At 38.7% G+C, this 254,674-nt stretch overlaps 2 protein-coding genes across 6 annotated transcripts; one reads left to right on the forward strand and one right to left on the reverse strand.

Moving 5' to 3' along the window:
• Positions 1-69,926: 69,926 nt before the first annotated feature.
• On the forward strand, positions 69,927-96,971 carry METTL14 (methyltransferase 14, N6-adenosine-methyltransferase non-catalytic subunit). 4 transcript variants are annotated; one of them, XM_070504684.1, is made up of 12 exons: positions 69,952-70,166; positions 73,460-73,556; positions 73,951-74,039; positions 74,696-74,783; positions 75,898-75,978; positions 76,886-76,973; positions 81,106-81,196; positions 82,687-82,828; positions 86,420-86,512; positions 88,710-88,826; positions 89,945-90,155; positions 95,427-96,971. In XM_070504684.1, exons 2-12 carry the CDS (start codon positions 73,515-73,517, stop codon positions 95,729-95,731), a joined length of 1,347 nt encoding a protein of 448 aa, XP_070360785.1. In that variant the 5' UTR covers positions 69,952-70,166; positions 73,460-73,514; the 3' UTR covers positions 95,732-96,971. The 4 variants fall into 4 exon arrangements, with proteins under 4 accessions (XP_014713856.1, XP_070360786.1, XP_070360785.1 ...); XM_070504686.1 differs by having other exon boundaries at positions 70,032-70,166; positions 74,696-74,730; XM_014858370.3 differs by lacking the exon at positions 73,460-73,556 and having other exon boundaries at positions 69,927-70,166.
• Positions 96,972-106,776: 9,805 nt separating this feature from the next.
• On the reverse strand, positions 106,777-209,806 carry SEC24D (SEC24 homolog D, COPII coat complex component). Of its 2 annotated transcripts, none has more exons than XM_070504682.1 (23): positions 209,738-209,806; positions 206,228-206,389; positions 198,300-198,429; positions 191,734-191,882; positions 190,249-190,524; positions 189,824-189,951; positions 182,022-182,133; positions 173,614-173,741; positions 151,524-151,662; positions 147,738-147,853; positions 140,673-140,797; positions 134,552-134,743; positions 133,865-133,958; positions 125,650-125,766; positions 124,695-124,865; positions 123,375-123,471; positions 123,100-123,245; positions 121,937-122,075; positions 121,024-121,142; positions 116,416-116,595; positions 113,873-114,064; positions 111,010-111,099; positions 106,777-107,610 (listed from the first exon to the last, which is right to left on the reverse strand). In XM_070504682.1, exons 2-23 carry the CDS (start codon positions 206,343-206,345, stop codon positions 107,470-107,472), a joined length of 3,099 nt encoding a protein of 1,032 aa, XP_070360783.1. In that variant the 5' UTR covers positions 206,346-206,389; positions 209,738-209,806; the 3' UTR covers positions 106,777-107,469. The 2 variants fall into 2 exon arrangements, with proteins under 2 accessions (XP_070360783.1, XP_014713685.2); XM_014858199.3 differs by lacking the exon at positions 209,738-209,806 and adding an exon at positions 208,570-208,804.
• Between the last annotated feature and the right edge of the window lie 44,868 nt (positions 209,807-254,674).

The following is a 254,674-nucleotide window of genomic DNA, read 5'->3' on the forward strand; positions in this document are numbered from 1 at the left end:
TAACATCTGTTGCCAATCTTCCTTTTTTTTTTTTCTCCCCAAAGCCCCAGTACCTAGTTTCATACCCTAGTTTTGTTTTTCTAGTTCTTCTACGTGGGATACGACAGAATTCCTTCATGAGTGATGCTAGGTCCGTGCCCGGGATCCAAACTGGTTAACCGTGGGCTGCGGAAGGAGAGCGTGCAAACTTAACTGCTACACCACCAGGCCAGCCCCTGACATTTCTTTTATAACTAGAAGTTTTTACCTCTTAATTCCTTTCACCTATTTCCCTCATTCCCTCATCTGGCTCCCCTCTGGCATCTACTAGTTTGAATAAACTAGTATCTATGAGTTTGCTTCTGTTTTAATCACAGATTCTTGATATAATAGGTGACAATTCTAAGAGGAGTCACCCTTTTCCTTTCCAACTGTCTCTCCACCTTCTGCCACTCACTTGATGGCCCAGGGAAGGCTCACCCTGGGCCTCTGGCTGGCTTGTGTGGACCCTGCTCCCCTCCCCTAGTAAGCATGGCTCCCGTATCCCCTTGCTTTCACACTTCCTGGGGGTCTGCAGGCAGACCCAGTTCCCACACATTCATGTACCACGAAGAGATGGAAAAATGAGAAGTGAGTGGAAGATAAGATTGTTGGAACTGAGCTCCGAGAGGAGGGAGCCTGGGGCAGGCTGGCCTCTCCTCCAGCCCCTGTACCACCTAAGAAGAGTTGAAGATTTTCTGAGGCCTACTTATAGCTAACAATTACAAAGCTGACACATACAAAGTGGAGTTACCCAGAGAAAATTCCACATCTGGACTTAATCATTTCAGTTTAAAAACACAGCTTTCTTAGAAAATAAAATGCCATTTATGTAATTAGACTCTGAATTTAGGGGCCTCAATTTGGGTTTTGCCCTCTATTTTATAGGAAAAGTATGATTCAAACATACCTGTTCTTCACATATTACGTCCTCTGCTAATACTGTCCTTCCCTTTCTTCTTTCATTCCTCCTTGGTGGTACCAACAGGCAGATATTTAGGCTTTCCCAGTCCCGATCCGATCCCCAGAATGCATTGTCCCTCCCACCTCCGTCACATCACAGTGTGCGTTATGGGGGTCCGGGGAAGAGCTGCAGGGGGAAATCCTCTCCTTCTGCATCCATTAGGCACCCACTAGCCACACCTCCCTCTTCAGATTCTCATCACCCTCTATCACAGACACGGAAGCCAGAGAAGAGGCCGAGGCAACTCCACCTTGTTACGACTGCAAGAACCGCACTGCTGATTTTCCAATGCCTTCAGCAGTAACAAAGGAGCAAGGAAAGGGAACAGAAAGAAATACAAGACATCTCTCAGGCACTTCCCACCACAGTTCTTAGAAGGCCCCAGAAGACCCCCATAATCCTTCTTGCCACTTCTGCCGCCTCCCATTTACATCATGCAACCTTGTTGATTTGGGGCCCAAGAGCTCAACTCTTCCCCAGCCACACAGCCTAAAACCCAGGCGAGTGAAGGGTGGAGTCTCCCTACCCACGTCACAGCAGGGAGGGTGGGCAGGCTTGGGGTGGAGTGGGGTCCACACATGCCTGTCTGCCTACCTGCACTTTCCCCCGGCAACTGGGTTATGGATGAACATCTGGTTTTATGGTGGTTTAGGGCGTCATCTTACTTCACATACATGGCGAGCTGAAGAGCTCTTGTGTAGTTTTATTGGGAAATATAACCATATGTGTATTATTTTTACAGAGTTCCAAAAATCAATACATCAAATAACTTTTGGAAAAGTTCCATTTACAGTTTGGGTACTGCCTGTATCTGGAAAAGCTAAGAGCTTTTAAACATATGGCATAAAAGCAGTATTTATTTGTACACTTCCAGGTGCAAAAAAATTGTTAAAAGAACAGTGAGCATTGCTCTTTCACATAAGAGGGGAAAAAAATAAAATAATATGAGGGCTGGTCTAGGGACTATGGGAGATTTGAAATTATAAGACATTATCAGGTCTTTCAAGGGGGGAAATACAATAATACATATAATACATATAATATTTAGTTAAGAGTTCAAGGAAGTTGAAAGAAACTTTTAGTTAAAAGTTCAAGAAAATAGGGGCCAGCCCGGTGGCATAGTGGTTAAGTGCACACACTCTGCTTTGGCAGCCTGGGGTTCACAGGTTCAGATCCTGGGCGCAGACCTAGCTATTGCTCATCAAGCCATGCTGTGGCAGTGTCCCACATACAAAATAGAGGAAGATGGGCACAGATGTTAGCTCAGGGCCAATCTTCCTCACCAAAAGAAAAGAAACAAATTTCAAGAAAATAAAGAAAGATCCATAAAATAAGTGAGGAATTGCTAAATGAATGGTATAGTGATTCAGAGGCTGAGGTTTCCTGTTAGTAGGTCTCTGGCAGTGGAGGTAAAGTTTATACTTCTTCCTAGGATTGGTCACACTTTTCTCTGCCAGCCCTCAGCCATGAAGACGTCTGAGGACCCACAGCAGCAACAGCAGTCCTGTATATCACCATCTGTAACCATATATAAGGGCTGTTGACCTTACATATGGTGTCCAAGAGGAAAGGAAAGTTCTGCTTGACTCATCACGTCCACAATGCTCGCAAGAGTCATTTGATCTCTACTTGTTCTCATTGTTTAAAGTTGAATTTTATAAAACAAGAATACCTTTTTTTAGTTTCGATTTCTTTTTTAAAAACCATCTAACCTTGGCTTAATACCCATATGGAAATTAATTGCATAGATTCATTTCCAGGGTTACCCAAATTATACATACTAATAGAGGGAGATAGACATGGATATAGATATAGATACCTCCACAAAAGTGGTTACTTTGGCCTTGGAATCAAACTGGTGCTCAGTCTAGCTCAGGTCCTACTCACTGTGGGATCTTAGGCAAGTTCCCCTTACTTCCCTAAGCCAAAGGCTCCACAGCTGTGAAAAGGGGACAGTCATTGTACTTGCATCACGCATCTCTGTGAGGGGCAATTGAGACAATGCATGTAAACTGTTGAAGACGGTGCTCAAAAAATACCAACGATGGTGTGATAGAATTGTCTCAGTAACTGCCTCTGAATTCTTGACCCTTCAAACTGAGGCACCCTGTGAAAAGCTGCCTCAGCAAAGCAGGACCTTTGTCCAGATTTCCCTTCCTATCCTGCTTCTGCGCCTCAGTCATTTCCCCTCTAAGATGGATGGCAGTCACGAGGCTGCCCCAGCTCTGCTCATTCGAGCACTTGTCCTCTCTGACGTGCTCTCTTTCTCTCAACAAGTGTGGGCCCTGAAAGCCAATACAATACTATTTAGAGTTAAAACACTTTTCCCGAGCAGTTTGTCTAAGTGTTAATGGTGGTTTTCAAATCCCTCAGTTGCAAGTGGGCTGTGGCCACAGGTGAAAGGAGTAAAAAGATTGAAAGAAAGCGGCCTAGAGCTGCTTGCCAGTGGTCTGGGGATCACAGAGATGTAGTTCTGGAAAGGACGCAGAGCTCCAACTTCCTGTCAGCGCAGGAATCCTTTCCAGAACTTCCTGACAAGTGGACTTCCAGCTATTTCTCAAAAACCATTGCTGAGGGAAATTCCTATTTGGAAGCCAGCACACCCCATCTCTAGAGAGTCCAAATTGTTGGAAAAATCTTCCCTCTCTCTGAGCCAGGAGTTGCCTCCAGGTAGAAACCTACTTTATCTACTGATTCTGGTTCTGTCTCCTATTGTTTTGGTATCAATTTAGAATCCAGCAGACCTGGTTCAAATCCCTGTTAAATTATTTATCAGCTTCTTGGCCTCTGGGGGCACTAAAGACTCCTTTCTCCCAGCTTCTCTCTACCCACCTTCGAGAAAGAGATGTGCTGATTTGGAGGGGACAGATGCAAGAATAGTAATTAGTGCCCATCGCTGGGGTCCCTTATGGTGTCATCATGTGAGATATAAATAAGTCTGTATAAGCATAAATGATCAGTGCCCTATTTTCCCTCCTTTTGCTTAGTGTTTTTCCTCACTTCATCATTGGAATCTTAAGAACCACAGAGCTGAGATTTGGGTATGCATTGAAGCTGAAAGGGAAGGAGAGAAGCCATTTAGCAGTTTGGCCTCAGTGCTAGGAAACCACTTTAGGGTTTGGGATCAAAGCCCCAGGTAATTGTAGAAACCTGCATTTGCCTGGGCTTGTCTTCTACGCATAAATAAATGTCCTGTAGGGAACTCCTCTGGCGGCGCTGGAGGGGGGAGGCGGGGGGTGGGGGGGGGGTAGTGCTGTAGGTGGGGGCAGAGATAGGACTTAAGAAGCCTGGCTCCTGGTCAGCCATCAGTCACCAATAATCTCTGTAAATATAGCTTGCCTGACTGCAACATGGAGATAACAATTCTACTTTACAAAGTTATAAGAATTAGAAATAGTATGTTAAGTGCTGGCCACTGAGCAAACGACTATCATTTAAGTACTTGAAGACAATTATCAGGACTTTTCTGCTTTTTCTAGACTAAATATACTATTACTCCTTCCACCATTTCTTATTTTCATGCCTTAGGTTGGAACCCCTTCTCTGGTTAAACCCATGTGTGGCAACATCCTCATTAAACTGTAGCTCATAGAATTAAAAACAATACCTCAGGTATTATTTGCCCATTGCAGATTTGAACGGAAAAAAAGTTGCCCTTGTTTCAAACACTACATTATGATTGCATCAACTTTTTCACAGCCACATAACATTGGCTCTTATATAATAAATATAAGGTTACCTAAACTGTTGTTAGTCTGACAAAATTCTCCACATCCTTTAAAGTCCTGTTCAAACTGTGAAATCTTCCCTAACCAAATTCTGCTCTTGCAATATGTGTTGCCTGGCATGCGGTACACACAGAATTTCCACAATCACAATCACATTGTTTCAGATTCGTCTTCGTTATAAACTCCTCAATGGAAAGAACCATGCATTCCACAGTGACTGGCCCTTAAATGGCAGCCAATAGACAATGAAATTCAGCACAAAAAAGAACTACTCGGCATGAAAAGACACGGAGAAATCTTAAATGCATATTACTAAGTGAAGGAAGCCAGTCTGGAAAGGCTACATACTGTATGATTCCAACTATATGACATTCTGGAAAAGGCACAACTATGGAGACCGTAAAAAGGTCAGTGGTTGTAAAGACTTGGGATGAGAGAAAGGGAGGGAGGGATGAATGAGCAGAGCACAGAGGATTTTTAGGGCAGTGAAAATACTCTGTATGATACCATAATGATGGATACATGGCATTATACATTTGTCCAAATCCAGAGAATGTACAATACCAAGAGTGAACTATAATATAAACTATGGACTTTGAGTGATTATGATGTGTCAGTGTAGGTTCATCAGTTGTAACAAATGTACCACTCCAGTGGGGGATGCTGATAATGGAGAGTATGCATGGAGGGGTAGAGGTTATATTGGAAATCTGTGTACCTTCCCCTCAATTTTGCTGTGAATCTAAAACTGCTCTAAAAAAACTAAATATTAGTTTAAAAAATGGCAGCCAATGAAGTCACTGAACAAATGAGAACTTCAAATAAAATGCAAATGAGTTTTTAAAATTTTTTATAATATGCAAATTAATGTCTACAAAAGAGATCACAAACTAGCAATGAGCCAGATGGACCTGCCATCCAGATATATTTTATTTGGTACAGAATCATTTTAAAAATTAAATTTCCTGGGGCCAGCCTCATGACCCAGTGGTTCACACGCTCCACTTTGGCAGCCCAGGGTTTTACCGCTTCAGATCCTGGGCACGGACCTAGCACTGCTCATCAAACCATGCTGAGGTGGCATCCCACATAGCAGAACTAGAAGGACCTGCAAGTAAAATATACAACTATGTACTGGGGGGCTTTGGGGAAAGAAGAAGAAGGAAAAAAAAGATTGGCAACAGATGTTAGCTCAGGGCCAATCTTTAAAGAAAATAAAAGTTGAATTTCATGCTTTATTTAAAAATCAGTAGCTCGTCCATAAAAGTATGGATTACTAGCTTCCTTTGTGTATCTGTTAGAATGCTTTTGGCTATAAGTAAAAGATACTTGAACTCAAATTACCTTAAAATAAAGTATTTTAAAGGATTACATAATCTCATACAATAGGAAGTACTAAGTTCTCCAGGGTTGATTGCTTCAGTGCCTAACTATGCCATTGAGGTCCCAGGCTCTTTATGTCTCTGCTTGGCCATCTTAGTGTTGGCTTCATCTTCAGACTGCCAGCAAATAACAAGACATTATATCTAGATAGAGCCCCTGTTAAGAAGAAGAAAAGAGACTTGTTCTTTCTGTGCCTCCTTTTTAGGAGCAAAGAAATCTTTCCCAAAAGTTTCCTAGGGGATTTCCCCTCACACCTTGTTGGCCATTATTGGGTCACATGCCTGTTTCTGAAACATTCGCTGGCAGGGAGAATAGACTTACTATGATTACCTTGGACTAGTTATCCTGAGTGTAATGGGTGCTTGGGCAGAGATTGACCTATGTATACTACACCTTGAAAAACCAAAAGACCTGGTGACATTGCAACCAAAATCCTCACATGGCAACAAGTGTCTATAGCCGTTTTCATCCTTAGACTTAAGGAACAGTCCTCAGTTCACCATGGTCACCATCTGCCTGGACTTTGTAAGCATTTGAGTTTACTACACCTAGTTTATACTTTTTATATCTAGCAGGAATTTCATGCTAAATTATGATGTTTCATGGATATTTCAACCTATGTATTCTGGAGACTAATGGTGAATGGGTAATTGTGTTACTTTTTATAGCGAGGTAAAAAATTTTTGTCCTACAAACTTAGTGGCTTAAAACAATAAGCATTTATTATCTCACAGAGTTTCTGAGGGTCAAGAATCTGGGAGTAGCTAAGCTGGGTGGTTCTGGCTCAAGGTCTCTCATGAGGGTGCAGTCAAGATGTCCATGGAACTGCAGTCATCTGAAGGCTTGACTGGGCCAGAGGATCTGCTTCCAAGCTCACTCAAGGAGCTGTTGGCTGAGGCCTCAGTTCCTCACCACATTGACTTCTTCACTCACAACATGGCACTGGCTTCCCCCAGTGCCAGTGATCCAAGAGAGCAAGAGAGTGACCAAGACAGAAGCCACAAAGACTTTTATAACCTAATCTCAGAAATGACATACCATCACTTCTGCCATATTCTGTTGCTCACAAAGTAAACTAACCCTGGTACAGTGCAAGAGGGGACTACACAAAGGTGTGAATTTCAGGAGGTAGGGATCATTGGGGCCATCTTTGAGGCTGGCTACCATAGTTATGTTCCACAAAATTGCTCTATAACAGAGAAGTGAAACAGATACTTATTTGTAGTGTGGCTGTATGTATTTTCCAAATGCTAAACATCTTGAGAGTTCATTGTCAATTAAACAATCACTTTACATGAAACATAGCATCAGCTGTAAGCAAAAGTGTCTTAATTTCGCCACAACTGCATCTCCCACTCCACATTATGAGCAGACGCAGTCTTGTTCTTTGTCTGGTTGCGAGAAAACAAGATTTAATCAATGAATTCAGGTATCCAGACACTTAGTAAAATACTCCCAAGTGTACCAGGGCCTGATAAGACTTAACGTATCAACCAGTGTGGAGTTATTAACATTTTAACAAGAAAAAAGAATGCATGGAATGGACAAAGGGACTATGAGATTTCAGGCATTTCCCTGAACTGAGTCTTGGGGGCGCAGAGATTTGAACAAGGAAGATGCCTCCTGAAACTAACTGTATCGTTTGTAAGACTGTCTATCTTAGAATATTGCTAGAGACAAAGAAACAGAAAGCAAAACAAAAATAGCCATGGTTTAATTTGATGAGAAGATTACAAACCTTTTCAGTTAAATAGTATTCACTATCTGTAAAACAAACAACTCGACATTTTGTAATGCAACAGAGTTTCTTGTCCAAAAAATTAAGCTACACACATTATTGTTGCTTTCCTACACACCCTCACCTGAACAAAAAAACCCAAAGCATCAAAGAGTTTATATTTATGCAAAATACTCCTATAACAACAAGAAACAAAATTAGCTGGTAGAGCTGAAATCAGAAAGAATTTCTTTACCCCCTCCTTCCATAAAACAGTTACATTGTGAAGGACATATGTCCTCATTTTGGTACTGAAAGATAGATACAGTTTTGAAACAGAGACTCATTGGCAGTATTTATAGCTGAGTTGTGTAATAAAACAAACTCAGGGCATTAAAAATATGACGTTACTCTAGACTAGTCTTTATTTTTAGAAGGCTTAGAAACCTCTACCCAGTGTGAAAAGGCTGTACATATGACTGAATGTTCTTTGCTATCAAGTGGTCATTAGAAACATGAAATACGGTCAGTCGGTCAACAAGAAAAACAATACTTGGCACATAGCATCAGTTATGTCGGAGCTCACAGCTGAGTCTAAGCAAAGGAAACTTTATGGAAGATGCTGGGTTCCATCTAGGAGCCTAAAATAAGCCGTATTAACCAGTAAGGTTTTGTTCTGTGAACGAACGGCTGTTAATGCAATGCATATGTGTTGTGGAATGCTGGTGTTCAGAAATAGTTTAAGTAAGTTATTTCAAAGAAATCAACAATAACTTTGAATGACATTAACCTTTGGAAATTAACCAGCTCAAACAGGGCATGTAATGATTAAAGCAGAAGGAAGAAACCTGTTAAGAAATAGATCTCTTAAAGTGAAGAGTTTAAAATGTTTAAACACTGAAAGTCAACACAAAAACCTAAACAATAACATCAGTTTTAAGAAGATAAACAATGCCACAATTTTCAGTTTTGATTATGATACATAATACTCTTTGAAAGCTATGATTTCGTATTTTATAATTTTCTATATTCTTTTATTTTCAAAATACGTTTGACAAAGAAGCAGAAAGAGCATGACGAGCAAAAATACCTTTAAGTGCACCCATTTAGTAGCATCCAATCAATCACTTAAAGATACTCCGACTTTTTCATAATGAAGGAGAATTGTTTTCAAGTGGTTAGATGGATTTGTGCTGGCTGCAAGTAAGCTCTCGAGTGAGGTACTGGATCTCATTCACTTCTGGATCCTCATTATTTAGTGCAAGCTTCCTGATAAATATTGTCCACTGATTCAATCTCCAGTCTCTTATCTAGTTCTCTTGACGGTCAGTGGCTTACCTTTGTGAGATAGCTGGCTTGAGTGAATGCACAGAACGCAGTGGAATGCAGAGGGTTTTCTCCTGCAGATTTAATGGAGTTTTATGGGAAATGTTAATAAAAACAAAGAAAACTAACTTTATTTAGAATATTTTGTTTTGCTACAAATAACGCATTTTCCCGTTACATTTTCTTTTTAAGTCTCTCAGAAAATGATTGTATTAACAATTTTAGAGGGATTGTAACCTACACAATTTGCAAGCGTCTGGAGATGAATTTGGAGCAACACCAACAATTTTTTAAAAAGTGCTTTTGGTGGTCAGAGTAAGTTACACAAATGCAAAATCAATCAGGGAACTCATACAACCACACTATATTTCTCTTGCAAATACAGGAGACTGCTGAGATTTCACTGTTTTTTATCTAGCTTCACTGGCCTACAGGGCTCACGGAGTTGCAGGATATTAAACAATCTTACAAACAATTCTGAATGCAAAATAAACAACTGTATTTAAATCAGCAAAATGAAGGTATGCCATGTTCAGGAAAAACAAATAAGTGGATCTGATATTTTGGGAAGTTATGAAGTTGGAAAAAAGAGATGTTATTAACAAAACTGCTATATTTAAACGAGAAGAGATGATATTAAACAATGCTAGTATATTTCAAAGAGAAACTCTCATTCTCTACATTTGATTAATCATAAACCTAGGTAACTTCAAAGGGGTTGAAAATTTTTTGACTGCTTGCTTTTTATTTGCAAGTAATAGAGCCAAGTTGTTTTCTCTTTTTGTATCCCTCACTAAGTATCTACCATGGTTCATTCCAAACTGAGGGATGTTGTAAATGCCAAATCAGACTTCAGATGAACTAGTAAGGAGAAAACCATAAAGAATTATAAACAATAAAATATATTTACTAGATTTAAAAATACATCCTTCTTCCTTCAGATGTGTCTGCCTGTTGAACCCTAGCTCATATTCAAAGCTTGCTTTAGCAGCATAAAATTTATAGTCAGGTGAAGAGTCAAAGCAACTGTCTCAAGAGTGCAGGTTAAATAACTAGAGCTGACACTAACTGAACGCTTATTATGGTCAAGTTCCTGCAATAACCACATGACCAATCGTTCATTTAACACATATTCATTAATCCTCCCCAAATTCTATAATATAGGCATCCTTATCTCCTTGGAAAAAAAGCAAAGAAAGCTGAGGCTTAGGGAGTTGAATCAACTTGCCTAAATCTATACAGGTGGTTAGGATGAAGACGCGATCCCTAGGCAGGCCTTTAACCACATTCTACAACAGAAAATGTTTTCTTTTCAACTGAATTATCCTAATTGTTATCTTCTACTATAAATTTCAGTGCAGACATGCAATTCAAAGGCAAAGACACTGCCATTTGTCATAGGCGAAGACAAAGATCTTAGCCAGCTACATTAACTCATAAAGCTATACCAAACTGAAGGCCAGAATCAGGTTTTAGTGAATTGCAGCCATGCAGCCATACAATTCAGAAATGTAGATTTGAAGGACATGAATTTTGGTCTGGTATCTGAGTTTACCAGGTAGGTTTTCAGACTTGAGCACCAGCTGAATATACACATCTGGCCTATTGAAAAGCTGGAAAACTAAACAGAATGAAAGACCACCACTTGCCACTCAGCTGAACACCTGGCTATGAGTTTATCACATAGGAGAGTTTTAATGGCATAATTTGGCAATTGCCAACACAGGCTCTGGGCTCAGATAGCTTGGGTTCAAATCCATCTCAGCAGCTTACTACCAATTTAGGTTACATAATTCCTCTAAGCCTTCTAAAATTGTTATGAGAATTAAGTAGATAATTTTTGTAAAGCACTTACTTGGGACTTGGCTCTTTTTTTTGAGAGAGAGAGGGATCAAAAGAGTATTAATTAAAGAGCAAGTGAGAAGTATTTAGTTCATAAACTTTTACTGAAAATAATAAAAAATAGTTATTTGAAAACTACTAGCCATTAACAGAGATATTTTGTATTTATTATGCTGAATTACATTATGTGATGCAATTGTTAAGGGTTAAGCTGTTGTCTGTATTCAAACACTGACCCTGCTCCTTACCACACGGATGACGTCAGGCAGGATGCTGACTTCTTTCAGCTCAGTTTACTCATGCATAAAATGAGCAATACCTAATACCTGCCTCAGGGGTAATCGTTGTTTGATGATTAAATAAAATAACACAATAACAGCATAGTTCCTGGCATACAGTGAGTTCTGGGTAATGATGGCTGTTAATATCATTATTAAAATTATTATTACTGAAGTAGAAGTACAAAACAGAAACTCCAAAGCTCAGGTGAGGAGAGGTGAAAAGAACCCCGGCTTTTCTCTACTACTTTCAACTGAACTTGGCCGCAGACTAGGCCACTAGACTGTCGTCTGAGAAAGAGGGAGGACAGGTAAAGGTTTTGGACATGGTTCAAGTAAAGCCACAGGTTCAGTCACAGGCAGACTCAGCCGGCGCAGGAGCTGGGGAAACACTAGGCTCTTTGGTCTCAAGTGGTTGACACTTAAAAGCAAGCATAACAGTCTTCTGCCAATGGAAAATACTGATCCATAAATATAAATGCGACCTGCAAGAGCTCCCACAATTGAGTGCTTATTTTGCTGGTAAGAAAGGAAAAGCAAAGATGGTTTGTTTCTGAAATTTTTAAGGTGCCCAGCATAGGCTTCTGTGTGAATTCCTGAATAATAACAGGCCAAAGGAATTAGAGGAAATTCCCTTTCCTCAACCTTAGATGGATAATGCTTCCAAGGCTTCAATGCAGGATATAGATACTGCAAATTATTTTATTCTCCCTCCTTTTCCCAGGCCTCCTCCATCACAAACACTCTTTGAAGGGTAACCTGTATCCTTGGCAAGTTTCTAACAGTTACCTTTTCTATTGGAAAAAGGGGGTGTTACAATTAAGGTGACCACGCATAAGCTGAATTTACTAAATTTTTCTTAACGTTAGTAAATGAAATTATTCTTTGTGTTGTTCCTGTTACATTTAAATAAGGGTATATTATATTGTCTGGTGTACTGCACATGCATTGTCAGCCAATGGACATGATGTCAAATTGCCCTCAGCCATTTAACAGCTCTGACGTTCACTAGTTCCTCTAGTTGCATCTGTGGGTAATGATGCCACCTCATAGGGATGCTGTGCAGGGATACTAAAAATGCTGTGTTGGCTACTTCATGCCACTCAACGGATGGTATGTTTTTTGTTCCATTTTTTTCCCCCTCAATGTTTGTTCAATATTAGTAGAGGGCTAACAGTTTTTTCCCTACTAAAGTGTGTGTCAAGGAGCAGTTTCACAAGCCAGACTGGAGCAGAACTGGTCAGAAGTTGTTATAGACTCTTGAGAACATGCTAACCTTTAAAAAAAAACCTCACCCAGTGTGCATTTGGGGCCCTGAAGTCCAGTAAATAACGTGTACTTAATTAAAATCTCAGCTTCTTTGGGAAAGAAGTGAACTTTCTTTGCCTTTTAAATTGGTAGACAAAGCAATTTAGACCAAACTGAAGTGTTGTTAAGCCTTTGAAACATAAAACAAATGAAATATTACCTCTAAGGTCTAAATTATGCACTGATACGTTTTTGGGTTCTCATACAGGAGTTTTAACTTTTTTTACTTTATTAAAAATATCAAACACTTAGCCCAGTGAATTTTACCTATGTAGCTTTTTCTTTTCCTTTTTTAATGAAGATATCTGCGGTAATCACCTCCATTTTCCTCTGGATTTCAAATAGTAACTGTGGCAACAACAGCATTATAATTTGGGTTGATCGCTGGGCTTCCTTACCTGCTGCCAGCAGCAGCACCCGGGGCTCTGCCTTTTTTCTGGGGCACGTTTCTAAACTGCAGCTTGCTGATGTTGGCTGTCAGCCAGGTTTTAGCTCTTGTCTTTACTATTATTGGGGCTCTATGCCCCAGATATGCCCTCTTTTCTCCACATATGCATAGAACAATGCTGATTTAAGGGATTCTGGCTTTTCCTGAATCTTCTCCAGATCACAGTTGTCCCTACTTCAGTCTTCCCTTTAAATTCTCTTTGCAATCGAATGAAAATGTTTTTGTGTGGCCTACCCTGCTGACTTTGTCTTAGACTGTTTGTCCTTTGTTTACTTTCTTTGGCCACAGTGTGTTTATATTGCTGTTGTTGCTGTTGGTTTTGCCCCCCCCAAGTGTTTCAAGTTCACTGCCATTTCAGGCCTCTTGCACTTGCTGCTCTCTTCTAAGAATGCCCCTCCTCTGGGTCTTCACAGGACTAGCTCAACTCTTAGACCTCAATCAAATATCACCCCCCCCCAAATATGTCTCTCCATTCCCTACCTAAAACACTTACCACCAAATCTCCCCCCTACATCACTGTCTATCCCTTAAGATGTTTCTCTTTCCTTCACAGTAGCTACCACTATCTGAAATGATCTTGGTCTTTGACTATGTTTCTTCTCTGACTCCACACTATAGAAGGTAAGCTCCACTAGGGCAGGGATCTTGTCATTTTTGCTCTTCACAGGATCCCTGGTTTTTGGCACATTGCCCATAGATGGGTCACAAATATTTCCTGAAAGAAGAAACGAATAAATGAATGACTGTCTTCATCCTCTTCTCCACCTATCTAAATCTTACCAATTAATCAAGGTCCATTTTTTCCCCCATAAATATCATTCCAGAGAACTCTAGCACACAATGTTGATTAAAAACTACTAGACTACCTGTTAGAATGTTTCACCACTTTGCCCTAAGTTTCAATTGCTAGGCAACTCTGACCCAAATGATTGCCGTTGACATAGGCTGAAACCAATCAATTGTGATCCAATCTGTTCTCAGACTGTTCAGTGAGTATGTACTCCCTGAAAGCCTTAGCCCAAAAACTTAGCTCAGGACTCTCAAGAGTGCCACCAGCCTATTCCAGACAACAAATCTTAGGAAAGGGAGCAGTACAATCCCTGACTTTTCACACCAGCCTGCTCAAGACAATGAGGAACTCCATCCAGGCCCATCCTAGCCCTGGCTATTAATAGGTGTCAAACCAAGGTCAGCCCGATGTAAAACAGATAAGTTTCACAAAGACCCTATACTTCTTGCTTCTCCATATTCTTCACTCTGGGTACCCTCTGCCCTCTCCAGTAGTGTGCCTCCAGAATCGGATTCCAGGGCCTGCTTTCCCAGGACTGCTGCTTTCTGGTGCTTCGTACCCAGAGGGTGGCCTCTGGAGTACCAGCATTCCTCTCCCTGAATTCCCTCGTTGCAAACACTTTCTTATGGACAATATCAGGCTCTTAGTGTTTGCAAGTGGTTAATTTGATAAATTCCTTTGTGCTAGAACTAAAAGAACCCTCGGGGCCTCTACAACATCTCCAACAGTCTTAATTGTAGCTTTTTGAGATAACCATCCACTTTGGTGTGTTACCCAAAGGAATGAGAGAAGAGGTTAAAATTCTGGACCAGGTAGGAGTGAATAACAGGTTGAGACAGATGCTTTTGATGAGTAGCTGGTTGAGCAGCTGACATTCTTCTGGGTTTGCGGCCAATGACTTTCCCTCCCAGCTCTCCAGAGCTTAGTAAAGAATCGACTTGAGCATGTTCTTTGGGGAAAAATTAAGTTACCACTTGATGCTTTTGATTTTCTGTGGTGGATTTCTAGACATCTACGTCCACAATTGTTCTCCCTTCATGTTTTCAGCCATTTTTTCCACTGAATGCTCTCTTTGTCTCTTCCCACACCCATTTCAGTGATATTTTTTCTAAACAGCTTATTCAGCCCAAAATTGTCTTGCCCCGCTAACCCCCATTTCTATTTCCCTTCTTCAAGTCCATGCTCTATCACTTTTAGAAATTCCTTTTTTGAAATCTGTTACTTGTATAATGGACATACCAATCTGAAATTTTCCCCTCTGGAATGGAATAAAGGGAAAAATAGGAGGAATAAAGATGAAAGAAGCAATAGATCTGTTTCTCATCTTCCTCTGTGGGTCTAAGGGGAAGACAGAAACCAGGCCTTCCCTCTCTATGAAAAACTTACTAACCTTGGAGGTTTTCCCATCTCCTTTGATGGACTGGAGCCTTAATTATCTGTCTAAAGTCATTAGGCTGTTAAAGAAATACTTTGCCTTTTATTTATGCTCTACTCTATTAATACTATCATTACTAATATTAATCATAATAAAGAAAACAATGAAATTACCTATATTCTTTGTTATTTTCCCTTCTCTAATCTCTAATCTGGTCACAATTTTTTGCTATCATCAAAATAGGGTAGTGTAAAATATCAACATATTAAAAGATTAAGAAAACTACTGCATCCTTTAGTTAGGCATTTCCTATGAAAATTATTTATTACAATATAACTTTTCATACAAACAAAATGAACTTGTAATTTCAGCTTTTTGAGTGAAACATAACCACTTGGAGGTTTAAATTATGAAATATTTACGGTGTGATTGTGAGATTTTATCTCAACTTTTCTAGAAAGCATGAAAAAATGCAGCTGCATTTTTACCAAAGTGACATTACAATCACTGGGTCTGTTGAAATTACAGTCAAGAAGAAGCCTTTTGTCTCTGTCTATAAATTAGCTCTGTAGAATGGCAGAGTATTTCTTCAAGCTATTGAGGATGGGCTTGTTGCTAAAGAGATTTAGGTTACTATCTAGAGAGGTTTAGTTAGCGTGATAATGAGGGCACAAGGGAAATTTTCAAAAAACAGTTGGGTTTTAAATAGACAATGTGACCTTAGCTGGGAAGAGGCACAGACTGCAAATATCAAAAGACAAGAGCTAGCGCTGTGCTCTAACAGCACAGTGGGACGAGTAGTAGGGAAGGAATAATGGACATAAATGTGAACTAATTCAACCTACAGCGCCAAAACAGGACTCAAATCTCTCTGTTTAAGAAAAGTGTCAAACAAAAAGAGAGGGAATTGCTTAGTTTTTAGAAAAATACTGACTATAAACACATACATAAATTCTAGTGGAGAAATCACACCAACATTATTCTGACTCGTGGCCTAAAAGTCCGCTTTTTGTTTGTGCCATTAGGATAATAACAGTCCCCATGGCATGATTAATTACTGGTCACAACAAATGAATTTAATATATGTTATCTCATTTAATCAACCCAGCCACCCTTGCAAGACTGACATCTTACATGCGGATACTGAGCTTTGGCGATGTTAGCAACGTGCTGCACTTTACGAGGTGGAACCAGGACTCAAACAGAGGCCTGGCCAAATGCCCAAGCACTTGCACTTCGCGTTGCCCTGTGCTGCTCGCCCCGGTGCAGGCAGCCTGCAGTGAGAAGCACACAAGATTTCTTCTTGCAAACAGATGTGTACAGTACTCCGTGAGCTCACCAGTGAAAAACTAGACCACAGCAAAAGTACAAGAACACTGAGGCTTAAAAAAGCCTAAAGAAAGCCAATGGATTTCAGAGTCTGAGCTTTGTCTGGTTTCTTTGATTGGTGATGAAATATAGTTGAACTTGTGAGCCTCTCAGAAAAACAGAGACATTTGTGGGAGAAAATATGCAAAACATGATAATCCTTTGGACTGTTATAAAATATAGCCATCACTTTCAGACAGCAGCAACATTAGTCATGACTTATACATTCTTTACAAATATATCACTGAGTCCATTTCAAGTTCCAAAATGTGTTACACAGCACAGAAATAGAGTAACAGTTGTTATAACCAAATTAAGGGCTCCCCTCAGATATCTTTTATTGACAGTATATTGGTACACAGGCACATTAAAGCCTTTGAATAAAGAGCTGCATTCTCAACTTAAGAAGATTTGGTGGGAAATAACTTCTGAAATTAATATTTCAATTTCAATTAGTCAGTTCAAATTGATGTCAAACAAGTGACTTTCTATTTACTGAATATGTTTATAGATATTTTAGTTCTTGCCTAATACCTTGTTTGTACTCTCTTCTAGAATTTATCACATTCCAGCAATTATTTGCTTACATCTCTCTCCCTCACTAGACTGTGAGCCACTGGGGTGTAGGGACTGTGTGTGATCCCTCTTTGTATACCCACGGCCTTGACGATGCCTAATAATAAGCAGACACTTAAATTTTTGCTTTTTAAGACACATACATAGAACAGTTTCTCAACTTCTGCACTATTGACATTTTGGGCCAGATAATTCTTAACTATTGGGAGCAGGGGCTGTGCTCTACATGGTACGATATATAACAGCATCCCTGCCATCTAGTCACTAGATGACAGTAGGCCCCACCCACCTACCCAAAAAATATCCAGACATTACCAAATGTCCCCTGGTGGGGCAAAATCACCCCCGGGTGAAAACCATGAACACAGAAGAATGCACACACATGCATAGATAAAAACATGATGCTTTTAATTGACTAAATTTTTTTCCAAATTTCTTTGAATAGGTAATAGGTGCACAGAGTACAAAAATCAAAAGTACAAAAGGATATACAGGGAAAGGTATATCTCTCTTCCTCTCCCATCTCCCAAGCAGTTTCTTGTTCTGAGATGTTCAACATGGATGCCACTAGCTCCATGTGACTATTGTGCACTTGAGAAATGGCTTGTTTTAACTGAGATGTGCTAAGGATAAAATACAATGGATTTTGAAGACTTAATATGAAAAAAAAAGAGTGTAAAATATATCCTTAATAATTGTTTTACATTTACATGTAAGAATGAAAATATTTTATATATATTGGGTACAATAAAATATACAATTAAAATTAATTTCACCTTTTAAAGAAGTCATTTTACTATGGCTACCAGAAAATTTAAAATTATGTATGTGACTTACATTATATTTCTATTGTAAAGCACTTCTAAAGAAATTTCCTGTGGGGATTTAAACATATAAATATGTGTTTATAATGCTGCTAAACTTGACATTCTATAGACACAGTTTTATTTTATACTTAGCAGAAACATAGCATATGGTACTTAGTAGATACTTAAAAGAGGTTCATTGATTGAGTCAATAAATAATTGAAGGATTAAAAGTCTACATATATAAACATATACATACATATCTATTCATATACATATATAGTGCTTTTTACATAGAACTTTCATATACTTCATTTTATTTGAGTCTCATAACTTTGAAATATAAATATTTTATGACTCTCATTTATCTCATCTGTAAACTGGATATAATACCAATATTCTTGTGAAAATTAAATGTATTTATATAAGTAAAGAACTTAAAACAGTTCCTATCAGATTACAAGAACCATATATTATCCTTCTCTTCTTTGTTATCTTTATTGTTTTTGTTGTTACTATTTTTTTAAAGATGAGGAAACCAAATCTCAGAGAGGATAATGCCTCTAGGTTACACACCTACTAACATAGCTGATCAAAATTGGAACCTTGTGCTTTGACTTAGAAATTCATGTACTTATCTCCATCTTATGCTGCCTCATATTCATTTAAAAATAGGAAAAAGGAAACATAGTGCCTAGATCTTGTTCTTATTATATTTATTTATTTATTGTAACATTGGCTTATAACATTATATAAATTTTGGGTGTACATCATTATATATCAGTCTCTTTGTAGATTACATCATGTTCACCACTCAAAGGCTAATTACAATCCATCACCACACACATGTGTAATCATCCCTTCTACCCTCCTCCCTCTCCCCTTATCCTCTGGTAACAACCAATCCAATCTCTGTCGCTATGTGTTTGTTGTTATTTTTATCTTCTATTTATGAGTGAGATCATACAGTATTTGACTTTTTCCCTCTGATTTATTTCGCTTAGCATAATACTTTCAAGGTCCATCCATGTTGTCACAAATGGCAAGATTTCATCATTTTTTATGGCTGGGCAGTATTCCATTGTGTATATATACCACATCTTCTTTATCCATTTGTCCCTTGATGGGCACCTAGGTTGCTTCCAAGTCTTGGCTATTGTGAATAATGCTGCGATGAACATAGGGGTGCACGTGTCTTTATGCATTTGTGTTTTCAAGATCTTTGGATAAATACTCAGCAGTGGAATAGCTGAATGGTATGGTAGTTCTACTCTTGAGGAATCTCCATACTGTTTTCCATAGTGGCTGCATCAGCTTGCACTCCCACCAGCAGTGTCTGAGAGTTCCCTTTTCTCCACATCTTCTCCAATACTTGTTATTTCCTGTCTTGTTAATTATAGCCATTCTGATGGGAGTGAGGTGCTATCTCATTGTAGTTTTGTTTTTTTTTTAAAGATTTTATTTTTCCTTTTTCTCCCCAAAGCCTCCTGGTACACAGTGGTATATTTTTAGTTGTGGGTCCTTCTAGTTGTGGCATGCGGGACACCACCTCAGCATGGCCTGATGAGCGGTGCCATGTCCGCTCCTGGGATCCAAACCAGGGAAACTCTGGGCCACAAAGCAGAGTGCGTGAACTTAACCACTCAGCCACAGGGCCAGGCCCCTCATTGTAGTTTTGATTTGCATTTCCCTGATCGTTACTGATGTTGAACATCTTTTCATGTGCCTGTTGGCCATCTGTATATCTCTTTGGAGAAATGTCTCTTCAGATCTTTTGCCCACTTTTTAATTGGGTTGCTAGTTTTTTTGTTGTTGAGATGTATGTGTTCTTTATATATTTTGGATATTAACACCTTATCAGATATATGGTTTGCCAATATCTTCTCCCAATTGTTAGTTTGTCTTTTCATTTTGATCCTGGTTTCTTTTGCTGTGAAGAAGCTTTTTAGTTTGATATAGTCCCATTTGTTTAATTTTTTCTACTGTTTCCCTTGCCCTGTCAGACATGCTACTTGAAAGTATGCTTGCTAAGACCAATATCAAAGAGCATACTGCCTATGTTTTTTTCTAGAAGTTTCATGATTTCAGGTCTTCAAGTCTTTAATCCATTTTGAGTTAACTTTTGTGTATGGTGTAAGATAATGGTCTACTTTCATTCTTTTGCATGTGGCTGTCCAGTTTTCCCAACACCATTTATTGAAGAGACTTTCCTTTCTTCATTGTATGTTCTTCACTCCCTTGACAAAAGTTAGCTGTCCACAGATGTGTGGGTTTATTTCTTGGCTCTCGATTCTATTCCATTAATCTTTATGTCTGTTTTTGTGTCAGTACCATGCTGTTTTGGTTACTATAGGTTTGTAGCATATTTTGAAATCAGGAAGTGTGATACCTCCAGCTTTGTTCTTTTTTCTCAGGATTCCTTTCCTTCCTTCTGTTCAGGGTCTTATGTTGTTCCATATACATTTTTAGGATTCTTTGTTCTATTTCTGTGAAAATGTTGTTGGAACTTTGATAGGGATTGCATTAAATCTCTGGATTGCTTTAGGAAGTATGGACATTTTAACTATGTTAATTCTTCCAATCCAAGAGCATGGAATATCTTTCCATTTCTTTGTGTCTTCTTCAATTTTTTTCAACAATGTTTTAGAGTTTTCAGTGTATAGATATTTCACCTCTTTGGTTAAGTTTATTCCTAGATGTTTTACTCTTTTTGTTACAGTTGTAAATGGGATTGTATTCTTAATTTCTCTTTCTGCTACTTTGTTGTTAGTGTGTAGAAATACAACTGATTTTTGTGTGTTGATCCTGCCTCCTGCAACTTTACCATATTCATTTATTATTTCTAAAAGTTTTTTAGTGGATTCTTTAGGGTTTTCTATATATAAAATCATGTCATCTGCAAATAGTGACAGTTTCACTTCTTCCTTTCCAATTTGGATCCCTTTTATTTCTTTTTCTTGCCTGATTGTTCTGGCTAGGACTTCCAATAATATGTTAAGTAAGAGTGATGAAAGTGAGCATTCTTATCTGGTTCCTGTTCTTAGAGGGATAGCTTTCAGTTTTTCTCCATTGAGAATGATATTACCTGTCATATATGGCCTTTATTATATTGAGGTACTTTCCTTCTACACATTTTATTCCAAGTTTTGATCATAAATGAATGCTATATCTTGTCAAATGCTTTCTCTGCATCTATTGTGATGATCATGTGATTTTTATTCTTCATTTTGTTAACGTGGTGCATCATATTGATTGATTTGCAGATGTTGAACCATCCCTGCATCCCTGGAATAAATCCCACTTGATCATGGTGTATGATCTTTTTAATGTATTATTGTATTCGATTTGCTAATATTTTGTTGAGAATTTTTACATCGGTGTTCATCACTGATATTGGCCTATAATTTTGCATGTGTGTGTGTTGTCCTTGTCTTGTTTTGGCCTCAGGGTAATGGTGGCTTCGTCGAATGAGTTAGGAAGCTTCCCTTCCTCTTCAATTTTCTAGAAGAGTTTGGGAAGCATAGGTATTAAGTCTTCTTCAAATGTTTGGTAGAATCCACCAGGGAAGCTGCCAGATCTTGCTTTTAAATCCCATTCCCTTAAAAAAGGAATCAGGCTCCTTGGAAAATTGTCTGTTTCCAGGTCTGGATCAGCAAAGTATAAGTCTGAAATACTTTAATGTGCCAGATAGTAAGAAAGTGCTCAAAAACTGTGGGTATACGGGAGCTTTTTGTATACTTCTGAAACTTTTAGGTAAATTTCTAGCAATTCCAATTATTTCAAGTTACAAAATTTAAAAAATAATAAAAAGAGAGGAAAAATTTGTTTGGAATGTCCAAACACATATCTATGTAATTTATGGGTTACAGAAGTAACCACAATGGAAGTTGATATTTAGGACTGAAGGAAAATGAATTTACTTATCCAAATTTGTGAGATACAACTATGACGGTAGTTGGAAGGAATTATAAAACTTTAAATACATACATTAGAAAATAACATTAATATAATGGGACAAATTGCTTTATGTGCCTCCTAATGTGATGCATTTGAGAAAGACATTATATCATCTTTTAATATTTTTGTCAAAAACATTTCATCTGATTCGAATCATCAGGAAACAGACAAATTGAAATTGTGGGACATTCTACAAAATACTTAGCTTGAATGCTTATAAAATGTGAGTCACGAAAGTCAAAGAGAAAAACAGAACATTCCTAGAGTAAGAGCTAGAGAAAGCTGTCATCTAAATGCAATGTCTGATCCTAGTTTGGGTCCTGGATTAAAAAAAGAAAACTATAAATATTATTTAGACAATTGGGGAAATTTGCATATAATATAACTTATAGTATTAAATTTCTCGATTGTGATAATGGTATTACGTTTATGCAGAAGAGTATTTTGTTCTGTAGGAGTGACGTGTCATAACATCAGTAATGATAGAGAGACATATATACATGGATTGATAGACGGGAAGATAGATAGATAGAGATAACAAATGTGGCAAATGTTAACACTTGAACTAGGGGATGAGTACTCTGATAGTTGGGTGTTCATTGTATTGTGAGTTTTTTTCACTGTTTCTGAAGGTTTGAAATTTAAGAAACATTTGTTAAGCACTACGTGCTGGGACTACAAAGATGAAAAATGAGGCTTTCTTCCCCAAGGAAATCCTAGCTTTGTGAAAGAGATGGCATGATCAAATTGCTGTACTATATGCTGATAGGTGCATGAATACAGATTTTAAAAAATACCCAGAAAATGCGGAGGGAATTTTGTTAATGAAAATTATTACATTATAGAAAATACCAAAAGTAAGGAAAAACTTAGAAAATTAAAATTCTTATATGCCATGGTCCACAGATAATTTTCCTAATAGTTTATTGATTTGATTTCCTTTCAATCCTTTTTCTATGCATTATATATATTATATGTATATTCCTTCCTCTCTCCCTCTCTCTCTTTCTTTGCACTGGAGGATGGAAGTACTAAATTGAAGTCACATTGTATTTTCAGTTTTGTTCTCTTACTTTTTCACTCATTATATCACTGCAGAGTCTTTTCCTTGCCACTGAAATTTCTTTGAAACTTCCTTTTAAATGGCTTCATAGTATTAAATTACATTCCCCTGTTGTTAAAGATTTTGACCATTTCCAAATATTATATATTATAAATCATTATAATAAAGGAATGATTCTGTGAAAAAGGGTCTGGAGAGTGAAAGAAAATGCTGCTAATAGTAGGAAAGTAGGTGAGCTTTTGATATATTGCTTTCACTTATTTTATAACATGAGATGCTAACCCTTACCTAATTTGCAGTTAGTTAGTTTGTAATTGTATTGTATACCTAAATGGTTTTACTGTATTAACTACTAGTGGCATTTTATCTTGAAATAACAATATAACTTAAGCTAAGGTTATGTATTAATATTAAATATTTGTAATAATGTGAAATTATAGTACTTTATTGGGTTTTTCAACTTCTGAAAGGAAATTTTAATGTAAAATGCATTTCAAAAGAAATATTTTATCATATTAAAAATAATTTACCTTATTTAATATCTATCTCCCTCTAACCTTCCCCCCAAACTGCTTTACTATGGGTTTTATCTCTTTAAATGGACATGTCTTTGTGCATTTATGTAAGCATATCTGAAAGATAAATTACCTAAAAGACTTAACAGTTAAGGAGAATTTCACCTATTGTGTTGGAAAAAATATAGTGTTGTTTGGAGAAGTTTAGAGAGGAAAAGCATTCTCATACACCATTTATGCGGTGTGTAAATTGGTAGAACTTTCTTGTGGGACAATACGGCAATACTCATTTAAATTTTAAATGTGCCTAATCATGTTGCTATGGTCTGAATGTTTGTGTCCCCCTCAAAATCATACATTGATATCCTAACCCCCAAAGGTGGTGGTATTAGTAGGTGCGGCCGGTGGAAGTTGATTAGCTCATGAGGATGGAGCCCTCATGAATGGGTTGAGTGCTCTTATAAGAGATCCCACTGAATTCCCTCACCCCTTCCACCATGTAAGGATACAAGAGAAGTCAGCAATCACATTAAAGTCCACTGATTTACACACAAGGTTCTATCCCCTCATTCATTAAAGATTTTACTAAATCTTTTAAGAAACAGCAAAATCATGGACAACGTGATCCTCTGCTTTACTCTATCCCCAAACCATTCTCAGCAGAGATGTTGGTGATTAGTGAAATGGCTGAGGAGTCAGCAACAGTGATACAGAATAGAAACAAAATGCTTATATAATCTCCAACCAGGACGATCAGCCACTAAATAATGAAAGTTTGAGTAGGCAGTTGATGTAAATTATGCCTAACAAATCCCTTCTGCTCAGCCCTTTCATTATATTATGCAAAATGGATTGTATAGAGGAAGTCTTTCCACAAATAGTTCACGGTAGAGGATGTGCTGGAGTTTCAATGGGACTCTAAATGAATTAAATGGTCTAAGTACAGAGAAGAGAAAAAAGATGATTAGAAAGATGCTAAATGGTTGCCAGTACCGAAGTCTCTAATACCTCTTCAGAGACTCCCTTTATGTTATCTTTATTCCTATAAAGAAATGGTAACAAATAAAACAGGTTAACTATATCCACAGAAGGCATTGTAAAATCATAAAAGTGTCCCTAAATGGCAACTTGAGTGAAACAAATTAAAGCTTTTTACCTCGTAGAGTCAAAGCCCATTTTCCTAATGAGCAGAGCTGCCTTTACAACTCGTCTTTCCACTTTGAATCTCTGAAGACATGAAATTGTTAGCCCAGTAACAATTTCCCACTACATTTTTTAAATATATCCAAAATATTTTTACTTGTGTGTGTGTGTGTATGTGTGTACGTGTGTCAGGAGAGGTGTGACAGTGCAGCCACAGGTCAGAAAGCCAAGAAAGTAAAGTTACTTTAACTTCTAAGATCTATTTCCTCTAACATATAACAATTTTTTACATTCAGGATCCCAAAGTTTATGAGAAGAAATCAATGTTGTCCTTTTGATGTTATTCTTTATATCTGGAGTCACATCTTTCATGTTTAAATGCAATTACGAATTTAGCTAAAATTTATTTCACAGATATCATAGTGTCTGAGAATACTCTGTCTTCTCCTTAAGCTATCATGTATTTTAATTTATGATTTTAGTTGTTATTTTAAAATGGGACTTCTTGATTTAAAGTGTTATGTACTTTTGTTTTGTAATCAATTATATCCAAACTATGAGAAGATAAGCAGGATTAGTGACAACATTTGGCATAAGTAATGAGGTTGATTTATAGATTTTAGACACTTGGTTGACTCCTAATTAAATACAGCAGTTTTAAATTTACCTAATTATTTACCTTTTTAAATCATTTCCTTTTACCCTACTAAATCAAGCTTTATTTTTTTACTTAGCAATCAATCATTGCTATATTATCTTTCCTTTCCCCTTAGCAGACACAACATAAAAAGTTCAACATTTAATGGGAGTCAACTACTATCCTGCCCAGGGTATGGAAAACTTCATGTAGTTCAGTTCTGGAAACTCCATTATAAAGTGGAAATCTGTAAAGGAGTCTGCATGCTCAAATTGAGGGGTATGATATTATAACTGGATTAAAGAACTTAGCATTTTAAAAAGTAAACAAAAATGTAGTATGAATACCTACAATTACAAACATCTTAAACCAGTAAAATCGGGCTGCAAATTATAGAATTATAGATAATCAAATCTATAAGGAAGGGACTGTGTCAATTTATATAATTTAATCCCTTCATTTTACAAGGGAATAACTTGAAGTACAAACAAGTTAAATGATTCTCTAAAGCTATAACATTATACTGTAGCAAAGATAGGGCTATAAATCAAGATACCACTCAGTTTGATGCTCATTGTAGTGGCACATATTGGCTCCCTGATATGAGTAGTGTATATTTGTATTTCAAAAATCCGTTAGCCTCAAAAATAAATGGAATAATAAAGAAATTAGTAGATACTGATATATTATAAGGATAGCATATAAAGCATGATTATTTGTCTAGTCAACCCCTATATGTTAATAGAGTATATTAGATAGTAATGATTTTGGTTATGGCCATCTTATGAATTTCTCGTCTTTCAGTAATCTTCTAGAGGCAAGATATAACAAATTTCTCAATCAATCATTCCTTTTCAAAATAATAGCCTCTGCAACATCTTAGAGAATTCAATCATATTTATTAAGCATCTTTTATTGTTGGGCCAGAGACTGCTCTAGGCACAAGGGATGCAGTGGTTAAACCCGACGGAAAGGGCGTCTGTTCTTATGGAGCTTATATTCTAATGTGTGTGCATGCACGTGTATATTCATGTGCATGTATGTGTGTGCTGGTGGTGGGGCAACCAAACAAAAAGGAAAATATCACAGAGTGATAAGGGCTGTGAAGAATAAAGGATGGTGTAATAGACAATAGTTATAGGCCACTTTAGATTGGGTGGTCAATAAAGGTTTCAAAAGGAATCGAGTCCTAAAAGAAAGAAAGGGCTAGTCAGAACATACCTGGTGAAGAGCACCCCAAGCAAAAGAAAAGCGAGTTCAAAGGATTTAAATTGGAGATAGGTTGGCCCACTTAAGAAACAGTGAAAGAAGGAGAATAATAAAGATTAGGGAAGAGATAGAGACTAGAAGAACAATAGAGAAAATCAACAAAACCAAAAGTTGGTTCTTTGAAAAGAGCAAAATTAACAAATCTTTAGAGAGATTGACAAAGGGAAAAAAGAGAGAAGATTCATATTACTAAAATGAGAAACAAAAATAGGAACATCACTACCAATTCCACAGATATAAAAAGGATTATGAGAGTACTATGAACAATTGCATGTCAACAAATTGGATAACCTAGATGAAATGGATAAATTCCTAGAAACACAAAACCTACCAAGACTGAAACACAAGGAAAGAGAAAATCTGAACAGACCCATATATGGTAACTGAATCAGTAATAAAAAAATCACCTCACAAAGAAAAGCCCTAGTCCATGGCTTCACTGGTGAATTCTACCAAACATTTAAAGAATTAACTCAACTTCTTCTCAAATTCTTCCAAAAATCTGAAAAAGAGAGAACACTTCCTAACTCATTCTATGAGGCCAGCATTTCCAAAGCCAAAGACATTACAGGAAAAGAAAACTACAGGTCAATATCCATTATGAACATTAATGCAAAAATCCTCAACAAAATATGAGCAAACAGAATTCAGCAACATATGAAAAGAATTATAATCATGACCAAGTGGGATTTATTCCTAGAATGCAAGGCTGGTTCAAAATATGAAAAGCAATCAATGTAATACAATACATTAACAGAATGAGGGGGGAAAAAACACATGATCATCTCAGTCAATGCAAAAAAGCATTTGATAAAACAGATTTTCACGATAAAAAAACACTAACAAACTAGAAATAGAAAGAAACTGCCTCAACATAAAAGCCATATATGAAAAACCAACAGCTATCTTCATACTCAATAGCGAAAGACTAAAAGCTTTTCCTTTAAGATCAGGAACAAGACAAGGATGCCTAATTTCATCACTTATATTCAGCATAGTACTGGAAGTTTTAGCCAGAGCAATTAGGCAAGAATAAGAAATAAAAGGCATCCAAATTGGAAATAAGAAGTAAAATTATCTCTGTTGGCAGATGACATGATCGCATATGTTAAAACTCTAAAGATTCCACCAAAACCCATAGAACTAATAAACGAATTCAGCAAAATAGTAGAACACAAAATCAATACTCAAAAATCAGTTGTTTCTACTAAGAATGAACAATCGAAAAAAATTTAAAAAATAATTCCATTTAGAATAACATCAAAAAGAATATAATACCTAAGAATTAACTTAACCAAGGAAGTAAAAGACTTGTACAATGAAAACTACAAAACATTGCTGAAAAAAATTAAAGAAGACATAAATGGAAAGACATCCCATTTTCATGGATTAGAGGACTTAATATTGTTAAAATATAATATTACCCAAAGTGATTTACAGATTCAATGGCAATTACCATCAAAATCCCAATGACATTCTTTGCAGAAGCAGAAAAAAAAATCCATCCTAAAATTCATATGGAATCTCAAAGTCAGAGGACTCACACTTCCTGATTTCAAAACTTACTACAAAGCTACAGTGATCAAAACAGTATGATACTGGAATAAAGACAGACATGTGGACCAATGGAACTGAACAGAGATCCCAGATAGAAACCCTTAGATACATAGTCAAATGATATTTTTTTCCTGAGGTATATTCACTCTGAGGTAACATCTGTGCCAATTTTCCTCTATGTTTTAGTATATAGGCTGCCAGCACATCAGGGCTACTAACAGAGATCTGCAGGTCCAAGCCCAGGAACTGAACCTCTGAAGCAAAGTGTGCTGAATGTAACCACTAGGCCACTGGGGCTGGCCTGGTCAAATGATTTTTGAGTAAGGTGCCAAGACCACACAGTGCAGACAGTACAGTCTCTTCAACATGCGGTGTTGGGAGAACTGGATATCAACATGCCAGAAAATGAAGTTGGACCCTTACTTACACTGTTATACAAAAATTAATTGAAAATTGATCAAAGACCTAAACATAAGAGGTAAAACTATAAAACTCTTCAAAGAAAACCTAGGCGAAAAACTTGATGACATTGGATTTGGCAGTAATCTCTTGGATATGACACCAAAGGCACAGGTAACAAAAGAAAAAATAGACAAATCAGACTTCATTAAAATTAAAAACTCTTTTGCATCAAAGGATACTATATACAGTAAAAAAGCAACCCATAGAATGGGAGAAAATATTTGCAAATCATATATTTGATAAGGGATCAATAGCCAGAATATATAGACAATTCCTAAACAACAGAAAAAAACTTTTTTTAATGGATAAAGGACTAGAATAGATGTTTCTCCAAAGAAGACATACAAATGGCCAATAATCACACGAAAAGATGCTCCACATCACTAATCATTAAGGAAATGCAAAAAAAATCAAAACCACAATGAGATACCACTCCACCCCCATTAGGATGATCATTATTAGAGAACAAAAAGAAAATAACATGTGCTGATGAGGATGTGGAGAAACTGGAACACTTGTGCACAGCTGGTGGTTAAATGGTGCAGCTGCTGTGGAAAACAGTTTGGCAGTTCCCCCAAAAATTAAAAATAAAATTACCATATGATCCAGCAGTTGGACTGTTGGATATATGCCCAAAATAATTGAAAGCAGGGTCTCAAGGAGATATTTGTACACTCATGAACAAAGCAGTGTTATTCACAATAGCCAAAAGATGGAAGTAACCCAAGCGTCCATCAATGGATGAATGGATAAACAAAATGTGAAATATACATACAATGGAATATTATTTAGCCTCAAAAAAGAAGGAAATAGTGACACATGCTACAACATTGAAGACAGTACAGTAAGTGAAATAAGCTAGTCATAAAAAGACAAATATAATGATTCCACTTATCTGAGATACGGAGAGTAGTGAAATTCACAGAGAGAGGAAGTAGAATAATGGTAGTCCTGGGCTGGGGGGAAGGAGGAGTTGGGAGTTGTTGTTTAAAGGGCATAGAGTTTCAGTTTTGCAAGATGAAAAGAGATTTAGAGATAGGATGCACAACAATGTGAATGTACTTAACACTACTGAGCTGTACACTTAAGAATGGTCAATATGGTAAATTTTATGTGTATTTTACCACAATTTAAAAAAACCAAGAACAATAAATACTTTTTAAAAAAGATAAATAGTGAGAAAAAAGCACATTAGTTTGCCCCTTGTTATTAACAAACCTGATGCCTTCCAACATGTTATTCACTCTCTTTTGCTCTCCATTTTCTCACGTGTAAAATGAGGGAGTTGGACTGAATTATCTGTAAGACCCTGAAACTTGTCTAATTCTGGCACTTGTTGTATGGCACGGTTCTCTTGTTCATCTCTGTTTTCTAGTTCAAGAAACAACTATTGCGAAGGTACAATGGAGAAGACCTAACACCAGGCATTTGGGAGATACAAAGACGAACACCAGTGGGTTCCTACCTTCAAGGAGCTTTCACTACAGTTGGGTTGGAGGAGGTAGGGGCATAAAAGCAGACATACTTGGCTTTTGTATTAAACATGTGTTTCCTAATCTCTTCTGCCAGTCCAAACATCAACCTCTCTTGTCCCCTTCTTGATGCAGTTTCTAAATCCCAATTACTATGATTTTTTTTCTTTTTAAAGATTGGCACCTGAGCAAATGTCTGTTGCCAATCTTTTTTTTCTTCTTCCCAAAGCCCCCCAGTACATATTTGTATATTCTAGTTGTAGACCCTTCTGGTTCTGTTATGTGGGATGCCGCCTCAGCATGGCTTGATGAGCAGTGCCATGTCCATGCCCAGGATCCAAACTGGTGAAGCCCTGGGCCACAGAAGTGGACCACATGAACTTAACCACTTAGCCACGGGGCCAGCCTATACTATGTATGCCTTTCTTATGCAGAGCAGTTTAGAATCACCAAAGCTATCTCAAAACCAAATCCCAGGGGATCCACAGGTCTTGGAGATGTAATCTCAGGTGAGGTTTATAAAACATTCACCATCAGTGGGTGTCTTCTTATAGGGGGGTCTCCTTTGACCCGTTAAAGCAAATATGATTTTTCTAATAGTGTCCTACATAAAACAAACAATAATCAGTGGAGTAGAGAATCTGTTAAGCGCAAAATAAAGGTGTAAACAACATGCTGTGAAATTGTACAGGAGAGATATTTACATCCTAGCTGGGGAATTAAGGAAAGTTAGACAGAGATGTGGCATTACCAGGGTTTAAACAGCTGTAAACTTGTTGAAAGCAGAGGTTTTATTTTATCTTTACATCCCTGGAACCTCACTGAGTGCCTTGTACATTGTATATACTCAAGAAACTCTGGAAAAATAAAAGATGTGTAAGATGTCCATCGTTGGAAAAGTAGAGAAAAGATGTCTTCAGTAGAGGGTTCAACATGAAAAGTAGCACAGTCTTTTATGCATGGCATGCTCCAGAGCAGTGAGCAGTCTGCCCTTAGTATGGAAGGATTTAGTAGATCAGGCTAGAAAGGAAAAGCCAGGCATTTGTACTGTAAGCTCTTAGAGGGAAGGGGAGAATATATCTCCCACCAAGTGCAGAGACTGACACGTGGCAAGTACTTTAGAGAACTGTTGAGTCAATGAGTGACGATTAGGGGCCTGCCCAGTGGCACAGCGGTCAAGTTCACATGCTCCACTTGAGCAACCCAGGGTTCGCTGGTTTGGATCCCGGGTGCGGACACGCCACCGCTTGGCAAGCCATGCTGTGGTAGGTGTCCTGCATATAAAGTAGAGCAAGATGGGCATGGATGTTAGCTCAGGGCCAGTCTTCCTCAGCAAAAAGAGGAGGATTGGCAGCAGACGTTAGCTCAGGGCTAATCTTCCTCAAAAAAATAAATAAATAAATAAATTTAAAAAATGAGTGAAGATTATGGAGGTCAACTTTCATTTGTTGTAATACGTCACACTATGACCTTAAAACCTTCCTGCTACAAAACATTAAGACATTCTGGTTAAATGTCTTTTAACTCTTTTAAATGCATAGATAAGCTCAGAAGAATTTTTTAAAAATCTCCAAGGATCAAAAATTAAAGAAGAAATTGCAAATCAGAGGGATAAACACATGAATTTTTGAAACTGCTGCCTTGAAGGTTTTGCTGGATTTAGTAATGAAAGGGCTTGAGTTTTAACATCCAAGTGGGATCATAAGACAAGATTTTGGGTAAATGTTGTAATTCCTGCCCATAACTAAGGCTAAACTTCAATAAAAGGATAAACTAGGAAAAGCCACCCTGCCAGGTAAGGAAGAACAAAACCTACCCAGGGAATTCATAAAAACTCATGAAAAGGAAATCAGGTTGTGTGGAGAAAGTGGAGAAAGGGCAGCAACAACCCCCCTTTGTCTTGGTAACTGTCGGTGTGATTATGGGCTAACTTCATGAGAACAGCTTCAGGGTTATAAAAATTCTTCCAAGGAAACGTGTCATAATTTACGTAATTTCTTACCACTACTTAGGTTGCTTCCACTTTCTTATTAGGATAAATAACAATACGGCAACAAATGACTTTGTATCAGCTGACTATTGCTGCATAACAAACCAGCCCAAAATTATTGGTTAAAACAAAAACCACTTAATTAAATTACAATTGTTGATCAGGTGGGTGGTTCTCTTAGCCTGGGCCAGACTCAACTGATCTTAGCCGGGACACTCATGGGTCTGTGGTCAGCAGCAGGTTGGGTAAATAGCTTTGCTGATCTCTTGAATATCAGCTGAGCAAACTTGCCTCTGGTCCATGTGGTCACATTTTCTAGCAGACTAACCCATTTGTTTACATGGCACCTAGACAGGGTTGCACAGCCAGCAAAGAAGTGTGCAAGGGCTCTTGAGGCCTATGCTCAGAACTGGCTAGCACAGCATCACTTTCTTTGCATTGGTCAAAAGCTTATCACAAATACAGCCCTAATTCAAGGAGGGGTAAAGCAGACTCTGTTTCTTACTGAAAGGAGCTGCAATTTCACAGGGTGAAGGGTGTAGACACGGGGAGATGAAAAGTTATGGGAATTTGCAATATAGCACAGCTATCTCCATGTTTGTAAGGAACATTTATTTTTTTCAGGCCATTTATTTTTTTACCATATATTCATCCTACTTTCATCAGTAGTATTCCACTTCCTTTTGGGGGAAATATTTCTTACCCAATGTGTGTATTCTTGGTAGGACTATAAATTAAGGTGTCCTGTGCTCCTAATAATCTAAACTAGATGTGGCAGAGACCGCTAACTGTCCCGGAAGGACTAGAGCTAAGGTGAGGCAATGAGGTGCTTAGGGTACAAAATGTAAGGAGCACATGCATTTGCATAATCCCACGAGTGACTGCCTCCTGAAACTTTGCACCATAGGCAATTTACTTGTCTCATTGTAATCTCTACTCTGGTCTCCAGCATCCATTCTCTTCTTCCTTCTTTTAGCAATAGAATATTCCCAAATTTTACTTTGGCATGAGACAACATTTCCTAACCTCACTTCCAGCTCTGTGTATTTGTGGCTAACTTCTACTAAATGGGAAATGAACACAAGTGTAATGTGCAACTTCAGGGTCCTGTCCTTTCAAAAAGGAAGCTGCTGGTCCCCTTTGCTCTCTATCCCCCTTTCTGCAGGCTTGGATGTGGTGGTGTGACCCACCTATGATCATGCGGTTAAGGTCCATACCTCCTAGGGGATGGTGGCACAATAAAACAAAGGGAACTGGGGTCCTTGCATGACATGGAACAGACTGCCCATCTGCCTTGAGTTGTAATCTGGCCCGTTAGATGAGAGAGAAATAAATTTCTCTTTATTTTTGATCCACTGTGTTTTGGGGTGTTGGTTGCTCTAACTACCACACAAAACCAATCAGAAATTCTCTCTCTTAATCTCTCTCTGGATTTTGAATCTTAAGCAGACTGAAACTGAGACAGGAAAAGCAGCTGGAGCTGACCAATTCCAGTAGTAGCACAATGACAGGAGAGTCTAGGAATTCCTATAGCTGGGACCACCCACTCTAGGGCTGTTTTTTAGCTCCTATCTATTCTTGAACCTATTTTACAAATGTGCCATTAATTCTGTGACTTGTCTGTTATCTTTCCAACAAATTTCTCTATTTGCTTAATTTTGCCAGAGTTAATTTTATGTGCAGAGTTTATTTATGTTACTTGTTACTTGCATCCATACTTTTCTGTATTTTAGAATACTTTCTTAGAATAGATTTGATATCATTGGGATTACTGAGTAAAATTTCTTGATGGTTTTTGTGGCCTTTGATATAAATGTCTTTCTATGTGATTCCAGAGGCCAAACAAAACAGAAAAATTCTTCTTCCTGCTCCTTCAGTAATAGGAACATTCCCATCCCTGCAGGAAATGGCGAAAGTACTTGCTTTCTTTACAAGGTAGGCATTTTAGAAAAGAAAAGGGAATTACTTTTTATTCAAATGCCCTTCTGTGGTTATGAGCAGCTACTTTTGTAATTGTCCTAATGAAATAATTGTCACTAGGACCTTTAGTAAAGATACCTTGTCAACAGTAAACTTAAGAGAATAGCTTATACCAAAGACAGACCTGTGCATGTGCAAGAGGCGTGGTGTGGCAGTGTTGGGGGAGGTGGGAAGGGGTCTGGAAAGGGAAGGCTAGAGGGAAAAAGAGATGGAAGAAAAGAGATACAATGAGAACGTGCAGGGCATTGGGATATGAACTGGTTCCCCTCTCAGAGATGCATAAAGCAAACCCCTCAGTTGTAAGGCTGATCAATCTTGATGATTCCTTTTCTATTGTTTCCAACCTAATTTGTAGTTCCTTTTATAAATTAACAAAAAATTACCCTGTTATTGTGTATTTAAATTCATTACTCTGCTTTGAAGGTCCAGTTACCAACAATGAACACAGTTATGGATTTCAATAAACATTTGTTTAAAATCTATTCTAATTCCATTCCCTCATTTAATTTTGGGAACTTCTGTTAAACACTGTGACAAATGCATGCCTATGCCCAAGAGTTGTTGGAAAATAAAGCCAGACTAGGCTTGACCCTGGCCATCTTATTAATTCTTTGTAGCCTTGTCTCTCCAAAAAAAAAGACTAAACAGTTTGTCTTTGTATTGTTGAGAATTCTTACTTTCAGGAGATTTGAATTACATATTATTCATTGTCTAGGGGTAATTTTTTATGGTGTGGGAGGTTTAACTTACTTATTAAGAATATAGCAAATGAAGTCTGTATTAAATGGAAAACATACTTGTGACTTTCCATGAAGGTCAGGGCAACCACATTCTAAAGTCATTAGCAATGCTACTTGGTTTAAAGAGTTATGTCTCTTTCATAGTTTTTAAGACAAAACTCTCTAATTCACTTGGAAAGAAAAAATACATATTATTTTTTTCTGTAGGCTTTGAGATTCATATTTCTTTCCTATACGGATTTAGCTAAAGATTTGACACTTTCAATTTTTTAAGAGATAATAAAAATATGACACTTGCAAGTTTTAAACTCGGGCTTATTTACAGAATTTTCAATACTTTGTTACACATTTTTTCTATTATATCAAATCCGCAAACAAAGACTCTTTACTATTTATTCACTCAATAGTCATTCATTCACACAAGACATTTCTTGAGCTCCTACTATGTGAATAGGCAGTGAATATAGCAGAGAATGAAAGAAATGTTCTGTTCTCATGGTGCTTCCAGTCTAGTGAAAGATGGCATACAATGAACATAAAAACATATAAATATATTATAAGCCAGATGGGGATAAATGTTATGAAAAAAACTTAAGCAGGACATGGGGACAGAGGTGACTATGCTATTTTAGCTTGCTCACGATCTTCATTATTACAGTTTCTAATCTCTTCTTGGACATCAACATAATTTAAGGGTCATGCTAATAATTCCAATGCCCACATCCTTCAAAGAATCTACCATATCTAATATCTAATACGCACATACACATATCTCTTAGAAAAGACACTTATTCATGTCTGACCTGATGATGAACTACATATCTAAGTACAACGTTATCTGGTAATATATGGATTATGAAATATGTGGTTAATTAAATATGGTTTACTTTTTGAAATACTGGAAGTCCTTTATTTATAAGCAAATTGTGTTGTTAAAAGTTCGTTTGTAAATATGCATTTGGATCTCTGAATACATTTTCCCACAGAAACAATATTAAGTATAAGGATTTTATCCAAGTTTATTATTTAGCTGAACTGCAATTTATTAAAATTGAAGAAACAGTACAAAATAATATTGTCTCTAAATAAAGTATTAAATAAAGTGGAAAATCTATACAAAAAGATCAGATATTTTTTCTTAAAGGATCATATTGTAGAAAATAAGGTTCATTGAAAGGAAAGCAAAAAGAGAAAATGAAGACAACATTGAGGGGACTAATGGGCATTTTCAAGGTCTTTAGAGGTTGCTGGAATTGATTATTTGTTATATATAAATGTATTTTAAAGTTATAATTTTCCTTTTTATTATTATTATTATTATTATTTACTTGAGGAAGATTCGCCCTGAGCTAACATCTGTGCCAATCTTCCTCTATTTTGTATGTGGGTCACTGCCACAGCATGGCTGCTGACGAGTGGTGCAGGTCTGTGCCTGGGAACTGAGCCTGGGCTGCTGAAGCAGAGTACACGAAACTTAACTGCTAGGCCATGGGGCCAGCCCAAATTTTCCTTTACTTTTAAGAAGCCATGCCATTTAGCACTACTAACACTAAGTCATGAATAGAGCCGATTTTTTCCTCTCACAAATCTAATTAAGAAGAGACAAAAAGAGGCTAAGACTTTTCTTAGGTTTGGAAATAATCAAAGAGGCAGAAAAAAAAAGCCTATTTATAAGGATATTACATTTTAGCTTTATTTGAAATAACATAGTTTGAAATAAACTCAATGTCCAGTAGTAGGAAAATAGGAAAGAAATTTAGACTTGTAGGGCTGGCCTGGTGGTGCAGCGGTTAAGTTCACACCTTCTGCTTAGGTGGCCTGGGGTCCACCAGTTCAGATCCCAGGGTGTGGACCTAGCACCACTTGTCAAACCATGCTGTGGCAGGTGTCCTACATAAAACAGAGGAAGATGAGTATGGATGTTAGCTCAGGCCAGTCTTCCTCAGCAAAAAGAGGAGGATTGGTGGCAGCTGTTAGCTCAGGGCTAATCTTCCTCAAAAAGAAAAAAAAAAGGAAGAAAGAAATTTAGATTTGAAATATACTGAAGCCACCAAAGGAAAAGTTTCTGAAGAATATTTAATGAAGTCAGAAGAAAACAAAATAAGTTCACTGGAAAAAAAATAAAAAGCTAGTAAGAAGACTGTATGATCTTAGACAGATTTTTCTATAACTTTTTCAACCAAAACTTGGAAAGTATTATCTCTGGGTGGTAGAATAACTGGTATTTTAAGTTTTTTTTCTTTACATTTTTTATCTCTGAAATGTGCATTATTGATTTTTATAATTTTAAAGGTATTTTTTGGAGTATGAGTTGCATAATAGGAAAAATAAATAAGGAAAGGGTTTTAGAATAATTGTTAAATGTATTTTGAAAAATTTATGTGGAAAATGATATTCCTAAGAAAGAAACAACTGAAAAACATCTGTGTTTACTTCATTCTTCCCTAAATGAAAGAAACAGCCTGATGGTAAGGACACTGTGGACAGAAACTCACGATGGCCCCAGATTTCAGGACCTTAGTAACAGGTTCCTATATTAAACTCCTTCTATTGAACTACCTGGTGTGGGCTCTATTTTCCTGACTGGATCATGATGAATAGTGGTACTTTTCTTCTAAGAAGCAGTCCTCCCTGAATAAGAAAACTTAGATGTGCACACATCCACAATGACTTATTGAGCATTTTTCTGTCTCTCTCTTCCTTTGCACCCAAACAGCTTGCACCCTCCTTTGTGCAATGCTGTCTCCCTTGCATCTGCTACCAGCTTTCTTCAGCTAGCAACCATGGCCCTGGGCCAAGGGTGAAATCTGGTCTGGGATCAAAAAAGGTTTGAATCTGTCTCAGAAAGAAGGTTATGGAGAAAGAACCCTCACTTAAAAATTGTCCAGGGGCTGGCCCGGTGGCACGGCAGTTAAGTTCGCACGTTCTGCTTCTCGGCGGCCCCAGGTTCACCAGTTCAGATCCCAGGTGCGGACATGGCACCGCTTGGCAAAAGCCATGCTGTGGTAGGAGTCCCACATATGAAGTAGAGGAAGAAGGGCATGGATGTTAGCTCAGGGCCAGTCTTCCTCAGCAAAAAGAGGAGGATTGGCAGTAGTTAGCTCAGGGCTAATCTTCCTCAAAAAAAAAAAAAATTGCCCAAAAATTCAAAATAGGAGCAGTTTGTTCCAGATGTGGTGCCTGTTCCCACATGCTGTTGCCAGTGTTATAGGCAATCAGGACCTTCTGATTTAGGTTCTGTCATTTCTGCTGGGTGGCAAAAATTTTTAATGGCACTCTCACCTTAAATGAGTCCTACCAAATTGCAGGAATCATAGGATAATTGTCATGCATTTCCTGGTATTTTGAAGTTTCTTTAAATGAGCCTTAAGAAGCAGCAAACTTTTTTTTTTAATCATGTGGGTGGTTTCTAAAAAATGTCAAAGATTCAACAGATTGCCTTGTTCAAAATATCAACAGAAACAGTTTCCCCTGTAATTCTTTCTCTTATTATCTTTCTAAATTGAAAAGAAAGGCAATTTAATAGTAAAACTTAGTTACAGTAAAGATAAAAGTTTTAAAGCACTGTCCTTCATTTTGTTCCTCCAGCACACAGAGAACTAAATGTTTCACTTGGTGCACCAGCATAAGAGAGGCGGGGATCAAAGCTACTCTTGCATCTAAAACGTTGCTGCCTCAAGGTTGTATATTTTCTTTTATGCCCTGGTAGTGGAACTTCAACAATAATAATGATCTTAAAATGGTGTAGAAGCAGATAGGATAATTTCTGAAACCAAAAGCAAAAAAGCAACCTTGTATTTTGAACTTAAGTGGAATAATAGTAGGCCTTGTCTCGGTGGACACAAGCAGTAGAACTTCCATCGTCCCAGATTGTTGATCTATGTAAAATGCAGACACACATCAGAAAGAGGCAGACCTGACATCCATTGTCTTATCAGAGATCCTGTGGATTATTTCACAATTTTCACTCTTTACAGTTTCCCTCAAGATTTCCCAAATTTTAATTCACTGAAGATTGAACTGACTGTATTAGAAGCAAAACATGGCTTTATTTGTATAATTATGTTACCACAAATTTGGAGATTTTCAAAGAACGTTACTTTTCCTGTAGACGGTCACATCTTTAGTTTAGCCATCCAGAAAGCAGTATTTTCCTATTTTAAATTCCTGTGAGGTAGGCACATTACTGTTCCAGTCTTATGGAAGAGTCTGGAGCGGGTGAGTGACTTGTCTAAGGTCCCCGAGTAGGTGATGGGATCTACGGACTGTAGGACCTGTGGGGACTCACCATCTAGGCTTTGCTGCCTCACTTTGGATGCTTACCAGTTGTTCACCACTGTAATCCAGGTGGCAATAAAAATCATTTTAGAATAAATTCCTGAAAACGGAAGTATGATTCAGAGGGCCCTCACCTCTGACTACACAGAGAGACAGATGAAAGCTCACATAGGGGTACATTTAAAGCCTCATTCTGCTTCTCACTGATGCACGTTCTTGGACGAGTTACTTCAGCTCACAGCTCCCCATCTGTATGATGGAGTCAATGTTACTACCAAACCCTGGACCACTGAGAGAAGAAAATGAGCGAATTCATTTAAAGACTGGCACATAGTTGGTTATTAGCACAGGACCAAATTACTCTTGAGACAGTGTGTGTGAATTTGCACTCCCTAGAAGCAAGTATTTTTATTATGTTAAGCCACTAAAATTTTGAGTTTGAATTTACTTTTCTGACTCAGATAACCTCATGGATGCATACCTAATTCCTGACCTGTTTCTGGTTGTCAGGTCCCTAACTGTCCCCTCTTTTAAGGTTCTCAGAGCAAAACTGTCACCTCCACCCACAGTAGTCCACCACAGTTGTACAGATTATCTGCACTAAGGACGCAAATGATTTGCAGACTTTTGATCAGTTCTCACCCTCCAAAGCACTTAAAGCAATCTGCTTCCTCAAATCAGAGATAACCTCTGAATGTTCCACACGTGACCGAGTGCATGAGGCTTCATTTGGCATTTATTTAGCGTGTGTTCACTGAGCACCTGCTGTGTGCAGCACTATGCTGTGCTGTGATAGAAGATGACACAGGTACAGTCCCAGCTTCCAGGAGCTTGCAAGGCAGTCTTCTAACCAGGCCCCCACCATTGTCTCAAATACATCAATGAATTCTGGGGGAGGGAGTAGTCTTTGAAGCACATAGGCAATGCACTAGGATATCATGTTCTTCCACAAGCCCCCAAAATATACCTGGGTGCCTTCAAGCCATTCCAGTCTGGAGGTGGAACAACAGGTTCACAATAACATTCCTCAATACTCAATTGTGGGGCCTGCTGTCCCCCTTTAAAAGCCCCAAACATTTCTGCACATTCCCAGAGGTCATCTCACATGTGTTCAAGAACACAGATTTTACTGTATCTTAATCAGTCCTCTCATTGACCAGTTCTTGCCTTCTCCTATTCCTCCCTCCATGTGTTACCATCCTAGGAAGCTGTTCCCACGTCCTTAATGTAGAAGTCCCACTGAATTCACTGCTGAAGTTGCAGGAATCACTCTTCTCTCACTTTAGCGATAAACTTTGATACCCGGGTCTGACACAGTAACGAGATTGGGTTTTTATTGGCTTGTTGGTTGGTTGGTGACAGGGGTTTTTATATTTATTCACAGCCCTTTCTCCCTAGCACTCATCAGTGGCTCAGCGGGGCTGGAGGGAATCCCATCTGACAGTCCCACCTCCTCATGCTCTCCTGGCAGGTCTCAGCAGGACCTAGAAGTGTGCCCAGATGCGTCTGAGTTCCGCTGTGAGCACAGTTTATTCAGAAGCTGGGAACTTATAAAAACAACTATACATACAAAATTTTACAGGAATAATTATACCAAACTACTTAAGAAGATTGTGTTGGGGTAGTGGTATTGTGTAAAAAATTTGTCCTTATTTTCTATGGTTCTGTCATGTAATTATATGGCTTTTATAATGAAAAAGAAAAGTTCATAGCCATACTGAAGAAAGGTGTGGTGGTTCTGGAAAATCATACCCTCCATGGCATGATTTCGCCTGTCCTGGACATATCTGAATCAGTGTCCTGGGGTTGGTGCTGGCATGATCCAGCCTATCTGTGCCAGGCTCTGGGTAAAACTCTAATTATAGTTAGGAAAAGGAGTGCTAGACAAGGAAACTGAGGCAGAAAGCCAATTTTCCATGGGCCTGGCACATATCCCTGGCATGCCTAGTACTGGATCAGTCGTCAGAAGAACTAATTCCAAGTCTCCAGCTAGTGGGGTGGACTTTTTCTTGGTTAGGAGTGGCTCAGGACTTGCAGCTGGGGGCTTTCAGTGACCCTGGCCTGCAGGCAGAGTCTGGCTGGCGCATCTTGAGAAGCCTTGCCCGGTGATTTCCCAGTCCCTTCACAACTCAACCTGCTATAGAGACAGAAGCACGAGAAAGCTCGGTGTGTGCGGAGTTCATCCCTGTCCACTGAACAATATCTTAAGCCATCTTTCATCAGTTTCTTTATAATTCTTATTTACTTGGTCAAATTTTTAAAGTTATTTTAGTGTCTTCTTATGGTACACTTACCTGTACTAGAAATTCAGAAAAGAAATTGGATGCTACTAACAACTTGTGCCACATGTGGTAGTAGGATGACTTGATAATTTTACCATGTGTGATCCTCAGTTACCCAGTGTTGCTGGTATGTTTATTGGCTAGCTTATTTTGAGTTTGTAGTCATTATGTATTATTTATATCAATTTTGTTAATTATATCCTTTGTTATTTAAGCCTTTGTTATTGTTATCAATTTTATATGTGTCACTTCACTTATTTCTTTTCTGTTTGTTCATAACTTTCATAGTCTATGGAGATTGAAGATTCTGAAAAATTAATTATTTTCATTATAAAAGCAAAACCTGCCTATTGTAGAAAACTTAGTAAATGCAGAAAAGTATGAAAATTTAAATTTAAATAACCCACAATCCTACCACAAGGGACAACCATTTTAATATATTCATGCATCATTTAGTTTAGTAGTGTTTTAAAAAATCACAATGCAATTACTGAGTTTACGCTTGCCACATTCATAACATCCTTCTAAGCAGTTTCTTTCACCTAAATTACTCTCCTGCCACCAGATGATCTTGGCCCCTAGCTGGATCTGACAGGTCAGAATGGGTACTACTCTAATGTCCACATCTTAATCCCTGGAACTTGCTGATGTTTTATGTTACACGGCAAATGGGAATTAAGGTTGCAGATAGAATTAATATTGCTTATTAACTGACTGATTACTCTGAATTATCCAGGTGGGCCCAATGTAATCACAGGGTCCTTAAAAGGGGAAGAAGTAAGCCAAAAAGGAGAGTCAGAGAAAGAGGCGTGACAACGAAAGCAGAGTCAGAGAGATGCTATGTTGCTGGCTTTGAAGATAGAGACAGGAGCCACGAGCCAAGCAATGCTTGTGACCCCAGGCAGCTGGAAAAGGCAGGCAAACAGGTTCCCTCCTAAAGCCTCCAGGAAGCAACACAGCTCTACTGACGCCTCAGTTGTAGACCAGTGAGACCCAGGTTGAACTTCTGAAATACAGAATCAAGATAATAAATTTGTGTTGTTTTAAACCACTGAGTTTGGGGTAATTTGTTATGGTAATTTGTTAAGGTAGGAAACTGAATTCCTTCCTTCCTTTACTCTTTCAAAAAATAAGGGCTTTCTATGTGCCAGGCACTGTATTAGGTGCTGGGGCATCATGCTAGATGCAGGAAACAGTAGTGAAGGAACACACGGAAAGAAACAGAAATAGAAAAAAAAAAAAAAAGAACTGACACTACTCTTAATTCCAGAGTTTAGCAGTCAATTTATCAGAAGAGCTGCAGCCTCTCGGCCTCTTGCCTTATTATTGGGAGACAATTCTCCATGGGTCTCTCATTCTTCATATCTTTTGAGAAGAGGCACTGAGTAATTCTGTTCAAGATTAGTTTTCAAATAATCAAATAAAATTTAGGCCAGAAAAAATGGCATTGATATAACAGGTACAAAAAGGAAACCTCACAATAAAATTTTGGCTTATTTTATATGGAGAAAAGCAGGTTAGGCGAATTAAAAATATTGACTATATCTCTTCAACAAATGGTGCTGGGAAAACTGGACAGCCACATGCAAAAGATTGAAAATTGACCATTCTTTTTCACCACACACCAAAATAAACTCAAAATGGATCAAAGACCTAAAGATTAGGCCTGAAACAATAAGTCTTCTGGAAGAGAATATAGGCAGTACACTCTTTGACATCAGTTTCAAAAGAATCTTTTCAGACACTATAACTCCTCAGTTGAGGGAAACAATAGAAAGAATAAACAAATGGGACTTCATCAGACTAAAGAGCTTCTTTAAGGCAAGGGAAAACAGGATTGAAACAAAAAACAGCTCACTAATTGGGAAAAAATATTTACAAGCCACTTATCCGACAAAGGGTTAATCTCCATAATATACAAAGAACTCACACTGCTTAACAACAAAAAAACAAACAACCCGATCAAAAAATGGGCAGAGGACATGAACAGACATTTCTCAAAAGAAGATATGAATATGGCCAATAGGCACATGAAAAGATGTTCATCATCGCTAATCATCAGGGAAATGCAAATCAAAACTACACTAAGATATCACCTTACACCCGTTAGATTGGCAAAAACATCCAAAACCAAGAGCGACAAATGTTGGAGAGGTTGTGGAGAAAAAGGAACCCTCATACACTGTTGGTGGGAATGCAAACTGGTACAGCCACTATGGAAAACAGTATGGAGATTTCTCAAAAAGTTAAAAATAGAAATACCCTATGACCCAGCCATCCCATTACTGGGTATCTATCCTAAGAACCTGAAATCAGAAATCCCAAGAGTCCCTTGCACCCCTATATTCATCGCAGCATTATTTACAATAGCCAAGATGTGGAACCAACCTACATGCCCAGAAACTGATGATTGGATAAAGAAGATATGGTATATAAACACAATGGAATACTACTCAGCCATAAAAAAGACAAAATTGGCCCATTCACAGCAACGTGGATGGACCTCGAGGGTATTATGTTAAGCAAAATAAGCCAGTCAGAGAAAGACGAACTCTATATGACTCCACTCATAGGTGGAAGTTAGTATATTGACAAGGAGATCTGATCGGTGGTTACCAGGGAAAAGGGGGGGGTGGGGGGAGGGCACAAAGGGGGAAGTGGTGTACCCACAACATGACTAACAAAAATGTACAACTAAAATCTCACAAGGTTGTAATCTGTCATAACATTAATAAAAAAATATTGATTATAAAGTGTCAGAATAATTTCAGTAAAAATAAGAGTAGAAAAACTGGAATTGTTAACTAAGCTATACAGAAAATTGATGAAGGAACTAACTGGCTTATGGCATTTGCTCTGGAAATATTTATTGGTTGGAAAATTGTCTGGGTTTGTATGCAAGTTGGTATACTCTGATTATACTACTTGTATTCAAGATTTCCTCAGAGCCAAAACATTGGGGTCAAAATGATGTGATATTTCTTACATCAATAACTACCTAACTAGATGGAACTTTTGAAATGTCATACCGAAATTATGACTTCTCATGCATTTGATAAATTACTTTTAAACAAGCTAATTCCCAAAGCACTGCAAGATGCAATGCCAACATGAAAATGCCTTTGGTCTTTGCCTATGTGTATTTATCTACTCTCAGGAGTGAAATCTGTGAGCCTTCAGCAAAATAATTTCAAAAAGATATCAAGTAATCAACTGCAACATCCACCAGATAAAGCAGAAAAGAATTTGAGTGTTTTTTGTTTCTTTATCTTGATTCCACATGTGTGATCTTCATCTGATTTCCTTGTGAATGCTTCTATACCAGTAAGTGAAATAAAACAGTTCAGGATATTTCCTCTGATTATTTACACAAAAGATTTGCAAATATAAAATTAAATTAAAAAGGCACTTCCTCCTTATTTATGCATTCTTAAAATCTTTCTTGTTTTCATTATAGAAAAAAACAGAAAAATAGAATAAAATCACATAAAGTCTCACCACTCTCAAGATAATCATAGTTACATTTTGCACATTTCCTTCCAGTTTTTCAGGACCTTGTATTTTATATAATATCAAATAGCAAAATATAATAAACAGTCTGATTTTTCACTCCAAAGTAATATATTCTTACTATAGAAAATTTAGAAAAACTGTAACATATAAAGAACAAATTATCAAAAATACAAAACAATTGGGTTAATGGCTTTAATCAAATTTACTATAAACTAGAGCCAGCCCTGATGGCCTGGTGGTTAAAGTTTGGCGCACTCTGCTATGGCAGCCCAGGTTCGGTTCCGGGGTGTGGAACCACACCACTTGTCTGTCAGTAGCTGTGCTGTGGTGGCAGCTCACATAGAAGAACTGGAAGAACTCACAACTAAAATATACAATTGTGTACTGGGGCTTTGTGGAGGAAAAAAAGAGGGAGATTGGCAACAGATGTTAGCCTCCAGTGAATCTTTCCCAGTCAAAAAAAGAAAAAAGCATTTACTATAAACTATGAAAAGTTCACCAAGTAAATGAATCAGTTTTACTAATTTCTAATTCACTACATTTTAAAAAACATATTAAAAAAATTAAACATTGCACATAAAAGTAACACTGGAAGGCTACAAAAGCTGTATATAGTTTCCAATCAACTTCTTCCCAGAGTGAGGAAAAATTGCAACTACTAGAAAGATTAATTGGATTGTCAAAAATATATGTAATCAACCACATAAATTGAGAAATGTGCCACAGACCAATTTGTATTACAACAGTGTGCATTAAAAGATATTGACGAGAGATAGAAGACAAAATAAAGGTAAACAAAGAAAAAACACCTCTACTGACCCAGCTTAAGGACAAGCTACTATCACCAGTTTGTAGTCCTCAAAGTTGGTATATATTGTTCCTAATAATACACCTAAAGGCAGTAAGGTAGGTCTACTCTTATCTTAGGAAAAACCTTAGTGTCCTGGCAGAGGTTAAGAGGTGTTCTGAGAAAAAATATAGCGTACACGGCCAAACACGTTTGAGAAAGGGTGCATATTATCATTTCCTCCTAGAAACGCACAAAGAATGCGAGCATATTAAAGACCCTCAGAAGTCAAGCTTCAAGTGTAACTTGGTTATTTCAGAATTTCTCACATTTATTTGATAAAGAGGTTCATCTTTTTCCCCCTCCAAACACCTGTGAATATCTCACAAAGATGTCCTGCAGAACTCAATTTGGGAAATGCAGACAGTCCAGTCGATACCTACTCAGGGTCTCATCCAATAACCTTGGATGTTAAAAGTTTGAGCAGTTTGTGGTTCATTGCTCTCAAATAATCTCTTGTTTCACCTCCAATCTAGTCTCCTATTGCCTCCCCTCAAAGTTACTTCCAAGTATCCTCTCCTGCTTACCTGTCACCCTTCTATGTCTGCTGGACTACTAGAATCTCTCAAACACTAATAAGTCCAGACTGACACTGATTTCATGATTCCAAATATAAATCATGCCTACGACTACTCCTACTAGTAAGTGGTGAGCAGATCTCCCGAGATCTTCCATGAGTTTTCCCCACTCTTGGAAGAGCCATACTACTTTACCACCTTTTATTCCTTCTAAATCCTTTACGAAAGAAGAAGTCTCACTATATTCTAGAATTAATCTTACCTCTAGAAACTTGAAAAAGGCTCTTTCTTTTGAAAAATTCCAAAGCATAATTCAGAGCTTTCCAGTCGGGTTGCTGTCAGGTGTGTAGGAGACAGCGCCCTCCTCAGCTCCAGGACGGTGGGGTAGGACCTCCAGGGCAGGGAAGTTGTCTCCAGCCACAAGCAGCTTTACAGGGTTTTCTCTGGGTGCCTTAAAAATATTATCATATTTCATGTTGTCAGGGCATGAAAAATGTTGAAAAGAAGAACATTAATATGCTCAGAACATTTGTACACTGACCTACTTTTCCGTAAGTTCAAAAAGAACATGAAATATTGAATTAAAAATTCAACAAAATTCAGAATATATAATAACAATAAGAAATATATATATATTTAAATAACATTATTAGGAACACTCTGACAAACTCCAAGACATTTTAGTAGAGTTATTTAACTATGATTTAAAGGATATTGTTTAAAATATTAATAACGAAAATCATGTTATTCCTAAAATATGAAAGAGTCATAGGAAAACATGGTTATATTGAACACTTTCTTTTTAAACCAAGAGAAACATCCATGAAAACTTCTAAATGAGGTTAGGCTATCAAAAAGTAGTGCCCTTTGAATATTATAGTCCATAGAATTCAACCTTCATTTGATTATATAGTTCACATTGCTATGATTTATTAAGTACAATATGGACAGAAATGACATAATACCTTAGAAGTAGACATTATTAAACAGCCTGAGATTAATACCAAGGACACCAAAGCTATTGAATAATGCAATATGTTAAGCATGACATAGCAGCATCTACAAACTATAATTTGTAATACATTGTTCACACAAGAATTAATGATAGGGAAAATTTTATTGATGAATAAAAGGTTTAGTCAGCGAGTACATGCAATGACATAATACTATCAGAACAAAACAAACTGATGCTTTTTTAACTACTGCCTGGTAGATTACATGAAACTCAACAAAAGGCAAACTTTTGACAGAGTATCTTTGTATTTTCCAGATTTACAGAGCAATTCTCTTTGAATATTAAATAACCACATTTTCAAATTTCCACTCTTTTCCTAGACTGGTTGCTGGAGGCAAATTTCAGATTAATTTCTAACACTTTTGATGAAAGAATGTATTTAAAGCAAGAATTCATATTAGTCAAATATCCATCTGTCTTCTACATAAGGCCATTCAATTCCTCCCAGAATCTGTTTTCAAACTTGCATCTTTTTGCTGGGAACATTACTTATTCTTCCCCAAAACTAGGACAAACATGCTAATTATCCATGAGTCATATGGCTCTCAAATACACATATTTCATGTTACACTATCATTATAAGCCCATGCAATGCCCCTCTCATTTTATTTCATTATTCTCTCCCCTTTGTCCTACCCATTCTCATTTACATTGTCCTTCCCACTAGTATACGTTCACACTAGTATATTCAATATATGTTCTTAGGCATCTGAAAACAAAGCGCTGAGAAATAATACATCATTGTTTTCTCTGTGTGTGTATGTTGAATGTACATAAGTAGTTTTGCCCTATAGAAATAATTCTATATTTCTAAGATCTATCCACATGGCTACACATAAAAATGGTTAACTACTTCTTATTGCTGTATTGTATTCCATTGTATGTACACAACACACATTCTGATTATCCATTTCCTAGGGACAAATATCAAGGCTCCTGTAACTTTCTGTTAACACAAATAATGCTATGATATTATCCTCACAAATGCTCCCTTAAAGACTTGTGCACAGTATAAACTCATACGTGGGAATGATATGTATATAGAATATATGGATAATCAATTTCACTAAGTATTATGAGTTTTCTCTCCCACCAATAATGCATGAGGTTTCTCATTTCTCCTCATTCTAGCCAGCAGTTGGTATTAGTTGACTTTTTACATTTTTACCAATTCTATGTTTACTTAATTTGCGTTTCTCTGATTTCAAGTGCGGTTGAACATCTCTTCATGTACATATTGGCTATTTAGGATTCCTCTTCCATGAATTGTCTAATTTTTATTCCTGGTCCAACTTTTGTTTGTTTCCTTATAGATTTTATAAGGAAGTGTTAATCACTTTTTCATTTTAAATTTTGAAAACATCTTTTAATCTGCCACCTGTCTTTTTTGTATAGAAATATTTCACTTTAATATGATCACATCTATCGATTTCCACCACCCTCCCTTAAGGTTTGTACTTTTGTAGTCGTGTTTAATCATTCTTTCCTATCCCAAGTTCACAAAGATAGCCTCATATATTTTATTAACTTTATATGTTGCCAGGTATAGTTAGATTTTTAATCCATTTGGAATTTATTTTTGTATCTGAAGTGAAGTAAGGATCTGAATTTACTTCTCCCTATATATTGAGCCATATCCTAATAATCCCTCTTTTCCCTTCTGCTTTATGATGCTAATTTCTCCCACATTCCACCTTCTCATATATAACATGGGCTTGTTCATTGGTTTCCTATTCTGCTGCATAATTTTTTTATCTGTTCCTGTACTAGTACCATATGTTTTTATTGCCATGGTTTTGTAAGATGTTTTAATATATCCAATAAGACAAGTTCCCTCTCTTTGGTCCATTTTTATTCTTCTATGTACATTTTATAAATTATTTGTCTAGTTCCTCCCAATGCCCTGATGAAATTTTGATTCAAACTGCATTGAGGGTTGGCCTGGTGGCATAATGGTTAAGTTCCTGCACTCTGATTTGATGGCCTAGGGTTTACAGGTTTAGATCCTGGGCATGGACCTACATACCACTCATCAAGCCATGCTGTGGCAGCATCCCACATACAAAATAGAGGAAGATTGGCGCAGATGTTAGCTCAGGGACAGTGTTCCTCATCAACAAAACAAAACAAAACAAACAAACCTGTGTTGAATTTATAGATTAATTTATGGAGAATGATATTTTTATAGAGTTAATTTTTGCCATCCATGAACTTGGTACTTTTCTCCTTTTACCTAGGTCTTATTTTATGTCGTTTAATACAATTTGAAAAGTTCTTTGTAAAGGATTGGTACATTCTTCATTAGGTTATATCCTATGTGCTTGGTAGTTTTTGTTGCTATCATGTTCCTATCACATTTTCCATACTAATTTCTAGTTGGTTGCTGCTGATACAGAAGTGTTTTTTGATGTTTACATGAAACTTGAATTAATATATGTAAATATTTGTAAAATTTCTTATATAGTACTTAGTGAGCGCTCATACAGTCCTTAGTATTTGCTATGATTGTTGCTGCTGTTGCGCATTATCCATCTTGCATCTGCACAAGCTTTCTGAATTCTCCTATAAATTCTAATAGTTTGTCCATTGAGTCAATCAGGTCTTCCAGCATAACATCTAACAGTCTACAAACAGGGACAGAGTTATGCATTCCATCCAATCCTTATACCTCCTATTTGTTCTTGTCTTATTGTATTGACTAAGTCCTCCTCACTGTATTGAACGGGAGCTGTGATAAGAAGCCTCACTTTCTTGTTCCTAATCATAAAGACAATGTGTCACAATTTTTTCCCAGTACATTTCCTAGTAGGGTTTTGCTAAAAACTTTCATAAATTAAAGAAATTATTTTTCATTCCTAACTTTTTTAACACTTAAAAAATATCATAAGTAGATGTAAAACTTTATCAAATGTTCTTTCTGCACATGTTGAGGTAAATTTTTCCCATTTAGACCATTAATGTCCAAAATTATATTGATATCTTTTCTGGTGATGAACCTCCTTACATTTCTGGAATGAAACTCACAACACCATGCTTTGTTTACTAAAACGCCACTGAATTCAGCTACTATTTATTTAGGATTTCACATTTTGTTCATAAGTGAAATAGGCTAATAGATTTCTTTTCTTTGTACTGTCCTCACCGAGTATTGGTCTGAAGATTATAACTGAGTTATTAATTCATTTGAACTGAGACTTAAAATTAGTTGTGCAGCTTTCCCTTATTTTCCTTTTTCTGGAACACTTTTTATCAGTTGGACTGATCTTTATCTTAAAAGTGTTGAAGAACTCAAAACTTTGAAACTACCTGTTCCTGTGAATTAAGTTTTTGGTCTCATTCTAACCCCTTTTTAACATGCAGAGACTGAAAGTAAAATCTGCATATTTCTGATTCCCTGGCAGTTAGGATTCTTAAAGTGATTTAAGTTCTGTCAATGGGATTCACTTGTGACAGGTTTTTTTTTTGTGAGGAAGATTGGCCCTGAGCTAATATCTGTTGCCAATATTCCTTTTTGCTTGAGGAAGACTGTTGCTAAGCTAACATCTGTGCCAATCTTCCTCTGTTTTACGTGGGATGTGCCTCCACAGCATGAATTGACCAGTGGTGCTATGTCCACGCCCGGGATCCAAACCTGCAAACCCAGGGCTGCCAAAGCACAGCACGCTGAACTTAGCCACTATGCCACCGGGCTGGCCCCTCACTTGTGGGAGATTTTGATTCAAGATGGAGTCACGTGGAGACAGGGTACAGTCCGTTTGTTTTTATGCTACACATTGTAGTAGTGGCAGTGTTAGACTAACGCCAGTAGTGCTGGCAGAAATTCCTGATCATCATAGTGACCCCAGCTACCTTGGTTACCCAGTTCTACTGGGTTATGGAAATCATTTTTGAAAGCTCAGAGTCTATTTCTTCAGTCTTTCCAATAATTCTGTGATTTATATACATTCCTTAAAAAACTCTCTTCAGATTATACTAGCTAGAGCATATTTGCTTAACTAACACTAAGAACCTTAACTATAACAAATTTTACTTAGACTGCAGGCCTGGAGAATGATTAGAAATTTCTTTCACGGTTAATGGGCAATCCAAGTTTTCTATTTCTTCCCAGGCAAATTTTTCCTAGAAATTTATTTTTTCATTTAGATTTTCAATTTTACTACTGTATAGTTCAGTTTTTGTTATTTTTAAAATCTCTATTATTTCTGTAGTTGATTCTCTTTCGGGGGATAAATTTTAATTTATAGTGTCTTATTTGGTTGATCAGCTTTGTGAGATATTTGTACTTTTAAAAAATCTTTTAAAAGAAATACAATTTGTATTGTTTATCATCTCTATTGATTTCTTTCTTTCCTATTGATTTTTCCTTATTTTTATTATCTCCTCCCTTTTGTTTCTATATGTTTAGTCTGTTGTTTACCTTTCTAACTCTGAGTTTAATGCTTGTTTTATTTTGTCAATCTTTCTTGTTTTCTGATAAATGTATGTAAAATCATCATTCAGCTTAAAGAATTTCTTAATTTCCCCTAAAATTTTCTCTTCTTTTTAATCCAAGGGCTATTGATTATTTTTAGTTTCTAGACTTATGGAATTTTTTTCCAGCCACCTTTTTGGTGCTTATTTTTAATTAAATTGTTAAATGATGAAAGAATGTAATTTACATTACATAATTCTTTGAAATACACAAGGTTTTCTTTATGACTTAATTCCTGTTTAATTTTTGTGGGTTTTCCATATGTGTTTCAAAATAATATGTATTTTCTGTTGAATGTAAGATTCTATATCTTCATTTCTTCATTTCAGTTTATTAATCATAATTTTGATCTTTTTTGTTGGCTTGTTCTGTCAGTTTTTTAGGATAACTTAAATCTCCAGCTTCAATTGACTTATTGATTTCTTCCAATATTCTTTCTGCTTCCTTATACCTTTCAAAGCTATAATGTTTCTTGCTAACATGTTCTCATCATTATAGTTTATTGGTATATAATTATTTAAAGACTATTTTTAACCCTAAATTCTATTTTGCTATCATGGCTTTTTTTTTAAAGGGGATTGGTTCATATATGCCTGACATACCTTTTTCTATACCTTAACATATGACCTCTGTAAACATATTTGAGAGAGGTTATTGATTTTTTTCCCACATAAAGCCACAGGGCATCTTGCTTACAGACACTTTAAGGTCTACATTGTAAGTACATAGCTTCACAGAGACAGGTGAGATTATATAATGATTCTGAGCCAGTCACACAATCTACATTCTTCCAACATGTTCCAGATACAAGTTCAGTTTCTGATTCAGCAGTTCTAATGAATCATTGAGAATATCAAAGGTAAATGGGCAAAAGAGGAAGTTAATACTATCTTGAGCTGCCTGCGTTTTGAATGGGAACAGAGGTCTTACTCAGCTCTGTAATGCTTGTCATGAGAAGCCTTGGTTTCTCTGTTGTCTGGTTGTACTCGGCCAAGCACTTAGATTGGAATAACGACAGTCTTGCTTTGTATGTTGACATGAAAATACCTCAGTATCAATAAAATAATGGGAAACCATGAGAATCTACCTTTTGGACTGAACCAAATAATACACCTGGAAAGACTCAGTCACAGAGCCGATCTGGTTCTGTGAGCAGAAGGCAATGGCATGACTTCTCATCATAGCCTTGGAAATTTGCTTAGGGTTGGTCACTGTGAGGTCAACTCCCACCACCTGGAAAACTGCACTCTGGGGAACTTCTTTCAAGTTTCCCATTCATCTTCATCAAAAGGATGTCAAATAGACAACACCACTACACTATCAAGTCATCCTTGATGAGAAATTTGTACAGGTCTAATAGCTAGTCAGATGTGAAATATTAGCTGGAGTTAACAGAAGAATTGAAATCCAGGTCACGTTTACAACCCTGGAAGAATCAGAGATACTTTCACCTATGTCAGCAGTGTTATCCATGTCCACAGTCTTTCCAATAATATTCTTTAGCAGCTCCAGGGCTTTCATCATTCTCTAGGATGTTTAGAGGAAAACCCCCTCCTGCCCTGTATTGGTAGCATTTCCTTATTCCTCCATGATGCCATTCTTTTGGTGGTGGTAGACCTCAGCTCCATTGCATATGGCTTCCTTGAAGTTTGCAGCAATGACAGGCAAGGATTATGAAATGCTGCGTTGTGAGCTTGTTGCTGGTGTAAGACCCATCCCTGATCACACCGAAAACTGGAACTGACCAGATGACACCTGAATGGCCAGATTAGTCAGTAATGAGATGGGAGAGGGAGCCCCCTTTTCAGCAGTTTTGGCACTGACAGCAAGGGGCATACCTAGTCTGACAATTATTTAAATTTCTTCTTAGTGCCAGTTTGTCATCAGTTTGCCAATCTCCTATTCATAACACTCAGTCTCTTGTTTATCAGGCAGTCCCAAAAGTTTTATTGATGTGTTCAATAGCCTTTGAGGTGTTTTTCTCCATATAAATCATTGTTTCCCGGAGCTTGAGGGCCTTACATATACCAAGTGAGATGCCGCTAGGAGTGGGGGCTCTGAAGAGAACTTTTCCGTCGTACAGCTCAACGTCACCACAGAGGTTTCTAGGAAGCTTTGCAATGCTCTTGACAACAGATGTGGTGAAGATCTGGCTGTAGGTTCTCGATGCCCAGTAAAGAAGCAAGGCAGTGCTACAGACTCCAGTGGGGATACAAAGCTCGCCCATGTCTCTCTGAGAAAAAGAGTCTCTTTCAGGAAACATATTTCTTATTTCTGAAATTGTTGTATTTTTAATCCAATCTGAAAATTTCTGTCTTGTAATTTGTGATGAATTTAACCCACTGACATTAATTGAAATTACTGTAATATTCGGAATCTTTTCTGACACCTTACTAGAGTTTTGCAATTGTCATATTCTTTTCTTCCTTTTCTACTCCTCATAAAATAATGCAAATTATCTTCTGCTGATTTGGAAGTTGTGTGTCCCTTAGCGACAGGGATATGTTCTGAGAAACACGCTGTTAGGTGATTTCAGCACTGTGAGAACATCACAAAGTGTATTTACACAAACCTAGATGGTAGAGCCTACTACACACCTAAGCTGTATGGTACTAATCTTATGGGACCGCTGTCGTATATGTGGTCCACCGTTGACTGAGACATCGTCATGCAGCACATGACTGTATACTGTGTTATTATTGTTCTTTATTATCTCTTCCTACAACCCATAGAGTTAAACACAATTTTCTCTACAAAGCAGTCAAGCTTATCAATAAGTATGTCTTGCGCCAAACAAGATAAGGACCTTAGCACCTACCCATTTCTTTCTCTTCTGCCTCAGCCCTTCACCCAGCCATGTTGGTGTCATCCAGCATTTTCGTTCAGAACTAATATGAATATATTTTTCTTTTCCTTGAATCGATGCTCAATTAACTTATTGCCCACCTTTTTGAAAAAAACACACATAAATATAGTTTACTCAGATGTAAAGATCTAGGCTAAAAGTTGTTTTGCTAAAATCCTTTGAAAATATTACTCCATTATCTTCTTGCTTCTAGAGTTGCTAATGAAAGGCTGATATCAATCTGAATCTTGTTTCTTTGTAGGTGATACGTGTTGTCTCTCAGAAATCTTCTAAAGTATGTTCGTCTTTAACGTTGCAATGTGGACTGGTCACTCCCCATCCCCTTCTCCACTATCCACCAGGCAGTCCTATCCCTTAGGAAACCTCCCAGCACCTTCACCAACCCGGGCACTGCTCTTTCCAGCAACTGTTTCCTTCAGCCATAATTATCTGGCCAAAGAGTTGGGGTGAAGGAAATGGAGGGGAAGGATAAGTACTCAGGGCATGGCCAGCTTGCCTGCATTTGTTCTTATATGCTGCCACATCATTACCCTGGGCTGGCACTGAGCTGATGCCACTGTGTTCTGCCCTGCAGAGGCAATGAGATTGGTAATGATTGCCCATAACAATGTGGGAGAGAGAAAAGGGCAACTTTTCCTCCAATCAAACCTCCATTCCTGATGCCTAGCCCTCTCCACTTGTAGGCTGCCATTCCTGCTATCACCTCCTTCCTGTCACTCCCTCTTCCCTTCCTCCAGACACACTCAGCTTTTGTATCTCAAAAGAAGTAGACACAGCTTTAGAATAAAACTTTTATAAATATCCTCAGATAATTCTGAGACACTGAGAAGTATTTAAATCTTTGGAGCATAGATCAAATTTATTTTCTCATGATTAGGCAGGTAAGGGGCTAGAGAAAATGAGCAAAAGTAGGCACAGGAGTACCTGAGACTGAAAGAGAATGAAATCAAGAGAGAGCAAGGTAAACCAAAATTCTGGGTAGGAAGTTTCCCAGGATGAGGTCCACCTCTTCCACATTCATCATCTACCTTGATAGTGAAAGCAGGTGGACTTGCTGGATCTCTTTCCACGAAGAACTGTAAAATTCATTGGAAGGGGAAGGAGTGGGCTAGTGGCTTTTTTTGTTTTTTTCCGGGTTTTTTTTTTGGCTGAGGGAGATTCACCCTGAGCTAACATCTATTGCCAATCTTCTTCTTTTTTTTTTTTCTGCTTGAGGAAAATTAGCCCTGAGCTAACATCTGTGGCAAATTTCTTCTACTTTTTATATGTGGGATATGACCACAGCATGGCTGGTGAGTGTAGTAGGTCCACATCCAGGATCCGAACCTGTGAACCTGCGCCGCTGAAGTGGAGAGTGAGGAACTTTAACTACTCAGCCATGGGGCCGGGCCCTGGGCTAGTTACTTCTGACAGCTGTTCCCTGGCTCAAGTGTAAGGTCCCTGAATCATCAGAGAACTAGATCCAATCCTTAACCTCTCAGCCAGAGTGTTAGATTGAAAAGAAACTCTCAAAATAAAATGAAGAATGGAATACAAGCCATTTTGAGGAGAGTTACAATATGTCTGTCCTAATGGCAAAGATAGATGAGGAGCAGGTGTGTCTTTAATTCAGGGAAGAAGAGATAATCAGAGATCTGGTAATATAGGACCCAGGGAGCCATTGTTATCAGCAGCAGAGGACGGAGGCTGCCACGAGGGAGCTAAGAAGACTTAAGAGACATACGAGCCACCTTGGGAACTTCTTAATCCTGAAAGAAAGAATTAAAGGCTAGGTTCCCACGATTCTGCTAGTAGAATTGAACCAGAGCATTATCCTATTATTACTACTACTGTGACTGTATTTAACCACTATCGTTGTTCCGCCCTCTCCCTTCTCCCAACAATCTACTTATATCTTTCATTTTGGCAGACTTACAGAATTTCAGATTAATGATATTCAGTATTCCTCATTTTACTGTGATATCTATCTGTCTATCTATCTAACTAACTATCCATCTATATAGAGAGACTATCTTACTATTGTCTAACCTTGAGAAAACTCACCACAAAAACCATTTTTTAAAGTAATAAAAGAATATTCATTGATAAAAAGTAGCCAAATAAAGATAAAGAAAAAGAAAGCCCTCATCACATCACTCTGCAGTAGTATACTAAAGGGTGGCATAAACTCTGTTAGTTTTTTCAAGCCACTCCCCAAAAAGTCATTATTCTTTGATACGAAAAATTCATTGCTATGGCTTTAGATTTCACAATTAGGCTTCAAGAAATTACCACGTCGTTTCCATGCAGTATAAAAAAGAGTATCCACAATTATCTGAAAAGAATATTAAAGTTTTTTTTTTTAATACTGACTGCTGGAGGGGACAAGAGACCCTCACAAGTGTGAAGCTTCTTTTGCTGGGAAAGATTTGCCTTGAGCTAACATCTGTTTCCAATCCTCCTCTTGTTTTTTTTTTCCCCTCCCCAAAGCCCCCCAGTGCATGATTGTATATCCTAGTTGTAAATCCTTTTAGTTCTTCTATGTGGGCTGCTGCCACAGCATGGCTACTGACAGCCATGGTGTGGTTCTGTGCCTGGGAACAGGGCCCAGGCTGCCAAAGTGGAGCCAGGCTTTAATCACTAGGCCATCAGGGCTGGCTCAAGAATATTAAAGTTTTAAAGGCTTAAACCCCTTTCCAAATATCTGCAAGAGGCTAAATTTTCTTCATACACTTCAACCAAAACAACATATCACAGCAAAATGAATGCAGAAAAAAATACGAGAATCCAGCCATCCTTTTTTAAGCCAGACATTAAACAGATTTGAAAAAAATGTAAAACAATGCCACTCTTGACAAAAAATTTTTTTTGACATTGACAAAACATTATTTTTCATAAAATATATTGTTTATGCTAACATATAATGGGATAGTTATTTTTAAATGAATTAATAAATATCTCAAATTTTTCTCATATTGTAAGTAATGATTGATACAATCCTCACAAACATAAATTGAGCTCTCTGAGGCCCCAGTTTTTAAGAGATTAAAGGGGTCCTTGACCGAAATGTTTGAAACCCCTGAATTATTTCTTGCCCTTTGAATTGCAATCGAGGAACTTGTAATACAAAATGGTTAGATGACTAGATCCAAGTCATAAAGCTAGTTCATTTTCATGGTTCTGGAATTCAAAAAGCCTACTTTATATTGATAAATAAAAATTCTAATTTTATAAATTAAATAATACTTTTTATTTTACTGAATTCTGTCTATTACAATATTACTCCTCATTACATTAAGGTAACTATAAGCCTCTTTTGAACTTTTAAAATCCTTTAAAAAACTCTACACAATGAATCTTATGAAGCTATATATATTTCAAGTTCCAGTTTCTTTGAGAAAGATGAATAGTATCATCCTTTCAGAATCAGAGTTACGTCTTGGATAAGGTGATAATTTTTTCCCAGTTCTATTATTTTGTTGAATTCCACAGGGTCTCAAGTAAATGAATACTAATAATATCAGAAAGTTTTTTCATTTCAAAATATAGAAAGTGTCTGCAATGTTCTATTTATATTATACATACACACACAAGCTTTACAAATTTATATGTATAAGATATATTTCACTAATTTTCTACTGAACTTTTGAGGCTATCCTGAGATATCTAAGAGTCTCATTCTAAAAACACAATCAAAAATGATATGGGACAATTATTCAGTCTATCTAAATTCCAAATTTATCTTTAACACCATCCCCAAAATTAATTTGACACATGCAATATAATCCCTCTAGTGTCTCCAAGAATATGACATACTTCATGGCATGAAGTCTTTTGTGACCATGATGTAATAAATGTGCTGTTCCATACGAATATAGACACAAAAGTCATACAGTACTTACAATAAATAGAAACTGTTTTACATTGCATCTTGATGAGGTAAGCTTGTGTTATATCCTTTTAACAGAACAAGAAACTAAGCTGTAAGACCTGTTCAGACTTGCCTAGGGTAAATCACAGAATTACTGGTGAAGACAAAGGATAAGAATTTCCACAGTTTTTGGAGCTTGTGACAACACCATTAACAGTACCCTCTCTTGCAGTTAGAATCAAGATATGTTTGTGATATATTTTGTTCTGCATTATGTTTGTGTACTTCAGGGAACATGAATAAAGGATATGGCTTAGTAGTAGCATGAGTTGAACTTATCAGAAACCAGAACTCACTTTTCTTTGTTCCTCTAACTAACTAGCACTATTATAAATAGTCCCTTTTGAGGACTATACTGATTCTACCAGTTTGAATCTGAAAAGGAAATTTGCTTTTTGAAAAAGAAATGGAAAGTAGGGGAGGAAAGGAAGAAGAGAAACAAATTAAGTGAGTGATGATGGTGATTTGAACCTGAGAAACAGCTGTAAAAACGAAGAAACGTAGACATATTTAGGTTATATGTTGGAAGTGTTTCTTATAGGACCTGCCAATGATTTGCACATGGGACGTGAGGGAAAGAGAGGATATATTTCACAACATAAAATGTTAACTATTACTTTACACCAAAAGTATAACCCATAAGAATAAAACTTAGGGGGCTGGCCCTGTGGCCGAGTGGCTAAGTTCGCACGCTCTGCTTTGTCGGCCCAGGGTTTCGCCGGTTGGGGTCCTGGGCACGGATCAATTTTTAATATATATTAACTGAGTGACCCCTAGCTGCTGGGTATTGGAGATGTGATGAATATGACAGGCAAGGCCACTGCTCGATGGGTTACCTTTGAGTGGGGCCAGACGAAGTAAACAAATAATTTCAGCTAGTGAAGTGCAATAAGAAAATAATAAAACAGAGTAATGGCACAAAGTGATGAGAGAAAGGCAGGCTTCTTTAAATGGGGTCATAAGTGAAGGCACCTTTGAGCAAATGACATATGAACCGTGGAGAGACCTGAATGAGGAGAAGCGAGCCCTACAAACGCTGAGGGAGGGACCTGCAAATGCAAGGGCCGAAAGGGTGCTCATTGTGTTAGAGGCACAAACAGAAAGGAGCAGGGCTGTAGTTTAGTGCACCAAAGTGAGATGGAGGGAGGTCAGAGGTTAATATACCAAGGTGAGGTGAGAGATAGGCAGGCCAGATGCAGCAGGTTCTTGTAGCCTGTGATAGAGTTTAGATTCTAGTCTAAGCCTAATGGGAAACTTTTGGAGGATTTCAGTTAAGGAGCCACATGATATAATTCACAATTTTAAAGTAGGGGAGGAAAGGAAGAAGAGAAACAAATTAAGTGAGTGATGATGGTGATTTGAACCTGAGAAACAGCTGTAAAAACGAAGAAACGTAGACATATTTAGGTTATATGTTGGAAGTGTTTCTTATAGGACCTGCCAATGATTTGCACATGGGACGTGAGGGAAAGAGAGGATATATTTCACAACATAAAATGTTAACTATTACTTTACACCAAAAGTATAACCCATAAGAATAAAACTTAGGGGGCTGGCCCTGTGGCCGAGTGGCTAAGTTCGCACGCTCTGCTTTGTCGGCCCAGGGTTTCGCCGGTTGGGGTCCTGGGCACGGACATGACACTGCTCATCTAAGCCATGCTGAGGCAACGTCCCACATACCACAACTAGAGGGACTCACCACTAAAAATACACAACTATGTAGTGGGGGGCTTTGGGAGAAAAAGGAAAAATAAAATCTTTAAAAAAAAATAAAACAGACTTCATAAAAATTAATGCTTTCACTCTGTGAGAGACTCTGTTAAGAGTACAAAAGAAAAGTTACAGATTGGGAGAAAATAATTGAAACTCTCGTATCCAACAAGGCCAAATATCTAGAACATATAAAGAACTCTCAAAACTCAACAGTAAAAAATAAAGCATCCAATTACTACACGGGTAAGTGACATGAAAAGACATTTCACAAAAAAAGATATATAGATGGCAAATAAACACATGAAATAATATTCAAAATCATTATTCATTAGGGAAATGCAAATTAAAACCACAATAAGATGGTTTTAGTAATATCAGCAGGTTTCTTCATTTCAACATGAGGAATGTGTCTGCAATGTTCTATACCCAAGATGCTATTTAAACCACACTATACATATATCACAATGGGTAAAATAATAAATAGTGACGCTATCAAATGCTGGCAAGGACGTGGAGAAAGAGGATCACTCATACTTTGCTGGTGGGAATAGAAAATGATACAGATGCTCTGGAAAACAGTTTGGCAGTTTCTTTAAAAACTAAACAAGCAACCATAAGACACAGTAATTGCACTCCAGGCATTTATTCCAAAGAAATGAAGACTTACATTTACACAAAATGTGAATGACAGCACAGGAATGTTTATAGTAGCCCTATTCATAATAGCAAAAACTGGAAACAAACTATATGTCCTTCATCTGTCATATCATTGGACATGTCATTGGAGAGGAATGGTTAAACAAATTATGATACATCCATACCATGGAATACTGCTCAGTAATAAAAGGGAATGAACTATTGATACATGCAACAATCTGGATAAATCTCCCAGAGAATCATGCTGAGTGTAAAAAGATAATCCCAAAAGGTTAAACACTGTGTTATTCAATTTATATAATATTCTTGAAATGACAAAATTACAGAAATAGAGAACAGATTAGTGGCTTCCAGGATTAAGGAGGAGGTGGGAGTGGGAGGGAACTAGGTGTGGCTATAAAAGGGCAACATGAGGGACCCTTGTGGTGACTGAAATGGTCTATCAATGTCAATACCCTAGTTGTAATTTTGTATTATAGTTTTGCAAAATGTTACCATTGGGGGAAATGGATAAAGGGTATGTGAGATCTCTCTGTATTATTTCTTACAACTGCATGAGAATCTACAATGATCTCAAAAGTTTAATTTAAGAAATTTAACCATTTCACGAGGTTTCTATCTATCTATCTATCTATCTATCTATCTATCTAAAAGGACATCTTTCACTTAAATGTAAAACAGGACTTGTGGAAGTTTTGGCTAGGACCCCAAAAGAGTAAATACAACATTCCAAAGTGAAGCTCATGACCACCCTGTAGGACTTGTACAAGAAGTAGAGGATAATTGGCTGTAAGACTCTAAACTACCCACTTCAAAGGTCTCAAGTGATTGCGAATTGAAGATTGGAGAAAATTTTCAGAGATCACTGTTGTTATGCTGCGATACCACCCTTCCCCTCAAGGAAGAGAAGCAGAGGGTAGTCCTTCTTCACTGCAGAGAGGAGACCACTGGAAGAACTTAAGGTCTGAGAGACAGGGGAGTGTTTAATTCCATTTGGAAAATGGGAGGAGCTAGAAAATTGCTGGCTAGTTGCTCAGAGGGCAGAGACAAGAAGGGGTAATGTGGCTGTGTAGAGTGGCCACTCTGAATAGGATTTCTGGTTTTCCTGAATTCCAGCAGTAAAATACTGCTCCCAGAGTCTGCTGGGACAAACAAATGTGGTTTTCCCACGAACCAAATGTGAGCCACTCACTTAAGAAAGCCAGCAAAGGGTCTTCTTAAGTTATGCCTAAAAGGATGGCCCAGGGGGTTAAACAGCCCTCTGCAGAAAGAAGCCAAGTAAACAAATAAAGCCAAGGACCAGTAGGAACAGAGGTGCATTAGCTCGTGTTATGGGAACCCACAGGGAGGGTGGAGTGGGTCTTGGAAGAACCCATGAAAATACTCATGAGAGAAAGAGTCAATTTAAACATCTTCCAAGTCCAGACAGTGCCAATGCTACGTCATGAAGACATCCTAGTCAGTAAGAACTTTTCCTGCAAGCCGCTTCCATTAAATCCTCTCTTTCCCCACACTCCAACCCTGGGAAGGCCTGTAGGCCTCACCAAGATGGAGTTGGAGCATCCCTGTGGGGAAAGAGAGAAGCAGCAGACTGTACTGTCCTTTCTCTACCTCCCAGACTACTAGCTTCATGCCTCAACTGCCCTGGAGATGGGGCAAGGAGACAAGCCTTAACTCAAAAGCCAGAATTAAATTTGACCTCATATTTTGATTGTGAAACTGAGATTGAAGCTTAAACAACCAAATAACTGTTCCTAATATCTAAGAATGCCATGAAAAAGCACGAAGTCTGCTTAAGTTTTCATCCAGGGACGGGGAAGAACAAGCCACTACAGAAGGGGTGGTGGGACAAAATAATTAATTTGCTTTACAAATGTACACTGCAAGTCCTGCTTGTTCAATATTCTAAATACAAAGGTAATCTTCCTAAACATTTTAACAAAATTTATCCAAGTTATACTATTTCCATATGTACATATGTGCATGTGTGTATATACAGATACATACAGAATTATGCGCTTTCCCCCCAGTACAAATATAATATCTGTCTTCAGCAACTACCAATCTAGATTAAATATAGACGTGGGAGAGTTGCTCCTTTATAATTCAATTTCCAGTTTTCCTAAATTAGCTTACTTACCGAGCAGTAATACAGTACTGCAAATGTGAAACTGCATTATTTTGGCTTGAGATAAGTCTTACCATATGCAAAGTTCAGCCTTCAGAGGAACTGCGAAACTACTACAGTTGGAAATTTAAGTTAGAATCCAGATCCTATACAGCATGAGAAAATGTCCAATTTTTTCCCTTCAGTAAAGCCTCTCAAGTTTCTGTGACCACTGGCCAGAGCTGTTTTTCTCTGCTAAATTTCACCAGGATCAACACGCTTTGATTTACTGTACATTTGACCCACAAATGGATGGAAGAAAAAAACAGTAGAGATAATTCAAATCAGAGGAAATTCTGAATTACCAACGACTGGCCAGTGAATACTAATTCTGCACATTCCTAAGTCATCTGACATAAAAGCCCAGAGGATAATGCTGGGAATAGAGAATGGAGGGCGACTCCAGCGATTTCTTTTGGATGCACTCATTTATAATCTGAAACAGATTTAGCATGTTAGCCATAATTTGGTTTTAATATCTTTATTTTGAGCATATATACAACGTTTGCCATTTCATTTAAAAGTTAATTCTTTGGAATTGAGAAATTTAATTCTAAATATTGTAAAAATTACATTATTTACATTGGCTACCATAATATATCACACATTTTAAAGAATGTATACAACTAAATCCATATTTATGATAGTTGGTATAGAGTTACAAATAATTTTTAGCATTTTTCTGATCCAAATTTCTAGAATAGTGGCTTTCTTTGTCATAATAATTTTTTTTAAATGGTTCAAAGTCCACCACTACTTTGTAAATTTTAAGAACAGACTTTCTACTTTTTTTTGGTTATAAAATGATATAAATATTTTAAATCTCAAACACATCATTAAAAAACTAAGAGCACTTAATGATGCTATTATACCATCAATCTCTCTTTGAATGTAGGTTTTATTTTTGATTCATCACAGAATGCACTTTCTTCTGCTAATTGTTTTTACCATTTCAAATTCTGGAGAGAGAGAATACTCAACTTCAAAGTAAGTATTAAGCTGTAAAAACAAACAAATTAAAAAACAGTGTAAAGCACTAAGGCTGTTAGTTTGAAGGAGCTACATCACAAAATTTCATATTCTTTTAAAAACCATAGAGTCAGCTCCAAGAAATATTTCCTTCATAAACAATTTCATTTCTTATGTAAGTATGGTAAATTTCTTAGAGAAAACCCTCTATGCTCCTCTATACACAGGTATTTCACTTATCTTGACAAGTTTTTAACTCAACATTTTTTGTAATACATAGAGATACAGTGACCTGTTAAAGAAAATAAATTATAAAAGAGATAAATTAGGGATAAACTGCTTTCATTTCAAAGGGATATTTCATTTTTAAATCTTTTATCCCATAGATCTTCAAAATAGTTACATTATTAGTGTTTTTAAAATAGGAATTAATTTACAGGGAATGTTTCAGGAATTGTATAGAAACAATAAAACTTTTATAGAAAGTAGCACTATATATGCATTTCTTCCTAATTATCTAAGTATATTTAAAACCTTCTTACTTTTCTCTCTTCTTGATAGTTTAAATGCTTTAAAAATGTAATAAATGTTAAAAAAATAACATTGCAATGCTATGTAGAGTGAATTAAAAAGAAATTCTGGGATTAGTCTGCTTGTTGGAAGAGCATTTCCCTTCATTTGGATTTTGTTGTGTTTACCTCTGAAACAGTTATTTTGGTATCAGCGATAAAGTATAATTGGTATCAATGACATTTATGCAACACAGTCAAAAACCTTAAGAATCTTTCCTTCTTGTCTTCTTCCCTTTTCTATTAATCAATTTAGAAGAAAGAAATCTTTCTCACATTTTATCTTTTGGTTTGCCCATTACTTGCCTATTTTTGTCTTTCAGTCTACTAACAGATACAATTTGTGACCGTCTTCCTTTCCCCTCCTCATATTACTTTAGCTTGTGCTATACAACTCTATGTCTTATTTTCCTAAGTTTCCTCTAGTTGACGTGGGAAATTACCTTGATGCAATGGTGGGGCAGCCATGCTATCCCAGAAGTCACAGAACAGACAGGCTCACAGACCAAATGGAGATTCTCAAATCACACACCCCTTTAAAGCAAGAGGAAAGAGATGGGGTAAGTTACCACACTTAAGATAGGATGCAAGTGGGAAGGACCACACTACATGAATCCCTAGTTATCCAATGTGCACATGTTCTCGCTCTCTCTCCCCTTTCTCTCTTTCTCTGCTGCAGCAGCCTTCCTCACTGATGATGGGGGGACGGATTGACATCTGGGAGAGGAGATCAACAGACAGAAGGTGCCTGGGGCCAATGATACACACTTGCTTTATTAAAAAGAAGCAGTGGCAAATATGCCTGGCCACAGATGTACTGCCTGCCAACAGCTATAGATACTATCAGCAATTTTTAGGCAAAGCACATTTGGGTCCAGAACACATCTAGGGGTGGCTAGTGTAAGGGTGATGCGTTTGTCAGCCCAGAGGTGGTATGATCATGATATGGTCTTTCCACTTACAAATAACACTCCTGTTTGTTCCATCATTCACTTCGTTTGGTCTATCTAGCTTTACATTTTTCAGTTACAGGGTTACCTAGTCTCTGTATTTAGCACATCTTATGAACTCTGCCTGTCTCACAAGCTACCTGCTTACTCACTATCTGTACTTAACACATCCTATGGGATTCATCAATCCCATTCTGTGCTCTCTAGCAGAATTGATTGCTCAATTAATACAGCAAATTAACATTACACTAACCAACACTTAATTATTTTTTCTTCATCTATTCAGTTAAATGTATTGATATTACTTATAATGTCTCTGTATTATTTTATTCTTTTCATCTCGCCTTTTCTCACTTTCTTCTCAATTTTGGATACTTTGAAAAGACATTACAGATGTTTTGTGCAAATTCCCCAAATAAATCAAACTTATCCAATTCTCCACACAGTTCCATTTGATGCTGACATGCAGTCTGTAAAATATAGCTCCTCTTACTTTATATTCCAGGAAACCAATGCTTTAAAAATATTATTATGTAATCACAATACCCTTAAAAAATCTATTAAGTGATGAGAAAAACAATCTTCAACCCTGCTTCTTACGTAGTCCATTTACTTGACCATGAGGCTTGTTAAATACTCCCTTGTGCCACAGCTGCACTAGATCTGAGCAGTTGTCCTGTTGAATACAATAAAATGCCCAGACTGGGAAACCTTGTGCACCTAAAGGCTACAAATGATCTTCCAAGGATGATGGAGAGGATGTGGAATGCTAACTGGCTGTGTCCTATCCCTCCCCAACACAGCTACTCACAACCAATCTTTCCAACAAAGCTCAGAGAAGGTACAGTTAGCCTCAATCAACAAGTTCATTAATAAGCATCTATTGAGTGTCTGTCCTTTACAAGGCACCGAGAGAAAGCAGAAGTTATCAGCAGATTCTGACATTCATTCTATCTTAAGTGCTTTCCCAAAAAATTCTGCTTACTAAATGTTGTATGTTTTAAAAAGTCATTTTGGAGTCTCTCTATTTTAGGAGAATTTTCTCTTACCTAATTATAAAAAGACCAAGAAAGAAGTCATGCTTGAGGGAAAACAGACAAAAACTTGAATATGGCTGGAAGATTGAATAAATAAAGGAAAACAGGGGGCCGGCACCTTGGTCGAAGGGTTCAGTTTGCGTGCTCTGCTTCAGTGGGCCAGGGTTTCACCAGTTCGGATCCTGGGTGCGGACCTAGCACCGCTCATCAAGCCGTGCTGAGGTGGCATCCCACACAGCACAACTAGAAGGACCTACAACTAGAATATACACCTATGTACTGGAGGGCTTTGGAGAGAAGAAGAAAAAAAAAGGAGAACAGAATGAGGCTGAGCAGGGCAGCAGAGGACTGTAGACAATGCTAAGTAGTTTAGATTTTTATCCCTCTGAACCTAGACCGGTGCTGTCCAATGTGGTAGCTCTAGCCAAATATGCTTAATTAAATTTAACTAAAATCAAATAAAAAATTAGTTCCTGAGCACAGTAGCCACATCTCAAGTGTTCAGTGGATACATATGGCTAGTGGCTACCATACTGGTTAGTGCAGGTAGCACATTTCTATCATTATAGAAAGTTCTATTGGACATCAGTGCCCTAGACATTGAGGAAATACGAAAAAATTTTGAGTTGGAAATGATATTTCCACAAATCTCTAGGAAGAATTTGATAAGCCAGAAAGTGGTAGGCCAATTAGCCTATGAATCAGTATACATATTACCCACAGCTTGTGGTTGCAGAAATGAAGAATGGGTGTGTGTGTTTGTGTCAGTGTTGGGGACAGGGACAGAGCCACAGTCAGAGTAGGTATGGAGATTGAAGAAGCGGAGTGTTCCTTATTTAGGAAAATGGGTGGATATTGATCCTATTTTCTAAAACAGGAAAACTGAAGGAATGGAGTTGATTTTTTATTTTGAGAGGATGGGGTTAGAATATGAATTTTGGTTTTATCTATTTTAAGTTTGAGATTGTGAGGGACATTCTAGGATGTTACACTAGGCAGTTGGATATATAGCCTTGGAGGAGTCATTCTCAAGGAGCTTAGGGGGAGATGCAGAAATTCTTATGTGGATCTCTCATTACTTCCTTAAAATAAGTGTCTAGAAGTGAAATTGGTTTTTCAAAGAGTATGAATTGTATGTGGGTGCTTTCCACATTTCTTCTCTCCCCTCTCCCTGTCACACACATACTCCCTGGTGGCTCTTATGTTGCCATGATGAACAGATGTTACTGATAGGCATGTACAGTACTCTACAGGTGTGCTGTTGTGCTCCGGTGTTTTAAAATTCATTGGCTGGGAGATAGATTTCAGAGTGATATCCCTTTCTTTGTGAAAACTTTGACAACTCTCTACTGGATTCCAATGGCTTTGTAAACAGTATAAGGTAGTACCTATTTGCACCTTTATCAGTCCACGTTTCAGGGAGGAAAACAGAAATCAATTAAAGAATTCTAAGTAGATAGGATTTACTTTGGAGAAATGTTTACACAGGTGTTGAAGGCCAGGAGAGCAAAAAGGGGAAAATAAGACTAAACCAGAAATTCCTAGTTGCAGGAAGCGGCTACCAGTCCTAGGGCTGGTAGAACAGAGGGCAAAGGTAGTACTATCCAAACTCAAGAACAAACTCACTACTGGGGTGCCACATGCGGATGGGAAAAAGGAAGATAGGACTACCAGGCAAGGGCTGCTGCAACTGGCTCTGGGACTTTGTGAAGGAGGCAGCCGTTCCCCTGGATGCCAGAAGCAGAGAGTAAAAGAATGAAGAATCGTTTTTCCATGTTCCACCTTCTGATTTCCTGCCTGTGCCTTCTGTTGGCAGAATCTTACAGAAAGCCATCAGACAAGGAAGGCTGGGAAATGTAGTTTGCAGACTCTCAGCCCAATCATCACCACAGACCAGAGTTTAAGTGACTATGGGGCTCAAAGACCACAGGCAAATAAACTGCACTGCATTTTACCAGGAAAGAAAATGTTTCCTCCTTTAGGCAGTAAACTTCAGAAAGAAAAACTGACTTATTTGGTGTCTGATCTCTTACAGACTTGATAGACTTGAGGGTCTATCACAGTGACTACCATATAAAATGCTCCATGAATATCACTAAATATTTGAGTGAACAAATGCCTATCTCATAGTTAATAAATAGTTCAAATCATTATTCAACTTTCATGATTGGCAGGTAATGTAACTGATTTTTAAAGAAACACACTAACTCATAGGTACAAATTAGTATTGTCTTTAATAGTAGAGGCCCCTTGAAGTTAACATACTTCTTCAAACAGTGCTGCCATTACTCAGGAGATTTTTAGAACCCCTCTTTTGAAACTGCCTTTTAGAGCTAGTTCCTGAGAAATACATGACAATTAGTAAAATCTAGCCCTGCCCACTTTTGGCCTAGCCTGACTCACCTGGTTTTCACTGGAAGATTTTATACTATTTTCAAAACTTAAGTCCACTCTCAAAGAATAAAGACTTGTTACTAACGTGAGTAAGCAGTTGCCCCAATTTCCAAGTAAACTTGAGGCCACGTGATGTCTTAGTCTACTTCTGCCACTTTGAATGTGGAATAAGATGACAAACGTGGTGGATAACAATGGTAGTAACTTAAGACTTTGGTGTTTGTTGCCTTCTTATGAAGATGAGGAGAATCGCCACCTGCAACCCGCACCCCCAAAGACCTAGCAATTCAGTGGCTATTTGTTTCTACTTTCCAGGGTTATTTCCAGCTAAGACAAATGTACAAGCACAATAGCCTCTGTCCTCTAGGACATGAACCAAGACACTTTTTACTATCACCCACCCACTTCCCTAAAGAATTCATAAAATGCATTATGGTAAAATAGGCAACTTCTCAAGGTCTGGTGAGGTGTGGAGAAGGGCACGGGCAGGTGCAGTGGCTGTCCCCTACCTGAAGGGAAAAGTAAGTAATAAAAATCTTAATAATAATAAACACTTCCATGGAGCTACATGCCAGGCGTTGTTCATTCTCTCAATCTTCACAACTCTGGGAGGCACTCTTATCACTCCCACTTTACAAACGAGAAAACGGAGGCTTACGAGGTGCTTAAGCAGCCACGGCCACGCAGCTAGTAAACAGCAGCCCAGGGCTCAAACCTGGCAATCGAGCGCGAGTTTGTGCTTTCAGTAAAAAACCGGAATCCGGCAATTTTCAAAACGTCAGAGCTGCCAACTGGGGAGTTAATGGGAAAGGGAATTGACAAGACAGTCCACACCTTGGAAACAGCGCTGATACACCTAGGGAGGCTGACGTCCAGGAAAGAGATGGCAAGCGACAGGCCAGACGACGGGTACCCCGCCGGCGCGGCTGTAACAGCGCGGCTATAGCGGCCCACGGACTTCCGAGAGCCCGGCGGCGCCGCCTCCTCCCTCATTGGGCCCCGTCCAGGCGCCGTCACGCCGCCGGCGTCCAGGAGGAGGCGGGATTTCCGGGCTCGGTCAGGCAGGCCACTTCCGGCCGCGCCGGAAATACCCATTGAGGAAAGGAGAAGGCATGCCCGCGGTCTCAGTCTCCTGACGAATCTTGTATTCCATAGACTCGGAAGAAAAATTGGGCGGGGATTCATCCGCTCATGGCCAAGTTTTCGGGGTAGGGGAAAACGGGAGTTGGGACATGGACAGCCGTTTGCAGGAGATCCGGGAGCGGCAGAAGCTACGGCGACAGCTCCTCGCGCAGCAGGTCCGCGGCAGGGAGGGATCCCGAATGCGCGTGCGCGGCCGCCCTCTTTCCTCCGCCTGCTTTCTCTGTCGCCTTCCTACCTGCTGCGGTGCAGTCGTTTCTGGTCCCGAGACCCTGATCCGTGGACCTACCAAACCTGTTTGTTCTCAACTTCCGCGGTGCCTTATTTTCCATTTTGTGTGGCGATCACTGTGGTGTTGCGAAACTGAACGCCACTGTTGGTCTTTAGCCCCCTTTTTGGAATGTCCGCCAAGTGTCTGGCACAGCTCAATGATGGGGATACAGAGCTTTGGTCTTTGTGAATAAATTACCGCAGTTCACGCAAGGAAAAATGACTCCTTATCCCCTAAATTTCTCTTCATTGTTTAAATGGTCTTCTCTGTCCTACCTGTCCTTTCTTGCCTTTCCTCGTAGTCCGCAACTCGAGATTGTGGCTTATTGTGAAATAGGTTTACAGTATTTTTTTTCGGATCATGTTTAAAGACTGCATTGGAAGTAGCTTGAGTGTAAATTTTAGATTCTGCATCTTGTGTATTTCATCCGCTATGGTATGTACAGTATCCTTGTCATCGCCCTCAGCTAATATTTAATTCACGCTCTGTATCAGTCAGGATAAACCCCTGATACAAGTAGCATTCTCTTCACTTATGAAATAATGAAACAGAGACTCTAGAAGTTAAGTCATTTTTGCCCCGGGTCACTCACTGCTGTGCCGGAAAATTGAACCCAGGTTTGTTTCTCCAAACCAAAGCTTGTGTTCACTGCATCTTCTGTGTGAGTACGTTAACACTTGCTGATTAGTAAAGTACACACGCAGAAAATACAGATGGTGCATACCTCTACTTAAAATCAGAGGTTGCATTTTCCATTCTACCATTCTTTCAGATCAGTAAAAGTAATGGAAATGCTCATAGGCTTTAATGAGGCATCTTACTGTTATTTTTTCAGTAATAAATATTGATTATAGTAAATGGAGGTCTGAAGCCTGTCGTCTTCTATGATCTGATGAAAAGATTTATGGTATAGTGTTAAAAATGTGGGAATTTAGAATCAGATCTGTTGCTGTATGCGCGGCTTTGTGATCTTGGATAAATCAGGTATCTTTTCTAAGCCGCCTGTTCCCCAACTTCTTTTATCATGTTATCTTCAGATAGGTTCAGTAGCTCCTTGTTGTCACCAAGGAAAGTTCTTATGCTTTAGTGTTGAAACCTATTTAACTCAAAATATATTCATAGAACAGTTATTTGTTGAGGGTTTTACTGTGTGCCAGGGGCTCTAGTAAGCATTGGCAATTCAGCTATGAATAATTAGTCCCTACCCTCAGAGAGCTTCCAAAGTGCATAAAATTTAATAATGGCTGCCATTTCAGTCCTTCGTATGTGTCAAGACTGCTAAGCTTTTTACATACATTATCTTCGATTATACAAGTCAGATGCTATCTTCATCTTATCGAGGAAGAAAATAAAACTTAAAGAATTTAAGGTACATGGTGAAGGCCACAAAGCTGGTAAGTTTGCAAGCTGCAGTTTAGGCCTTTCCATGCTCTTTCCAGTACACCTAGCTGCCTCCTGGTCTTCCGGTTGGCTAGGAATCGTTCCACCTAAGTAAAGATGTCCGATATAATCAGTGACAGACTTCACTTTACCAACTGATTTCAGCTTTTCTTTCACTTACTTTTCTCTGTATGAACAAGACAGACTGGTTTATTATTGGTTTGTGCAATATATACTTTACTATTTTTTTAAAGATTGTTCTCCTTCTTTCTGATTTCCTTCTATCCCCTGTGGCATAGCTCAGGTCAAAACTTCATGATGAAACCTATCCCAGTCTCCCTGGCTCAGGCTCTTCTTCCTTTGAGTTTTCAGTGTCCTTATTATTGAGTCTACTGCTATATATTACCTGTTGTCACACAGAATGTAAACAGTTGGAGTGCAAAATCTGCATTTAATTTCGGTTAGGTTAATCTTTTATCCTAACTGTTTCTTGCCCAGAGTAAGGTTTTAATAAATGTTTGTTGACTGACAAGCTCTTAGAGTAGAGCACAACTCAATGTGTATGATTTGCTTTTGTCTTCTGGAAGAAGACACTGGATGCAGACCATAATGGTGGCAGTTGATGCTACCACCAGCAATTTACATCTGCTTTTCATGTAACTTATGGCTTTGTTTCAGAAAATCATATATGCTTTCAAATAATACCAAATTGACATAATTATTCAAATAATGTGTTTGGTGGTACCATGATGGAAAATCTATTATTCACTTACTCCAATCATTCCACAACTTTTAAAAAATGTTTGAGCATGAGAAGAAAATTATATATGTAAGCAGAATTTTGATTTAAAGCAGTTCTCTTGTAATACATTGAGTTCTAATTTAGGCCCTAGTAGGAAATCTCATTGGTTCATTCACATATTTATTGACCATCTACTGTGAGTCAGACATTATAGTAGCTGCCAAACATATAGATATCAACAGGACAGACAGAGTTCTTCCCTTCAGGGGGCTTGCATTTCAGTGGGGGATAGGTAAACAAAAGTAAGTTGATAAAATAATTGAAGTATACAAATAACATAATTGGGAGTTGTGATAGAGACTGTGAAACAATAAAAATAGGGAGTAAACAAAAGTAAAACATGAAATTATTGAAAATTGTATTAAGTGCTATCATCTGATTAAGGAAATGGGGAGATACAAAGGAGAATAATGGTAGGAGGCTACCTGTTATCTATAGGTACAGTGTTCATGAAAGAAACTTCTTTGAGGAAGTAACTTATACTCATCTGAGAGAGGAGTCAGTCATGGGAAGAAGATTAGATAGCGTTCCAACTATGGGAAGCAGATGTGTCTTCCGACTAAAGAGAGTAGGGATCAGGAAGATTTTTATGGAGGAGTTAACATTTCAGGAACAGTTGATGAGTTGGAAGAGATTTATCATTGGAAAAACTTTAGGGCAGTCATGAAGTGGGTAGTCTAAAAAGGCAGTGGCAGTTGTTGAAGATCAAGACTGGGGACTTGCAGCTTTGATATTTAGTATGCCTTGTCCCCTTTCCTGAGCAAAAGGGACTATTTAACACAGATTTCCTCATGCCCTTCTTGTGCTTAAAAATATTAAATGCTTCCTCATGGCCTATAAATTGCATTCTCCGCTTCTTGGTTTGGCTTTTAAAGTTTTCCATGAACTGAGCCCACTCTGTGCAGGCAGCCTTATCTCAACTAGTAATTTGTTTATATTTGTTGTATTTTGCAAAATTTCCCCAATTGCCAACCAGAATTTGCATTATCATTTTTTAGGTATTAGTAAAGTTCAATATTGTGCCTACAATAATTATATAAAGACTTGGCTTGAATGAAAATGGATGGATTTTTATTACAGCATGGGATAAATAAGGTATAATATGTGAACTGATGGATGCAGCATGTTTAACATGATGCCTGCCACACAATAAACACTGGAGTTAGCTGCTTTTTTGTTGTTATTGCTGCTACTACTAAATAGTGTTTTATTATTTACTTTAAAAGTAGGCGATTGGCTGAAGTTAAGTGTCTTAATTTCAAATATAACTAAGAGCTTAAAATGCTTTTCAGCTGTCACAAATCATTCTTAATTAACATGGTTTTGTTCCAAGTATTTCCAGTTTTTCCTGTGAAGTAATTAATCCATTTGCCTGCTGAAGTTGTTACAGGTTTATTTTTTTAAACTTGATATATTAAATGCTGCTGCAAATGGCTGGAAAGGTGGTTCAATGCATTGTGATCTAATTTTTCATTTTCGCCCTTTCTAGTTGGGAGCTGAAAGTGCCGACAGCATTGGTGCTGTGTTAAATAGCAAAGATGAGCAGCGAGAAATCGCTGAAACAAGAGAAACTTGCAGGTCAGTTGAATAATTTATTTTTAGTGACATGTTCATAGTGTGAAAGGATCATTGTTTTAATAAATAATCCTAGGTATGAAGTATATTTTATCACAAGCATCAAAATAAAGATTTCATAAATATTGGTTTTTATGGTTAGTTTGTGGATAATGAAATAATTATTTTCTGAATATAATACATTCTCATCTATAAACTAGTTAGAAATGGAATGTTAGACTAAGAATTAGCTTATATACCATAAATAAATAATTATATTTTAAAAATTCTTATAAAAGAAAACATACTTTACACAAAAAGTGGTATTCATTTGATAGTTTGTAAAGCATTTCAGGATTTTTCAGTATTCTAGTTATCAATTTGAATATCAGTTTTGCTCAAGACCAATTAGAATGATACATAATGTAGAAGTTTCTTTTTGCTGTACACCCCTTATAAAAACTTATTTTCTTATTTGGTTGCTTTCTCATAAAAATAAAGCACAGAACTATGAGTCAGGTTGTGTGACTTGTTAGATTTATAAACTGGGTGAATAGATACTGTTTAATCAGGGAAAATTTGCCTTGTTCTGTTTTATAGCCTCTTGTTTAATATTGTTAATAGATGCGTTTATACATCTAGTGTATGTTTGTGTGTGATACTTCAGTTTTAATTTTCAGGGCTTCCTATGATACCTCTGCTCCAAATGCAAAACGTAAGTATCAGGATGAAGGAGAAACAGATGAAGACAAAATGGAGGAATATAAGGCAAGTAGAGAATGGGGCAGTTTTATGGTCAAGAAAAAATAAATCCTTACAATAATAGATTCTTATCCAGGAAAACAAATCTGATGGAAAGCTGAATTTTAAAGTGTCTAAAATAATTGTTAGTAACACATGTATAGTCAGTTAAAGTAAGACCTTTATATCAGTTTCCTCGTTTTAACGCAAGAGGCGTGTGGATTGTTAGGTGGCATATTTAAAGCAGTTAGCATAATGCCTAGTAAGCACTAGACAATAATATTCTTAAATAACAGTAAGGAGGTGGGTGTATCAGAAACTTTGGATAATTGGGTCACATTTTGAGAGGCTATAATACTATCTTTTTTGAGTGGTGTTAATTCCATGTTAACAATATAGGATAGTACAGTTAAAATATTTTGGAAACTCATGGGCTAGACAGCAGCGTAGAACCATTTCTGAAAGAAACCCAGGAAAAAAGCACAACTTCTAAACTTGTAATTGCAATATTTAGTTGAAAAGAAAGTATTATGGATGAAAAGCCTATCTCCATTTTTTCAAATTAATTATTGTACAACTGTATTTAGTGGAGAAGAGAATGCATAGTTTCAATAAATCTCTAGAAGTTCAATGATATAATTACCTAATCTCATGAATATAGTCTTGTGTGGTGCATTTTGATATATGCTAATATGTAACTTAAATATTTGTGATTGTTTTAGGTCAAACCATATACAATGCCTAATATCTTAATTTTTTTGATCTATAAAAATACTGGTTACATATGGTTTGATCTAATTTACATAAAATTACCTCATTGGTGGTCATATCTTTCATGATTTGAGCTAAATTCTAATATTTATAGTATTACATATGAGATAATTCTAGACATTTCAGTCAACAGAATTGGTAGTTACAGACGATTATTATTGATGAGAATGAAAAGGAAATTTTTATTTTATTGTAAATATAACTAGTATGATGAGAAAGCAAAGACTTCAATGTTTGAGTTTAATGGTAATTCAAAAAATTTATTGTTAGGGAAATAAAATATTTATATTGAGTTTTAATACTCAAGATATCATAATACATAAAATATTCCTCCCGTACATAAAATGTCTTCTTAATTTTCTTTTCTAAGGATGAACTAGAAATGCAACAGGAAGAAGAGAATTTGCCATATGAAGAAGAGATTTACAAAGATTCTAGTACTTTTCTCAAGGTAAATAAATAATTTTCAGATCTTATAGCTTTTCACATTTTAGCTCTGTGCCTGAAAAGATTTTAAATACTTATTTGTTTTCAAGATTTTTTTGAGTTATTGAGGGATCATTATTAAAAAGATGATTTAAAATTATGAAATATTCTTCTAAAACTTAGCTTTTTAGGATGAGATAATGCTATATTAATGTGTATAGCTACTGAAGAGTAATACTATCACTTTAGTTGTAGTGTTTTCAAATATTACTAATTTTTTTATCTATCTATCAGTCAGCTTATATTTTGTATGGCCTTATAATAGAAAACAAAATACAGTAGTCCCCTTTTATCTTTGGGTTTGCTTTCCACCGTTTCAGTTACCTGTGATCAACCACGTTCCAAAAATATTAAATGGAAAATTCCAGAAATAAACAATTTTTAAGTTTTAAATTGTATAGTATTCTGAGTAGTGTGATGAAATCTCGAGCCATCCTGCTCCATCCCACTTGGGACGTGAATTGTCCCTTTGTCCAGAGGCTCCACAGTGTATAGGCGGCCCACCCGTCGGTCACTTAGTAACTATGTTGCTCATCAGATCGACTGTCTCAGTATCACAGTGCTTGTGTTCAAGTAACCCTTATTTTATTCAATAATGACCCCAAAGCGCAAGAGCAGTGATGCTGGCAATTCGGATATGCCAAAGAGAAGTTATTGTTGTTAATCTTTTATTTTGTCTAATTTATAAATTAAACTTTATCATGGGTATGTATGTATAGAAAAAACATAGGGTTTGGTACTACCTGTAGTTTCAGGCATCCACTGGGGATATTGGAACGTATCCTCCACTGGTAAGGGGGAGCTCCTGTATAGAGATAGTGTATCTGCCATCAGAGTGAATGCTGTTAATTTAATTTTGATTTTTTCTTTAGGGAACACAGAGTTTAAATCCCCACAATGATTACTGCCAACATTTTGTAGACACTGGACATAGACCTCAGAATTTCATCAGGGATGTAGGTATGTCAGATTTGTTGTGAATATGCTATTGCTGACTCTTGATTACATGCATGCAATTTATCCATTTTGTGGAATATTTCTAATAACATTATTTTCCCCTTTCCATCCTCAGTATTTCTAGTACGCCCTCTTTTTCCATCAAGCAGTGTTACTGTTTTCCTTCTTTCCTTCCTCCCTCGCTCCCTCCTTCCCTCAAATCAAAAGGAAGGAAGGGAGAGCTTCTTCCGTTTGAGTCTGTGACTATCCCTGCATTTTTGTTTGACCTTGACTTGTTCCTTCTTCGATGTTCTTCCTTTCCTTATGGAGATCTGATTTCTGACCTATATTTTCCTTCTCTCTAAAGAGCTTCTTTTAACATTTCTTGCAAGGCAGATCTGCTGGCAACAAATCCTCTCAATTTTTATTTGTCTAAGAAAATCTTTATTTCTCCTTTACTTTTTTTTTTTTTTTTTAAAGATTTTATTTTTTCCTTTTTCTCCCCAAAGCCCCCCCGGTACATAGTTGTATATTCTTCGTTGTGGGTCCTTCTAGTTGTGGCATGTGGGACGCTGCCTCAGCGTGGTCTGATGAGCAGTGCCATGTCCGCGCCCAGGATTCGAACTAACGAAACACTGGGCCGCCTACAGCGGAGCGCGCGAACTTAACCACTCGGCCACGGGGCCAGCCCCATTTCTCCTTTACTTTTGAAGGATAATTTCACAGAGTACAGAATTCTAGGTTGATTTTTTTTTTCTTTCAACACTTTAAATATTTCCCTCCACTCTTCTTGCTTACATGTTTCTGAGCAGAAGTTGGATATACTTCTAATCTTTGTTCCTATATAGGTACAGTGTTTTTTCCCTCTGATTTCTTTCAAGATTTTTTTTTATCTTTGATTGTAGTTTGAAAATGATATGCCCAGGTGTAGGATTTTTTGGCATTTATCCTGCTTGATGTTTTCTGAGCTTCCTTAATCTGTGGTTTGATATCTGACATTAATTTGGGGAAATTCTCAGTCATTGTTTCAAATATTTCTTCTGTGCCTCTCTCTCTTTCTCCTTTTGATATTTCCATTACACCTGTTACACCTTGTGTAGTCCCACAGTCCTTAGATATTCTGGCCCTTTTTTTTCCTTCAGTTTTTGTTCTCTTTGCTTTTCAGTTTTTGGGGTTTCTATTGAGATATCCTCAAGCACAGAGACTCTTTCCTTACCTGTGTCCAGTCTACTAATAAACCCATCAAAGTCATTATCCCTGAATTTTTAAAAATAGCTTTATGGAGATAATTAATGTACCACATAATTCACCCATTTAAGGATATAATTAAATTTTTTTTAGTATATCCACAGATTTGTGCAACCATTACCACAATCTAATTTAAGAACACTCCCCTAAAGAAACCCAGTACTTATTAGCAATGAATTCCCATTCCCTCCCTCTCGTTGGTCCTCCGGCCTTAAGTAACCACTAATTGACTTCCTGTCTATCAATTTGCCTTTTCTAGATATTTCATAAAAATGGAATCATACAATATGTGATATTTTGTGACTGGCTTCTTTTACATAGTATAATGTTTTCAGGGTCATTGATGTTGTAGCATATATCAGTACTTTATTTCTTTTTATTGCCAAATAATACTCCATTGTATGTATATACCACATTTTGTTTATCCATTTTTTTGAATTGTTTCCATTTTTTGGCTGTTATAAACAATGCTGCTGTGAATATTCATATAAAGTTTTTGTGTGAACATATGCTTTTATTTCTCTTGGGTATATATCTAATGGAACTGTTGGGTCATGTGGTAACTCCGTGTTTAACTTTTTGAGGAACCGCTCAATTGTTTTTGAAAGCAGCTGTACCATTTTACATTCCTACCAGCAGTGTATGAGGGTTCCAGTTTCTTCTCATCCTTGATACTTAGTGTCTTTTCGATTACAGTCATCCTAGTGGATAGGAAGTAGTATTTCATTGTGGTTTTGATTTGTATTTCCCTAGTGACTAATGATATTAAGCATCTTTTCATGTTTATTGGCCATTTAAAAACCTGCATGGAGAAATGTCCAAACCGTTTGCTTATTTTTAATTGGTTATTTATCAGACATTTGGGTTGCAAGTATTTTCTCCCATTCTGTGGCTTGTCTTTTCACTTTTTGAAGGTATCATTTGCAGCACAAAAATTTTAATTTTGATGTAATCCAATTTATTTTTTCTTTTGTTGCTTGTAAGCAACATTGCTCTTGAAGTAAAAACTGATTTTAATGTTTTCATGAGCAAAATTTAGATGTAGCTATAAAAAGTTATGATAATGCTAAGTGAAATAAGCCAGTCACAGAAGGACAAATATGCATGTACTTATAGAGGTACCTAAAATAGTATGTGTAATATGATAAATACATAGACTTTTATGACGTACCTAAAATAGTCAGACTCATAGAAGCAGAGAATAGAACAGTGGTTATCAGGGGCTGGAGGGAGGGGAAAATAGGGAGTTGTTCAACTGGTATAAGGTTTCAGCTATGCGAGATGAATTAGTTCTAGGGATCTGCTGTATAGCATAGTACCTGTAGTTAGCAACTGTTGGCTGTAGTCAACAATACTTTACAAATTTGTTTAGAGGATAGGTCTCATCCTACGTAAGTGTTCTTACCACACTCACACACACACACATACATAGCCCCCAGAGGAACACAAGGATACTTTTGAAGGTGACAAATATGTCTTGTTACCTTGATTATGGTGATGGCTTCACAGGTGTATGCATATGTTCAAACTCATCGAACGGTATACATTAAATATGTGTGTACTTTTTTATCTATCAGTTATACTTAAACAAGGCTTTTTTAAAAAAAAGTTGTCGTATAACCAGATTTTGTTATCAACCGTTCCGCTTTTAAGGCATCCTTCCCCAAGGCAAAGAAAATGTCCTTAGGAAACTGTTAAGGGTTGAGAAGTTGCCCCTTAGGTTTTGTAGATAATTGAGAGCTGACTCTACCGTGATTGAAACCTGACTATAATAAAATCTTCAAACTTGTTTTATTTGAAATTAGATCTGTAACCACTGATTGAGGAGGCTTTACAAAATCTTTTACTTTTACTTTTTGATATGAAAATTGCTAATATGTACTTTCGGTTTTCAAATTAAGATGTTTACATAATTTATGTTGCTATGAATGTGCTGCTTGTGGGGGGAAAAGAAGAGCTTTTAGGAATATTTGATAGTCAAAGCCCTAGGTACCCCTACAGTTTTTTAAACAGGCATTATGCCCTTTTACCTAAAATCTGTTCTGAGGCACAGAGATCTAAAATATTTTTGAGGACCTGGGAACAATGAATCTCCTGTTCTTAAGTGCCCTTTGTGGGACTTGTAGATGGTTTTCAAGGTCCTAAGCCTAAAAGCATATATATGAGGATTTGGTTTGTAATAATATGGAGATGTGAGATCTTTAAAACTATAAATATTGATGTAGGAAATATTCTTAGAGAAGGCATCTTGTCCTGGAATTGGGAGTTCAGTTTAGATAAGTAATCAGAGTGAGAGCTAATCTACTGTTAGAGACTGGTTATCTTCTTAACTGGATGTGTTCTGGGATTGTATCCACAAGGCATAGCCAATTAATGTAAGATCATTAGCAGTATTTCTCTCACTCTAACTATTCTTTGTCTCTTCCTGTACCTAATCATAAAGAAACAAAAGAACTATTCATTTTCTCTGCTTTGGATAACTATCTAATAAGCTAAGTAAAAGTCTCAACAATCACTAGATTCTTTAGGAGGAAGAATCTTTTTAGTTAAAAGAAAGGGGAAAGAAAGCATGATAGAAAGGCAGTTTTTTGAGAACAGAGTGGCTAAACTTGATGCTATGAGCAGATTATTTAACTTAATAATAAATATGAGAAATTAAATGGTTTATCGACTTGAACTGGGCTTTAGGACATCTGGGTTTTTGCCTGCATATGGAATTAGGGTCAGTAAGTATGAACTGTATATATGAAATGTTTAAAAATACTCAAAATTAACTTTTCCTAAAGGATATGAAAATAAAGTGGTGTGTGTGCGTTGTTTTGTTTGCCTGAGAGGCTCATAGCCTCTGAATTCACTGATAGTAACATGAGTTGTATTAAAATTAGAACTTACTGTTTTTCCTCCTCAGGTTTGGCTGACAGATTTGAAGAATACCCTAAACTGAGGGAGCTCATCAGGCTGAAGGATGAGTTAATAGCTAAATCTAACACTCCTCCTATGTAAGTGTTTTTTTCAATTACTCTTTGTTCCCAACACAGGCTCAAAATGTCAATTTTTTTATCCTGTAACCTTTCTGTTTGAAAAAAATTCAGCACGTTTATAAGTTAACACACTCTGTTTCTTCTTTATAGTAAAATATATTAGTTTGAAACTCCAGTATTGAGTACACAGTAGGTTCTCATTTAATTTGTTTTCAATTTTCTAGATAATTTGCTTAAAGTGTCTTTAAATGTGTTTTTCTTAGAAAATCATTCATGTTTGTTGTATTCTTGAATTTCTTAAAATGTTTTTAAATAACTTTTCTTCTCAAAAAGTAATTTACTTATTGGAGAAAGTTTAGGAAACTCAGATAAAGGAAAAGAAGAAAATAAAAACTCATCATAACTCAGCATCCAGGGATACTATTCTTAACATTTTGGAATATGAAAATTCATTTTAACCTTTGGTAAACAGAATAGTGTTTTCCTCAAAAATGGGTGTAATGTCTTTGAAGTTGGAGAATATGTTTATTTCACATTTAGCCTACTTTGAACGTTTTGCACATTGAACAATTTGCTAAAACGTATACTATTAGTGATTAGAAGAACCACGAAGAAGTCTGAGTATGTGGGGAAAAATGTTAGCCAACTCTACTGTTCATCCAATTTAAAAGACTTATATCTGAAGTGTTTTTTTTTAAAACTATATCACTCTAGCATATCAGAGATTTGTTTACATTTTTTTAAAGATTTTATTTTTTCCTTTTTCTCCCAAAGCCCCCCGGTACATAGTTGTATATTTTTAGTTGTGGCATGTGGGATGCCACCTCAGTCTGGCTTCATGAGTGGTGCCGTGTCCGTGCCCAGGATTCGAACTGGCGAAACCCTGGGCCACCGAAGCGGTGTGCACGAACTTAACCACTCAGCCACGGGGCTGGCCCCTGAAGTATTTTATATGTAAAGTACTTTCACACTATGTGGAAATAACCCGTCAGTAGACGCTATTAGTAATTTATACTAGGTAACTAGAAAAGACTATTAATATGAACAATTTTAATAACAAACTAATGAAAGAAAATTATGCCATTCTTTAGAAGCTGCTTTTCAGAAGGAGGAATTTAAAACTTACAGACGAGTAGTTTTCCTAACCTAACTAAACAGTTGAGAAAAAAGTAATGTGATATTTCTTAGAAAATTCAGATGATAATGGAAAGGGCTCTGAGACTCACATCTGAGTACAGATTTCCACTGTAAAAATGAGAGACATTTATATTCTGGGTGTAAATGGGGGAATATGATTTTACTTTGTAGTGTGAATATATCCGTCTCCTAGTGGAGAGCACGGGTAGATACTCTCTGTACTGAAGAAAGATGCCCTTCCATCAAGATATCAACAATTACCCCGTGCTTATGTCCTAAATAGTGTTTAGTAATATTTAAGAAATTTCTTTCATTACCATCTGTAAGATACTGGAAAATCTCTTACTCACTTTTGTGCTTTAATCAAATAGGTACTTACAAGCAGATATAGAAGCCTTTGACATCAGAGAACTAACACCCAAGTTTGATGTGATTCTTCTGGAACCCCCTTTAGAAGAATATTATAGAGAGACTGGCATCACTGCTAATGAAAAATGCTGGACTTGGGATGATGTATGATGAAACTTTCTACATTGTAATGAATTATTATTTTTCACATAAACATATGTTTATTTGATCAGAAAGTAAGATTATAAATATCACCCCTACGTTTTAGGAATCATAAATATAGATTTATAGTATATATTGTGGCTGAAGGTCCAAGGTACACTAACAAATATTACAGTATCTTTAGTTTGATTCTTCTTTTTGAGGCGAAAGTTGAGCAGGTAGTGAGTAAATAGTCTCTAGAAGACTCACAATTCCAGTCTTAGAGTGCTTGGATGTACAGCTGGAAAAGTCTAAAGACACAATGGTTGATGACTCATTCTGCATTTCGTTAGTTTTAGTAACATGAGAGTATAAATACATGTATATATAAAACGTGATTTCTGCTCTTCAAGGAACTTAGAAAGTGGATAAAAAGGATATATCATTTCAGTATAATGTAATTGTGATAAAGTTATATTTTCCTATTCAGTATAATGTAATTGTGATAAAATTTTATTTTCCTAAATAAAATTAAGCAAGCTGATAACTTCAGTTAGTTACATAAAGTTTTTATGTTTTTACTGGTCAATAATAAAAATAAATCATTATTGAGTACCAATCTGTACTAGGCAATGATACTTTGGCGAGATCTTGTGCTGGGGCTTGAGGGGAAGAGTTAGGGATGACTCGAAGATTTGAGTCCTGGGCTAAGTGGACTGAGTTATCAGCAGTCGAGAGAGAGTGAATTTAGGAAGAAGAGCAGGATTAGAGGGTTAGATAATAAGATGTTGATTTTGAGGTGTATGTGAGACAGTTAAGTAGAGGTTGTAATAGGAAATGAAACTCAAAGGACAGGCGGATCTGGTCTCAAAATATAGATTTTAGAGGATTAGCACATTAAAGCTGTGAGAACAGTTGAATTTGTCCTAAGATAGTGTCTCAGTTAAGGTAAAATGTGGATTGACAGTAAAGCCTCAGGAAACTTTACATTTAGGAGGCACATGTCAAAGAGATGTGAAGAGAATGGGTCAGAGATGAATGAGGAGAACCGACAGAGTGTGATGTCAGGGAAGCCAAGGGAGTAGAGAATTTCAAGGAGATTCTCAAGGGGCATTGAGCCCAGAGGAGAGGTAGAGAAAGGAAAGGACTACAGAACTCTAAGACTGGTGTTGCCCAGGAGACGGCTTTGAATCCCTGCACGTCTTCTGCTGAGTTCATGGTAGTTGCCAGTTGCTGTTGTTCAGATTATTTATTCCTCTTCAAGATATACCTCCAGTTCTTCTGCCTTGGAGCTTTTCCTAGCGGCTTCAATACCTCTGGCACTTTTATTTTACATTTGTATGGCTCTTATCACTTTAAAAGCATCCCCCACCCCATGATAAATGTAGTCTGTGCTTATTGTTGAAATTCAGGAAAGTATACAATATATAGTATTTCCAAGACTTAAGGGTAAGGATTTAACTACTCTTGATATATATTGCTGAGAAGTTTTCCAGGTACATTGCACAAATTTATGTTCCCTCCCATAGTGTTTAAGACACATCTATTCCGCCATATCCTCATCACAATTGATTAATAATATAAAAACAATCGTGGTCAGTTTAGTCAAAAGAAAAGAAAATTGAAAAAATAAATCTCATTATGTCTTTGATTAGTAGTTAGGTTGTACTTTATTTTCTCTAGCTCATCTCTGAGGTTTGGTCATTGAAGGCACAAGAGCTCCAATTATATGTGACAAACTAAGAGACTTTGAAATAAAGGAATTCCATTTTATATGCATATTCTTGATTTTAGTTTAATTTCACTGAACAGCTCTGGCTGGCATATTGAAAAGTTTTGTCTGGCCCCAGAGCCCTAAGCTCTTTATCTTTATGTGATAATATCCTAAAGAAACTGCCAGTAGTTAATATAATAAATAAATGTAAATAAGACAAATATTTGGCTTTCACAAGTGTTCTTTTCACCTTAGAGAGTCAGTAGTGGTCAGTGTGTTTGGGATAAGGCTATAATCACTTATTTGCAATTCCAACACTAAGCATTTAGAATTGTAGTATTAAGAGAATAATGTGCTTAATGCTTTTCACTAATGTGTGTCATCACTTATCTTTAGCTATACCACATATAAATGTTATGTAGGAATGTGTGTGTGTGTTTTACATATTTATCCGTTTATTTATTCATTTTCCTATAAGAATATCAGATGAGGAGAGATTTCAAGACTTAAATAGTTTGAAGTATGAAACTGAATAGGTTTATACATATTGTAACTTACGTCCATTGTTACTGTCAAATAATGTTTTTCTACCTAGGTAAGTTAGAGATGATACGGTTATAACTTAAATGGATCTGTTATTCAGGTAGATGTTAAGATTTTTCTCAATACATGAAACTAATAATATTTGCTTTATCCATGGTCTCTGAAACTTTTTAACTGTGACAGAAAGCTGGAAGAAACAGAATACCATATAAAATGGTAGCTTTTACAGTCATTTGTACGAGTATATTGTATTCCCCAAATTTAGTGATTTAATTTCTTTTTCCCCCCCATACCCCCCCAGGACATAGTTGTGTATTCTGGTTGTGTTTGTGTGTGCCCTGGGTTGTGCCATGTGGGATGCTGCCCCAACATGGCCCAGTGAGCACCCAGGACCTGAACCGGCGAAACCCTGGGCTGCAGAAGTGGAGCGTGCGGATTTAAGCACTGGGCCGTGGGGCTGGCCCCTAGTGATTTCATTTTTGAAGAACTTTTTTCTTAAGGTGACACACTCAACACGTACAAGGCAAACAGAATTACAGACTATGTTTTTTTGGCATTTCAGACTTAAAATAGTCATTATAATAAAATATGTATACTGATTTATTTTATCTAGGACTCTTCTATAGATATTGGAAGCCAAGTCTTCCTCAAACATTTGTTGCTAAATTCATTTTCATTTTGCCCCTAACTTTGGGATAATTTAACCTCTTTTTATTTCAGTTTCTTTTTCTGTAAATGGTAAAAAGTTGCACTCAAAGCTACATCTTATAAAATTCCATAATCCTATAAATAGGGTTTTCTATAACCTCTTTCCATATAAAGTCAAGTGTATCTGTGTGTATGCATGCACGTGTGTGTGTGTTGTCTTAATCCAGAATAAGAAAACAACAGTAGGACAAGTCTTGTTTTGTTTTTTAAGAATGTCCTTTATTTATTTTTTGCTGAGGAAGATTCACCCTGAGCTAACATCTGTTGCCAATCTTCCTCTTTTTTTTTTGTTTGAGGAAGGTGAGACCTGAGCTAACACCTGTGCCAGTCTTTCTGTACTTTATATGTGGGCTGCTGCCACAGCATGGCTGACAAATGGTGTAGGTCTGTGCCTGGGATCTAAATCCACAAACTCGGACCACTGAAGTGGAGTGTGCTAACCCAATCACGATGCCACAGGGCCGGCCCTGACAGTAGGACAAGTTTTAAGGATAAAATTTGTGTTCCATTATATTTCCTAGGGAAAATTAGTACATTTAAAGAACTCATCTACTGAAAGTCCTGATAGACCTCATAATGGTTGTTCTTTTGGATTTAGGGTGAAGGGGAAACAAAATACTCTTATGCAATATTGTTTTGGTTTCTTCTAGATTATGAAGTTAGAAATTGATGAGATTGCAGCTCCTCGGTCATTTATTTTTCTCTGGTGTGGTTCCGGAGAGGGATTGGACCTTGGAAGAGTGGTAAGATGGTGTCTTTTAAAGTGGATTTTTAAATTCATAAGACAAAATAGAATCCAGTATGTTACATAAGAGGTTCAAAGATTAATGTTATTTTGTCCTTCGTTTCTTGAATAGTACTAAAATATTCAGAAGAAAATAAAGTGTTCAGAAAAGAACGTACAAATGGTAGTTGCCTGTAGTTAGCTAGCACTAGGGAAAAATAAATCAAGCTATAATTTATTACATCTGCAGGAAGATGACAGTGTAGAGATTGGAAACTAAATTAAAGCACAAAAAGAAGCTGCGTAGTATCATTTACTGCTCACTGTGAGTGGCTAAAAAGTATTCTGAATAGCAGTAACTCCTAACTTCCAAATAGAAGCCAAATCAAATTGAACAAATAACACAGCATCTGGAACACATAGCTTGAATGAATGAATGAGAGTGAGAGAAAACTTATAGCATCTCAATTTTTAAGTACCTGATATTTAATTGTATTTCAGAACTTTTTCTTTTTTGACTGGTGTATTTTGGATTTTTAAAGACAAAATAACATATGCTTTTTTGTTTAAGAGTAATGGGAGCATTGTGGCTTGGTATCAGGAGTCAGTTTTGGTCTCAATTCTGCTGTCCAACAGTGAAACTTTGTGTAAAGAGATACTTACTTTTGTGGGTGTCAGTTTCCTCACTTCTTATTGGATGATACTTTTCATTTTTAGGATATATTACTTGTTATACAGCCAATGATCTCATTTAGTTCTAGTAATTTTAGGAGGTGTCCATTTGACAGGTGAAGAATTAAAGTAGGATTATATTGAGATAAATTTGTGTTCAACTCCTGAAATTCTACAGTTTGTATTGCTTGTATAAATAGCAATTTGAGAATGGTGGATAACATCATTGCTTCTATTATTTATTAACTCCAAGGTAAGACTATAACTGTATTCCAGCTGGGTATCTATTTTTTTGCTGGCTCCTCCCCAAGATGCTATGGAAAAGCTAAGAAAATGGAAGCATACTGCATATTTTTATAGGTGTATTGCTGTTTACCTTTATTGTCTCCAATGTGTGACTTTGGGCTTTCCTCCTACCCTGCAAATTAGGTTGAAAGTGATTAGGAGGTTTTGTCTTATTTGCTTATGATTGCAATTAATTCAGCATGGGAAATACTCTTGTGCTTTTGGTAAATGGATTAGGGAGGGTGTGTAGGACTTATGCCCTTGTGGCATTTAATGAGCATCCAGTACAAAACAAATATTTGACAACAGGAACAGATGCTGAACTTGATTTTTGAGATTTTAAAATAAAAATCCAAGTTTTATTTTGAGTTGTATCTCACTTGACACAAGAAGAGCATTTCCGAAAAGTGCATGTTTTATGTCCCACTGTATCTTTCTGTGTACTCCATCATAGTACTAGCAACATTGTACTGCACAATTTACTTAGGTGCCCCTACTTTGCTCTTAAATCAGCTGGTGGTAAAGACTATGCCTTCTTCATGTTTTTATTCCCAGCGGCTAGCCAGCACCTACATGTGGTAGGCCCTCAAAAAGCCACTCTGATTGACATATTAGCTAGTGTTTGCCGTATGTTCATATATAACAGATTCTAGGACACTAAGGTTCAGATCTCTCTGTTTTCTAGATTATGTAAAGGTAAAAGTAAAGTGTTACCTAATAAAGAGATATACATATCAATTTTAAATCTTTGAATTTTTTGAGTTGTTGGTATTAAATACATAAAAATAGCGTTTTATAAGCCTCTCATTTGAAAAGAAGTTATCAATTAGAACATTTTCAACAATTTTTAGCTTTGTCAAGGATAAGAAATCGAGGTGACAGGAATCAAATTATCTTTTAAATTATTTTATGATTAAAGAGTAGCTGAGTGTTTTCTTAGGATTTAAAACTCACTTTCCATTGATGACAACAGAAAGTCATATTAAAGAACTGAAGTATTATGTAATCTTTTCTGTGTTTTGATATTCAACCATATATGGTATATTAATATCCAAAAAGTGTATATGTATTCTGTATAATCACTATATTTAAAGACAAGTACTAATTTCTTTTTCTCTAATTCTGCACTAAAACAAATTTACTGTTACATCTTGGAATTTAGTGTCTCAAACCTCTAGGAAATGTTTTAATGCTAGTTGGTTAAGTATTGTTTATTTCTTTTAGCTAAGGATTTCTTTTTTTAATTCTTTCATTTCTAGTGTTTACGCAAGTGGGGTTACAGAAGATGTGAAGATATTTGTTGGATTAAAACCAATAAAAACAATCCTGGGAAGACTAAGACTTTAGATCCAAAGGCTGTCTTCCAGAGAACAAAGGTATTGCCTTTATTATTTTGTTTTCTTTGTTTTCATTATTTTCTCTGAAGCTTTTCCACATGACTGTATAGTGTTTAATTAATTTTAGTGGAAAGGTCCTTTTCTTAGACTTGTACAAATGGCATCGAGCTTTGCACTGATACATCCAAGTCAATTTTAAAATATTCACTATGTTCGATCAACTCCACTGTGCTGGAGAAGGTAATTTATATGCCTATGTGCCCTAAACTGCTATTATTCTAAGTCAGATATGGGCTTTTGATACCTCTGACCCCCCCAGAGGGTTTTTTTTTCCTAGGCTCAGAAAAAAGAGATGGCACCAAGACTCACAGCTGCCCAGCTTAGAGGCATATTTCTCTCCTCTTCCCTTCTTTTTCCTACATCAGAACCCTGAGAACCTCTGCTTCATATGACTGCCCTGCTAGTATCAGGCTTTACTAGTTGTCGTCCAGTCTTTCACTCTTCAGAGAGCCACTGGTGGGAGGGTCTTTCTTGGACTGGAAAATTCTTTTGAAGGTTCTTTTGAAGGGTAACCTATGTCATCCTTGCTACTATTGGTTCATGGAGTCAAGTGATAGATTAAATTTACTTAATCCATACTTCTGCCATCCAGATTAAATAGAGAAGTTCAAAAAACAACAACAAAAAAAAGAAAATTGTTTGATTTTCACATTTACTTATATTATGTAGAAGTCTATATGCATGTTTGAAGTTTCCCTCTCCATATAAAAAGGCTTGCATGTTGTATATAGTTTTGATCTTAGCTCATATGAGGCCCAGTATAACATCATTTTAAGATTCCAATGTCAAGTACCATGTTTCCATAACTGGTGAAAACAAGTTATTATCAAGTGTTGCAGAAGAAAAGACTCCATGGTCATTGACTCAGTTCTAAATCGTGGGCCCTACGTTTAAGACTCTCATGTCAGTCTTCCCTGGCAATCTTCCCACATTCAGAGATCCAGGTTTTCCTGTTGAGTTTTTGCCCCTAGAACTATATCCCCAAATTCAGAGAAACGAGGATTGTTTGGGAATTGGGGATATTGGAAATATAAAATCTTGTGAAATATGACTGTTGATGAAAAGATAATAAAGAATCTGCTCTTATTGTTATTTAGGAACACTGCCTTATGGGGATCAAAGGAACTGTGAAGCGTAGCACAGATGGGGACTTCATTCATGCTAATGTTGACATTGACTTGATTATCACAGAAGAACCTGAAATTGGCAATATAGAAAAGCCTGTCGAAATTTTTCATATAATTGAACATTTTTGTCTTGGTAGAAGACGCCTTCATCTATTTGGAAGAGATAGTACAATTCGACCAGGTAGGACCTCAGAAAAATTTTTTAAAAAACTTTATGGTTTCTTGGTATATAAGTGTCAAGAAATAGCACACAGAGCTGTGTAAAATAAAATTCTTATGGGGGCCGGGCCCGTGGCTGAGTGGTTGAGTTCGCGCACTCTGCTTCGGTGGCCAAGGGTTTTGCCAGTTTGGATCCTGGGTGCAGACCCAGCACCGCTCATCAGGCCACGCTGAGGCGGCCTCCCACATAGCACAACCAGAGTGACCTACAACTAGAATACACAACTATGTACTGGGGGACTTTGGGGAGAAGAAGAAGAAGAAAAACTAAAAAAGATTGGTAACAGATGTTAGCTCAGGTGCCAATCTTAAAAAGTAAAGTAAAATAAAATTCTTATGATGTGTTTGCCTCCTCTTGTTGCTGTGCTTCCAATCTGCCAAGCTCATTCTTGTCTCAGTACTCTTCCAGGGCCCTATCTCCTTCCATTCAAGTACCTGACAGACCTTTCCTCACATCCCTGTCTAAACCAGCCAGCTTTGCGCTCCACGCCCCTCCTCCTGCCACTCTTTCGCATTAATCTCTCTTCTTTTTCTTCTTGGCACTTATCTGAATTATAGGTTCATTTGGGCATATATTTATAGTGAGTCTCTCCAGCATGCAGTCTCATCGAAGGCAAAGATTGTCTTTTTCACTCCTTTCTAGCGAGCATTCAGATCATTCAGAAATATTGTGTTGAATGAAGAAATGCATAAATGAATGATTGAATAATCCTGTAAAAATAACCATACTATTTTGAAGTATAGATCTTGGCTTATTAGAAACTAAAATATCTGGCTTGTTACCTTACGTGTATGGTGGTGGTGTCTTTTCAAAATTTTTACTTTATGCTAAATCGGTATAATGTGAATTTACCATTTTGGAAAAAAAATGAGTAGAAAATTATTAGACTGTTACAGATTAGGATTTTCTTTTAGAGGGCGCAGCTTTTATTTACAAAGTCTTGTTGAAATGACAGCATGTTCTGTTTTCTTACTTTCTCAGAGAATATAAAAGTAATTTTTAAAAACGTTGAATCATTTCAGTCACAATATATAAAAGCAATCAATCTGTTTGGCCTTACCATGTTAGAAATATGATTTAAAGATGGAAAGAATCAGAATCTTGTTAGTTTTAAACAGTCTCCATTTTACAAAAAGTAAGAAAAAGTTGAAGAAGTTATAGTAGAATAATTGGCCTTCAGAGTACCTGAGAATTTAGAAGAAACTGATGTTCATTCTAAAAAAAAAAATCTTTAAAGTGGCCTTAACTGGTATGTGTAACATAATCCATCCTCCTCACCCTGCCAGCGCAGCAGCTGTTTCCTTGTGGGTGTGCTTTGATGAACAGAATAACTTGAAAATATTGCAGTTATAGAAAGTGATGGTCTCAAATTTCATAAAATTATGTGAAATAAAGTAAAATTGAAGTCTCTTTACAAAGAAGTTTTGTGTGTGTGAAATGTATACTCTGTGGTTTGGCTTTAGAGAGAACGTTCATCCTATATTTAAAAATAAATGTCTTTTCTCATGGCAGTTTGTTATTCAGTATTGTGTTGCTTAAGTTATCATTTTGTTACTGCTTTTTGGCTTAATATTGTGGTCAAGCAACATACACCAAAAAATTTCACTTGTAATTTGTTGAAATTTTTGATAATTTGTTCCAGCTTTCTTTTGGTTTGTGTTTGCATGGCATATTATTTCCATCTTTCTACTTTCCATCTTTCATATCTTTACATTTAAGGTGTATCTCTTGTGAATAAACATATGGTTAGTTTGTCATCCATTTTATCTTCTAACTGAATTGTTTAGCCAATCTATATTTAACATAATTCCTGATATATTTGGGCATAAATTACCAGCTTACTGTTTGCTTACCTCTCAGTATCACCTGTTCTGTTGAATCAAGTATTCTTTTATTATTCCATCTTTCTTTTTATTAGCTTGTTAGATATTCTTTTATTTTTCCTTCAGCAGTTGTCTTGGACATGGCAGCATGCATCCTTGAATTATTAAAGTCTAAATTAAAATAGTCTATTTTAAAGTGTGGGAATGCTATGGTTTCAACTTTATAGGTTCCTTATTTTTTTTAAACCAATATTTGTCAATATGTATACAGTTGATTCTAAGTTTTTATGTACATAGTATATATACAGCTGTAAACAAACTTTGAGTTATTTAGAGTTCCTCTGCATATGTATGTGAACAGCATGTTTGGAAGTTCTGTGCATGATTTTATTCTCGTATCGAAGGAAAAATATTTTGGCAGCAGAGCTTCTGACAAGCAAATGTTTCCTCTTCATTGGCTTAAAAGACAGTAATGCCAATAGATACTCTACTGGAGGGGTGTATTTTTCAGGAAGTGTAGATGTCCATATATACTGAATATCAAGATTATGGCTTTAGTGTTTGAGGAAATAAGGAACAGATTTTTCTCTTCCATCATTAACCTGTCCTACCCAAAAATAGCTCCCAAATCAGGGAACAATCTCTAGTGGCAACTGCTGTTTAAAGGAAGTAGAAAACTTTAAAGAAAAGGCAAAACTATTTCAAGAGTAAAAAGAAACATCAAACAGATGGTAATCTTTTAATACTAATTGAAAAATCAGTGTAACAACATTAAGGAAAGTTTTGAAGAGAAAAAAGATTCAATCTCACTACCTCCAAGAATTATTTTCATTTTTTACATAATACTTTCCAGTCCTCTTGTAAATGTAAATTTTCACAGAATTGTAGTCATCATTTTGTGTTCTTGGTATTATGTCAAATATATTTCTACATTTTAAATGATTATTTATAATCATTTTAATGGCTTTATAGCATTGCTTTAATTAAAGTGTTTGTTTTTAAACATGAGTAGGAGAACCTAAGGAGTGGAGGGAATAGTTGAGTGTAGTTACAGGTAGAAGCATAAGCAGCAACCAAAATAGAGATTTTGCTTGATGCCAGTTTTTACTTATAACTAATATTTGATGAGGTGGTTCTCCATCCGTTTAGCTGTGGCCACTTTACCCACTTTAGACGATACGTTATATCTTTCATCCTTCTATCTGTAGCTGTATCAGTTGAACAAAATCTTAGAGATACAGATGTTATTTTTTTGCTTGTAAATTATCATCTGATTTCTTTACTCTTGCCCATTCTTGCAAAAATTATTTTAGTATTAGCTACAATAAAACAAAATTAGGAAGGAAAATCTGCTTGGGGAAATTAGAAGTGGTTGGGGGCTAACCAGGTAAATACTACTAGGAGCAACTGAGAGAGGTCTGCTCAAGAGGCCTTAATTTATTTGGGTTGAATCCTCAAATACACTTCTTCCTCGAGGAGTTAGTCTAAGGTATATCACATATACCTCAGGAATCCCATTTACTATTGCTTTAAAAGATTTGAGAATTGCTATATGTGTCAAATATGCTGAAGCTAGGCTATTGTAAATTTACTTGGTTCTTAGTAATACTTTTAGAAATTGTAATAAAATGTTGCAGTGAAGAATTTGTGGGTGGGAGGTGGAATCTGTTGCAGTTTACTCTGCAAAGATTTGCATAGTTTATTTATGTAAGAGGCAATATGGCATGAAAGAGACAGTATTAGCTATTTTTATTACATCTTTAAATTTTCTTCTTTCTTACCCCTTGTTTGTGTGTTGTGTTCCACAACACCGCATACATGCCCTAAAACAAACTGGAAGGGAGCCAGTAAGACTATCACAGGTCAGTTGTCAGTGAGACCACATGGATGTGCAACATGCTCTTTATCTCATTGGTACTTCTCTACTGATCAGGGTATCTACTAGATGATACATAAAAGGCACATTATAATTTACCTATTTTTCTCTTCAAATATTACAATCTTATTGTATATGCAGTATTAGATACTGATTTTTTTAAATGATGAACAAAATATTGTACAAAAATGGCTACTACGTTTTAGAATGTGATCCTCGTAAAATTTTGCATTTTATAGCATTTTATGATGAATCTGTTATTCTAAGAAATAACCTTGAGGATTATGGGAGAGAAATATTGTGAACCTAATTTTTCAGATGAAGAACCTGATTCTTAGAGATTACTTAACCTGCTCTAAAGGAGCCCGTGTCTCTTGTAGCACTACAGGCAATTTCCAGTTTTCTCCCAAAAGACATGTCACCTGTAAGAATCACCAGGCATGAGATATCTATTGTGCATTTACAGTTAATTTGTAGTTCTTCCCATTTCAGATACGGTGTAGTCAGTCAGAAATCATCCTCATTATAAGCAAAGTTGTCTAGTAGTGTAGTTAACAAAAATACCTTTTTACCTGTAGAAGTACAGTGTGCACTGGAAATTCTGAGAGTGAAATTATTTCCATGTCATGTAGGATGTATATTTGCATTGGATGTTGGAGGCTGGAATTTTCAGCAGGTTGACAGGATAGAAAAGAAAACAGGCACAGAGGTGGAGATGGGTATGGAAGCAGTTACTATAGTGGTTCGTTGTTCACACCTTTCGTGAAGGTGCCATGAAAAGCATTAATGAGAAATGTGAGTGGAAAGTTAGTTTAAGCCTCATTATAAGAGACCTTAGATTCCATATTTATGAATGTGGGCTTTGTGGAAGGCCCTAGAAGGTTGCACAGAGAAGTGACATGTTTTAAGTTTTGCTTTAGGCTTTCCACTTGTAGAGGGAGAAGAGGTTGGGAGAGCATTACAGCATATATGTATGTCTGTTACATGTGTAGGGGACTGGCCCAGTAGAAAAATAAGGCTTAAATTTGAGGGTGACAGTAGAAATGGAAAGATAGGAATGAATAGGAGCAACATGGTGTAGTGGTTGAATTTCTGGGATCTATCAATCGGGTTAACGTTGCGGTTGGGAAGAATCGAGGTAAAAGTTGGTTCCAGGATTTTAATCAGAAAACAATGGTACCACTTCCACAAGTAGGAAGGTTATATAAAATTTATTAAATTTTCACTGAGCCCAAACTCAGTGTAGTGTATAATATTTTTTTTTCTAAGTGCTGTTCTCACAGAATGTGAAACATGGATGGAGACAATGAGGAAACTATATTACAAAGGTTACAATCTAGGGGGAGAAACAAGATGTATGCATATGAAATCTTTATGACCATGATTAAGGACCATGCATTCTATAAAAAAGATCAATATTGGGTGAGTGATAGGGACATCTTTAAGAAGGCATTGGAGATTTGAAATAGCTCCTAAAGGATCAATAAGAGAGAACTGAAAAGAAAGGCTAATCCTTTTTTCCCTTCGTTTCAGGCTGGCTTACAGTTGGACCAACTCTGACGAACAGCAACTACAATGCAGAAACATATGCGTCCTACTTCAGCGCCCCCAATTCCTACTTGACTGGATGTACGGAAGAAATCGAGAGACTCCGACCAAAATCCCCTCCTCCCAAATCTAAATCTGATCGGGGAGGCGGAGCTCCCAGGGGTGGAGGAAGAGGTGGGACTTCTGCCGGCCGTGGACGGGAAAGAAATCGATCTAACTTCCGAGGAGAAAGAGGTGGCTTTAGGGGGGGCCGCGGAGGAGCACACAGAGGTGGCTTCCCACCTCGGTAATTTTTTAAGACCCCGATCCTGTTAGTGCCCCTCTATCTTCTTTATTGTAGTTTGAATTTCAACTGGGAGATTTATTTTAGAACTCACTTCCAGCTTGCACTTTGCTTTAGTTTCTCCAGGCTGCAGGAATATCTTAGCCAACCTCCCTGCATTTGTCACACACGCTGTCTAGTTTTGTCTGGGATAATCGAGTCATCCTGGCTCATGTCATGTGCATGTAACCGAACAGAACGGAACAACACAAATACCTTCTCTTTCAGAGACTGAACTTATTCTGATAGATTCCAACTAATTACAAAGGCTTTTGCCTTTTACAAATAGTTGAAGTGAGCAGTGAAGAAGACCCAATCTGTTGTATCACACTAGTGCTCACCGTAGTTGGTAAAGGCATCCTGCCACTGCTGTCACAGCAAATGGCAGATGTTTGGGCGCCCTGATGGAACAGAGTTGGGACAGATGGTAAACTTCTGTTAGGGTTTTAAAAACATTTTCTTGATGAAATAATAAAAAGAGACATATTTTCTTTCTTTTTAAAAATCTTAAATAAACTTAGATATAATTTGACTACAGAAGGAATTGAGAGACTTTAAACAAAATCATCGCCTCCCAAATCTAAATCTGATAAGGGAGGCAGAGCTCCCAGGGGTGGAGGGAGAGATGGAGCCTAGTAGGCAGACTTGAAAAAGGGAAAAAAGCTCATCCTCATCTCAGTTGTATAGCTACAGGTGACTGAAATCATGCTTCCTGAGAAGCAAATGAAGACAGATATCCAAGTGCTAGAACTTTGCTGTGGACTTGAACTTGGATTGACTTTCAAAGCAGTTTCATATTCCTTAGCAAAATAAAAGAAACGGAGGCAATAACAGAGATATCTGGTTATCAGGTACTTGGTTTAAACATTTGGGGGAATAAAGTACTTGGTGATGAGGAAATGACATACATCTTTCAACTTGTTATGGAGAAAACTTAATGTACAATTAATTACCGAAACCCTCAACTTAAGAAGACAGCTTAGAAAATGGCACTCCAGTTGCCTTTTATTAAAACCATACGGTGTGGTGTTTTTCAGGGACTGGCTTTGCAGATCTGTTACTTGTATAAGACTTTACGCTGTCATTTCTCTTTCTATACTGTAACTCATGTTTTAAATGAATTTGAATGAAATAATATCATCGTTCTTGATAAATGTATTTTTTATTTTGTGTATGATTTTTTCTAATGAAACTTAAAACCTTTGAAATTTGGGAGTCTGTTTTCTGTAAGTGGAGTTGCTGTTGTTACCAAATGAAAAAGAAGTGACCTGAGATCTGGTTCTACTTTTGGTTTGTGATGCATTTTAGTGGCCATTCTGTGCTTCTCATTGGCTCATATTACACCTAAAGTGAGGTTATATTTTACCCACTAAAGACTCAGTTTGCAGATAAGGACTCAGTTATAGAAATAGGCTTGAGATCCTTAAAAGCCTGATGAATTTAAGTTGCACAACCTGTTAGTACTTTCTAGTACAGAGAGCATTTGACTAATGCCTTTCTTGATGTAGATATGATGTGTCAGTTAGAATTTTTACTGAAATGGTGGTGTATTTTCAACTTCAACAATTATAAATTATCTAGAGAGAAAACTGTTTGTCAAAGTTGACCTGAGAATGAGGAGGGTATAGAGATGTTCCAGTTGCCCAGTGTGGGTCCTTAGAAATACCAGCTAGGCAGTGAGCCTGTCCTATAAACAGGACTCTCTAGTATGGTCCACACCTTGGGCCTAGCCAAGGGAAAGCAACGGTCCTGTTGCTTACCTGGCCTAGTCGACTACCTGTGAGATCTGTACCATAACGTCACCTTACACAGAGCTAGGAATGGCTTCTTTGTAGCTTGAAAGTTAAAGGGAGCCACAGCCCACCATATTTCGAGCAAATAAGAAAAGAATAGGTGGTGGGAAAAAATACAAGGCCTAGAATGATCCCTTTGACAGTGTAATGTGGCATTCTTATGACAGAGGATGGAATTGACTCACTAGTTTTGCTACCTCACTTTCAGTAAAGGTTGGGGGATCACTTTCACAATGGAATCTGTGTTCACTGAGGAAAGGTTTCCAGTGAAAACTCATTACTCTGACCTCCTCTGACTTTTGATCATCTTTATATTTTCATGTCTTAACATTTTCACAAAATTATCTAAGAAATCACCAAAAGTAATTTTTAGTTGCTTCACTTAACGATTCTTTATTGGGGATAGGAGCTAATTTGAAGTAACCCTAAATTTTTTCAGTTTAAAAGTTCTAAGATCAGCATACCTAGTATTATGCATGATGACAGTTGTAGGTATTCTAAGCCAAATGGTGGTGTGTATTTTCAGCGGCAGCACTTCTCCCTGTTACCTGTCTCCTTTCAGAGGGTATTGATAGGAGGCCCCAAGTACTCCAGTTCTTTTGGACTTTTCTTCACTGTGTAGAAAAGAAAAGGGAGGAGGTCGATGATGGCAGCTGGAACAGATTTTGTGGTGGGGAATATCACACCAAACACTCCTGAACCAGGTGAGACCAAGGAATTGTGGAGATGTCAGTCAAAATGTGGAATGGCCACCATGAGACAGCACAGGGTGAGAGGTGTCAAAGCGAGGGGACTCTGGCATGGCAGCCAGGTCACATATCCAAAGTTGGGATGGACCAGTCCTGCATCAGCAGTAGACTGTTCTGGTAGAAGAGCCACTTGTGAGTCCTTAGCTCATAAATGTGGAAACTGAAACCACATCTCTCTCCTACTCTAAAGCCAAGGAAGTATTATGCCGTAGTTTCATTTTAAGTTGATGAAGTTGTAATGTAAGATGCCGGGGAGTTAATGTGCTGTCAAGAGCCGAGATCTTTGTGTCATGGCTGTTAGTAGGAATGATTCCTTTTCATGTCTCGTAAAATATTTTCTACTCATCTTAATTGCTAAATTACAACTTTCGGATAAGTTACAGCAGCTTATTTTAAAACCCATACTGTTTTCATCCTGAATTTAAGAACATAAGATTTGGTCTTTGAAGTGTAGTTCCAGATTTTTCTGATTAATAATCTTTATTAACTTGACAAAATAATGGCCCATTTGGTACTCATTCTAAATAGTAGTCTTTGATCTGAAAATGTCTCATATTTTTGTAAGCTATTAAAGACATAAGCCTTTGCTTTTAAGAAAGGCTTTTCTTCGAACAATCCTGTAATCTTCGGGTCCATGTAGGACTTTGAGCATTATCCTATCTGTGATGTGTGGCGATAGGGACTAAACTTTAGCTTGGGTCTCAAGTATGTGTAGTCAGTTTTGAAGCTATAAATCTAGGACTTCCCAGAAGGTTAGTACATTTATCCAGCAAACTGAGCCCACTGAAGATTCCATTTCTGGAAAAGCCACATTGCTTCCGCTCTCAAGGCCTCCATCATTTACTCAGATATAAACATGCTAGCTAAAATGCACAGAGAAAACTGTCTCATTTCATCTAGATAATTCTTTTCCAATGAACCCTTTTTCTAGTATTGGACAAAATATTAAAATAATCAGTTTGAGTATGGGTTATACTTCTTGCTTCTGTAACTGGAGGTGCTAATAAACAGTGAAATCAGATAAGGTAGGTTAAGCATACAGAAACTAAGCATATAATATGAATCAGTGAAGCAAGGCATGAGTTTTTCATATCGTGGAATAATTGTCTTTTTTAGACATACTTTGAATTATATTAAGCATAGAAATATTTACTTTCACTCGTTTACTTTCTCACATTTATCTTGTCTGCGCTGTTTTCCTACTTTGATGGGTTGTCTCAGCTCCTCTCTAAGAAAGGCAGAGCAGCACAGAGCACCTTAATAGCCAGTGACTTGATCTTAGGGCCATAGAGACCCAGAGAGAGCTGCGGACAGGAGAGCACGTGCCCTGGGTAAAGTGGACATCATTACTCAGCTCCAGCTAATTGTCACCACAGAGGGAAGACGGTAATCTGAGATGTTCGTGTGAAATCTCCCTAGATGTTGGCAGTTAAGATAGTTTGTCTCCTTTGCTCACTACATTTTCCTACATGAGCTAAAATTTCTTAAAATTAATTTGGCTAAGTACTCCATGCATATTTTAAATCCTGGCCTCTAAATACTACGTAACCAAATTTACTAAAAAAAGAGGAAAAAAAGTTACCCAATTGGGACAGGAAACCATCACCTTGAAAACATGTAGTCAGTATACTTTGGAAGACACAAATGAGATTGCTGATGTGGACTAAGGCAGTGCTGTGGCCTCAAGCCGTCCACGTGTCCAATGGGAGGAAAGGCCTAGGCCTGTGTTGTCACGAAACACACCTTTTATAGAATCCCACGTCTGTTCAAGTTCTTAGTTTACAATTACAGTGTTAATATTAACTAGTGTTAATATCGTGAACGAATAACTGTATCATTCTGCCTTTTTTGTGTTTTCTTTGTCTTTTTAAAGCAGAGGGCAGAAAGTCAAACACGATTTTGTTCAGAGATAATCCAGTTTAGTAGTTTATGCTGCTTATATTACCAAGGTAATTGCTTAAATGTCTTATGGAATTTGCCGTCATTTTACAGGTTTATGCTTTTCAAGACAAATTCTGGGTAGGTACATACTTGAATATTTAGTAAAGGAGAGGTTTTTGATGTAATAATATTGCCTGTAATTCAGATAAGCTACACCTGAGGATGGATTATTTGGCCTTGTCCAAAAAGCTAGAGTTACATGCATGGTAAGCAGGAGCTCCAGATTATAACTTACTTTACTCTTATATCTTATTGAGATGAAAATTTTAAAGCATATAAGCATGATTAACAATACTGTATTTATGAAAATAATTCCAAAGCAAAATTTAAGAAAATACAAGCACAAATGTAAGATTGTGAGCCAGCTAACTTCGTCAATTTTAAATCCCACTGCCTCCTTGAGGTGCTCCTGACAGGGTCTTGCATAGGACGGCGTCAGAATCTCTTTGGGAACATGCACAGTTCTGACTGCTTTCACTCACCCTCGAGTGAAAGATGCCGTCCCATCTGATAGCTGCCTTTGTCTACTCATTAAGTTCTGAGCTTGTCACCCTACTGTTCATGCTCTGAGGAATTAGTCTTTGTCGTTCACCTTGCAGAAGCAGCTTCTAATGTGTGGCACAGAGTAGTGCTCAATAAAGAGCCCCTACTCCTTTGCTTGCTTCAGAATTGGAAGTAATTCCCAGAGGACTTTTAATATCCCTGTCTTTTCACTTCTTCTTTTCCCTTCTGCTGAAGCTTCCTTGCTGCAGAAGAGGACTGTGTTTTTCTACTAAGGAATAAGAGAACGTTATGTTTGAGGCTGAGGAAATGAAGTGATTTCCACTCACCTCTTAGCAGCGGAGTCATAGAATCAGTCTCCTCTGGTTTGACTTTAAAGGCATCTGACTCTTTGCTCTGGATATAAATTTTTGCTTTCTGCCAAATACAATCTATTTGAGTAAGGAAAATGATTTAACTTCATCTGTATCACCTTGTTACTAATAGCTTAAGTCAAAAGTTGGACTACATTCCTCCAGTGAGTGACAGTGGAGCGAAGGGAGAAGAGATTGCCTGAGAGCAGGGAGAGGACAGCTTGGTTGAGGATGGGCCTGGGGTGGCGCCCAGGCGTCGGGAAACTGCTGCAGCTCAGTGCATGGCCTCAGGGAGAGAGGCCCTCTAGGAAGTAGCTGAGGGGTGCACCTGGGAGAGTGGCCATCCTCATTCATTTCTGCCAAGCACAGTGAGGTGGCAGGAAGGGCCTGGACGTCAGGAGACCATGGGGGCTTTGACACAGTCATCAGTGTGCACCAAAGACAGCGAAGCTTCCCTGCCAGTTCTCTGGACTAGAGGCTCAGATGCAATTAGGTGGATTTTTAAAACATGACTTGTTTTGCAAACTAGACTTTACTGTTGCAAATTCCTACCTATATGCTAACTCTGGTTTCTCCTAAGTCATAAATGTAAGAGCCTGTTTGCAAAATAAGCATTTTAGGTCCCTAAAACTTTGATTGGGTAACATGAATCTAAACCCCATGAGATATCCTCAAACTATTTTTCAAATATGAATAATATGTTTTTAAAGAAACAGTTTTTCATGGACCCAATTGAAAATTGAAAAATACTGATTTGAGAAACTAGTCTTATTCTATAAAAAGTCTTAATGGAAAATTCTTACTGCAAAAGAGTTTTGTATTTATAACTGGTAACAATTTTTAAACATGTTATCAAAATAAAAAGCACACCCTAAAAATCCTTGCACAGCTCACGTACTCTTGAGATATCTGCTGTCCCCATTGTTGTCATGGGAGTTTCCTCAACTAGACACTAGTTGTTTTGCTTCCCCAAAGTGACTTTGTTCTTTATGTGATGTAAAACTGGATTTTCAGGCATTAAGTTTGGATGACAGTGGCTCTGGAAACCGTATCTGTGAGGACAAACTTTGGGGATTGCAAGAGTTTGGCCTGGACGAGGGACATGTTAGGGATATGGGATAGCCTTTGAACTCTCTGACCACTGCCATCAAGTGAAGGAATTCACCTGTGGCCTCAAAAGACAGAGCTTGCACAAAAAGGAGAAATTTCAGGAAGACAGCCTGCCAAAGAAAATTTTCCAACGAACAGAACTGTTCATAAATGGCTGCTTGGGAAGGAGGGAGCTGCTCTCACTGTTTCTCAAACAGAGGCCAGGAACCATCCATTAGAGATGACGACAACGGGATTTCTATCGCCTCTTTCAACTAAGATTTTTTTTCTTTTTATCCAGATTAGTCAGTATTACATCTTGTGTTTTCAGCAATTAAAATATACATTGTCAGTTCTCCCCAAAGCAATGCCTTCTCTGGAAGATTACTAATTAACCTTTCTGGAAGGTTTCAGACACTGTAGTGTATAATGCCTCCTAGGGGAGCTGAAGTTCAGTTTCAGATTATCTTTCCATGTCAAAAACATGAGCTAAATTTTGATCTTTATTCTTCATTGATTTATTAATAGACAAGTTTCCATCTGACTGTTGAACATTAAAACAAAATTAACATACCATTCCTAACTATTCTCAGTCTACTGTCATTGGTTAGAGTTTAGGAGTGAAGTTAGTGCCATTTAGTAACTTCCTCAAAGATGTGCCTTCTTCTATTTCTATTTTTTTTATTGAGTTAATGATAGGTTACAATCTTGCGAAATTTCAGTTGTACGTTAATGTTTGTCATTCATGTTGTAGGTGCACCACTTCAGCCCTTGTGCCCACCCCCCACCCCACCTTTCCCCTGGTAGCCACTAATCTGTTCTCCTAGTCCACATTTTTAAATTCCTCATATGAGAGGAGTCATACACAGATTATCCTTCTCTAGCTGGCTTATTTCACTTAACATAATTCCCTCAAGGTCCATCCATGTTATCGCAAATGGAATGATTTTGTTCTGTTTTGCAGCTGAGTAGTATTCCATTGTATATATGTACCACAAAAGATGTGCCTTCTTGAGTGAGTGAACGCGCCTTTTTTCATAATGGCTCCTCAACATTCAAAATACAAATTCTTACCTTTGGTTTATATATTACTGAAGGTTTGGGTTTTAACACTCAAAGCAGCTTAGGCTACAGTTTTCTCATATTGGTGAATTTATTTTAATCTCTGAAACCATCTTTTAATTAGACATTTCTATAGCATTTAAAGATAGCTTGATTTGGGGGATATCAGTTAAGATACTCGTGGCATAGTAGCAAATAAAATTAGGAGTCAGATTAGCCCTCGTTTTCATGATCCTTAGCAAGTTTAATTAAAAAATCTAATAAAATAATAACGGCAATGAACATTTAAATAATACCACTGTGCCAGGGCCTACTCTAAGCCCTTTACAGTTATTAACTTAATCCTGGAAATACCAAGTAGGAAACCGAGGCACAGAAAGGTTTCTAACTTGCCCTGCATCACACAGCTAGTGGTGGAGCTAGTATAGAAACCCATACCATTATGTTGTTGGTGCCAGAGCCCACACACTTAGTCATTATGCTCTCCTGCCTCTCATGGTTTGGGGGGAGGGGGGGAGGGGAAGTACTATTTCAGAACACCACAGAGCAGTCACACCTCCCATTGAAAGCTAATCTCTCCATTTGCACTCTCTATTATATTCCCTTCTGTCTTCCAAGAGTCTTGCTTTTTTAAGTATCTTTTCCCTCTTTCTTCAATCTTCAACATTCTTTGGAGTAGAAAAATGAAACAGTATTGCCACTATTTTTATTTCTAACATAATACCGGCCTTCCACCACAATTTAGATGTTAAATCTTTGCCTGTCTGAAAACAAGGAACTCCTCCCTTCCACCTGGGACCCTCTCTCATCCCCTTGAGTTGCCTCCGTTCTGCCTCCCGTTCCTCAGCCAGTTCCAGTCTAGCACTCAAGCTCCTTGATCCCAGTAACACGGCTCTCACCAGTCACCCCTGACCTGTTTATTAATTCCAGCATACGTTTTAGTCTTTATTTTCACTTGTCTTTGGGAAGCCTGTAACTTGGCTGCCCGCCCTCTCCATGAACTCTTTTGACCTTGGCTTTGTGACATCCTCCAGCCAGGCTTTCCTTCTTACCTCTCTGGCCCTTCCTCCCCAGTCTCCTCAGGTTTCTGTTTGACTGTCTGTCTCAGGGATTTGCTGTGCTCTCACTACCGAATTGCTCTAGGTTTTTTCATCCATGTGTGTGGCTTCTTTTTTTTCATATGTAGATGGTTTGCAAATTTCCAGCCCAGAGGTCTCTCCTGAGCCTCAGATTCACATTGTTAGGTGCCATAGTTTACCTCACTTGCATTGCTTGCAAGCTACCTCACAAGTACAAATGTAACTACCACCCTTTACACAGAGAGACACACACAATCCACTTCATCTCCTGTGTTTTCTTTCTTAGGGAATGGTCTCACCGTGTACCCAGCTGCCCAAAGCAGAAATCATTTTCAGACACTTTCGTCTCCTTCAGTAACTCCAGTTCCTCCCTATCTCCCCTGTCAGGTGCCATTATTTTAGTTCAGGCCACCATGTCCTCTAATGGACTACTCCTGTAACCTCCAGACGGTCTCTCTGCTTCAAGTTCTGTCTCTCTGCTTCAAGTTCTGCCCCATACAACCCACCGTGATCTTCCTAAAGGGCGACCTGGTCACTCTCAGTGAAGTCACTTTGAGTGTCTTCACTTTGCATTTAGGACAGGATCCAGACTCCCCTTGGCTGGGACTCACCCTACCCATCCCTCCAGCTTCATCCTTTGCCACTTTGTCTCTCCCTAGTAAGTTCCAGCCAACTGTAACTGAAAGTTCGAGTTCTTTAAGTTTATTGAAAGGGAAATATATGCTCTCTCCCACCCTAGGCCTTTGTGCTTTTTTTTCCTTCTCCTGGAATATTTACCAATACTCCCATTTATCTGGCTAATGTCTAATTTTTTTCAGCTCCCAGCTTCAGTATAACCACTTCTGAGACATCTTTACTGACTACCCTGCCCCCTGGCCAGGCAAGGTCAGATATCCCTGCTATATATACAATGCTATATATATTAGCATAGCAGGGATATATATAAAAATACTATATGATACATAAAATCATATATATAAATGCTATATATATATATATATACATGTCATGGCATTTCTGAGACTTTACTGTAATCGTAGAGGTGGCAGATTGTTAATGCTCTCTATTGTCTGTCTCCCCAGTAGAGGGCATAGTGCTTGGCACACAGAAGGTGAGCAGTACATATTTGTTAAGTGAGAACATACTACCTCCTAGAATGGCACATTCTTTAAGCACCTCATTACTTAGAAGGTTCTTCTTTCAACTGAGCAGCACCTTATCACTTCTATTTATTGGTTCTGGTTCTATATCCAGGGAACACACAGAGCAACCTTTAGACTATCTTCAGGTGAATTAAGGAATGTGCTCTGGGCTTCTATTTCACACAGTGTGATGCTGAGAACTGAACACTCCTCTAGGTGTGGTCTGCCCTCAGGGTAGAGTAGGCCCATTGCTGTACTCATTTGACAGGCTATCCTTGTAATAAAGTAGCTTGAGATCATGTGTGCTTTCATTCCACTACTGAGTCATACTGACAAACTCTCTAAGTTCTTTTTGAAAAACCCGTTGCTGGGGGCCTGCCTGTTGGTATAGTGGTTAAGTTCACCTGCTCCGCTTCTGCAGCCCAGGGTTCATGGGTTCAGGTTCCGGGCGCAGACCTACATACTGCTCATCAAGCGACAATCTTCCTCAAGCAAAAAGAGGAAGATTGGCAGCAGATGTTAGCTCAGTGCCAATCTTCCTCACCAAAAACAAAAACAAAAACAAAAGCTGTTGTTTCCAGGAAGTATCTGCATGTGCATTTGGTTTTTGGATACAAGTTCAGGATCCTACATTTCTTGCTAAACTCATCCAAGTCGATCTGACACATTATTGCCAATTGGCTAATTTGTGGGGAGATTATAATCCTGTCAGTAAATTTGTTATTTTACTCAATTTCATGGCATCTACAAATTTGTAAATAAACCTTACTAGCTGTGCAATCATAGACAAAGTACATAACCGCTTGAGGCCTGCTTCTTCATCTGTGGATGGGGCTGAGAATAAGATTAGGGTTGCTGTGAGGAAGAAATGTGGAAATGTTCACAAAACACATGGTGCGATTCTTGGGGACATTACATGGACTCAGTGTACTTTAGCACTTATTATTTATTCATACCTTTGATATCAAAGTTAAACAGGGCAGATAACGACAGATGCCAGAGTCACACCACTCAAACCACCCTCCTAGGTGTGTATATTCATCAATAATGGTCTCATGTAGTTTTTATTTTGCCCACAAGGACATATTAGAGAATTTTTAAAATGCCTTTCTCAAATACACTGTCTCTGATATTTCCTAGGTTATTTATTTACCTAATACTCCTCAACTCTCAAAAAAAAGAATTCAGTTGTCCTGATTTGTTCTTAGTGATCCATACAAACAACTGTTTTCCAGGACACTGAGTACTACCCTATTTCTTTTTAAAATCTCAAAATAGCTAAACAATGAATTCTACCTGCTGAGTAAGAGCACATGAAGTGATTTATTGATACTGGTTAAGATCCATTATATACAGGTAGAAACTTTCAAAATTGTACAGAGAACCATTAAGAATATTGATAAAGACAGTTTTATAGACAAAACAACAACTGGACAATAGTGTTAACATACACAACCATATAATTATGCAAAAAACATAGAACACAAATTGTCCTACCAAATAGATTCCAAGCTTATTAAAAGTCCACTATGCAAACCTTAAGTTGAAAAATGTGTTCAATGGGGTTACATGGTTTAAAAAAATTAAGTATAATGTAAAAATTAAGCTTTTTCCCTCACTGCAAATGGGAGAGGAACCAGGACAACTTTTTACCCCAAATCTATACATTTCGAAAAATAATTTATATGTCTAGCACAAAGAAAGAAAATTGAGAATGTTTACAGTTCTGTAAACTCTGCCTTTCATGAAATGCCAACTGCATCAGTTTTAACAGTTAAAAATTGTGCAATCAGAAATAGACTGTTCCCTTTACGGTACAACAGTACCTTCACTGGCTTTATACCTGAGCACCAAAGCTGAGTTCTAAAGGCCGTCTCGGAGAGCTATTCTGAAAATGAGCAGGAAATCAAAGCTAGCCTGTTACCACCTGGAGAATGAGGCACCAAGGAGGAGAGCATCTCCTTAGAAATGCAACAGCAGCAAGAGAGAAGGTGCAGTTAATTGAGCAGCTGGCAGATCTCCTTGTGGACACAGCAAAGGAAATCCACATAAGAGGATCCTCCGTAAAGTCCTTTGTCTTCTACCAGGAACTGTCGGAAAACCATTTCTGGCTGTTCACGCTGCTTTACTATCGTGAGCTAGGGAAAAAAGAACAAGGTAGCGGGTTATAAACATTCTCTGACGGTGACTCAATTTTGTATGCTTCAGTTTCACCAAAATTACAGAATGTCCATTGAATGTGAGGCCTTGGAGGATGACGGGAAAGTGCCTATTACCCAGAGTGGAGGGAGGCACTGACCCCAAACCTACAAAAACCAAGATGTATAATGATAAATGGCAACAATGAAACGTAGGCAGAGGGCTATGGGAAAGGCGTCCCAAGGGTGGTGACTAGCATTGAGCCTTAGAGGACAGGGTAGGAGTTCCTTAAGAATGGGGGTGAGGGTAGAGAACATTCCATACCTGGGAACCACGTGCCATGTGCCAAAGACAGTCACGGTTGGCATGTAAATTAGCACAGGCTTCTAAAAGTCAGTGGGAGGTTAGGGACAAATGACACTAATAATGAGTTTGGGCTTTTGTAGGAAACGTGACCCAGTGAAGGTGCCCCAGAAGAACTGGGAGCAGCAGACAGAATGTACTGGTGAAGGAGGAAACCAGGTAGGAAGCAGTTGGAAGCGGGTCAGTGGGCGATGATCAGAGGCCGGGTTAGCGTAGTGTGGGTGGAAGAGGGGGTGGTTTGAGAGGCAGCGCAGAGGTGGACGGCCAAGGGAACTCTGTTCCTTGCACATCGAGCTGCTCTAGGGCTGTGCTGTTGATGCTACAGCCCCCAGCCCCGGGTGGCTACTGAACACTTGAGTCGAGGCTAGTCCGAATTGGGCTGTGCCATAAATGTAAAAGACATGATGGGTTTCTAAGACTTAGTGTGAAAAAGAAAACGTAAAACTCAGTCATTGGTTATACTGATGACATGGGGAAATGTTAATATTTTGGATAAACTGGGTTAATAAAATATATTATTAAAATGAGTTTTTTGTTCTAAATGTGGCTACTAGAGAGTGTAGAATTACACAGGCGCTTGCCTTCCTGGCCAGTGCTGCACTAGGGAAGACACGCCCAGGGAAGAGGCCTGGGAGGGGGCCGTTCTGTCTTGAATTCTCTGAGCCCTCTGGCGGCCCCGTTCCTCACTCCTTGTCAGGAAGTCACAGCAGACGATCAGCACGGTAGAATTTCAGAGCTCCTCAGCCATGAGTGCGGTTAATGGAGCCCCACATGCACAACAGCGTCTCTGCACCTGCCTCCTGTATAACTAAGAGAAGCCAGCGCGTCCCCCACTCGCTCCCCCGTCCTGAAGCCACCGCAGGGCCTGCCATCACCAGCGTCGCCAGCTGCAGCAGAGGGGAAGCTACGGTACATTTTGGCTGCGAGGGCCCAGCCCTCCCTACTTTTGCTTTATATGCTTTTTAGTTATCAAGTGGAATAATTTTGTCAACACAGCTTGCTTTTTGTCCTTTATTTTGGCCTAGGCCCTAGGCTGATAAGCTTTAAACTACCTCTGACCTAATAAAAATAATATAACGACATTAACAACCACTACTGCTGCTACCACTGCAACTCAGCTACTTCCACGTGGACTCGGACATGTGTGATGTCTTGGCTTTCGGATGCTAGGCACTGAGAGGCAACACGAGGACAGCTGTGTGGATCGGCACATTCCTCTCTGACGTGGGGAAGCACAATAACTCCTTAATGGAAACTTCTCCAAAGGAGTTTGAGGCTCGCATGCCGGTGAGCCTGAAGCCAAGGCTATTTTCTTTTGACTTGGGTTATATCCACCTTCTCCCACATGCCACTAGGACTCTGCCATTGTCCGTTGTGGGCAACAGCAGTGTGGGTCTGCCCTCCACGATACAACTCAGGCTGAGATGGGACAGAATGAGATATTGTGGATGGAAGGATTTGAGGCTCCAATTCCTTTAGAATGTAGTTCCTCCGTGGAAATTAATGGGAGGAAGTTCATATTGCTCATCTGTGGGCTGTTTTCTAGTGCTGCCGTTCACTTGGGCTATTTTTTGGCTTTCATGTGGTGCTCACTGTAAAACCTCCTCTGATGAAGTGTGTCTGGCCATGATCTAAGGTGAGAAATAGCATAGGGAATGAATTTTCAGCCTTGGGAGAAATGTGTAGATTTTAGATTTTCAAATTCTTTATGGAGATGGTACCCTGAAAATGTCAAAGAGATCTTACAAACAACAGATAAATTTGCAAGTGGCACATAAGAAAATCTGATTCTTTAAGTATTTAAGCTGAAATTTTTTTGCCATGCAACTGCTTATATTTTATTCACATGCCATATTCGGAGCTTACGCCAGATGTTTTAATAACCAGAGCTAACATGACCTTGATAGGCGGTTACTGGAGCAGGTGGGACAAAGCAGAGGAGAAGGAGGGAGAACTGAGCACAGGGATGGCCTCCATGTTTAGTCTGGCCTCCTCTCTGCAAATGGGGCCAGTTGTGGAGATGCAGTTGCTGCCGCTGGTATAAAGATGGATTATCATTGCTATTCATTCTGAATACCAATGGTCCTCAATTTGTGTTTCATGAGACCCTAAGATTTGATTACGTATCTCCCAGGTGTTCAGAGAGTGTCACGTGAAGAACGTGTTTAGTTCTCAGCCATCGCTAGGTCCTGCCCTAAAACTGAACCCAAGTAGGTGCTGTGTGGTGTGAAAGCAATTCTGGAAAGGTTCTATGTTCACCCAGATGTCCTAGAGATTGTAAAGCTCTTCATTAGTTCAGTTCACCTAAGCTCTACCTAAAGTGGATACTTGCATGCCTGAGTATCTTTCACGGTTAAGAATGTTGATAGACTGGTACCACATTTACGGTTCAGGGGAAAATTGGCCCCATAATATCTTGGCCCTTGTCAAGGCCTGTGTCCAGGTCACGGTCCTATCCCTCTGTGGGAAGTGGCACAGTAAGAGACCATCATCATCTGTACGTCCCAAATTCCACGGAACTCTAACACTGAGCTTGGGAAGGAAGACAGGCGAGTGGCTGGGAATGAGTAACAAGGCACGATTTTCCTGAGTCACAGACATTTTTAAATTCTATTACTCCAACTTGGAAAAGGCTTAGAAGGCTTAGAAAGACTAGGATAACAAAACTTTTCAGAGATAATAAATCAAAAGGTGTAAAAATCAAGTTTAACAAATGTTCTGATACTTCTAAATTAATTTTAAGCACTGAAGGGTAAGTCATTTCCAAGCCTGTTAATGATATCTATTACTACTAAACCATAAAGAGGCTCTTCCTGATTACTAAATTAACACTTACTAAGATAACCCATGGTTAATCTGTGGTGATAGCTGTTTATCTTTTCATGTTTGTGATTGCTAAGTAACTAGATAGAGGTTAATGTGAGCTTTCTGTCAAAGATCATGTTATAAAAATACAGGACTTGTATTTTAAAATCTGTAACGAAATTTTTTAAAAAAACACTTGAAGAAAGAAAGAAATAAAATCTCCTTTTTACCTTCATTGAATATGGCCTCTTTTGTTGGATAATACTCATTATCATTCTGAGCGTTTGAGAGTACGGGCTTCCCACCTCAGGCAGTAACGTCTACATTTAAGAAAATCAAAGTTTAAGTTTCAATACAATTTATAACATTTAGACAGAAGAAGCAATGAGATTATTAGAATGTTAAAGTTAAAAAAACATCCTTTTAAGCCATATACTTGACTATTGGCTTAGTTCATTTACCTAAAAACCAAAAATGTGGGAAAATGCACTAAAAATTATTCATTCGTATTGGAATACATTTCTCCCAGTGATCTGTCTTTTGAAAGTAAGACTCCTTCTCTGGAATTTGACACATGTATGTCACTGAAATGACACAACCTCTATATGTCTTATGCAAAGGATGTCTTTGGACCATTCACCAAGACGTTTAATCCCTTTGCAGGGTGGATATTTGAAGGCTCTGTTGGGAGAGAAAAGGATGTACTTTATTCCTTCAGTAGATAGCTGCAGGACCCTGAGGCATTATCACATTTGGAAAATGCCATCCAAATACCACTGGCCCAATGTGGAAACCACCCACCAAATGCTGATTTCTCCAGGGGAATATAGTCTCTCAGATTTCCCTGAAATCTGGTTAATGGTCTACAAAACTCTCCAGGTGCACGTGGCCTCTGGGGGACGTGAAGGCTCTGGACTTCGATTTCTTCCATTAAGACAGTAAAATGCTAATGCTTCCTTCTCAGCAAGAGGACACCAAGAGCTAACACATCCTCTGTGAGTTAGCCATTGAAAAGGTGAGTTAGAGCATTTTACAAGTCACAAGTCTCAGGAAAAGATCATGACCAGTATTTTTCACAGGAGTTGTTAAAAAAAAGAGCAGGAAATTCATCATTTGTGTTCACATTCCATTCCCTGTGTGTATACTTTGACATTAAAGTAGAACTTTTTATTCAACAAATAACATAAGTATACTTCATGCACATGTCTCGAAGTGCCAACTGCCTCTAAAAAGAAAGCAACATTTGGTTTTCCTTCTGTTGTATCTTTTCAAGAAGGCTGAGAAGAGGGATGCTGACAGAAGCACACACCTGCGGATCAGCTGCGGTGTGGTGGAGAGACTGGGGCTATTTCATACATATATTCACTTCAGCAAATATGCACTGAACGTTTACTTCATCAATACATTGTGAAATAACAGGAGGTTTCCTTAAATTTTATATAAACATTCTTCAGGCTCATAGCTCTTTGCCTATTGAATTTTAATTTTTTAAAAATTGCATTTCTAATCATCCCTTAATTTCAGCCACATGCAGACATCTTACTATTTCTAAATCTTCATCCTCATCTTAAAACTAGTCTCCTAATAGGATATGGACACCTTTCATTCCTTTAAAAATATACTGTTGGGGCTGGCCCCGTGGCCGAGTGGTTAAGTTCACTTGCTCTGCTGCTGCGGTGGCCCAGGGTTTCACTGGTTCGGATCCTGGGCATGCACATGGCACTGCTCATCAGGCCATGTTGAGGTGGCGTCCCACGTGCCACAACTAGAAGGACCCACAACTAAAATATACAACTATATAGTGGGGGGATCTGGAGAGAAAAAGCAGAAAAAAAAAAAAAGATTGGCAACAGTTGTTAGCTCAGGTGCCAGTCTTCAAAAACAAAAAACAAAATATCTATGCATACTGTTGACAGTCATATGAATGTGCAGCTCTCTAAACTTACCGCCTGCCCATCTGGCCTGGAAGTTTAATCCTGCCCCCTTCCTCCAAGAGGCTATGTATCTACCCTCACACCAGAAACTGGGGAATTAACTAGCCTGAAGCCATCTTGCCATAACATAAGTGAGGCCTCAGGGAACAAACTATCTGCTGAGTTCTACACGTGAATTCATAAGGAATCCGCCATCCAGCAGCATAAGACAATAACCATCAGAGCAATGGGGTTCCTGCCACCATCGTCTGCAAATAAGGTCTGCAGTAAGTGTTGACTCCAGAACAAATTCTAATTGCTGGTTTTTCCTACTATACTTTAAAAATAAAGTCATTTGTATTCATTCCACATCAAACCCACAATGCTTTGGTAATGATTGCAAGAGGGGGGTATATAATCTGTTTCTGTGGGGTGATTCTTTTGTAAGTCAGTGATCTGACCTAGTCCGTAGCTGTACATGGATGGAAGAGTTCTGTATGCCTTTGACTCTGCGCCTCAGCACCAGGGATGAGCCCGGAGCATAAGAACTGAGTGCAGTTCCCACTCCTGCCTCTTACGGCCTGGAAGAACTTGTCTCCAAGCCTCAAGCGGTTCCTCTGTGAGGTCTTGATAACAATACCCTTCTCACTGATTCGTCAGGAGGGTGAAATGAAATGGGATATTTAAAGTATTTAGAGCACGGTGACTGACACACAGTCAATGATCCAGAAGTGCTGGCATTCTCTATTAAAGTCATATATATATATTTATTTTTTTGTGAGAAAGATTGTCGCTGAGCTAACATCTGTGCCAATCTCCCTCTACTTTATGTGGGATGCCACCATAGCGTGACTTGATGAGAGGTGCTAGGTCCACTCCCAGGATGTGAACCTGTGAACCCTGGGCCACCGAAGAAGAGTGTGTGAACTTAACCAGTACGCCACTGGGCCGGCCCCTGTATTAAAGCCCATATTTTGGTTGTTTGATAATACTTTATACAAATAACTTTATACCAGCTCATTGTTACTCACTAAAACATGAGATTCTCTCATTCTTACACAGGACTATATGCCTTACCGTTTTTTCTTCTTTGTAATACATGGTTTTGTAATACATGAGCAAAAAGCATAAGACTCTTTTGTTTGTATATTACCCCAAAAACAACGAAAAAAATACTTACCATATCTGTGTTGACATGTGCAAAAGATGGCACATTAAATATTCCTTGGATCAGTTCTGGTGGGCTGCTGACTCCCAACCATAAGAACATGTTCAGACCGTTGGCCAATAGGAATACTCCTTCTTCTGAGAGCCGGGACTCAGAGCAGCGAATCGCAGTAGGCAACGCCGTACTCTTGACGTCTAACGTGTGCTGTGCAGGCAAAGACACGAGGGTCAGAAACTCCATCCTTCCTGCCCTCCTTCCTTCCTCTCTCTTCTTTTCCTTCCTCTTCCCTCCCTCCCGCCTTTCCTTCCTTCTAGCGTACATTTAATGAGTGCCTGCTGTGTGCTAGGCATTGTTCTAGTCAATCATCCCTGCCTTGTTCAGTTTTTTTGGAGGGAAGAAGAGACAATGAATAAGTAAAATAGACAGAATTTTGGATGTTGTTAAGTGCTATGAAGAAAAGAAGCAGGAAAGTGGGGTGGGGCATGTCAGTGGTGGTGGTGGTACAGTTTTAAATAGTGATGCCCAGGAAGGCTTGTTGAGAAGTTAACTTCTGAGTAAAGACCTGGAAAGATAAGAAGGAGCCATGGGGTTATCTAGGGAGGAGCATTCCAGATGGAGGGACCAGTTGGTGCAAAGGTCCTGAGGTAAGAGCCTGTCTGGGATGTTCAAGGATCAGCAGGGAGGCCGGCATGACTGGAGTGGAGTGAGCAAGGGGAAAGTAATGAAAGATGAGGTCAGACAGAAAGGAGGGGAGGAGAGTGCAGATAGCACTGGGCCAGGGTGGGAGGAACTTTGACTTTGACTGAAATGGAAATCCTGGAGTGTTCTGAGTAGAGGAGGGACATGAGCTGACAATTATTTTAACAAGATCACTCTAACTTCTGTGCCAAAAACAGACCAGAGAGGCAAAGGAGCAAGCAAGGAGACTGGCTGGAGGCTGTTGCAATCGTCAGCAGGAGGGACGATTATGCTTGAATCTGGGTGATGACAGATGAGGGGGTGAAAAGTGGTTGGACTCTGGATATTCTCGGAAAAGAGAGCTGACACGTTTGCTGATGGATGAGATGTGGCGGATGAGAAGAAGAAAGCAGTCAAGGGTAACTGCAAGATTTTCGGTCTAAAGAATTGGAAGGAAGGAGTAGTGATAAATGGAGGGGGAAAAGCCTGCTGGAGAAGCAGGGCTTGGTTTAAGATGCCCCTTACACACCCATGGAGAGATGCTCAGGAGGCTACAGGGACAGACACATCTAGAGTTCAGGCAGAGGTACGGCTGGAGGTATGAACTTGGGAATCAGCAGTGTATCAGCATCCCTGAGAGCCATGAGGACAGATAAGACCCCCAAGGGACTGAGTGCAGAGGGATAAGAGGGGCTTCCCAGGGACTGAGCCCCGGGGTACTCCGACAGGGAAAACGGTAAACTAGTAAAGGCAGCAGCAGAAGCCAGGGAAGCAGGAGAGAAAGCAGGAGAAGCTAAATGAAGAAGGTGTTTCTAGAGGGAGAAGTCAGCTGTGTAAGAGGCTGTCGCTAGATAGAACAGGGAAGGACCGAGAACTGCCCACTGGATTGAGCAATATGTTGGTCAGCGGTGACCTTGGCAAAGGAATTTGAGTGCAGTAGTGATGTTCTTGACCCTTAGAGTTCTGGTTTCTCTGGTGTATAGATTTAATAATCCAATTTGACCTGAAAATCAGTCATTTGTAATAACTTACACCTAACATTCATAGTGATTGAAAGAATCAATAGCTTTTTTATTTCTAACCTAATTTAACTCTTTCTAATACTGATTGCACTCTTACCGAGAGCCTGAGTATGAATTTGAATACAGGAATTAGAAATAAGCCATTAGTTTTCCCTGTTCTTATCCCTCAATTCTAACTTGTTAGGTCTCAAGGGAAAAAAACCTAATCACACAGTACAGGGGAACGCAAGACATGAAGGACTGGTTTCGAACGAGCAGAATACATGCCAAGTAAATTCTCTGAGGGCCAGGGCAGCAGGTCCCTTGTGCAGTGGAGGCATCCTCAAACATACGCTGCTGGTTAACCCCTGACTGAATTTGGTCAAGGCTAATCGTAGCCATTCTGATTAAATGTGGTGACTCTCAGACATTCGTACATCGTATAAAGACACATAAATACATGCATGCACATGGGATCCCATTTGCACACACATCAGCTCCTTTAACGCTATGAGGTAGATTTCTTCAACAATCGAAGCTTGGCTTGCTCCAACTTGTTTACTGACCTGTCAATATGCCGCCTCAGTTGAAGAGTACCAATTTGGGAACGAGGGAAGAAAAGCACTCATCTGAACAATGAAGTAGGAACTCCTCAAATCCTGCTCCCGCCTCCGCCCCCCACACTCTGCACGTGGTGACACAGATAGGCAACATACTCAGAGCGCCTGTCCTCAGTCCCACACTACACATTCTGAAGGCGTTCGTGACTAAATTTCTTCTTAAGAACAAAATGTTTCAGATATAACATATGGCAAAGGACAAAATATGATTGCCTTGCAGACTCCTCCGGGAAACGCACCACCACCATGTGCTTACTATTGGCAGAAGCTGTGGGTAGAAGAAAAGCTGAGAGTCGGCCACACCCATGGTCATGACCAGCTGTCTCTGGTATGCCCGCTCATCTGTTGAGATCTCTGGCCTGCTGAGCAGCACACAGTTTTTTAACAAACAATTCATGTACACGGGCAATACTTTCATGGAATCTGGTAGAATAAGCTGTAAAAAGAGAGATATTTGTTTCAGGTGCTTGGGCTTTACTAAGAAAGACCTGCCAAGCTTTACCTGCGAGATGGAAACATCACTTGATTTTGAGGTCCTTGTGAGGTTTAAATGGCAATCCATGCAAAGCACAGAAACTGGCACAGAGTAGGTATCCCAAGAACGATGGTTGGTTTTATTCATCTAGCGCTGCAGGAGCTTGATGCAGTGGTGATCAGCACCCCCCACCTAGGGTGCAATCCCAGCTCTGCCTCTTACTAGGGGTGTGACCCTGAGCAAATTACCTATTCTCTTTTCCTTGGAATAATAGCGCACCGACTTCATGATCATGGGGTTGTTCTGACGGTTAAATGATTATTAATTTTGAAGCACTTAAAATAGTGCCTAGCACAGAGTATCATATACATGTTTATTACATAAAATGACCTAAGTGATTTCCTAATCTGTATTACTGAATTCTACCTCTTGAGTTCAAGCATTTCCAACTTCCCATGAGCTATCTCTTCCTTTATTCTCTTTATGCATCTTAAACTCACACAGTTAGTCATGAACTCATCAAATACTTATTAAACGCCACTATGTCACAGGTTCTGTGCAAAGTGTCGAGGACGTACAGTCCTGGGCCACACAATGACATTTCAGGGAAGGACGGGCTGCATATAGGACAGTGGTCCCATAAGATCAGTAGCATACAGCCTAGGTGTGTAGTAGGCTACACCATCTAGGTTTGTGTAAGCCTGATATTCGTACAATGATGAATCGCCTACCAACACATTTCTCAGAATGTAGCCCCATTGTTAAGCGATGCACAACTACAGAGGAATGAGGCATAGCCCATGTCACAAGGTACTCGAAGTCTGTTAGGGATGATAGACATACAAACAGGTAAAACATGATAAGGAGATTGTAGTACTACAGATACAAATGAAAACAGGAAATGCTTCATGAATTTAGATGTATCACTACTGAATAAGGCAAAATAAAACTCCTACAATTCCACATATATGTTCTTCCTCTTATGTTTCCTATTTTAGATACTGGAACCAGCAGATGAAACTGAAGTTCATTTTCTTTACTCTCCATTAGTAAATGAATTCTTTCAATTCTACCTTAATAATCCACCTGTACCCTCCTCTCCATCCTCACTTTGGCTCACATGACCTCATTCTAGCTACCTCAAAGGACATACTTTGTAATGTGATGCTGCAAATAAACACAATGCAGCAATTCTAGAAACACAACCTGATGAGTAATAAATTACAAATAATTTGCCTGTGTTAACCTTCTCCCAACTCAATTTTATAAAAATGGCTAAAAAACAAGATTGACCAATCTGAGTATCACTTCCTTCCATTTATCAGTAGGTCAATGGACAGGGAAATATCCATAATACGTAGATCCATAATCCAGAATACATAATCCAGAATACAGAGGAGATAATGATAATTTGTAAACAGAAATATCTGGTCTATAAATTCGTGATTTCTTTTTAGCTTTCTATCTTAATGATGAAAAAGAATATATAGTCATGTGTTGTTTAATGACAGGGATACGTTCTGACAAATGTGTTGTTAGGCAATGTCGTCACTGTGTGAACATCATAGTGTCCTTACACAAACCTAGATGGTACAGCCTCCTACATGCCTAGGCTAGACGGGGCCAATCTTATGGGACCACCTTCCTATATGCAGTCCGTTGTTGACCAAAACGTCATTATAGGCTACATGGCTGTACATTTATCAGAATCCACACTGAAAAGAAAATTTCCCTCGGGGCTCTTTTAACATTTACTCTTCAGCTCAAATCCCTTTACGTCCTACGTCTCTTCTCATGACCTACTACGTTGAGGCATGTGTAAGGCAGACCTTTCTAACTGGTTCAGGCAAACATATTTCAGAATATTTCAGAATTCTACTTTGTAGTTTATTTCCCTTATCAACTTCTAATCTCCTTTCAAAGAACCAAAGACAGTTAAATACACGTTTCCTCATATGAGTAGAACACTCGCTTATAATTTTTTCTCTAGCATAAAATATTTTTATTTGATAACCTTTGATACTGGATTACTTTTTCAACCAAGGAAAATCATGATCCAAAGATGGAGGAGCCAGATCATGGTCATCCTCCAGAGCCAAACGGCCTCGATGCTACTTCTAAGCTAGTTAACTAGTTAGGCCTCTAACACATTATGAATGAAGAACGTTTTCCATTCCCACATAGAAGCACGCATACTAAACCTATTACTTTGCAGGTAAGTCATTTGACTTGCATTTCTGAAATCGCTATACTTCCAAATAACGTAATACATTTAAATTCAGAACAGTGAGCTATTAGATTTAATAAAAAGAATCTACCTTGCTTATGTGAGCTTAAAAAACTGTTTTAATGTTGTTTGTAGTTATATGTCTTAACCCAGCATATGACCCCCAGAGTTTAGTGCCTCCTTACAGTCTGAGGGGTCATACGCTGGGTTACACTCCTTACACTCCTTTACCCCTAAGCACCTCTCTGCCTCAACCTAGTCCTGGCCCTGGCATACAGTAAAAGCAGTTCGACTGAGGTCCAGCATCACATAACCCAAGTATACAGCTCCTTAACGGTCTTGTTTGGATCAAGGAAACTTTGGTCTCTATAGAAAAACAGTGGAATTCCTTTAGGAATTTCTCCACAAATGCTGTTTCTCGCAAGCGAACTACAAGAGGCACCAAGTCTGAAGTTACATTCTCTGAAGAGAAGCCCAAGTCCAGCCATTCTAGGTTTTTACTTAATGGTATATTTTAATATATTATAATCCCTACATTTTCCAGACTCCATGCTGGATAACTGTAAGATATCTAAGTTATATCACATCTTAAAGCATATCATTGGTCAAAAGGTACACTTGAAATGTGCTAATGGGGAAAGAAAAATCTCATAAGAACAGGAATAATCTCTATCAACTTTTTAAAAGAAAACTTGTCATTATAATGTTTTTACTCCAAAAATAATTAAACAGTAATAAACAGATGATCTAGTAGTAGAGACAAAGCTTTTAACTTTTAAACCAGAAGGAACCGACAGGTTTTCTTTCTTTCCTTAAATAGGGAACAGATTTGTTTTTAACTTGAGGTCTCTGAATCTGATCGTTTCACCGTTGGCAAACTTCCTGAGAAGATGCTAACTGTACCTGTTCTCTGTCAACTAATCCTTCTGAAGAGTGAGATACTCCAGACACAGAAGAATGTTCCAGGCCTCTAAAACAAACAGTAAAACTGGGGTGTAAAGTGCTCATCATTGGACTCTATCCAGGTGCACCTGGTGGGCTTTGTCTAAATTAAACAAGCACACTGTGACACGGTACTGATATCAGAGTTTACCAAAGCGGCCAATCTTCTGAATACGAAAGAGGACTGACACTCATATAGATTCAAGAGCTGCTTATGTGATTATCAACACAGGGGATGAGAGCATGGGCAGCTGATTGAATCACTCTGGACAGCACAGAAAGAGATTTTTGTGAAAAGTCCGAGCTAATAACTGTGTTTGTTTTATTTTTGTTCTTTACCCAGATTATGAATTTGGCCCCCAAATTTATCTGTACTGTCTTTGTTGCTGGGGGCTTACTTTGGGTAGGGTTTCAGATGTCCCCTCAGCATGCACTTTTGACAGTGAATGAACTAGAGAGTTTTCCCATCTCTTCGTATCTCTTCTCTTATAATCCAAATTCTATACTCAGAAATTCAATACACAGCTATGAGAAATGGCAGCTAGCTTTGACTGACAGAGGGAAGAGTGTGAACAAGAGAACAGATGCAAATATAAATGTGGACATGAGGTTCTCCTTTTTCTTTTACAGGAGAGAGTCTAAATGAGATTTATTTAAAGGACATTCTCAAATTCATATTAGTAGATGATGGCCAGAGACAATTCTTTCAAAACTCTTCATACCTATGAATAACTTTTAAATATAAAGAATTCCAATTTTATAAATTATATTTATGCTTATAAAATATAAAGAAGTCATTACTGCCATCAGTTCATGTTAACTTTGATTATTAATATGTCTAAAAAGTATTTAAGAACACAAATTTCACAACCAAATATCCATCTTCATATATCCATCTTCATAGACAAAAAAAGAATCTCATTTGTATCGTGACATTTCTTACATATAACATTCTTTTGTTTATACATAATGTAGTGAATGTCAACTCAATATGCATACACATTTTTTGGTTCATGCATCTTGTAAAGCCACTAAGCTTTTTATTGTTGGCTATAAAAATACCACAGTCCCCAAAGCTGGCTTTCTCATTCTTTTTGGTAAAATAGTTTACTATATGGCATCTAAATCCATAGAATATTATAAGCCTTCAACAGTTAAATGCTGAAGGAACAAGTGGTCATTTGGAACACTTTAGCATCTTCGTACAACAGGTAGCTTACCTGACTCGCTGCAGATGGACTTGCACAATTCTTTCGGTAACATGCCAACATATGGGCAGTCTGATTAACTAGAATTTCCCGGATGACCTTCAAGGGCTGGTGCAGAACTGCTTTAAAAGCTATTTGCACAAAACAATGAAAAGGGCATCAAAGTTTTAAGCTTAGAAATTGATCCCTTCAAATAATAAGAATAATAAAAAAACCCAAATTGCTATTATCTTCAGACTACCCAGCAAGGGATGACAGGATTTAAAATGTTAATATCATTTGCTAATGATCTCTGCTTGACTAAGTATGATGATCTGGCCAATGAAGAACAATGGCCTGCCTATAACAAAATGTAGGTAACTGGTCCAGATTTTTCCTTGGAATATTAGAGACAGAACTCTACACACAGAGAAAAGACAGACCAGTTTGCCATTTTCTGATGTCTTGAATTCCAACAGGCTGGATTGCTGCTGCTTCTAAACCTTAGTGTAGAAGGAGAAGTGTAGAAACCTTTCATGGGGGAGAAGGAGCCAAAGCAAATTCCACCTTGGGCCCCTCCCATTTCATAATTATCACGGTATGGATAATGTTAGGGACGGTCTTTTTCCATTATCCCCATGTGCCAGAGGGCACGCTCATGTCCCATACTAAGACCTAAGTATCACCTTTCTAAATTTCAACTCAGACCCCTAGGGAAGGAAACTTTTTTAAATAAAAGTTTATAGCTGAGCCTGAACTGAGTTATCTCATTATTAGAGTTAGAGATGCTGACTATTCTCCTTGACCCTTTGCTTCTAAATTCTGAATTTACCCACCAAAAGGCTGCACCGCCACAGTGCCTGTCAGCTACTAACTCAATTATCCAATAAGTCTTGACTGACTTACTAGGCAGGGTATACTGCACCACAGGATTAGCAAAGGTTACCTGACTTGGCGAAGAAGTTGACCAGGGCGTCTGTCTCACAGCTCTTATAGAGATCAGCTAGCTGGGAGCTGCAGTTCAAGCTGAGATTGTGAATCCGAAGTCTTCTCTGACCCCCAACGGTCGTGTAAAGCACAGCACACTGCAGAGGCAACATCGAGGACACGTGTTTTTCAGGTCAACATAACCCCCCAAGCAAGTCTGATCTTATTTCCATTTACAGAACACTGTGTACAGCAGAAAGCCCTCTAAATTTTTCCAGAGGATTTTTTCTATTATTGCTAAAAGTCAAACAGCAACAAATGATGGAGGAATAAGGACCAATTCATACACTGGGTTTCTATGTAGGATTTCACCGATTTAAACAAATTTTAATACGGCTATTCACAAGTAAATATCTGTTTGCATTTCCACAACTAGTCTGCATTTCGCCTATCTCAGATTTCATTACCAAGGACTCAGGTCCAGAAATAATACCTTCATGTTCTCATGGCCCTACTCAAGGCTCACTTCCCTTAAAAACATACAACTAGCTCTGAGGATGCACTTAGGTTTTATGCTGATAACATACACATTTGCAAACACGTAACTATCTCCCCAAATATCTGAGACTTTAAAATAAACATTGGTTAGAGTTCTTCCTTAGCGTAATGCCAGCCTCTCTCCATTCTTTAAGGATGACGCTCATGTCTGAAAACTATGACCATTAGATATAATTTTCTTGTTTTAACTCACAGTTTCCATGGCTTCTAGTTAATTTTATTTACTACAAAGCCAAATCCTATTTATACTTGCTTATAACATGATAACATGTGCTCACCATGGTGTCTGACATGTGGCAGGAGAGCAACAAATGAGTGAACGGGCGCTGAGCCAGAAAGAACTGAACACGAGTGGCGGTCAGCGAGCTGATGCCTGCGATACTGACCACGAGTCTGCAGGCCTCTCATGCAATGACGTATGATTGCTACTTCATAGAGACAGCATATATGAATCAGAGTATGGAGAATACACAACAGAGTACTCTAATGACTTTTGCTTTTGGAGAAATAGAGTGGAATTTCTTTATGGAGAGACTAACACAGTTGATGGTATTTTAGTCTCCCCACTGATCTCTGTCAGTAACAAACTAATAAGCAAAACGATGAGAATGTACTTTAAATCACCTGGATTAAGGCTCCGCTGTCTTCACCAAGTTTGTCATCATGCTTGAACTCCACGGTCACTGCCTTGTCACAATCAATGGCTGCCATTTCTATATCAGTGGTGTTGTTCATAAAAATCCCACCAAAGAAATCAGTGGCTCTGAAACCTAAGGATGGAGAAAAAGAAATTTTGCTTCTCATTATTTTACTGTTATTTTCTTTGGTGGCCTGTTGTCCATCTGAAGAAGAAACAATTATACAACAGAGACTTGAAAAATAGTCTAAGTGAAAATTACCTGTGCTGGTACGAACCCTCATAATAGCATCAAATCCTATTTTCTTTTCAATATCATTTCTGAGGTCATTCAAAAATTGTTGGCTATCCAAATGCATCTAAAAAATAAAGTATGATCAATGTCCACCAGATGGCAGTAAAAGACTTAAACAAACTTCTTTTTTTTTTTAATCTGGATTAAAACCTACTTTATCCAGAAATCTTAGAAAGGGTTTTTAAAGTTTTTTCAATTTTATTTCATTTGCAATCTTTGGTCTTATCAAATCCTTTAACTAGTTTCAATATAAATATGTGGCTAGGCAATTAAAAATAATTTATTGATGATAAATAAAAACAGATGATAATTAACATTTATTATTATCTTGGGGGAACACGCATGCTCACTCCATGTTTCAAAGTGGAGGTGCATGAACTAGACGGCAGCCCCTGACCCCTTGTCCTCAGGTGAGGGCAGGTGACTTGTCTGATTAGTAGTTTGGGAAAAGGAGTTGGGTGGGCACAGCTGAGCCTCTCTGCATCCTCTGTCTGTGGAGGCAGCCTATCTGCAGGAGGCACATGTTTCCCGCCCCTCAGGATAGTAAGTTTTCAAGGCACAGCTGTCCACAGGAGAAGCCTGTAGCTGTGCCCACCCTGGGCCTGAGTGTATAAGTTAGTCACATTGAGAGTGAAGCATTAGTGAATCCACTTGTCAACGAACCCAGGGCCACTATAGTGCTGACATTTTGATCATCTCCTGACTCTGTCTCTCAATTCAGGCTTAGAAGAGAGGGTATGATGAATTGATCCCCCAAACTGGAACAATTTAAAACAAATATATAGTCACTTATTTTCATTTTTTGTGTGTGTGAGGAAGATTGGCCCTGAGCTAACATCTGTGCCAATCTTACTCTATTCTACATGGGATGCCACCACAGTGCATCTTGATGAGCAGTGCTATGTCTATGCCTGGGATCCAAACCCGTGAACCTGGAGCCACCAGAGCCGAGCACGTGAACTTAACGACTACGCCACCAGCCCAGCCCCGATATAGTCACTTTTTAAAACAATATCTTAAATATATTTAATATAAAGTATAAAACTTTTATGTAAAATATATTTTTCTCCATCATAGAAGCTTATATTGATATTCACCTCTGAGGCTGCCAAACACTTAGGGAGCAGGAAAGCAATTGCTTAACCATACATCCATTGTTTACCACTGGCTCTACAATGAACATTTGTCAGTTTCCCACAGCGGGGAACAGCTTTCTCAACCTATAATCTAAGCACCAGAAGTCAAATGGCAGTAGAAAACTGAGGTGAACAAACTGCTGGCATTTACCTGGAAATTGTTGTATTTGTAAAGGGTTCCTCCAGTGAGCAGAGGCACGAGACCCAAGGAGGCCACGTCCACATACTGACTGGGAAAGAGGAAGAGCGTCACGCAGCAGCCGTGAGCCACACAATCCCTGGCCAGCGAGTCATAGACATTTGTCTGGGGCTGGAAAAGTACCTAAAGAAAAAGATGCACGTGAGGAAAAAGAGAGTCACAAAATGTTTTTGGTTAAAATTTTTAATATCCACTGAATTCGTATTAAATTTCTTAAAAAAAAAAAAATTTTCCTGTTAAGTGAACTGGGCTGAAGAAATGAACTGTGGCATCATCAGGGCAGCAGCCACTTCCTGAGCAGCCATTCTGTGGTCGGCTCAGCTGCGCACAATTTGATGTGATCCTCCCACAACGCTAATGAAGCTGATATTGCTGTCCTCCCGTCGCAGCCTAGAGGAGGCAGGCTGGCTGCTGTCACGTGGCCAGTAGCTGGATGCCTCCGTCATGGTCTTACCTTGCCCGCTGACTTGCCCCTCTCATGGCTCCACTGTCCGAGGGTGTGAGCAAAGCCTATTGTGGGCATCAGGCCCTCTGCCTCAAGCCTCAGGAGTGCTGTCAGATGGTGCAATCTACAATCTCCCTCTCCCTTTTACTTTTTTTCTGCATTTCCCCCATTTCCTCCATTTCTATAATAGTCTTATTACTCGGTCTCTTACACAGATTATACGTGAAAAAAGTTTGAGACCTTATTTTAATTTAGGTACATTTTGGACATCAGTTTTTCTAGGAATATAAAATTTCTTAAATTATTTGCGATTCATAATATTTGTATCATATACAATGTCCTGGATTTATGCATTACATTTAGCTTTTCCTCTTTCTTACACAAAGGACACACTCCCTCTTTCCTTACTCCCTTTTAAGAACTGACATATAGTCACTTCAAAGGGTAACTGTTTACAAGTACCTTCTCTTTGTCTGTGTTAATCAGCTTTTTGTCGTCTCTGTTTTTGAGCTTCCCTGGTGCTTCCGCAGTCGGCAAGGAGGAATGGAAGATGAACAGTTTCCCCGGACAGTCTGCTGCCTGAAAAAAAAATCACAGAAAATGTTTTGGGTGGGAAAGTTTTATTTTAAGGGACTCAGAAAATAAATTAAAATATAAGTACTTTCTAAGAGCCAATCACTGTACAACTCTCGTTTAATCCTCACAATAACCTCTGCATCATTGGGCAAGTACTATTCTCTCCATTTTACAGATGGGAACACTGAGGCTCAGAGAGGATAAGAGATTCGCCTTAAGTCACACAAGTTGTAAATGAGAGCACCAATATTTAAATGTAGGTCTATATACCATGATGCTTTAAAAAGCTATTACGATGATGCGTTACAGTGAAAATACTCTCTAGTGTAGCCTACAGGACAGTCTTTCAGGACCAGGTAAGCCCATGCTGCAACAGTAATTGATGAGATTCCCAGGTCATGATGCAACAGAAGCTCTTCTTCGAAAGCTTTAGTAAACATAGATTAAACCTAAAGCAGTATTTCAAGCAAGAATGCACAAGAATGTGGCGGTGGTGTGGCAACAGTCGACACCAGGAACCAGTTATTAGGCAAGATGAGACAGGGAAAATGTGGGATCAAGATTATATCTGTAGTCCCTGGGAAGCAATAAAAGGATGATTTAGGCTCTGCGAAAGACAATTCAGCATTAAGAATATTTAAAATCTTATTTAAGCAGCTAAGAAGTAACCTACCAAGCAAAATTTACTGAAATTAAATGATTCCACAGATTGCTCCCCTCCAACCTTGCTTTTCTCCAAACCTTCCTGGCACATCGCTGCCAGAGCGCTCTCTGAAACAAAGGCTACTGGTCTGGTCATGGACGGGGCTTTTCTCCTTAAGAATCCTGAGGACTTTTTACAGGATCAAGTCCACACTCCTTCATCCGGGTGGGAGCAGGAAGGGGAGGAAACAGTGAGATGAGCTGCTACCAACATTTGCTGTGTGCAGCTCTGTGCCAGACCCTTCCCACAGTTCTTATTCTATACTCAGAACCTTGTGAACAAGGTACTATTGCCTGCATTTCAAGGAGGAAAACTGAGGCTCATCCAGTTTGCCCGGTTCACACAGCCAGTAAATGACAGCTTCAGGCCTTTGGAGTTTTGTCTGAATCTATCTTTCCAGTCTAATCTCCAACACTGCCTCGCCCCTGCCATCCCTTGCATTGGAAGTTTCAGCCACACAAGCTTCTTGCTTTCTTGGAATACACCACACGCTTTAGACACTTTCATGTCTTTGCGTATTCTATCCCCTCAGTCTGGAATCCACATCTCCCTTTTCCTGGCCTGGAGCTGTTGTTTGCAAAGGCTGGGTTTAGCAGCACACACTGGTATGCCTTAGTCAGCTGGAAGTGTTTTAAGTTATTTGCTACTAATAACGAGGCACTTGGGTTTGCAAATAACTTCCTTAAGAAATAAATGGAGAGAAGTCAAGGTTAGCCCTGTCTGAATGTGTCTTACTGAGTGACATTCTGATATGCTTTGTGGAGCGGGTCACAGAGGTGTGGTCACAGCTGACACACTGGGAAGGGTGGGTGACCCCACGCCCCATCTCGTCTTTGCTGTGGCCAGTAGTGAGCAGCAATCCTACTGTTGCACGGGCCTTCAACTGAAAATTCCTGATAGATCAGCATTATTGCGATGGAAAACAAATTGCGAAAGGTTGGCCTGGAGAACCCACTGTTCAAAATTCAGCCCCAACGTCCTTTCCTTTAAGAGAAGTGTTGTTATCACTCTCGGCAGAGCAGGGTGCCTCTGCCTCTATGCCCCCACTCTACTTTGTAGATAAGACTATTCTAGAATTAATGACACCACATCACAACTTTATCTACTCTACTGTCTTCTGCAGATCACAGGCTCCTTGACTTTTGGACACTGTGTTTCTCTAAGCCCCATCGGGTCCAGGGCCCTTCACTCTATCGATGTTCCATAAACTGCTGTGGAAGGCATGCTACGATGCATCATCTTGAAATCAAATTTAGGTATATATTAAGATAATTTAAAGATAACTTCCCCCCAACTAGTGATAAATTTGCAGTCTAACTACTAAAGGCCATTTCCCTCCAACTTTTTGCCAAACTCTATTTATCTAGTTTTACGGTGGAAGTAATAGCTAACTCGGAAAACTGCTGTTTGGCCAAGTTGAACGGGAATGCCAGAAATTCACACGGAGTTGAATTATGAGTGTCAGATTATGAAGGAGATGCGGATTTTGAAAAACTATGTGGGGAAAAAGACACTAAGAGTACAAGATGCTGTGGACAAGAGAAAATAGTGTATCGAAGCGTTTCATTGGCTAGTTCAAGGACTTCTGAGGAAACATGCATAAGAACTTTCCCAACAGTCCCTCTTTATCTTTGTGACAAATCAGCACCTGTTTTGTGTTGGTTTTTGTCTGCTCTCTTTGCTTGAATAAAGAAGTTTATTACTACTGCCTATATATAGATTTTACTTGGCATCTATCTGATAGACAGTAAAGCTATAATTCAAATGGGGGAGTCCAGTTCTAAAACGTCTTTACTCGGACACACGATGAGAAACACTGCACTTTGATGTTCTTTCAGCTTCTGCTCCCTGTCCACAGAGGACGAGACTCTCATCTCTGGCCTCTTGTGCAGAATACCCTGAGCTAGCTGGCTGACCAGCTGCAGTCCTGGGGTTCCCAAAGTCGCTCTTTGCTCTCCTCCCCATCGCCCTTCTCCGGAATACAAGCAATAAATGTCAAGTCTTGTATCACAGCGTTACACCTCTTCTACCACACTGTAAACAACTTAGAAGCCAGGACAGCAGTCCTTACACTGCCTTACAAAACACAGGCACTTCGTAAATCTTTGCTGATTGAAAGAACGAGTGAAGGAATGAGGTGGTCTCTTCAATATTTAGATACTACCCTGCAAATTCTCAAAAGCCTTAGCTCTTAGCCAAAGAATGACTTCAGGCAAGAATTTTTATACCCTTACATACAAGTCACACAAATTTAAGTCTGGCTGATTTTTAGCCACACAGGGCTTGAAAAGATAATGAGACAATATGACTGTCAGAGGTAGCTAAATAATCCTACACACACCAGACATTTATATACACACATACACACACACACAAACTCTTTTACCCTGTTGGAAAAATCTTTTCTTCTTCCAAACCGGGTAGAGGTTTGCTATGAGACAGAAAGCGCGAACTGCAGACAAGCTCCAATTACACTGTAGCAGTTTCTGCTCTTATACAAGCAATTATAATCACCCAGAATCTTCCTTGCAGATGCAGGAGAAACGCCTTCATTAATCTGTTATTTACATCAACAATCTATTTATAAAAAAAGTTCTGAGGAAACATGATTAAAGGCACAGACACAATGGAACCGCTAAGGCAGAAGTAAAGACCTAGAAATCAGTAAAAACGTCAGGGAAAGAAAATAATTATATTAGAAAATCTACTGTAAGTATTATTTGTATCTTTCTTGGTAGTTAACGCTAAAAGAAATGTTATGAGTTGGAATTACTGTAATAACCGACTCTAGAAGACCAGATAGTGAATTTTTCTACATGTAAGAAATTGAATAACACAATCATGTCTCCACTTAATGTTCTACACAAGAAAGAAACTTTCTTCATAGTGTTATTTCTTAATTTCACCATTAATTAAAAGCTTAGGGCCAGATGTTAAATCATGGGTAAGTGAAAGCATTCTTAGTGCAAAAGTAACGTACAAAGTCGTATGGGTCAGGTATGCAATTTCCTGGTGAGATGACTCAATGTAAGGATATTCTCAGATACTGCAGAATAGAGAACAATTTCTTACGCTGGTGGTTCCCAGATACAGAGAATCAGCAGAACAAATTGGAGAGCTGAGGAATCAGAATCTCTAGGAGTGGGGCCAGAAATCCACATTCTTAAAGTGTCCATCCTTGAACACTTGACTCCATACTCACTGGTTGGGGAGCTGCTGCCTTATCCCCTGCAACAGTGGGGCGCCATGCCGACAGCGACTGCCACTGACATTATGTCCAACAGTGCCATTCTATAAAGGTAGTTCCTTATCTTTTCAAAAAGGCGATTATTTACCTTTTATAAAGATAGGTCATTCTACTTTGCAAGAATACTACTGCTTATTAACTTCGATATTTATGAAGTTTTTTTGAGTTGTTATACTTAGATATCAGTTTCTTCTGATTTTTAAACTTGAATGTAAAAGTATACATTACTCTAACAATAAAATTATAAATATAACAAAAAATAACATGCGAAAGACATGAAAATACATTGGATGCAATGAACTGGCCTCTGGTAAGTGACTGATAGCTGAGAACACTGCTGTGGTCACTGCAGTGTGTGAGCAACCTCAAAGAACACTACGGCTAGTAAGAACACAGGGTTTTTCAGTAACGTATCATAAATAATACCACATTTCAGACACACGGAATGCATGTACACAAATTTGCTTTATGCATTTTTTCTATGCTAAGCAGCCTCTAGACATCTTGTGGATTGCCAACATGGAACCCACTGTCATAAAACAGTATAGCTCCCTTGCAGAAATGGAATGTGGGGTTGAGCTGGGATTCGGTACTCAGGTCCACTGTAAGCCATGCCGTTCTCTTCTTTCCCATTCCCTATCCTAATTGATGGCATATAGCCTATGAATATCCGCTCATCTTCCCTCCCAGACATGAGCACATGAATACAATTTTATTCCCAGTCCTAACTTCTTAGTGTAGAAAGCCTTGCAGGGTCATGTATGACTCATCATATATTGGGAAACTTACATATGGATTTCTAGGTACTTTACTGGAAGAGAGAACAAAAATAACAAAACTCCTTCAAATTGAAATAGAAGATATTTGTTTTTAGCAATGTGGAATAAAATAGGCATTCCCAAGTCTTTCTGTAGCCCAACCAATCATTACCATTGACTTCCATGGATGAACTCTAATATCTCCAAATTGCTTTATGACGTAAAACATTTTTAATTTATGTTAAATTAACATGTATTCTGAGGCTTCTGGGGGGACATCCAATGAGTGAATGCTCTGAAGATCAAATAACCCCAGCAAGAATTGCTGTACTAGACCCAAGCTACAATGTTTAGACCCAAAATTTATGTGGAAGTGTTTCATAAACTCAGTTCTGTAGCATTGTTGTTGCTGTTTGTTATTATTGCTATTGTTATTATTATAAGCTATTTCATTTTAAAAGTTAATTTAAATTTAACTTAATAAAATTTTTTTTTTAAAGATTTTATTTTTTTCCTTTTTCTCCCCAAAGTCCCCCAGTACATAGTTGTGTATTCTTCGTTGTGGGTCCTTTATTTTTAGTTGTGGCATGTGGGACACTGCCTTAGCGTGGTTTGATGAGCAGTGCCATGTCCGCACCCAGGATTCGAACCAACGAAACACTGGGCAGCCTGCAGCGGAGTGCGCGAACTTAACCACTCGGCCACGGGGCCAGCCCCTAACTTAATAAAATTTAAAAGTCAATTTTAGGAACTAGCAGTCCAGGCCAAAGTGGTTTAACTCTTGCACTAAGGTAATAATGATTAAGAGTAAGTGCTTTTCAATCATTTTGCCTTCTTCAGATAACTGTCTTTACTGCTATGAAAATGACCAGAGCCTCTTGGGCTCAGCTTCCCGGTCAGAGACACGGCCAACCTAGTGTCTGCTCTGGGCACTCGGAAAGGCCCTGCATAGTCACTCGCTGTCACATGCCCCGCATGTTTGAAAATCCCAGGGGAGGAGAGGGTGATGTGGGGACTTTTCACTTCATATCTGGTAGTTCACATATTGTTAAAATAATCTTAAAATAGATAACATAAAGTTTATAGAAAAGCCAAAGGGAGGAACTAAACTGGAAATCCTGACAAAATCAGTTGCTCAAGGGTGCCCACTTTCACCACTCCTATTCAACATAGTACTGGAGGTGCTGGCCAGAGCAATTCGGCAGGAAAAAAAAATAAAAGGAATCCAAATAGGTAACGAAGAAGTAAAACTCGCGTTGTTTGCAGACGACATGATCTTATACATAGAAAACCCCAAAGAATCCACAGAAAAACTATTAGAAATAATCAACAACTACAGCAAAGTAGCAGGGTATAAAATTAACGTGCATAAATCAGTAGCATTTCTATACACTAACAATAAACTAACAGAAAAAGAACTCAAGAACTCTATCCCATTCACAATCGCAACGAAAAGAATAAAATACCTTGGGATAAACTTAACCAAGGAAGTGAAGGATCTATACAATGAAAACTACAAGACTTTCTTGAAAGAAATAGGCGATGACATAAAGAGATGGAAAAACATTCCTTGCACATGGATTGGAAGAATAAACATAGTTAAAATGTCCATACTGCCTAAAGCAATATACAGATTCAATGCTATCCCAATCAGAATCCCAAGAACATTCTTCACAGAAATTGAACAAACAATCCTAAAATTCATATGGGGGAACAAAAGACCACGAATTGCTAAAGCAATCCTGAGCAAGAAAAACAAAGCCGGCGGAATCACAATCCCCGATTTCAAAACATACTACAAAGCTACAGTGATCAAAACAGCATGGTACTGGTACAAAAACAGGTCCACAGATCAATGGAACAGAATTGAAAGCCCAGAGATAAAACCACACATCTATGGACAGCTAATCTTCGACAAAGGAGCAGAGGGCCTACAATGGAGAAAAGAAAGTCTCTTCAACAAATGGTGCTGGGAAAACTGGACAGCCACATGCAAAAGATTGAAAATTGACCATTCTTTTTCACCACACACCAAAATAAACTCAAAATGGATCAAAGACCTAAAGATTAGGCCTGAGACAATAAGTCTTTTGGAAGAGAATATAGGCAGTACACTCTTTGACATCAGTTTCAAAAGAATCTTTTCGGACACTGTAACTCCTCAGTTGAGGGAAACAATAGAAAGAATAAACAAATGGGACTTCATCAGACTAAAGAGCTTCTTCAAGGCAAGGGAAAAAAGAATTGAAACAAAAAAACAGCTCACTAATTGGGAAAAAATATTTACAAGCCACTTATCCGACAAAGGGTTAATCTCCATAATATACAAAGAACTCACACTGCTTAACAACAAAAAAACAAACAACCCGATCAAAAAATGGGCAGAGGACATGAACAGACATTTCTCAAAAGAAGATATGAATATGGCCAATAGACACATGAAAAGATGTTCATCATCGCTAATCATCAGGGAAATGCAAATCAAAACTACACTAAGATATCACCTTACCCCCGTTAGATTGGCAAAAACATCCAAAACCAAGAACGACAAATGTTGGAGAGGTTGTGGAGAAAGAGGAACCCTCATACACTGTTGGTGGGAATGCAAACTGGTACAGCCACTATGGAAAACAGTATGGAGATTTCTCAAAAAGTTAAAAATAGAAATACCCTATGACCCAGCCATCCCATTACTGGGTATCTATCCTAAGAACCTGATATCAGATATCTCAAGAGTCCGTTGCACCCCTATGTTCATCGCAGCATTATTTACAATAGCCAAGACGTGGAACCAGCCTACATGCCCAGAAACTGATGATTGGATAAAGAAGATGTGGTATATATACACAAGGGAATACTACTCAGCCATAAAAAAAGACGAAATTGGCCCATTCACAACAATGTGGATGGACCTCGAGGGCATTATGTTAAGCGAAATAAGTCAGTCAGAGAAAGACGAACTCTATATGACTCCACTCATAGGTGGAAATTAGTATATTGAGAAGGAGATCTGATCGGTGGTTACCAGGGAAAAGGGGGGGTGGGGGGAGGGTACGGAGGGGGAAGTGGTGTACCCACAACATGACTAACAAAAATGTACAACTGAAATCTCACAAGCTTGTAATCCATCATAACATTAATAAAAAATAAATAAATAAAAAAAAAATAAACAAAAAAAATCAGTTGCTCAGACGCTAACAGGGCTGGAAGAGAAATGCTGGGAGCGACCTGTGGTTTGGGCCATTTCCTCCTGAGATTTGTGGGGAAGTTTGGAATGGCTTACGTGTTTTCATGAAGGCTGAACTTTCTTTCATGGATGAAACTTCCTTCATGTGTGTGTGTGTCTGTTTTTAAAATTTATTTACTAGCACTTAAAAGAAGCTTCTTTTTCACCTTTAGCGCTTCCATGCCAGCCTGGATGACAGGAGCAAAGACAGTCTCATTTTCATTCGAGTCTGCAAACATGTCCGGAATCTGGTCCAATAAACTGTAAGAAATGAATGACCAAAAGGTTCTAAATGTTTAGCATATTTGTAATAAACTTCAAGAGATGAATCACTAACATTTCAAGCCTAAACACATACGGTATTTATCTTATGCTGCACACCTATGGGTGAATTTCACACGCCCTTCCTCAGGGAACGATCTTCAGGCATGGTTCAGCACCAAAATTTATGATTTGTTCGGAACATTTACAAAATCACTCTGTGTAGATATGTTTTCTATTCACTACATTTCTGATCTCTTAGACTATAAATTCTTGGAACAGTGGGTATATATCTTTAGTTATTATCATCATCACTGAATACATTCCTCCACTTACAGAAAATACCTCCCTTGCACTACCTTTCCAGCAAAGACAAGGGGTCGATAGGGTTGCGTTTGAGTATTAAAAATATCTCTCCTTTTAGATACTGGTCTACATTAAAAAGAGACAGAACAAACATAAACGATAGAGTTTTATAAGCCATGTGTTAAAACCTCCTTGCTAACGACAAAACAAAATAATACGTGATTGAATTGACACAATTAAAACAGATACCTGACCTGTAACTAAATTATAAAACACTTGATATTTACTTGTGAATCACAGATTGGGATTCCTGGTAGTTGACAAGGAAACCATCCAGCAAAGGAACAAAGACCTCAGAAACATCAGTCACCACCATCATCTGAGGCTGGGCCAAGTTACTCTTCACATTAAAGAAATGCAGAACTTTGTTATATGTGATAAAACCAACTCGAATTGCAGAAGTCTCTTCTTGCTCTTCCCTAGGAGGAAAAAGAAATGTTTGAGGTTCTTTCACAGATTTACGAGAGAGGTTTCTATCAGAAATTTGGTAAGAACACCTTCTATAAAATATATGGAAGACATGTTTAAAGCTCTGGTCATCATTGTTTACCAGATTTAAACAGTGCTCAGTCACAGTGGTAGGAGATGGGGCATAGATATTACAAAAATAAGTAAGCTGATAAAGAAAAAAATTCTAGGTAAAAACAATCAAATAGATATTATGAAAACATTTGCTCACATTTCTTTAATATATTTATTCTCAATCCATAGCAATTACAAGGTGTTTTTTTTTTTTCCATAAACAAGCTAGGCTTATTACATTCTTTATAAACAAAGCTCTCTCAGAAGTCACCAGAAGGTCAGAACAAATGGAATACCTAAAGCAAGAGAAAGGCACCCTCAGATTACAAACAGGACAGCTATTTTTATGAAGAAAGGACTCGCTCCTCCTGTGTGCTTCTTTTCTTACACATTCTATAGAATCTCAATAGAAAATGGGCTAGATTTTGAGAGCTATACACCATATAAACATGTAGTATAAACATATAAAATAAATCACATATATGAATTGACGATGTAATTCTTCTTTGGTAACCATTTGTGATGGCTGCAGCAAGATAATCAAAGTAGTAAAAGCTCCAAAACCGTAACAAAAAGTAAAAATTTTTGGAGGAATTCCAAGACAAGGCCTTAATCTTCCTGAAGGAGTATAAACGCATAAATGTTCTCATTCAAGTCTATACTGAATATATTCAGAACTGAGTGGTCTAGACTGGAGCTATGTGTTTACTCAAGTTTTTCTCCCTCCCTCCCTCTCTCTCTCCCTTCTAAAATAACACACCTAGACACTACCTGTGCTCTTACTAATTTTCAGTGGTGGATGTAACATAATACTCAATGGCTACATGAATGCCACAAAAGATATATGCCATTTTCTTTGACCCATAGATTTTGGTAAAACTTTCTTTGACCCGTAGATATTGGTAACTTATTTTGCTTGGGGGACAACTTTTTGAAAAAGAACCTAGTTTTCTTAGTTTCTAAATTTTGCACACAGCATAGTTACTTGAGTACAACAGAAAGGAAAATGAAAGTATCAGGATGAAAGTATCTGAAGTTCAAATTGCTGATCCCACTGCAGACTTCCCAATTTCACTGATGTTCAGGAGAGCACAGGCTGACGAACTACTGACTTTAAATTCTGTTTTACTTCTCTACGTCCTTTGCTAACTGAGGGTATTTATTGTTCACTGTGTCCTTGATAAATGGGTGGGCAGTTTAAACAGATCCTCAGAATCCCTTCCTAAAGCACTTAGTAAATGTTTATATTCTGGACTCTTGCACGATTTTCAGAAATGGGAATCCTTATCCTTTGCTACTACACAGACACAGACTTGTACACACAGTGACACAGATACACACCCCTTGGTAGCCTAAACTTTATGACTTTGCGCAACTAACCACTATGCACATGCATCCACTGTTTCCTTTCCCCTCCCTAATTATTAGAATTTTACTCTTCAAGACCAAGCTCAAATCCTTCTTCCTCTGTGAAACCTCCCCTCAGGCTACCAACCAGAAGTTATTTCTTCTTCTAAATTTCTACAAATCATTCTCATTGTGCTCTTAGTACATAGCGCCTTTCAGTTAACATTTCATGAATCCTTAGCTATAAATCAGTAAAGGGCAGGGCCCAGAACTTGTGCTCTCTGCTCCTCCAAGGGTCTAGTACAAGATGGAGGATTAGAGATTTTGTTTAGGATGATTATCATGACGGTGAAGCACCGTATTTAAGAAGGTAAGTTAGAGTGCACAGATCAATGGAACAGAATTGAAAGCCCAGAAATAAAACCACATATCTACGGACAGCTAATCTTCGACAAAGGAGCTGAGGGCATACAATGGAGAAAAGAAAGTCTTTTCAACAAACGGTGCTGGGAAAACTGGAAAGCCACACGTAAAAGAATGAAAATTGACCATTCTTTTTCACCATTCACCAAAATAAACTCAAAATGGATCAAAGACCTAAAGATGAGACCTGAAACCATAAGGCTTCTAGAAGAAAATGTAGGCAGTACACTCTTTGATATCAGTATTAAAAGGATCTTTTTGGACACCATGTCTTCTCAGACAAGGGAAACAATAGAAAGAATAAACAAATGGACTTCATCAGACTAAAGAGCTTCTTCAAGGCAAATGAAAACAGGATTGAAACAAAAAAAACAACCCACTAACTGGGAAAAAATATTTGCAAGTAATATATCTGACAAAGGCTTAATATCCATAATATATAAAGAACTCACACAACTCAACAACAAAAAATTAAACAACCCGATCAAAAAATGGGCAGGAGACATGAACAGACATTTCTCCAAAGAAGATACATGGATGGCCAATAGGCATATGAAAAGATGTTCATCATCACTGATCATCAGGGAAATGCAAATCAAAACTACACTAAGATATCACCTTACACCCATCAGAATGACAAAAATAACTAAAACAAATAGTAACAAATGTTGGAGAGGTTGTGGAGAAAAAGGAACCCTCATACACTGCTGGTGGGAATGCAAACTGGTGCAGCCACATGGAAAACAGTATGGAGATTCCTCAAAAAATTAAAAATAGAACTACCATACAATCCAGCTATTCCACTACTGGGTATCTATCCAGAGAGCTTGAAGTCAGCAATTCCAAAAGTCCTATGCACCCCAATGTTTATTGCAGCATTATTTACAATCACCAAGACATGGACGCAACCTAAGTGCCCATCAACAGATGATTGGCTAAAGAAGATGTGGTGTATATATACAATGGAATACTACTCAGCCGTAAAAAAGAACAAAATCGTCCCATTTGCAACAACATGGATGGACCTTGAGAGAATTATGTTAAGTGAAATAAGCCAGATAGAAAAGGACAATCTCTGTTTGACTCCACTCATATGAGGAATTTAAACCTGTGGACAAAGAGAAAAGATTAATGGCTACCAGGGGAAAGGGGGTGTGAGGGGTGGGTACAAAGGGTGAAGGGGTGCAGGGGTGCACCTACAACACGACTGACAGACAATAATATAGAACTGAAATTTCACAAGATTGTAACCGATCACTATCTCAATTAAAAAAAAAAAAAAAAAAAGAAGGTAAGTTAGAGCCCAAACTGATCGGTAAACTGATTATACGTGTCTCTTCCCAACTCCAGTTCAGTGACGCTGCCTTGATAGTTTAAAATGAGGCTGGCTGGAAGTATTTACACCACAGGAATCAGCAAACACTACAAATGAAGGCTTTACTGATTTGAAAGCCAGTTGACCAAGCCACCACTGGTTAAACTCTCATTTCCCAGTAAACCTTTTATTACATAAAGTGGAAAACGTCCAGAAAATCATTAAGGGTATTTATTCTCATTTAATATTTAATTTGGAGTCAACTAAGGAACAAGATGCAAAAGAAAAATTACAGAAAGGAATCTGGATTGCTATTTCCCATCGGATTTGGAGATTTTCAAATGATGGGAAAGGAGTATCCTGGGATTCATAGGGTTCACTTAAAACCTAAATTAATATTTTTCAAAAATATCTAATCAGAACATCTTACATAATTGAAAAATATTAGTACATGTCTCCATGGGAAAATGTTTTTTCAAAATATTTGTTTGAGAAACAAAGGACTATCTTAAAATTTTTTCAATGGTCTAACTTCCTTGTTAAATTATATCCAGAAGAAAACTAATTCTTAGCCTCTCCTTCATATTAATTCTATTCAAATTTTGTAAAGTTACATAAGCAATATCATCCAGAATGACATGTTTTTGTTCTTCTGCTTTTCAATGACCCACCCCTTAACACCTGCCCCTATTATTTTAATGGAATGAATCTGACAGAGGAACGCTGGAAGATATTAGTAACTAGATGAACCAGAACATGCCCAAATCAAGCATTTTGAACATGTTAGCTACAGCAGCATTAAAAACAACCAGAAAAAAACCCAAGAGCTTGATCTGACCAACAGGTGAAACACTTCAAATCTTTTCTTTCCTATTCCAGAGAGGCCAGACAGAAAAGTCTGTTAATCTGGCAATATCAAAGACACAAATTCAAAGTTAAATGGTAAAGGATGGAGCCTTTCTCTTTCAAAAGATTAGCTAAGAGATGAACATGCCTTGGACATTAATCAGGACTTACACTGTGCGTTAAAAAGGCTATTTGGCATACTACCTGCTTTAGTTCAAAGAAGTAAATCAAATTGATGGAAATCTTACCATTAAAATAAATATAAAGTTATACATATACACAGCCTAAAATAAATTTTGAGGCAGGAAAAAAACCACATATTTTTTAAAAGATCAAGGAAGTAAAGGTATTTTGGTTTGAAGAAAAACTCTTAAGAGAGAGATTTGAAAAGTGGCAGGGAATAACCAGCAGGATCTTGTTATTGTTTTCTCCTATCTCTTGCCAAAGTCACACATCTACTCCAATGGGATATAAAAGTTATGATGATACCAAAGGAAAGGGTGTGATTCTGTAACTTATGTCAATAGACCACAAGCTTCAGATCACCACTGAGTTAAAAGGAACGAGGGGCTGGTGAAGTGACTAGGAAAATAGGTTAGCACAATTTGAACCAGTTTGAGAGAAGGGAAAGAGAGAGCAGTCATTTCCAGAAATTAGTTTTCTTTCATACTAATCAAGCTCAAAATTCAGATTGAGAATTAAAGCAGCCCTGTGAGTGAGGTCTATGATAAATTCACCATAGTCAGCAGAAATTCCACACTTCTCAGGTTTCCCTGAGAACGAGGTAACAGAAACTACAGTCACTAACAACGGGAGGCATCGGATGCCTTTCTCATGCCCCATCTTCAACTCACTCCAAGCTCATTCTTCATCTTAGAATTCAGTTTGAAATCACCTCAATGTTTTTTAAACATTCCCACTGCTTTTCCAAACCATCCTCGAGAATATTATGACTTCAGCTTCGTAGATACAAACAAAACTACTTCTGGGAGGTCCAGAGTTCACTCATCTGAGCCTCACATGCACCAAAGCACCAGCCATATGTGGAACGAATACTGGGGAGTGGGCGCCCGAGGACTCGGGAGCCCTAAGGGCTGCAGACAACCCAGCCCTCAAAGCATCTCTTTCCAGAGCAGAGACTGCTTCTGTTCAGGAGATAGGGAGGAGAGGAGGACATTGAGACTGGTGCAGACACTAGGTTTCAGAGTATTTCTTCGCCTCTTATCTTCTTAAGTATGTCCTCCTCTCATAAAGGAAGGCGTTCTCCCTGCTCCTGAGCCTCCTTACTAGATGCTACTTCCCATCCTAAACAACTAGTTTGCACACTCTGAAACATAGCCACTTCTGCTAAAATACCTTTCCACCCTTCCTTTCGTGTACTGCCTGAGCAGTAGCAAGGAAAGTGATATACCTTGTGCCATTAAGCCTGGATGCTGCAAAGGGGTTAGATGGTGTAGCATAAGGGCAAAAGGAAATTTTGGGAAAAAGCCGTTGCGTCCGCCATAAGACAAGAGTTCGTTTTCTGGCATCCCTTAGACTCTCCACCATGCCCAGCAACTACCAGTTTCCACCGGAAAATCAATGCCTCTGAAAAGTGAATAACAGACTTCCAGAGTCTTTTCCACCACACTGATGGGATTCTCCTTATAATTTATACTGTATTTTGAATGTTGTTTACCACAGCATCATTTTTTCCCAGTTTGTTTCTTTTGCTTTGTATGAAAGATCACTCTGACTTTTTAAGGACTCTAAGAATGGTACTGTTTGATTTATAAATAATTACCCAATGTCCTCATTAGCAAAAGATAGCAATGGGTCATTCAGCACTTGTTTTCTGGCCCATAAATTAATTCTCAAGATCGTACAAGTTGTCAAAAGAAAGGCAGTTTCCTTACTTTGGAAGCTTTTCCAGTACGGTCTTCAGTTCTTCACAAATGAGCTTCACGAGTCCGTTCTTGATGTTGCTGTAGGAGACATCGATCATGAAGACGAAGGCTGGGGCGCTAGGAGGCTTGTTCTTCTACAGGAGAGCAAAGACATCACAGAAATGCAGTCACTAAGTACATACATTTCACAATCAAATGCAAACACTCAGAAACTCTGAGAGGTCATCAGTTTTTTCATCTAATATTGAGGATATAACACCTGTGGAACTAAATCATTTTCTGGAACACAGTCTCTGATGCCATAAAAAAGATGAAGCTGTTTCTCTTCCAGGATAGGACCTGGGTCCCACTATCGAATTAGACAGTATGACAAGGTCTAGCAGAGAAGGCTCGCTTTTGTAAAGCTCCAACGACCTTGCTGCTCCAATTGCCTCATGGTGAGCAAGTCTGGTAGTCGGCCCTGCTTATACCACTCTGCCTTATTGGAAGAAATGTGCCTGGAACCCTAGCAAATTGTGCCCAAAAGAAGTACACACAATAATTAGCATTTGTTTCTGAAACTGTCGTAAAACTTCATTAACTTGTTGATATTGCTATTTTCAAATCTCTTCCTTTATAAGCTTTTTCAGTTCTAAAGACATGAAATTACATACTAAAATGTAATTGTATACTTTAAAAAATTGTAGTATATTGTTAAATACTTAGCTATTCCTAACACATTTATGGTAAAAAAATGGAATATTGGCCCTTTTCTCTATGTGTTTAAACAATCATTGTAACATAAAGCAGCTGCTACATAAATATTTTGTAGCTGTTGGTCCCTTTACTGGCTGGTGTTCAAACAGCTCTTAGGAAGCGATTCTTCAGTTGGATCTTACAAAATATTTAGAAAAGAGAGCCACAGGCAAAACACGTTAGTGACTCACACAAGAGAATAATGAGTTGACTAATTTAATTGTTAATTTTACGATAGATGACAAAAATGTTCTAAAATAAAACTGTATTTTAATGGTTATAATTATAAAATTAGATGATAACATCTCCAAATTATCTTCCTGATTCATTCTATAACCACTACAAGGTGAGACATAAGATTCCTCCAATAAAAGTCCTTCACTTGAAATAATAAAAAAATTACAGGCCTTAAAAATCATCAGTCTGAAAACTTTAACACTTTGCCACATCGAAAATCAGACCAACAAAGAAATAAAAGACCTGTACTGCTATCTATGTGAACAATTTTTATTGAAAATAATTCTTGATCCTCACCTAATCTAATTCATAACATAGTCTCGTGCTGATCTATACATGAAAATGACAATCATTTCCATTCATTAAACCAAAACCTCTATAGGACCAACCCAAATGTGCCTTACCGTTCTTATATTCTCTCCTAAGTTCAGCATTAGCAGGTCCCCACTGAATGTTTTCCGTATCTCCAACCTACACATTTCTATGGAATGCTTCACTGTAACTTATTTTCTATGTATGCAAAACTAATTCATCATTCCTCTAAATGACATTCTCTTCCAACATCTCTTTCTCTATCAATAACATGACTACATACCAACTCAAAGGCTTGAAAACATAAAATTAGATTTGACTATTCCTTTTCTTTCAATCGCTGAGTCCCATTGATTTATTCTTTCAAAATGCTTCTTTCACACCTTTTACCCGATCCCTACTCTTAACCCTCTGGAAACTTGCCATCTTGTTCCTAGAGAACTGCAATGGCTTCATCATTGGCTTCCTTAATCAATTACTCTACCCATTCAATCTGGCTTGCTTTGTCCAGGCAAGCTTAACAAGCATGAACTCTATAAAAACGTGGTTTTAAATGACATCTTACTAAAACTACTCTCTTAAAGGTCCCAGACCTCCTGACTACAAACTACAGTGACTTCAAATAAAATCCAGCTCTCATCCTAAATCTCTTTTGTCTCTTTGCAATTTTAGGCATGGAAGACCGCTTCCACTTTTTTAGCCACCAAGAGACTGTGCTGTCACTTCCTCTCCTACTTTTCTGACTGCTGCTTCTGTTTTTTATTTTCTTATCTTTCTCTAAAGGACACCTTCTTCTTTCTTTATACCACATGCTCCATCACAGAAATCTCATTCGTTCACTCAGTTTTAACCAGCACATCTTCACACATGACTCCTCAAACTCTCGCTCATCTAGGGCTCTTTTCTGAGCTCCAGACCAGTGTTCCAATTAACCAAAACTCACCTCCACGGAAAGAACCTGCCAGCATCTTACACTCAAAATTTTAGAAGACGACATTTCTCCCACTATACTGGTCTTTTCTATAAGAAACTTACGGAAAAACACAATCCTCTAAAATAGGCTGGTTTTGAAATCTCATCCTCTCCACCAAACTGTCCGTCTCCCTAACCACCCATACCCGGTTAATCGTGAAGCCCTCTGTGCCTCTTCCAGTTCCAGTACTCAAATTCAGACCCTCATTTTCTCTTTTTAAATTACTTTTAATTGTGGTAAAATACACATAACATAAAACTTACCATCTTAATCATATATAAGTGTACAATTCAGTGGTATTAAGTACATTCACATTGTCGTACAACCATCACCACCATCCATCTCTAGAACTCTTTTTATCTTGCAAAAGCAAAACTCTGTACCCGTTAAACAACAACTTCCCTCCTCTCTCCAGAACCTGCGAACCACCGTCCTACATTTCTACAGTCTATCTCTATGAATCTGACTACTCTAGGTACTTCATATAAGTAGAATTATACAGTATTTGTCTTTTATACGACTGGCTTATTTGACTTAGCATAATGTCCTTAACGTTCACCCATGTTGTGGCACGCGTCAGAATTTTCTTCCTTTTTAAGGCTGAATAATATTTCATTGTATGTATATACCACATTTTGCTTATCCATTCATTCATCGATGGACACCTGGGTTGCTTCCATCTTCTGGCTATTGTGGATAATGCTGCTATGAACATGAGTGTGCAAATGTCTCTTTAAGACTCTGCTTTCAATTATTTTGGGTATATACCCAGAGGTGGAATTGCTGGATCATATGGTCATTCTATTTTTAATTTTTTGAAGATGTGCTATACTATCTTCATTTTCTCTTGCTTGGACATTTAGAAGTTAAGGTAGTACATTAACTTCTAATACCTCCCTGCCTCCAATCTCTCTCCTCTCCTTATACAGACTGCTGTCAGAATAAAAACTATCTGAGGCACAATACAGATGACAACGCTACTGCCTCTGAGAACAAGAAGTTGACTGAGTCCCCAGAGCCAAGCTCAGAGCACGACACAAAAAAGAGTGTTCAATACTGTGGATTAATTGAGTGAATGGATGAGGGGATGGATGGATGGATTAATGGAAACAACTCCTTCCTTACCTTTAATTGTCCTCATAGCCTATTGAATTAACACAAATTCTTCAATGGGCTGACATTCAAGACTCTCCATAATACTTATTTGGCAAACATGTATACAAACCTAAGAGATCAAAGATATGTTGCCAAACCAGTGGAAAACAAAAGGATAGTGTGTGTCTCAAAACAATTTGCCAGCTTTACTTCCCGTCATCATTCTCCAACACACATTCCTCCAACTAATTTAAGTGCTTGCCATTTTCAAAACATTTCCTATCCAGAAGTCACAGTCTAGCAGGCCTGGGTCAAGAATTTGGCCGGAAAAGTGTTTTGTTTGGCATAGAGTTTTAAAAATATTTGAATTTGAATGTGTTTTGGAGGAAGGGGAATACACTCTCCAGTTATCCTAGTCTCCATGCGAGGTCCCCGTGACTCGCCGACAGTGCCTGCTGCTGAAGAAGGCAGAGTTGCAAAGACCTTTGTGCGACTGCTTATGCTCACCATTTAGTTTCCCCTAACATGTCCACATGTCCACGCTCTGCTCATGGTTTCACTAGCTCAAATGTCACTTCTCTGAATCCCTCCCATGATCCTCCAAATCATAAGTTATTGCTTGACTATTTTCTATGGCCCTCTGATTATTCTACTCTCACAGCATTTGCAACACTTACATTTTGGCTTATATCATAACTACATAGTTTTCCGGTCAGGTCTATACATGGTAAGCACCTTGAGATCAGGTTCATTACCTTGCTAATTTTGGTATCCTTCACAGCACAGAGCCCAAGCGCCTTGGATATGTGAGCTATCCAGTAAATGTCAAAGAGAATTAAAATGAAGTAGAGAAACTATATTTTATTTAGGAAAAAAAAAAGAGGCTGGTTTGTAATGAGATTTTACATACTAAGTACATTTTTTTTTTTTTTGCTTTTTCTCCCCAAATCCCCCTAGTACATACTTGTATATTTTAGTTGTGGGTCCTTCTAGTTGTGCTATGTGGGACGCCGCCTCAACATGGTCTGATGAGCAGTGCTATGTCTGTGCCCAGGATCCGAACCAGCAACACCCTGGGCCACCAAAGTAGAGCACATGAACTAAACCACTTGGCCATGGGGCTGGTCCCTCAGGTACATTTTATATGCAGATATATTCTGTAAACTGATAGGTGAAAAACTCCCAGTTATGTGACAGCACTGGGATCTGTTTTTCTAAGGGAACTCCCTGGTGATTCTGTAAATACTTGCCCACATATCTGCAGTGTATTGATAGAGAATAAAGGTTCTGTGGTCAGGCAGACATGGTTTTCAGTCTGGCTCCATCATTGTCTAGATGTCTGACCTGAGGCTGGTACTTAAGCTCTCTAAGCCTTCGTTTCCCCATATAATGGTGGCACTCACCACATGGGTTCACTGTGAGAACTAAATGATGCCATATGTAGAAAGCACTTAGCATAGAGCATCCCACATAGCAAATGACCAATGGTGTTCATTTTATTATCTAAAATTGGTATTAAGAGGAACTAAATAAATAGGGGAAAACGTGATTTTGTAGTTCTTCCTTAAGTTTGTATGGTGTTAAAAAATACATCTACAAATTAAATAAGCTCTTTTTCATTGTCTAAATCCCTATGGCAACTCATTATTATACTTTATTTACATTTTAAATTATAATTAAATTTGAAGATATTTATAGCACCTTTTTTTTTTAAAAAGATTTTATTTTTTTTTCCTTTTTCTCCCCAAAGCACCCCCGTACATGGTTGTATATTCTTCATTGTGGGTCTTTCTACTTGTGGTATGTGGGACGCTGCCTCAGCGTGGTTTGATGAGCAGTGCCATGTCCGCGCCCAGGATTCGAACCAACGAAACACTGGGCCGCCTGCAGCGGAGTGCGCGAACTTAACCACTCGGCCACGGGGCCAGCCCCTATAGCACCTTTTATTATGAACCTTACCTGGAATAATAAAAGGAAGATTAAACTTACAAAAAACTCTTCAAAATGTACTATTTTTATTTGGTTCCTTGCCTGCTGGGCGAGATTTCCCATCAATTAGACATCTGGAGCGTTTCCAGATAACAGAGTTTGAAGATACTGAGGCTCTAGTTCCCAGAAATAGATTTGACTCTCTGCCTAAGTTTCTACTAAAAAAAAGAATAAAATCAAGATAATGTAGACTTTTTGGCAGAGAAATGGAAACTGAGAACATACTTAGAATTATACTATGGGTGCAAAGATCAGTGAATAAATTTTCCATCACTAGTTACAGTGGCTTTATTACATTTAATTACAACTCCAAATGTTTATGTTCTGCCTAATCATTCTCCTTCAGTCAACAGCAGTGAAGAACAAATAAACTGTCCAAAAGTAATTAGCACTTTAGCACGTGTTTTTTGCCTGAAATAAAGCATTTGTACCAAAAATATTCTTATGTTTCCCTAAATATGTTCAAATGTTACAACATTTTAAATCAACAAAGCGTTAACGTTCCTTTAATAACTAGTTATATGTAACGTTGTGAAAAAATCATACAAAACACTAAAATAAATGAGAAAGTTACGTTAATTGAAAAAAAACTTAAAAATCCAATCGATTGAAAAAATCTTCTGGTTAGGAAAAATGTTCTTTGTAATTTATACTCAATACATGGACTGCTCCCTTAGCAAACATCTTTGAAAGACATCCGTGGGTCAGGGGCCGTATTCTGAGAACTGAGCACTAGTAGGCATTCATTTTTTGGATGGGAAAGTAAGGAAATAAGTCAGAAGGACTCCATTTCTTCAAGTCCCTACATGGTATTTCAGATATAAGCTGAAGTCTGAACTGATGCCCAAGAAGATATTTTCAAATCACTGAAGAATCTTAAAGCCCTGAAAGGTACCCATAATGATGACACTATTACCATGACATTAGAGAAGGGAAACAGCCAGTCCTGGGATAGCAGTACAACTGCAAATTCATTCATTCATTCCACAAACATTATCAACTTCCTACTCTGTGTCAGAACACTGCGGTAGATGCCATAAACAAAACTAGGACAAGATTCTTGTCCCCAAGGATATCAGAATCTATGAAGAGGGAAAACACGCAAGAAGATTTAAATTCCATGAGGATAACTGCTAAAACAGGTATGAGGAAGATTAGCCCTGAGCCAACTACTGCCAATCCTCCTCTTTTTTTGCTGAGGAAGACTGGCCTTGAGATAACAACCATGCTCATCTTCCTCTACTTTATATGTGGGATGCCTATCACAGCATGGCATGCCAAGCAGTGCCATGTCCTCACCTGGGATCTGAACCAGAAAACCCCGGGCTGCCGAGGAGCGGAACATGCAAACTTAACCGCTGCGCCACCAGGCCAGCCCGGGACATTTTTCTGAGATGACTGACAAAACAAATAAGGCACAGGCACTATATGGAACTGCTGTATTAAGAACCCAGAATATTCTATCTGGTAGGGACATAAGAATTAAATTGTTGTTTTTCTTTCTGGCACAATTTTTTAGTCTCTAAAAATGATCACTGCAATGGATGGTTTGGTTATTCAATCATGTTAATAGCCTCAAAGCCTTGTACTGTGTTTTAGGCATTTCTACATCCCCATGGCACCACCAAAATGCTTTGTTTGTGAGTCAGGAGTCAGTTCTTTATGTATGAAAGTCACTCACTTGTTTGTATTTGACATCAATGTATAAACACTTGAAGTCTGGGAACACTTACTCTGCAATAATCCAAAGTAGCAACATATTCATAAGATCCTAGAGATAGCTCTGGTTTCTCATAGTGGTCCAGTCTTCTTCCAATGTGGTCCAGATGTTGGAAATAGAATGGTGGAACTAATAAAAACAAAACAGGAAAGGAAATCTTTTGTTTTCATAACACAGACAATTTAATAAGTTCTCAAAATTTATTATGGGAGGAAAGGATTTAGTATGAGGATAAAAAAGTATTTGAAACCTGGAATGTGGCATATTCTAAATATCCTCTATTTAAAAAGTATGTCTTGGAAAGAATGAGGGTTTTCTAAAAAAGTCCTCTGTACCCTTCTACAAGTTATTGATGACAAAGAACATTTATGATTTGGACCACTGTAGAGAAACAGGGTGTTATAGTACTTGTGTTTTTAAGTTGCCACAACCAAAACATAACTGTCCCTATTTAATTACCTCTTTTAAAAGGAATTCTAGCTTTTCTAACTATTTAAATTTTCAATACACTTAACAGAAATACACATTGGTTATTTGGATTATACTATTAACTATGACATTTATTATCCTTTAATTAAGAGATGGCTTCAGCCATGGGGAGTTTGCAGGGTCATCTTTTAATGTTTGGGCTTCAGAGTAGAGAGGATTACTGTATTAGGGAAAGACCACACCAGGAAGATCTCAGCTGAGGAACTCTTAATTTGATTCAAATGTCTAAAGAGGTTAGTTCTGGCAAAGACCTGGAAGTCATCCAGTAGCACAGGAACACTTATGAGTCACACACTGAACACTTGGACAAATATGGCTTGGTATCTCTGTGAAAATGAACTGTTGCTGCCTCGAGATTAATAGGCCTGGCTCTGAAACCACTGACAAGAGAAGTATTTAGAATAACCAGCAATGCTCTGGTTTCAAGCACTTTGTAAAGAACAACATTTTCATCTGTAAAACCACAGAAGTAATGTCTTTTGTTTTAAACCCAGCAACTCAGTATTCTTTATTTTCAGTTGGGAACTAACATGTGGATTACAACAGGATTGTTTCCTTAGATTGGGCTTAAAAATAATCACTGAGGCTTGATTTTTTTTTTTAAACCATTCATGACTATTTCTTTTTAAACAAGTTTTATAAGATTCCTACGTACACATGGATCTCTGAATTGGGAAAATTCAATGTCTTAAAAAGATCACGGAAGTGGGAAACAGACAGTCTCAGCTGAGCTCAGTGATCCATGAGAGGCTTAAACTGCTATTTGGTTACATTCAGATGAGATGGGTGATGCTGCATTGGCTGTTTTAAGATGTGTGGTGCAGTAATTTCTATGCAGTTTCTATAATTCTTTTCCAGTTACAAGTCTGCATGTAATATGTGAAAGTTCTTTTCCTTTAAAATTAAGTAATTTTGGGGCCAGCTCCGTGGCCGAGTGGTTAAGTTCGCACGCTCCGCTGCGGCGGCCCAGGGTTCGGATCCTGGGCGCGGACATGGCACTGCTCGTCAGGCCACGTTGAGGCAGCATCCCACAGCCCACAGCTAGAAGGACCTGCAACTAAAATATACAACTGTGTACAGGGCGGGGGGGGGGGGTGTTGGGGAGATAAAGCAGGGGAAAAAAAAAATGATTGGCAACAGTCGTTAGTCCAGGTGCCAATCTTTAAAAAAATAAATAAATAAATAAAGTAATTTTATATTCATTAGCATTTAATACTATCTGTCACATTTTATAAACCAAAATTCAAGTCACCCCATAAATTATGCACTGCCAAATGACACTTGTCTTCCTGCATGCCTTCTGGCCTCACATGCTTCCCACTGTGCAATCTCTGGACACTTTGGAGAGAAATAGAGTGAAACCATGTGACCAAGCCTGCTGGCTTCTTCCTAACTCTAACAAACCTCTGTCTTCTCTAACCCTAAATGAAGAATGTAGGTGGCAATATAAATCTAAGGGAGTCCGGCTTCCTTGCAAAGACAAATATTTGAGCCTAGTATGAATAACCCTATTGGAAAGTGAACACAGCAGCCTCCTAGCAGCAGATACCCAAGGGAGAGGAATTTCTTGTGCAGACATTCAAGAACAGTGAGTGGTTTTTCTCTATCAGGAAGTGGCTGGGCCTTTTAAGGCTCTGAGCTGATACTTTGGGTATGAGGCCAGGGAGTCACACCACATTGAAGATCCTGGATGTTCTACGTGGACAGATCTTGGATAGATTTTTGATCACCTTCCTAAGAAAGTTGAGGGCTTGAGTGAAGACACTGAGGAGCTGGGCACCTTGGTGGAGGCATTTATCAAAATGCTCCAGGAAAGGCCTCTGCCTTCTCATGCCTTTCCCCCCCCCAAAACTAAAGCACAGGGAGGTGAACTGTCACAGGATTCCTGAAATCCAGGTCTCAAGATTGCGTGATAGCCAAGGATTTGGTTGCAGATTTCATCAGGATGGCAGAAGGAACAAGATCTTCCTTAGAAAGAGAAGTAAGGGTGGAGAACCAACAGAACATGGTCTCATTGGTATATCCAAGTTGTACTGAGTATATGCTACAGTTGGAGCAAGGAGAGAGACTCCCAAGAGGACCATAACACAGTCTGTGAGGCTAGAAACCAAAGATTCCACTCCACAGCAAGGTATTTTTAAGAATAGACGAAAGATCTTTGTGAGAAAGCCTCACAATGCCCGTCTCTGGCATTCTAAGGTGGGCAAGGCCATGGACTATGATGTGGGGGTGGGGAGGAGGGTGGACAAGGAGACAAGCATTGCTCATCCACCAGGAACACGCACAGAGCTGAGATGCTATGAATGCAAGAACATAGGCAGAAACTGTGCTGGAGTTCACTCGCCCTTAGGCAGTAGCAAGCAGCCACAGGAGTCACAGCTCCTGGGCAGAGTGCTACACATTCCTCAGATCTAACAACCTGCAGGAAAGCATGTCTACAGAGATGAGAAAAAAAAGAAAACACAGAGAAAACTCATGCTCTAATAATCATCATATGGTTCTAGAAAGACTCTATACATGTGAACGAACGTGGGAACATTCTCAGCCTGAGAATATGCATTATTTGACACCAAAGAATTAAAACTATAGACATGTTACAAACATAATAAATGTAAGCGCTTTTAGCAAGTTTGCAGTTTTTTCAACATCAGTAAATTCACACTAGTATGAAATTAAAAATATAGTGAATCTGGGAAAGCCCTTCATAATAATTTTTTTCCTTCTTAACCAATCCAACATTCATATTGGGGAGAAAATCTATATATGTGTTAAAGCCCTCAGTTATACCTTAGCTTTTCTTAAATACCGATGAGCTCATCTTCAAGAATATTTCAGAGGAATGAGAAAGAGAAAAAAAAAACCTCTCAGATTTATCATCTGTAAACATAGATAAATACAGGTAGAGAAGGTGCTTCTTTATAATTTCCCTGGAAGGAAACCACACGCTTCCTTTGGGAAATCCAAGCCCCTGTTTGCCTCCTAGAAAAGCATGAGACCCACATGGAAGTTGCTGTGTTTCTTAGAAAACTCAAAAGGAGAGAAGTAATTTTATTTCTCAATCTCCTTCCACAAAGGCTCAGTTGGAGGCAAAATGAAATTTTACCTCTTATGTTCACAGATGATAAACCTGACAGATTCTTTTCCTCTTTCATCATTCCTCTGAGTTATTCTTGAATGTGAACTCACCAGTATTTAGGAAAAGCTCAGGGATAACTAAGCATTAACATGCATATTTTTTCTAAGTTGAGAAGTATAATATGTTTCATTTAATAAAGAGCTTTCACTATGAGCACTTATTGGCAGCACTCACCGTCATTCACACAGTTGCAGAATCCACACTGATACCGCCTTCCTCCTTCAATGAACTGCATAAACGGACACATGTAGGCTTTGCACCTGTTGCATCGGACTGGTCCATTCTCTCCGTGATTCACCAAGTAAAGGGGAGTCTGTAAGAAGCAAGTCAAATTAGGAAATAGGTAGGTATAGGACTTCTAGGTATTTTAGAAATCCTACATAATAATGGTAATTTGAAAGTGGTTTAATGGCACTCATTAAGGAACTCTTAACTCTTAGTGTTCACGAGGAGAATAAGGATGCCTCTCTTGATACCCTGTGAACTCAAGGCAATACCCAAACAAAAATTAACTTAAATTTCTATCTCGTTTATAAGCATATACGTATATACGTATATTTATGTATATTCACTTGTATGTGTGTGAAGACAGAAAGCGAGAAAACACAATAATGTAATAATACTTAATAAAGCTTATGTTAGAAATGTCCTGGACACCTTGTAACACATATTTTGTTAAGTTTGTTCATTGACTATAAATAAAGAAGTAAATTGTGTCTGATTTTAAAAGCTCTAGTTTGCATAGCCCTGTAAGCTCTAGTTTGCATAGCCATGTGCTGTTTAGATAGTTCCATCAAAGTATACAAAATGTTTCTTCAAAAACGCAACTATCTGAAGAACTATTCAACAATGTTCACTTATTTAGGCAAGGAGGTTGATTCTGCCTTTCTGTTACTTTATCCCATGACAAAATGTTCCACAAAGTCCTCTCAATGTGGCTGGTCATGCTTTGCCAGAACTGAAAAATAAACATTTCAATTGCTTCTTCCTCATAAACATGCGTAGAAACCATTACACATTTTTTACAGCTTGAAAGTGAAAAAGCTCAGCATTAGAAGTCTGCCTTGTTTCTCAACTCTCCCAGCTTTCAGAATAAAACCACAAAGATTCTTCTTGTTTTTATAAATCTCCTTAAAGATAACATTTCTAGAAAAGCTTGAGAATTACTGTTTGGCACATCAACTAAGTTTTTCTTTAAGAAAAAGATGTAAATAAAGCAGACTGCTTTTTAACAGAGGCCTGAAGAGCAGGAGGAAGGTGGCAATGGGAGTGCGGGAGAAATAAGGCCATTTTCTGCTCATCTTAGAAAACCAAGATCTACTGTTTGTCCCTGCCCAGATGTTCAGTGCGAAAACTAATCCACCACTGAGGTTTCAGAAATGAGTTGTGAGGTCTCAGGGCAGGAAAAACCAAGTTTAGTATAATACATAAAAGAACCAGGGAAAGGATAAAATAAAAAATCACATTCACAGTCACTCCCCACTGCCTCTGCACTGCGTGCCCCCCACCTCTTGCCTCAAGGAAGCCAGGAGATGGACTGGATTTTCTTGTTTATGGTCTCTTCTGGTCCCTAGCATGGGTGCAGCTCTGGTGCCCCACTGGGAGGGTTGTGACAAGGATTAAATGAAGAATATATGTGCAGTACAGACTATTACTCCTGGCACCAAATTATTGGATAAATGGTAACTGTTACCATATCTGTACAGAACAACCTTTCCTCTCTCAAAACCACTCAGCTCAGGAGTGATTATACTTAGTAGGAAAATTATAGTTTGATAGGTTTTGAGATAGGCTGGAGTTTCTAAAGGCATTTCATTATATAAATATTTAAAGTAGCTAACATTTTGTGATAAAATGTTATTGTAAAAATGACCTAGAAGACCGGGAATCTGCCTTTCAGGAGATTTTGATAACAATCTAATGGCTAAAAGTTGAGGGGTCCAGTAGATTTTAAAAACACTCTTGGAATTTGATTTATGTACACACACACATTCGAATATTGACATAGACAACATTTTTTAATACAAACTTTTTGTTTGAAAGGCATAAAGTGACAAAAGCTTGTCCTCTTTAGTTGGTAATTATAAGAAATAATCTGAGGGGACAAAAGGGAAGCAAACAAGAAGGTGTGGGTGCGGATGCAGTAGTAGTCTACCAGGCAGTCTAGACAAGGAATACAGAATTAGGGTAAGACGTGCAAGACACAAAAACGTGAAGATGAAGGAGCTTTCTCTGGATCAAAACTCCACTCATCAACCGTGCCTTTGGTTGCTGTTCTGTTCTACAGCTTCCACTCCTGAGGTCAGGAGATGCTTTCAAGAGTTAAACGAGGGAGAAAGTCTGCACTTGGCATTCACTCCAGCCCAGTTTGCTTCTCCCATCCTTTATTTTCAAAGAGTTCAAAGGCTATAATCAATTCCCTGGGAGATGTTAGAAACAAAATATGAGGCAATTATTTGCTAGAGAAGGCAGAGGTAATGGAAGGAAGACTAACCTTATTTTTACTGATATGATTTACTTAAAAGCAGGCCCAGCCTAAAATTACTGTGAAATTGTGGGCAGCTAACACCTAAGCATTCCAGTCCTGGCAGATGCAAACTTGCAGATCCGAAATGAATGTCTAGTAACAACCTGGAGTCGGGTAACGACTACATCTAGGCTGTTAAATACACTTACATTTTTTCTATTTTCACTCTTTTGAAAACCGGATGATGGAGAGGTAAGTAAGGACTTCAGACAACTGAGGTGACAGTAAAGAATGTTAAAAGCTTTTTAACTGTTTACATTTTCTTTTGGGGCAACAGGAGAAGGGTTTCTACATTACACTGTCTTGTTTCATCTCTCTCAGGCTATGTTGAAAACCACCAGAGATTGTTCTCTGCTCTCTGCAGACGGCTGCTTATCTACTCTACAGTAGTATGCATGAGCTCATAAACAGCTAATCTCATGTTCTTCTGAGCTCAGCTTTAGTGCATGTAGCTTTTTAAAAAAAATCAAATTACTCTCCAAAAAGTTCCCTAAGTTGCTTTTTTTCCCCCCTTACCAAGGGCATTGCATCATACTCACTTAAGGAATATTTTCAAATTTTATAATTTTGTTTATAAATGTACTTTAATCTTTTGGCCTCTAGTATTCCTGCCTGCTCTTTCTTTTCTGTTCTTCTCTTAAATGGAAAAAGTGAAAGGATGGAGAGCCTAGCTCTAAAAGCCTCATCTGGTTATTCTTGGTTCTGGTCCTGTGTGGCATGACTTTATACAGCACGAAAGTGACGAGGAAGCTGAGGAAAGAAGGAGGAGAATAATATTTGAATCTTTTGCTTGTATTTTTAGATTACCAGGGCTATGCCAAATGCTTTATTGGTACTAATTTTAATGAAGATGCTTTAATTGAATAAAATGTCTCTCTTTTTTGTGCATGTATAACGGTCGATTTTGGAACCCAAGCAAGAATATAATCTGCTGAAAAATGATGTTCAGTGTTAAGATGATATAAGTGATTTAAAAAACAAAACAAAACAAAAAACTTGAGGTTATTTTTCCATGTAAAAGGAGTAGACAACAAGACGAATCACTCAGTAGCTCCTTGGTACTACTCCTACAATTTTTAAACTTTTCTGATTTTAATACAGTATCAGTTTTCCAAGTCTTCCCGGCATTCTCTCACATAACTTTAACATCCATGCAGTCAGTGCCAGGTATCCTGCGTGCCTCGGTGAGGCCTACAGTCCAGTGGCGGAGAAAGACATTTATCAAACAAGTGAGCAAACATGCAATTAAAAGAGAAAAGCAGGAGTAGAAAGAACACTTGGGAAATCATCATTAATAAAAGTTCCCTTCAGCTTAAAAGGCAATGTTAACCTATTCACCGATTGTATTTCCAAAGCAAAAATAGAAAAATGAAGCACAACATAGAAAGATCCCACTTGGAGAATTTTTGTAAAGTTTGTAGCCTACATATTTTTGTTTGGGCATCTATATAACAAAGAAAAGTCTGAATACACAAGTCTTGCTATATAGTCTCTGTTTCAGAAAAGTGAAGAATCAGAGAAGGCAGTTAAATACTAAAAACTGATTATACCAAATCTGGAAAGCTGAAGAAAATACGACGGTGTTTTTGTAGCATAGATCCAGTAGGTGGCACTGTGCAACTAAAAACCAAAACCAAATTATAACAGTAATGCCCTCGTCAGGTAATAAAATACTCAAGATAATTATGCTACATTCATTTTATGTAACTATAATAATATTTAACTGGATTTATGTCAGATATTACCACCACAAAATTAAGAAACCTATACTTTTCTTGAAAAAAGCCAATGGTTAAAAGATAGTCTGGATGAAACAAAAAGATTAAACCTGAAATACAGGCTATTTTAAGCATAAATTGTACAGAAATCACAGAATGTACCAAATTTACTGAAGATAATAGCCAATAAAAGCTTATTTTAAAAGTTTCTAATCTTCTACCAACTTTTCCTTGACTATATGTAGGAAAAGAGAGGCATTGTTGGGAATGGCAGCCCCAAAGGACAGCAGGCAGCCTAAAGGGGGTCTGGGAAGCAAAGGGCAGAGGAAGCTACTGCTCCTGTGGCCAGCGTCCACCTCCTGCTCTCCACATCAGCATCCCAGGTCCAAAATGACAAAGCAGAGACAGGCAGGCCTGAAGAGTGGCGCTCAGCAGTACACTGTGAGGATGAAATGATTTTCTAAAGCAAACATCCTTCTTCCTGTTGGAACATGAAATCACAGGCCATGGTGTGGATGAAGAGAGAGGCAAGACACAGTGGTCAGTCCTGAGCTTTCAGGAACACGTTGACTTGGCCACATTACACCTGCCTGTATCCACGATGTTGCTCAATGAAAACTGTCCCCATGGCCCCTTTCTTCTCCTGTTTGCTCCACTACCCACCTCCTTATTTCTCAGCATCACAGTTCACCCGAGTGCTAACACACGCACACACACAGACTCACTCCTTAACCACCTACTCTTCTCTGTCTTCTCGTACTTGTTCACTATTTTGAAAAAAAAAACCTATTTTCCATTTTCAACGTACACTTCTCTTCCCTTTCTTCTCCTCTTTTAGTTCCTTCATGAGAAGTTTCCAGGAAAGCCACTGCTGTCCTAGGACGATACAGTTGCCCCCACGTGACCACCACTCTACTTAACTAAGTGCCTGAAAGACATATCTCATCTAAATAGTTCCTTGCAATGAGAGCGAAAGTTCTGCCTACAGTGGTCCTTAAATCAGATCACAAGATTTACAGCAAGATGACTCCCAAAATGTGACATGATCCTGCAACTTGATAACGCATCATACTCAACGTCAGACCATATTCCCCAGCCCATCACTGTCAGCGCATGTCTCTAGCAGCAACAGTTTCATAGCATCAAATGCGATTTTGGCACGCGGCTACTCCTTGGCATTGGAGCGCTGCTTATTTTTTGGATCTATCTCAGGAGGAGGTCAGTTGGTAATTTGGATTAATTGGGGGATATAAGTAGAAGCATGGAAATGGTATGTGAAAAGATAATCCAGAACCTGTGATGAACAACTACCCTTTAAAAATGTTAAACATTCAGACTATTAGGCATGCTGGAAGACAAGCAGAGTCAGATTCTCAGAGGATTATGCCCAGAAGCTAAAATGAAAGGAGAGTCTGGATCAACTGCGCTTATTAAAGACATCACCATAGGAAGAGAAACGAGAAGCAGCTTGGATGTGTCTTCTATTTTTAGCTTTACCATATATGACAATCGGTCAGCCTCCACGGACAGAAAAGGTGCAGAGCAATAGGTTTCTTCTTGTACACGTGTTTCTACATAGCAGCACTGTTTTGTTCAATTTTTTAAAATAAGTATAGCATAAAAGAATAATATTTTCTGCATGCCTTTTAAAAATCGTATTATGAATCTTCTAAAAAGAAACAGAGCCTGATAATAAAACAACACACTGTATAAACTCTAAGAACATACATATATATATATATATATTTATACTTTCCAAGAATGTTTTTAGCTGATTCTTGTTAATCTAAAACTTCACGTTTTCATATTTCCAGAAAATTAGTTTGAGTGTTTGTGGTACTTGAGAGACTATTATCAATTTTTTTCTCTTCAACGTTGCTGTTAGAGAGTTTATTTATTCTTGTTACAACTATGTCTAGAACTTGTATTGGATCTGAGTATCTCTTTAATTTAGAAATTAGTCTTTGTTGTTTTGGGGGGCTTTTTTTTGTTTTTTGTCTATCCAGTATCGAAAATCTTGAAAAATCTTACTGATTCAAATTTATAATATATGTAAGATCATAACTGTTATCTGTTTGATTTGTAGTTTAAAACGCTTTCATATACAGAAAATCTCAACTTGATGTCGAGGTGTTGATAACCCAGGGAGTGGGAACTGCCATCCGTGTGGTTCAGAGGGAATGGAGGTCAGTGATGGGAAGTGACTTGTCTGACAAGCTGCAGAGCTGTAGCTCGAATTCTCATTCATTCATCCCAGAGATGGACCCTCTCTGTGCTCTACACACACACGCTGCCTGCAGACTGCTCTGCAGAAGAGCATGCAGACTCAGAGAAACTGCCGCTACCCACGGTCTGTGATGTGCATCAGGCCCTCAGTGCCCCTGGCAACCAGTAAGCGTCTCTTGTCAGTTCTCTCTCTCTTTCTCTACAGGAGTTATTTTATATCTTTTCAACCCTACTTCATCCTGCAAATAAGCTCCCCTTCCACTTCCTTCAGCAGATAATTTTCCTTCCTCGTTAACAAAGAAAATAGAAAACCTCAGATAGGAATTCCCTTGACTTTCCCCCCATGAATTTACCAGCATCTACCTAATATTTTCCTTTCTCTCTCTTTCTCTGTTCCAGTAGAAGGGGTATCTCTCTCTCCTTCTGACTCTTCTCAAGACCCCGTCTAAAGTGGGACCGAGTCTCAATCCGGCCCGTCAGGACTGGCTTAGGCATCGCAGTCGTGTGTTCCCATATCACCTTGTGCCTGAGAACCTCACCACAGCAGTTTACTTTCCAGTATCATTACTAAATGCTTAGATCCACGCCTCACAGGTCTAACTTTTTTTTTTTTATTGTTGTGTCCCCTACAGCACAACACCTGAGAGAATGGGCAGTCATGGTTTTTGAATGAATGAACAAAATATCTATCAGGTACCCACAAACAGACTGTCATACAGCCAGGGCAGCTCATGATAGGAGCTGAAGCAAAAGACACAAACAAAAGAAGAAATGACTTGCAGGGGGTAGCTGGGCTGGTCAAAAAAGCTTCTTTCAAGGAAGGCATGAGTAGTTACAAGGAGTTTTATTTCCACTGGACTGACACTCTCAATCAGTGAGAGCAGCATAACAAGGAGAAAAAGCTGGGATGTGTTGGTGGCTAGCAGGCAAGAAGCCAAGTCGAGCTGAGATGAAGGGGGATCAAGAAGCTGGAGTAATGCTGGGCAGAGCCTTCAAAGCCAGGTGGGGCGTACGTCCTGACGGGCCAGGTTTCATACAGACTCTCCCTCTCTTCCCTCTCACCTCAAATCAGTTGTTACTGCATGGTAACTATTGTGACAGAAGATAGTTGAAATTTCACCATTCCAACTAAAATTTCACCATTCTAACATCTAAACTAAAATCACGTCTTTGGAAAAATGGTACATTCGTTATAGGTTTTGAAACCTGCTTATAAATTAGTAAACTCTATCATGTTTTACAGTTACCATGAGGGATTTTTAGAATTTCGGTTTGTTTCATCATCTCCTATATTTTATTCCATTCATAACACCCTTTAAAAAAGAAACACAAAAGATATTTGAATATTAGTTCTAATTTTTAAATTAAATTTCTAACTATAAGAATTCACTCCTTAACAGCATAGGTAAGCTTCAGGTTCACCACTGATCCCCAGGCCGAAGTTACAGAGTAGATTCTCAATAGGTATTTGTTGAATGGATGACAAGAAAAGGAAGCAGGGAGGGAGAGAAGGTGGGAAAAACTGAAGTCTAATGAAAAAAAATGAAGGAAGAGGAAAATACGGAAGTCACGTTTGGACTTGAGGATATCTGCCAGTCCTTTTATCAGAGAAGATTAGGTCTGAGTCTGATAAGCTCTAATATGTGGAAGTTCAGCCCAAAATACAAAATACATACAAAATACAAAATACAAATAACCAGATTAAGAGACTCTTCTCTTGGAATGGCCAAAAGGGTCGTAAAGCAAACACAGCTGTGACCTTTTCACCGGGTCCTGTAATGCCAGGAAGGCTTTCTAGGGGCAAGGTCAAATCAGACTCTATGCTGATGTCTATGACAGGGCTGCTCCTGGTGACAGGGCATCCATAGTTTCAAAAGGAAAATAAATATCAGTACAGTTAAGAGAGCACCAGCATACCAGCTTTCCCGAATGGAAGTCGTAGCTCACAACTAAATTATAAACCATACGTAACGATTCTTAACCCAAAAATGGTCTGTTTGGATTGGGTTATGCTGATTCAGTCTTTCACATTATGGTTCTGTTTGCAAAGATCAGCATCGTTGTTTTGCCAGAACAAATGTTGGAAACTTGAGTAAGACACTCCCACTCACGATATTCAGGAATTCCATAGCTGAGGGACATTTTCGCACGTTTCTTTTAAACCTTGACCTATTATAGTTTATCTTTAACCCCTAAGGGAGAATTCTACTTTGTTGTCTAAGTATAGACCACTTGCAGAAGACATATTTAATTGCTATAAGAATGCACAACATTCCACAGATGATGAAAATACATTTTAGACTTAAAAACCCTATGAATCATGTTTGTTTCTTCCATTATAAAATAACTGGCAGTTTTCTGTTCCACAAAGGAAAGCTGTAAAATACTCCACTTTAAAGATGAAAGGGTTAAAAATAATAAGCCTAGAGGCAAACTCCCTTTGTCTCTCCGGCAGAACTACAAGTTAGAAAAGTCTTCCCTCCATTGATCTCACTTTATATGGTCAGGAAAACACCTTCCAAATATTTTGCTCTGGGCATGAGTCAAGTCTTTATTTCAATGACACCTTCTCCAGCAGGGCTACCTGACCACTCTATTTAACGGGACACCCGCATGCTACCCCGCCCCCAGACAGTCCTCACCCCTCTCCCCTGCTCTACTTTTTCCTTCCTCCATACGTTAATTTTCGTATTATCAGGTTCATTGTCTTGCCTCTCTCCGCTAAAATGTGAGCTCCACAAGGGCAGAGATCTTTGTCTGTTGTGTTCACTGACATATCTCAGTACCAAAAACAGTATCTGGCACACGTTGGGCGAACAATAAATACTTGTTGAATTAAATCCTTGTTGGAATAAGGTAGAATAAATAAATAGTGTTCCATAAAAATGGACACTGCTCATAAACTATCATCTCATAAACTATCATATTAAATAACAATGCATTATTGCCCAGATTGTGGTGTACAAAACAACTGAAAAACTCCTAAACTCCAGGTGTGATTATACAATTAAAAAACTGATTCTGTAAATAAGTATAACAGAAAAGTCAAATTACCATTTCCCTTTTCAGAGTAAATACCTATGAAAGCTATTTATTTATCCAAACATATCTGAAGCTTTTTTTTTTGGTCAGGAGAGACTGGCCCTGAGCTAAGATCTGATGCCAATCTTCCTCTTTTTTTTGTTTTCTCCCCAAAGCCCCAGTACATAGCTGGATATCCTAGTTGTAAATCATTCCAGCTCTGCATGGGACATGGCCATAGCATGGCTTCATGAGCAGTGTATAGGTCCATGCCCACGATCCAAACCAGCAAAACCTGGGCTGCCAAAGTAGAGCATGCAAACTTAACCACTCGGCCATGGAGCCAGCCCCTGAAGCTTTTTATATGACTTGCTTTTAGAGTGGGAAAAAATAGAAGACTCTAAGAGTGACGCAGTCCAAGCTGCCGTCAATGTAAATACTGCTTAGTGACCCTCCCTCGTGGGCAGCCCGGTGCACTGGCTGGGCCACTCCCAAGTGAGGCAGCAAATCATCTTTTGTGAGTTAATTTAATTTGATCAAATAGTCAAAGTCATTTGGAGGAAAGACTTCAAAATAGGGTTAAAAGAAAGTTGAGAAAAAGATTTTCTTTTAAAAAATGTGTGTGACCAATTGAAAAGCATCTGGAGAAATAAATACATTTATATACTTATCATATAAATGAGCTGGAAGGAGAAGGAAGATGACGTCTTAATTTATCAAATAAATAGTAAAACTTGATAAATATGTGGTAATACACATCTATCCTTTTCCTTTAAGAAAGGAGAAATGTAAACAAAACCATATGTTTGAAGTTATTTAGATAAAAGAGTTTTTCAAAACTTTTTAAACTATAGAGGACAAGAGAGTACGGAAGGAAGTAAACCAAAAGAAACTTAACTCTCACTCCCATGGTAAAGACCATAAGATACTTCCCTTTACCTCAGTAGGTCAGTTTAGGATCAAGAAAAGCAATCTTTGTGGTGGAGGAGTTTCATGATATCTACATACACTAGATTTTATAATTATGGCTCTTCTCTTTTTACCTGTATTTTGCAGAAATATTGTAGAATAAAGTCAATGATGCTTTTATTTTCCCATATGATGAGTAACATTTTGAAAATTTTAATCCTCCTTTTTTTCACATGTCTCATGTATCCTCCCCCTCTTTATTTCATAAACACACACACACACACACACACACACACATATATACTATATCTCCACATTTATAGTGAGATGATAGTGAAAGAAACAGATGTTGGAAGAAAGAATAAAAGTGAAATCTAAGGTAAACTTATAAAGGAATTTTACTGTCTAGGAAATTCTTTAAGCAACCGTTATCCTAGTTGGCACAGCTGTTTTTGTCTGCCAGCAATGCTAAAAGCAAGGATAATTTGCAGTGAGTCCTCAAATGACTATTTTTCATAAGAACATACATGCAGGAAATAAAATATTTTCTTTGATAGAGAAAAATGGAAATTCAAGTAAATGTCGGACGTCTAGATGGAGATGACTCCAAAATGCAGGCCCCTGCCTTAGCTTGGCTCCTCGATTGCCAGTTTCTTTTTTATTTGCTTTGTAACTCATTCAGTATCAAATACAGCATTTGTACACAATAAATACAATAAATGAGCATGGATCTCTATGGTGAAAAATCTCATCAAATTACTTGGCCTCAAAAGGCCAGCCTACTTCCATATATAAATGATAGTGTGTAACGAAAATATCATATTAAATATTTATTTAGCACTAAAATCTTTTTTTTTTTTCCTTTTTCTCCCCAAAGCCCCCCGGTACATAGTTGTGTATTCTTCGTTGTGGGTTCCTCTAGTTGTGGCATGTGGGACGCTGCCTCAGCATGGTCTGACGAGCAGTGCCATGTCCGCGCCCAGGATTCGAACCGACGAAACACTGGGCCGCCTGCAGCGGAGCGCGCGAACGTAACCACTCGGCCACGGGGCCAGCCCCTAGCACTAAAATCTTCGCAGAATTGTTTTAGGTCCTAGGAATGCAATAGTGGGGAAAAATCAGATGTGGCCCCTACCCTCATGGAACTTAGTGGAAGAAAGACATTAATCAAACATACAAATACAAAATTGCAAACGGTGATACATGGTATGAGGGGAGCTACAAGGAGCATAATGTGGGAAATCCTGGAAAGCTCTCCTGAGGAGGTGACTTTGAACTAAAATCTAAAAGTTGAATAGGACTTAACCAGGCTAAAAGGACAGGATAGTGCGTGAGAGATTGAGGGAAAATTATTCCAGCAAATGCTCCTGAAGCACCTTATGCAAAACCAAAATCTATATAAATGTTTATGTAACGGTGGGCGCTTATCATCTGAAAAATAAAAACAGGAAATAGTGATACAATATCAAATGGCAGATACCAGGCAACACTTCTTTTTAAAAATATAATGAGTAGCCCTTTTCCTTATATGTGAATATACATGTAGGGTCCACATCAGTTTCCTCCTTCTTCTAATATAAGATACGTAGCTAGAATCACTGAAGGGGTACAATAATACCCCTCGTAAATGTACACATTTCAGGTAAACCTAAATTATTGTAGTTTGCATACTTCTTTTCCTTGTATATAGTAGACTTCCCAAAATTAATGATTTAATAAGGTCATTTAGTAAATTCCAAGGAGGAATTTAATATTAGCAAATAATCATAACAATAATGATAAAGATGATAAGAGTAACTATCTTTCTTATAACAGCTTATCATAGTTTTAAACAACTATCAGTTAAGTGGTGCTATCATAATTTTATTTATGAGAAAAACAAGGCCCCAAAAGTTAAGTCCACTTTTCAAGGTCACACTGCCAGAAGTGGCAGAGTCCATTTGTGCGCCCAACCTCAAGTGACCCCCCAGTTCCTGCCCTTACCACCTCACTCAGAATGATGCTCAAGTCCTGACAAAGAATCACCTCAAAAGTCTCTTATGCTTCAGACAAACTTGGGTGTCAATTGCAGATGTTCTCAAATTAAAGGTTTGCATAGGGTTTTCTTTTCCTTCCTTCCTCCCTTCCTTCTTAAAAATAAGATTAAGTTTGTTAATCTTTTTAGCCTTTTTTCTCTTAGTCAGTGAGAATTTGATGCGTAGGAAACTTTCAAATATATATAAAACCTTCAAATATTTGATTTTCTCCTACTTGATTACTAAGGGGACGCATCAACCACATACATTTTAAGCCTTTGTATGATCTAAATATCGAGAAAAGTTGACTGAAGTTAGACTCATGAAGCAGGGTATAAACAGTGCATTTCACTGATTCCAAAATCCTATCAATCGTAAGAGATACCAAAGCTTCCAACCGAACATGAAACAGCGCTAAGAAGTCATTGTTAATAAGACATATTCCTGTTTCAGAAATTTTAAGATGTGAGAAAATGTGGGCCTCAGAATTGACAAAAATGACAGCAAGAGGCTCTAAAATATTTTCCCGCCTGTGGTGGTCCCTCACGGATGCCCAGCGTCCCACGTCCAGGGGGCTGGTCTCCTTGGCTCCCGTGTTATGGACACCGTGCCCTCAACCACCTGGTCATGAAGATGGTAAAACCCACACTTACACTCACTGAAAATTTAATCAAGGCAGAAGGCTTTCTTTTTTATTCTTGTTTCTCTTGAAGTTATTCTCCATTTAATAAAAAATAAAGATATACATGAGTAATTTTGTGATTGAGAAAATAAGTGTGGTGCATTTAGCTTCTAAACTGTATCCTAAAATAGAATCCTGACAACCTTTGCCCCGACAAATGGGATTCTCCCTGGAGGTCTGCTGTAAGACCGTTCTAAAAAGGGATAACATTCTGTTCTTCAGCTGCCAAACTTTTTCACAACACTTTTTCATAGCATTGCATCAACAGTGACCAAAATCCTTAAGGGGTAAGACTCAGATTCTAAAGTAACATTATACATTAAAATATTTTAAATGTTATATTCATAATTCTATTTCTATTTGAGTACATGCATTATTTTTTCACGTTTTTAATATCTTTAAAATACTGCATTGAAGCAGACAACTTAAGATTCTAATGCACATACTAACAAACAGATTTAGGATTTTGAAGGTTTTATTTAAAAATAATTTAAGTTATAAATCTTCTTTAAGTTCTTTAAAGGACACAAAATTATGGAGTAATCAGTTTCATTTCAGAGCATATTTATCACTAAAACTAGCTAAAGTGAGGCTGTCTGTAAAAAATGCATAGTCTCATAATCTTCATGTGATTTTTAAGTGAATAATACACTCCAGATTTCTTCTCCTAAAAGTATAATATAAATGAAACCACTCTGGGTTGGGTTGTGCAATTTGTTCACAAGAATTTCTAATAAGATATAGAATGTGTGATAAACCCATTGTAATCCACGCTGAATGCCTGACAAAGAGTGGAAAAGTAAGGTAGACACTAGCAGACTTCTAGATTTATAGGACATCAGAGCCAGACTTCTCCCTCTTGGGAACAGAGATCCAAGGTCACAATATAAGGCACAGCAGAAACCTAAAGCCATTTCCTGGCTCCTAATCCAGTGTCCCACCATTTGGTTACCATCTATTGTGCTTTGGAGAAAGTCAATCTTTACTGGTTCCTAAAATATCTTTATATGATCAAAAATTATTCCTACTTGTCTTGCTGTTCTGCTCTTCATAATGAAATATAACCTCTCTCATTGATATGTGATAGAACACATCTACGATCTCTCAAACGATTTTTTCTCTACCCATAGAGTTTGTTAGAGAGGTGGATGAGCTTACAAGTGAAGTGTGTAGTTATTTAAAAGTATGAAATAAAATAGCCAAAGTAGGACAAAAACTTATACTTCATTAGCAACATACTTATTAATGGTCTCAAACTGTTGCCAAGGAACTTAATGATTAAGACCTTCTGTGCCAAAAATATTAATTTAGAGGCCTAAAATAACTGGAAATCAATCACTGTTCTGTAGTTAGGTTTATCTTTGTCTTTTAAATATCTAGCAACCCTGAGGAGAGAGCATTTGTTCAACTAGACCTTTACTGTATGCCCAGCCCACCACCGGATGCCAGATGGTCCCCACCTTCAAGGAGTACTAAGCAGTAGCTTGAAGCCAAAAGACTTCAAGAAAAGAGGTCTAAGACCAACATTTCAAGATAACTCATGAGCGTGCAGAAACAAAAGGCTCATTGCTAAAACTACTGCCAAGAAGAAAAAGGAATGCTATTTTATGTGTTTAACCAAATAAAACCTCAACAAGCTCACTTACGGCCAGATGTAGTTTGAAAGAACTTGGAGTTTGGAATCTCAAGTTCCAGCAGCATTACTTATTAGCTTCATGACTTTAATAAGCCCCAGAATCTGCAGAGTTTCTACATCTATAAAGCTCAGATAACACCTACTTCACAAGCTGCTATGTTCCTAAAAGAAGGATGACACAGACAAAATACTACAGTAAGGCAGAATTTTGTTCCTTCGATGCATCAAACAGCAGTGTAAACTCTGCTAAAACTGTCCATTCAGGCCAATGAGAAGGCTGAAAAGTCAAATGCATGACAGAGCAATCCTGCAGGCAATCGATACGAAGTCCATGCCTGGCGTCATGTTCTGGTGCTGGGTTTATTCTCTGACAGTCTTTTCCTTTCTTTCTTTCTTTCTTTCTTTTTTTTTTTTGAGGAAGATCAGCCCTGAGCTAACATCTGCCAATCCTCCTCTTTTTGCTGAGGAAGACTGGCCCTGAGCTAACATCTGTGCCCATCTTCCTCTACTTTATATGTGGAACGCCTGTCACAGCATGGCTTGCCAAGCAGTGCCATGTCTGCACCTGGGATCCGAACCAGCAGACCCCAGGCCACCAAAGCGGAATGTGCGCACTTAACCGCTGTGCCACAGGGCCAGCCCCATGTCTTTGCCTTTCTTGTTAACCCCACTTGTCAGTTCGTTGACATCCATTCCTTTTTCTTTCCAATGGCATCTTCTCACATCTACTAAATCTATCAGAATATGAACAATCACTAAGAAAAAAGAATTTAAACAGTATTTAATAACAGAACAGACTTCTTTATTCATTAAGTCGTAAGTAAGGTAAAACTTCCCTGAAAGTAAACCTCATAGAACGAAGTTACCCCTCTCAGAGCCTTTCTCACATTGCACAAACCTTAGCTGTGTGCTCCCAGATTTTCTGTAAGTCCTAGACGCAAGTAGTCAGTCTTGTTTTTCTCCTTATCCCTAAAGTCCACCTCAGTTCCTAGCACAGAATAAGTAAGGGATTATAAATCAAGCGAAATTTAAAGTCTTGGATAAAAGTTTATCTGCACTAATTAATTCAATAAGAAAGGAAATGACTTTGACTAATATATCCGTCTATAATCTACAAAAATATCTACAGATATTCCTGAATCTAGTCACAGATGGAGTAAAAGCTTCTGCCATCTGGTTTATAGGTGAAATTACTTAATTTCATGTATAATTAGATGTATGTAGTTGTCCAAAATGTAAATATTTCCTATTTTAAAGAAAATGCAAAATTAAATCAAGTATAATCTTCAATCCTTTTGCATAGGAAATCTATACCATTTCTACCTCAGTTCTTAAAATAGAGCATCAAAAATAAAATCACAGGGGGCTGGTCTGGTGGCACAGTGGTTAAGTTCGCACACTCCACTTTGGGAGCTCAGGGTTCACTGGTTCGGGTCCCAGGTGTGGACCTACCCACTGCTTCTCAAGCCATGCTGTGGCAGGCGTCCCACATGTAAAGTAGAGGAAGATGGGCAGGGATGTTAGCTCAGGGCCAATCTTCCTCAGCAAAAAGAGGAGGATTGGTAGCAGATGTTAGCTCAGGGCTAATCTTCCTCAAAAATAAAATAAAATAAAATAAAATCACAGAGGACTAAACCAAAAAGCTCACAAGATAACCTATTACTTTTGCTGAAGAAATACCTCATACTTAATTATATTGAAAGTGGCAATGGGTTTCACCTGAAACACTCACAAAAAATTAAAATTATGGTAAGGACTCTGAAATATTAAACAATGATGACATCGATATGCCCTTGGAAATAGCATACATCTCACATCTCCAAAGCAAATGCTCACAGGGAACATTCTCTGATCATCCCTGCTCGGGGTAGGTTTATTTTTATAGGTCGTTGCTAACACAATGGCATGCTTTACAAGGTTCTGTCAAACAACAGAACCAACTTAAGAAAAATCTGCACTAAATAAATCCTTTTGATAGATGCCAAATCAGGAGATCTTTAAGGGTATCTTTTTTTTAATTGCAGTAATGATGGCAATATTAGCCAGATAAGGAATAAAATCCTAAAATTTTACTATCCCTAAGGAGGAGTCATTTATTATAGAGGCAAATAAAATGCTATGCATGTGGAGCATAACTGTATTCATGTAATCCATTTACCTCTAAGAAATATACTTTAAAACTTATTTCCTTGATTATAGGTGATAAATATCAAAACTCAGCATGTCCCTCATTTTCTGTTATTAACTATAATTGTTTAGTTTTGGGTTTCTGGCTTAGGTAATTAAATAAATTACAGTGCCATTTATGGATAGGTGGAAGAATGAACAGGAGCACAGAGGTCAGAAATTAGCTTTTGAATATGTTAAGTTTGAGGTTTCTATGAGGTGCCCAAGGAGAGATTTCAGAAAAGCATTTGGATGTCTGCATACGGGGCTGAGGAAGTGGGAGCAGATGAGGGGGAGTAACAACACGGTGACTTCGGTGACTTCGAGTTAAGGACTCCAAGAGTTAAGGCAGTCAGACTGCCCGGGTTGTAACCTGGCTCTGCTACTCAGTAGCTGTTGACCTTAACAAGTTACCTAATTCTGTGGCTCATTTCATTGCATCAAAAATGGGATAATAAATAGGTCGATGTGATGATTAAATAAATAAACATACAGTAAAAACTGAAAATTGTGCTCATTAAGTGCTGTCTACGTTTTGACTGTTATTATTCTCATCAGTAAGAGCAGCTGCTGCTACAGATGATATGCAGTCTTCGGGGGGGATAGAGAGTCTAAAGAAAGAAGAGAGGAGAACGGAGATCCCAAGTCCACACCTTGACGAATCCCAACAGCAGACGTCAGGAAAACAACAAAGGGAACTAAAAGGTTCCCTGTCTGTGAGGTAGGGAAAGTGTCATGGAAGCCACAGAGGAGGGGCTGTGAAGAAGGCCCAAATCTTTGCTGACACAGACTCCCATCCAGCTGGCGGGGGTGGTGTAGCAATGGTGGGTCCCTAATGCCAGTGGCTCTCCTAGGTCCAGTTAATGTTCAGGGAGGAAGACAATTCTTTTGAGAGTACCACCTTTAGGGACTGCTTTCTGGTATTTTAGCATCCCTTTCACATTTCTCATTTTTTACCTCTATTTCAACAAATAAAAATATATGGTAATATATATGGTATATTCAGAGCAATCTTGCTCTTGAAGGTCGAAGGAAAAAGGAAGGGCTTCTGTGGAAAGAGCTTCAATAGGGAAAATAGTACTATCAGGATACATTTACCTGCTCACTATGCAGAGCCTCTAGCAACATTAAAAGAAGAGAGCGTGTTATTTTCTCAAGTAGAGCTTCTCCCTAAGTCAGACTCCAAAAATAAGCCACCACTCTAAACTCATCCATTTATGACTTTGGAAAGCACAGAGACTAAAATGCAGCATAAGTTTTCTTTTCACTAAAGGAAAACCTCCTGCTGGTGAGCTGGTGGGGAGGGAGTTGTTTGTTTGATTAGATCAAACAAGTTTGGAAAATAGAAAGCACACGGACATTCAACGTGTATATGAAATGTGTATATGCATTTTGGGGGGAGCCTTGAACTAATGCTTGAAAGCTTTTGTCAACCAAAAAACTAAATACCAGGTTCTATTTTTGGGAATGCGTCGCTGAATAATTTCATCGTCAGTACTAACTGGTGATGACAAGAAGGTGGTCGTGGATTCTGGTTTTGGATACGAATACCTGTTGAGTTGTGTTCCACGCACACTTGACCTCAGCTGTCTTCTGGGGAGGGGATAAGGAGGGAGGAGAGTTTTTGTCAGCATGCAGCTGAAAACTGTGCAAATTCATTGCCACGAACAAGGTGCCCTGAAACTAACACTGCCCAGGGGCATAAATCCCAAGCATCCCATATTGATACGCAATCAACCTGCTGCCTAGGTTTCGTTCAAGGTAGAAATGTTACCTTCTCCTGATTATGAAGATCATAGAAGATCACCGTAAAAAGATGCAGACAGCATAGGAAGGGACGAGGCAGAGAGTGCATAGCTCCCCCCAGGAGAAGATGTGTCAAGGGTTTGGTAGAACATTCTTCCAAACACATTCATGTTAATCCATTTCCCTTGATTTTAGGATTCATATTTTAAATTTTTCACATTTCTGACATCTGTCTGCATCTTCAAATTGATAGATATAGTTACAATAGTGTTTGTCTTATTATTATATCATGCTATGCAGCTGTTAGAAATAAGGCAGCTCTATAGGTAGCGACATGGAAGGAGTGCCAGACATACTAACTGAAAAAAGAAGAGTACAGACAGTGTGTGTCCTAGATTATCATTTATATATTTTTTTTTAAAGTGTGGATACTTATATGTTGGTATACTCATTTTTCATTTGTAGAAGGAATTATAAAAAGTAGGTAAAGGTTATCTGTAAAGGTGAAGGTGGAGAGTAGAAAGGGACCTTTTCTCATTGTATATACCCTTTTCATCTTTTGAATGTTTACGTTTTACTTTTTTAAAAGTAATTGATTCATTAAAAAGCAAAAAAGAACACTACATATTATTATGGACACATGTGTATGAAGTGAATACACAAAATTACATATAGGGAGGACACATACCAAATTCATTGTAGTGCTTGCCCCTGAAGGAGAGGGAGGGAGAGGAATGGTCTGATGAAAAGAGACACCACATGATGCTGTGGAGTTTTTTTTTGTTTTTTTGAGGAAGATTAGCCCTGAGCTACCATCGGCTGTCAATCCTCCTCTTTTTGCTGAGGAAGACTAGCCCTCAGCTAACATCCGTGCCCATCTTCCTCTATTTTATATGGGATGCCTACCACAGCATGGCCTGAGAAGGGGTGCATAGGTCCGCACTCAGGATCCAAACTGGCGAACCCCAGGCCACCGAAGCAGAATGTGCGAACTTAACCACTGTGCCACTGGGCTGGTCCAGCTGTGAAGTTTTAATTCTCATAAAATTATCTTAAGCAAATATGACAAAATATTAACTTTGTTAATGATGAGTGGTATGTACATGAGTATGATATTATTCACCAGTACTTTTTTGAATAAAAATCTTGTTCAAAGTGTAAAAATTGAAATAAAAATAACATTTCATGGGTACTACTGATGAAAGTGGGGATGAAAGCCATTGTCCACACACAGCCATCAGAACTGTTAAAATTAAAAAGGCAACAACACCAAATGTTGGAGAGGATACAGAGCAACTAGAACTCTGATACAATGTTGGCAGGACTGTAAAATGGTACAACCACTTTGGAAAATGGTCTGGCAGTTTCTTATAAAACTAAATGAACGCGTACCCCATGGGCCAGCAATCTATTCACAGGTATTAATCCAAGACAAGTGAATATATGTCCACAGAAGGACTTGTAAGAATATTTACAGAAGCTTTTCACAAAAGCCAAAAACTAGAAACAGCCTAGCTGTCCATCAACAGAAGGCTAGATAAACAAACTGGTCCATCCATACAAAGAAATGCTAGTCAGCAATAAAAACGGAACAAACTACTGAGACATGCAATAACATATTTACGGCTCTCTAAAACACTATGCTGAGTGGGAGAAACCTTACACAAAAGAATGCATACTCTACAAGTTTATTTACATGAGGACCTAGAAGAGGCAAAATAAATCTATGGTGGGGAAAAATCAGAACAATGGTTGCCGGGGAGGGAGGCTGTGAGAAGGGTGGGAGGTTGACCGGGAAGGCGCATGAGAGAACTTTCTAGGGTAACAGTAACGCTCCATAGCTTGACAGGGCTTTGGGTTACACAGCTGTATTATTTGTCAAAATTCAGTAAACGTTTACTTAAGATATGTGCATTTTACTGTGAATAAATTTTGCCTCAAAAGGAAAAATAATCTGTAAGTGAATAGTGAACTCTGGTTAATAATAATGCGTGTTGGACTATTTAGGGGGAAGTGTACTAATGGTGCATTGACTCTGAAATGCATAAAAAAAGATGGATTGATGCACAAATGGATCAACATGAGATAAAACAAGAATGGTTAAACGTTAATGGTAGAATCTAGGGGGCAGGTATAGAGATGCCCACTGTAAAATTCTTTCAAATTTTCTGTATGTCTGAAAATTTTCATAATATGCTGAAAATAGCTAAAACATACTTCCAGTTAAGTTGTTTAGCACACACATTACATATGGCAGGGAATTCTTTGTCATGACATATTGGTCTTCCTTATTAAGTCAGTGACTTTCAAGGGGACTTTATGGGCATTATATTAAATTTCTGGGACCATCACATAAGAGACTCTACTTAAAATAAGTAAAGTAAATACTGAGCGTACTTCTTGATTTACAAACATGAAACCACACTGCATGTAAGACTGGCTTCTAGGAACAGCCCAATGCCTCTTCCATGGCCAACTCTAACCATTCACCCTACTCGCCAAAAGAAGAGAAAGCGGCATTCTGCTACATTCATCAGGAGAGTGAGTGGTCATCTCAAAGGGGATGAAAGCCACTGTCTCCATGGACACCATCTCTCTTCTCTTGCTTCGTTCTCTGAGGTGGCGTAAAGCAGGCCCCTCCCCGACCCCATGCCACTTTACCTCCACACGAGCTGGCATGGCCAGCCCAAGAAAGGGACACATCTGCTCTCTCTTATGAAGGCTCTGCCTCTTGCTCAGGTGCTGCTAGGTGTACACTAGATCAGCCAGCCTCACAGGATCATTAAAGCTAAGCTGAGGTTTAAGTTGGGAAAAGCATTTGAGGCTCTGGCCTTTAGCACAGCAAAAGCAATCCAGGGTTCAGCCCAGCTTACTGAACTAGCGCAATGGGGTCACGGTCAAAGCTCCAGCCAGACGCAAAGCCCTTCCTCACCTCCTCTTTGACTAGCTCTGCCATGGTGCCTTGTGTCTCTGCGTGCACGCAGGTATCCATCACTCAGGGGCATCAATAGGAGGAATGGCAGCAGGGTAGGGCAGACGCCTTGATCACAAGATCCACTAACAGCATCCTAATATCAGAAATTTTAAATATATACCATTTCTTACCTTTTTTCCCCCTTAACTATAGATTGGGTACATCTTTCCAAGTCTAAACATACAGGATTTCTTTACCTCATGCTTCCCAATCATACTGACTTTAAGGAGGAGTTTCTGAGCATCTTGGCCCAGTGATTATTAAAGCAGATGTAGTAAGACCAAGGCCTTCAGGCTCTGTTATCTTCCTCCACCAGAACACCTAGAAGGTGGGGCCCTGCGCATAAGGGCCACCCAAGAGGTCTTTGTATTGGTCACTCTGTGACATTCGGTATTTTCTGTATATGTGCATTGTTACAACAGGCCAAAAAGTGACCCAGTCCATCAGTATCTGGTATAAAGGTTGCTGAAAAACATAGCTTAGCAGATTTTTGGCTTCCTAATGAATTGAATGACTAGACGTTTCTGCATTATATAAATATACTTCAGTTTTCTATTTATAATACAGAATAATGGATAAGAAATGATGAAAAGAGAATTTTGGAATTGGCAAGTTACTGAATTGCTATTTTTTATCATTCTTACCTCATTTGAAGGAATCGTGGCAAAGGGTTTGATGACAGCAGCTAACGGAATCTGAGCTTGCTTGGCCATATCTGACGTGCACGGGAAACAGTATGTCGTGCAACGGATATATCGAGGACTAGCATTGCCTGAAACATGCAAAGGGATACACTTAAAATGTGCTTAGAAAAAAATCTACCCCACACTATTTAAATATTTATAAAGGTACTTCTAGACAATGCATTGCCTCATTTGTAAAACTTTCTTCATGATTGTCAAAACAGAAGAAGGGCAGTACTGTGCAATTCTACAATCTATATTCTAGGCAAACTATAGGTTTTTTGTGAAATAAAACACTCTGAATCCTAGTGCAAAAAATATAAAAGAGGTGCTTTAATTATTATTATATTATATGTAATATATTTTATTATATGTAGTATATTACATATTTTACTATTATTATTATTATTATTATAAACAGGGTCTTAATAGTCAACTCACAGACTTGAGGGGTGTTTACACTCAATGGAAGAAATAAAGCAAAGGCACAAAAACATGAAAGAATAAAATTTGTTCTTCATCCTCTTCTATCACCACATCTGCTATGGAAAAGGTAAGGATTTGAACACCATTTCATATCTGCAAGTGATATTTTGTCAAACACGATACCATTTGACGGGTTTTTTTCTAAACTTGGGAACTGAATTAGAAATGAAAATTCTACTTGTACTAGAAATCCTTTTTTTTTTTTTAAAGATTGGCACCTGAGCTAACAACTGTTGCCAATCTTCTTTTTTTCTTTTCTGCTTTTTCTCCCCGAATCCCCCCAGTATATAGTTGTATATTTTAGTTGTGGGTCCTCCTAGTTCTGGCATGTGGGACGCCGCCTCAGCATGGCCTGATGAGTGGTGTCATGTCCGCGCCCAGGATCCGAACCAGCGAAACCCTGGGCCAACCAAGCAGAGCGCGCAAACTTAACAACTCGGCCACAGGGCCAGCCACTAGAAATCTTATTTTTAAAAACACCCTAATCTATTTTTAATATACATTAGGTTTTCTGACCAAGTATCTTTATTTCATGGCATACATGAGTATTAAAACAATATCCATGGCATGAAGAATATTTTTGAATCACTAGAATAACTTATCTAAAATAAATTTTGAAATTAAATTATAATACATTATGATCAAAAGAACGTAATCATCAAACGAACACGTACTGAGGTCTACTAGGTTGTAGAAACTGGCCTAAGAGCTTCCCTGTAGAGCATGTGTTCTTAGAGAGACAATAAACGGTAAACCTAATAAATGAGTGAGTTACATAGGCCATCAGAAGATGATAAATGCTATGAAAAAAGCACATGCGGTTAAGGGGTACCATAGTGGGAGGCAGACTACAATTTTAAATAGTTACAGAGTAGGCCTTATTTAAAAGGTAACATTTGAGCAACGACTCCAAGGAGGCGAGGGATTTACCCAGGCAGGTACCTGCAGGTAGGGCATGCCTGGCCTGGTGGAGGGACATCAGGCGGCCTGTGCGGCTGGAATGGAGCACAAGTGGGGCACAGCAGCTGGTAAGGAGTTCAGAGAAGTAGCAGAAACCAGATCAGGTAGATGCTTGAGACCATTTGAAATCCTCCACTTTTCACTCCGAGTGAAACGGGGAGCCACTGCTGGGTTTTGAGCAGAAGCGTGTCATGATCTGACCTAGGCTCACTCTGCCTATGGTTTTGAGAACGGACCGCAATGGGGAGGAAGAGAACCAGAGAGACAAGTTTGGAGGCTGTGCAGCAACCAGTGAGAAATGCTGCCGGCAGGGACCAGCCTGATAGCAGCAGAGGTGTTGACAGGTAGCCAGAGTCTGGACAGATTTTTGAAGGGACAGTGACTTACTCGTTGATGGGCATGACGTACGAGGTGAAAAGACAGGAGGTGTGAAAGAAAGACAGGGTCAGGGATGACTCCAAAGTTTTTGTCCTGAGGAACCAGAAGCATGAAGTTGCCATGAAATGAAACGAGAAGGGCTGCAGGGACGGGGTCTTCAATGGGTACACATGGGCAGAGATCAGGAATCTGGGAATCTGACTTTGGACACATGGAATTTGGGAAATCTATTAAGCAATCACAAGTGATGTTGAGTAGACAATTCAATATGTGAGTCTGGGCACTGGGTGGAAAGCTGGGCTGGCAATACACATTTGGGGGTTCTTGGCATCTCCACAGTATTTGAAGCCACAAAACTAGACGACAACCACCAAAGGAATCATCGTGGCCAGAGAAGAAAAGACGCCTGAGGACTGGGCCCTGTGTCCTCCAACATAAAGAAGTCAGAGGAAATGGGAAACCAGCTAAAGGATTGAGAAGGATAAAAACGAGAAATGTCTGGTGAGCTGGAGGAAGAGAGAGTTTTGGTGGAATGGGGCAGTTGGGGCGGGGGGGGGGTCTGCTTAGAGAGAGTTTAAGAGAGAAAGAAAGGGGGGGACTTGGCAATTATCCTTTCAAGTTTTGCTATGGAGGGGAGCAAAGAATAGAGGGGGGACTGGTATAGGAAGTGGATCAAGAAAACATTCGTATTTTTTCAGATAGGAGAAGGCTTTTTTAAAAAGATGGGAATAATCCTGTAAAAAGAGAAACACCAATAATATGAGAGAACGAGAGGAGACTTATGGTAAGAATACACTGGAGTGGTGCACAGTGGGAGAGGCTGGCTCTCGGCCAGAGCACAGGTCGCTCCTTTATGGCCAGAAGCAGGGGCACATGACACAGGGGCTGGATGTGATGGAGAATCCCTGGAAGCTCTCTTCTGATTGTGCAGTTTTCTCAGAAAGGAGGAATTAAGAGCAGCTAAAAGAAAGGGATAGGAGAGGAGGCGTCCCAGATCTCAGGAGAGAGTATGAAGCAGTGACTAATTGGAGTAGAAAAGTGAGAGGACTCATGGGGTACAGGGCGCTGGGAAGTTCGTGGTCCTGAGTTCAAACAGATGCTGCAGCGGGCTGGGAGCCTGTTGGGCCGTGTGCTGCTGTACAAGTGGGCCCAGAATGAGTGGAAGGTTGCACCTAAGAAAGCTGAGTTTCTTCTTTTCATCTTCAATCTATTATTGCCAGATTTTATGTGTTTTACAGGACCAGCTAGAAATAGGAATATTTCTATTATAAATATTTCTATTTATAAATATTTCTATTTATAAATATTTCTATTATAAATATTTTTTCACATAAAATATTCTGATTTTTACATCATGGCAACTACTTCAAAGAGAAACAAAACAAAATATTGTGTACGACAAATTAACATGACTGCAGGCTGAATCCGGTTTGGGGCTCTGCGGCAGAGGGTCTGAGAGACGGCAGAAAGGTGGTACCAACAACAAGGATAACAATAACAACAGTACGTGCCAATGTGTCAGGCATCACTATAAACATGTCATGTCACGTGTAAACTCATTTTAGTCTCACAATCGCGCTAGGAGATTGACACCCTTAGGACCCCATTTTGCAGAGAAGAAAACTGAGACCCCAGGAGGTTAAGTGACTTGCCAAAGGTCAAAAGGTTAGTAAGTGACAAAAGTGGTACCAGACCCTCTCACAATCCTCTACTGTATCCCAGATAAGTTGGGTCCAGGTCATGAAAGCTGTGAATTTTGGATGAGGTGTTAAGCCAGTCCTGTTTGCCCATGAGCAATGATGCGACATTTTTTTCAGCAAGGGCAAGATGATCACATAAATACTTGAAGAAAACTAAACTACCCAGAATGTAGCAGACAGCTTCTGGGAGCAGGAAAAAATTAGAGACAGGAAGACTGGTCCACTGCCGTAAGATTCCAAGTGAATACTAATACAGGGTAAAACAAGAGTTTGGGGAACAGGAATAGAAGAAAAAGAAAGTAATAAATGTGAATATGCTTCAACCCCTGTTATTGTTTATTTCATATAACTTAGACAAAATCTTCCTCATTATCATCACACAATTTTATACAGACTGTGAAATAAGAATTTTGGAATATTTTAATTTTTAATTGCACTCAATTTTTACTAGTTAAAATTACCAATAACATATTGAAATCAAGTATTTGTTATCTTTAAATGGTTTTTTTTTACAGGGAAATATGCATATGAATGAGCTCATGACGGTGACTAAACAAACTTTTGTTTCAGGAAGATAATGCATACAAAGAATAAAATTTTTAAAAAGCAATTGAGTGTTTTTATATACACAGGTATGCAAAAGTGGGGTACAAGAGATATGGCTATAGTAGATAACAATCTCAGTAATTAATATTCAAAACTCTTTGAGATGCTTAATAAAGAGCACTATGGGATAATCTGAGTGAAAAACATTCAATACATTGTTCATTCAACAAATGTTTATGAAGCTAAGCCCCATACTAGGGGCTTAGAGAGACAAGAAAGTGAAGCCTCTGATTTCAAGGACTAGTAGGAAAGAGTGATAATAAAAACAGATAACTGCAACAAATCATGGTAAGTACTACAGAAGAGCAAATCGATTAAGAGGCGGCCATGTGGATCAGAGGTGACTACACAAATGATGAGGTGCTTGAACAAGGTCTCGTAGGATGGGCAGAAGCATAGAACCAAGGGACAAGTTGAGTCCTAAATTAGATCCCGTAGCCAAAGGCAAAGGAGTAATACTTGTAAAGTAGGTGCTTTTCTTTATTGGCTCCACCGCTAGCCAGCTGCATGGCCGTGAACAAGTCACGTAACCTCCCTGGGCCTTAGTGCCCTCATATCTGCAAAGTGGGAGAGCTGAGCAAATGAAGGCCAAGGTTCCTTCTGACTCTATATTCTATTTATGTCTGTGAATTTTTGCACATCTGAGATCCTTGGGCTACATCCTAAACCATGTACTAGTAAGTGTTAGCTCATAAGCCAGGCCAGACAAGGGGCTTCACAGCAAAGGGGTGTGACTGGGCCAACTTCAGGGCTCCATTCCAGGGCAGCTCTCTCTTCTTGCCAGGGGCTGGGCTGCAGGCTAAGGAGAGATGATGATGATCTGGACCCCACCACCTCGCTAGTCCTTCCTTCTCTTCCTACTCCTCCCTTCGCAGTCTTTCCTTACATGTACCATAGGATCCAGCAAGTCCACTTCCAGGAACAGACCCAAAGGAATTGAAAGCAGGGACTCAAAAAGATGTTTGTACATTGATGTTCGCTGCAGCCACACAGCTGCTATGGCTATTCACAACAGCCAAAAGGTGGAAACCGCACAAATGTCCTTCAATAGACAAATGGATAAACAAAATGTATATACATAAAAGTGAATATTACTCAGCCTTAAAAAAGAACGAAATTCTGATAAATGCTACAACACGGATGAACCTTGAAAATATTATGCTAAGTGAAATAAGCCAGACACAAAAGGACAAATATTGTATGATTCCACTTACATGAGGTGCCCAGAATAGGCAAATTCATAGACACAGAAAGTAGAATAAAGGATACCAGGGACTGGTGGGGTGGAAGACTGGGGAGTTACTGTTTAACGGGGACAGAGTTTCAGTGTAGGATGATCAAAATGTTCTGGAAATAGACAATAACGAGGGTTGCATAACATCATGAATATAATTAATGCCACTGAACTGTACGCTCAAAAATGGTTAAAATGGCAAATTTTACTTTACGCGCACTTAATCACAATAAAAAAAATCATCTGTACGTTCAAAAAGAAAACAAAACAAAACAAAAATCACAAAGAACTCTGCATGTGCTGTTCCTTAATATGCATGCTCTCTCCAGCCGCCATGCTTTCACGTAGTCCACCTCCTCTGCCTGGCACCCTTTTCCTCTCCCAATCTCCCCACTTCTCCTCTGGTTTACACGTGCTCACTCAAGGCTCGGCTTGGCTGTCCCCACTCCAGCAGGATAGGCTGGGTGAGTTATCTGGTTAGTTACTTCACATTTAGGTTCCCATGGCAATATGCTTTTTATCCTTCTACAACATTTACCACACTGTATTAATATTTAGTTATATTTTTCCCTGCCAGATTGTGTACTCATTTAAAAATAGAAGCTTGTCTTTTATTTCTGAATAGAGGCAGCAGGTGATTGGTTAAGAATATGGGTTCTAGCATCAGAATGCTGGGGTTCAAATTCTAGCTTTGCTTCCTGCTAGCTATGCATCTTGGGTAAGTCACCTAAGCACACTGTCCCTTAGTTTCACACTCTATAAAATGAGGATGATATTAATGCCTATCTCATAAAGTTATAGGGCAGATTAAATGAACTAATCCAGATAAAGTGTTGAGAAGATTGTCTTGATGCATAGCAAGCACTTATAAACATAAACCACAATAGTAATGGGTACTGAATAAGTACTTGCTAAATGCATGCATCAATGAGTGAATGAATGAATGAACAAGTGGGGCCCTGCCCCCAGGTAGCTCACAGTCTCTTGGGAAAGACAGACCCAAACCACAGTAAAATCTAACGGGATGGGGCTATAATGGAAGTGTATGCGAAGCACTGTAGGGGAAGCAATTGGAGATTTCAAAGAAAAAATTTAAGCTGAGTTTGGACGAACTAAGAATTTCCCAAGTAAATGGGTGACAGTTATATATTCCAAGGACATTTGTTCAGTAAATATGTACTGGGCAACCATTATGTTCTAGATACCAGGTGAGTGTCTAGGAATACAACGGCCAACAAGAAACAGTCTGTAGTCTGTTGCAGAGAAAATAGCACAAAGTGAGAATCAGAGACACGAGGGGAAGGATGAGTGGGAAACCTGAGGCAGACATAAAGGAGGAAAAGGTGGGAGATGAGGCTGTTCAGGAATATTATTTAGGTTGTAAGGAGCCTCAAATACTATTTCATATTTATTTAAAATACTAAATGAACAAATAAATATTAAAAGCACTTATGTAACATACTATTAGATTAAAATGAAATTGCCTTTTTTTTTTTTTTGAGGAAGATTAGCCCTGAGCTAACTACTGCCAGTCCTCTTTTTTGCTGAGGAAGCCTGGCTCTGAGCTAACATCGTGCCCATCTTCCTCTACTTTATACGTGGGATGCCTACTACAGTACAGAACACCAAGCGGTGCCATGTGTGCACCCGGGATCTGAACCGGCGAACCCCAGGCCGCCGAGAAGCGGAACGTGCGAACTTAACCGCTGCGCCACCGGGCTGGCCCCGAAATTGCCATTTTTGTGGATCAACAATGATAGGAAAATATCAGAAATTTCACATAGGTCCAACTTACTATATACCAAGTCCTACATGCTTTACTAATGGGAACTCAACTAACAAGTTTGAATGGATTCTGCAAGTAATAAGGGACAAATTATTTTTAGAATAGGAAGTAACGTAATGTGAATTGTGTTTTAATATTAATATCTAAAACAATAACATCATCTGTAATTTATATTAAACCCTTCTACATGTCAAGCACCCTGCATACACATGAGCATACTTACATGAACACACACACACAGAGAGTCACCTCTAAGCCTTACCCTGGCCCTGCAGGGCAGGTCTTAATCCTCCCATTTTACAGAGGTGACACTGAGGTTCAAAGGGTGAGATGAGCACAGCTCACACAAGCAGTAAGGAGGGGAGCCTGGATTCCTGTGCGGGGGGGTGTGCAAGGCTCTCAATCAAAGCTCCTTCCGCCTCACTGTGTTGCCTGCTCTATAAGGACAGCACTGAAGGCAGCACAGAGGATGGACCAGAGAGGGCACCCCCAGCTAGAACGTGGCTGGCTTGATAATTCTGAGATGAGATGCTTGTCTGGGTACCGAAATTATACTTCTAGGATTGAGTACATGAGCCATTAAAACAGTATACTCAGAATCTGAGACTTCAGATCTCATCAGGCTGTGTTTTAACTTGCCATAAACAATAGAATGATATATTCCCAGAAAGACCAAACCCGCACAAGAACAGATACATTAAACTGACTGCACACACAGAACAGTCAGTGGAGAGAGAGCTCAGCCCTTCCCCATCCCAACTGAAAAGTGGGAAAACAGAACCCAAATGCTAAAGGACTTGATGAAAATAAAAAATAAGATCACTCCAGCTGGAACCAGGCGTGCTGACTTCTCAGTGTTCAATCCCTACAGCTCTGCTCATGCTGTCCTGCCAGGTCTCCAATGCAGTAAATAAATTAAACCAAAGGAGGGCAGGAACTAATAGAAACCCACACATTAAAAGAAAGACTTCTCTTAAACTGATATATTGCACTATATCGCACCAGACACTCTCTAGACTTCTACAAGCAGAGACTAGAATTCAGTTGATAGTATCTTCTCAGTACTTGAGTGATTGACGGTGAATTGGTCCCCACTATCAGCTATAAAGAGGCTCCCCATCATTGATGGTGTTATCGAAGGGGGTTAGTGTATTTGCTTTTAAAAAAAACGGTGGTAAATGTTAAAACCTCAATCAAAAATATTATTGAAAATAAATACCTTGGTCTTGTATCACACAATCTGTAGTGACCAGGGGAGGAACCTGGCCTCTGGTGTTGGTGGCATAAACTTGTCCCCCTCTGGTGGCTCTGTCATTCTCGATCACCTGAATCTGATAAATAAGATATCAAGAGCAAGTTAAAGGAAGCTAAGATTCTTTCCAATATTCTCTCCCTCCCGCCCTCTCATTATTCACGCACACAAAAATAGGCATTTTCTAAATGCTTTCAGTTCATTTCAGATCAAATTCTCATGAGAACCAACCATGCCCTCAGTTCCGCTGTGGCTTACCTTCACAGTTTTAGATCTGCAGTTTCTAATTCTATCCTGTAATACTCTGAGCTCCGACCCTGACCCTTCAGAGAACTTTATTTTTATTCAATTTTTTATTGGGACCATAGATAAGCAATTAAAAAAAAAGATTCTGGTAGGAAAAGAAATTGAAAATAGCTTTATTAAAGAAGATACTTCTTGCAGTTAAAGAAAACTCTAAAAGGCTAAAAACCATAAAATTCAGAGGAAACGACTTACAATATATAACCTAAAAAGCCTTAACTAGTCTCCTCAAATCCCTCTTGATCTTCAATTTTCCTTTCAAGTTTCCCCACCACACTCCTGCTCCTTGAGACACAAGAAACAAACAATATAAAGAGTTCTCACGTGGGTTCTGCCTATGAATAAAATCAGAAGAAACAACAGTCCCTATATTTTGTCATCTAATTTGGAAACATCCTATTCTCTACTAAAATATTTATTGATAAAGAATATAGAGATATGAATTTGTCTTTCTGTTGTAATTGTCTAGGGATGAAAATAATGAGCAAAATCTAGTAGTATGGAGTTAGGAAGAAAACAAGAGGGAATCCTAATAATTATCTTCCTCTTCTTCTTTACCTTCTCCCAGCACTCAATTCTTTCATCACAGGATAAGAGAGACAAGAGACAAGGGGGTAAAAAAAAGAAGGGAGCAAAAAGAGGGAAAAGAAGGAGAAATGAGATGGGTGCCAGACTGGAACACACAGCGTTGGAGGATACGCAGTTTTTTATATTCCTAAAGAAATTATTGATAACATGCAAACTGTCTTCCCCAAACTCTGAAATGTTACCTTCTCCTCTTCCTCTCCCATCTCACCCAATCCAGGCCCGAGTTGGCACTGATATCATTGGTTTTATGGCATATCAGAGATAGATTTAGCCTGCCTTTCAATCTACACAATTTCTGTCTTTCTAATTTCATAGGACTTGAACTCTTATTAAATTAAGGATATAGAATATGCTCCAAAAATAACTACTGTTAAGACACAAATGAGACTAAAAGCTACCATGGGCAGAGACAAGAAGAAAACAGAAAAATCAAAACACTATAATTGCATTATAGATTTCAACCACGAGGTTAACCTGGGTCATCCAAAATGGGAGTAGCTTTTATATTATCAACATTAATTATACTCATTTCAACCAATGAAGTGTCAAATACAAAAGAAAGATAAAGCCATGATGATCTAGATATTGAACATAGTTCTTGGTCTTCAACTAGACTATATTTCAAAAAGTTTATTTTTAAATTAGCCATTTGCAACTTACCAAGCACTGCCTCCAAAGAACAGTGTCATACGTGGTAATTACATTTCTAAATTAATCCACATTGTGGCTAGAATACTACAGAAAGAGTAAGAAGTATTATAACAGTTCTAGTAATTTTTAAAAATATATTATAGTTTTTTTTATTTGCCTCAAATGCATGCTCTCAAAAAACATGCTTAGGGATTAAACAACACACAGAAATTTCAATGGAGATTTTGTCTGTGACTTGGTACTTAAAGGGTTTCAATTTGAAGACAGTGACTCTTGAGAATGCCTAAGCTACCTCAAAACGTATAGATTTCTTTTTCCCTCAGAAGATGTGCCAGTAGAATTACTTTCACCATTATCTGCTGTACATAGAGTATTCTCGGTTCATAAAACAGAATCAGGAAAGAGAAAAAAAGAATGATTCTCTTGAGATAAATGAGCAAGAAGAGTAAGGGAGAAATGAGGTAAGAAGGTGTGTGCACATCTAAGGTGGGCTGCTTAAGGGAGAACTGTTCGAACGTTGGGTGGTGAGAGAAAGAGGGGACCAGGAAGCACTCAGCTTCTGCAGATACAGAAAGAGAGTGAGGAAAAGTTTTGATGGAGACACTAGTTTCCTCACCTTCAAAACATGGACGATACCACCAACAAAAAGGGTTGTTGTCAGCACTTAGCTCGGACTGGCAGGTAACAGGAGTTCAATAAGCATGACTTTACATCTTTCTTTCCAGAAAGAAGAATTTATTTAGTTAGCACAAGCATGCTGCTTGGGTAATAGGAACATAAACAGGTACCAACTGGCATTGCTATTTCATTACTTTTATGACAAAAAATAATACTAGACTGATTTGTATGTATGTATTTGAAGAGTCTTGGATGAATTACAGAAATACTGCTTATTGCTTTTGCTGTTAACACTCATTCATTCATTGAACAAAGATATGAATGCATACTATGTACCAGGCCCTGTTCCAGGAGCTGGAGACACAGAAGTGAACATAACCAAGTTCTCAACCTCGTGGAGCTGACACTGTAGTACGGAAGACAGGCAATAAATAAACAAATGTACAAGTCAGATACATGCTATGTCAGGGAGTAATCAGTGCTGTGAGTATGGAGTGATATGGATACGGCCGCCAAGGAGATTGGGGATGAGCAATGAAGACATGAAGGAAATGAAGAAATGAGCCATGCCCTGCATACAGCCAGGGGAAGAGATTCTAGGCAGAAGAAAGATCAAGTGCAAAGACCCTGAGGCAGGAGTATGCTTGGCATGTTTGAGGAATAACAAGGAGGCTAGTGTGGCTGAAGTGATGGAGAAGACGGGTAAGAGACCAGGTCAGAGAAGTTTGTGTGTGCGCAGCAGGAGGCATGGGGGAGCCAGGGGTGGCAGATACGTAGGGTCTTGCAGCCCACTGTAAGAACTTTGGTTTTTAACTCCAGGACTACTGGAGGGTTTTGTTCTGAGCCATGACATGATCTGACTGAGAATTTCAGTGGATCATCCTGGCTGTTGTGTGCAGACAGGAAGGGCAGGCAGACCAGTCAGGAGACCCTTACAACAATCCGGGTGGATAGATAGTAAAGGCTTGGATCAGGACAAACTCATAGAGCAGGACCAGGACCAACAGAATGAGCTAAAGGACCAAACGTGAGATGTGCAAGAAAGAGAGAAGCAAGGAAGACTCCAAATTGTTTGGGCTGAGGGACTGGAAGAATGGGGCTGGAATCTGGATTTCAGGGAAAACGTCTTGATGAGGAACATCTGCATTCTCATTTAAAGCCATGAGAATGGATGGGATCACTTAAAGCAACGCTTCCTAGTGAGCCTAAGAATCATCCGGAGAGCTCGTTAAAACACAGAGTCCAAGGCCCTACCCTAGAGATTCTGACTCATAGGTCTGGGGTGGAGCCTGAGAACAAGAATTTCTAATAAGCTGCCAGCTGATGTTGATGGTGCCTTCCTGGGAGCACACTCTGAGTACTGTTGACCTAGAGAGTAAATGTGGATGGAGAGGGGGACAGGTCCAAAGATTAAGCTCTGGGACACTTTTAACACTAGAAAGTCAGAGAGGTGAGGTAAAGCCAACAAAGGAAACAAGAAAGAGCCACCAGTGAGGTAAGCAGAGATGTAAATGAGTGGTGGTGTCTCAGAAACCAGACGAAAAAGTGTTTCAAGGAGGATGGAATGAACAGATGTGTCAAATCGCTGCTGCTGTGTCGAGACACATGAGATCTGAGAATTGACCACTAGATTTGGTAATCGGAGGTCACTGGAAACCGGGACAAGCATGGTATTGGTGGGGTCGTGGTGACAAGATCTAAACTGAAATAGGTTCAGAAGGGAAATGGAGGAGATGAGCTGAAGACACTTGGTATAGGCAACTCTTTCGGTGATTTCTTGCTATAAAAGATAGCCAATAAATGGGGAGGAAACTGGATAGAGATTTCAAGAAGGGCCAAGGGAGGCTTCTTTGATTAACAATGAGAGGTGCTGAAGGATGTTTATATTCTGATGAGAATGATTTAGCAGAGAAAACTTGAAGTTGATCTTCAAATAAGTATAGATGATGCAGGAGACAGGGGATGTGTGGTTAATTTTATGTGTCAACTTGGCTAGGCCATGGTACCTAGCCTTTGGTGGAATAACACCTAGTTTTTGGTCGAATAATAGTCTAGATGTTGCTGGGAAGGTATTTTTAAAAATGTGATTAACACTTGATCAGTCGAGTTTGAGTAAAGCAGATTACCCTCCACAATGTGGGTGGGCCTCATCCAATCATTTGAAGCCCTTAAGAGAAAAAGACTGAGGGACCCTGGAGGAAGAGGGTGTTCAGATGCCTTTGAACTTGAGCTGCAAAATGAACTCTTTTCCATGTCTCTAGCCTGCTGGCCTGCCCTGCAGATTTCAGACTTGCCAGTCCCCACAACTGAGTGAGCCAATTCCTTGATATCTCTTTCTATATAGATACACATCCTACTGGTTCTGTTTCCTTGGAGAACTTTGACTAATATAGGGGGACATTTGCTGGAGAGTCGTTCTTAGGAGGCCATAAGGACGGGATCTGGGGTACAAGCTTTTAAAAACTCCACCAGTGATTCTTTCGAGCAGCCAGGTTTTAGAATCACATGACTACAAGTTCACCTTAGTTTAGTGGTCATGAACTGGAAATGAGACTAGTCAGCATGGTGTGCATTTTCTCAAGTCACATTCAGCATCTGAGGTGTAGGCATGGAATAAATGTACAGCAGGTTTAACCACAAATGGGATTCTTCTAGACGAATTCAGTAGAGGGAGAGGGGCAAGGAAGTTTGAGAGTACAGGATGTAAGAGACATTTATCATCATGGATCACATAATCTAAGCTGCATAAGAGAACTGAAAAGATGAAGGCAATGTGAGTCAGAGATAAAGTGGTAGGTTGTAAGTCTTGGTGGGTGAATTATTTTTGGAGTTTGAGTCCTAAAGGGAATGAGCTAAAGAGACAGGAGGCAGTGGTTGGAGAACAGGATGCTTTCAACCAAGATTTTGAAGGTGTACCATAATTGGTAATGACAGGATCTATGGTAGGACTATGGACAACTAAGGTGGGGTAAATGAAAAGCACATTGGAAGCAAAGATCAAGAATTGAGAGGCAGGGAATGAAAGCTTTTATGGATGGAGAGTAAAATAGCCAATAATTGTAACAGAAATAGTACTGGAGAGATTAACAGTGAACTTGGAGCTAAAAACTTCAGAGAATGATGCAGAATGACCCAGAGAGTCTGCTGATGCTATACACAAGCCGAGAAACAAGAAATAAAAATGAACTCAATGTGCCACAATACAGTCATGTGCCACATAATGACATTTTGCTCAACGACAGACCACATATATGAGATTAGTACCATACAGCCTAGGTGTGTAGTAGGCTATACCATCTAGGTTTGCGTTAAGTGCATTCTATGATGTTTGCACAACGATGAAATCACCTAACGACCCATTCTCAGAACATATCCCCATCACTAAATGACACATCACTGTATACGATATTTCTTTACCTAGAACAATGAAATAATATTAAACCATGAAAGTAACGGCTGGTAACATGATTATCAATCAAGGCACTAAGAGTTATTAAAACTTAATTTCTAACATGTTATAGAATGAGACTTTATCACAAATCTTCAAGTTTATATTCAAATAAATATAGAATAAGTGGTAAATTACAAAAATAGCCAAAATCCTCCACCCCTCCTTGTATCTGTGCCCCTTCTAAGCACTTTGCAGCTCCTCCCATCGAGAGGCAGAATATATTTTTCTACCCCTTGACTCTGGGGTGGTCTTGTGACTTGCTTTGGCTATGAAAATGTCATGGAAGTGGCAATGTGCCCGTTCCAAAACAAGACCTCAAGAGGCCTTGCATATTCCTACTGTCCCTTTTGGATATCTTCCATTGCCAAGTGAACAAACCCAGGCTAGCCTGCTTGGTGACATAGCTCAATCATCTCCAACTAACAGATGGGTCCCAAATACCAGACACAGGAACAACACTATCTGTAGTGGGCTCAACTGTGGTCCCCCAACCCCTGAAAATATATCCACGTCCTAATCTCGGAAACCTGTGACTCTCACCTCATACAGCAAAAGAATTGATTAAATTAAGGATCTTGAGAGAAGGTGCTTATCTTGAATTATCTGGGTGGGGCCTAGATGGAATAACCAGTAACCTTATAAAAGTGAGGCAGAGGGAGTTTTGAGACGGATGTCCAGAGAAGACACAGAGAAGAGGAAGAGGCAATGTGATGACAGAGGCAGAGATGGGAATGATGTGGCCACAAGCCAAGGAATGCTTGGAGCCCCCAGAAGCTAGAAGAGAAAGGAATGGATTCTCCCACAGAGCCTCTAGAGGGAGCACAGCCCTGCCAACTCACTGATTTCAGACTTCCAGCCTCTAGACCTGTAAGAGAATCAGCTTCGTTGTTTTAAGTCACCCAGTTTGTGGTAATTTGTTACAGCAGCCACAGCGAACTGATACACCATCCTAGACCACTCAGCCTCCAGCTAAAACTCCAGCTGATGGCAGACGCATCAGCAAGCCCGGCCCATATCAGTTGAGCCTGGCCTAGATTAGGAGAACCGCCCAGGGAACCTACTAACACAGGAGCCCTAATAAATAGCGGTTGTAAGTTACTAAGTTTGGTGGTGGTTTGTTACACAGCAAGGGTTAGCTAATGCAGCCGCTCTTTGTGCTCCTCAGTCTATCTAACTTTTTCTACTCATGTTGATAGAACAACTTCAAAGACCAAAGTTAACTGTGTCAATTTCATGATTATTCCAAAAGTACTCAACACCCTGCTCATTGCCACAAGACCTGAAGTTTCTCCTGAAGGAGGACTATACATCCCTGTCCCATTGACATCAGGCTTTGTCATAGGACTTGTTTTGGCCAAGGGCACATGAGTGGCTGTGACATGCACCATATCTGAGTGGAAACTTTACCAGCTATTGCACCTTTCGGTCAGTTCTCTTCTTTTTTCCCCTTTCTCATGAGAATAACATGACCCCATTATGGAGTGCCCCTTCACCCAGGACTCTGGAATGACAAGGGCATGTAGAGCTGTACTTAAAGCCAAATTGCAACTGCTGGAGCCTACATGTAACCTAAGAGATAAATAAATCTTTGTGGCCGTGAGTAAAGCTGGGGACTGTTATGCAGAATAAGCTAATAAAAGCTGATGGATACAGTTACTAAAGAGTAATCCTCCAAAGAAAGTTCCTTGGGTGGAGATGAATTAAGTTATAGCTCTAATTTTATATAAAACAATTTTTTGCTTTTTTAATATGCAAAATGTAAAATGCTTTGTACTTTCACTCTCTATGGGCCTCTTACCCTTATTGAAAAAGGTCCTTTAGTTATTTAAAATAGCATGTTTACATACTCTTCCTACGAACTACTCATTTAAACATCAGTAAATACTGCCAATATAATCATCAATAGATACTACCAAGTTTATATGATACCAAAAAAAATAGACATAGGCTGTTTCTCTCATGGAGACCCCAGCAGGCCCTAACCCATCCTCCCTGCCACCACAAGACACAGAAAGAAGGAAGCCTTCTCTATGCGATGGGTGTTGTGCTTCAACAATAAAGGACAGGAGAGATGCTTACACACTGAAGAGTTTCTGAGAACAATGAATGAAGAATGGTCCTTTATGAGGGAGACTGAGAGAGTGAGAAGAGCACTTACTGGACTGGGGATAGAGTCAGGATCCAGCTTCTTCTGGGGCTGGGGTGGACCGGCCATCTGTGCAGGACCTCCGGGGAAGCCCCCTGGGTAGGAAAGCTGTGCACCTGCCATCTGGGGGCCATAGTTGGCTGCGTGGAAAAAATTTAAAAAGAAATGACCATAACCTCCAATCCCAGATGTAGGACTCACTGATATCATCATGCTGTTCAGTCAAGCATGCTACATTTCTCATCTCTTTAAATAAGGCAAGGTATTAGGTGTGAACATCTATGATTCCCCTTTTCTTTGCACTTGCCACACTATTCAAAAACTATCCTTCCTTAAAAGTAAGTGACAGATGCCTAGTAATATAGGAACAAAGCTGATTTCCAGTGAAGCATACTCCTAGGAAACTCAGACCTGCCTCTGAGTCCTGCCCGCCTTACCCTGCTGTGGAGGATATCCAGTGCCCAGGTTCTGTCCTGGAAGAGGCGGGGGCTGGTACTGGGCATTCGGAGGAGCAGGCCCGGGGAGCCCGTCCTGCCTGTGCGTTGACGGAGGCAAGGGGGAGGCGCCAGGGCCGTTGAGTGCGGTGGGCGGTGGTGGGAGAACCTGAGATCCAGGCTGCAAAACGGATGGCTGTGGAGGTCGTGGAGGACCCTGGAACGATGGTGCTGACAGAGGGCCAGGGGGCCCCTGGCTGGGGGGAGCCATGCCTGGACCTGTGCGGGAAAGAAGACCAGCCCACCTAAACACCACATTTCTCAACTCTCCAACTTCTACAAAGTACACAACAGGGACGCTCGCTTTCCGAATACAAAGCAAGAAGGAGCAAGAAGGCACCCTTACAAACTGCTTTTTTTGCCATGAGATCGCAAATGCTATTTGGGGCATTTTAACTGGACAATTTAAAAAGAGTAAAAGCAATATTTACAATTATAGGGAGAAAATTAGTGGGATAAATTTTAACTCAGTTGTATTAACTTTACATGATTACATGCTATTAATTAAGGAATTGTAACTGGTACAATAGAAAATCATATAGAAGAATATTTTATTGCATAACAAGCTTCATTCAGATAACTTACACATTCAATAAATTATTTGCAGATACGGTCCATAAATGTACAAGGATTTTGGAACTAGGTAGAAATAACCAGGGAGAAGGGATGGACCTCTAACATGCTTTCCAATCATCATGGAAATAGTTGTAAAACCAGATTATTTTTTCCTTACTCATTACATGAAATTACGTGGCTGCTTGGAGACATATCCATTTTGAAATCAGTAAAAGACAGAATATTCTGGGGGTTTTTCACTGATACTTCTAAAAAACTAACTTTCAGTAATGGAAACATTGTTCATCAAGACAAATGGCTGACTACACTGTTCCTTTGGTGGAGGTTCCTATGGCCTCTGTATCACACAGCCTTTCTATTGATGTCAATCTCAGCACCGTAACTCTTTTCCCTCCTGTTATTCTTTCTGCCTCAGGACATCTGAGCTCCTATTCTTCCCATGATCTAAAGACAGAATTACACTGTGCGGTGAAACAATGAGTATCATATTTTTATTTTAGGGCCCCATCATACACAACACAAGGCTAAAACTACCCTCATATTTCTTAAAATAATTTAACTGTTCTAATGTTTATTTGTGAAGTCAGCATTTTTTTGTTTTTTACTGTTCTAGTATTGACTGTAAGGTATTCTGAGAGTCCTTCAATTAAACTGAAGTAAATGGCAGCATGATCAGGAAAAACAATTAATTATAGCCATACATAATACAGATGATTTATATAAAAATGTCCAAAAAACTATTTCAATGTCGTGTGCCAGAGTTACGTGTATTTTGAAAATGAAGAAAGCCTTTCTCATTAAGAATTTTCATGACACAAGGCAGTCAATGAACACTAATAACGAGACTGTTACCATAGCTGTTGACATGCATAGCATTGAGCTGACTGCCCAGCTGGGTGACGGATGAAGTGGACACAGGACTTGGGTAAGACGATTGTGTAGAGGGTGAATACGGTGCATAGGAGGGTGCTGCACTGTGGGCAGGTGGAGGACCTGGAAATCTAAGAGAGAAAAAGCTGGGTAAATAATATCATAGAGTTTGATATGCAAATAACATACAACAAATGTCAGCAACTCGTAAGATTAAATAAGTCCATCTAGCGGGCACCAGGCAAATGACTGCTATCATATGCTAAGTCTTTAATTAATCTGGATGTGAGCTCTAAATGAACCATGTAGCATCATCCCTATCTATGCTCACAGGCTGAACATGTCAAGATACTCAGAGAAAAAAAAAATTCCTAGTGTAAACACAGAACCAGCTTTGGAAATCAATTTGAGAAGCTGAGCCCACCACAGAGTTAATGATCAATAGAACAGAAACCAAGAAAATTCAAATGGTTGGTGGTTGTAGCTTTATGACTATTCTCCTTATAGCCTACCCAGCCTTTGAAAACAAAATTTCACTTGCACTATAACTTCAGTGAGCAGGACACTGCCTGCAAAATAGTACTTGAAAAGGAGCAACCAAGTAAAAAGTTTTGAAATTGCTCATTTTCTTCAATCTAATAATTTCGTCATGTTTTACCTTTGACGTATTTTGAACTTATTGTATGTTTATTTTTCCTTGTTTTCCATGAAGCAGTGACCACCATCTGATGAGCATTCCTATTATGGTTAATCTGCCAAATGAGGGTAAAGTTTTCCCTTAAGAGTCACATTATGACTTCTTATCAATTTTAAATTTTACATAAAAATTAAATTTTCCCAGCTGGACACCCTGATTTCAATTTCTCTGTAAACTGGAAATGATTTTCCCAGTGGCCCACACTCTTGTCTTCCATCCTTCACTGCCACTGAAAGGTCAGGAGCAGAGCCTGAGAGGCCAGGGGCCTCCTAAAGTCCCACAACTCATTTGTGACAAAACTGGAACCAGCCTTTCCCCAGGTCTTAAGTGAGTACACTTTCCAAAACATCACACTAATATTCTCTTGTCATTTTTCTCTATAGATCTTAAGTTGAATAGTTACTATAAACAAAACTTAAAATTTATCTTCAAACCATTACTCTGTATGGTATTAAGCATATTTCAGAATGATGATATCCTAAACTTTGAGTTAAACGGATGAATGAGCAAAACGCTTTTTCTATGTAAGTGTATAAGCTATCCTATAGCAGAAACTTGGTTTTAAAGGGTTATAAAGTTAGAATGGATAGTGTTTTAACTCAAAAAATATTGCTAAGCAAAGCTGTCAATTTTTTCTCCTGTGAAAAATGGAAAAAAGACCAATGCAGTTAGACTGAGCATCCTTTGATTTAAATAATTTTGGGGGAGAAAAACTGAATAAAGACAGAAAATTATAAAAGTTAACTTTTGGGGCTGGCCCAGTGGTGTAGTGGTTCAGTCTGTGCACTCTGCTTCGGCAGCCTGGGGCTCAGCAGTTCAGACCCTGGGCGCAGACCTACACACCATTCATCAAGCCATGCTGAGGTGGCTTCCACATAGAAGAACTAGAATGACTACAACTAAGATATACAGCTATGTACTGGCTGGGGCTGGCCCCGTGGCACAGCGGTTAAGTTCGGACATTCTGTTTCAGCATCCCAGGGTTCGTTGGTTTGGATTCCGGGTGCGGACATGGCACCGCTTGGCAAGTCATGCTGTGGTAGGCATCCCACATATAAAGTAGAGGAAGATGGGCATGGATGTGAGCTCAGGGCTAGTCTTCCTCAGCAAAAAGAGGAGGATTGGCAGCAGATCTTAGCTCAGGGCTAATCTTCCTCAAAAAAAAAAAACAAAAAACAAAACAAAACAAAAAACTATGTACTGAGACTTTGGGGAGAATAAAAAAAAGAGGAAGATTGGCAGCAGATGTTCGCTCAGGGCCAATCTTCCACACCAAAACAACAAAACAAGTTAACTTCCACGGTAAAAGGTTTCTTTATATCTCTAATCTATTAATGACACTTAGGGGTGAAAAAGGTGGGGCAAAATATAACTCTAGGCTTACTTGACACATTTAAAATAGATTGTTCTCACTTAGAAATGATTTCAAGAATTGTGTTAAATATATGCTTTGTAAACCCATTGTTTCATAAAAAGATATTTCTTTTTTTCAAGAAATGATACTTTTTGTCTTTTTAAAAAACTCAGTCATGGGGGGTAAATATATGGAATAATTCCACACAGGCAGACTGTAAATGCTCTGTAAGAATATATTTGTGGTGCAGCGTGAAACACGGTTACAGGGTTTGGATCTGATGAGCAGGAACTGGAAATGACTGGTTAAATGGGGGGAGGCGTGTTATTCAATTGTTTGAGTTAAAAATTCCCAAAAAGATGTTCATAGATATTTCACAAATGTTAATACTATTTTTAAAATATAAAATTGTATGAATTATTTATTACATAGTATAAATAGGATGAAATATGTTTCAAATACAAGTAGCCTCAAGTATCATTTTTTTAACTTCACAAAAGGTTAAAGATTTAAAATATATAATGAGAGAATGTACAATCATTAGCCATTACTCTTTGACTCATAAATGCCTACTTCTCATTCATTGCTTAATATATGTCCTGGGGTTAGGCTTCAGAAAGTCACAAATAAATTTTTCTTTTTTCTGACCAACTTAAATGTTGTCAATCAGACTTGAATTTTAAAAGCAATTTTATCAACTTAAAAATAAAATGGTATTAAAGGGCTAACACAAACTCTCATACCCATAAGGGAAAACAGATTAACAGAACATTTTAAACATACAAAGGGGTTTAATATTTTTCAATTTCATGACTTTACTAAATTAGTTTATCCAAGGTCATACAGCCTGTGAGTGTCGGAACTTAGGTAAGAATCCAGGTCCTAGGACCTCCTGGCCTGGAGACCAGGTGTGTGACCACGGGCAAGCCACCGAACCTCCACAGCTCTCAGCTTTCAAACAGTAAAAATGAGCCAAAGGAATGGACCGATCCCTTTCTCTGCTATAAATATAACGTGGTTAAAATTAGGAATCATATAGACAAATATTTCTTATGTTGATTACCTCATTTAACCTGTTTCTGGGCCGAGAAGCACTCAATTGTATATTTTAATTTACTGCTTCACTGAATGTCAGAAAAGGGCAGATTCACCATCAAAAAGAATAGTCAATAAAGAATTACTACCAGAGGACTAATAAAACATGAAAATTGAGCCTCGGTTTAATCCTAACCCTCTGCAGAGCTGACTCAGTTGTCTGTGGCCTGCTCAACCTCAAACACTTCTCGTTTCAAGTTTGCCACAAACTGCTCAAGAAGTGGGCTGCATGCTGAAGTTTGTTAGAATGTGGAGATAAGGTGCCAAAACATTCAAGAGTTGATTGAAACAAAATCTGGATTTTTAAATACAAAGTCCAAAGAGAAAACAAAAGCTGTGCCAAACCGTATCACTGCTTTCCACAAACAAAAAGTTAGAGAAAACAACTACTTCTCTTATTTTTCTTGCTCCCTCCTTTTCCATTACAACCAATTTCTTACCCAGGAGATCACACCCATCAGCTTCATTTCAGGAAGATGAGTCTACTATTAGCCCCTGGCCCCCAATTCATCATTTCTCAGTCAAAATAGGTTGCTTACAATTGACTAAATGACTTTTCCTCTTATAATTAAAAAATGGATTTTTAAGTTGTACATTTTATTTAGTAGTTACCCAGCCAGTAACCCTCTGAGGATATCTTTCATACCATTTATGAGTTTAACGTAAACTTAATATAAATATATTAAACTAAATGTAAGTTTAAATAAAAGTTTAAGTAAAGTTTAACAAAGTTTGATCTTGCCTCAGCCAAGATCAAAAGGACACATGACTAGGATTGATTTTTAAATTTTTTTTTTTTTTTTGAGGAAGATTAGCCCTGAGCTAACATCTGCTGCCAATCCTCCTCTTTTTGCTGAGGAAGACTGGCCCTGAGCTCAAATCCATGCCCATCTTCCTCTACTTTATATGTGGGACGCCTGCCACAGCATGGCTTGCCAAGTGGTGCCATGTCTGCACCTGGGATCCGAACCAGCGAACCCCAGGCCGCCGAAGCAGAACGTGTGAACTTAACCACTGCGCCACCAGGCCGGCCCCTGAATTTTAAATTTTATGAAACATTACCTTTGAAATAATAACATTTTAAAAATAAAAATTATACATTTTAAATTTAAGTCAATATAATGACTCCAAATCATATCTTGTTTTCATTCAACAGTTTAGATCCAGTAAAAATTAAGAGACTTCTTTGATGAGTCTCCTAAGCACAGACAACTCCAGTGAAGTGCCATAATCATCAAAGAAAGGGCGTGTGGGCCATCTGTGCTCTCTGACAACCCTGGCATCAGACGGGTATGATTTCACCTGTCTAATCACGGTGCCCTTTGCCCTTGCATTGAACTATATACACAGAAGTACGTGCCAGGAGGGCAAGGCAGCACAATAATCTGAATACTAGACTTTTCCTTGACTTTTCCGTTTTTTAACCCCATTTCCAACCTTCAATTCATGGTTCAAGTTGAAGCAAGTGAATAGTGGAGGAGAGGGGGAAAAATCTGTCAGTGTTTCCCTGGAAATCACACTAAAAGCAGATTCCTAAATTGAGCTGCCATGAGGAGCTGGTAGGTAGGACAAGCTACAGACACCAGACTTTCTATATCCAGTGGAAACGGCATTGATAACAGCTAACACGGACCGAGTCCTTCACGGGTGCTGTGCACTGTGCAAGGTTCTGTGCACGTCTTGATCATCAACATCCTCATAACCACATTATTATTGTTACACTCGTGAGGAGGAAACCAAGGCACATGGAGGTGACTTGTTCAGCTAGTGACTGCCTGAGCCAAGAGCAGCAAAGCTGTCCTGACTCCACAGTCTGCGCTCTTCTTCAGACGCTGTGCTGAGCTCACAACCACACAGCCAGGGTCTGTCTGATGGCAAAGTCTGTGATCTGTTTACTCCTAAGCAGCCTAACTCGAGTGAAACAAATGGAAAGAACCGAAAAGATCAATCCAATCTAGGCTAATACCAGTGACCAAAGCTTTTCTCAACTTCAAAGCAGCTGTTCAATCTTTGCATTTCTTCTGAATAAAAATCTGAGATGCTTGGCAGTTCACAACAATGAACTTTTCCAGATCTTCTTCCCTCTACTCTGGACTGAGAATTCCATTTGCTCATTTTACAGGTGAGGGAAATGAGGCCCAGAGGCCCAGGAACGTCACCAGCATCACACAGCTGGTTAATTGCTGGAACCAGAAGAGGCTTCTTGGTTCTCAGTCTGTCTGCTCTCCCCTTGAGCCCCACCATCACACCTGTGAGACTCGGGGCAGGGGGTCAGGTCCCCAAGCAGGCCTTTGACTTCTGGCTCCTTACTCAAACCACAGTCACACATTGACCAAATTACTTAGATTCATCCTCTGTTGCCTACATTAGCCTTCACTCTGCATTTCACAGATACCATTTCAATGGCAAATGTTATCACAACAAACAAGAGCCAGGATACATCGACCTCACAGATGCCCTGTGAGAGAATCAACTGGCTGATTTAAAAAGTTCCAGAGGGAGTTTTCCCACTCTTAGGGACTATAGGCTCCTTGAAAAGGCAACTAAATGGCTTTACCATTAGAGGGGTCCAGATTCACACTGGGAAGTTACTCCTCCCCCAACTACAACCCTGCAGCCTAACAACCAACCAGGGAAAGGAAGCTGGGGAACAAAGCCTCTGGGCAATCCTTGGAGAACCTCCCAAGTAAACACTGTCTACAGCCTGGCACTGGGATTCTCAGCAACACCTCCCAGGACAAGCAACAATGGGATCTCCAACAGGGAAGGTATGATGCTGGCTTCTTCCCAGGGGACAGTGCCGAGTGGCTTGCAGGGCTCCAACTTTTCCCTTCCTTAATTTCTTATAAACACAAACCAAAGATCTACTTCCTGTGTCTTTTTTAACTATCATCTTGCCTCTTAAGAGTCTCTCACTGGCACCTGTGTGCCTTCCACATCAAATCTACAGTTTACCACTGGCTACAACCTCATATCATTTTTAAAATATTTTTATTAAGCACCTACTGACATTGAGCCACTTCTGACTTCAGTTCTCTGAAGGATTCAAGAGAATAGGTGATTTAAAATTTTACTGAGGATCACAGGCCATAGACAATGGAAGGAATTAGAAATTAATACAAAATTCTAAAATAAGATGAATATAACCCAAAACTAAAATGTGTGGCATTGATAAGAGTAATTTTTTATGTTATTTTTTAACATCTGGTATTGGTTTTTTTTCTCACTCCTAACTTTTCTAAATGCTTTGCTTCCTGGGGCAGTTTTCTAGTAGATCCTTCCAAGGATGTGAGCGGTATCACGAGGTCAAACTGTCAATCAGTAAACACGCAAGTTTGGCAGAGACACGTGAGACATTTTTAGTAGAATCTACAAATGAAGGTTGGAAGCTACCCAGCTCACCTTTGGGGAGGATGACTTTGGGCATGAGCTCCATTCTGGCCAAACTGATGGGGTCCAGGAGGTGGAGGACCCTGAGGCATCATGCACCCAGGAGCGGCAGCCCCCAAAGGCCCTGCTGGCTTCATCATACCTGCAACGGAAAGCCGAGAATTTAGAAGAGTATGAACGTGCAAGAGCGGATGCAGAGACATCAGGTGAAAATGTAGTCTAGGAGTGGGAGGCAGGGAAAAATGGGTGAGGACGAGTTCTCCTTTTTTTTTCCCTCCCCAAAGTCCCAGCACATGGTTGTATATCCTAGTTGTAAGTCCTTCGGGTTCTTCTATGTGGGATGCCGCCACAGCATGGCTTGATAAGCAGTGTGTAGGTCCACGTCCAGGATCCAAACCAGTGAACCCCGGGCCACCAAAGTGGAGCACGCAAACTTAACCACTACACCACCAGGGGGGCCCCAGGGCCAGTTCCCTTTGAAACTTGTTTTAACCATCACAGGCCTATCAATGCCAGGCTCTGGCATAGTTATTTGACCATCATATGATAGGAGAGCACAAAAGAAAGGAAGCATTTTAACATGAAACAGAAACTAACACAGAAGAAGTCGCCTTTGCATTGGTGGAGGCACCTTGATGGAACACACCATCACACAAAGAATGCCAGAATACATGATGAAAAATGCCAGTTGGATATCAGAAAATAAATCTAGAAAAAAACCAGTATGAGGCATCATAAAGTGTCCTAACTCTAAGTATGATGAAAAAAAAAAAGACTTCTAAAAATGCCTTTATTTCAGTTATAGCATGAGGCAGGCAAATGGAGAGCAGCATCTGTTTCTCCAGCAAATCCAGAGCACAGCCCTCAGAGGTAATAATTTCTCCAGGATCCCCAGTAGTGGGGTGATAAACAACTGAGGGACCACTCAAGTCATCACACTCACTCATACAAAATACAGGATCACAGGCGATTACTAGATGCTCCTGGCAGTGACTGTGTGCTCACTGACAAGCAGTTCTTCTCAGAGATCTTTAAAGATTTCTCCTTCGGATTGTTCTCAGACATTTTTCTCTTTTCTTCTAGAGAAATGGTGGTACAGGAGAAAGATCATTGAGCTAGAAAAATCACTGGAGTAGTTCCAGGCCCCACCCGGCCACTTACTAGCAGCTCAGTGGTGCTGGGCAAGAAGTTTATCTTTGAGGAGCTGTTTCCCTTCACTGCAAAAGGAAAGGCTTAGTGTAGATCCCCCATGACAACCCTTCCAGGCTTTTAAAATAAAAAGAAGAAAAAGTACATTTCTTCTATTTGCTCTCTCCATTCGCATCCTACTTATTTTTGCTCCAGCCCATTCAATTGACTTTTGACCCAACCCTCCTCTCGGGCACCGTCATCAATGGACTCCTAGCTGGCTTCTGTGCACTGCTCCGTCTGACCTCATCACGGATTTCACACTCAACATCTCTTTTCTTCTTTTACTTTCTCTAGAAAGTTTATTCCCTCAGACAACAAGGGAATTGCGTGGAAGACCTGGCAGTGGCCCGTGACAAGTTTCTTATAGTGTCATCATAATATATTCAAAAGCATGCTTTCAAATGCTTGGGTAATCTAGAATGAAATATAACCAGTGAAGTGGCAGTTTTCATGAATAATAATATTGAAACTTTTATGAAAGTTTTCTTCTCTTAAAACAGGATTCCTTAAACTTAAGAAAAATTTTATATGAACTTTAAAGTCACAGTTTTATTTAGCAAGTGTTCAGATACCAAGAACAAAAACAAGAATATTATTCTCATAACACTACATTTTTATATAAAGTTCTAAACCCCAAACCCAGCAAAGTTAGAAAAACATGAGACTTGCAGTGACACAGACTTCGGTTTGAATTCCTTCCCTACCATTTAAGAGCTGTGACCCTGACAGGATAGTTTGATCTTTTGAAACCTGGACTTTTAACACTGTGTCATGGCAATAACATCCCCTGTCTCCAAGGATTGTTCTGAGAATTACATGAAGCAATAGGTACGACAGCATCCAGAACAATGCCTGATATATAAAGGTAATCACTCAACAAATCTTAGTTTCCTCTCCTGGCCATATCCCCTGCCCTCCTTTTTTCAAGGATTTATATTCTAACAAGATATATACACCATAATCACATGCTCACTTGCATTTTTTAAAACATTATTTGAACATTCATTTAAACATTATTTTAATTTGAACATTAATCTGTTCAAATTAAATTAATTGAACATTAATTTAAAACATTATTTTGAACAAAGTAGAAAATTCATAATACTAGTGCTAAAATAGTAACTACATGCATTACAAGATACCAAAGATATTCTCATTTCTTAAACAAGTAGGTAAACAATTTAGTCAACAACTCTCATATGTTTAGAGAATCAAAAAATAGTTCTCAGAGTTACTCATGTTTGGTTATTCGCATGGGTATGCACAACGCACATGTTAATAAACTTCTGTTTGTAAAACAAAAACAAAAACTAAAAACAGTTCTCATATGCTCAAGCAGAACTGTTTTACACCAATATTACTGAAATGCTCTTTTCTTTTATTTTTGGAAATCGGCTCTATGGTAATGATTTGAACTCATTCTCGTTCAGCCTACATTCATGCGCCTAAGAGCTCTCATGGCAGAGACAGACACGTAAACAAGCAGTTGGGGTGCCATGTGAGGAGCATCATGAGAGGCAGAGGGACTGCCTAGTTCTTCCTAGGGGAGTCAGGAAGAGTTCAAAGAGGAAGGACAGCTGGAGCTGAATTGAAGGACAAGCAGGCGTTTTCTTAGTATAGAGACAGGATAGAAGATTCCAGCCAGAGAGCAAAGCTTGAGCAGATGTGAGAGAGCATGGCGTGACCAAAGACTGGCAAAAGACTCAGCATAGAGAGATCGTAGAGGAAGGTGGCTGGAGCTGAGGGTGTCCAGGTTGGTCGAGGTCAGACCATAAAGTCCTGTGTCATTTGGACTCTATCCTCAGGGCAAAGGGATGATGCCAGTATCATTGCTATCTGCAAAGTCATAGTCTTCCCCTGGCCACATTACTAGCATTTTCAAAACTGATCAGAGGTAAAGAGAAATCAGGTTCTTTATACAGTAGTATGAGAATTTTAACAGGAAAGCAAAACTATACCATGAGAAAGAACTAACTATGCTTATACCACAAGAAAAATATCTAAAATCACAAACTGGTTTTTAACATAGTGGTAGATACCACAGACTAGCTTACCCAATACCAGTTCCAATTCCTTTCTGGCTTGCCTTTCCGTATGGTCCTGAGCTGGAAAGACAGGATCTCCATTTCTAGACTCCCTTACAAACTGGGTTGCCACGTGATCTAAATTCAGCAAAGCAACCTAGGAGAGACTCTGGCCAGGGGGCAGAGATGGTGGTCCTGGAGTAGAAAGGCAGTCGATGCTGATGGAATAGTCCTGCATGATACATGCGTTTCTATAGATGGCATAGTCCCAAGCCTGGTTCTCTAGCTCTCTAATAATATCTTAGCTTCCGGATACCCTTTAACACATCCCTTTCCACTAGAGTGGTTTCCGTTATTAGCAAAAGAACCCTGACCAAAACAACATCACAAAAAAGCATACTGTGAATTTGGCCCTGGATCTGACAAACTAAAACCAAAATTAAAAACCATTTGTGAAAAAAATGTTAACCTAAAATAAACAAAGATAAGCTCCCTGTTTACGGGCAGAATCATAACGGCTATCATTCCCGAGGCACTGCAGTGGTGGTGGTGTGCCTATATAAGCTCGCTGTTTACTACAAGCCTCCCCACCCATCGCACTTACCCCAGTCTCCGGACATCAATAGTTCTTGCCTCTCAGCTTCCAGACCAGTGGTCCTCAACCAGGGGTGATCTTGCCCCTGAATGGACATTTGGCAATGTCTAGGACTTTGGGTCGCCACAGCTTGGGGGCAGAGGTGGCAGTGGGAGAGGGAGTAGTGGTGTCTAATGGGTAGAGGCCAAAGATGCTGCTAAATGTCCTATAATGCACAGCACAGCCCCCCACAGCAAAGAATTAGCTGGCCCCAAATGTCAGCAGTGCTGAGGATGAGAAACCCTGCTCCAGAGAGCAGTGTGCCCAGCTCTGATTCCTCCTCCGCACTTTCTAAAGTGGAGTGTAACTCCTAAAATATGAATGGGAGCACAACCCTTCCCAGGTGAAAACGCTTCAATGGCACCCTACTGCCCTTAAAATAAAGTCTAAATAAAGTCACAAGATGGCCCCACTTTCCACTCCAGGCACACCTCTCACTGCTGGCACTCTACACCCCAGCCATGCTCAACCTTTTGCAGGTCCTCGGAAGTCCCATCTCCCCATCACATTCCCCAGCAAGGTGCCTCCATCCCTGGCTGACTCTGGCGCATCTTTCAACTCATTCCCTCCAGAAAGATTCCCTTCACCCACAAGTCTTGGTTAGGTGTCCCCACCGGGTGCTTCCATTCCACCCTCCACTCCCTTGATGACAGTGCTCCCCTGAATTGTAATTGTCCATTTACTTAATGTACATCCCACTAGATAAGTAAGTACTCTCAGGATCGAGATTAAGTTTATTTAATTCATTGTGATATCACTACTAGTATTCTGCTCACTCAATAAATCTGTTACTATATAGCACTAGGATTACAAAAACACAAGTAATAGGCACAAAGGGACATACAGTATGTGAGAAATACAAGCAAGAGTTAGCACTGGCCAGACCTGTGGTAGAAGACATCCTTCAAGGAACCACAACGAGGTTACCTGTCTGTCAGAAAACCAACAAGATGCCACCAGAAGACTAGAAAAGAAGGCACATGATGATTGAAGATGAAGACATCTAAGGCTACTCAGCACTGAGAAATAAAGGCTAAGGTAATTTAGTGACAGCCTTAAATAATTAAACAAAACACCATAATTTACAGAAAGGTAGAGTTACACAGAGGCTGACAGCCTGGTATCCATCTGAGAAGTAAATAAGGAGAAACAGGTTTAATTTAAAGCATGAAGGATTTAATCCAACAAAGACAGGTTTTTAAAAATATTTGGTAAACACCAGAGTGTTTCGCTGATGAATGCCACGGCTTGTCATTCACTGGTTCGTTGAATAAACATCTCATGAGGGCCTCCTCTGCTCCAGGGACATCTATTATAACACAGTGTACTAAATGGTAGAGAGGCCTGCGCAGGTATTATAAGAACACAAAAGGAGAAGAACATTTATAAATAAGCTTGAGGAAGAATGGTGGTCAGAAATGCCTGCAAGCACAACACTTGAACTGAGTCTGAAGGACGAGCCTGAGGACAAACCCTGCTGGGAGGACAACATGGAGGCACGGAGGCTTTCTGGTGGCGTGGAGGACGAAACAGGGCACAAGCACAAACTAGCCCCCAAATAACTAATAGCTCAGCATCACTGGAGTAACATTGCGGGAATGTGGCACATGAGCTGAGAAAAAGAAAATAGGCAAACTAATGAAGGCCTAAGGAGCTTCAAACACAATCAGGGGCAATGGGAAACCATAAAAGGTTTTAAGCAAAAGAAAGTCAAAATTAGATTTGCATGCTATAAAAATCCCTCCAGCACAGGACTGGATTGTTTGTAGCAAGGCAGTGCTGGAGAGAGGGATAATGGTTAAGAGACCATTTTAGTAATCCAAGAGAGATGGATGGTTTGAACAATAAGAGTGACGGGGGACAGAAAGGAGGAAGCAGGTAGGAAAGAGGTTTACGATTATCCAAATGAATTAGGGAGACCAACTGGATTGAAGAAGGTAAAAGGGAGAGATTTTTTACATAATGAAAGTTTCCAATTTGCCTAAATGAATGAGTGAGATATGGAATACCAGAAAAAATAGGTTTTATGAAAAAATACTGAATTGTCTTAGACAAGATAAGTTTGATGTACCTATGTAAACAGGTGAGCAACGGAAAATATGGGTCTGGAGTTAGGAGAGACATCTGGGCTGCAGCAATAGATCTGAGACTAGCACTTCATATGGGAATGACACAGCTTAGGGAAAAATCTATGGAGTGAGAGGAGAAGAATAAGGATAGAACAAAGAAAGAGAAACAGCAATGCTTAAGGGTCTCATAGAAGAAGGGGGGGTCCTTAGAAAAAGATCTCCAGAAAGCCACCAAGAAAAATAGCAAAAGGATAGTGTCATTGAAATCAAAGGAGAAGAGAGTTTTTACAAACAAGAGCGGTAAACAATGTGAAATTCAAAGAGGACAGGACAGTGTCTACTGCTTTCGGTAAAAGGGGGCCACCGATGACCCTGGTGGGAGAAGGGAGAGGGTGATGGGGCCCAAGCTTGGAGTGGAGACTGTACTGAACAATGGAGGGACAAGAGGGGCAAGGATGGAGAGCCACCGAGTGAAGTAAGTGCTTGTTTGAGAAGATGACTGTGAAGAGAGGAAGGAAGGGGCAATAACATGAGAGTTATACTCAGGTCTTTATTGGAACTTGTTTGTTTGTTTTCTTGGGACTTCTGGGTATGAATCCTGTCTAAGCCATTAGCTCGTGATGCAGTCATAGTATACCAGACCTTCAGTGTTCTTAGCGATAAAATCAGGGCTAATAATCTGATGCATACCACTATATAAGGATTAAACAAGATAATACACGTAAAGCTTTTAGGACCAGTTTTTAACATATGGTAAGCACTCAAAAAAGAATAATTTATAATTATTATTGTATATAAATGCTGAGAGTGAATGGACCACGAGATAGAGACAAACTGGAGAAAGATGAGTTAATGGTTCCTATAGAATCCAGAAAGGCAAGATGCAAATGTTACAGGGAGGATGGGTCCTGGGAAAAAGGAGGTTTTTAAAAATTAGGGGCAGACTAAATCATAAGGGTGGCTTTCCACAGGAAATTCACAGTCTCAGAGCATCTTCTGCAGCAAACTGTGTGTGGCTGCTCCCATTAAGCCTCCCACACAGCGCTTTCCTCACCTGTGCTGTCTCTGCGCTCCATACGCACATCCACCACAGCCTGGATCCCCCATGTCTGAATGAGCCCCAGGGAGCCCCAAGAGATACTCACTCATATACACAGCCCACGCACACCAAAGACTGGAGCTGAATTCCTCAGCATCGTCTCAGAAGCCCCAAGAACTGTCTTACACGAATACTTTCAGGGAATTTGGGACCATCAGATCTGAAACAAGCTAGTATTAGCCTCACCTCTGACCCTGAAACTTGGTCTCTCAGAGCAGCCCCTTGATAAAGGGAGGTGGCCTCCTGGTGTCAAGTACCATCAGAGCTATACTTGTCCCACTCCATTCTCCTTTTATTCCCACCTCTGCCCTAAAAGCCAAGATTCCTTGCTGGGTACCTAATTTGAAAGCAACCAATATCGTTCAATAACGATTTTAAGGCAAGGCCAAGTTTTTTTTGTCATTATTATCGTTGAATAAACTTTAGTGTGCAAATCTAATATTTTTTCAATATCAAAATTGATTTTATGATTGCAAAAACCACTTTAGTGTGTGTGTGTATCTATGTGTATATACATATTTAGTATATATTTAGTACATAACATATATATATTTACTGTATAATATATACTTAGTATATATAGTATATATATTTATATATATATAAATTTTTTTATTGGATGTTTACAATAACCTTACACCACTGATTAATAGCAAGAGCAAGTCTAACAGTAAAAATAAAACACTCAGGAAACCTCTTTGTTTTAATCTATATTTAAAAACCAAATTCATTGTAATCCATGCAGTAATCAAACCAATGATGAAGGCTTCTTCTATGGGAGCCTTTTCTAAATGATCCTATAATCTCAAGCCATTGGATCATATAATGACCACTCAACACTCCCAAGCTGCTTTTTCAGAACATCTTATGTCTCTAAGCCTTAGAAGTCAATAAGCACATAAAGTCAAAATAACGCACTTTACCTGGTGGAGGAGCTGCATGAGATGGGTCTCCATAGTGTCCATAATTCGGTGGAGAAAGGCCTATTCCAGGCTGGGATTGAGAATAGGGGGGTGTGGCCACATAACCCTGTTGACTCATTATGAAAATATCATTCCAAGGGATGGTTCTACAAAGGGATGGTTCTGCAACAGAAGAAAAACAACGTCAACAAAAGGTTTGAGTCACTTAATGCTATTAAAAATATAAACACTGTTAATAAATGTTTACGACAGTTTGAGGAAAGGTACAATTATCAGGTACATGAGACATCGTCATATTATACAATATATCAAATCATTATCCCTCAAAAGGCTCTTAACTATAGCTCTATGGAACTCAGTAACTCACTTCCACATAGTCCTGGGCAAATTCTCAGGCATGAAATCTGAGTAACAATTGCCAATCATTTTTTCCTTGGAAGATGGAAATGTTTCACAGATTGTCTCTTATAAGTGTATCTACTATTTCTGTGCCTTTGGTTTCCACGGCCCCATTTCAGCACAGAGCATGCCACTGGCGATAGGCACGTGTCATTCAATTGACTGACTAGCAGAACTGGCAGGAGTCTGCAATCAAATGTCTTATGACTTGTGTCATTTTAGTGCTATCCTAATTAATCATTATAATCAGGCAGTTAGGACAAAGAAAAATCAGTAGTCCAACAAATACAACAGAAGATAAAGAAGTTGATAATGGACTTATTTTATGAGTGATAAATTGACCAAGCCAGGTGGCCTTGAGAGTTGTGTTTCTCAAAGATGACAGACTTTCTCTCTGATTTAAATATCACACCTCTAAGAACATAGGCACATATATTTAATGAACTAAGAAAAGAAGTGCGATTTCATGTGTTTAGACACACACACACTCACAAAGACAACAGATGCATCTTGAATCTACTCAGAAGCTAAACATCAATTTGTTTTAATCTTTCCATTTTTTTTCCAGGTTTCACAAAATAACAAACATTTCACAGAACAGACTATTCTCAAAAAATTTTTATAACAGAAAAAGCTCTGAATCCTCACAAGAGAAGCAGGATTTCACTCCAAATCTGCCAATACTTAGCTGTGTGGCATGGAACAAGCTGTCTTCAGTCCTCTCTGGGCCTCAGTTTCCCCTAACAAAATGAAGCCTCTAAAAGCCTTTCTGGATATAAAACACGGATTCTACAGTTTCTCCTCAGTTTCTTCACCCAGCGTAGGAATATCCTTCCTTTTCTTATTTTATGGTGCTATCTTTTAAGGTAAAAGATCAATGATACCCGCTGAGATGTGAAATAGATATACTCAGGAAGCAGCATTCTCCATTTGGTTTCATTTTCACATTAAACTATACGTTTCCAAAATTAAAGCAACCAAGGAAAAATGTTATAAAATCACTTTCTTCTCCGTGGAAGGGGAGTACTAACGAGAGGAGAGAGAGGCAGAGGCCTGCCGGTCCACCTTGTTCCTGACAACGCTTTTCCCTCCTCCCACTTCGCAGAGAGAGACGTGGCAGCCCGAGCTTTGGTCAAGCTCATCTAAACAAGCGCATTTAGGAAGTCAGCAGGAACACACCTACGTAGCAGCCTGTTGCTGAGTGACAGAGAGGGAAGGCAGGGATGTTCACTCCGAAGGGCAGGAAGCAGCCGGGTCTTTCTTAACCGGTCCTGGGAGGAATTTGCTTCCTCATGCAACCCAGCCTGCCACGTCAAACTTCCTCACACAGAGCACCAAGTTACAGAAACCTGAGTCAGCTGCGAGCGGCGACATGGCAAGAAGCCACTTGGCACGAGCAGGCCTAGGATCAAAATCTGGGGAGCTCCAATCCCAGAACCACCCCCAGCCCACTGTCACTCGACAACTCTAGGCCAGGTGCACCTCGCACCCCGGACGAAGGGCAGATGTGGACAAATCAGGTTCACAGTCAGGATGTCCCGGAGCCTGAAGATACAGTTGCCATTTTTACTATGGATATTTCTAACATTCCCTTCCTCCAAAAAAAAGAGGAAATTAAGTTGATACGGAGACGAGAAAACCGCTGGCAGTGGCGGGGGAATACTGTGGCTACTGAGGACCCTATTCAGGCAGTTCCAGCATCCCAAGACACAAAGATGGGGCGGGTAAAAAATGCCCACGCCCACCCCCCAATCCGCCCCCCATTATTAAACTGCACGAAAGGGCTAAAGCAGCAAAGGATGAGGTCTCCTCCGTTGCCCCTGCCACAGGTGAGCATCCAGCCCCTCGCCACCCCCATCGCAGGCCGGGCACCGCACCCGCTCCAGCGGCGCCTGGGGAGGGGGCCGTCCCGCCCGAGCTGAGCCAGGCTGGGCGGGCATTACCTGCTCGGCTCCGCACGCCGCCGGGCTTCCGAGAGCCTGCGCTCTGCTCCTGGCGCCGGTTGCCCCCGGTGACCCGGCTCCCGCTGCGGCCGCCGCTCCCGCGCCTCGCCCGGCCCGGCGTCCCCACAGGCTGCTCTCGCGCCCCGAGTTGCAGCTGGGCTGGGAACTGCCACGTCAAACCCTCTCCCAGCCGCGCGCCCCCGGCGCCGGCTCCGACCGCCGGCCGCGCACCCGCCGGCGCACGCGCACAGACGCCGGGTGCGGGGGCGGGCCCGGGGCGGGGCCGGCGCGCTGCCGCTCACTCTCCCATCTTTCTCTTTACGCCCTTTCCGGCGTGGTTTTTTATTTTGTTTGTTTGTTTTTTCCCCTCCAGCGGGTCAAAGATTGGAACGCAGTTGCTAAATCGCAGCCACATTGTCACTGTGGAGCCCCGTAGGAAGGAGGGAGTGCGTATTGAGAGTTCATTCATTCTTTCATGCAACAGGTTGCAGGTTCACCTATCCATTCATCACATATTACTTGAGTAACTACGACATTCTAGGTACTGCACTGCCGGAACAGGAAGGTGCACCATTCCGGACCTCGAGGAGTCACAGTTTAAAGGCAAATCTGGCGCGTGTGCATGGACAATCTGATGACGTGCTCGTGCCCCGCGCTACAGAGGAAGGAACGCCCCCGGCAGCCTGGCAACGTGTAACACAGGGAGGAAAAGCTGTTTCAACCGAAAAGTATGTGGGAAGAGGTGTCTTCATGGACGCTGGGATGGCTCCTCCAACGAGTGTGCACATATTCGTTGTCTGTGAAATAGGATGGCTGGATCCCACCCCAAAACAGGGATCATTAACTAAATGTCTAAGCATCCAGCACTTAGCTCACAGTACTGTGAGAAGGAACTGAGAAAGACAGCAACCTACGTGAGACCTGGAACTTGACTTCTCTATCTAGCCTTAAAAATCAGCACCATCTGCCTGGTTTCTCACACTCCCACTGCTAAATAGAAAGGCCTTCAACGAGCCGTAGTTTGGTATAGCTACCGCTTTGCTCAAACTTACAAAAGTGAAGCCAAATCAGCGTTTTGTTTCCAAAATATACTTTCTTCGGGGCTACAAGAAAATAAAAGCTACTTGACAAATTCCTTTACTGATGAAATATCTAGGTTAAAACTTACGTGGCGATGAGGCTCCTGCTGAAACGCTGCTTGAGTGTTGCAGGCGTTTTAAGTTGTTTGAGCGTGGTGAAGACGAGTGGTGCCTCTCCTCACTCTCCCTTTATAAGATTTTAAGGTGTGACGCCCTGCATCTGTGCAGCTTCAGTACTGGTCAGGTTTAAAAATCCACAACGGTTTAAATTTGTTTCTTCTGTTCTCAATATGATGAAAATGTTTGATGGAGTTTAGGAAATTTTGGCCAGTGTTGAAGCAGTACAGCTTGCAAGAGGAGCAAAAAAAAAGTTGTATCACAGCTATGTCACAGTGTAGGAGAGAGGAGAGTCACTTGGAAATAGGAACACCATGTGATGACCTGGTTGGCTTGTTGTCCTGCGAAACAACTAGATTTGAACTTGTAAATTCCTTCCACGCCTTCCTCAGGGGCTCCAGGACCACTTGTGGTTTCAGTTCTAAGTTTTGAATTCCTAAATGTGCAAAGCTGGAAGAGATTTCAGAGATATGGATATTCAACTCAATATTCAGTGAGGACTGAATTCAATCCAGTCATTTTACAGATTAGTAAAACTGAGGTTTAGAAAATGAGAATGACTTACTAGTTTTAGAGATTCTGATCCTAGCTCCAAAGCTCTTTCACCTCATAGTTTTTTCCTCTTTGATCCTTGATTTGCCGTTCTCTGTTAGCTGATTCTGCCTTTTTCTCCTGTGATGGCCTTATATTTCAAGCTTTCACATAACTAAAATATTAATTGACCACACAGTTCCAAGAGAGATTGGAGTTACTAATCACAAGTCTCTTTTTCTTATGAAGTGGACTTTTGATTTCAGTCCTGCTTCCCTTTTCATGGCCCCAGGTGTACACCCCTTCAGTGACTAACTTAAGTTAATAAGTGACCTTATTCCTGTGGTTGGCTCACTGGCCTGCGCCAGACTCAAGGTCAGCCTAGATTCCCAGTCTTCCTTGGTCAGACCTGCCTTGCTGCTGCCTCAGCTCAGCCTCTGATGTTCCACAGGTAATTAACTTGTTCCGTCCAGTAACCATATCCTCATCGAAAGGTGAGGTCATGGGGAATGTCCATGTGCTGGGGTTCAGTGTTCTTTCAGGTCTTTCTGCTCTAACTTTAAAAAGAAAAGAAAGCAGAGTCAATTCTGTAAAAGACTATATAGAAAGAGATGGCAATTCCTGACAGTACTCAGGGTTCTTTGGAAAGTCAGAGCTCTGATGCTCTAAGCATTATGTAACTTCAGTTTGGAGGTTTCTGATTCCAAAGCTACAGTTTGAAGAAGCTGTGTATTTTAAAAAATTGAAATGGCTGGGACCTAAATGATGGTAAATACTTGGAAGCACAGTAAATAAGGCCAAGCTAAGTGGGGTTGGGGTGAGAGATGCATGGTAGACTAAGTTGAATGCAACCAACAACAGTGACAGTAGAGTTCAAGTGGTCACCAGGCCCAACACCAGGGCGTTTCTGGAATTACTTTTTTTCTTTTTTTTTAATAACAGCTTTTTTGAGATAATTGACAATTCACCCATTTAAAGTGTACCATCCAATGGTTTTTAGTATATTCACAGAGTTCTACAGCCATCACCACAATCAATTTTAGAACATTTTCATCCCTCCCCAAAAACCCTACCCTTCAGTATTCACTCCTCTTTGCCCCCACCCTACCCTCCCAACCTACAGCCCCAGGCGAGCACTGATCTACCTTCTGTCTGCATAGGTGTTCCTATTCTGGACATTTCACATAAATGGAATCATGTAGTATGTGGCCCTTTGTGACCATCCTTTCCCTTAGCATAGTATTTTCAAGATTCATCCCTGTTGTACTACGTATCAGTACTTCTCCTTTTCACTGTCAAATGATATTCCATTGTAGGCATATAGCACATTTTATTTAGCCATTCATCAGTTGATGGGCATTTAAGTTGCTCCCCCCTTTTGGCTATAATGAATAATGCTGCTGTGAACATTCATGCACAAGTTTTTGCTTGGATATATATTTTCATTTCTCTTAGGAACCCCAAATAAACGATGTACTTTCAAAAACAAAACAAAAAACACCCCAGACAGTCTGGCTCCAAAGGCTGTGCTCTTAGCAACTATGCAACGTTATCATTCGGTATGAGATTTTAATTTTAAAATAAAATATGCAGTGCCATGCCCCTAAAAAAAGAAAATAAAAAACTAATTAAAATAGAAACCTGTGGTGAGAATTATCAAGAAAAAAGGCACAAATAGAAATATTAACAATAAGAAAATCTGACTTCATTACAGATACTAAGACAATAAAAGGTAAAAGGAAATTATGAATAACTTTATGCCAATAAAACCTAAAACCTTAGATAAAATTGTCAAATTCCAAGGGAAAAAAATGTAATTTACCAAAGCTGATTCAAGAAGAAATAGAATAAAAAAGTTAAACATACTGTTACCAAATGACCGTGCAATTACACTCCTAGGTAAAATTACCTTTAGAATAGCTCGAATATCTTGCTGAGAATACTGCATCACTTATGGCTTTGGCCAGAGTGGGCAGTGTGACATCCCACTGCCAAGTCGGTTGACTCAGGTTTTAATCCTGACACTGTCACTCGCTACTAGCTATGCAAGTTTTATTTATTTAACAAGTACTTCTTAAGCACCTACTCTAAACTGGATACTGTACTAAGCACTGTGGATACAAAGTCAGATGAGACACTCTTCTGGCTGTTAAAAGTTCATGGAATAGTACAGAAATCGGCAAACTACAAAATCTGCCCCCCCTGACTGCTTTTGTACAGCCTGCGAGCTAAGAATGGGTTTTATATTTTTAAATGGTTGAAAAAACACAAAGGAAGAATAATATTTTGTGACACATGAAAATGATATGAAATTCAAGTTTCAGTATCCATAAATAAAGTTTTATTGAAACACAGCCATGCTTTTCATTAACAATCTCCCTGTGGTTGCTTTTGCACTACAACAGCACATTTGAGTGGTTGTGACAGAGACTATAAGACCCACAAAACCTAAAATATATCCTACCTGGCCCTTTACAGAGAAAGCTTACCCACCCCTGATCTGGTGGAACCTACAATTACAGTACAGTGGATTGGTGTTCTGTGAGGGGACACCAGTTGCTGTAAGAAAATGTAAGAAGGCACACTAAACTCCAACTTGGACAGTGAGAGAGATCTCCCTGTGGAGCTGGCACCTGAGCCAAGGCCCTGAGGACAGCAATAAGTTAGGCAACAAAAGGAGTGAGGGCAGCAGGTCTGGCAGGAGCAGGTCAAGGAAGACGAGGAACATCGGCGTTCAGAGGAGCGAGTAGTCCAGAGCACCTCCAGCGTGGGGTTCTGGAAGAGTGAAGGGAGGAGTCAGGTCAGGCAGGTGGGCCAGGCGAGCTCATGGAGTCCCTCAAAGGCACTGGAGAGACAAAGATTTTAAGCAAGGGAATGACACAATGGGTTCCCCCCCTCCCCCCCCGGAAAGATCTGTCTGGAGTCAGTGAAAGGATGGAGCAGAAGAAGGGCAAGAGTGGTGGGGTGAAGACCAGTTGGGACAGTGTTGGCAACAATCCAGGTAAGAAACCTTGATGGTGGAAGCACAGGCAGTGGATTGTGCATGGAGAGGCCAGATTCCTATAAGGTGAATCAATGGGACTGGGTACAGAATGCAGGGGTAGAGAGGCAGAGTGAAGGTGACCGTGCTCGGACTTTTCATGGGGCAGAATTGGTGGATGAATGGTGGAGCTATTCAAGGGACTGGGGAACGAGGAACAAGAGCAGATGTGGGGTGGGAGATGGGTTCCATTTGGGGGATGTGTGCTCAGAGGTATCTGTGGGACGTCAGAGTGGAGATATCTAGTTGTCCACCAGCTATATACGCCTAGAGCTGGGGTAGGGATCTATACTTGAGATAAGAGAAGGCAGCCGGAAATGAAGATTTAGAAATCCGTCTGGCAGACAAGGGATGGGGCTCTGCAGTCAGACCAAGTCATGCGTCTTATTCTGCCACTTACTAGCTGTGTGTTCCCTCTTTAAAGCTCAGTATCCTCATCTGTAAAAATAGGAGGAATACTACTACTAACCTCAAAGGTTGTTTTGAGGATTAAATGAGATGATTTAGGTAAAGCATTTAGGACAGCATTTAGTACATAATAAGTGCTGAACAATGTTGTTATGGCATCACCGTCCTTTTTTTTTTTTTCAGATTGGCCCTGAGCTAACATCTGTTGCCAATCTTTTTTTTTCTTCTCCCCAAAGCCCCCCAGTACATAGTTGTGTATTCTAGTTGTAGGTCCTTCTGGCTATGCTATGTGGGATGCCGCCTCAGCATGGCCTGATGAGCAGTGCTAGGTCTGTGCCCAGCGGTGCTAGGTCTGTGCCCAACCGGCGAAACCCTGGACCACCGCCAAAGTGGAAAGCATGAACTTAAGCACTCAGTCACCGGGCCGGTCACAGTAATTGTCAGTCTTCACAGCACACCTGTGACAATTGAATGTAGGTAGATAAAGTCTAAGGACAAAAGAAACCCCAAGGAACCGTACAGCGGTGCACTTTCTGAGCCTCCTAACCTTGGCTTACTCTTTGAAAATTTGAGCTATTACGTTCTTCTCACTGTGATCATGAACATTAAATGATACAAAATAAATAAATATTATGGAACAAAGTAAAAGAAGAGCAGGGTAAGGAGGATGGGGAATGCTGACTTGGCAGTGGGCAGGATTGCATGGAGTAGTTAGCATAGGGCTCTATGGGGCCCTGGAAGTGGGACACTCAGATCTCCCTTCAAGATAACCTGCTGACAGCCTTCAGCTTGCATGCCTTTGGGTACAGCATCCATCCCAAAGCAAACGCTCTCTCAATAGTTCCAAACCAATGACTAAGCATAGTGAGAGTACTAAAGTCAGAGTATTTTTTGCCCAGCATGGGACGCCTCTAAGAAGAAATCTTTCCTCTGGGCTTCCCATCACCCTGGCCAAGACTTTCTCAGAGCTGCATTGCCATCTGAGGATCATCCTACCCAGTCCTCCCATCTTATATGTCTAATTCCATGTTGGCGTCTGATTTTGGGGGGACCTGAACTGACACAGCCTCACAGAGAAGGTGACATTTGAAAAAAAGCCTTGAAGGAGGTAATAGAATTAGCCATGAAGATTACCTGGGGGCGGAGCATTCCAGGCAGAAGAGAGAGCCCGGGACGTCCCTGTGTCAGGAAGGAGGGTGCCTGGCATGTTCCAGGAGCAAAAGGAAGCCACCAGCCTGGAGCAGAGAGAACGGGGGAAAGTTGTAGGAGAGGAAAGCCAAGAAGTAAGAGGGGAAGCGGGTGGTGTAAGTCCTTAAGGCCATTTTAAAGAGTTTGGTTTCTACCCTGGTGATAAAATGGGTCATTTGACGTTTTGAACTGAGGAACGAAGTCATCTGCCACATTTTTCAGTGTATTTTTTAAAATTATATGGGAGGCAGCATCTCTTCACAAAGAACATGGTGTTCAGAAAGCATTTATTTTACAAAGTTTCGGTGAGATTTTAAGCCTCAGAAGTTTACCCTGCAGTCATTTGGTTTCACATAGGTTTTCTTGGCGGAAGCTAAGATTTGAGGAGAAAGGCAAATGTCGTTTTATAACCTACCATAAAAAGCAGGTGAAAAATGGAGTCGTGACTGCTGCACGGCCATAGCGCTGTATTCAGAGCTCCCTCTGTACTCAGACCACATTCCTGGGGACTCGAAAGGTTTTCCAATTGATGAAGCGAATGAGATACGACTCAATGTTTTTCATGGCACTGTTTTCTTGGTCTAAGAAGGCGGGAGAGCAGGCACTTAAGAGGCGAATGAGACCCAATTTTTATGTTGCAGAATATTTGTAAGGAATGTACTCTCACCTTTATAATATTGAAAGCTTATTATGTGATATTCTATCACAAATATTTCCTTTTTCTATTAGGATTGAAAGTGAGAAATAAAAAGCACCCAATAACTCGCTAAAATAATGGTAGGAAGAAGCAGAAATGGAACTAACAATCTAATTGAAGTCAGTGCTTGACTATATGATCATTAACAAGAAGAAATGATTTTCTTTTGATTCCTTCCTCAAATCTACTTACTTGATTACCTAGAAAAATTATGCAGTCCTATATTATTATAAATGAAGATATCAGAAACTTAGATTGTGGAATATTTTGTTTGTGGCAGAGACTGCTGATTCTTCAGGAATATCCACTCTTCTGAGTTTTAGCTGGTGCGTGGCTGCTCGGCCAGTGACTACAGCCCCTGTCTCCCTTATAGCCGGTTGTAACTTCCAACCAGAGTGGAAATTATGTGTGCAACTTCTTTGTCTCATCTTTAAAATTTTCATCCCGATTCTCTCACCTTCCTGCAGGCTGGAATGTACACGTGGTAGTGGTCAAGCCAAATCAACCATCTAGATGAAGACAATCTTCTAGTGTTGATGGGAAGAAATAAGACAAAAGGAACTCAGGTCCCTGGGTATCTCCATGAACCAGAACCACCCACTCACCTTGAACCCCACATCTGCCGCCGAGCTGTTACAAGGAAGAAAAATAAACTCTCTATAGTTTGAGCCACTAATTTTGAGTGGGGGAGGGACCTCTTACAACAAATAATCATCTTTTTTAAATTAGTATATTTAAAAAATTAAGATACTCATAAATTTTACTAGTCAGAGTAAATCTACATAAACTAACAAACGGACCAGTCTATATACTAGAATAATGAGAGGACTATGGATGAGATTGAATTCAGCACATGGCAGAAAATGTGTAGACAGTTTGGTGATTTTATTGTTTTAAAAGGGCCTAGCATTAAAAACATCCCCTAATGGGTAAGGATGGAGTTTTCTTTGAAGGGAGCTGATGTTTCTGTTGTTAATCAAAATGGATAATGTTTCGTTTGTCAAGAACTTAGATGACTTTTTGGATGGAGAAATGAGATGTTTCCTTTTCCCCTTTCCCATACATGTAAGAGTTGAGTCTAGACTTGGAGACAGAGAGAAGTGTGCAGCTATGCCAGCTGGGGAGCAGGTCTGGAGAGCTCATCCTGGCCACACAAAGGTCTTGTGTTGGTGGCAGCAGTCAGTGGGAGCCCATTTCCTCTGGAGCACCCTTCAGCCTCCCAGGAGCATTCCTAGTCCCATCTCCACAAACAAGAGTGAGAGCAATTATTTAGAGGCGAGGAGGGCACAGTTCTCTCATGCTTCAGATTTGAGGAATAGAGGAGTCACAGATGACCGGGCATGGTGGCAAGACCCAGCCAGAGTGGAAGAATCTGAGAACTGAGTTCAGAGGCACATGTAATTCAGCACCCTGAGGAGCCTTCAGAAACCGCTGCATCACCCTGGGGACTGAATTCGGGGGTGGGGGGGGGGAGGGGGGGAGCTTGTCCCATAATAATTTGGGTTATGTTTTAAAGTGTAACTTTATTTTGTAATCACAGCCTAGTGAGATTTTTATGTATACATATGTATTTATGTTGGAGGAGGTCATGGAGAGGACATGACCACAGGTTGACTCTCCAGCGGGACTTGGCTGTCGGAAGCTCCTTGCCTCCTCCCCTGTCCTTGGGGGTGCCTTCCTCTCACAGTGGGAGCCATTTTCAAGGACACAGCCTTGAGAGAGTAATGTGTTGTTGAAACTGTCTGGACTGTGTGTGCGACTGAGCCCCGTTATGGCCTCTATATAGACTTCACGGTTCTGGCAGACAGGTGCAGACAACTACTGTCTTGCGGCCATGGAAGACAAGCCTTGTAGGTAAGTTCCCTTGCTTATTAAAAGCACCACCTACCAATCTGGAGTGGCTGCCTCTTTCTTTGGTCTCTCCTTGCCCTCCATGCACAGGTTCAGTTTTCAAACCAACAACTTATATGTATATTTCACCAGCAAGTGATAGTTTATCAGCTCCTGAGAAAACATCTTCTCTCTATAGGTAGATTTTTGAGACTTGTTTATAGGTTGAGATTTTTCTCATTCTGTGCAACTGTAGGTTCAATATTTGTTCTTATAACTACTAAAAAGAAAATGAAGTAGGGATTATGAGTTGCCTCAGAAATTAGAAAAGAGGAGTTCATTTTAAATGGTTAAAGATGTTGACTGAACGTCTTTGTTGTAGAACTAATACGATGTCAGTATCAATTTATGTTCTTTGTGCTTAACAGGCACCAGAAAGGAATGTAATGGCTACAGTCTTTCTGTGGAACTTACATCTGCTAAGGATTTATAGGCAACTGGTTTGAGCAATAGTGCCCTTTACTGAGATAGGGAAAACTATGTGAGGAGGAATGAGGGTGGGGAATTGGGTTCGGGTTAGGACAAGTTGTAGTTGAGATGTATATGAGACATCCAAATGACAATATCAAGCATGAATTGGGATGTTTTAACCTGAAGTCAGAGGAGAAGTCTGATTTGGAAATACCAAACGTGGGCACAATCATCTTGAATGTGAAATTCCAACCGTAATATTTAACAAATTTAGGTTCGTCTTCAAATGTCCAGTTTTATTTCACATTTTAGGGACTGGATACACAGATCTGCAGTTCAGAGGAGTGTTGAATGGTAGTTAAAGAATGCAGGCCTGGCTACACCATAGAGTGATGTCAAAGCACCGCCAGCTAGGTAGATTCATAAAAGATGTTCTAAGGCAATATGATGTTTGCTTTGCATTCTTAGATTGTTTTTTTGACTTCTTGACTCTTAAAGTAAAGTGCACTCATATTTAATTTTATTACTAATTAAATTAATATTTAGTTAATTGAATATTTCATTATTTGGAGAGTGTTTTGAGGTGAAATAAAATGCAAACATCTTAATTTAGCTTGAATAAAGATTGAGGCTTCAATTCAGAGTGAGAAAGTACTTAGGAAGTGAAAGAACTGTTCTAAGTGGAAATAATTCATTCAACCGTTTATTTCTTAACTCATTATAATTTTAGACATATTATATAAATATTAGTAGTGAAATACAATTTTATAAAACTTTTTATATTTTATATCTTTTATTTCACATTAGAAAACCAATCTTTGTGAGTACTTTCATAGGAAAATGCCATAGTTCAAAGAATGAAATTTAAATTCATATATTCTCTGGAATCGAAGTGACACCTAAAAGATAATTAAAGGATAATAAAATAAATATTAAATTTATGTTGCTAGCATTGAACTTTAGTTGTAGGACATGTATTATTTTTTAGCAGCTTTATTGTTATTTAATTGACATACAATAGAAGGCACATACTTAAAGTGTTCAATTTGATGTTTTGACATATGTATACACTAGTGAGATCATCATAGTTAAAACAAGTCCACCACCCCTAAAAGCCTTCTTGAGCTTCTTTGTAATCTCTTCTTCCTTCCTCTCTCCACCCTTTCATCCCCAAGAAATCACTGATCTACTTTATGTCAAAGGTTTGTTCACATTTTCTAGAATTTTATGTAAATGGAATCACATGTACTATTTCTTTTTGGCTGCCTTCTTTCACTCAACATAATTATTTTGAGATTCCTGTTTTGTGTGTGTGTACTGGTAGTTCATTCCTTTTTATTGTGGAGTAGTATTCCATTGAATGGATATACCACAATTTGTTTATCCATCGTCAGCTGATGGACTTTGGGTTATTTCAGTTTAAGGCTATTACAAATAAAGCTGACATGACCATTCATGCACATGTCTTTGTGTGGACATATGCTTTCATTTCTTTTGGACAGCTACCCAGGAGTGGAGTAGTTGGGTCACATAGTAGATGTATGTTTAATTTTTTAAGATATTACCAGATATTTCCAAAGTAGTGTACTATTTTACGTTACCACCAATAGTGAATAAGAACTATAGTTGCTCCATATCCTCTCCAATACTTGCTATGATCAGTATTTTTTCTTTTAGACATTGTCATTGTTGTGTAGTGGTATCCTGATGTGGTTTTATTTTGCCTTTCCCCAATGACTAACGTTGTCAACCATCTTTTCATGAGTTCATTTGTCATCCGCACATCATATTTGGTGAAGTGTCGTTCAAATATTTTGTGCATTTTTACTGGATTGTTTGATTTCTCATTGAGTTTTGGGGATTTCCCCACATATTCTAGATACAAGCCTTTTTTCAGATATGCAATTTACAAATATTTGCTCCAAGACTGTGGCTTGGCTTTTTATTCTTTAACACTGTCTTTTAAGAGAAGTTCTTAATTTTGATGAAATTTAATTTGCTAGTTTTTTTTTAGTGAATCTTTATCTAATTAGAGATCACAAAGACATCTCCCATGTTTCCTTCTAGAAGTTTTACAGTTTTAGGTTTTTCATTTGGGTCTATGATCCATTTGGAGTCAATTTATGAAGATAGAGTATACTGGGCCATAAAACAGATCTCAATAAATTTAAAAAGATTCAAGTCATACAAAATATATTCTCTGACCTTAATTGAATTAAATTAGAAATCAATTATGGGTATCTGGGGATATTCCAAATTTTTTGAAACTAAATAGTACACTTCTATATATTCGTGGGTCATGTAAGAAATCAAAAAGGGAATTAAAATTCTTTTGAGCTAAATGAAAGTAGGGCATGTCAAACTTTATGGGATGCAGCTGAAGTATTATTTAGGGGAAAATCCATAGCCCTAAAATGCTATATTAGAAAAAACAAAGATATTAAATCAATGGTACCAGTTTCCATTATAATGCACTAGAAAAAGAAGAGCACATGACACTCAAAGGAAACCATAAAAAGGAAATAATAAAAGCCAGAGAAGGGAAACCAGTGAATCAGAAAACAGGAAAATAATAGGGAAAATCAGTAAATTCAAAAGATGGCTCTTTGAGACAATAAAATCAATAAACCTCTAGCCAGACAGTTCAGGAAGGAGGTTGGTGGAGAGAGAAAACACAAATTACCAAATCAGGAATGAGAGATGACATGACTACAAATTTTACCAATATTAAAAGATAATAGAATATTATGAATAACTTTATGCCAATGAGTTTGATAACTTACATAGCAAAGCTCACTCATGAAGAAATGGATAACCTGAATAGTCTTACATTTATAACATTGGAATTATGATTAAAAATTTTCTGACAGATATATTCTGGGTACAGATGTCCTCATTAGTAAATTCTGCCAAACATTTAAGAAGGGGGAAAAAATCAATTCTATAGAAATTCTTCAAAAAAAATTGAAGAGCGTGGAATACTTCCCTCATAATTCTGCAATGTTACCATTATCTGATACCAAAACCAGACAAAAGCATTAAAAGGAAGGATATACAAATCAATATTTCTCCTAAATGTAGATGCAAACCTTAAAATTTTAACAAATAAAATGAAAAAAATTATAAAAAGGACAATATATTTGGACCAACAGGGGTTTATTCCAGGAATACAAGATTGATTTAAGATTCCAAAATCAACGTACTTCACCATATGAACAGATTAAAAAGGAAAAGCACATGATTATTTCAATAAACACAGAAAATGGCATTTGGCCAAATCCACATCCATAGTGATTAAAATTCTCAGTGAATCAGGCATAAAAATGAACTTCTTCAGAAGAACCTGATGATAGGCATCTTCAAAAAACCTACAGCTAACGTTATACTTAATGATGAAAAACTGAATTACTTTCCCCCAAAATGAGAAATGATACAAGGGAGTTCACTCTTATTACTTTCATTCAATATTTTACTAGAGGTTCTAGCTGGTGCAGTAAGGCAAGGAAAAAAGAGTCATCTTGTTTAAAGGAAGAAAGAAAACTCTTATTTGCACACAACATAAGTCCATGTAAAAAAATCCAATGGATTCTACAAAAACACCCTATTAGAACTAATACACAAAGTTAGCAAGGTTGAAAAATACAAGATCAATATTTGGAAATCAATGATATTTCTATATAGTAGCAACAAACTATTAGAAATTGATATTTAATAAATAATGAAGCAATGCCATTCTACTAGAATCAAAATGTGAAATATTAGAGATAAATCTGACAAAAGATGTGCAAGTCTTATACACAGAAAAATTCAAAACATTGCTGAGAGGAACTATAGAAGATTTAAATTTTTTAAATAATTTAAATAAATGAAGAAATATACATATTGATGAATTGGAAGGCTTAATATTGTTAAGAAGTCAATTCTTCCCAAATTGATCTATAGACTCTATGCAATCCCAATCAAAACACCAGCAAGACTTTTTTTGAGAAAATGACTAACTATTCAAAAATTCACGTGGAGGGGCTGGCCCAGTGGCATAGCAGTTAAGCTCACGCACTCCTGTTTGGCAGCCCAGGGTTTCCTGGTTTGGATCCCCAGCACAAACCTATGTACCGCTTATCAAGCCATGCTGTGGCAGGCGTCCCACGTATAAAGTAGAGGAAGATGGGCACGGATGTTAGCTCAGGGCCAGTCTTCCTCAAAAAGAAAAAAAAATCACATGGAAATACAAAAGACCTATATTAATCAAAACAACTTTGAAAAAGAACAAAGTTGGGAGACGTATAGTACCTGACTTTAAGAATTATTATAAAGCTACAATAATCAGACCAATATGCTATAGCATCAAAATTGACAAAAATATTAAGTAAATAGATTAGAGATTCCAGAGATAGATCAACATATATATATACAGTCAGTTGATTTTCAACAAAGATGTAAAGAAGAACAGATTTTTCTTAACTTTTCAACAATTGGTGCTGGAACAATTTGATATCCACATGCAAAAAATGAACTTAATTCCTGTCTTCTACCTTGCATCATATGAAAAAATTAACTCAAAATGGAACGTAGACCTAAATGAAAAACCTAAAACTTTAAAATCAAGATCACAAAGATTTTTCTCCTGTTTTCTTCTAGAAATTTCAGAGTTCCAAGAAAAAAAAATATGTCCATACAAATATTCATAATAGCTTTATTTGTAAAAGCTCAAAACTGAAATTAACCCAAATTGCTATGAACAGGTGAATAGATAAACAAATTGTGGTGTATCCATACGATGAAATACTCATCAATAAAAAGGAATGAACCACAGGCAACGAATGGATGAATCTCAAAATAATTATGTTAAGTGAAAGAAGCCAAACAAAAAGAACGTATTATAAGATTCTATTTACATAAATTTTGAGAAAACACATACTGATCTATAGTGACAGAAAGTAGATCAATAGTTGCCTGGAAATGGGAAAGGGGCAGAGAGGGAGGGTGGGATGGATTTCCAGTGGGCAAAGGGGTGCTTTTGACGGTGATAGATAACGTGCGTTATCTTGATTGTGACGATGGTTTTACAGGGGGTGTGTGTGTGTGTGTGTGTGTCTCAGATTGTATGTTTAAATATGTACAGTTTACTGCATTTCAATTGTACTTCAATAAAGCTGCTAAATTTTTTCATTGAATGTATCATTTTTTCCAGAGACTTTTTGTGTGTGTGTGATATTGAGATTTCCCAACCTAGAACATGCTCCATGGTTTGCTTTGCCTTTGAGCCCTTTGATATGTTAGTATAGATTTTGGGGGTTTTGTTTTTTTTAACATATAGGCCCTGTATTTTTCTATTTAGCTTAATTATTTACTATTATCTATTTTATATGTGTTTGGGTTTTTTCCATTTCTATGTGTTTATTGACAGTAATGAAGAAGCTATTGATTTTTAAATATATATTTATGTGAGTAAATGATAGAATTAGCAAACTCTCTTTTTTATTTTATTACTCCAAACTGCAATTTGGGGCGATGTCTGGATGTACAGCTGCATCATCAGCCCTTCGTTTTTTCTATTCCAGTGGTTTTATAAATTATTTCCTTTAGGTTTTATTATCGCACTCATCGGAACTTCCAAAATGATGTTGGTTAATAAACTTAGTGGTGTACATTTCTGTCTGCTTATACTCTTAAAGAAAATGTCTTTAGCATATGTGTTTTAGGTAAAGATAGTAAGCATAGCAAATACAAAAACACCTGTTCTGACTTGCTTTCCTTTAGTATAAAGGTTGAAAAGCTAAAACTGCTTTTTCCAGAATTCCTTTCATGGAGGCTTTATTTTTTCAGGCTTTGATATTTTTCTATATTTTCCAAATTTCCTACAATGAACACATAATTAACTTGCCCAAGTACACACAGCTGGTGAGTGGGCAAGCCAAGTAAATAGACACAAGAAGATACGTCAAAACACTGTTCCAAGGAGAGTGTTCACTTCTCACTGGATTTTTTACTGTGTTGTCATTGCATTATTTGATATCTAAATTTTATTTGCATTATCTATCTCACCTGGAAGATTTAGTAAGGGCAGCCCAGCATACGTGACTTTGGTGATCTTATACATTGTATTCTTTGGTATTTGCTACTATTCATTTGTAACAAGTACTACATGTTGCTATTAATGTGATCTTTTTATTCCTACTTTGTTACAAAGTAACAAGCAAAGCTACTGCTTTGTTGAGGGGGGCAATTTCAGTATTTCACAAGCTGATTTTGTCTCTCCTGCTTTTACACTTTAGGTGTGCCTCTGCCAGATATTAACGTGCTACATGAAAGGTGACTCTCTACTTCACCCGGATGTCATAGAATACTCAAATGTCAGGGTTGGAAGAAGCCTTAGAGATATTCTAGTCCAGTACTTTCATTCCCCTGATAGAAAAGTTGAGGTTCAGACAGTCAAGCTGACAGTCACATGGATTTTGAAAAGCTGGGCCTGGAACCCAGATCTCTTGATCTGCATGACAAGGCCTTTTCCATGATTCCAAACTCTCTCTACATTTTCTGCTCTTAGCATGAATGTAATAGACCCTGAAGTCTATACCCAGGTGTAAATGTGGAACCTGTCATTAGCGTAACTGGGACAATGTCTTCCTCATGTAATTAGGTTTATAAGCTGTGAATATTTTGCATCTCCTCAGTAAATCATGTATATTTCCACCCAAATTTGTCTTTTTAAAGACAACCGGCCCCAAATGGAGTCGCTCATGCTAAGCCCAAGTCACCAAACTGAGACTTAAACACAGTTTCAGCTCTTCTAGAAGTGAAATCTAAAACCAGTCAACAGGAGATGCCCGATGGGCACTAGGTAATCTGCCTGATAGACCCCTGCCCTCCCCTAAAGGAAAAAACATTGCAACAACCAATCCACTTTTCCGCCTAAAATAACTTCCTTGTTCCTGCTCCCTTCTGCCTATAAAAGCCTTTCATTTCATCCAGCCCCAAGGGGTTCCTTTCTAACTGCCAGATTGGATGCTGCTTGATTCATTAATTACTGACTAAAGCCAATAAGATCTTTGACATTTACTCAGCCGAATTTTGATTTTTAGATCTTAAACATGTTATTTCTAGCTCTGTGTTTAGGCAATTTTCAATGTAACATGGTCTCTAGGCACCTTATTAAGAATATTGTCAATATTCTGCCTTTAAGACCAAGAAAACAAAGTGCAACGAGAATTTAAGTATGAGAATGACACCCTTGTGGTGTCACTTATTGTAAATCTTTTCTTTAACAAAATTCTTCCTATAGATTAGCTTTTAGTAGTAGACTTGGAAACGTCTTAATGAAGTTCTAAAGTTCAATTCTTTAGGTGTTCACAGGCAATGTTAGATGTAGGTGAATCATCTAACTTAGGATAAAACTAAGCATGTTCCATTTTTTCAAATTGACTTCATAAAACATTCTTCCAAGTTCTTGTATTTTTCACAGAAAACTACAAGAGCTCACTGATTACGGGGACTTGAGCCCAGTAATGAAGTGAGTCTCTGGCAGGCTTATCTGTACCTCTGCTATCACTTGAATTCAGGGGATGGCTATACAGCTATGATGTTGCCACTTAAGAATTTTAATCCTTTTTAAAATGAGCTGTGAATGACCAGCTATGCTAATATGAAAGACTAGAAATTTGGCTCAGTTTGAGAAAAAAACTCTCAAAACAAAGTACCTTCTGTGATATAAAAGAATGTCATCTATCAAAAATTAAATTTGCATAATATTCAAGGAATTCCAACAATAGAAAATCATTTGTGAAATAAATTTTTAAAGGACATAATACACACTTCACTATTGGACATGTGTTTTATAAACCTTAGCTCTTTGTTTGCCAGTTTATATGTTAAAATGTTAGAATGTTAAAAGAAATACCTATTTGGGTACTCCCTGCTAGATATTTAAATTTTCTTTACTTTTTATTTAAAACAACATGAGCCTCTGCAAAATATTTCATACAGTGGTATTTTGTGCTAAAGAAAGGGTAAATTAGTTAGGAATAGTTTCAGAAACAGATTTCAAATTTAATAATCACTTTTAAAATGTTACTGTTGAAAGAGGAAGATAAAGATATTATTTAACCCAATGTGAAGAGGAGGATTCTTAGAGGAAATAGGTCTCTAGAACAATCATGAAAAGTGAATTGGCATTCTTTGTTCGTGGAGCAGGGAAAGGCATTTCTGGAAGAGAAAGCACCTGAACAAGGCCGCAGATGCGTAAAACAACCTGGAGACATTTTGAGAACCGCAAGCTCTTTGATATGGCAGAATCAAAGAATGTGTTTGTCATGGGCTGAGGAGTGTACCTGCCAAGCGTTAAGGATGGAAGAGTAATCAAAGACCGGATAAAGGATGGCGTTTTATGTTTCATGTGTTAGGGGGTCCCTGCAGGGGGGCATCAAAGGGTTTCAAAACAGGGAAATACGATTAGACTTGTTTTTGTACTATTGGCTCCGGCAGCAATATGGAGGATGGAATGGAAGGTTGTGAGACTAGTGGCCGAAAAGAATTAAGAAAATAGTGTGATAGTACAGAAATGAAAAATAAGGAACAGTGGTGATGGAGGGGGGTGGAATTGAATGAATATGGGGGAGGAAGGTGGGAGGGAAGACTAAGAGGACTCTGACCTGAGTTGTTCGTGAGTGGGCAGTGCCAAGAAAGGGGATATAGGAGAGGGAGTGGTCTCCAGGAAAGCCTTTATTCCATGGCAGGTTTGTTGCTTTCAATACATCCACCATGTATAGTTCTGGAGCTCAGGAAGGAAAGTGAGATAAATATCTGGGATTCCACAGCCAAAAAGTGAAGTTCCGGTCTTGAGGGTGGAGCGCTTGGTAAGCGAGACTTAGAGGGAGAAGAGAGATCCAAGGACAAAACCGGTGGAAGCATCAACATTTATAGAGAGAGAGAGAAAGACAGAACAGTCAAAAAAAAAAAAAAAAAAAAAAAAAAAGAGAGACAAAAGGAATGGTTAGAGAGGTAAGAAGAGAAGCAAGAAAGAGTGATGTCTTCCTTATATTTCAGCCAAGTGAACTCATTCCTCACCACTACCTGAGAATATCAGTAGCTTTCCTGTTTCTAAGCCTTTACTCATGACCTTTCATCTGTTAAAAATCAGTTCCTCTTAAACTCCTACTTTTCAGGGTCTAACTGGAATGCCAGGTCTTTTGTGAAAGCTTTCCTGGTCGTCACCTTCATAATCTCTCTCCTCTATTTTCCCAATAATCCCAGCATCATGAAATTGGATATAGCTGTATTACTTAAGGCAATCCTTATTAATTCCTTTTGAAATAGCAGTAATAAAGCCTTTACATGTCAGTGTAAATAATATTTTAATGAAAAAATATATTTTCTAAAACAGAACAATTTAATGAGAAAAGTAGTATTGTTTTACATTTTTGTGAATCTCTTTAACGCCTGGCTTAATAGGAGACAGCTGAATTATCATAACCATTTCTGTATTCAATCTGTTGTGATTAGCTGTTTTGGTTGAACTACGGGAAGAAAATGTAGCCTTACACAGAAGAAGGGTATATGTAATAGCCTTTTCAGAAAACTATGCGTACTCTTTCTTTTTTGGATATACACCAAAACTTAACAAGGATTTATTTCTTAAAGGTTACTTATAATATGGATTCTGAAACCATATCAATAAAATTTTCAAACTGTTATGTTAAAATCCACTTGTCTATCTTAGAATTTGAATGGCCATTTTTTTTTTTTAACCCATGCGTGATTTTTGTAACATTGCTTACACATTTGTCATTTGGAAAATATTGATTCACTGAATTATGCAATTCTTTGAAATGTTGATGCATTTCATTATCACATTTGTTCATAAGACTACCAATCTCCTCAGAAAAGGCTTTAAATATTAATCTCATAGTAACAAGTACAACTTTTCCAAATTCTCATTTTCACTTGAAAGCTCAAGTTTTATCGTTGGAAATAAATACCAGCAATTATTTCCTTTAATGTATTTTTGAGAACTTTCTTCATTTTCAAGAAAATGTCATACCTTTCTACTCTGAATATGAATCCTTTGTATATATGCCTTATCTTTCTAGAGGGAAAAGGAAAGAAATGGCTTAATTCCTATTTGTATTTTCCTTTCAGCTTAAAACAGAGGTTCTTGAGCTTAGCAGGTCCTCCACAAATATTTGTGGACTTGAATTGCATTTATTTCCGCTGTGAATCTAAACTGCTCCAGGGTGTACTTATGCCCCACTTTGCCTGAGGCCATCCCCACTCATGCCTATTCCCTCCATATACCATCCAGTTTAAGACTTTTTTTTCCTGATTTACACTAGTAGTACTAAATGTTGTATCAAAACAAATGAGGATCAACTTGATGGACTTTTATTTTGTACTTGCAATTTCCGCTATAGTCTCATCTAGAAGTGTGAGACTAATATGCACGGAAAAGAATTCTCACCTTAACACATATAAAGACAACCAGAGATAACCTATCTTTCTATTCCAGAACATTTCTAAGTGCAAAATAACTACCAGTTGCTGTTCAGAACACTAAGCAGAGTCTTAACTGATAAAATAACGTGTGCTTGGATGCAAGTGGCTAGGAACACTTAAATCCTAGGGCTTGGGGGTAGAGGAAGATGGATTCAACACACTTGCTCCTGCGGTCTGTCTGGTGGTCCAGAAAATTATGCCATGGTTCGTGCTACAGGTTTCAAGGTGGAACAAGCTGCCAGGGTCATTAGGAAATATGGGTAACTATGGATTAGATGTTCATGAAACATGTACAGGAAATAGAGGCTGGTTACCATAATGTGTATCCAGAAGGGTCTGAACGCTCTTACTGTAGCAGTTTTGTCAGAATCTTATAGTATAAATCTTCAAATTTTTATTTTGTTATCAATGCTTTTTTTTTTTAAAAAAAAATCACAATAAACTCTTTGGGTAGTAATGAGACAAATATTTAGTGAAAAATTAAGTACTGAGCTTCTATTTGTCAAGAAAGCTAATGATGAAGGTGTAATTTTCAAAAATGTTAAAATTCCCTGTCCAAGGGGGGCGTAATGGCTGACCACATGAAAACCAAAAGCATCCACTTCAAAAGTTAATGTTATTTTAAGACAATTGAGCCTGGAGATCATGAGTTCACATGCACAGCTGCAGAAGGGGTATTTACATGTCGCTCCGTGAAGCATGACTTTCCATCTGGGTCTGACTATTTCACTTCTAAATTTTGCTTTTTAGATTCCAAGTTTTCTTATTATCATACAAAAAGTGAAGTGATCACTATCACTTTATTGCTTCCATTAACAGAATAACTTCACAGAAAGTTAAATGATGAGAATCTTATAGCAACATATCAGATGCTACAAATAGTAAACCGTCAATTAAAAATGTTTCAATTTTTTTCCCCATAAAAATCATGGAATCAAAGTAAAACTATTTAAAGTTCATTCTATCAAGATAAAACACCTGCCTGTATTGTTAAAGCCATTATTAATTTAGTGTAAAAGTTCAACCTTGAGATAAAATTATTTGCTTTATACAATAACAAAAAATACAAATTTTGATGGAGAACCTTGTAGAAACATAGTACAAGCAATGTTCCACTAAATTAAGAAAAATACAATGAAGAAATGTGTTTATTGTATTGGTTGTGGTACATACAAAATTCATAATTGCCTCCTAAAAGAGCTATGATGATCTAGCAACTGAAATAGAAGCTTAGTTGTCAAATTTTATAAATATTTTGTACATACACGCAATTAGAGTGAGATATGTAATTTTTTTTACAAACTGGATGTTGAAATAAAAAATAATTCCAATTCAGTATGGAGAGAGGTGCTTTCTCTCTTTGCTACTCATCATCAATCAAATTTTAAAAATGCTAGAACCCTAAAAGAAGTTCTTTGTAAACCAATGTAAGTGCAATACAATAATGACTTTTGTCGTAAGTGTTCAAAATTGCTTGGAAATATTAAATCAAAGTAGTCAATAAATAGAGTGCCCAGAACTTCACCGTTTGAAGTTTTTAGCAAGTTGCAATTACTGAATACAAGACTTGCAAGCAGGATTTCTTTGCAATTTATTTTAACTAAAACAAAAGAACTTGTATGAATTAATGAGCCACAAAGGGTGTACAAGATTTGATTTTGAAATTAAATAATAGATCTTTGTAATATCTTGAATGTCTTTTGATTGCACACCTACTTTTATTTGGAGAAAATTACTCTCTGTGCCAAAATAGAGTGAAATTTAAAGGAATTTAAATTTGGCAAAACATTCAAAAGAATCTTAGAGAGAGATAATTTGCTTCATGAGTTTTGTTTGATAAAACATTTATTGAATAAATATACCTGAGGCAAAAAGAGAGTACCTGTGAAAATATTTTGGCTGAGATATTAGCACATTTCAATATAATGCAATTAAAATTGGGAATATTCTCAATTTAACATTATTTTCGATCTGAACAGGTACCACAGCAACTGTAGAGAATTTTCATAGTTGACAATAGTATGGTTGAAACAGAAAAAATCAACTGACAATGTCAACAATTTCAAATGTATTGACAATAAAATGCCGCTTTAAAGATTGCAGGTAATTTTATGGAAAGCATACAAAATAATAAGACCATAGTAAAAGAAAATGTTCTTCAGGAAAATACCAGTGACATGGCATTACAAACATATATGGCTAAGAAACTGATTAAAATATATGGAGATGTAGCAAGAATAACAATTCTGCCTATATCTTTTTTACTATCTATATTATTTATCTTTTTAAAGTGAAGATATAACACATATAGTAAAATTAACCAATGTTAAAGCTTGATGATTTCTCACATATGTATACACTTATGCAAGCACCACTCAGATCAAGAGAACATTCCAGCACCAGAGTAGACTCTCTCTTGCCTCCTTCCTGTCAATTTAGCCCCCAATAAGTTACCATTATTCTGACCTCTGTCCCCCAAAATTAATTTTGCCTCTTTTTGAACTCCATATCAATGGAACACTACAGTATGCATTCTTTTGTCTCTGAATTCTTTCACTCAGCATTATCAGATCCATACATACTTTGGAGTACTGCAGGCTGTATTCTTTTTTTGTTCTATATTGTTCTATTATATGAATATGCCACCTTTAAGTTATCCATTGAACTATTGATGAACGTTTGGTTTGTTTCCAATTTGGGGCCTGTATGAGCAATTATCTATGGAAATTTTTTGTATATGTATTTGGCAGGCATAGGTAGTCATCTGTCTTGAACACATACCTAACGTTGGATATTGCTGTCTCATAGTTTGGGGATGTTTAGCTTTAGTAGATATTGCTAAACAGTTTCCCACACTGTAACTAACACTATCACCAGCAATATATTAAGGTTCCAGTTCCTTTACCTCCTTGCTGACACTTGGTATTTATGGTCCTTTTAATTATAGCCATTTTAATGGGTGTCATTGGTATTTTATTACTGCTTTAATTTGTATTTCACTGTGATTAATAATATTGAACATATTTTTATATATTTATTGGTGATTTAGATACCTTCTTTTCTGGAGTACCTACTCAAATCTTTTGCTCATTTAAAAAAATTTGGGCTAAGAGTCTCTTCCTTATTGTTTTATATGAGTTTATTTTATATTCCAGATACAAGTCCTGTGGGAGATATGTGTATTTCAAATGTCTTCTTCCAATCTGTGGCTTCCTTTTCACTCTCTCAGTGGTGGTTTTGATAAAGAGAACGTTCTTAATTTTAATAGAGGCAAATTTATCAATATTTTATTTTACAGTTGAATTTTGTATTCTATTTAAGAACATATGCTTGTCTCAAGGCTATAAAGATGTTCTGTGTTTTTTTCTTGAAAATTCATTATTTGACTTTTCACCTTTAGGTATAGAATCTGTCTTAGACTATTTGGGCTGCTGTAACAGAACACCACAGATTGGGTGGCTTATAAACAACAAGCATTTATTTCTCATGGTTCTGAAGGTGGGGAAGTCCACAAGCGAGGCACAGGCAGTTTGGTGTCTGGTGAGGACCTGCTTCCTGGTTCTTGGCAGAAGGGGTAAGGGACACGCTAGAGTCTCTTTACTAAGGGCACTAATCCCATTCATGGGGGCTCCACCCTCGTGACCTAATCACCTCCTAAAGTCCACACCTCCAAATACTATCATATTGGAAATTAGGTTTCAACATATTAATTTTTGAGGGACACAAACATTCAGTCTACAGAAGAATCCATCTCAAATTAAGTTTTTTGTGAGATAGGAGTCATGTTTAATTTTTTCCAGTATTATATCCAATTTTTTCTGGCATTCTTTTATTAAAAAGACTACCATTTCTTTTACTGAACTGCAGTGGTGACTTTGTCATAAACCAAGTGAATGTTTATATTTGGATCTGTTTCTGGGTTCCTTACATTGTTATGTTGTCCTTGAACCAATACCACACTGTCATAATTTCTGTAGCTTCATAACAAATCTTGATATCTTTGTTCTCCCAACTTTTTTCCTCTTCTTCAAGATGCCTTGGCTATGTTAGGTACTTCACTTTTTCATGTAAATTTTAGAATATGCTTGTCAATTGGTACACACAAAAAAGCCTCCTGTGATTTTGAATTAGGATTGCCTTGAATCTATAAATCTCTTTGGGGGAGAATTGACATTTTTGCTACTGTGAATCTTCCAATCATGAACGTAGAATATCCTCGCATTTATTTAGGCATTTATACAGTCGTGGTTTTATACAGTAACGACATTTCAGTCAATGACAGACTGTGTATATGATGGTAGTCCCATAAGATCGGTACCATATAGCCTAGATGTATAGTAGTCTATACCATCTAGGTTTGTGTAAGTACTATAGAGGAGGAAGAAATTTTCTTCTACCCTTCTATGTTCTTCTGGCTTCTCTAAGAATTAAATTGACATAAGATAGATTAACAGAAAAAAAAAGCAAAAGTTTAATAACATGTATACATGGGAGAAACCCAGGAAAACCAAATAACTCACCAAAATGGCCACAGCCCTCACCTTAATACCATCCATAGCTAAAGACAAAAGAAGATGTTGGGGGTGGGGAGAGTTAGGGACTTCAAAGGGAAGGAAAGCAACTCACTGGTAGGTGAAAAGGAGCAAACATTTGGAAAACAAGTGTTTGACCACAAAGAAACAGAAGAACACAGAAGGGAGTCCAACGAACAGGCTTTTCTAGGTTCCTCCCTGTCTACCACCTAGTTCATGTTATGCTAAACTGAGAGCTTGCTTCCTGAGACAGGTTATTTATATGAGATTTTTTTTGGCAGTTAAGGGGGAGGTAACAAGAAAAACTTTCTGAATCTGTTGTTTCTTAAAAATAATCAGCCTAAAATAATTTTTATGTTAAAGAGACACATTTTCGAACAGCAAACTTTGTTCCCCTTCTATACGTTCTATATGTTCCCACAGTGACAAAATCACCTAACAGCGCATTTCTCAGAATGTATCCTCATCATTAAGTGCCACATGACTATATTCTCTTTAGCAATATTTTCTAGTTTTCAGCACAGAAGTTTCACACATCATTTTTCAGACATTCCTACGTATTTTATTTTTCAGTGCCATTTTAAATGCTATTAAAATTTCTTTATGTGTGGAGATTAAACAAAATGGGTCAATGAAGAAATCAAAGGAGAAATAAAAGAATACCTGGAGACAAATGAGAATGAAAATATGACATGCCAAAATTTATGGGATATGGCAAAAGTGGTCCCAAGAGGGAAGCTTATAGCAACACAGGCCTACCTCAACAAACAAGAAATACTCAAACAATCTAACAGTGCACCTAAAGGAATTGGAAAAAGAAGAACAAACAAAGCTCAAAATCAGTAGAAGGAAGGAAATAATAAAAATCAGAGTAGAAATAAATGAAATAGAGACTTAAAAAGCAATAGAAAAATATCAGTGAAGCTAAGAGCTAGCTCTTTGAAAAGATAAACAAAATTGACAAAACTTTATCTGGATTCACCAAGAAAAAAAGAGAAAAGCCTCAAATAAATAAAATTAGAAATGAAAGAGGAGAAATTACAAGAGGCATCTCAGAAATACAAAAGATTATGAGAATATGATGAAAAGCTATACTCCAAAAAATTGGATAATCTAGAAGAAAAGGATAAATTCTTAGGATCATACAAACTTCCATAACTAAAACTAGAAGAAATAGAGAATCTGAATAGACCAGTCTCCAGTAAGGAGATTGAAACAGTAATCAAAAATTTCCCAAAAAATAAAAGTCCAGGACCAGATGGCTTCCCTGGTGAATTCTACCAAAGATTCAAAGAAGACTTAATACTATCCTTCTCAGACTCTTCCAGAAAATTGAAGAGGAGGGGAGGCTTCCTAACTCATTCTATGAGGCCAACATTACCCTGAGACCAAAACCAGACAAGAACAACACACGAAAAGAAAATTACAGGCCAATTTAACTGATGAATATTGATGTAAAAATCCTCAGCAAAATACTAGCAAATCGAATACAACAATACATTAAAAAGATCATAAATCATGATCAAGTGGGATTTATACCAGGGACGCAGGGATGGTTCAACATCTGCAAATCAATCAATGTGATATACCACATTAACAAAATGAGGGAAGAAAACAACATGATCATCTCAATAGATGCTGAGAAAGCATTTGATATGGTCCAGCATCCATTTATGATAAAACTTTCAATAAAACGGATATAGAAGGAAAGTACCTCAACATAATAAAGGGCATATATGACAAACCCACAGCTGGTATCATTCTCAATGGAGACAAACTGAAAGCTATCCCTCTAAGAACAGGAACCAGACAAGGATGCCCATTTTCACCACTCTTATTTAACATAGTATTGGAAGTCCTAGCTAGAGCAATCCAGCAAGAAAAAGAAATAAAAGGGATCCAAATTGGAAAGGAAGAAGTAAAACTCACTATTTGAAGATTACTTAATTTTATATATAGAAAACCCTAAAGAATCCACCAAAAAGTTTTCAGAAATAAGAAATGAATATGGTAAAGCTGCAGGATACAAAATCAACATACAAAAATCAGTTGCATTTCTATGCACTAACAATGAAGCAGCATAAAAAGAAATTAGGAATACAATCCCATTTGCAATTGCAACAAAAAGGATAAAATACCTAGGAATAAATTTAACTGAAGAGGTGAAAGATCCATATGCTGAAAACTATAAAATGTTGCTGAAAGAAATTGAAGAAGACACAAAGAAATGGAAAGATATTCCATGCTCTTGGATTGAAAGAATCAACATAGTTAAAATATACATACTTCCTAAAGCAATCTACAGATTCAATGCAATCCCTATCAAAGTTCCAGCGACAGTTTTCACAGAAATAGAACAAAGAATCGTAAAATCTCTATGGAACAACAAAAGACCCCAAATTTTCCAAAGGAATCCTGAGGAAAAAGAACAAAGCTTGAGGTATCACACTTTCTGATTTCAAAATACACTACAAAGCCATAGTAACCAAAACAGCATGGTGCTGGCACAAAAACAGACACACAGATCAATGGAACAGAATTGAGAGCCAAGAAATAAACCCACACAACTACGGACAGCTAATTTTCAACAAGAGAGCCAAGAACATACAATGGAGAAAGGAAAGTCTCTTCAATAAATGCTGTTGGGAAAACTGGACAGCCACATGCAAGAGAATGAAAGTAGACCATTATCTTACACCATACACAAAAATTAACTCAAAATGGATTAAAGACTTCAATGTAAGACCTGAAACTATAAAACTTCTAGAAGAAAACATAGGCAGTACGCTCTTTGACATTGGTCTTAGCAACATATTTTCAAGTATCATGCCTGACAGGGCAAGGGAAACAATAGAAAAATTAAACAAATGTGACTACATCAAACTATAAAGGTTCTGCACAGCAAAGGAAACCATCAATAAAGCAAAAAGGCAACCTGGCAACTGGGAGAAGATATTTGCAAACCATATACCTGATAAGGGGTTAATATCCAAAATATACAAAGAACACATACATCTCAACAAAAAAAACCCTAACAACCCAATTAAAAAATGGGCAAAAGATCTGAACAGACATATTTCCAGAGAAGACATACAGATGGCCAACAGACACATGAAAAGATGTTCAACATCACTAATTATCAGGGAAATACAAATCAAAACTACAATGAGATACCACCTCGCACTTGTCAGAATGCCTATAATTAACAAGACAAGAAATAACAAGTGTTGGAGAGAATGTGGAGAAAATGGAACACTCATACACTGCTGGTGGGAATGCAAACTGGTGCAGCCACTATGGAAAACAGTATGGAGATTCCTCAAAAATTTAAGAATAGAACAGCCATACGATCCAGCTATTCTACTGCTGGGTATTTATCCAAAGAACATGAAAACACGAATGTGTAAACATATATGCACCACCCAAAGATTAATTTCCATCCATACAGTACACACGTGCCTAGTCATCCCCTCCGTAGTGGTTGTACCAGTTTGCATTCCCACCTGCAGTGTATAAGGGTTTCCTTTTCTCCACATCCTGAGAGGTATTTTTTTTCTTGATCATACTTTTCCTGCATCTGTTGAGAGAACTGTATGTTCTTTATTTTGTTAATGTATTGAGTTACATTGATTGAACTTTGAATGCTAAACCAGTCTTGCATTTCTAGAATAAGCTCCATTTGGTCTTGACATATTACCCTTTCTATATGTCCTGTATTAGATTTTCTCATTCTTATACAGGACTTTTGCATCTATGCTCATGACAGATATTAACCTATAATTTTCTTTTCTTATAATTATTATGCCTAGGTCATTTTTAAATGTTCATATAATCAATATAAAATTTGTTTAAATTTCCTTTAATGTACATAGATATATATTGTTTTGTATCTAGAAAGACATTTGAAAATAATTTTTGAATAAAACAATTTTTGGTCAATATATAAATATTTCAAAATATATTGAAATAATATTTAAAATAAATATTAAGTTATGTAGTTTTCATCATTTTTACTGTTCTTTTCTCTCAAAGTGTCGTAGCTGGATGATAAATTTTTATAGTCCCTTATTAATACGTAAGGAAACTGTCAAGCTCAGGGCAATATTGATTCTTCCTTGCCCTTAGGCTCTCAGATAAAGAAACATTTTTTTCCTGCCAAAGAATGACCCTTCGAACCTTTTGCTGGATCCTGAGCATCTCCTATCTGTTTCTGCTCTGGGCCTTTGCTCTTGCTATTCCCCCCTCCTGGAGTACCCTCTCAGCTCCTGCCGTCTTTGCCTTTTGGAATTTTTCCTACACCTTACATTCCAAATTAAGTACTCTCCTCTTCGTCCATTCCAAAAAGACGAGATTTATTTCTGAAAAGGTGCTGGTAATAATCACTAACACTCATATGACAATCATTATGTGTCAGGTACTGTTTATTCTAAGTGCTTTAAACATGTTAACTCATTTAAGCTAAGCCTCCTAACAACTTCATGAGTTAAGTATTATTTTTATAGGAAAGGAAACCGTTCTAGACAGGTTAAGTAACTTGCCAAAGTTTAAGCAATTAATCACTGGATTCCAATCTAAGCTGTTTGCTTCCAGGGCCTACCACCCCACTATATCACCTCTCGAGGCAATAGCTGATAATTAGTTTTCATTTCTATTGTCATTGATGTAGTTTAGATCCTTTCATCTCTCAACAGTTCTTTGTCAATATCGGACAAGTGTCATTAGTAGCAGAGGCACTGTAGGATGCACATCTACTTCCATACTACTCCCAAAGCAACTTTCTAAAGCACGCATCTCAACAGCAGCTCCCAGACTATGACAAAACAAAATAACCTCCAAAACCCCCTCAATTTCTCATTTATTTGTTTAAGAACATCTGTAGCTGTTCATTGCCTTTAAGATAAAGTCCAAAGTCTACCATGGCACCAAGATCCTTTATAATCTGATCCCAGTCAACGCTTCTGGCTGCAGCTCTAGCATCACACCCTGCCCCCACCCCAGCCTTTATTCTCTATGCCCCTCTCAATTAGTAGGCCTTAAACTGACATGCCTGCGTATGCCTTCACGTCCTCGTTAGGATCTCTCTCTCTCTCTTTGCCTGCCTTATCCTTCAGCCTCCCTTCCTCCTTCTTTCCCTCTCTTCTCTGCTTTCCTCCTTACCTACCTCCTTACTTCTATCTCTTTCTTTCTCTCTCTGTCCGTCTACAAAGTCCAGCTCAAATATCATTTCTTCTCTTGTCAGTGTTCCATAAACACCTCTTTCATTACCACCCCTAGCAAAATTCTTCTGAGATACCATAACACAGTGAATCTGCCTCTGTTATGGCACCCATCATACTGTAGATCATGATGTGTGTTCATACCTAGTCCCACAACTAGCTAGGGAGTTGTGTGGGGGTCGGGGCCATGTTTTACTCTCCTTTATCCCCAGCGCTTATCACTTTGTGCAAGGTACACAGTAGATTCTCAACAAATGTCCTGTGAAATGAATGGTCTGTTTATTTATTGGATCATCTAATTGGGCTGAACACATTGATGTCTCTCAATAAATATTTTTGAAGTATAACCCTGTATCTTCTTGTTCTTTGGAGTAAGCGCATAGCTAGTTCTGTGATGAGTATAGATTTACCAGGGGGCATTATAAACCCTACCGCGGGATGATCAAGGCCTCCTCACTAGCACAGCTTCATACAGAGCCACTGTTGGTGCTGAGGTGCTTAAACATCACCCGTGATCATAGAGTATTTCAAATTTGTATATTCTACATATAGCGTTTCCTCTTGTTCTATTGTTAGTGTGAATAAGAGGATGCACAGAGCCTTCAACTGTATAGAAGCAATGGACATCCTCCTCTTATTTTTCTTCTATAGGGTGTTTTAAGAAAAGATGTGAATTTACTTTGTTTTCAAAAACTGTCTATAAAATATTCAACAGATTTATCCTTTATAGGTATAAACCAAAATATAGACTCTTATTTTTGTCATTTAAAAAGAAACCTTCACTTCAAAATAATTTATTAATAAATGTATAACCAAGTTATTGCTGAGGAAGTGGGAGAATCTCCCTCACCCCCTTTCCTTAAGGTTCTTACAGCTGGTCAGATAATTAAAAAGTCAGGTTGGCAGGAGAAAATCAAACCAACTTTAATAGCATGTATACATGGGAGAAACCTGGAAGAAACTGAGTGACTCAGCCAACTGGCCGAGGCTGCCTGCTTAAGTATCTTCGGCTACAGACAAGGAGGACGTTTGGGGTAGTGATTTGGGGCTTCAAAGAGGAGGAAGGTAACCCACATGGAAATGGAAAAGCAAATGTTTGGTAAATAGGACTTTGATAAGAGTGGGCAAGGATCCTTCCAGTCTACCGGAACCCAGAGTTATCTATGGTGATGGCCTGTCCTGGACAGGCCTTTATTTTAAATTTCTTTTAGGCAGTTAGGGGGGAAAGGTGGAATGTTCTTCCTGAGTCTGAGCCCTTATTGTCTTCAGCTCGAAACAATCTGCATACCAGAGTGGTGCATCTTGGGGTGGCCTGCCCTGAACCCCGTCATTATCTATATGATTATGTTGTATTAACCTTGGAGCAATCTTTATAGAACCTGTCACTCCCATTCTGTTCCAAACATTAAAGGAACAAAATAGACAAGCCTTACTTCTTCGAGTTTCTGCTTTAAAGCCACGGGGTAATTTAAGAAGGTAGTGTAAAAGAAACACTAACATGAGAAAATTCTTCATTTCAAGGGATTATTGGTAATAGTGTATAAGTAACAGCCATATAGAGCAACTCAATTCCCCAGGAAACTTCATAAAACTTCATAAGACACCTAAGTTAATAGCAGATTGGATGCATTTGTCAGTAGAAAGCCTTTGATGGAGAAATTTCTGGACTTTCCAGTAGAGAGCTACACGGAGCATATGGTTCATTGAAACAGGATAGAATTAAAAGAAAAATCAAATGTTTTAAGTAATCTGAAATTACTAAAACTTTAAATGTCTTCACACATCAACATCACATGAAAATTAGCTAAAAGAAAATCTCTGAAATAAAGTGTAAAGTTTGTTTGTATTTAACGTCCAGTTGAGTAAAATGCTTTCACACTAGCAGTTATATGGATTTTTCTAGAACCATTTATTTGAATAGTGATCATTATGTCATAACTAAGATACATTTAGAGCATTTTTACTTATTAGAAGGAAAGTAAATGGCCTTTTTGAGGGGTTTTTGGCTACCTTGACTTGTAAAAGTAATTCTGGGAGAAATAGCGACAGGAATCAAGCAGTGGTGGTGGTTCCTTGTTTAGCTTGCGTTTCTGTTGCTTTCTTTACAGTTTATACTTCTGCATAATTGACAACCACAGGGCTCCTGGATCTTGCAGCTCCCAGGGTCAGCCCTTGATGCTGAGCTGGTTCTCCTCGCATTCACTTCTTTCCTGCTGTACAGGCCCGAGGGCTTTAGCCTTTACCATCCTCTTTAAAACTCTTAGCATCTTCTCTGGTGCTTGCTGGCTGTATAATGAGGAGGCATCGTCTCTCAGCTCCCACTTCCTTACTCCTCTGAAAATAAGCATAGTAGACACTTTTTTTTAAGAATTTTATGTTACTCCTTGTGGGATAGAAAGTCTGGATAAAAATAATCAGATTAAGAAAATTACAAAGTTTAAGAAACTTATAGCACTATGTTTAATGATTTTATTTTTTTTCGAGCGATTTTAGGTTCACAGCAAAATTAAGAGGAAGACGAGCGGAGCTCCCATACACCCCTGCCTCCATTCACATAGCATTTTAATGCATGTTGTCCCTCACAATTTCCTGAGATGGCTAGAAGGGTTAGAATCTCTGAGGACTCTTGCTCTGCTCTTTGATTTTTGGCGGCAGATTTCATGTGTTTCCAGCTTTCCTGTTTCCAGGTCCAAAGATCCCTTTCTCTATAAAGGCCTGCCTTCCCAGTACCGAGGCCTGAAGATGCAAAATGACAGGTGTCAATGAGCATCAGGGTCAGAATACCTGTCTCTGGGCCCTCCAGTCTTGACTCCCTTCTCATGGCCTCACAACTCAACATAGAACATGCTCCCCTATGATGTTACCACATCTAGAACCTTCCTTTGAATAGTCATGTTCCTGGGGACCTTGGGGATGATATAAAAATAAATAAGCCTGAATGAGTGAATCTTCAATTTTGTTAACGCATAATGCCTACTGCACGAGGCAAAGGTTATGGATCCTTAGTTTAGCCCACGGGTGCTCATGTTATCAAGGTTTATAAGTAAGTCACTGAAATCCCCTCTTTCATACAACCTTTCAAACTTCTTCCAGTTTTAGGTCCCCCCTCCACCCGCACTACAACCACTGGCATCCCATAACAAGTAATTCACGCCTTATCTGGAGGCAGGGTGGAAGGGTGAATTTAGCTGCCAGTTAAGCCTTAGAGGCCACATCTTTCCTCACGACTAACATCAACATACTAAATGGATACCAAAATCCCATATAGCCCTCAACTCAGTTAGCGGAAAAGTAAACTCAAAATGTTCTGACATAAAAGCCAGTTACATTATTATTCTGTTGTATAAATAAGATGACCATAGCTATAATAGTCTATTCTACGTATTACCGGCTCTATTGTTAAATAATTGAAAAGGCAAACAAGAACACCAAGGCATCACGGGGGTAGCAACTGTAAGATGTGGCTCCCACCCGTCCTCCCCACCCCCCTAAAAAGGTCTGGGGAAACGAAGGGAAAATGTTGGAATTATTAAAAACATGGAAGTTTAAAGGTGAGGCCTCGTGGGGGTGGGCCAGACCTCTGCCCAGGGACTGCTGCTCGACTGGCGCTGGTGTCCCTGATGAGTGTCACGAGACTGGTTCTGCAAGTGTCAGCATAGCTACGACCTGGAATCAAGGGCTGCTCCTAGAGCTAACAGCCACAGGAACTGGAAGCATTCAGGCAGGAGTAAGCCCCTTCTCTCTTCTCTGGCTTTGCAGTCTCCCTCCAGCGCCCCCTATTGGATGACAATAAGGAACCGCTGGCAAAGCAGAAATGAGTCCCAGCTCAAGCCTCACAAAGCCGAATGTCGACTAGGGGATTTGAAGCTGAGAGGCTAGTAACACAGGAGATTTTTAAGTGTTGTGTTATGGCTGAAGGAAGACCATTCGTTTTACAATTGAGATTTGGCTAAGAAGGCATTTGCAGAGAGTCACTCGAACGGACGCTAGAGTATAATAAAGTGGACACTGTAAGCGTTGACTACCCTTTCAATAACATTGGCCACAAAAGGAAGGAGAGAGAGAGAATAACCTACAAAGATAGCAGGGTTAAGAAAGAGTGATTTGGGGTGGGGGACGGTGGGATGCGGGAAAGGAGAAGTTTGATAAAGAAGAAATACTTTCTTATAGATGGAAAAGACAGCCGGCCCTGTGGTTGAGTGGTTAAGTTCGTGCGCTCCGCTTTGGTGGCCCAGGGTTTCCCTGGTTTGGATCCTGGGCGGGGACATGGCACCACTCATCAGGCCATGTTGAGGCGGCATCCCACATGCCACAACTAGAAGGACCCACAACTAAAAGTATACAACGATCTACGGGGGTGGGGGAGATTTGGGGAGAAAAAGCAAAAAAAAAAAAAAAAAGAGATTGGCAAGTTGTTAGCTCAGGTGCCAATCTTTAAAAAAAAAACAAAAACAAAAGATGGAAAAGAATGAATGAAGTTACTGAAAAAAATTATGTGGAAAGGAAGGAAGTAGACAGAGCATTTGTAGGCTGATTTTAGCCCAGTCATCAAGGTGAGTGATCAGGTGCTTTGCTGAGAATGAGTGTAGGGCAATGAGATTGGGGCCTGGGGTAATGAAGATGATTCAGAACACTTCATGTATGGAATTAAATAGGGGCAGGAAAATTCCATTCCTGAGACTAATGAAGTGACTCCTACAAAGTGTCTGAACCAGACCAAGAATAAGAATTGTATACGCTTTGGGGTGTGTGTGTGTGTAGGAATCTAAGCCTCCAGATTTGTTTCTGCAGCCCAGTTTTCCAGCTGAGGTACTATTGACATTTTGGGCCAGTTAATTTTTTACTGGGGGTGAACCCCAGGTACCTGAGGGTTGCTATAGATATTCAATAAGAACATGAATGCCTTTTGACCTTGTTCAATTTGCTGTTTTCCTGTTTAACTTGAGGGGTGACTCAGGGGTCTCAGGATTTGTGAGCTTGTTTTGCAGAAGAAAGATAATGCCTTTGGGGAGGTTGCAATCACCAGATGGCCGGCCCCCAGCAGCAGTTGACACCTGGAAGTCAGATAGCCCAGGGGCTTATCAGGAGTGACCCTTTTGTTTCTCCAAAGCTCCTCTATAAAGCCCCTTAGCTCTATAAAATCTCCCTGCTTTCTGCTCTGTTAAGGAGGATTTGAGAGAACCCAGGCTCCCACCTTCTCGTTTTGGCCAATTCGAATAAACTCTTCTCCATCTCCAAGCACTGATGTCTCAGTGTTCGGCTTGCTGCACATAAGGCACACAAACTTGAGATTAAGAGGTTCGGTATCTGGGGTAGGGGACTGTCCTGTGCACGGCAGGGTGTTTAAACTGCATCCCTAATCTCTACTCACTAGATACCCCCCCCACATCATGACAATCACAAGTGTCCCCAGACATTGTCAAATGTCCCCTGGAGGCAGAGTTACCCCTGGCTGAGAGCCACTGCTCTAGCTCCATGAAATCGACAAAAGCTGATTTCTTTGTTCCCAGCAGTGGTCCTCTCTCCAGGCAAAGGCTATATTCTCAGCTTCTTGTCCTTCTCAGGAATCTTGGCACCTCCTAATCCTAGGAGGCTCACCACTTCTAATGTCTTTAAATTGAGTTTTAAGAAATTTACTGGGCTTTTCTAGTGGTTCTCATGGGAGTTTTGTTCTGCTGAAAGGTATCCTTCATATTCAGAAACAAAGTTCCAAAGAACTATCCTTTTTTTTTTTTTTTGATTCATTGATTTAGTTATACTGTTTTTTCTTTATTCTAACCAACTGATCCGCAGATGCAGCCCATGGGCTAAATCCAGCTCTTAATGGTTTTGGAAATAACAGTTGTCTTATGACAACACAGTCACACCGTCATTTATGTATTACCTGTGGCTGCTTTCACAGGAAGATTGTGGAGTGGTTGCCACAGAGATCTATGGCCCTCGAGCCACGGTTTGCCAACCCTGCTGAGATATTGAACACTTTGAAGGTAGGAACCAAGAGTCTGTATCCCTGGTGTTTACTATTTTGTAGCTGAATGACTGCATGTTTAAATTTTCTTAGATTTACCTAAAAATATAAAATGAACTCAATCGTTTTCTTTCAAATGACTAAAGGCAATGAAAGATGTTGCTATGTTTGTCTGCAATATTATGTATTGTTTAAGTCAAATGGGGTGGTTGGGTTAAAGAATAATGCCAAAGGGTTTAATTTTAAGAGTATAGACCCAATTCCTGGTTGTACCTATTAGTTTTGGTTTGTTCTGGGCTTTTTTAGTCATAAATTGCCCCTTTCACTACCTATGTTGCAAAAAAAATACATTATGTGTTACAAGAAGAATATGACAAAGTGAACAAATGCATTAGTACAAATCAGTCATTCCTACAGATTGAAAAAAAAAGTAAGTAAACGGGTCAGCCCCGTGGCATAGTGGTTAAGTTAATGCACTCTGCTTCAGCGGCCCAGGGTTCACAGCTTTGGATCCCGGGTGTGGACCTAGCACCACTTATCAAGCCATACTGTGGCAGCATCCCACATAAAGTTGAGGAAGATTGGCACAGATGTTAGCTCAGAGCTAATTTTCCTCACACACATGCACACAAAAGGTGCATTTACTAAAGATGGTCATTTACTTCATCTTTCTATTAATAGAACAGTGGAACAGTACACGTGTTTACATTACGTGTGTTCTCTGTTTACAGTACACATGTTTACATCACACATATTGTCTTTGCAAGTACAATACACATGTTTACATTACACATGTTCTCTTTGAAATTCATCTGAATATAATAATTTATATGTGATATATATTTGATAATGTATTCTTTGATAATAAGAATGCCTTCTATTTAATTTCTTTCGAAAGCAGACAGCCTTTGAAATAGTCACCTTTTTCTCCCCCTTCTTTCACAGACATAAGTGAGGTAGGGGTAATTAGTATAATTGTGTGTCGCAAATGGACTCATAAACCAAAGAAAGGAAATTATTTACTAATTCGAGGTTGTTGAGATCCGTTGTCCTTGGACTAAAATAATATTTGTGTACTCTGTCTACCAGTACACTGTTGCTTGTATGTTTCTACTCCAAAATCTTATAATTCTTATTAATGATTTATTCTATTAATTTTTAATGATGACATTGTTAGTCAGATATTATCCTGAATGCATTTTGCATCTTGAATGTTAATGTATCTTTCTCATTCCATTAATTCTGTGACAAAAGCACGTTTACCGTACCATAAACCTTATCAGTCTTTGAACAAAAGTTACTTAAAACTCTGAAACTGTGTTATTTTATGATTTTGAATTACCACTGTACCTGGGTAGCATCTATTATTTACTTACTTGTCTCCTGAGGGCTCTTGGTAATCTTTAATGAGTTATATCTCAGAGTTTCCTTAGCCAAAACAATTTGGTAAAGAAACTAATGGTTTTGATTTTCAAATGAATGGTTATACTAACTAGAAGGCATGCCTCTGCTTTCCTGGGCTTAAAACAAAGTTCTTTGCATCGTTCCAACATCTGGATTTCATTTATTGGTAAGGCAGGGTAAGATGGATTTGGAAAGAATGAAGTGAAATCAGTTTTAATGATCATTATCTGATTTTTTTTTGGACTGAAAATTTCCCTCCAAGTCAGGCTCTGTCATGTTTAACTTTGAGAGTGTACTTCATAGGAATAAAAGTTACAGTGACCTAATCCACTCCTCTTCTCCCTCTGACTTAAAAAAAATACTTACTTAGTGACAAATGTTGGAGTAAGAGACATAATCTTACTTGAAATTTTTGTGTAATGGCTTTGTTGGATTTCACATATATTTTTGTTTAATTGGCTGCACTTGTTAAAACACTTTATTCCTCCAAAAATATAACACACTTCGTCTAGATTTTACAGCTTTTCAAATTGATTATCTAAATTTGAGTGATTCTTGGATCTTTAGAATGCATTCATAGATGATACATCGGAAATAATGCATTTGAAGTATTTCATATGTGCATTAACTTTTCCTATAATGATAGCATAGCATTACATTTTAAAGTTGTCAAGCTGTGCAAATATCTGTACTTTTTTTTTTTTTAAAGATTGGTGCCTGAGCTAACATCTGTTGCCAATCTTTTTTTCTTTTTCCTCTTCTTCTCCCCAAAGCCCTCCAGTATGTAGTTGTGTATTCTAGTTGTAGGTCCCTCTAGTTGTGCTTTGTGGGATGATGCCTCAGCACGGCTTGATGAGCGGTGCTAGGTCATTGTCCAGGAGCCGAACCCTCGAAACCCTGGGGTGAAGCGGGGAGCACGAACTTAACCACTCAGCCACAGGACCAGTCCTTCATACATGTTTATGTATGCCTTTCAAAAAACTCTTCTTATATTTTCTTGAAATTCTATAGATATCTGGCAGAACAGATGACTTTCTCAAACATTACTTCAATGTTTTGATTAAAAACCCTACGTTTTAGTTAGAGATGGAAAGAAAGATTTTTCAAAGGCATTTTAGATTATTGCAGAGAAGGAATTTTTTATATCTGATGGCACTATTCCCAATAATCTTAATCATTACTAGTATCAGCACTAAAAAAGAAGAAAAAGAGAGTAATAGAAAAAGTAGAGCTAGAAATAGGAAAAGAAACCTGAAAGTTATACTTAAAATGACAGACAAAATCCTTCTGGCAGTCAGAGCTCTTGGATGCTGGCATAATTTCCCGGCTTGGAAAGAAGGAAAATGGAAGGAAATGCTGTCCCTATAGAGATATTTAGAGCCAGATTTGGCAAAGTGCTGGAGAACACGATGCAGGAAGATCCCTGAACATGTTGCCAGGGAAATGGCCTAAGGGACTTCCGTGTCACTTTTCTCCATTTGGCACTGACGCGGTAACTGGGCCCTGGAGTTGGTTTGCTCTCTCACTGATTGCAGTGTCACCTCAGGCCATCTGCTTGACTTAACTGCCAGTTTCCCCTCTCCCCAGAGACTTTAGAAAATGACTCTTACTTGGTGGCGCTTAATGTTTGTAACCACTTCAGGATTTCGGAGAGACAGCTATCAAAGAATGGAAAAAGCGTTGGTCCTTGTCACTCTACTTGTTGGTCCACGAAAGTTGAAATCTGGAAAGAAAGGCCAAACCAGGATTAATATGTTATAGTCTGCATTTACTGTGTTTCCATGTAATTCAATTTGATTCTGTGTGATTTCCTTCCGTGTGTGTTTACTGAGGAGCTACCATCTCCTTCAGAAAATTCAAAATCTGAGGCCCACAGAAATTGGTTCACTGGCCATGTTGGAGGGTCCAGGGGTTCCTCTGATTGCAGAGCAGAGAAAGAATCTCCAGAGTCGCTGTCTGGTTCCATTAAATCTGGATGTGACGCGCAGTGGAAGAGAGTAGAGTTCATCCATCAGCAAATTTATTTGAGCTCCTGGTAGGTTCGAGGCGCTGTTCTAGATGCTGGGGAATTAGGAGAATTGAAATGGAATCCTAGTCATGGATGAAACCAGTCACTCTCTCAGGGCCTCATTTTGCAGTTCTGTTAAATGTTGTGATGAAGTTTCTACTACTTCGTAGTCTCATGAGAAACCTGTGAGAGAGTGAATGGGAAAGTGTCCTGAGTCAAAAAAGTGGTAAATCACCACCAATAACAATAACAACAAATACGAACTGAGTGCCTCCTGTCTTCTAGCACAGTGCTGAGCATCAACTTACCTCACCAACTCTTTACAACAGCCTTTTCTTTTCCACACATGAGGAAACTGAGGCATAGAGGGCCGTGGTAACCAGCTAGTGGGTGGCAAAGTCAGGACACAAACCTGGGCCTGTTTAATTCCAAAGGGTTATGAGGGCTAATGTGATCCGGTCAGCTGACCGTCTGCTTTGCAAACTCACTGGGGACCATTTTACTCTCTCTCTGCTTGGTTATTGCTGGCTGCCTTGCAAATAATTAGCAATTTTCTAAGAAATTCGTCACTTTTATGGGAAGCCTGTTGCCCTGACCTGCAATGAAAAGCTACTTCCTTCCCAAAAGTCCCAGCGAAGGCATCTGTGATTCCATCCAGAAAGAATCACCTTAGCAAAGGGGCGGGGTTCAAGGAAAGATTTATTAAGCAGTTACTATGTGCCAGGCGCTTGCTTAAAAAACACGTGTTTAAAAACACTTCATCTATTGCTCAGAGCAACTTCAAAGAAGGAGAATACCAAGGTGCAGAAAAGACAAATGGCACACCCAAGGCTGTGCAGAAAATTGTAGCCAAACTGGGGTTTCAGTTTACACAGAACCCCTGCCTCCCCCACAACCTGTGCTTGCAGTACCGTGTTTGGTCGAATATTGTTATGAGTTAAATCTACAATGACGACTAGCACTACTGCAACTATGCAGGATACATCTCTGCTCGCATATCACCTCCTCATGGGGTGGAGGCTGTCCTGAAGTGGCCAACCTCCCCCTTCCCCATCCCCAATATTTTTCTTCATAGCGCTTGCCACCATCTGACAAAACCCAGGGTTATTCTTTGTCTTTACTGTCTGCCCTGCCTTCTGGAATATGAGCTTCTAGAGGGCGTGGGCCTGGTCTGACTTGTTCATTTCCATATCCCTTGTGCCTAGAACAGTAGCTGAGATAAATAATGAACATTTGTTAAATGAGTGAAGGAGTTAAAACAGATATTTAAAGGCAGGGTAAGTAGCCAGCCAGTCACAGGTTGACAGCACAGTATGGTTTAGTCTGGAAAACATGACTTTGGTGCAACAAAATGCAGCAATTTGAATCCTCTTTTTGCTGAATAGGTTAAAAGTGATTCCCAACTTAAGAAATTACTCCCCACATCTAAAATGTGGCTCCATGTGAGGCTTCACTCAGGAACTCCATCAGCATTATTGTTTTTATTTATTAGGCATTTTTAATCCTAGTATTGCAACTTTACGCATTTTGACTCTGTAAATACGTGTATCTATTTTTAATATTATTACCTTCCAAAAGCCTAAGGGCAAAGCAGACATTTTAACTTATCTTATGAAGAAATGAAATAACAGAGGGAGTAGAATGAGAAATGAAAAGATCAAAAGAGGGACAACTCAATCTTGAAAATCTAAAAAGTGTTAGTTTTATCGATTAGAAAAACCCCACAAAAATTAGCTGATAACTACCAAAAACATCTTAAAACCCAGATAAATAACAATATTCTTATTAATTAACTGTTTGATACACCTCTTTTTTCCCTACATTTTTGGTTGAATATCCTTTGATCTCCTCCTTACATGACAATAATTTTGTAATGTCATTTTTTCCATTAACCTCTAGCATGGTTAATCAATAATATTTCTATTATTGATAATTGGGTTGCACACAACATGGGACTTCTCATACAGATGTACTCACCATAACGTGGCTGCAGGTTTGTGCCCATAAACATAGGAATTGTGATAAATTCTATTTTTCGTGATAGCCATAAAAAAAGCATATGGTGCGTTTACAATTGTATGTGCTGCATTATCCAGCACACTCCTGAAAGGGGAGACCTTCACATTTGATGAGGCGTCAATAAGACACGAGTTCTTCAGTGGCAATTTTAATGTTTAGCTATTGGAATGTTTTCCACAGACTGGTTGGTGGCAGTGTACATTTGAACCCATGTTTCTCCCCAACTCCTCACGTACTTACAGTGTCAGCACCTTAGGATGGGCTGACGCTGCCATAAGACCTCAGCCCTGCCCTTCCATGTTTCCACACCAGGTGAGTTGGCACAACACGTGGAAGGCATCTGCCTGGAAGCTATTCATTCTTGTGCTGCACAGCTGGCACTAAATTTACACGAATGTGACTGTGAACCACATAAACATGTTCCACTAAACCTAAGCTGAACAGATCCGCAACTCATCTTCCCCTTAGCTGGATTCCAGAAATGCTCACGGGTATTCCACCACCACTTGGAGGGGAAGTTGGAATGAAAAAAGACAACAATCTTAACCGAATTCAGTTCAAGTGTTTCACTTTGGTAATTTTACAAAGGCCTAGGAACATGTGAACACATTGTTGGTGTTCCTTCCGGGCGTTGGAAGGGATCCTGGAGGGATAGGTCCTGAGCTTCAGCTTCGTGAACTTCCAATTGGATTCTCCAGTACTGGGGACGCCTCTGCCACAGTCCAGCTGCACTAGGCTTCATCTCCTTTTTGTGTTGACAAAGCATCTCTCTGTCCTTGCTCCCGCTCTTCCTGCTTTTCACGTAACTGTCTCCTTATTGTTTGTGTCTCAGCTCGGGAAGGCTCTTTCTGATCACCTCATGAGTGTCACTCCCGTCACTTTCTCCCCTGTGACCTTGTTCCTCTCTCTTTTCACCCTCGTTTCTCTCTGTAGCTATTTTGTTTACTTATTCTTTGTCTGCCTTCTCCAGTAAAATGTGGGCCCCAGGAGAGCAGGAATATCGTCTGGGATGCTCATAGCTACACCACCTGAACCTAGAAGAGCGCCTGGCACTCATTCATTCACGTGTGTGTGTGTGAGGAAGTTTGGCCCTGAGCTAATATCTGTGCCAATCTTCCTCTATTTTGTACATGGGACACCACCACAGCATGGCTTGATGAGCGGTGTGTAGGTCTGTGCTCGTGATCTGAACCATGAACCTCGGGCCGCCGAAGCAGAGTGTGTGAACTTACCCACTATGCCACCAGGCTGGCCTCTCAAACGATTTCTGAGTGAATGAATGAACTATAAGCTCAAAAGTGCTTAAATATCTTTTGAATTAGCTCAAGAATATTATTTCACCATTTTAATCAATTTACTCCATCTCCAGTCCCTCATTTCCCTGGGTTGGCAGAAAAGCCAATCTCAGGTATGGTTAGAGCCCCTTCTCCCTGGGGTCTGCAAAGGTATTAGGATTCAACAGAGCGGCAGATCATCAGTCATTTGTCTTCACAGGTCACTGAACTGTCCATGGTCTTGACCAGCAGTCAGGTGTCCACCTGCAGCTTCCTTGACATGCATGTGGCTGAAGAATGTTGGCAGGAGTTGGGGGGCCCTGCTCTGTGTGTCTGGCCTCCCTTCAAAGACCCACAGCCATCTGCCTCTGAGGCCATTGTTTCCCTGACAGCAGCCTGGTGGTCTGCACTTCTTGAGAGACCTGCAGACCACTAGACGCTCCTGGTCAGGATGAAGCCCTCCCCTGCTTCTCCCCAGGGCACTCCCGTGGCTTTCCTTGCCTCTGGGACACCTTACCAAATCATTTAATGGAGTTTAGACCTTACAGAACTGGGACTCGCTGTTACCACCTTCCATTCCTGCTCAGCTCAGCAGAATGCCTGAGTTAAGGAAATTGTAAGGACCTGACTCCTTTCTTTGAACAGGAAGAAGGGGAAAATCTGAAGAACAAAGAAAATTATCAAAATCTCAAAAATTATCCTGTCACATACATTTTATATATTTTTGTGTATTAAAAAGGAAACTAAATGGCTGTTTGGCTGTCCGTGTGCTATCCCCCCGCTTTTATGGGCTGAATTTTATCCTCCCAAATTCATGTGTTGAAGTCCTACTCCCCGGGATTAGAATGTGACTGTGTCCTTTTTTTTCTTTTTTTAAAGATTAGCACCTAACAACTGTTGCCAGTCTTCTTTTTTATTTTCTGCTTTTTCTCCCCAAAGCCCCCTAGTATATAGTTGTATATTTTTTTAGTTATGGCATGTGGGACGCCTCCTCAGCGTGACCTGATGAGCGGTGCTATGTCCGCGCCCAGGATCTGAACCGGTGAAACCCTGGGCCGCTGAAGCGGACGGAGGGCACGAACTTAACCACTCCGCCACTGGGCCAACCCCTGGTGTCCTTATAAGAGGAGGAGATTAGGATAGACAGGGCCTGAGAGAAGTCTGTGAAGACACTTGGAGAAGACAGCTATCTATGAGTCGAGGAGACAAGCCTCAAAAAACTCAGCTGACATCTTGATCTCAGACTTCCAGCCTCCAGAATTGTGAGAAAGTAAATCTCTGTTCTTTAAGCCCCCTAGTCTGTGGGGTGGTTTGTAATGGAGGCCTAGCAGTCCCCTCCCGCATGCTGTGAGGTTGGGCAAGGCAGCACCCCTGGGCTTTCTGTGAAAGTAGGAATCGAGAGTGAGCGTTTGCGTAGCTCTCCAAGCCTCTGTGATGAGACTGGAGGTCACCAGCAGCAGCAGCAGCAAGGGGAATTTCTCCCCAAACCCGATTCAGCCTCAAAGCAAGATGGGGCATGAAGAGGAGCAGGGAAAATGCTTTTAAGAGGGCCTGAGGGTGTCTTCTTTCACACTGCTTGTTTTCTCCTCCACTGGAATGCCACAGAGCACCACCACCTGCTCTGCTCCGATGGCATGTCACGCACGTGCATTCCAGGAAACGACACACATACTCGAGTGGCAGCGGGCCCTGGGGGGTCAGCAGATAACATGGTAGTGATTCTCCAATACAGAGTTGCGTAACTCTTACATGTGAGTTCACAAACGCGTATCCATCATGTCGATTGTCTGTATAGGTATTTTTTAAGGCTTACGATAATGTTCTCTTCTCTGCAATTCATTCCAACCAGGTGTTTCCTCCAGAAGTTCATCAAGAACAATCATCTCATGTCTAATTGTTGTCAGTCACTTTTTGCAGTGGGAAAAATAAAACAACAATAACAAAATACATTGTTTCAAAGATTCCAATTTTAGCACTGATTTTGGAGGGTATAATTTAGCAACTGCTCCAAATAATGGTTGTAGCTCATGGAAAAAATGGTTTGGTTTGCTTAAAAATATAGAAACTATCATTTAAATCTCATCTTCAGCAATTCATTAACATTACCTTACATTTTTCCTTAAAAATTATCTTTATCTGGTGGTTCAGATAATCCAATCCTATCTGAAATGGAAAACATGCAATGTTTATTGGTAAAAACAATTAAGCAGCATAACGATATAGTCAGTGGACATCATGAGTCATAACATTCTCATTTCATTAAACACCCTCCAGTCTCTTGGAAAAATCAGATGCTTAAAACTATGTTTTCTAATATGTTTATTTAACTCCATCTTCATTGTCCTAAAATGTACACACACACGCACCATTTTTATAAAATATGCTTTTTGAAAATGAAACTTTTCATATGTATGTATCCTACAGGGACTTTAATTCATGGTTTCATTTGGTGATTCACTGAAATTTAACTCATGTAAATATATTAGCTAATGTTGTAAGATGCCTGCTAATTGTTTTTTTTAAAAGTATTTTAATAAGTACCAAGTTTGATGGCTCAAAAGGGAAAAAGACAAGTTTGGTTTAGATATTGAAATCATGGTGCATTTTTCAAGTTTTGGTCATTCTAAATTTCACAAACATTTTGTGAGATAATAGTACATACTGGTCTCTGCCCACAGGTTCCTGGCACAGAGTTCCTGAAACCCTTGTAATTTCCTAAGTGGTAAGAACACTGGGAGCATCTCTAGTTCCAGTATTGGTCTTTGACCTCTGTTCCTGATACAGCGCTCCTGAAATCCTTATATTCCTGGGTGAGAGGAGTGTCTTTTGTTCTAATGAAGTCATTCTGGGTGGGCTCCCTGATGGCTCCAGGATGAGGGCTAGTTACTGGAAGGACCAAGCCATCCATTAGAAGCTTGGAATTTTCAGCCCCATCCCCCATGCTTGAGGAGGGAGAAGGGCTGGATATGGAGTCAATGATCAATCATGCCTATGTGATGAAGCCTCCATAAAATCTCAGAAGTACAGAGTTAGGAGAGTTTCCAGGTTGGTGAACACGTGGAGGTGCAGGGAGGGTGGCATGCCTGGAGAGGGCATGGAAGCTCCACCCACCTTCCCACATACCTTGCCCAATGCACCTCTTCCAACTGGATGTTCATCCGTATCCTTTATCGTATCCTTTAATAAACTGGTAAATGTAAGTAAGTGTTTCTCTGAGTTCTGTGAGCCACTCTAGCAAATTAACCAAACTCAAAGAGAGATCTTTGGAACCTCTGACCTATAGCTGGTTGGTCAGAAGCACAGGTGACAGCTGGGGTTGCAACTGGTGTCTGAAGTGTGTGTGAGTGGAGATGGGCCGGATAGTCTTGTGGGGCTGAGCCCTTATCTGTGGTAGATAGTGGCAGAATTGAGTTGAATTCTTGGACATCCTGCTGATGTTCTGAGATTGCTTGTTGGTCTGGGGACCCCCCCCCCCACACACACATATACTGGAACTATGGTCAGAACACCAAAAGAAATGTTCACTTCTTTTGCTGTGGTGCTTTATTCCCACTGCCCCCCAAAATGTGTTATTATGTTATTCATAATGAAGAGCAACTTCTAGGACTTCGAATAATTAGAAAGTGATCACAGACATTAGCTCAAAAGGCAAAGTAATGGTATGTTTGAGTGAACAATTGAACTAGAAAAATCAAGAGGTATGAGCCAAGCACAGGTGGCCAATGCGAAATTATTGTAGAAGTCGTTCCTAATAGAATATGTTTGCTTCATAATGTGCCTTCCCCATTCATGTTAGGCTAAGATATCTTACTGTGTTGTCAAAATTGGGAAAGAT

The sequence above is a fragment of the Equus asinus genome, chromosome 3, assembly GCF_041296235.1.
Source record: "Equus asinus isolate D_3611 breed Donkey chromosome 3, EquAss-T2T_v2, whole genome shotgun sequence".
NCBI classification, from domain to species: domain Eukaryota; kingdom Metazoa; phylum Chordata; class Mammalia; order Perissodactyla; family Equidae; genus Equus; species Equus asinus.

Excerpts from the sequence above, each read along its gene's own strand:
- METTL14 (XM_014858370.3), top strand. The coding sequence starts at position 70,101 with ATGGACAGCCGTTTGCAGGAGATCCGGGAGCGGCAGAAGCTACGGCGA. Across the intron at positions 74,040-74,695 it reads GAAACAAGAGAAACTTGCAG|GGCTTCCTATGATACCTCTG; the intron begins GTCAGTTGAATA and ends TTTAATTTTCAG. Across the intron at positions 74,784-75,897 it reads ACAAAATGGAGGAATATAAG|GATGAACTAGAAATGCAACA; the intron begins GCAAGTAGAGAA and ends TTCTTTTCTAAG.
- SEC24D (XM_070504682.1), bottom strand. The coding sequence starts at position 206,345 with ATGAGTCAACAGGGTTATGTGGCCACACCCCCCTATTCTCAATCCCAG. Across the intron at positions 121,143-121,936 it reads CAACTTCTTCGCCAAGTCAG|CTTTTAAAGCAGTTCTGCAC; the intron begins GTAACCTTTGCT and ends TTGTGCAAATAG. Across the intron at positions 114,065-116,415 it reads ACCCACAGCTTCTGCCAATA|CACACGTTAGACGTCAAGAG; the intron begins GTAAGCACATGG and ends TTGCCTGCACAG.